Raw genomic sequence first — 204,239 nt, 5'->3', positions numbered from 1 at the left:
ACAACATTGATGGGAAAACTAGTTAGACTTCGTTTTACTAAAGGTACACAAGTATTAGCATTACAAAATGCTTTACGTTTTTATAGTAAAAGTTCTCATAATGCAGAATGGCCCAGAAAAGTATATCCTTCAGGTCTAATATTAATAATGTGTAAGCTAGAGGAGGGGCTAACATCCTGCCAGCTTAATACATCCTAATACACAATACTTAATTCGGTGATTTTGTGTTAAAAGAAAAAATAAGACTCACACACTCAGTGGCAAAAATATATATATATCCTCCTGGGACCCAGCCCATTGAAAATGTCAAAACAAATATTGTTGGATAATTGTAATTGTTACCATGAAAATCATATATGTTCTTGTTTATTAACATGTGAGGAACTATATAATTAGTTCTGAAAGCAATTCAATAATTAAAGTTTTCAAATAACAGCCCTTTTATAAATGTCCATTCTTGGACGTCAGGACCATCTTCATGGACTCAATATTGTTGCAGGAGACGGAACTGAAGCAGACATTTTCTGTACCAGATAGTTAAGGGAGATTCAGATTTTGATCTCTCAGATGATGAGAGAGATGAGGATTTCACACCTGGGATAGAAGAGGGTCAAGAAGAAGGGGGGAAATATGCAGGAGGCTCCATGAGCACACAGACACAGACAGAGAGACAGATAGGGACGAGCTGGAAAGACATGGCCCTCTGGGCCAAGAGAGTAGCACGTATGTCTTATTGTTGTTTTCATTTTAAGTGGAGCCATACAAAATGAGAATTGTCTCAGGAATGCAAGCTTTGTTTCCATGAGCAGGTCAAATGGAGACCACATCCATAAAACTAGTCAAGATGACCGTACAGCCCGTGCTGACTGGAGTCAATGAGGTACTTTTCCAGCACATCGACTACAAAGTCTTTGAAGATCTGGAAAGATTCACCAAAAACCAAACTACTTTTTTATTGACCAAATAAACAGCAATGTTCAGATCAATTACTTATTTATGTTTTAAATAAAGGTGAATGTATTCTTGTATTAATATGACTCTATAACCATAATACGTTACATAGTCTATCTGTTCATTTTGGCTGTCTTTTCAAACTAATATGGTCCCGACGTCCTCTACAGTGGGCATACTGTAACATTTTTAAATAAAATAAAATAAAAAAAGTCTAAATTGCAAGATGTTTTTTTAACCCTAAATAGGTAGGAAATCACAAAAAAAAGGAAATTAGAAGACACTTTTTTTCCTCGGCTCCCAGGAGGATATAATATTGGATTTCAAATTGAATGGAGCAGAAATCTAAAGAAGCATAGGCTACATTGGAAAATATTCAAGCAAAGCAGGAACCTACCTTCAACTGTTTAAGTAGCCTGTGAATATTTGTACTTTTCAGCACTGATTGAGCCTGAACGAATGTGAACCTGACATGAGATTTTGTAATAATCACTAATTATTTAATAATGTGCCCAGTCTAATTTTAAGAAGCTCTTCAGGCAGGATCCTGAAGAGGAGGAGTGTCGCATTATTCACTATACCTGCAGCCTGAAGGACAAACAGAGACATTGTTCAATGACAATGCAGTCGATGATGTCCTGATGCTGCAGCTGGAGGTTTATACGGTCACTTGAAAAAATGTTTACACCCACAAGAACTTAAACATATTGTTTTTTAATCCTGATTACATGATGAATTACACTCTTCTTCACGCTTTAAAAACGTGAACTCCTTTACTAAAACAAAATAACCTTATTAATGTAGGCTATGCTCACGTTTTCCTCCACTAATACCTCACCAGCAGCGAGTAACAAATCAGGCGAAGGTTTTTGATGGTGCCTGATAGTAGAGAGCCCTCCTCCTCCCCTCCTCCACTCTCGTAGTAAAAACACACTCCGTGCAGCTCGCCGCCATGAAGACGCACAGAGTGGCACCTCTCCAATACGCAGTGTGCATCTCCTGTCCTGGCTGCGAGAGCTGCTGTCGTCTGTGAAAACCTCACACAGAGGAAACGCTGCTCGCTCACAACTGCGGATATTTAACTAGACACCTAAAACCCCGATTATTTCTGCCTTATTTCAACGTTTTTTCTCTGTTTAATCGTACAGGAGTGCACCTTTCCTTTTATTCGCGTCTTAACGAGGCTTCATCTCTCGCTTTAGAGGAGTTGGAGAGCCTGCAGAGGCGAGCATGACAGCGTGACAATGGTGCAAGGCTGGCTGACAGCAGGATGATGCGCTTTTGCCCTTTTGTGTTTCCACTTTTGAGGAATGGGCTCTTTGCCGGAGCAGACGCCGAGAACCCCAGCTCTTTTTTTGGTGCGTTTTGACTTGAGAATCCTCATACTTTGGAGGAGTGTTATGGTAAACATCTGCTGGCTCGCACAGTCCGCGCTTTCCTCACCTTTCTCTCCCCATCCGCCGCAGAGCAGCTCTAATTGGAGCGACTCCGAGCATCCTAATTGACGAGGATCATCCACACCGGATACTGACCTCCAGTGTACCGTTAACCAGCGCACTGCAGGAAACTCAACGACTCGGCTGTCTGTGGATGTAATTTCGTTTATTTGTGCTGCTGAGTTTGTCGTACCCCTCAGTGACCATGCCGGTGAGCGCGCTGCACCGCGGCGGCAGCAGCATGGGCGGCCCGGGGTCCCTGAGCCCCGCGTCGCTGTCCCGCAGCCTGTCCCGGCTGAGGGAGTACCGGACCCGGACCAGGATCATGCTGGCACTGGGGGTCTCTCAGATGGTCCTGGGGAGTCTCATCCTGGCCGTCAGCTTCGCGGCTCTGGCTCTCACCACCTCCCCCAGAGTCCGCCACTCGTGCCCCTTCTGGGCAGGTTTCTCTGTGAGTACATTACACACTGCTGCGTCTATTTGGTGGCATTAAACATGATGTGAGTTGTTTATGTTGTAAAGAAGAAGAAAGGTGGTGTAGCAGCTAATTCCTTACAGATTGGTAGTTTGCATCAATACAGTAGGCTATCAATAATCTGTATGCATAATGATCTCAACGTGGTGTCCATGACAACCTATATCGAAACTATAAGCTACTTGATTTGTGTTATGTTTCAAAGAGGTTCCGTTCTTCAGTCTGAAGAGAGCTGAACTAATTGGGGTGCCATCGCCATCGCCAGGAAGAAATTAGGTTTCTGAATGAATTTTTGTGACAATCTTAGACAATTCGTTTTGAGCTAATCATCAGTGATACCACACACACACGCGCGCGCACACGCACACACACATATATTGTCAAAGAGCAGGGCATTTATTTTTGAATGCTTTACAGTGCTCCTTGGTGTGTACAGTATAGAGCATGTTATGTTTGAGATGTTGTTTTTCATGTTAAATTTTCATGGTGTTTTACGTAAATATGTATGAATGCACACACATCCCTGATTTTCTGCCACAGACCCGAAGCAGGGCTGCCCCATTAATTATAGACGCAGCAGGGTAGAGTGCAGGGTTGAGGGGAGGTCTGTGGCACAAGGGCCATCTGTGTTTGTGTGTGTGTGTGTGTGTGTGTGTGTGTGTGTGTGTGTGTGTGTGTGTGTGTGTGTGTGTGTGTGTGTGTGTGTGTGTGTGTGTGTGTGTGTGTGTGTGTGTGTGTGTGTGTGTGTGTGTGTGTGTGTGTGTGTGTGTGTGTGTGTGTGTGTGTGTGTGTGTGTGTGTGTGTGTGTGTGTGTGTGTGTGTGTGTTGCTTTTCATAATGCAGTGATGGAAATATAAAGGGTCAATGAATGGGTGTTGTTGTAAGAGAGAGAAATAAAATGAGGGGGAGAGTGAGGGAACATGTGTCAGTTCCCTTCTGTGTGGGAGTGTATAGTTACAGGGAAGAGAGGTAACCACAGGGGTCAGAGGGCAAAGGTCAATGCACATTCTTGATCGATTCCTCAGGCTGATTGGAGGTCTGTCAGCCTGTTGTGTTGAATCTTACCTCCTGCTTTCTTTGTGCACCAAAACCTATACCTTTGTCCCCTGACTGTGTGTTCGTTATTTATTGTGTCATGCACAAACAACAAATATACAGCTGCAGAGAGGCACAAAATCTCCTCGACCAAAACAATTATTGATTACACTGCAAACAAGAGCAACACATGCCCAAAAAAAGGCTCTCTTCTTAAACATAGCGAAAGCATTTTCTTTCAAATATTCATCAATCCATACAAATCTTCTCAGAGATGAATGGTATTTTATTAAAAGTTTAGTGATGTTCTTATAATGGGAACATGAAATGTACTTCATCTTTAATCTAATGTAAATCCAATAAACAAAGAAAAAGCATTTTGTCTTCAGGGAGACCATCAACCTTCCTTTTTCTACATCTGATGATCTTGGTTTATTTCAGCTACACATAAAACTGTTTTTCAATATGTTTTGTATTTTATGTTTGCACCAAACGTCAAAAGAGACTAATCTTCAATAAGACTTTAGAGGAACTGTGTGTAAGGCACAGCTAAGATAAGGTTTAGTGTAACTTAAGCTGAGCCAGGTGCTGAAAACAAATAGCCAGGATGAAGAGCCATGGGCCTCAGTGGTCCTGAAACCCAGATCCCCAGATAACGCATCTGATATCAGCTCCACATCTGGGGACTCTGCTTGTGTTCCATCACCAATCAGACATTGGAAGTTACTCTCTGTAAAGTTTTGAGCTCTTCTGTGGAAAAAAAGAAGTCTTCAAATTAGTTTAAATGCTTCTTATGTGAAACGTGGCCTGGAAAATATTTATTCAGCCCGCATTAAATCTGATCTTAAATGTCAAGATATAATAGCAGGAAATGCAGTATCTGTGATTATTGAAAGCGCCATCAGAAGCTGATTTCATTAGAAAGCTGGATCCTTGTCATACACTATATATAGATCCTTGTATATTATGTTTTTGTCTGAGTAGCCTAAATAAGACAACTCAACATCAAAACAGCTTTATACATAAAATCAGCACTTTTGAAACAGGAAGTGAAATAGAGGGATATGAGGCATGGCTAGAATGGGTGATCTGTTTGGTATTTTGAGCAAAACACAACATGTTTTTTATATATGTTTATATATCTGAGACCTATGCTATTGCTATTATATAGCATGATAGGTGCACTTTAAATGAACCTCTGATATCCTGCAGACAAGTGTCTCTGTTACCAGGAGTAAAAAAACGTCTTGATATTATGGCATCTGTGCTTTAGCATTGAACCTTGAAGACTTTATGTAGAGCTTCCTCATGTTGGTTAACTGAGCTAATGAGGAGGTTGACAAAATACCCTGCTTGTGTGTTTGTGTAAGGTAACGTGTGTGTTTGTGCATGATGTAGGTGTGTGTCTTTGTGTGGTTACTGTGGGATGTCATTAAGGATCTTTGTGCTGACTGGCATTGTTCATTTTCATATCAGTCACAGTGAGAGAAGGCGTAATCTTTACATCCTACACAGAGCAATCACTGTAGAACACACACACACACACACACACACACACACACACACACACACACACACACACACACACATCCCACTTCAGTGTTGTGCATAAAAAAGCATCTGTCTCCCTCATTTTGATCTTCCACACTCTGTAGGAAAACATGTTTTACAGCTTTGATGTTTAGATTTGTGTGTTTGACAGCACAATAACACAAACCCATACACACACACACATACACACACACACACGCACCCACACACTTGGCTGGCCAACAGAGACTAATCCTACTCATATCTTGGTCTTTCTTGCACCCAACCTGGGGCTTGTAATCATCCCACACCCCTCCTGTAGCACTTAGGCACTCCAGTAGCCAGCCACAGTCACTTCCTGTACATGTCACAATTAGTCATTCATAATTGGTGACAAAGATGATCCTGAGTGGTACACACTCTGAGGCTGCAGAGGCCGACCAAACAGCGGCCTCCAGCCTTTCTTTAAAAACATTAGCAGCACGTTTACCTGTTGGGCGTGAATCATACCGCCCTGCTGGGTCTCGGTTGAAAAAGGCGACGTGGGCCTCTGAAGCTGTCACTGGCTGACAAGCAGAACTAATTACTGTTCACCTCGCATCTTCACAATTTAACGATCGGAAGAGATCCAAGTGTCCAACACAGACACACATGAATACACAAAAAGCATCTATTTTCCTTTCATATGTTCCTGTCATGGAGAATAAAGACAAGAGGTGCAAAATATGTGTATACGTAAATCCATCAGAAGGAAGAACTGCAGGCATCCTTTACACATCCACATTAGATTGTGATGCTTCCTCTCTGAACCACTGATATCGCCTCTCTTTCCAGAGAAGGATTCATTCCTCTCCTTTTTCCTCCCCCGCCCTGGTTGTGTGGTAGAAGATGAATGGTAATTATGTGTACAGCTGCTCTCAAAGTAACACTCCAACAACCCAAATATACAGACAGTGCCGTAACAAAGATGGCTTAAGGCGTTATTCTTGGTATTTGTTGTGAGGCAGCTCTCTCTGCAGCATTTCCAGCACAAACCGTCAGCAAATTCTGCGTTAATCTGCCTGAGCGAGTGTTTGAATAGAAGCTCCAAAGTGTTTTGTAGGGGGTTGTGATGCGGAGCATATTCGGATGCTGTCAACCTCTTTGTCTTGGTGTGTTTCTGTGTGTGGAAAGAAGGCAAAGGTCCATGTTGGAATAAAGTTGTCAACCGTTTGCTTTCTACCTCGACTCGAAGGATGGCAATGTCCGTCTACATCATGCTATGCCATTGTTCTCCATTACATGTTACTTGTTAGACGCTTTTATCCAAAGCGACTTACATACTCAATACTGTGGGCAATCCCCACAGGAGCAATTTGGGGTGAAGTGTCTTGCCCAGGGACACAACGACATGCTGACTGTAGTGGGGTTTGAACCTGTGACCCCCTGATCCCAACACCAAGGCTCTATCCACTGTGCCACACGCCTCCCCCATTGAGCCATAATTACAAAAATCCCAACAATCCAATTTTTCCCCCTATTTTTGCTAAAGTAAAATACACACTTTCTCTGGAACAAACATAAGCACATATGGATAATACTTTCACAGAATGCAGCGAAGGCATGCCCCCTCTACTCTGACTCTGATTGGCTAAACCTGATATTCTTACCTTCTCTTTTACCAATCTCAAAACTCATGCCTAAACCTGACCAACCAAGGCAGTGAGTGCTCACCAATCAGAGGCAGAGTGGGACATGTCATAACTTCACCATAGAAGGAAAACAAATATTGCTGTCATTCTGCAAAATAATGAATTTGATGCTAGGAGTGTGTATTTTCAGAGCAATGGGCTGTTTTTTTTTACAGGATGATGGGCTTTTTGATAAATTGGATATTTTAGGACTATTGGGGTTGTGGGCAGGTTGCATGGTTGGGTCTCTATTTTGTTCAGCACCAACATATTCCAACCATTGGCTTTATTAAAATGCAATTTTGTACAAAATATCTGCTGGGGTATTTGACACAAGGTTTGTTACGCTCATTGTTCCCAGACAATTTTATTTTTGGTTTATGAAAAGATACCTGCAAAAATAATGAGCATGTTAGCATGCTGACATTCACATTGAGCTCAAAGCACTGCTGTGCCATACATCCAGTGGGCTTTTGTTTTTCTGCGTTTCTGTCTTGAAGCTTGAATGAATCAGAGTTTTCTCATCAAGGTTATTGCCTTTTGGCCTATAGGAAATTGGAAAGACTTTGGATTTGGATCTTATCTGGTTGTTGCAGAAACATTTGGTCTGCATTTTGCATTTTTTCCCTTTTCTGAGTGGTTTCAGTGAGAAACAGAGAGCAGCAGACGAAGACAAAGAGGTGAATTGTTTTGATTTGATCGTTTAGTTGCTGGGTTCAGTTCTTTTTCTCCGGCAGGGGAGTACGAATCATTAGTAATTAACTGGCTTATTAGGCTTCGCTTGTATCCTGGCAACAGATCTTGAGAGACAAAAACACAACGTGTGCACATATATCATACTTCAAAGTGAAGTCTGCAGTGTTGGTTGGAAATGGTCATCATTGTGATTTCTGTTGAAAATGAAGTCAGTTATTTTAAGATTTGGTTGTTATCAGAAATACTGAGACAATTTTTGTATTTCTTTTGATGTCAGACTCATAACATCAAAGTGAACAGAGATAAGAGTTACATTCAATCTGTCTCCTCCTGTGAGTCTTAATACTTCCACCTCAGTGTCAAATAAGTGTTTGTCTTTATATGTAACTTTCTTTTGTATGGTTTTACAAAGAGATCACAATGACTTATAGTTTCAGTTCCAGGTCACATTGGTTTCTATTCCACTGAAGTAATTAGTGTCTCTGTCTCTTTCTTTTGCCTTTCTTTGGAGTTTTACCACAGAATCTGTAGAAGGATGTGCCCCCTGATAGCCTTCTGATGCAGAGAGCTGGGTTAAGAAAAGTGAAATGAAACATTCAATGTATAATACATAGAAAAGTGCTGCACTTTAGCACATAGTGATGATGAGCTGCCATAACCAAAACAAATAGATATTGTTGATTATGCAACATGTGTGTAAAACTCTACAACATTTAAAATTCACTATAGTTAAATATACAAATTCATGATGGTGATAGATCCAGATATGTGTGGATAATACAGAGATGCAGGGAACCATTAAAGGATCAGTTCACCCAAAAAGTACTGAACGTACTGTATAGTGATCTCTTGGGTTTTATTTGCCCAGGTTCAGGGGTGTTATATAATGTGTGTGGAACTCACAGCATAGAAATGTAGAAGAAAAAAAATCAATTAGAGCTGCAATGATTAGTTGACAAATCAATTGGTTGATTGACAAAACAATAATAGGCACTTATTTGAAAATTGATTATTGGTTTAAGTAATGTTTTTGATTCAAAATGGAAGATCATTCTCTTTCAGCCTCATGTGGAGCTTTCCTGCTTTTCTATAGGATTTGGACTGACAAAACAAGACAATTCAAGACATCAAATTGGCCTTTGAGATACTGGGATGAACATTTTTTTATGTATTTAGTCTGATATTTAGTAGACTTAACGATGATTAGAGAAAAAAAATTGGCAATTAATGACTTACAATACCCCACCAAGCACAATGACAGTATTTCCTTACCACCTGCATGGCAAGACACAACAAAGGCGTTTTTTTAAATGAGGTTAATCTGATTGTTTAGTGAATCACAGGTTGTAGAAGAAGTTATTTTAATACACCCAGTGAAGAAAAAAGCTTTTTTTTATGACGTCAATTTAAATGACATTATACAACGACATCACAAGTCTTACAGTACTAATTGATGACCGTCCTGCTGTAACAGTGTGAGAAAAGCATTATTTTATTATTGTGGGACTCAACACAAAGGTCCACTGGGCCGTTTGTTATTTTAGATGCAGCCTTTTACTCCCAGCTGTCAATAAGGCCGTGTCTCCTCTGCTGCTTTACTCATCTTGTCAGTTTAGATTAAATGGAGAGTGCGGTCAGCACACATGCTCTCAGACCAGAGCACTCATGGTCCACCGGCCGCCCTTAACTCTCATATTGATCAACTAATTAGATGGGATTTCATCAATCATCGCACTGCTGTTTACTTTCATTTAACTTGGTGGTTTTCCAACATCTCTGCAGTGACCTCAGTCTGTGGCATTTAAAACGTGTGTTATGATGTAGTTTACGCTCCTGGTCTGTGACGAGGTGTCGCTGAACAGCTGTAATTCACTTTCCTGTTGCACCTTTTTCATAATAAGTAAGTAGGCACTTAGCCTGCTGCTACTCATTACTCTGAGGACCCTCCAGAGCGTCCTGCCCCCACTCCAGTGCTACCAGTGAGCCCCATAATGGTGGAAAGAACAGTTTGTCCTTTCTCCCACTTCAACACACACACACACCGAACACACACACACACACACACACACCTTACATTTTAGAGAGAGGCTCTAATATTTCAAGTTGTCAACTTCACTTAATTCCCATGTCTCGGTGTGCTTTGCAGTGATGAGCTGACTCCCCATCTTCTCGTCTCCATCCTCTGCTTTTACGTTGATATTTTTGGGTTGTCTCGTGATCCGTGTTTAACACCCAGTAAAGGATGAGCTGAGAGTCATCGGTGTGAGACCGAGTGTTAAAAGCCCGCTTGTTACATACCATCCCCATTCCCCCTCTTCGCTATATATTTCCTCATGAAGCAACGAAGCAACCTAGCTGAAAACCTGGCACTCAACTACGTCTGGTTGGCAACGCAGTCATCGGTAAAATGCAAAAGAGAAAGATGAATGTTGTATTTATGTCGAAAGATCTGCAGAGACGCAGTGGGGGCTCTGAGGCAGATTGCTCTGGGGGGAAATACGCAGGGTCATCAAAAAAGTTAATATTGGCTGGCTTATCTTTTGCAGAATCGTCATGTTTTTATAAACTTTGCTGGCCAGTCAAATCAGAGCAAGTGCACATTACTCTTTGATCAATTAGTAAAATGCTTTTTATGTTGGGACATTAGAGAAAGAGGACAAAATTAAAGCTGCAACTCTTGATCCCTTCCAACATCGATACAATGCTGATTGTTTTCCTGATTCGTGGTTGATCTCAATAAGCTAGAGAAGGTGACATTGTCAAATAGCTTCTTTCTTTTTATCTTAACAAAGGACCAAAACCCCATAATAAAGGGAAGAACTCTCATGTTCACCTGCTGCAGAGAGTTTCCGTTTGCTCATCTTAAATCTCAGTTGAACTCGTACGAACATGACTGACTTAATCTAGATTCTGTATTCATATATCTTCCAATTGTAGTCTGAGTTGCATCGACCAATCAAATTTGAGCGGGAATTCGTCGTATTAGCTAAACCAGCGTCACGTGAAATCCTTTGGTTGTAGATGTCAACTTTGCCTTGTGTCTCAAGTTGCTAATCAAACTCTAACAATTTAACCCGGGCAGGAAAAACAAAGTCTTAGCCCAGATATTTGTTAGCGACGCCATAATTCCCCTTGCCAGAGCGTGGTGAGATAGTGACCTCTCAACTAGTTTGAAAGTCAGTTGTGTCCAGCATTGTGTTGTGAACTGAGACACAGGACACAGGACACAAAAGCAGGACTCGGAGACAGTTGTCCAAAAATAGAATGTTGTTTAATAACAAAACTAAGTCGTACTTTCCAAAAATAGAAAGTAGTTAAATAACAAAAACTAAGTCGTACTTCAAAACAAAACTCACTTGACGTATATATCTCAAAGTAAAGTTTCAGGAGTCAAAAGGCCCAGGTTCTCACGACATGAAACATAGCGAACTGACATGGGACAAAGAAACACAAGGGTTATTTATAGGTGAGGAGGATGGGCACAGGTGAAAACTATCAGGGCAGGGCCAAGCAATCCCAAGGGCGGGAAACACACAAAGGCAGGAAATGTGGGATCTGGAATGAGAGGGAAGGATTACTTTCAAAATAATAACAGGAAGTGACAAGATCAAAACACAAGACTAGAGTAAAAAACATAACTTGACCTAACATAACTGTCGAGTCACAACACATTGATCTTACACAAGTGTGATGTGAAAACATGTTCCAACGCATCGGTGAGACTGGACTTTTCAGTGAAGTTTGAAGCACCTTGTATTAAGGAGTAACAACATTTGCACATTCATAGTTTGGATTGTTTTCAATGAGGCAGATAAACGCAGGTATTTTCTGTGATAAAACCAAATCAGACACAAATTATTATGCTGAGTAGAGTGTTTTTAATTGTTGTTTTTATTTCTTTAAAATGATCTGAAGGGGATCTTTTAAAACCTTGGAATAATAAAACATATTGCTTGTGTGCTCTCACATCTCTGCGCACCAACCCCTTTTGTATTCACAGACGCTTTCTTGGACACAATCACAATGCGTCCACACAAAAAACCAGCAGCCATGTTTTTCCGGATGTTTTAGACCTGAACTGAAAACATGTGGGAAGACAGAAGAAGAGACAGTGTCATGTGTTTGGGGGTAAAGCTTTTTGTGTTTGATGCATGATATACTGTATTTATATGCATATCACTCTCATAAGTCCGTCTTCTCTTTCCACTGCCTGCCAGTCTGTAGTGTGTCTGTGTTTTGGTCTGACCTGCAGCCTGGGATGTGTTTGACAGAACGCTTGATGCTACACTTCTTTACAAGCGGTCTCGACCCGGCCAGACTGCTGAATAGAACAGGCCAACAGGGGTGAACGTAGCTTATAAGGAGGCAGAGACAGCAAGACGGCCAGAGGCAAAAGTCTGCCATGTGCTTTAGTTATTCTGAAGATGAGCCTGTTGCTTTAAGTAAAACACTCACAGGTGCTGCTACTGAACAACACCCGTGTTCACATTTATTGCGATCATGTCAAATCCCACAGGAAAGAGAAGCTTTATGAAGCAGACTCATCCTTTATATGAACTGAATGGAGAGTATTAGTTTTCAGTGAAGTGACAGACATCAACCTCCACCTCCTGGCTTTCACCTTTTTTAAATTAAATGCAGAGCTTTCAGTGGCGTGCCACAACAGGCCATCATCAGTGTAAAGGTCTGATACTGCGCTCAGATAGACAGAAAGACAGGCGGAGCTTTGTTCACGTGTTTGACTTCCATCGTTTACCTGCTATTGAGCCGTAACTTCCTCCTGATGTTACAAAGCTGACGGTCGGCCCTCCCTGCTGCTTTCTATAGCCGATCAATGGCAGAGCCTGCTGACTGGAGCTCCCTTTGTTCTATGATTAGCAGCTGTGTTGTGCTGGATGGGCTTTTATGTGTGTACACATGTGGGAGGGCAGGTCAGGGGGTGTGGGTTAGCGTGCCTGTGTGTATATTTGTGTATATGGAGCTTAAGTAGATGTAAAGGTTGGTTGTGATCCTTAGACAGATAAGCAACAAGGTGGTTATTTGTGTGTATGTAGGCAGGTTCAGGCGACAGGCTGCAGATAAACACTACTGTTACAGAAAGAGGGGGAAGAAGAGAGAGCAATACACAACATTTATATCATGTATTTTCCTTTGTCATTGTCTGTCTGTCTCATTACCTAAGAAAGAAGCCAACCACAGTGCTGAACACTGTTTTTTCGAGGGTAATGAGGCGGTGCGAAACAAAAAAAATAAAGAGCCTGAAGACAAATCTGAGAGGCATCAATTCTTGAATAAATGCAGTTAACAAGAACTCTCCGAATGATCATAGAAACACACATTTTGTAATAAAGAGCCAGAGCAATACTTGAAATGGTGAATTTTTTCAAGAGGAGGAATGTTGGTATGTTTCGTAAAAGAGAAACATACCAACTGCATGGTGGAAATTGTTAACCAGGATGAAATCACTCTTCATTAGATAAATGAGCGGTGAAGACAAATCCTTCAGGTCAGAGGTCAGACCTTAACAGTAATGCTGTTCAGAAGGTCACCAGATCAGTACACACACACACACACACACATACACACACACACACACACACACACACACACACACACACACACACACACACACACACACACACACACACACACACACACACACACACACACACACACACACACACATTTAACGCCAAGCAGTGATCAGATTTGTCACCTGTAATGTATTCCCTGTAGTCTCGTGGAGTGCATAATCTTAAAGTCATTTTTCATTGATAACAGCCTGAACGATGCATCTTCTTCAGCTCTCCTTGTTTAATCAGTTCCGGGAACAGGGAAGCAGGCCAAAAAGTTAATCTCTGGACGTCCCCGTAGGACTTTCTGTGTGCATGCATGTCCCTGCATGTGTTTATATATGAGAGAATACGACTGAATTATCTGACCTCAGAGCCTCAATGGAAGTATATTAAGTGCAAAAACTTCCACAAAATACTATTTTCTCTCCACAGCTAGCGTTCCTCTGCACTCCTACACACGCCTCAGTTGTAGTTTTTCTTGATAATTATTACATAACCAAACATTGCATTACTGTCAGATTTAGAACGTGTCATGCTTTGCGTCTGTCTTTATCTGTTGTCATTGACATGACTCTGCTCTCTAGTGGGAGAGAGATACTTCCTGATGCTTTCTTTGCTTAAAGGAACCACAATAAACGCTCACATGCTCACTTTCAAACTCTCCCGGGCCAGCACTGGATTATGGGAGGTGCTGCTTTTTCTCTCTTTATCCACAAGTGGATTTCTTATTCACCGTTTGGGTTTTATGGAAATATGCTCTATTAAATAAAAAGAAGATGGGATATACGCATGAAGGCAAATAGAAAGTAAGGGACATCGCTGTGGATTTCGAGGGGATGATGGGGAATCTGTGTTTACCTAGCAAGAAGGAGGCCAGCCTCCCCACTGGGCCAGCAGCTCCTCCCTTAGGTTGATATTTCAGCTTCCTCATCGCCAGCTCACACTGTTTCTTTTGGCATGGCTTCGGCTGCAGCTTGGTTAGCATGCCTCATCCCCCACACACCCTCTCATAGTCGACACTCTTTTTGATCCCCTTGCTGCCTGTTTCGGTCAGGCTGCATCTCTACAGGATCCATGTCTTAGCTGTGGCTCTAGCACAGAGCGCACCTCTGGGATTGCACTTTCAAATTTCATGAGCTTGCACACGTCTCACATAGAAACTGTTTTTTACCCCTCTTTATTATGTAGGCAAAATGTAGGATCTATTTCAGCCTGAAAATCATATAGAAAGTTCATGAACATTGTGTGCATGCTAGTTCATTTCTCCCCTCAACACGTACATATGTAAGCAAGTGCGTATTTTGTTGAACAAACCCAAAGAGCCCCATCAGCAAACCATTTGTAAACTCATTATTCTGTCTGTATCATCAACACTGAAAAATGCAAAGATATGCTGTAAGCTTTTTTCTTTTGCATTGATCAGTACGCCCAACTGTGCTTAGTAAGGGATGGCAAGGAGCCCTCTGCATGAAAACTGTGACACACACACACACACACACACACACACACACACACACACACACACACACACACACACACACACACACACACACACACACACACACACACACACACACACACACACACACACTCCATGTTTTACATAGTTGAAAACTGAAGATCATTTTCGTTTTATCCAATCCAATCCAACTTTATTTATATAGCACTTTAAAACCTTCAGACCCAAGTGCTATACAGAGAGATAAGCTCACACAACATAATATAAATACATTTAAAATACAAGATACAACACAAAACAAACCAGAATAAACGTAATAATTAAAAAATAAATAACAGCCATATAATAAAAACAATAGACCACTGAAAGCAAATAAAAGCAACAATCTACTTGTTTCTGAATGCTAAGGAGAAGAGGTGGGTTTTAAGACGGGATTTAAAAGCAGACAGTGTGGGAGCCTGTCTGATGAGCAAGGGCAGGTCGTTCCACAGTTTGGCCAGTTTTAAATAGAGAGACAAAAATGAACAGTAACGAGCACATGATATCCCAGAGGGCTGTGCTGATGTGCAAAGTTTGGTTATAAATCCTATTAAATGTGATCAACTTTGATTATGACCTCTTCAAGGTCCGCTACTATGGCAGACAGAGACAGTTATAATGGCCTGTTACCTGTCAGCATCATTTCAGGGAGGTGAGATAATCTGGGGGGATGGTGTCTCTCTGTCGTTTGCTGGAACGAGCTTTCAGGGGAAGGAGAAGCGTGTGGAAGATAAAGCGCTTGTAGCACATGAGGATCAGAGCGTAGAGATGCTCGTCATGGCTGAGATGAGACAGGCTCTGGGAGCGGGAACAAGCAGTATGAAAGCGGAGGAACAACAGGGGCTTCAGAAGAGTGACTTCTATTAGCGGGACGAGGAGTGAGAGGGAAATGTTTTGGTTGAAGACGATTACAGCCATTGTTCTGTGGAGTAATGAGTCTGGCCGTGTCTCATGCTTCTGTACCCCTCTCATTAGCGGGCACTGGAGGACAAAAACAATGTTTTGACAACTGAAGTTCAAACCTGTGTTTGTGTGCAGCAGCTCTCGGGCTCCTCCTGTACTTTCTTCTTGGGCAGGATAATAAATGTGAGGCCATGTCTGTATTCTGCACCATCTTCGGAGCTGCTGTTTGTTTCATGACTCACTCTGTGTCTCCCAGCTTCTTATTCACCATCGTCGTTAGGGAGATACTTGTTGGTTGCCCCCAGTAACATGATCAGACATTTCATTGGAAGAAAGACACTACAAAGGTAGTTCTCTAGTTAAAAAGAAAACACAAGCACAAACACCTTCATCAATCAATGTGCAGTGTTTTTCCACAGACAGTATAGAAACTTGCTGCAAATTGCAGGGAATACAACATAAATTGTTTACAAGTTGTTGTTTTAGGTTGTTTTTTTGAGTGAATTTGAGCATGTCTGTGTTTGTTAGGTTTCTCTGTTGCCTTATTTGTGCAGATGCTTTCTTCCTTTGCTTGTCTTTTAACCATTTTCAAGCAGTTTCCATGTTGCTGTGGTCTGAGCCCTCAAGGCCAGAGGGGTCATCTCATGACTGGGGTTACAAAATAAGGGATGTTATTTAGCATTAATAATAATAATGATAATAATACATTTGATTTATGTAGCGCTTATCATCTGCCAAGACAAACCTCGAAGCACTTCACAACAAAGGACACTGATAAAGTGTTAACACTATTCAAACAAGATGTCTGATGCTGTCGAAGGCTTTCAGTAGTCATGTTAGTGAGTTGCACAGATGGCATTTAGACAGACAGCATTTAGACAAGACAAGAAAAAACGTTGATGCTAATTGAGCAGAAATGTCCGTCAAATCTAAAATATGAGTCTATTTGCTTCGTTTTTTTCATGCATCAATCTATATGGGCAAAGTTAACCTTTTAATTTAATTTAATAGAACATAAAAGCCACGTTCTAGATATTATTTAAATAAAAAAACGTGTGTCATTCATTGTTCAGAAATAATTGCAGTCCATATCTTTTTCACATACCAAAGCCTAGAGGTGAGATATAATGTCTTAACTAATTGCAGTTGTCATTAGCAGATAATATTAGAATAATTAGATTCGGTTTTTCTACAGAATTGTCCATCATGACTGCTCTACAGTGAGTGGGTATGACGGAGCACATGAAAGGAGACCACAGAGCGCGTGAGTGTACTGAACATCTGGAGTTATGAAACAACAGAGAACCTGTGGGCTTCAAACATGTAAGGGAAGCAACCCTTTGAAACAAGTGAGGATCTGATCAAAATGTCACACTGTCAGAAAAAAGCAGAGTTGAACCTTGGAGTATAAATGATGTTGCTGCAGCAGTAACCTGTACAGGAGCAAAACAGTATAGCTGCAAACTGCACCTTTTAAAAATAATATACAAATTAGGCATGAATGAAAAATGGTTGTCTTTTTTTGTTTAATACAAAACATGCCTGTTTGAACGGGCAGAATGCTTGGCTCGCTCAAAAAACACTCTGGACACTTCCTTTGGTATTTCAACCGCAATGGCATAGTTGCATCTCCCAGCTCCCCTATGATGAAAAAGCTCAAACAAATATTGACGAAGAAGTGTGCCTTTTGATGGTGTAACAGTTAATAAGGGTCCCTTCTCAATACACCACAGTGTTTTCATAACACACTACTAATAAATAGGTCCCGAAGAGCCAGTACTCATCTCTGTACATTCTTGGGCCCTCAGCAATACTCCCGCCAACTGTGGAATGATCCAAACAATGGTAGTCTTACAAAATCAAAAGGAAAGGCATAAAGAGAGACGGAGACACCTTCAATATTAGATAGATTGTGATCTTTGCCTCTCAGTTTGGAATGATGCCTTCTGTCTGCACTGTTTGTTACTGAAGCTTCACCACTCTTGTCCTGGACCAACCAGAACAAGTCGCTGGTGAACAATAGTAATTGAGTTTGAGGTTGGAAGAAGTGCTGCTGGGGGTTGAACTCTTGTCTCCACATTTAACACCCCCCCAGGCCCTTTGATTAACCAGCTGCATAGACTTTAGTGTCTGTGCCCTCTTATTGTAGGCCTGTGAGGTGAATGAAAAGATGTACTGTATGTGTTAGATCTGATAAGTTACATCGGTGTAAAATGTTCTCCTTAGTCCAAACCTACAGATGTACTTTTTCAGAGTTGTAATCCAAATTTGAAGCACTAAACACGCAGCTGTGTGGCATTTTGTTGAAAAGAGAAGGCAGATACAAACGGCGCAGCTTCTTTTGAATTGGATGCATTGATGGTAATTATGTTATTATTGAATTTTAATTAGCTGAAACTGCCAGTGACAGTGGCTTAGTAAGTTGACACTGGTTGCTTGTAATTACAGTGTGAACAAAATGACACCAATGTGGCATTTTCTCACCTCCTCCTACTTGTGTTGCAGAACACAGAGGGGATGAGCTGAAGCTAAATGTTTAATTTGGGCTTTGTCTGCACAGCCCTGCAGGTTTTCTGCTTCCTCATATAGGGCAAATTACACAACAAAACTTGCAGCAGGAGCAATTGTGCGTATCTAGAGCAACGCCCGTAGCTCTGCTCAGTCCCAGCTGATAAAGGGATCTTGGCTTATTGTCACTGCAGTGTGGGTTTATACATGTCTCTCGCAGTTTCTGCCAGTCATGTTGATTTGTATAGGAATGTAAAGTTATGCAGCGTGTTTTTCCACCAGAAGAAAGAAGAGATGGCAAGAGACATGGATGTACAGATGACTAAACAAGGAGTCATGACAGGGATGCACCCAAACTATTTATATCTCTATATATGTTTTTACTGCAGTGGATATACTGTACATCTCACCTCTGGAAAACATCCAGTTTTTCCTCTGCAGATACAAGGAAGCAACATATAAAAAGTGTTTCACTTCTGGCAACATCCTGTTGATGCGCTGCTCCTTTGTGGTCACATCCATGGTGGATTTTCCTCATTATAACTGTATCTGATTTAAGCGAAGAGGAGCAGATGTGTGATAATATGTGAGCTGAATAACAGGAGTGTATGGCACTGTCTATGGCAGTGAATGCTGGACCCTGAAGCCAACCCAGCAAAAGTCTCTAGACGGATGCTACACCAGAATGTTGTGAGCAGTACTTAACATCAGCAAGAGTGTATGTAACCAACAAGATCCTGTACGAGGGAATACCAAGGATGAGCGAGAAAATTGCAGCCAGGAGAATGAGACTAGCAGGACATTGCCAAAGGCATCAAGAGCTGCCAGCCAGCAAATTGGTGCTGTGGGAACCAACACACGGGCATCGGTCACGAGGACGTCCCACACTAACATACGTGGACGTACTCAAGAACGACGCAGGAGCACAAAGTACCAATGAACTGGCCAGATGTATGGAAAACCGGGAGGACTGGAAGCGACGATGGAGGGCTCGTCTGAGGACGACCTAGAGAGAGAGTGTAAGATGTGTTGACAGGACTCCCATTATTAGCAGCCTACCCTCGCAGTGTGTGCCTGCCTCTCACACTCCCTGCTGTGTCACTCTCCAAGGTCAGCTGATGTTCACATCTACACAGCAGCGTTTTAGATTCCCAGTTGCTCTCTGTTTCTCTCGAGCAACACCAATTTGAAATGTGCTCTCCAGTGAGCAACAAGGCTGCCTTTTCTTTGTCTCACACCCTCAGAGTCTGAGGAGTGTAAAGGAAGAGTAGCAGGTCTCACACAACAGCTCAATGCATCAATTCTCTTCATGTGGCATTGACTTGTGTTTCATCCAAGGCTGCGCTGCGGTTTCAGAAGAAACACCCTCCCTCCTCCCTTTTAATTGAGTTTAGCACTGAAGACGCGCTCCCACATGATTTAGTCTGTTTGGTTTGTGTTAGTGGATGGAACATCAAGGTGAAACATATTTGAGTACAGCATACTCAAAATTACTCTGAGGTTTACTGTGATTAACACTGAATTCTCATTTAACAAGCCAGGAGAGTCTTTTTTTTTCATCTGTTTGTCCAAAGAAATAAAATGTGAGATTAAAAAGTAACACTACCATCACCTTAAAGTGCATACTATGATACATAAATAATTCTACATTTGTGAAACACTCTGGGTTACTTACTGGAAGAGAGTTAGATGAGAACATTGATACTACCTTATTAAAAAATATGCTTAAGCCAACAGCTGGTTAGCTTATTAGCACAAAGACTGGACAGGGGAGGAAATGGCCGACATGGCTTTGTTAGAGGCTATAAAAATAGCCTACTAGTAATTCTAAACTCACTAATTAAATGGGAAAAATCAAACTGTGTCACTAATTACCAGGTATATTAAGTGAGGGATAATGTGCAGCGAGGCGGTCGTTATTTGAAAAAGAACATTTGCCAGGTTGATCACGGAGCTTGATCATCCTGTTAGTTGGTGAGCTTGTACAGTAGGTGGATTTTTACAACTTTAGGACAGAGTGAGGCTTGCTGTTTCTCCTAGTTTCCAGTCTTTGTGCTGAAGATTAGCTGCTGGCCTGCAGCATTGTTGGAGAGTGGCGTCAATCATCTAACTCGAACACGCATATTTACAGAAATGTCAAACTATTCCTTTAGAGCTTAAACGCACAAATTTGAATTACTCGGCTTATCTAAATTTCACAGGTGGTCAGACATCAGACAAGGTCACAAACACTGCTGTGGCGGAGGTGTTCACCATTTGGATTACAGGGATAATCCCTTTATTATTTGACAATATGTTATTCTGAGTCTGGTCTGACCTCTACAGTGATGTGATTTGTGATCAAGGTCTGTTGTACAGTGCACTGTGTATGTGTGTAAGGGCTATATTCCACACACAGATGAAGGTTTCGCCTTCCTCCATATTTGAGTTATGCCTAAACCAAGACGCAGTTATATGATCTTTGCCTGTGATTTGATCAATAGACAAAATTACCGCAGTCTCCCAAAAGGCCAATATTGTTGTGTGGTAATGGAAATGCACAGCCACATGAGCAATGCTTTCTCCCAAAGTAATCCACATTGATTTGTGGGACCACTTTGATAAATTGAGGGGGTTTTAGCCTTCGTGTTGGTCCATTGCAGAGCACTCTGCTCTGTTGTGTGAGTGGGTGTTTGAATTGATGCCTATGGATCTGTCCACAATCCCCTGAAGGGCCCTGTAAAAAAGTCCCTTAAACATTACAACTTTGTATTTTTACTTTCTTTCAATTGTTGTATTCCAAAACTTTTAACCACCTTAATAAGAGAGGACTTATTCACTCTTGATTGTTTGTCGATTATTTTCAAATGATAAGTGCGGGGTAAGAAGCCCTTTTAATATTCATGAAAGTGTGGGGGCTCATTTGACAGTCAGCAACATGCCGTTCATAATTCAAAGCAGCAGGAGAATATAAAAAAAAGAACCCTTTGTACTCTGTGCAGTGATTCAGCTGGAGCTACTGTAGGTGGGATATATTTTATTATCAGCCGCAGCCAAATGATTCTCTCCCCGTTAGCAGGGAGGTGTTTAAGAGATTAAAATACTCTTGAAAGCAGAGTATGTGTGCAAGTCAGCTGACATTTACCTCATGCATTCAATAATTATTCAGGTGTTCTGCAGACAACATTGTGTTAGGACAGAAATTAATGGGGACAGAAATGCCCTTGAAATGTAATCACGCAGCCGTGAAATAAAAAATGAGTAGGCAAACAAAGCACAACTGCAGTGGAATTAGGTGCTGACTCAACACAAAGCATGGCACTGCATCAACAAACAAAACAACTAATCAACTAAATCTCTCTAAAGCACCCCGATGTCGAAGGTGGGCTGGTCTGGGACGGAGAGAGGGGAAACAGAAACATGCTTTTACATAAGAATAGGTGTAAAAGGTAACATGGTTTAAATGAAATACTTACCGTGTATAGGTACAAGGGTAAAATTGTACCTCTTAATAGTTTAAGAGGTACAATAACAAACATTATTTTGCAGCTCAACCCCTTTCAACATTTTAATTTCAGTGAAAAGGAGAATGTTACAACCTACCCACTACTTACAATGCATCCACTTTACCCAGTACATTGATGAAACCCTATACATATATTCAATAATTACACTTTAAAGGTCCCATGTCATGCTTTTCCGGTTATTACCCGTCCGCTTGTGTGTTATGAAGGTTTTAATGCATGTAAACGGTCTGCAGAGTCAAAACCATGTCAAAACCCTCAAAGTACACCCTATAGCGAGTAAAACTCTAACACAGAAAATACCTCCCCAAAACGCCTCGTTGTAGATACGTCACTGTCCATTGATTCTTCCGGGTAACTCATGATGTCATGCGTTACCCGGAACCAAATGGACCAATCCGTGGAGCCGTTACGTTACGTCCGTGGAGCCGTTACGTTAAGTCCCCGCTGATTGGTCCAAATTGACCAATCCACGGACTTCCTCACACACTCAGTGCAGGCAGCTCTGCTGATTTCTCCTCCCTGGCTGCAGGCTGATAACAGACAGTTGGGATCGCGGCGAAATTCTCTCTGCAGACTCATTCTCACAGCGTTTATCTACCTTTTTCTTACTCAATATCAAGCCACACTTATTGTTTTTACTTCGGCTGTGACATTGTGTGTGCTCAGGGTGAGTTTGGCTGTGTTTCGCTGTGTATTCTTTCACACACACATACGGGTATTGGGCCGAGGGCGACACCGTACTTCCGGTATCCGCCGTTTTACGCGAGGTGCAAGCAGGCCAAGGGTTTAGCCATACACCGTCTAGGTGTTGCTAAGCTTCCTGTACTGAATATCATAGTCTATTGCCTTAATCAATATCTAGTCAACTCTAAAATACCACATATATGCAATGGCATGATAATATTATTGTGACAAGTGGGGTATTCACCTGGTGTTTCCAGAAATTAGACGTAGATGCAGCCAAAATCGACGAAGGCCACTTTCGAGGGTCGTTTTTCCATACGTCTGCAGGCAGTCTGTAAGGGCAATCCGACAACCCACACAGCTCTAGTTTACGCTGGTAACGACCTAGAGCACACCCCTCAAGTCCAGAGATGTAATCCGAAGACATGCAGCGATTTCTTCGGTCGTTAATTCAGAAAAAAAACCTAGTGCGCTCTGCCTGGCAACGTTAGCTTGCTGTTTATATTTGCACCTCCAGGATATTTGCACCTCCATGAAAATGGCGTATTTATATATATATGGCGCGTGTTGCATTGTGGGTAGCTCGTGACGTCACTGTGTGTGAAATAATCGCTAAACAAGGAAACCACACCTCCACGGAGCTCAGCTCGATTCACAACGTCCCATCAATCAGAGCACACTGTGCTCACATGGAGGGTGGGGGCTGGAGTTTTTGGAGCTACAACGAGCCATTAAAGGCAGAGAGTGAAATTCAGTGAATACACGTAGTTTACAGAGATGCTGTATGAGAAACCAAAGTGATTTTGGAAAATTGCACAATATAAATCTATTCTAGTAGACCTCAACAATGGAAATATGATCAGTGGAAATGGCCATGACATGGGACCTTTAATTCCCGGGCTGTAAACTGGAGTTTTACCAGGAAAACAAGTGTCAGCAGTACAATGGAGAGTTTGCCAAACTGCTTTTTTATTTCCTACATCTCTATAAAAAGTGCCCTAGGAAGGAGCCATAAATCACATTGTTGGCGAAGGATTTTGCCCTCAGGCCGTTCTCGAAGCAATATGGGATTTTTAAAGGGATGTAATTCTTTGTGTAACTGAGACCTTTGCAGGAGGTTCAAATTGAAATAATTGTCAGTGATCCTCAGAGGAAATTTGAGACCTTAAGGCACAAATTCACAATGTATCCCACTGGATTAAAGATCTAATTGAGAGGCGGTGATCTCACATGAAGTCACAGGAAGCAGTGCTCATCTGCCTTCAGCTGTATGTCTTATTTTTCTTCAGAGATGTGTGCAACGCTGCATAATCATATATAAAGTGTAGTTAGTGTTCCTATGTTATAATTGTTCTTAGCCACACTGTAATCTTCAGCGAGTCGGGGGTCAGCTTTGCTCATTTGTTTATGTTTCTCTTGATGAAATGATGAATGTGCTGCGGTCACATGAATCTGAGTGTGTTCATTAGCCTGATGCATGCTTTTCCTGGGCGTTGTCACAATGATTTTGGTATTGAGCGGGGAATCGTCTCACAGCCCCCCCTCACTCAGAGCTGGCTTATAAATCTCTGGCTTTGTAGATCTGCTGAAGATCTGTAATCACGCAGAAAAGTTGTTGGATTTTGGATTGTTGAAGTGTGCAGGGGGTGAGCTCAGAGTTTCTGCATGACTCTGTAGTGTGTGTTTCTTTGTTCGTTTAAACCAACAAACTTAATTGGGTTTAATTTGATGACATTCATTCCACATTAGGATCTGGAGCCTAAAGATCATCACCATTTATAGTTTGGAATTTCCCTTATGAGGACAAGAAACCTAACCCAACATCCTCCCACATCCTCCATAACTTCACAAATCATGTAGTTAGTGTAGTGACGACTCCACTCCAAATATATACTGGAAATGGTTTCATGAAGGTATTTGTATTTCTTTGGGTATTTCCACTTTAGATTACAGTTGCCATATCATTAGTACGGCTAACTTTCTAGTTGAAATACAAGGCAAGTTTATGTGTGCAGCAGACTGACATACATAGTGCCAATAAATGATTTATTTTAGCATAAAGCTTGACTTCCACTGCCTGAAATCATGTTTACCCTACACACAAATGTAGGTTACTTTCATCAATATATTTATTTACATGCTTATATTTTGTCTGCTACCATTTTTATTACATGTTTGTTATGGGCTTTGTGTAAAAGTGAAGCAATAATGCTGAATATAATGCAGAAGCCATCCCCACTCATTGTCATCATGTATAGGCAAAGATACTGAAGCTTTTTATTCACCAACCTGGCAAAAGAAACCTTTCCATCCAGGTTTTGTCAAATATGTAAATGTGAGATCAATAACCTACAGCCCTTGCACAGACATGTGTCTAAATACAGATCCCAGCAGCTTCAAATGGAGCATGAGGATATTAACATGCAGGCCCATAGATATTTCTGATCCAAACATCTGACTAGTTGAGAGGATGTTTTCATGATGTTACTAACATGAATTAAGGATGTCCACTGCTGCAAAAGTTTCCATAAAATAGGAAACTATAACATTTTTACATCCACCTTTATGCCTGCAGGGTGTGAGTGTTTGATAACCGAAATGTGGTGGAGCTTTTAATCACTCACTATATTCCTGGAGAGGAGAGGAGGTTTTACAGGGAAGTCCTTGTGGGTGAGGGCAGCCGCCTGTCTCCTCCACTCTCTTCCAACCTTGTGAAAGGTCATGTGGTATGAGCGGCTCTCACCCCGGGCCACAGCGCCCGGATGATGTGAAAGTGAGAACATTACCTAGTGGCAGCCTTGCATGGGGAGACGGGATTTCAGCGGAAATATTAGACAACCAACTGCAGCAAGATAAAGCTATAGTATGACATGTTCCTACTTTGAGTAGTTGATTTTTTCTGTAATGTAGTGTAACCAACTCGCCTCACATGTGCGCTCATAAAAGGCAGATTAACTGATTAAAGCACAGTCACAGTAAATACTGTTGCTTTAATCATGGTTATACAAACCAGCGGATGCCAGCTGCCTCAGTTTAGAGCGTCATCACTATTTAGATGTCTTTACTTTGTTGTGGGAGTACTGTGCCTAGAAATTAGAAGCATCTCAAGCCCACCAGTCGTCTTTTGAGTGTCACCAGCCATGATTTCAAAAATACATTCGTTTTGGTGACACTTGGAGAGTAAACCTGGGTCATTGCACTTGAAACAAGTCATGAAGTTGTCGTTGTGTTGCAGGAAGATCTGTCAGCATCAATACAAAGCACTGAAGGAAGTTTGTGGTCGTAATCATTCACAGATGCCTGCCTCAGCGTTAATTACTTCTTGAGTTGAAAGTGTGCTCAGCTGCCTCCCTGTGAAAGACAGTTTGGTGTTTGTCTTAGTTTGATTTAATGACTAGCAGAGTTTTATGGCGGCTGAGATATCAAGCTTTCAAGTGTCTGATGAGATGGTCCTGTTTCAGAATTTGCAGCAGATGGAAATAATCCTTCAGATCCTTTAGAACAGGGCTCAGCACTTTTGTTTAATCTTTGTTTTTTAAATCAGGAAATCTATATATATATATATGTGATTTAAAAAAACTGGAAAATGAAAGTAACTGCAGCAGAAACACAACATCTTGTGGGTGAGACTTTTTGGGGTGGAAAAATCGTTAAATGTCTTAAACTCCCTGCTCATTCTCAAAGGTCTGATCTTGTCTCTCTGTGATAATTGTGCAGTGATCTCTTGTCATCTACCTAATCTGTGATAAAACTGCTCTTTTCCTGTTAGATCATGGGTCAAAGTGGCTATTGTTTAGATATTCACTCATGTTTCTCCTGATTTAACAGTGTGAGGAGACATCAACTAAAAGTACCCACTGATTTATAAAGACCGAGTCCTGCATACAGCCGCCACACTGGGACATAGCTTCTCAATATACAGCAGCAATAGTTTAAAAATACTAAGATCAAGATCTCCGATTCTGAGCCAGGCTGATGCAGATGAGAGGATACAGCCTGCATGCCCACCAAATCACAACTCACTCTCTCCTTTCAAATGTGGTTGTCTGCAAACATTAAAAACAATGAGAGAAATTGCAAAAGAAACACATTATAAAAATACATTTAAGTAGTTAAAGGTCACATCCAGGTAAGTTAGTACTTTCCCTCTCTTTCTCTCACACACACACACAGGTAATTTACAGCAACAATTATCTAAACAACTTGACAAAATGGATGAAAAACACAAAGCTTTTTAGTGGCGGCCAGATTGGTGAAATATTGCAAGAGTCAATGTTTTATAACTGGCACTCAAAGTGAAGTATAGATTACAAACCTCTTTCTGCAGCGCATCAGTGCATCATACCATCAGGAGGGAAATACAGATATTGTCATCCGTCCATCATTCAAAACGCTTCTAGTAACGTCTCTTCCACCTCTAGGCAATTGTCTGTCTTCTTGTGGTTGTTTTTTTCTGCTATGAGGATTTAACAACCAAACGTAATGCAGATTCTGTCATGTGTTGATTTTCATTCTTGTGTCGCAGCCAGTCCCTGAGTGCAATATCTGGATAATTGAAAGGAAGACATTTATGTTTTTTTTCTCTTCCCTCCATACTCTATATTCATTTGTTGCAGCATCAAAGAAGCTCTTGTGAAATGAGAAGAGGCAGTCCATGTGTAACTGCGTTTGTGCTCATGCATGTGTGACAGGCCTGTGTACAAGAGACAGAGAGGCTGATGGGGATCTAAATCAGGAAGAGAAGCCAGAGAGTCACTGAACTGCTCCTCCTCTCCTCCTCTCCTCCTCTCCTCCTCTCCTCCTCTCCTCCTCTCCTCCTCTCCTCCCCTCTCCTCTCCTCTCCTCTTTGTCTCTCTTCAAAACAAGTGGCATTGTCCACATAAAGCCCTGTGCACGTGTGTGTTTGTACCTGGAAGATGTAAAAGTGTATGCCTTTGGGACAGATACACGAAATAGAAGACAATAAACAGGAACACACAACAGTTGTGTTGGTTTAAAACAGGAATGTGTCTGCTCCATCAGCCTTGCTTGAGGTGAATGACTGAAAAATGGCACTGAAACAGGAGATGTATGACGAAGGTGATGCTTATAGTGATGATGTGGTTAAAGGATGCGGTTATATCTCTCCTTAGTGCCTACTTTAAGGTTTATCCTGGTGAAGTGTGAACCATGTACTGAATGATTCATCCTGTTACATTCATGCTTCCATGCATGCTTATGAATTCAATAACTTACATTCTACATTTAAATGCTTCAGGCTGTTCTTATTCAATCACTTTTATTAATACAACCCAATTAATAAAAGTGTACACTCAAAATGTTTTTTAAAAAAAAAGAAAGATCATATATTAACAAAATATAAGATTGGATTGGATGAACAAAAGGGTAATAATAAAAATGAGGATTCTAAAATACCCACTATCCATTTCTTATTATATTTAAAAATATGTGTTTTAGATCTGCATTTTTTTTAAAAGACACAAAAGCAGCCGACCTTTAGTCCATGTGGTAAAGACTTCAAAAGTAAGACTACAACCTCTCCGCTTGAGTAAAAAGCAGCAAGCAGGGCATTGTATATCAACCAGAGACTCATTTTTTACCGGGCAATTACACAAGCTGCACTTACATGTAATATCTTTATTTTATGGAAGCTTGTAAATGTTGAATAGGAGCATTATCATACTAGTTCATGTCATGTTGACCCGCTCTCACTCTCAGGCTGCAGCAGATAACTGGGATGTACTCTCTCCCTCTGGCATGTTATTGTCTGCTCGTGATTCACATTCAGAGGGGATGTTGCTCTCCTGATTCATAGATTCAGGAGAGGTACTACAGACCTCCATGAGTGAGAGGAGAGGAGAACCCCCCCCCCCCCCCCCAGCAACCAGCAACCAGCAGCAGCAGCCAACCTGTTGTCCCACTGTTTCCATGGCAACGGCAGCGAGGTGCTGCTGCGATCCGAAGCGAAGCGATGATATACAAGATGGGGGGAGGGGATTAGCAAGGAGGAGCAGGTGGGTAGGTGGAGAGAAAAAGGTAATACTGTAGGAAACGGATGTTAGGGGAAGAACAGTGCTGCCGTTGTTGAAACAACGGGAACACGAGGAGGCCAAGTGTTCACGTCTGTTAGCTTTGTCAGCAGCAGCTCCAGTTAGTTAGACGCGCTGCAGTGCGGAGACTCTGCATCAAACATCCCCTGATCCATGCTGTGGATATCTCATGCTCTCTGAGACTAGCACTCACTGTGTTGCATATATTAAAATATGTCTAATACATTTATACAGAGATAGGCTATGTCGAGGCGCATTATGTGTGACACTCAATCATAGCCAGCAAATGTTACTTTAAGGTTCCTCGAAGACCAAATGGTCATCCAAGCATTAGGATTTCAGCTCCGACTCACCTTCATTTGTCTTTCATCTGGGGAAATCTAAACACACGCACACGCCAGGGCCGTATTCACCATATACATTGGGGGGGGACACATCCCCCCCAATATTCAGATACACTCAAAATGTCCCCCCCCCCCCCCAATAAATAGAAAAAAAAAAAAAAAGTTTTAATTTTTAATTTTTTAATTAAAATATTTATTTTGGTTATTTGTATACTTGAAAATCTATATTTTCTGTTATTGTGAACTTCACCAAAATGATATTTCTTTTCATATGTAAATTGGTTCCTTATTTTGTACCCGGGGGTGTATTTCGCTGTTGCATGTCTGAGTCCACCTTCAGTTAGCTTGATGCTCCAAGCAGGTCAGTCATGTTTTAATTTGCCCTCCATCAGTTCTGGTATATTTTCTAGTTAGCGCTAAAGTAATCTATATTATTTTATTTCGTAATGGTAATGTTAATGAACCCTCCGGTTTAGCTTCTTTGTGTAAGTAACTTGTAGTTCTGATGTTAAAACCGAACTTTTCAGGAATAGTAGCTAACTAGCTGTGGGCTAGCTGGTTTCAGTTGTTAGCCAGGGTTTGGCGGGCTAGTGTCAGCTATGTGGAAAATGACGGTGTCGTTTTGGATGTAATCCAATAGATATTCATGTGGATTATTTCTATTTTATTTTGTAATTTGTAGGGTGTGGAAAGATTTAAAACTGTGATGTGTGACAACTATGGAATACCAAAGGTGCCAGAATTAATTAAATAATAAATACTCTACAATTATTATGAAATAGTATTTCATAATCGTCAGAAGCATTTAAAAGATACTCACACGCAGGAGGTTTGCAGTGTGCATCATAGCTTGTGCTGGGTTTAGAATGCTCAGAATTGCTAATAAACATGTTTAATTATCTTATATCCAGCGCTGCTGACCCGTATTCATCACATCAGCAACTGCAGATCGCCGAGGTCAAGCTGTAAGCATGAGCAAGAGGAAGGGTGGCAGTGACATTAGACAGTTTTTTGGGCAGCCTCAGAAAAGAAAAAAAGTAAGTTAAGAGCAGTGAGAAAGTGAGTATTGTTACCAGTCAGATAGCTTGTTTACTGATAATATTTCTTCCATGTTCACTCTGGTGTGTTCAGAGTAAAGAGAGAGAGGGAGAGAGAGAATGTGAGCATGGCAACAAGACAGGGAGAGTGTGCGCTGGTGACATGTGCCCCTTTCACACCAGCGCTTTTTCAGCTCCGGCTCGGAGCTGGAGCCTGAAAAGCGCCGGTTTTTCCTGTTCACACCGCAGCGGCGCCGGCTCTTAGCTCCGGAATCGGGTTCACTTCCAGCTCCAAAAAATTGTCGGTCTAGAGGCAAGAGCTTCGGAGCTAAGAGGTGGCGTCGCTTACGTCTCTCTTACGTCGAGGCGTGCAGGAAACTAAACCCTCCTCCCCTGAACATGGGTCGACTGTCATGCCTGCCTACAAGCAGTAGTGCTTATAAACATACTTTATAAAGTCAGGCAACACTAACCAGGCTTCGTGTGATTCTGTTTATTTGTACCTTACTTTGACCATCCGTTCATTGTTATTGATCATTGTGGAGAGAGGCAGACGTTTTGTTTTGTATTATAGCAGCTATCGGATGGAATCAATACATGGGCTGCACAGGTTGTCGTGTCCGACTATCACAAGTAGAATCATAATAAAAATACGACGGTAAAATGTGCCTGTAGAAAACGGTTTATGCCACAATAGGATAGCAATAGCAAGTAGTCAGTTTAGCTTCGGTTGCTATGCTAACATCACCCATTTTATACCAGAGAAACTTTCATAACAGCGTTGTGATACCAAACAGCATCAATTCAGACTGACACACATTCACTTAGGCTAAGGGGAACTGGGGATATGTATCAGCTGCTTGTGTGAGTCGGACAGTGAATACTTTAGAGCGGCCGCAGCAGTGTGAGCTAACCGGGAGCTAACGGAGGAGAATAAACTCCCGTGGAAGAGCAGCCAACACTGCAGCGGTCGGTAAATGCTGCAAAAACACATTAATAAACAATGAACCACGGCACTCTGGAGCAAAGTATAAGGTTGGAGAAGTCGTTATTCAATTTAATCTGGCTTCGTGTGATTAAAAGCAACACGATCATCGACCCGACGCAGTTCCCCGTTGTTGTGAGCGCCGTAATGCCGTTGGGGAGCAAATCAGCGATGTAAACGATGACGTCATGACGCAGCAGCGGCAGCACCAGTCGGGTGCTGGGCGGTGTGAACAGAGCGGGAGCAGAAAAGGGAAACCGGAGCTGAACCAGAAAAGCTCTAACTCTGAGCTAGAAAGGGAAAAGCGCTGGTGTGAAAGCCGCATTGGAGGTAAGTCAGAAAGGAGCTATATTGATGGTTAAGACAGAATAATGACAACATAGCAGTCTAATGTTAATGTTAATTTAAGATGAGATCATCCTCATATGTATTTCAGATAATACAAACATGGCTGGACGATTGCAGGGAGTACAAGCCATTTTAAGGAAAGAACAACCGCTGGCTGTGTATTGTCACTGTGGTCCCCACTGCATGAACTTAATTACGCAGGCTGCCATGTGGAGCCTCTCCACTAGTAAGAGATGCAATGGGTCTGGTCCATGAATTGGGGGGCTTCTTTAATCAATCTGGCAAGTTCAAGTTGATTTTCCAGAAAATCGCAAAATCAGAGCATGGTTCAACTTTCACCTCATTGAACCTCTCTGTCCCACCAGGTGGACTGTACGTACCCCTGCCATCCGCTCAGTTCTCAAGCAGTATGAGTCAGTGCTGATGGCCCTTGAAGAAATTGCATCATGCAGCTCACCTGAAACTTCATGGAACATTTCTTAAAGGGAACACTGTGCTCGGCCTTTTAATGGCTGAAGACCTGATGGGGGATTTGGGGTGCCTGAACACCTCCCTGCAGCTTAGCAAACAGACCAATGTATTGTTCTCGAAAGCAACTGCTGTGGCAACAAAGTTGGACCTACAACCAATTCAGATCCCTCATGTCCGCAAACCTACAAAGCGTTACACCGGTCAGGCTGCAGCCCATATCCATCCCGATGCCCAGTCCTTGTACAGAGTCCAATTCTACAATGCCTTGGACACAGTGACTACTCAATTCATAGAGAGGTTTGAACAAGCTGGATTCCACAAGCTGCAGCAGCTTCAAAATGTGCTGCTACACGGAGACATTGACAAGGTGGTAGAAGAGTATCCTGAATTGAATTCAAGACTACTGCAGGTGCTGCTGGCCATGTTTGGGGCTAATTACACCTATGAAGCAAGCTCAGATGTTGCTAGCATTATTCAGGAAATGGTGCCAGAGGTGAGAGGTCTCTTCGGTCAGGTGGAAGCTTTAGTAAGGCTTCTGTTGGTCGTCCCTGCCTCTTCTGCAGAGGCTGAGAGGAGTTTTAGTGCCCTGAAGACATGGCTTAGATCATCGATGAGTCAAACGAGGCTGAATAATGTGGCCATATGTCATGTGCACCAGAAGAGACTGGACAGACTGGACCTTGAAGGAATATGCCAGTCTTTTATCAGTGCCAACGATAAGCGCAAAAAGGCTTTTGGGTCCTTTACTTGAGGGTTGGGCTTTTGGGCGGGTGTCTGGGAGGAAGTTGGGGGTCTTTTTGATTTTGAATGAGCGGCAAGCAGCTAGTGCGAGTCGTGGCTGTAAAACAAAAGGGCAATAAAGTGTTCCTGTTTCTACTGAAATTGCGTGGCACAGACCTTTCTATGGATTGAAATGCTTTAATGTGATTACATGTATGGTTATAGTTGTACTTTATTCATCCCTAATCTCTGCCATTACAAACAACAAAACAAGAAAAGCTAAACTAGATAAAATAGGGCGATGTAATACAATGCACAATTAGACATTATGGTAAAACATTTTAACCAGTTAAGCCCCAAGCCTGTTTTTCAGGTCTCAGGTTTGAAAATGACATTCCCAGAACAATTGACTATATCTTCACTTCTAAAAATGGTTAAATGAATAATCTTTTTTCTCAAAGCAATGATAAACCTGTGAGTTGGATGTAGAAAAAGTCAGAATCAATATAGATGTTTTTAAAGTAAATTCAGATTGAACATAGTAAAAAAATGTAAATGATAGTGTCCGTGCAAAAAATAAACCATTACTTATAGTGAAAACCACCCTTGAATGATGGGATAGTAGACTAAAAGCTTTAGGAATCCAAACTATAACATATAATAAGTACCCTGTATCAAGATTGATGCAAAACAAGTATTTCCAAGGCACACCTTTATATGATCATTATAGTTATACAAAATAAGAGAATAACAGAATAACAGGTATGAAATCATTCCAACTCATACTACAGTTTAAAAAGGGAGTGATTTGTAAAATATGCATAAAGAAAAAGTAAATCTGTTCAGTTCTGTTTCACATGGGTGTTGTTGAGATGTATCCATAGATTTAGTCCCTAATGTTGCTCTCAAAGTGCACCAGATTGATGCTTTTAACTTCAACATTTAAAACAAAATCTTCCCAGGGGAGCATGCCCCCGGACCCCCCTAGAGGAGGTTAGGTCCCCCGCCCGCCCACACCCCCCGTCAAATTGTCCCACCCACATTGAGGATGCTTCCTACACCCATGCCTGAGACACAGTTTTGTGACTATTGTTGTGTTTTGCCCCCACGGGCAGGGACATGGGGTTTAACAGGTTTTAAAGTATCCAATGTGTTAGTGATTTTGTATGTATTTTCCTTTAGAATGGCAGGAAATTAGTATTCAAATTTGTATTGAATTTTTGGTCCCCCCCAATGTTGACTCCATGAATACGGCCCTGGCACACGCACACACACGCACACCACACACTCTGACACTCACACACAAAATGTAGGGGAGACCAGGGACAGTTGCAACACTTTTTGGGTTTTTCCCCAATAAGTAAAAAACCATTTACAATAGGATAGCCATTTTGCTATATTATACATTATCAATATGTCAGCTACTGAAATAATGTATTTAAGATGTTTTTATGAAATAAGTACAGGTTGTAAAATGTATTTTTTTTTTTTTAAACTCAACTGTTACAACTGTACTTGTGTACAGGGACAGTTGTAATACATGCCAGGCACGGTTGTAACATGTTAATAACGATTACCTTTTTAACACTACATGACAACAAATAGGGAAAGCTGTCAAATTCTAAGGCAACAAGATTTGAATGGGGTTTCACACATCCTCCAACAAACAATGAACAATGAACAGGATAACAGATAACACACACAGCATCATCATCCTCTGTGAAGGATTAAACTGTTCTCTGAGAGGTGCTTCTACTAGTGCTGGGGGAAACGATTATTTTGAAAACGATTAATCGGGCGATTATTTGATCGATTAGTCGACTAATCGAACGATTATTTTTCTGTTGTTCAATTCATAAAAAACGTAATGTAAAAAAAAGTAATGTAAACATTTTTTTTTTCACGATACTGTGTCTCAGGGGATCTTAATATTTAAGAACCTATTAATGTGTTATACCAGATTAACGGAAATAATCTCAGCTAACTGACGATACAAACCATGTTTACCAACACAAAACAAAACACAAGTCTCATAAGAAGCAAACTAAAATGCTATCTAAATGACCCCTGAGCGAAAAATGCTAACGGACATTGGCACAGAACTCAAGATAACCCTTATTACTTATCGTAGCTGCACATACAAGATATCCGATTAAAGCTGAGACTCCACAGATTATGTAGGTACATAGTATCATCACTGAGTGATCCGGACTCGCGACAGGGGAAGCAAATACAGTCATCACAACACGTACCTTCACAGAGCTTCTAGGGAGATCGTCTCACCGCCGTAGCTGTCAATCTGATCAAAAGACGTGTTCAATCGCATTAAAATGAGAAAAGACGCGGCTGAATCGGTTAATCCATAGGTTTTTAACGTCTATGTATAAACAAATTATTGAATTTATAATCCATAATTCCATTTTTATGTAAAAATCGGAGAGCAAATGCTAGCTGCTAATGGTTGCCACCACAGCTAGCTGCTGCTTCCGGTCAAGCAGCAGTCTCAGTGAGATATAAATATATAAATATCTTTGCGTTTTGGACTAACTTTAAAATATTCCCATGCTTTTGAAGACCTAGGGCGAGATGTTTTCGTTTGAGGGCTTCGTGCGCAATCCTGTGAGGTTTCAGTCTCCATTGTGTTAGAAGTGCGATTGCGAACTGCTTGTTGCTTTGGGTGACCCACGTGTGTGTGGCGACCATATATACAGTCTATGGTGGCGACGCGTCGATGCGGAAATATGTCGTTGACGATATTTTGAAGTCGACGCGTCGACGTCGACGACGCGTCGCTACAGCACTAGCTTCTACCTTAATTATGTGGACCTACCTCCTTTGAGCTGAGACCATAATATAAATCAGCTGCCTCCATCAGGTAGTCTCTCAAAAGCATCTCCTGCTCTGTTGAGAACACCTTCTTTGGTGTCCAGTAGCCTACTCTTGGGGGTGTTTGTGATCCCTGACTCTCCAACCTCAGCCTCTTTTTATGGAACTGGTACAGGGTGACATGGCATATATCCAGGGACTTTGCCACTTCCCTGAATGATTTGCCCTTCTCAACTTCATTTGAGGCCCTCTGCAGCAGAGCAAGTGGCACTCCCCTGTCTGTCTTCCTCTTTCTGACATTTGGCATACTGTAAACACACACACACACTTTAGGCCTACTGTACAGTATTTTATTATGTTTATTTTTACAGGGACAATGCACACCAACCAACAATACAACTGTATGCTTGAATGAACAATTGATCATTCAAGCAAATGAACCACCATTGTAAATGTGCCATGTTACAACCGTCCCGTTACAACCGTCCCAGGACCACCAGTCTTGCTTCCACCCCCTGTGAACCTGCCTGATTGCTAGCTTGACCCATATTTAGCTAGTTATATTTGTAGCTTACAAAACAGTGATTCTAATAATACTAGTTTGGATTCCTTGACATTTGAACTCAAGACAGTATCCAAAAAAGACATCATATAATTTTAGTTAATATTTTACCTCAGAAACACACTTTTGCTGATATCTTATGCGAGAAATTCAAACGTGGCTCCTTGTTTTCTCAGCGATCTTATCATCTAACTGCGCATGTGCAGAGTGAGTTTCATCACTCTAGCTTGTTTGTGATTGGAGATATTGAAGGTGTTACAACCGACCCGTGTTACAACTGTCCCTGGTCTCCCTACTTCAAGGTGAAAAACAAGGTGATTTAACATATTATTAGAGCTTCTGTTAGGATCTGTCTGTGTTGTTGTTTTGTCTTGTTTTTTTCTATCTTTGGGTTTCCTGTTTTATTTTGTAAAGTGTTCACCCCCGTTTCCTGCCTGTTGCTTTCTGTCTGTTTTCCCTCCCTGATTACCCGATTGTGTTCACCTGGTGCCTCTGTGTTTTCTCCTACCTCCTCACCTGTCTCGTGTTTGTTTGATTAGTCCTGGGTGTATTTAAGTTCTGGTTTTTCCGTCTGTCTTTGTCGGTTCGTCTTGTGTTTTCAGTAATTCTGCGGTGAGTGTTCTGTTCTGTCTCTAGATATTGTAGCCTTGAAATAAAGGAATTCTTTTTGTCACTTAAGTCTGCATTTGGGTCCTGTTTCCTACACAAACCGTGACAGAACGAACCGACCAGAAATGGACGCAGCAGATGATCCATTTGAGGTGGAGCTACAGCATTTTTCCTTTTGTTTGGCTTGCTGCTGTGATTGGTGGAGTGGAGCGTCCAGTGTTCGGCAGAGGGAGGCCGCTCTAGTAGAGGCGCACCGGTTGGCTATGGAGAAACCAGACTTGGTGAAGTTCTTGCCTGGCTGGATTTTGAACTTCCTCTGGGTGTGTGATTTCCAGCCTGCTGACTACAAACGTCTCGGTGTGGTCCGTCTGGAGTCAGCCAGTGCTTCTGCCCCAGTTCCTGCTCCTGTCCAGGAGTCGTATGCTGGAACTCGTCTGGCTTATGGAGGTCCACGGAGCTTTCTGGCGGCTGCTAAGAGAAGGAGGCGCAAAGCCAAGCTAGCAGCCATGCCTCCATGCTCCAGTACCGGCCCACGCAGCTTTGCGTCCATACTGGATTACCTGGCTTACACAGCCAGGGTCCAGGCTTCCGCGCCGGACCCAGCAGCCATTATTCTGGCTTCAATTCCGGCTCCAGAGCCAGCCCATTCAGCCATGTTTCCGGCTCCAGAACCGGACCTTACAGCCATGTTTCCGGCTCCAGAACCGGACCTTACAGCCATGTTTCCGGCTCCAGAACCGGACCTTACAGCCATGATTCTGGCTTCAATTCCGACCCCCGCAGCCATGGTTCCGGCCCCAGCAGCCATGGTTCCGGCTTCAGTACCGGCCCCGGAAGCCATGGGCTCGACTCCAGTTTCGGCTACAGGGCTGGCTCCCCAGCCGACGCCAGCTCCCTGAGTCTTGTCGGTGTACCGGCCGACTCCAGCACCTCGTCTTCTGCTGGCTCCCCAGCCGACGCCAGCTCCCCGAGTCTTGTCGGCGTACCGGCCGACTCCAGCACCTCGTCTCCTGCTGGCTCCCCAGCCGACGCCAGCTCCCCGAGTCTTGTCGGCGTATCGGCCGACTCCAGCACCTCGTCTCCTGCTGGCTCCCCAGACGATGCCAGCTCCCCGTGTCCTGTCGGCGTACCGACCGACTCAAGTCCCCTCTCAAGTTCCTACCCGAGTCCGCTCTCCAGTTCCTACCCGAGTCCCCTCTCCAGTCCCATCTCCAGTCTCCTCTCGAGTCCCCTCTCGAGTCCCCTCTCGAGTCCCCTCTCGAGTCCCCTCTCGAGTCCCCTCTCCAGTTCCCTCTTGAGTCCCCTCTCGAGTTCCCTCCTTTAGTCCCTCCTTTAGTCCCTCCTTTAGTCCCTGCTCTAGTCCCCTCTCTAGTCCCTCCTCGAGTCCCCTCTCTAGTTTCCCTCGCAAGTTCCCTTCTCTAGTTCCTCCTCTAGTCCCCTCTCGAGTTCCCCCTTGGTTCCCCTCTCGAGTCCCCTCTCGAGTTCCCCCTTGGTTCCCCTCTCGAGTCCCCTCTCGAGTCACATCTCGAGTTCCCCCTTGGTTCCCCTCCCGAGTCCCCTCTCGAGTCACATCTCGAGTTCCCCCTTGGTTCCCCTCTCGAGTCTCCTCTCGAGTCACGTCTCAAGTCCCTACCCAATGTCCTGGTACATTGGAGGTTCCGCTGGGGGTCCTGCTAACTCCATGTCCTGTCCCGTTGGAGGCCCCGTCGACTACTCCTCTGCCGGGGGTCCTACCAATCGTATGTCTGTCCCGTTGGAGGTCCCGCCGTCTACTCTCCTGCCGGGGGTCCTGCCAGCTCCTTGTCCTGTCTCGTTGGAGGTCCCGCCAACTACTCTCCTACCGGGGGTCCTGCCAACCCTTTGTCCTGTGCCGTTGGAGGCCCCGCCGACTACTCTCCTGCCGGGGGTCCTGCCAACCCTTTGTCCTGTCCCGTTGGAGGTCCCGCCGTCTACTCTCCTGCCGGGGGTCCTGCCAACCCTTTGTCCTGTGCCGTTGGAGGCCCCGCCGACTACTCTCCTGCCGGGGGTCCTGCCAACCCTTTGTCCTGTCCCCTTGGAGGTCCCGCCGTCTACTCTCCTGCCGGGGGTCCTGCCAACCCTTTGTCCTGTCCCGTTGGAGGGCCCGCCGTCTACTCTCCTGCCGGGGGTCCTGCCAACCCTTTGTCCTGTCTCGTTGGAGGTCCCGCCGTCTACTCTCCTGCCGGGGGTCCTGCCAACCCTTTGTCCTGTGCCGTTGGAGGCCCCGCCGACTACTAACCTGCCGGGGGTCCTGCCAACCCTTTGTCCTGTCCCCTTGGAGGTCCCGCCGTCTACTCTCCTGCCGGGGGTCCTGCCAGCTCCTTGTCCTGTCTCGTTGGAGGTCCCACCGACTACTCTCCTGCCGGGGGTCCTGCCAGCCCTTTGTCCTGTGCTGTTGGAGGCCCCGCCGACTACTCTCCTGCCGGGGGTCCTGCCAACCCTTTGTCCTGTCTCGTTGGTGGTCCCGCCGTCTACTCTCCTGCCGGGGGTCCTGCCAATCCTATGTCCTGTGCCGTTGGAGGCCCCGCCGACTGCGCTCCTGCCGGGGGTCCTGCAAATCCTGTGTCCTGGTCCTCTTCCGTGGGGGATCCTGCCGAGGCCTGTCCCACCAGCTCCGACACCGGGTCCTGCCCGGTCTCCGGCACTGTCCCGTCAGCGCCTTCCTGCCCGGCCTCCGGAGCTGTCTGGTCTTCGCCCTCGAGCCCGGCCCCCTGAGAGCCCGGCCCCCTGAGAGCCGCGGTCTTCACCCTCGAGCCCGGCCCCCTGAGAGCCGCGGTCTTCACCCTCGAGCCCGGCCCCCTGAGAGCCGCGGCCTTCGCCCTCGGGCCCGGTCCACTGACTCTTCCTGCCGTTGCCTTCGCCCTCGGGCCAGGCCCCCTGACGCTTCCTGCCGCTGCCTTCGCCCCTCCATGGTCCCCATTTTGGATTCTGCCTTGCCCCCGGGCCGTCCGCCCGAGACCCCTTCCTGGTCCTCTGCCTTGCCCCCGGGCCGTCCGCCCGAGACCCCTTCCTGGTCCTCGGCCGTGCCCCTGGGCCGTCAGCCCGAGACCCCTTCCTGGTCCTCTGCCGTGCCCCTGGGCTGTCAGCCCAAGCCCGTCCTCCAGACCCCCTCCACCCACCCTGGTGGCTTAGTGATGCGTCCCTCCTCCGGACCCCCTCCACCCACCCTGCTTAAGGTTTTGGACTTTTGTAGTTTTGTTTTGGGACGTCTGGGATCCTTCCCTTGAGGGGGGGGGGGTACTGTTAGGATCTGTCTGTGTTGTTGTTTTGTCTTGTCTTTTTCTATCTTTGGGTTTCCTGTTTTATTTTGTAAAGTGTTCACCCCCGTTTCCTGCCTGTTGCTTTCTGTCTGTTTTCCCTCCCTGATTACCCGATTGTGTTCACCTGGTGCCTCTGTGTTTTCTCCTACCTCCTCACCTGTCTCGTGTTTGTTTGATTAGTCCTGGGTGTATTTAAGTTCTGGTTTTTCTGTCTTTGTCGGTTCGTCTTGTGTTTTGAGTAATTCTGCGGTGAGTGTTCTGTTCTGTGTCTAGATATTGTAGCCTTGAAATAAAGGAATTATTTTTGTCACTTAAGTCTGCATTTGGGTCCTGTTTCCTACACAAACCGTGACAGCTTCTTTCCTTTTCGTCTTCTGTCTGTTTTATTGATTTCAGAACATCTTCAGATTTTACATCTTTCTCCAAAGCTCCAGAGCTCCAACATTAACAATGTCCACATGGAGGGAAATATGCACCCTGTTTGCTCAAAAGGAAATCTTAGAATTGATTGGCATTCATAATCAATACCATTCATTCTAAAAATACAAATGGCTTTTATTTCTCATTTTCAAGACACATGTGTATAGGTCCATTTATAGTATACATAATTATTGACTATATTAAGATATACATTGATCTTAACAGCAGCACAGGATTCAGCTGGGAAAGCAAAAACATCACTCCCTAAACGCAAACAGAGTGAGGTTGACGGCTGCTCCATCTCCCCATCTCCTGAAGCCCGCAACCTGGGTGTCATCCTCGACTCCACCCTTTCCTTCCATTCCCACGTCAAATCTGTGACCAAATCTGCCTTTTATCACCTGAGGAACATTGCCAGACTCCGACCGTCACTCTCGGAGTCGGTTGCCGAAACCCTAGTCCATGCATTTGTCACCACCCGCTTGGACTACTGCAATGGTGTCCTGTTCGGGGTTCCCAACAAAACCCTGGACAGGCTCCAGTATGTCCAAAACTGTGCTGCTAGGGTACTCACGCACACAAAACCGTGGCAGCACATCACTCCCACCCTCATCCACCTACACTGGTTGCCGGTCAAGTCCCGCATATCCTACAAAATCCTCCTCCTTACCTACAAATCCCTCCATGCCCTTGCCCCCCAGTACCTATCGGACATCCTTCACCCACATGCCCCACCCCGGAACCTGCGGTCCTCAGACTCTGGCCTGCTTACCACCCCCCGCACCAAACTGCGAACCTACGGGGACAGAGCCTTCAGTGTGGCAGCCCCCACCCTCTGGAACGCTCTCCCTGCGGAGATACGCAACATCCCCACACTTGAAGCCTTCAAAAGGGCCCTCAAGTCCCATCTGTTTGCCAAGGCTTTCGGCCCCTAAATCGATCTGTTGTTCTGTTTGTCTGTCTTTTGTTTTGTTATGTTTGTCTTTGCACTATTACTTGTGAAGCGACCTTGGGTCCCCTGAAAGGCGCTATAGAAATCGAAGCTATTATTATTATTATTATTAGAACCCGAAGGACACATCAGAGAGAAACAAGATATTTACAAGGCAAGAGATTGAATCACCAGGTGTGGTAATACTTATGGTAACATTAAAACAGCAGAAGGGTGAGTGAGGGAATAAAGTATTCAATGCTTTAAATGTTGAGCGGATGATGATGCTAGATGAAAAGTCAGCCATCACCAAAATGTATCATCTGGGGACTGAAAACATGTGAATACACTTTGATGCTCTCCATCTCATAGTTGTTGAGATATTTAAGTATAGCTCAAAGTGTTCATTTCATAGAACATTCTTCTAAATGCCTGAATAAACCTTATGGATGTTGGAAAGTGATTATCAGTCTTATATTTAAGTGATTATTCATTTTTGGATAGTAATACTGCACACTCACATGTAGCTAGTCTCAATGACAACTTCCCCTCATCCTTATTCTACAAACAGTATGTAACACATGCCTTACAAGCAGACACATAGGCATGTTTCCACACAAGCTGTGCGTGCACACACACACACACACACACACACACACACACACACACACACACACACACACACACACACACACACACACACACACACACACAGCCATGCACTGTGTCTGATTATTGTGTGCTAAAAGTCAGCAGAGCAGGAAGAGCTCAGGAGAGACAGTTGACTCTCTGAATAGAAAAATACTTTCCTTTCTTGACCAACATAAAGTAGTAGGGAAAATGAATCGGCTGTTTAACTTGAAAGAGGAATAGCAGAAGAGAAGCCGATTGAGAGGCAGTTTGTGTAGTGTGTGTTTGAATCAGTGTGTGTGTGTTTGCCTATTCTTTTTGAGCATGTATATGACAGGGTTTCTTCAGTATGAGTCAGGTACATATCTGTCAGTATGTGCCTGTATGTGTTTTGGGGGATTTATGTGCTGCCAGCCCTGCAGAGGGTCCCTACCCCTCTCTGCACAGCAGCTGATGGGAAATCATTATGGATCCTGGCAAATGGCCAGTTCATGGTTACCGGGGCAACCACACTGGCTCCATCCATCTTGGCAACGGTGATGTTTGAGGAGCGGCCTGCTCTCTAAACTCTCCCTCTCAGTAATGGCTTCTTTGATTGGCGCCGTGCATAAATGAATAAGAATAGGTCAAGACTGTGGTTTAGGTATAATCCATAGCAGTTTCAGTTCTCGCATATCTTCCTCTCTAATCAGCAGCACGGAGGCACAAACACCTCACTGTCGTCTGGTTATAATGGAAGTCTTCACTTTGGATATTAGGAGGAAGAAGTTGTTTATTCACTCACTTGGAGATTGATTTTTCAGAAGAAACAACACATGATAATGAGACATATGGTAATTATTTAAACAAGAAATCCTAGGTCAGAAACAATAACAGAATATCAATGTGTTGTCAACATAGGTTTCCACTTCTGATCTATTCTGTGTGTCTAAAAGAGGGATAACGTCTCTGTTGTTCCTCTGACTGAGGTTTGATTCATTTCCTTTTCATTCATTTTTCTTATCTGAATTGAGGATGTAAGGATATAGGGTGTTGCACAGACTGCGGAGCCCCTAGAGGAAAATGTGGGGTTTGTGAGACTTTAAAAATGTAATTGGAATTACACCTGATTTTGTCAACAAGTACAAAGAGACCAACATTTTGAAATAAAAACCACTGTATGATGTAATTTTATGCAATACAGCAGATGTACTGTGCAATCATATTTGTTTACACATTTTTGGGATGTCTGTTGGTCTGTCCCATTCCTGTAAACGGGATATCTCAGAAACGTTTGGAGCAAATTTCTTCAAATGTAGCGCTCTTATAAACTCAAAGATTAACTGATTATAATTCGGAACTAAAGCAAAGTTTATATTCTCAATCACTAGTTTCAAGTCTTCTTCAAAACAACATAGTGTTTATATTTGTAAATTTGGATACCATTTACAGTCAAATAGAAGATAAAGCAGGGTATGATTTAGGGCCTTTTTTGATATGTTAGTCCAGTCTGACAGTTGTCCAGGTTTTTTGTCCAACAATTAAAGCCTTTTTCGACTCCACCATCTTGTGTCACTTCTGGTAGCTCAGACATCTCTCCCCAGAGGGGGGGGGGGGGGTTCCTTAGAGCGCATCAGGCAAACAGAGATCTAAACCCTCCACTGTGTCCTGAATCTCACCCCAGGTCTACGCTCAGTCTATAGGGCCTAGGACATAATCAAATTAAAAAGAAAGGTGTCCGGGAAGCAGCTAACAGTTGTGTCAACCACTTTAACTGACTCCTCTCAAAGTTAGGGAGAGGTGCCTCAAAATCAAGATCATAAACGGAGCAATACCCCGAGAGATACCTAAACAGTTTCTAAAGAGAGGACTTAGAGGTGCTAATCCTCATCCTGATCAACTGAACTAAACCACTGCACATTAGAGGTAAAGCTCAGAGAAACGTTGAATACCTGTATATGTCACCAAATGTCCAGACTCACAATAACTTTAATTAATTTAATTTTAAAGAGAAGTTCAATAATCCCAAGTTATATTTTAAATGTTAGTAGTGCACCTAAAAGTATACTTACTGCAAATAAATCTCTGTGTCACTCCACACTTAATGCCTCAGACATAAATAACCAAGAAATAACTTCATGTTGTTGTTATTCTGAACTGTGGTACTTCGTTGTGTGTTTGTTTGTGTGTGTGTGTGGTTGTGAGTATGTGTTTTCTGTGTGTTGGGCTGGAATTTGCTGTGGCAGCTACACTGCCTAATCTTTATGGGTTTCTCTAAATCAGGGATACAACGGGGCTCTCGTGCCTTTTTTACATAAAGCATTTCACACTGACTAAGCACTAATCTGTAAAAAGGGAATTTAAAATGATTGTAGTTTTAGATGTTAACTCTTTGGTGCACCTCAAATAACGTGTCCTTTCTGTGTCTTTGTGTATAGTGGTGTGTGTAGGTGTTAATTCTCTCTTTCAGAGTAATGCATTCTTTCATGGCTGTGGCTCCTCTGATCCGGTCCTGTGAAAAGCCAAAGCCTCACTTTTATCTCTCGTCCCATTTACACTTGGAACAGTCAGTGTGTGTGTGTTTGTGTGTTTGTGTATGTGTGTGTGCACACATACAGTTGCAAGAAAAAGTATGTGAACCCTTTGGATTCTCCACACATAGCGTTGTGTGTTCCTTCCAAACAATTCAACTTTGGTTTCATCTGTCCACAGAATATTTTGCCAGTAGTGCTGTGGAACATCCAGGTGCTCTTTTGCAAACTTCAAACGTGCAGCAATGTTTTTTATGGACAGCAGTGGCTTCCTCCGTGGTGTCCTCCCATGAACTCCATTCTTGTTCAGTGTTTTACGTATCGTAGATTCGTCAACAGAGATGTTAGCATGTGCCAGAGATTTCTTTAAGTCTCTAGCTGACACTCTAGGATTCTTCTTCACCTCATTGAGCATTCTGCGCTGTGCTCTTGCAGTCATCTTTACAGGACGGCCACTCCTAGGGAGAGTAGCAACAGTGCTGAACTTTCTCCATTTATAGACAATTTGTCTTACCGTGGACTGATGAACATCAAGGCTTTTAGAGATACTTTTGTAACCCTTTCCAGCTTTATGCAAGTCAACAATTCTTAATCGTAGGTCTTCTGAGAGCTCTTTTGTGCGAGGCATGGTTCACATCTGGCAATGCTTCTTAAGAATAGCAAATTCAAAACTGGTGTGTATTTTTTATAGGGCAGGGCAGCTTTAACCAGCACCTCCAATCTCGTCTCATTGACAGGTTGGCTGACTCCTGACTCCAATTAGCTCTTGAAGAAGTCTTTAGCCTTCACCCTGCACTGTGAATGTTTACATGGTATGTTCAATAAAAACATGAAAACATATAATTGTTTGTGTGGTATTAGTTTAAGCAGACTGTGTTTGTCTATTGTTGTGACTTAGATGAAGATCAGAACACATTTTATGACCAACTTATGCAGAAATCCCGGTAATTCCAAAGGGTTCACATACTTTTTCTTGCAACTGTATGTGTGTCTGTGTGTGTGTGTGTGTGTGTGTGTGTGTGTGTGTGTGTGTGTGTGTGTGTGTGTGTGTGTGTGTGTGTGTGTGTGTGTGTGTGTGTGTGTGTGTGTGTGTGTGTGTGTGTGTGTGTGTGTGTGTGTGTGTGTGTGTGTGTGTGTGTGGCTGTGTAGGTGCTGGTGCAAGTGGGTGTATCTTGGACATAGAGAACATCCTCCTAGATTCATATTAATCCAAAAGAGTTGGGGTTTCATTTAATTCATTTGTTCTGCTCATGTTATCAAATCATCTGTCATTTTTAAGTTGTTAACCACCATCTGTGTTACCCTTAGGCTGATGGCTTAATGATCTGAACATCCTGCTCTGCTGAATAACTGCCATCAAAGATTAAACGTCTTGAAATGGCCTCAAACTTTGAAATGAACACTCTGGTTGATGTTCCTGAACACATTTCTCACAGTGAACGCCTTATGTTCTTCAGACAAAAGGAAATATTTGCAGTGTTAGTTCTAGGTTTCCTAAGAATATACCAGATCCAAGTATTCAAACTTTAATTTCCTCCTATCTCTAATGCAAATCAACTACTACTACTATAGAGAGCATTTCATCTCAGTTTCGACTTGTTTACACTGTACAGATTCATTACTATAATAAGTCTATATATACTGTGCTGTCTCTGACTTAAATAAATGATGTGGTCCAGGCTCAAAGCTGTATTTGGATGTACCTTCACCTAATTATCAAGGTCAATGTGACTTTTAACAAAATAACTTCTTGTGCAGATTTGTAATGCCCTGCAGACATAGTATAGTTCTAGGAAATATGCTAACATATTGGAAGATGCTTCAGCATTTTTTCTGTATGCTAGTGCGTGCTGCCCAGGTTTCAGTGACTAATGCTGCTAAGTATTTTGTGTTAATCCTATTCTGGGAGCAGCCAAGGGGAAAAGCCTCCAGTGACTGACAACCAGCAAAGCTATCACATGGTTCCTGCTTTCACATCATTACTCCCCTCCAACAGACACACAGACACACACACACACAGGTACACACACTGTCCTCCAGACAAGTATGCATGGACGCACAGATATGCATTCAACAACTGTGTGAGTGTGTGTGTGTGTGTGTGTGTGTGTGTGTGTGTGTGTGTGTGTGTGTGTGTGTGTGTGTGTGTGTGTGTGTGTGTGTGTGTGTGTGTGTGTGTGTGTGTGTGTGTGTGTGTGTGTGTGTGTGTGTGTGTGTGTGTGTGTGTGTGTGTGTGTGTGTGTGTGTGCGTGCGTGTGTGTGGTGAGCGTCCATGCCTGTGTGGGTGTTTATTTCTTTACTCGAAAAAACATCACCTGCCTCATGATTTCCACATCAATGTGATTAGAAACTATCAAACAAAATAAGGAGTGAGATGAAGAGTTTTGATCATAAACTGTTAGATTTGTAATCTTGTATATGCTAATTATACACGCCCAAGTATTTGTTGTTGTGTAAGGCAAGGCAAGTTTATTTATACAGCACCTTTCAGCACACGTCAATTCAAAGTCATTTAAGACATTTAAGAATAAATACAGCAGAAACACATTATCAAATGGCATTGAAAAACAGGCATTAAAAAGCAAAGATAATAAAAATAATCACAACAGATATAGAATACATGAATAAAAACCATGCAGTTTGGATATAAACAGCTCACTCAAATGCAGCGACAAACAGATACGTTTTTAATCTGGATTTAAAAGTATTAAGAGTTGCAGCGGACCATATGCAGCGGTGTATGTGAAGTACAGTTTATAAACAGATGAAACAGAAGCACTTTAAAATGTGCTGTTTGTCACCTGCCTTTCTGGACTAACTGCAGTCTTATAATCTTTGTAATTTGTATAACACCAACCAGGAAGTGAATCTTGTAAACACTAAATACATTAGCTCATAGAGACACTATGCATTATTATTTTTTCTGTGATCTGGAAATATCTGCCCAGCTAATGTATATCTAAAAGGAACAACATAACTTAAACTACCTTAAGTTACATAGCTATGGAGATCTATGCAGGGACGTAGAAAGTGGGATAATTTAACCAGGAACTGCATTACTATTATACTGTCGGAGCTCAATTCACCCTGGATGGTTCACTGTGCAGTGAGTTTGCTCTCTGCTGCCAGGAAGAGCACAACGCAGAGAAGAGAGGCTTGTAATGGTGACATAACATCTCTGGACTCTTGTCGCAGTGCAAAGAGAGGGTGAATGTTACCTTCAGTGACACAGGAGTAACAGCAGCCTCTGTCTCCTGCTGCAGTTTAAACAGCAACATACACACTTTGTGGCTTGTTTGATATACTAAATATATCTAGTATCTATATTTGTTAAATAGTGTTTTTAAAAGTGAAGCACTACTTGTTCTGCTTCACAGACTTCACAGGGAGAAGTGACAAAACAAAAACAACAAAGATAAGTCATCCTTTGGCAAACATAGATCTACCTTGTAAAGATAATTAAAAGAGACAGCAGATATTGGCACACCAAAGATTCTCAGTCTCAACAGAACCATGATTGTACCAGGTGGTTATTTTTTTATTCTGGAGCTATCTGCAAGACTGCAACTGTAAACATATACAAATTAAATATAATAAATATTTCTCACTGATAAATTGAGTGTAAAAAATACAAGAAAAATAGACAACCTAACAAGAAAGCAGAACGTGGTCTCACCCTCTAACCTAAAATCCGGATAACTGAACATTTGTATCCACCAAATCACATCTTTGGTTTGATTTAATTATGTTTAAATGCTGATGGATTTGTATGCCACTAAGGCATATTCAGGCCACAAAGACAATACTTGTTAGGTGTATACATTTATTGTGGGTTTTCTTGTGATTTTTGCTCATTTTAAAACAACTTTGAAAAACCCACCAGCCTTATCCTTTGAATCAGGTTTCAAATTGGATTTACTGTGTGCCTGAGTGTGCGGTTGTGTGTGTTTGCAAATGAAATATTGACACTCACCAGATCCTGTGGGTATCAAGGTGAGTGAAGATTGACTAGAGAGTGGAGCAAGATGGAGAGAGAAATAGAAAAGAGAAGCCTGGATAGGGAGTATTTGATACGAGTGTGTAAGTGCAGAAACACTGTGTGATCGTGTGGGCGCAGAGAAGGAGCAAGAAATACAGAGATGGAGTGTGATGCAGGGAGAAATTGGAAAAGGAAAGATGGCAAAACTGGAAGAGAGAGAGAGAACAGATATCGAGACATGGGAAGGGAAGGAGGAGAGCGAGACAGGGGAAATGGGGAGAGCATGTCAGTGTTTAATGGAGGGTGAAGAGGAGTGAAAGGCACCGAGAGAGGCCAGGGAGGAATAAAGCGCTGGAGGCTATGAGTACCCTTTGTTCACACACATTACGGTGATACGCAAATTCACACCTACAGTAGCACTGTCAAAATGCAACACCAAGGGGGAAGCTTGCTGAGAAAATCAATAGGTTGTTTTTCAAATCCAAATTTAATTTAATCAGGCATCTCGTTTAAAAAACATCTGGTGTTTCGTGTACCATTGTTACGAAAGACAAACAGTTTAGATCAATGGCAGGATTGGAGTAATAAGTAATTACAAATATCCACAGACATCAAGATGGGTCCAGATAGCAGTTTTATTTCAGACATCAAGCTGCAAGGTAACTGGTTCCAGGTAGATAGAGCATGAAATCTAAAAGCAAATTAGTGCTAATGGAAATCCTGCAGCACCAATAAGTCCTGAGAGACTGTCTGATGAAGTCCCTTTGGTGATGAGAAGTCCTGCAAACTAAAACACAAAATAAATGGTTTGTTTATGCCATCTCAACACATAAGGGCTTTTTTTGACCATCATCTTTTGTTAGATAGAAATATATCTTGCAAAAAAAGACAATTGTGAGACCACTCAATGTTATTTACCACAGTGACACTCAACTAACTTATTACTGCAAATTGTGTGTTTTCAGGTATAAGCCTGGTCTATGTAATCTGCCAATATATTCAACATATTAAGTTGGGTTTAAATTTAAAAAAACATGACACCAGGTCCCAAGTTTTGGCTTTAAACGTGTTTCCTACCAACATAGAAGAATATGTTTCTCTACCTTCAGTTTCTAAGGGTTTAATTATCTGATATTTCAAATAATGTTTATGATTATTATTGTGTGCGCGTGTGAGAGAGATGGTTGATTTGTATCTCAATCTCAATCTTTATTTATTTATATAGCACATTTAAAACAACCTTCAGTTGACCAAAGTGCTGTACAGGCAGTAACTACAATATTAAATAACCCAATGGGAGTACAATAATAAAACAATAATTAAAAACATAATAAAAAGCACAATAACTAGAAACATATAAAAAATAAATAAATAAAAAACACATACAAATATAATGTTCAACTAGTATTAAAAGCCAGTGCAAAGAGGTGAGTTTTTAGCTGAGATTTAAAAAGTTCAATAGACTCAGCAGTCCGGATATGTGCTGGGAGGCTGTATCTCTACAGTGTCTTGTTGTGATCTCTTGAGTATATTTGTAGATTATTTTCAAGTGTCCTCTTGTAACTGAATGATTGAGACCTAAATTGACAAAGCTTCCTCTTAGTAATAACTCATCAGGGAGTTGATTCCTAAACTCATTTGTCATTCACTGTCCAAACTGTGGCTCAAGTATTATTCAGAGCTGTGTTTCACAACCAAATAACATCCGTCAGTAATAAGGGAGGAAATAATTCAATAACTATGGAATATCCAAGTCAACACTGGGACTAAACTGTTAATTTGAGAAGCATTTATTGCTATTTCCATGAACTGGCAGCAGTCAAATAAAATGCCGCTTGTAAGAAGCTGGGAACACATTAGAATAGCTTTTAAAAGCCGAACCGACTGAAAAAATATGTGGTGACGCACTCACACACTTTACAGTCCTGGAAAAGCTCCCTGCGTTCAGTTTCCCCTAACCATCTCAAACTACCGGCTTGTGTTGTTCATTTGTTAACAGCTAAAGGGGAAAGAAATTGTGTAAGAGTGAGCCTGTGAATACATAATGTGCCGCTGACAAAGAAATCCACATCCACACTGAAACGCGGGTGACAAATCTGACAGCAGATGGGCACAGAATTGCCAAACAACAGTTACAGCTCCAACCTGATCTGTGCATTACTCACCCATCATGTAGAAGATGATCTTTACAATGTGTGTGTTTGCCAGAGAAAACACGGGAGAAGTGAACGTGACTGTTTTGTGTTTCCAAGGAAGAGTGACTGAGTGACTTTAAATGTAAATTTGTATGTTTTGTTTGCGTGGTGAATAATATAGAATATATAAATGTTGGATGACTGGTGCAGTTCCTGTTTGAGAACTGCTCACACAAACAGCTATACACTGCACAGTAATACACCTGCCATGACATAGTTGTCTCACACACAAGTCACAGCTTTTATCAAGGTCTGAAACACCATTGAAATACACGCTGATTTGTGGGAAAAACACTGGGGCATATTTTACTATTGGACATGGTAGGAGACTGCCTGGTTTCCCAAGCAAGGAGGGACCTATAACAGCTATAGATGTCTATGATGTTTAGATATAAACAATATTTTATCAGGTAACAATTGTAATTATTTGTAATTACAAATCACCCCAAAATAATTTAGAGATTTAGATTTAGAGAAAAACATTGTACTACTTAATTTACCTGAGAGAGAATGTTATTGAGTCAAGTGGCAGATTCAGATATTACTCACAAAATGTAAAAAATATAATGCATCATTATGCGATTAACTATTAAGCATTGTTTTACAATTGAAAGCTCCAACTTCTACACACTTTAAATAAATAAAGAACATTGTGCTTTGAATGCCTCTTCCTTTACTCTTGACTTGAAGTAAACATTGTACTGCAGGCCATATCTACTCTCCAAGGGTTAAGTACTATATCACTGTTACAAAATCCCTCATCTATACCACAACATATTTTAAACACATTAGATGATCTGACTGCTCATGTTTCTTGCACCATCAAACTAATTCCCCAGGTCTCAGTAACTATCTTTCAGTGTTATCATTACCGACAATCATTTCTCTTAAATGCAGACACATCCATCTTTATCATCAACACCCTCGTCAGTATCTATTCCCTCTAACAGGATATGTTTCTTCTCTCTCGCAGGTGCTGCTCTCCGGGCTGATCGGAGTGGTGTCATGGAAGAGGCCGCTCTCTCTCGTGGTGAGTGTCCTCTGAACGCCTACACTCCCCCGCTAATCTAACTGAACTAATATAACACAACCTGATTGTCGTCGTCAGAAACACATGCTTACATACTGAAGCTTAGTTTGTTCCTGTTTGCATGAGTACATGGAGAGTACATACACAACAAAGCAAGTCATAGCAAGTCATAGCAAAGCATAGGACACACAACGGCATACAAATCAATCATTCATTTCTAAACCTATTACATCTATTTCTTTTTCGATTTTAATTATTTTGAGTGTCTCTGTCTGAACCTATATTTGTACCTCAAGCTGACAGACTCAATGTGACAAAGTGCTGACATGTCTGACCGTATTGCTGGTCACACTTGTGGTTCAGAGGCCGTAGAAACTGTCACTCTGAACACAGTTTCAACTTTGGGGAATTTTCAGGTTTTGTTAAAATCTTCATCAGATTTATTTTGCTGGTTTAGTGTGGATTTCTTTCTGTCTTGAGTGTAATTCTTATAAATTATATTCAAGCTGGACTCGTACCTATATAAAGCAAGGGAATTACACAGAATAATTCTCTTAAAGGTCGATTTAGGGCGGCAATTAAACACTTTTATTAAGCTTCTCTCGTATTTACAGCCAAGTGTTAAGTGACCTTTAAGAGCAGTGCTCAAGTCATGACATTAATAATCACATGAATAATTACTCGCATCCTCTTAACGAGAAAAGCCAATCGGAGGCAAGGAATTGAACCTAAGTCTGCCATGTGTTTCTTTTAAAGTGAATTATTTCATGTAAAATCTTCCAGCTATCCAGTGGCAATTAAAATGTGGAATCAATTAAAATACATGAAACAATTATAAATTAATTGTATTCTTTAAGGTGTATAAACATATGCATAAGGAGTTATCTTTCCTGCTCCAGATTTGAGTATATGTGCTGCTGCTTTACACCATGTAGCAGTAATATGAAGAATGAAATGCCGCCATGACAGTTTGACAATGAAACCACATGAAAAGTGACTGCCTTTGTTGATTGCTCATATTTTTGGGATAAAGAGAAAAGGTTGTGTCACATCCTGTCCAGAAAGAAGCTTTAATTGTCACGTGGTAGTATGTAAATAAGTATATATTTTATTTGTATTAATTATGAGTAAATCTTTGTTGATACAAGACCTGTTGCTTAACAGGTGTAACGTTTCTTTCCTTCCCTAAAGTTCAAAGTATAGTAGTATTTCTCTGCCATAAATGAGGGAGAAAGCCTTTAATTGTCTTTAATGTAATGCATGTTATTGTCCCCACATGTTCCTTACCTATTAGTGTGTTTCATTGCGACATAAATCATTATTTTCCATCCTTTGATCTACTAAAAGTAATACGGGTATATTATGGTTACTCATGACTCTCTGATATCATTCAATCTCTTTGTCTTTTTAAGACCAGCAAAAACAAGCCTTACTTCATGCTCTCGTTAATGTCATAAATATTATCATCTAATGTCCTCTTCTTCACCACATCATGGTTGTACCCCTCCCCTGTCACTGCTGCATAGCCCTCGTCTCGCTCCCTTTAGTTGTATCACCTTGCTATACATATGCATCGTCTCCTCTCATATTTGTATTTCCCCTCCCCCTCCTGTGTCTGGTTTGTGGAATGTTAGACCAGAGAAAGAGATTTGAATCATTTCTGCTCTTATGGATCAAAGGATATATCCCATTTTTGAAGGTGTTGAAATTGGTCACACTGTAAAATAGTTAAATCCTCTTACCTCTGTATCCTTAAAAAGCACGTCTAATTAACCTGAATAATTTGAGACAGAGATGTCGGTCTCTGGCTGCTGCTTACTGTCTGTCTGTCAAAATGGGAATATGTGGTCTTTCCTTTGTGACTGTAGCATGTTCTGTTCAGTCCTGACACTCAAGCTTCTCCGTTTCTGGCCCTGATCCGGCGCTCACTGGTGACTAACACACCGGCCGGCGCGATGCGTTCAGGCCTGGCAGCACTGCACCAAACCATCTGCCAAATGTGTTTGGCCTCGCTCAGCATCGTGATTCGTAATAACTGGAGTTCCTCCAACCGTTTACATATGTGTCTTATAAGATTTCTTTGCTGTCTTTTTTGACAAATGATGTATATGAGGAAACATACAGATAACTGGAAAATGAATTTAAGAAAAATTAGAACGTCTTCGAAAATATAAAGACGTAAGTGGATGTTGAATAACATCGTAGTGTTTTCGTGAATCGTGTTGAATCCCGGCTAGTTTGTAATAGCGCACCGTTATTGAAGTGGTTGCCAAAGGGTTGTTAGATCTTGTAGAAGTCGTCTTCACTTCCTCTCCATGAAATTGCTATTTTTTCAAATCCAGGTGCTGCATGACATATTTTGTAAGGGCCTGTGTTTGCTTCCAGTTTATTATAGTAGTCTGCACAAAACCAGCTGTAGATAGAGAGGGGACGACAATACACCATCATCATATAATATAGTATACACTTTTTCAAAATGCATTAAAGACATAACAAATATTCTTTTAATTATGATGATCTGTCAGTATTAAAGATATCCAATGCTTTTTTCAGCATGCTGACATCTTTGCATTCATACTGAATTATTAGAGGGACAGATATGATTTATAAATAGACAAGGCGAGACAGATTTGGATTGCAGTCTCACATTGCAGAGTGGAATAAACAGGTGCAGGTGTGGGAAGAGAAAATGTGATGAATTTGAAATTCTGTCTATCCCTGAGCTTTCCTTGTAAACTCCACATCATAGAGATATAGACATATTGTGTTCAGTGCAGGGAGACAAATGCACAATGACCATGTTTGAAGAAAAGCCACCTTATCTGAAACAGCTAATACACATTGAGGTTTTTCATCAGTCAACTGCACTGCATTAATGCTGCTGCACATTTGCTCCGTATCACTTGAAGGCCGGAGAAAACAAGTCTACCTGCAGTCTTCTGCTGTTTGTGACTTTGATGGATTATGTGTTTGGAGGGAGACAAAGAGACTGCGAGAGAGTTGGAGGGCATTAAGTCCTTGTTTGCCCAGTCGAGAAAACAAGAGGAGGATAGTTTGGAGGGTAGAGTATGTGTCTCAGGAAGCCTCAGCTGCTGTCATTTTGTTGTTATTAGATTATTGTGTTTGAATTTGGGCCTACAGTACACACAACTTTAGCGCTAACATACTTCAACATATAGTGAACGTTTAATTATTTTGTACATATGTTTTTTCATACAGTTAAACACATTTTCAACCAAACCTAGCAAGTATGCACGTTTTCGAAACGCAGTAAAAACCCGCTAAAATAGCCAATAAACTCCTTTTACTATTCCCAGTTTACTAGTGTGCCTTTCTGTTTTAGTTTTTTTAGCTAAACAGTAAAAATGTTACTTATTCAGTCTGTCTTTCACATTTTTAAACTAGATCGTTATTTATTTTAATTTTATACTGCCAAGTTAAATGACTTATACTTTGAGGCACGCATATTACATTTATATTGTGTACAGTAATACATTTTAATATTAATCCAAATCCCTATTTGATATATATATTTACATCAACACATGGTAATAAAGGGTTTTTATATAGCTTTTGTCCCTCAAATTAATACCATTGTAACATTTGCCACTAACAACAACCGGATGTTATTGGTGTTTTTGTCCAGTGGGAAAGAGGCTTATTCATGAGACAATGGATAGCTGTGGGGCCATAAGCTTAGCATTAATACTGGACACAGGGATAAACCTCCTGCCTGGTTCTGTCAACAGACCACGACCTGTTGTAGCTTTATAGTGTAATATTTGTATTCTTTGCAAATTTCCTGAAATGTCGACTTTTCCTTCAAGAGTAGACCTTGTTTTTATGTATATATATCTGGCTGTTTCATTCACAAAAAGAAAGCAATGTTTACACTTGACCGACCCGGTGCCTCTCTGGGCTGAAGTGTAGTGTGGATGGATTTAAATAATGGAGAGGCACAGTGAGCCTTGAGGTGAAACGGTCACTGCACTTGTGAGGTGTCAGGCAGTGAGAGAGACTAGCATCTACTCCACAGTCATGTTTCCACTGGGATGTGAGAGCAAGTTGTCCTTTAGTGTTAGAGCATGGTCCGAGTGTCACACAGTGCTGCTCTGCACCGCTCACTATATGTTTGGATGACTGCGACTGCTGGGCCTTTTCTGAAAGGGAAAGTGTTTCTGATCAAGCTATTCCAAGGGCCCATAGAACTACTGTATATTCCTGGAACGTAGAGAAATTAATAATTGCTCCTGTTTTTGTTACATTGCGTCTGTGGTTTACTCAACATGTACAATTTTGTAAAAACATGTTTGATTGGCATGTTCAAGTCAGGCCAGCAGCGTGGCTGTATGTCAGTCTTTTTGTCGATCCACACAGCCTATTGCTTGGTTTGCCATGATATTTGATACAAACCTTCATCATGCACAGAGTATTAATCCTTGTGACCTTTCTTTCTTGTGCCTCGTCCTTTAAGCTTATGCTGACATAAGCACGCTTTGAAAATCATGGATTAATTAGGGCTCACTTTCATTATAATTTGAGTGACCTTGATTGAGATAATCAGAACACACTGTTTACATGCCATTTCTTACTCACAGTATTGAGTAGTGTCGTTTTTGAAAAAACAATATGTAAATGTATATTCACTGAAGGCCAGCAAATCAGTTGATTAGAGCTTGTGAATCAAGCAGAGAAAATATATTTTCTGTATTTCCTTTAACTTCTTATTTCCTTCCAAACTGTGGTGCGCCCCGTGAATAATAAAACGACATCTCTGCTGGTGAAGTCTCTTCTTAGTGCTGGCCTAGCTTGTTCATTCTTTTCAATGGAAAAAAAGAATGTTGTATGTTCCCAAGAGTGTTTCAATCTAAGCTATTTCTTCCATAACCCTGATGAATCCGTAGGAATACTGTAATTATTGCAGCAGCCATGACCCAGCTGCTGGCTAAAGCATGACCATAGAGAGAGAGGGGAAATGTTTTATAGCCTCTGTGTGACAGGACGGGAGCATGTTGCTCTCCTGATCCGAGGGATGTGCTCATCTCTCACAGGCCTGCAGCACAAAAGACCATCATTCATGTTTGATCTGAGGAGATTACAGGCTGTCATCATGTTATGACACCCCCATATTTCTGATGCCATTTATCAATGTCATCTCTTACTGTGCTGCTGGATATGCATAAACATGCACTTGCTGTACATTCAGAGCCGTAGCTACCAATCAGGACATTAGAGCAAATAGTTTCTGAGGTTTTTTAACCTGGTGGAGCTTACATTTTACTTTTGAAAACTGTTTTAAAATATTTTACAGCATAATTAGATTTTCAATATATTTTATAGTCGGTAAGTTAACAACTGTTGCAAATATATCAATGAATAATAAAACCTTGTGAACATAAGCACAATCATAGACATTTAATCAACAAAAAGGCAGTACACACTTTCCAGTCTCCTAACGATCCAATCTTAACTGCTTTAATACGGTATATTTAAGAATATGGTTCCTTTAAGCATAGGGTATTTCACTTGGAAATGTGTTGCCACTCTAACACTGCTGCAGTTTTTTTAAGGCAGCGGCTCATATAGTCACCAAGGCAACCCTGAGGCAAAGAGTTATTCACACCAGGAAACAGTTTTAGTGTGAGGCATCTCAAAATAGTGCCTGGATCTTACAGTGGATCTCACAGCTTGTAAAAGACACACAGGGAGATGTATGAGATAGAAAGTAGTCCTTTTTAAACGACAAGCCAGAGCATTTATAACAAGTTTATGTAGCACGCACCAATAGTGGATGTAACTGAGTAAATTTACTCAACTATAAATAAATACATCTATGAGCTACATATTGCGAGATCGGGCACCAATTTGCATCTCCTCATTTTGTAAACGTCATTATTGCATGATGTGTATGTCCTTCTATTTCTTCAAATGTTTCCTGCCGTTTGACACATTTATGATATGCAAAAACATTATTGAACAACCCTAGAAAATTCTGGAAAGCCATAAAATCGATATCCGTAATGAGCTACCTCCGTGCCTTACCACAGCATCTGGCACTATATCGGATAGGGCTAGCATGTTAGATTGTTTTATTGAGCATTTTGTGTCCTGTGGCTCTCTGTTTCATTCTGTTTCTAATTCTGCTTCTGTGAACACCACAGTCGGTGACTCTGAACAATGTGGTCTGGAAAACCCTTTCAGTTTTACTCCTTTTACTGTTGATGTTGTTCGTGAAGTCTTAACCAAGCTAGATCCTAAAAAGCCGGCTGGTCCGGACAACGTAGAACCTTTCTTTTTAAAGATAGCTGCAGATTTTATTGCTCCACCTCTTACTACTCTTTTTAACCTCTCTCTCAGCACGAACAAAATCCCAAAAGTATGAAGTCAGCTTATGTCCTGCCACTACTAAAAGGAGGGGAGGCCACCTTATTAAACAATTATAGACCCATCTCTAAATTGTCAGTTCTGGCCTAGTGAACGCCTAGTGAGTGAACAAGTAAAGGAGTTTTTATGTAACAATGACATCCTGTCTAAACATCAGTCAGGCTTCAGAAAGCAACATAGCACCATCACTGGTCACAATGAAAGTGGTAAATGATATTACGAGTATTTTAGATAATAAGCAGAGTTGTGCAGCTCTATTTGTTGACCTATCCAAAGCTTTTGATACCGTCGATCATCACATTTTGAAGCAGAGGCTGGTCAGTATAGGCATGTCCAGCCATGCAGTGGGGTGGTTTGTGAACTACCTCTCTGAAAGGTCCCAATGTGTTCACTTTGATGGGCTGTCTTCTGAGTGGTTAAACATCACTAATGGTGTACCACAAGGTTCAGTTTTAGGTCCGCTATTATTCTCTATCTATATTAATAGTTTAGGTGAAAATGTCGAAGGAGCAACCTTACATTTTTATGCGGACGATACCGTCATGTACTGTGCAGGTCCCTCGATTAACGAGGCTGTTGTTAAATTACAGGCTGTTTTTAACATTATTCAGGCTCAGCTCTCTGAGCTTAAGCTTCTTTTAAATGTGGATAAAACCAAGGTAATGCTCTTTTCTAAAGCTAAAAAAACACCGGAGACTGCTTTGGATATTGTAACTACGCAAGGAATACAACTTGAAGTGGTTACCTGTTACAAATACCTGGGTATCTGGCTTGATGATTGTCTCACTTTTACATTTCATGTAAATAACCTGCTTAAAAAGCTGAAGGTTAGGCTAGGTTTCTTTTACAGAAATAAGTCCTGTTTCTCGCTTGAGGCCAGGAAAAGACTAGTCACTGTGAACTTTTTACCTGTGCTATGGTGCTATGGACTATGGTGCTTTGTTATATATGAATGCACCTGCCAATTACCTGAGCAAGTTAGATGCAGCGTATCACAGTGCACTGAGATTTTTGACAAATTGTAAAGCACTTACGCATCACTGTACCCTGTATACCAAGGCGGTTATGCCATCACTTACTGTACGGAGGCTCAGTCACTGGTACTTTTTCATTTACAAAGCCATGTTGGATAAACTACCATCTTATATCTGCTCCCTGATCTCTCTGCGAATTGAAAGTACTTATTGCCTGAGATCGCATGCTGTGGTTTTATTAAATGTGCCAAGTGCTAGGACTGTCTTAGGGAAGAAAGCTTTTAGATGTGCAGCTCCACTAACATGGAACAGTCTGCAAAAAGAATGGAAAATTACCAAGCTAGTACCACTACATGTTTTTAAAGCTCGGTTGGATGCTACAAAATCAGATGCTGTTGGTACCTGTACATGTGGTTAAATATGTAAATTGTAATCCCTGTACATTTTGCTGTATGATGTCCTTTTGTTGTTCTGTTGTTTATGTTTTTATGTCTTCTTGTGGAACCTACTGCTGCAGGTCTCCCTTGAAAAAGAGATCATTGATCTCAATGGGATTTTACCTGGATAAATAAAGGTTTTGAATTGAATTGAATTATATAAAAGCATTTTCTATTACTTTTCTTCTTGATAAAACGCAAGTAAATAAAATGCACCTTCAGCGTAATTTTCTGGGTATACAGACTTTTAAGTTGATGGCTTAAAACACAAAATAATTGACCGGCTGTGGAGAAATGTGTGTGTACCACTACATGTTGGCCCTCCACTACAGATTCATTTGACAAATGTGTGTGTACATATTTCTCGTGAATAAGACACGGAGGGAGTGTGTGTGATTTACAGGACCATTTTAGTGACATGTGGATGGCTGAAGATTTCCTGGGGATACATCTGAGACCAGAGCACGTTTTGCACTCAATACAAACACACACACACACACAAACACACACACCTACACATACAAACACACACACACCTACACACACACACACACACACACACACACACACACACACACACACACACACACACACACACACACACACACACATAGCTTGTGCTCACTGCACGGTCAAGAGGGCATCAGCTTTCCTCTTTTTTAACAAACACACACACACACATAATACCTGCAGACTTTCCATTATGATCACATAACGACAGTAGGGCCACAGAACATCGGTGAAAAGGTTTATGAGGTGCTCTCGGTGACAGTCTGTGGCCCTGATAAGCCATAAATATGACTGTCGCTGATGAAAGAGGGAGGATGAGAGAGAGAGGGATGGCACTCTGACTAATTACAATGAGGAAACAGATCCCTCTACGCTGGAGGAATAAAGAGTAATGGTAACAAAAAATGAGAACAACATGGTTTTTGTGAGCCATTTTTTTTAAATAATAAAATTAGACAAATAGTCCAATAGTTTACAATTTGTCATGCAGATCTATGGACTAATGAATCCAGTAATTAGGAGTGAAAGAAGCCCATTTCAGCCTCTGCTTCTGACTCTATGGCCAGCAGTGTGTGTGTGTGTGTGTGTGTGTGTGTGTGTGTGTGCGTGTGTGTGTGTGAGCTTTTAGTGGTTAATGTTAATGCTTTGGGCCCAGACAGACAATGTTGGACCCCTCCTTAATCATGAATTCCTTAGATGTCCTTCTTCCTTTTCTGTTGGCTATTTCCATAAAGCCACACATGCAGTCAGTTTAATCTATTATGACTTCTAGAAATCTCCTCCTTTGTTAAATCTTTACGTTCATTTTGGCTCAGTGCGGATGTTCATCTGAATGTGATCAAGTTTGACTAACTCCGACTGAACCGTGTCTCTAGTGACAGAAATGTAAAAACTTAGAGGCAGATTTAGTCGTCATGAAAATACTAGAAAAGGTAGTTAATTAAATAATTCCCATGTTGTATGCAGACAAAACATTTGGACTGATTTTCTTGTTGCAGTGAAAGCTGTTTAGAGCGTTTGCAAATATATGAATTTGTTTAATTAATTGCATAAAAAACTAAGAAACCTTGATCAAGTTGTTTCCCAGCTAATCACAATGAGCTACCATCATTACATATTGTATAATGATCAGACACACACGAGCAGGGTGGATGTTTGTCAGGATAAAGGCTTTACCCCGAGTCCTCCTGTTGAAGAGCGGCCTCTAAAGCCACCTTCCTGCCCAGGCAAGATGAAAGAGAGGACAAGTAAGTGTGTGTGTGTGTGTGTGTGTGTGTGTGTGTGTGTGTGTGTGTGTGTGTGTGTGTGTGTGTGTGTGTGTGTGTGTGTGTGTGTGTGTGTGTGTGTGTGTGTGTGTGTGTGTGTGTGTGTGTGTGTGTGTGTGTGTGTGTGTGTGTGTGTGTGTGTGTGTGTGTGTGTGTGTGGGTGTGTGTGTGTGTGTGTGTGTGTGTGTGTGTGATTGTTTCTTGTGAGCTTTTAGTGGTTAATGCTTTGGGCCCAGACAGACAATGTTGGACCCGTCCTTAATCGTGAATCCCTTAGATGTCCTTCTTCCTTTTCTGTCGGCTATTTCCATAAAGCCACACATGCAGTCAGTTTAATCTATTATGACTTCTAGAAATCTCATTGAAAGTAAATTACAACTTTGAGATGTTGTGCTTGGTGTAACCAGATTTGAATTAAAGGCAAGGTGCATGGTGGCAGGGAGTATTCAAATGAAATGTATCTTGCTTGTTTTTGAAGATAAACAAGGGATGTTCTCTGGTTATCAGTACACACCCACCACTATAATGCTCTCTGAGGCTAGTATTTCATCTTTAATTCATGAATAGCATAAAGGAAACAGAAACACAAGAATGAGAAACTGCAGCTTTTAGTCTTCAGCGGTTTGTTTGTCTTTTGATCATAATCATCCCTCAGCGGGGTAATTATAGTAGTGATGTTCATAGTAGGCTGTAAATATAAAGGCAGAGGTGGGAACGTAGCCGCGCACATATGTGAAAAATGTAGTGTATATTTTCTACACGAGTAGAAATGTGACTATCAAAGATGTTCATTAGTGTGGCTATGCTTTTTTCTCTGAACATAAAGGGAACAATCTCCCGTTCAGACATTTTCCATCCGTAAACAGCAAACATCTTGTACAATAAGATAATGCTAATGCTGGCTGGAAATGAGTGCCTGCTTTTGTCTGCCTCTGTCTAAAACCATTGTTTTTTGAAAGTATTACAAATGTGGAGTGATAAATCTTCCACTGTGTAAACTGCATTTATTTAATGAGAAATGTAAATCGAAACACTAACAGTACCCAGCACTGTGTTATGGGTGTGGGGATAACCATTACAAATGTATTACTTTATGTGAATCCAACTCAGCAACAAGATACAGTTATACACATTCTGTCACTTACCTGCCAAAACATCTCGCTAACATGCAGTTTGTTAAACAAAGACACTCTCACAGGGTAACATAACATTGAAGAAATGTCTTTATGCTTTGTGTTATATTAGTCTAAAATAAAATGTCCCCAAACTTCCAACACATACACATTGATGTTTGTGCTTTGCTGTCAGCTGTTGTTAAGCAGCATCCATAAGCTCTCCTCTCCCTCCTGTCACATCGGTGCAAATCTCTTTCAATAGCAAACAGTTGCAGTAATTGTGTTTTGTGCAAATAAAGGCATTAGATGCAGGGTCCACCAGTTTATTTTCCACAGTTGACTGAACAACTAGTGCTCTGTGGTCACTTGTCAGGGACTTGAGATGTAATTGTGGTTTGCACACAGTCATGTCAGCTATATTTCACAGCTGAGTGAGTTGATACTGCGGCACTATTTTACAGCCCTGCCAAAGCTGCCAAAGCTGCTGGATACTCACAGGACGAGGTGCTACGTACGAGAAACCACTTCTCATATTGTGACCTTTGATGTCAGCAAGAAACACGTGTGTCAAGCCAGGGTTGCCACAGTATTTATACTTCCATGTATACTCCTAGAAATGTCAATGTGAAATATCCTGCAATGGAGTCTCTTTCTCCAATCTCTTTCTCAAGATTCAAGATTCAAAGGTTTATTGTCATAACGTATACACAACTCAAATGTAATTATGTTATGTATGACAAACTTAGATTGCAGGTTCCTCACGAGTTCGATATAGAACTGACATCAGAAATGTAATAAAACCAAAAGGCAAATGCACTGGTACTGCTTGACTGTAGAGTTGTATAGTAATACAGCTGTTTGTAAAATATGGTTACCTCTGAACAAAGATGAGTGTAGCGTTCATACAGAGCCACAGCTGCGTTATGGTGGTATACAATTGTGAAACACAGATACTCTGTTAGGTTTAGAAGGCAAAGTAAAGAGGTAAAGAAGCTGTGTCTGCGGTAAGGTGAAGTGTGTGCACATGTCTGTGCCCATGAGTGTGTGCATGCACGGTTCATGCCTGCATGTCTGCACGACTTGTTGTGAATGTATGGATGGCTGAGTGAGTGTTAGAGAGCATCACTACATTATACTGCAGTCCCAGCAGGCCTGACTCAGATCAGCATTTACTTTCAGAGTGTTGAATATCTCTCAAGGATGACACAGAAATAAAGTAAGATATTAGACTCGCTGCTGCTACTCAGGGAGGGCAGCTATGATTAGAAACATTGATTTGTGACTGCCCTCTTTATCATTGACAGGAGAAAATGAAAGTATGAATACATCTGAGAGCTGAAGTTTGTTTTTATCCTCCATGAATTGATTGTTCACGGTGAAGAAAAGAAAAGCTCCCGTGAGACAGCTCAAGTAGTCAAGCAGAGCTACAAACGATCCTGCAGCCATTGATCTGTTTGGCAAGTTAAGGTGTATAGAAATATCAGAGCAACTCATAAACATCTCTCAAAATAAGAAATGCAACGTTTATCATTGAAATCTAAGAGATATACTCATTAACTCATGTCAGAACAAACACCAAAGATATAATAATATATGTGTCACTGTGGTGAGTGGAAATCCAGGTATTATATTTCGTAAATGGTTATCAGGAAGACATTTATTAAAAACAATACACTTTTGGCTGTATACATATTTAGGTTTTAAAATGTGGTTATCACTAAGTGCAGTTTATTATCTTAGAACTGCTGTGTGGGGAAAAAACTAACACAAATTATATTTGGCATTTTAGCATTTTGAAACAAACTAATGTTACAAACAAATACTAAAGACTTCCTTATCGGTTGGGGAAAATTGTTTTATTGGACTGAGTTTCTGACTAAAAGTGTCACTTTCTTTCATTAATAATGTGTCTTATTCTAGCATGACAAGGTAATGTACGACATAAAATCAGTGCAGCATATCTTGCTGCTGTCTAGCATCTAAACTACATCTTGTGACTTTTCAATAATACTATACAGTATGACAACCCACAAGGGCAAAATCATATCCTCACCCCAAAGGTAAACAAGAAGAAAAAATGTAACAAAAGGTCATTTCAGTCTGAAAAAGATTTTGCTTTTAATTTTTTATTAATTGAACCAAAAATACTCATAAAAGAGGCTGTGCACATTTATTTTATTGTCTTGAAAACCTTGAGGGTACTAACAGCTCGAGCAAAAGTCCATAAAATGTGCGCATTAGGCTATCCCACATTGTCCTCTTCATACATGTTTATTTTTATGATGATTCATGAAATGATGGGCAACCCCCAGCAACAGTTTTTCTGATGATATTCACAAGTTCTTACTGTGCAGCATCAATACAGCTCGATTATTAATATGTAATCAGGAAGCTGTGAGAGACTCTGTTGTGGCTCCGGGCTCTGGGTTTTTATTACAACTGTACGTGCACATGTAGACCCACAAATGCACAACACATGCAGACATGATACAGCCAATGCCATATAAAACCAGCACTCAAAGGCACATGTCATCACGATGCAGAGATGATTGACACACACAGTTTCAGATCAGCCTCTTTGCATTTTGGGTGTGCATCTTGTGTCTCCCTATCCTTAGAGGCCTGTTATTCTCTAACTTGACCCAGATGGAGAGGCTTTTGTGGGAGAGATAGTGTATTGCCAACTGAGATGTGCCCCGTAGGAGCGCCTGTCAGGAGCTGCTAAACAGACAGGAAGTGTGTGTGTCAGACAGACAGACAGGCGGAGAGAGATACAAACAAAAGTGCATACGTTTGCAAATGTGTGAGCTGGGGGGGAGGTGGTGTTTTGGGGTGGAGAGGCAAGTGCACAAAGAAGAAATCTGCAGGAAACGTTTGCACCCCTTCAAAAGAGGGAAAGCACTTAAAATAGCTTTGGGAGCAGATTACTCCTATTCACATGATCTCTGCAGTGGCGTTTTCTCCTAGAGGCCAAGGGAAGCCAGGCTTCCCCTGTTTTTTCGGATTGTAGTTATAATTTTAATAAATAAATAAAAACACTTAGTTTAGTTTCGGAAATTCTTTGTTGTGTGATGCTGCCGGCCCGTCTCTCCCCCATTCTCATTGAGTATTTTACAAATAGTGAAACAGCGCCCCTCTAGATGTTATGGTGAAACAGTAGATTGCACTCTCTGTTGCGAGAGGAGGCCAGACGAAACTGGCTTCCCTTGGTGAAAAAAATGGAGGGATTGACCAATCAGATGAGGCTCACGTCATGCCCCTGCCAACCTGTGATTGGTCAGGGCCATGCCAAGGGAAGCCAGAGGCGGCTGGCTTCCCTTGCCTCACAATCCAATCAAATCGCATCAATTTAGTGTTGCAGTGACGCATCCTAAAACCCGGAAGTAAGCTGCGCTCGGTTTCCCTCGACAAAAAAGCAATGGGAGTTCTCCATAGGATTTAGGAAAATAGCTCGAAATAAGGTCAATGGAAAACGAACCTGTTAGATAAATGCACGTTTTGTTCAGTCGGATAATATCCACATGTCTACCCTACTTTTATAATTTTCAAATCATAAATCTAATCAATATAAGATAGATAGCGTCACTGCACCACTCTCACCGCCGTTAGAAAGTAGCAAGCAACTGAAGCAAGTGCAATTATGGAGGGTGGAGATTTGGAGTATTTCATCAAAAGTAATTGTACTAAACTTCCGCTACAGCAGCAACAACAAATACAATCTGATGACAGGCCGATGCCCAAACTGGAGCTGTGTACAGCGAGGAACAAAGGAGCGAGTCGGACGTAAAACGTTAAAGGTCTCCTGATTTAGTTTGTGAATGAATGCTTATTAGAGTTTGGGCTGGAGAGTGCGTGCGGACCTGTTGGTTAGATAACAGGCGTGTGTAAGTCCTGCATCTGTATGATACAAATGTGTGTAAAATGATACCGGGTGCTGTAATCACTCATCTGGTTACGTTATTACATTGACCACCACACCCCCGGCCCCGACCCAAAAGAAAGGACGTATTATTGACTTCTCCTAATTTTTTCCCCATGCCACGCTACTGGATCTCTGTGGGATTTTATGATTTTATGGTTACATTTTCTTTACAGTTCCTTCAAGTTATTTTACAGAGCAAACAAGAAACATGAGGAGAAGCCCTGAAGCCGTGTCCCGGGTGCTATATTATGAAATGTCCTCTCATACTCAGGGATGCAAACACAACTATGGGAAGCTGTTTGGTATCCCAGCACACCTATAGTATAGAAGCTTTCTTCTTTTATTAGGGTTGAAAAGTTAAATTCAATTGATATAGAAACATGAAATACCTAATGGAGCTTCCCTAAGCCATATTAGAATCCAAATGTAGTGCATATTGAGAAATAGCACCATTCAAATCTCAATAAATGGCGTTTAAATTAATAATGCACATAACAATGTTGAATGGAAATGCCCCTCCTTTCTTTGCCTCTTCAGCAATGTTTTATTTTGACTTGAGCCTCTTTCTTTAAGGCTCTATTTCTGTCCCTACCCACTCCTGAGACAAACATATTGTGTCTTCAGCTTGCTAGATGCTGGCCCGCAAGAACTGACATTATTTTAATTATAAAGAAAGAAGGAAAAGTAAAATGACATCAGTATCACTGTGGAATAAGTTGTGGTAGTAAAGACCTGGCACTCACCCCCCTCCACCAACAAGTTCACACAAAACTGTGTGTTTGGAATTTGATTGATTCACTGCTTCTGTCACATTTTCAATGGTTTTGGAAAAATAAACAATAGCACATAAGAAAAAAATTCCCGGCATGAGATTGTGGCTCTGCTGTGAAGTGGCCGTAGGCAGGGGGACAAAGGCAGAGATAGAAGCATCGGGTTTGTTTTGATAAGTTTTCTCTGGTCTTTACATTCATTTTGGCTCAGTCCGGATGTTCATCTGAATGTGATCAAGTTTGACTAACTCCGACTGAACCGTGTCTCTAGTGACAGAAATGTAAAAACTTAGAGGCAGATTTAGTCGTCATGAAAATACTAGAAAAGGTAGTTAATTAAATAATTCCCATGTTGTATGCAGACAAAACATTTGGACTGATTTTCTTGTTGCAGTGAACGCTCTTTAGAGCGTTTGCAAATATATGAATTTGGTTAATTAATTGCAGAAAAAACTAAGAAACCTTGATCAAGTTGTTTCCCAGCTAATCACAATGAGCTACCATCATAGGGTGGATGTTTGTCAGGATAAAGGCTTTACCCCGAGTCCTCCTGTTGAAGAGCGGCCTCTAAAGCCACCTTCCTGCCCAGGCAAGATGAAAGAGAGGACAAGTGTGTGTGTGTGTGTGTGTGTGTGTGTGTGTGTGTGTGTGTGTGTGTGTGTGTGTGTGTGTGTGTGTGTGTGTGTGTGTGTGTGTGTGTGTGTGTGTGTGTGTGTGTGTGTGTGTGTGTGTGTGTGTGTGTGTGTGTGTGTGTGTGTGTGTGTGTGTGTGTGTGTGCTTCAGGAGTGTTTTTCTCTGCTCCGGTCACAGTTTGCCTGTCACCTCTGGTCAGTTTGCATTAGCACTGCCACTCTCCATCTCCCACTGCTCCTCAGATCACCTCCTCTCCTCTCACCCTGTGTGTCTGCCAAGAAGGCTTCTTCTCTACCAACCAATTTCACTCTTTTGACCTTTATGTTAAGCAAATGTGATCTTGTACATACCCATTTGTACACCCTGTACAAGCTTCGCATGTCTTGGGTAATAAAACAATTTAAATGTTCGTAGATTAGTGTCTTGCTGAGGCTTTCACAGCAGGGTGGCACTGCATGGTGCAACTCCAAACCAATCCCTAAACCAATCCTTACTTACCTGTGAATTTGCTTACTTACCTGTGAATTTGCTGGCAACACCCTCTTCTCTTAGCTTAAAAGCTGAGTATGCCAGTATTCTAGTGTTATTCCAACTGGCAGGAGAAAAGCTTTGCTTCATTCCTTTTGTTTGTAACTCCAACTACAGAAGGCTATTCATGCTAAATGACTGTAACTCATTTAAAAATCCATTACTGGTTTCATATAAACAAGATGGAATAAGTGGATTTTTTTCAAGCTTTTGAACCAGATATTATTTGGTTGGGACAGTGATTGAATGCATCTCATCCCCGCGCTTTAACTTAGCTTTGTGTTTATTTTATTGTGCATCACAGACAGGCTGCCAAATTAATTTCATTCTACTTTCATGTAAGGAACAGAATTAGATATGAATAAAAGTAAAACAATATAAATGAGATGGGGTTTGCTCCATGCCGCGAAGAAGACGGATGATTCACACAGACTGAAAGATGTCTCCCTTGAGGCAAGTTAGGAAGCTCTTTGAATACGTATGCTACGTCCTTTTTTCTTCTGCATTTCTATCCTCTCCATTCATATCATATTAGTTCTCTCGGCATATACACTTACACACCTATTGTAACCATTTTTTATTCTTTATTTTTATCTTCCATTCCTCTTATGTGTGAAATGACAGGAAGTGACAGGTATTGAATCAAACAAAGGGTTGAGCAGAGTGGGGAGAAAGCTGGGCAGAGCCTGAAAGAGAACAGTTGGCTGGGTGAACAGGAACCTTTCGACTCGAGATAATTCCCGATGAATTATGTCCTCCCCTAAGACACTAGAAGCAGGAAGTGTGGCTCCATATTAATTAGAATATGAATTAGATAGACCCCCTTATCTGATGGCTCACAGGAGCGAGAGCGGCATGATCCAGGCAGCGGCAGTTTTAGAGGAGCAAACAGCCACAGCTCAGGTCACGTTGCTCTCCTGCAGTAAATATGTTCACTTTCAGCCTAAAATACAAAACGAATATATTAATAATAATATATATTATATAGATTCCTAGTATAAACTGAGAAAACTAGCCCAAAAACTTTGCATAGACTTTAGTGCAATACCTTTTACCCACCAATAGACACATTTCCTTTTTCTATTTCATTGTAAATGTTCTAAACAGTATTTGGAAAATAGTTGGGTCTCAGGGGGTCTCTTGCCCTTTATTTAATATTTTGCGATACTTAAAAATGTATTTGCATGTTGAAAAGTTGAAAGATTAGGAGCAGCACAAGATCTGCCGATCACTGAGAAGGCAGCTAATTTACTGATGCCACACTTGCTGACAACATCCTTATGACACCGGAATTATGGTTATTATTACATGTTACCACCCTAATATGTGGTACCAAGTCTTAAATATATAGACTATTGCCATTCTATGACATGCTGATAAGATGCAGCTAAACCGTGTTCACATTATATAGTGTGTTTAAGTAACATTTGCTCTTTAGCAACCAAAGCAACACTGACGCGTATGTTAGAGTTAGCTTTGAGAGGGTATTTGGTCATAAACCAAAGTATTGGACACATTTGACTATCTAGGATGTGTACCAATACATTGAAAGTCTCACATATTGTTCAGAGGAATTCCAACTTATGAATTGAATATCCTTAAACCAGTGTTTCTCAAGTGGGGGCGCAAGAGGCATGCCAGGGGGGGGGCGGCGAGAGACCAGGAGGAACAATTGTTGAATAAAACAAAAAAAAAGATAATTCATAAATTTGGAAAATGTAATTGATTCGAAAATAATATGATGCAGTACTATTACGTCTGGGGTCTCTGTGTTCAATTAAAGCTCGGCTCTGTGTGTGGGGGGGGGTGTTGTGTGTTGTGTGTTGTGTTGTGTGGTGTGTGTTGTGTGTGTGGTTGTGTGTGGTGTGTGGTGTGTGGTGTGTGTTGTGTTGTGTGTGTGTGTGTGTGTGTGGTGTTGTGTGTGTGTGTGTGTGGGTGGGTGTGTGTGTGTGTGTGTGTGTGTGTGTGTGTGTTGATGTGTGTGTGTGTGTGTGTGTGTGTGTGTGTGGTGTGTGTGTGTTTGAACGAGCCCATTTTGGTGTTGTTCTCGATATATATCGAGAAGAGAGAGAGAGAGAGATATATATAGAGGAGAGAGAGAGATGAGAAGAGAGAGATATAGAGAAGAGATGAGAGAGAGAGAGAGAGAGAGAGAGCGCACCGGTACCGGAGATCGTTGTTGTTAGCTTCTGGTGCTAGCGAGCTACGCTAACAGATATAAGGAGTTTTTTCAACAACAAAGTGGAGGAGAGTCCTCTCCTGTCAGACTGAGAGACTCAGTGAGCTAAAGGACTCTCTCAGTGTTATCTCAGTGGGTCTCAAATGTTTTGGTCACCATTAATGTAAACAATTATTTCCGAGGCACACGTTTATATGATCATTATAGTTATAAAAAAATAAGAGAATAAATGAAAAACAGGTACATTATATGACACTAAAACAAGAATAACGTTTAAAAGGGTGATTTGTGAAATATCCATAAAGAAAAAGTTAATCTGTTTACAGTTCTGTTTCATATGGATGTTGAGAGAGGTATCCATAGATCTCTTCATTTTGCTCTCAAAGTGCACCAGATTGATGCTTTTAACTTCAATATTTAAAAAAAAATCTTCCCGGGGGAACTTACCCCCGGACCCCCCTACTGTATGTAAGGTCCACACACTACCTGTGAAAATAGCACTTTACCCCTGCTTCAACCTATGCCGTGAGCTGATTATCGAGCCTTCATTGTAACTGTCACACTGTGCATATGCGTGGGGAGTGTTGCAGTAGAAAATTCCACTGTAGCGACCGGTACATTAATGGGAAACCCTAAATGTTTGAGCACCCTCTATGAAACGTCAAGCTACCCCACAGCACCCCCAAAAGAAATGTCTGGCCCCGCCACTGAGCCTGACTTGTGTTGGGGGGGCCCGACTTTTTTTTTTCTCCAAACGGGGGGCCTGACAGAAAAAGTTTGAGAACCTCTGCCTTAAACCAAGATATCTTGCTTGTAATGTATGTAACATTATTGACAACAGTTCTTTTACATCCTGGTACTCAATTATGGAGATGTCATCCTTGATTTCCAATGAATCCCCTCAAGCGGGCAGCATCTTTAACAAAGTTTCTGCTGTACTTCTGCGTGGTGTGAGAGTCTTCTGGGACCAGCTTCATTATTGGCCTGTCTCATTACAGCTCCCCCAACATAGAGCCTGGAGCAGAGAAGCCAGAGCCTCCTTGTTTTAGCTCTTTAGAGGTCACTGGTTGATTAAAATGTTGAGAATCAGAGGTTAATCAACTGCTGACCCACAGGGTGAGGCTGTCTTTCACGGTCTGTTTTAATCAATAAGTGTGAGAGCTGGCCCAGATGAACTCCTTATATACAGGGAAACCCATCCTACAGGCCTGATTACTTCTTATCTCTCCTCTCACATGTGGATGTTAGGAGGAAGAGCTCTATACTGGGTGAATCCTCAATATTACATTCAAAAAAGGACTCCAACATGTAAGATGTGTAGTTCAGCACGCTTCATGTAGGTTTCATGGCTCATCTGCCAATAAAAGGTGTTGGACTGTAACTTCACCGTGATGTCTGTAACCACAGGAACTAATCCATCACATCCTGTGGAGATGCAGTCTGACAAGCTGTCAACATGACTTCACATCAAAGCCTAAGAGGAGAGGTGTTTTTAACATCTACAGAAATAGAAAAACATCTGATGTTCTTACCTGACCACCTAGAACAAAGAGGAGTAACCAGCAGGAAAGCTAACTAAGATAACTTCTGATAAGGGTTTATGTTGAAACTGCCTATTACCGGTGTGCAGGAGTCAACTATTTTACTTTTATTATAAGAAAACATAACATCATCATGGCCTTTGTCAACCAAGTTGCGTGTTTGATGGGAAATATATTGACCAAGCAGCAACCTCCAGGTGAGAATCCAATGACTGTGATTTACTAATATGGAAAGTCCTTAAACTAGCAGTCTTTCTAATGGCAAGGGCGGTTTAACTGATTGCGAAATTGGGTTGGATTGTATAGAAGTCTATGAGAAAATTCATCTATTTCTCACTTGATTTATTACCCAAATAAAGGAGTTAGAGCTGGAGTTGAATCTCTTAATTGCTATTTTGAGGTCTTCTTCAATACAACATTTTCATTTTATAAAGAATGGTCCACTTTAGAGTAAGATAGTCGATAAAGCAAAAATCAAAGATGGCAATGGCTAAAATGCTACGGGTGCTATTTTTATAGTTTAATCTTCACGCAATCCTTTTAATAATCCCTGAAAGTACTGAAAAAATGCAAATTTGTATTCTACATTCAACTGTGTTAATATTTACTCTAAATGTGGTTTTCTGCTCACTGTACTCGTTTGTAAAATCTCAGATTCTCATTGATGTTTTTGACAAGTTTCTGTGCATCCTAGTACCTCTTTGCACATTTACTAACATAAATTGAGGTCTAAAGAGATGTGTGCTCCCGTAGCTATGCGGCTATTCCCCAGCAGGATTAGGGGTCTGTGGAAGTCGTTACGTCTGGTTTAGTGTGACCTCCCCTGGGTTCTGCTGCTGAGAGTTAGTATCAACACCTCCACTGTTTATTTGGACCGGCACTGAACTCAGGGTCACTCAACTCCTATCACTACTAATACTGGTGATGTGGTCTAAATGAACACACACACGAACACACACACATAAACTATACACCATGACCCTCGGTGGGAGGAGGAGCAGAAAGGTAGAAAGGTTATTTTGGTTAGCAATGAGAACCAGCTGTTGCAGCCCTGGTTTTGCTTTCTCTCTGTGTTAAGTCAGTACGGGGGACCAGGAGAAATGCATTGTTTTCTTTCCTGATTATAGCTTAACCCCCAGGTTGTGTGTATTTTCACATATTTTAAATCACTTGAAGATCTGGACATTCCTAAGCCAAAATTTGACACTGTTTACTCTTGATCAATATTCAGGAAGGCTCTCTCATTGTTCCTAATGTGTCTTTTGTTCGCAGCTGTTTCTGAGCTCTGCAGAACCTGAGGGTAGATTTACAGTGTCAGCGGGAAATTGAATCAGAGGGTTTGTGATCTGCTGAGCACAACTTCACAAGCATAAACAAAACAACATTGCCTTCAACTCTCATGGCTCAGGGTTAATTGAAACATAAACAGTGTTGTGTCGCAGTGCTGCTGCAGACTAAATACTAATTGATGCTGCAGTCAAAGGAAGCTAACATTTATTCAAATGTTTCTTTTATACAATTCCCATGATCCTAAACTGGCCAATCTTTAATTATTTTGCCCTGAAGCACCTCCACAGGGTAAAACCCAAGCTGTGCATCATTATGTGTTTTTAAAGAGTCTGATTTTAATCCCATAGTGCTGTCACTGTTTACTCTACAGTCGGAGCTCATATCTCATTATCATACCACATTAGCATTATCTTCTGTTGTGGATGTACAGGAAACATGTTGAGCATATTTTGTTTCTTGCAGGCAGTTATTCAGCCTCACAGGGTTTGGCAGAAAGAAACAAAAAACTGCGGGACCCTGATCTTAGTGAAGGTCTGATGTGTGGATTCTCTTGGGTCTGCCTCTTCATTCGAGAACACACTAGACATTTTCTATTCACAATCTATCTTATCTTATCTTTTCTTAACATAACTTTATTTATATATAGAGACAAGCTGATGTTTGGCTTATAACACAATTTCTCATTTTGAATGTATGTCTGTAAATGTACAGTAACAGTTGTTTAAAGGAAACCCTGAAATCCTGCCGTAGTTTTGTGTACTATGAATATAATAAATATAACCTCAAACTCTTTTATAGTAACTATTGCAACATTTTGATCACTTACGGCAGGGGTCTTCAACTAAAATTCAACGAGGTCCAGTTAGAGAAAATCTCCCCATGCAAAGGTCCGGAACATCAAAATGTCTAACTTGCTTCATGAATTAGTGTGATATATATATTGAAGTGACCTGTAGCTTTATCAACGTCTGCATGTAATCAACAACTGACTGCCAATCAAATAAAGAAAGTACAATTCAAAAACAACAACATTTATTGTCAATTAACATTACTTAAATACTGTAGATATGTGTAATGTTCCTCTCGGGCTGCATTTACAAATAAAATAGAGAAAATAAATAAAATAGCTTTTGAAAATATGTGCATCTTAAAAGTGCTTAATTTTAGATAAATAAAATAAAGTGTAGCAGCAGCTTGAGTGTCCCTTTCTTTCCGTTTCACATCATGACTTAACAGTTTCAGCCGATTATAGAACAATATCAGTCTTTACACATCATAACAACTGAACAGTTTAAAAGTTTATCTTTCTTTCCCTCTTATATTGCAGTCCCTCTCTCACTTTTTTTAAATTCAGTGTGAGAATTGAGCTTGTCCTGCCAGGAGTTTGTAAATCTGGGCTGAAATGGTGTCAGGGCTATTCTCACACACATGCAGGTGCTCATTGGTTACAGTGATGCAAACACAGGTATGGTGAAAAAAGAGAGAACTATTCAAAGCAGAAAAAAAACAGCGTAATACCATCTGACAAAGGCCTGTGCTATAATGCTTCAATTAACTGGCTATTCTTTATAATATACTCAGATCAATAGGAGACAGAGATGTTAAGTTATACATCAAGGGTTTTTATTATTATTTACAGAAAGAGTGGGGAACCTTTTTCCTTTCAATTTTTACAACATCCTCCGAGGGTCGTACAAATTATTGAACTCAACTTTTGCTTAAAAAAAACTAAAATCACAGCCCATTCATTTCGCCTTTCTTTCATGCTGTGCAAGGAAAAAGCAACCTCTTAATCCAGATATCTCACCATGACTCACGTATGCATGCATGTGCACGGTGTGGCATGACCACCAAAACAGAAAGATATGGACACAAGATGTGTGCAAATGTATTTAGTATCCTATCCATGTGAACATGATTTAAGTGGGGGGGACCTAACCTCCTCTGAGCATGCCCCAGTTTAATCCTCTGGATTAAGAGGGGCATGCTCCCCCGGGAAGATTTTTTTTTAAATATTGAAGTTAAAAGCATCAATCTGGTACACTTTGAGAGCAACATTAAGAGATCTATGGATACATATCTCAACACCCATATGAAACAGAACTGTAAGCATATTTTTCTTTTTGGATATTTTACAAATCACTCCCCTTTTAAACTCTATTCTTGTTATTTTTAACAACTTTTTTGTTACTGTCATATAGTATTTTATACCTGTTTTTCATTTAGTCTCATTAATAACTATAATGATCATATCAAGGTGTGCCTTAACCTCTCTGAGCTGAGGTTATTTGAGCCTGTCAGGAGAGAGCTCTCTTCCACCTGGTTGTCGAAAAGCTCTTTAAATTCGTTAGCATAGCTAGCTAACCAGATGCTAATAACAACAGATCGCCACTGTGCTTACAACTAAATACACAGCCACGCAAACACTGCGGCATGTGTACGGCTCCTTATGGGTATTGCAATATTTTAAGGGCTGGAGCGGCGTTCCAGTGCTCAGCACTCCTTTCAGACGAGACATATACCACGTGAATACACGTTACGCTCGTGTTGTGTTCAAGGAACCTGTCCTTGGCCAGGAAAAACAGGTACTCGCTTGTTTAATTATTTTTGCGGTCTAGATTTCCTCTTCTTTTTTTAAGTGAGAAGTTGTCCGTCAGTCGGACTGACGGACGGACTCCCTCCCCCACACCCCCAAAACGAAAACTCTTCGGTTCTCCACGAATTACACAAGTCACCCAAATCAGAGTTAAAAAAGCGGGAGGCGCCGAAAAATCCCCTTGTATTGATTATAGCTCCGGGTCCGTATAGGTCGGCGTCTGGGTCCGGATCCGGACCGCTGGTCCGCCTGTTGCCAACCCCTGACTTACGGTGTACATTTTAAAGCAACTTTTCATCTCCCCGTGCAATTTGGGTTTATGGAAGATGTATAATAGTTGCCAAAATGTTAAATCAGAGTTTGCTGAAAACATGTTAAAAGGTGCAAGACAGAAATTATTACACAGAAAGTAAGCAAACATTTTCAAAACCTAAACACATTTTACAATAACAAAAAAACATGTAAAAGTAGCTCTTCCTCAGTAACAGCTCAATTTGGCAATTCTGCTTCGAAAATAGTTTGGCTAAATATATTCGTTTTTAAAATAGCTTCCAATTAATGTATTATTGATAGACTTATTCAAATAAATTCTGCTCTAGAGTTGAACACCTTGCCTCTGTTAAAGGGCCCATGTCATGGCCATTTCTACTGATCATAATTCCATTGTTGAGGTATACTAGAATAGATTTATACTGTGCAATTTTCCAAACTCACATTGGTTTCTCATACAGCATCTCTGTAAAGTATGTGCATTCACCACCGGTGTTCACTCTGACCTAACGGCTTGTTGGAGCTCCTGCCCCCCCCCCCCCCCCCTGTGTGCCCAGTGTCAAATATGTCTTAAATAACATGATGAATTGGAAATGGGGGACCCTGATGTAAACAAGACGAAAGTCTTTCTCTGGTCTGCATCCCCTTAACAATTGTATGTTTTGAGCTGTACTGTACTGTACCCAATATACAAGCTGTTAATAAACTTTTCAATCAATCAATCAATCAATGCTCTGATTGGTCGGGAAGTTGCGAGGCTCGTTGCTGCGATCTGCTGCGAGGAGCAGACAGGCTTCCGGGTCGACGATACAGCTAGAACAAGCGAAACTCATCCTGAGCACACACAAACACTCACAGCCGAAGTAAAAACAATAAGTGTGGCTTGATATTGAGTAAGAAAAAGGTTTATAACGCTGTAAGAGTGAGAATGGGTCTGCGGATAGCATTTCTCCGCGATCCCAACTTAGCAGCCCGAAAAACGTTGACCCATTTAAACAGTCGTGGTAGATACCTTGTTTGTTTTATACATCATGAATACACAAACAACAATGAATACTTACAGGTTGTGTACCCGAATCTCCCGCTGGTCCAAACAAAGTAGGAACAGCATCGTTCTTCAGTGCCCTACGCTGAACATATCCGGCATGAATCGCTGAAAGGTTTGGGAAGCTTTGTTTTGTGAAATGCTGGCAGAGGGTGTGGCCTCTGGGTATTCACACGTCACAGTACCCAGGAAGTAAACAATGGAAAATGAGAAATCTCCAACAAGGCGTTTTGGGGCAGCATAGACTGTGTTAGAGTTTTACCCACTACAGGGTGTACTCCGGGGACGGGTGGCGCAGTGGTCTGTGCGTTTGATCATCAGATCAAGGGGGCCTTGGGGAACTCCAGTTCGAAACCCGCTCCCGCCCCACTGCGTCAGGCCGTTGTGTCCTTGGGCAAAACACTTCACCCGAATTTGCTCCTGTGGGTATTGTCCACAGTAGATGACCATTACATGTATGATCTGTATGTGTAATGCGTATTTGTAAAGCGCTATAATAAATATAAGGATTATTATTATTATTATTACTTTGAGGGTTTTTGACTCTGCAGACCGTTTACAGGCATAAAAACCTTCATAACACACAAGGGGACGGGTAATAACCGGAAAAGCATGACATGGGCCCAAGGACCTTCATTACACATGATGAAAAGGTGGCTTTGGCTTCACCACTCAGCATTAAAAACATACACTGTGAGTGATCAATGAGGACAAACAGCAGCATATCTCCCTCTACTCTGGATCCTTGATTCACATAAGTGTAGAGGAAACTTCTGTGTAGCTATGCTGTGGGAGTCACCGACTCAGGAAGGAGACACGGTAGGAGCAGTAGCTTTGATGTCAAACACTGGTGGTTTATTTGGAGTTAACGGCCGGAGGATTCACATCACAAGTCCAAAAGTCAGAGGTTCTGACTTCACGGTAGAGTTGCCACGTCAATTCTGAAGAACTCTACCCCAGACCCATGTATTTAGCTAGTTCAGAGAGCATCATCAACATGCTGCATAACAAGATAGAATGATAACACCTCTATCAGCTGACGCCAACAGGCAGGAACAGGGAGACAAAACACTGAGAGCACAGCAGCCAAGGTTACAGGTGCCTGTGCTCAGTCAGGACAGTTTGAACTGATACACTGGGTCAAAGTTATGGGCCTTGGAAAATATTCCACAACAATAAGAACACACACCTTTGCTCCTGATTTTCAAATGATTATGGCACAAACATTTAGTTAAAAGATTTCCTGCAGTTGACAGAAATGCTAGAAATTAAGCATTTTTGTTGTTCTGCGGTTTGTGAAAAAAAATATTTTAAAGCTTTTATATTTTCATCATCTGCTTTCAGAAAGAAACATTTGCAGCACATCACTCCCACCCTCATCCACCTACACTGGTTGCCGGTCAAGTCCTGCATATCTTACAAAGTCCTCCTCCTTACCTACAAGTCCTTCCATGCCCTTGCCCCCCAGTACCTATCGGACATCCTTCACCCACATGCCCCACCCCGGAACCTGCGGTCCTCAGACTCTGGCCTGCTTACCACCCCCCGCACCAAACTGCGAAAACTTCGGGGACAGAGCCTTCAGTGTGGCAGCCCCCACCCTCTGGAACGCTCTCCCTGCGGCGATTCGCAACATCCCCACACTTGACGCCTTCAAAAGGGCCCTCAAGTCCCATCTGTTTGCCAAGGCTTTCGGCCCCTAAATCGATCTGTTGTTTTGTCTGTCTGACTTTTGTTTAGTTATGTTTGTTTTTGCCCTATTACTTGTAAAGCGACCTTGGGTCCCTTGAAAGGCGCTATATAAATCCAAGCTATTATTATTATTATTATTATTTGATTATCTGTAGAACTAATACATGTGTGAAGGTTATTATGCACAAAGGCCTTTTCATGCATCTGTATTTAACTGACTGTCGTAATATTTTTTCCTCACATATGTTTTATAAGTTGAACAGTCAGCAGTGCCTGTATATGCATGAAAGGTATATGAAGTCTCGTTATGATACATCTACATGCCAGTGCATATATGTGCAAGCTTCAGGGCATATGCTCTTAATAAAATATTCATACATTGGTGCTTCAAATGCGGCTGAAATAGTGAGAAGGTATATAAGACCTTGCTTTCCTCTGTTCCTCTATTAAATATATCTACTTTCTTATTAGTTGGCTTTAATTAATCAATGTAAGCTTCATTTGTTTGCTTCTGTCCGGTCTCCCCACTGAGACGCTTATCTTATCTCTGATTTGTGCTTCTTCAAATAAACAGAGGTGATGAATGAGCCTAGATTTTTGTTGTTGGTGGCGGTAGCGTAAACAAGGAGAGCTCAACATTAGAAAGAAGAGATGTGTCTGAATAACAACAGCCACGCATGGATCTGTTTTGCCTGAGAAATTATTAAGACAAATGTGTTGAAGTTTAACATTGAACGCTGATGTTAAGAGTTTGTGTTAATGTGGTTTTTGCATTTAACAATTTATTTCCCAAATCCATTGAAAATGCATACTTCTTAAATGTTTTTTTATATTTCTGGTGGGCAGTTAGATAAAAAGATTTGAACCACTCTCAAGTTTGTACATTATATAAATATAAGGCTAAAAGGTATCAATCCTCTTATTCACCTTATTCACTGAGTTTCTCCTTACATTCAGTGTTAACCACAATCCATTATGTGAGTCCTTGAGCTCAAATATATGTGTCACATGCAATTTCTTTCAGTTCAAACCATGGTTCAAACCTTTATGAAGCAAGTATTTCAAATCCTGCATTGTTTACATGCATAATACTAACTTGCAGTCTTCCTCCACCCAGCCTTTGTTGACCCACTCTGCTGCTTCTCTTTAGGCATTACCATCACTTCTATATCGGTGAAACAATGTCAAATCAGTGCCAGGGTGTGTATTATGTCACCCGAGTGCTTAGCATTTACCCATTTGCATGAGAAATATTGCCCTATAGCGCTACTAGTGCTAAAAGAAACCCAACAAGGTACCTTAAAGAGTATCCCCACTAAGATAAAGCCTAGGTTGCAATGCTTCAAGCAAACTTTCACCAATCTGATTTCTTTGAATGTATATGATCCGTCTAAAACACCATTTCCCCCTGCAGTTTGAATAACTGCTACAGCAGGATGAAGGATCGGAAGAGGCACAGCAAGAGCCAAATGATTTTCACCTCAGTGACAGTTATGGAGAATTACAGTGATACACCTGAACCTCGGGTCTTATATTGTAATCTATGAGAGTGTGTCATGGAGATGAATGGTGATTATATTGTGGTCTATTGTCCTCCACAGTAAGCGCTAAACGATGTGATGATGACACGCAGCGTAAATCTGCCTCGGCTGTTACATCGAGTGGCTCGTGTGTTGCTGTGTGTGTGTGTGTGTGTGTGTGTGTGTGTGTGTGTGTGTGTGTGTGTGTGTGTGTGTGTGTGTGTGTGTGTGTGTGTGTGTGTGTGTGTGTGTGTGTGTGTGTGTGTGTGTGTGTGTGTGTGTGTGTGTGTGTGTGTGTGTGTGTGTGTGTGTGTGTGTTGCTTTGTGTGTGTGTGTGTACCTCGTTGACATGCAGAGGGCAGCGCAGCAGTAATTAATGACTAGTTGCTAAATGGTGGTGAGAAGGCATTGGTGTGAGGCCAGGCGTGACAATCAGCTCAGCAGAGAGAAACTGTGGGGGGCGCGCAGGTAACACCTGGGTCACACACGGCTAGGGAGGACTGTTTGATAAAAGGATTTCTGGGACTTTTTCAACATTTTCCCATAAAAACACACAATTCTGCCTGTGTGACTGATACAACAGGGTATGGAATAATCTTTGTTGTTCCATGGTTGTGTTCTTTTTAGTATAGCTGCCGATTACAATAAAGGGAAACTGAAACAAGTTTCTATGACAATTATGTAAATGTACAAAACTAAAATTCAATAATCCTTTTAAAGCGCTGTGACATTATGGCGGCAAACTGCAGCAGCCACTGGAGCTTTGATATAGAGAGATTGTTTTCCCCTCAGTTGGAATTGCAACTGGTGATTGTTTGAGAAGCAGCATTTTATACAACCGGCGACAACTCAACCCCAGAGAGGTTTCATTAACACACAACTTATGGTCTTTGTGTCGGAGAGAGAGAGCTTTTACTGTCAATGGTCTGTGCGTTATAATATCTGCATTGTGAGAGTTATTGTCATGGCATCATTTGAGTTAAATGCTCCTGCACTCACACTCCATGTGAACTAATAAGGATGCTTTCTGTTCGTTCACATCCGTGGAACAGCATGCTGAAAAAAACTATTGCTGTCACACTTATCTATATTATGAGAGCCTGTCTAGACTTTATAACAAAAGTCACTCTCTCTGGATATTATATATACAGAAGAGGCAACAGTGTTTTTCTGAAAAACTAAACTATGTTCACAGTGAAGTGAACTCAGATTGGCTTGTTCATTCCTGCATGAAAATAAACAAATCTTTGTTGGCAGTCAAAACCTCTTAACATTATAAAAAGTAAATGCATCTTTTCATTAGAAATAGTTCTGCTTTTCACATATCTCAGTCATGGAGATTCAAAAACACTCATCACTATGAATGAAGACATTTTCTTTTCAAAAATGTATTCCTGCCCAAAGTTACAGGCAGATCCCATAAGTCTAGGTGAGAAACGTCAGTCTGTCCAAACTTTAATAAAGTTTACAGAAAATCACTCACTTCTGTTACTTGCAGCAGCATCTAATACATTATATATGAGGGGGTGATGTATCATATACACCAAGGCACAGGCTTTCGTTTTCCTACGCAAATAAAACTTTCTTTACAGAGGTGATTCAATAATGTTTGCAATATACTGTGTATAGCAATCACTTTATTAATTTCTCCCACAGAAAAACATTTCATCTTTTTTTCTAATAATGCTTAAACTATAAGCTTTACATTTATATGGGTATATACTTTATCTGAATCCAGATTTCTTGGGAGTTGATAACGCTTTCCAGATATCATACATCCTTTTCTAAAGGATTTTGCATTTGCGGGATTACTAAAAAATAATATAATGATACAAATCTTGGTGCTGCACAGATATATAAATATGTGTATTTATTTTACTATCTTGTGTATATTAATAGTCTGTTATGGCCATTTGCATCCTGTGACCTGCAGTTTTTGGCCATAAAAATCACCAGTGCTCTTCCCAGAGATTGTATTACATTCTCATGCAGCTGATCACCGAGAGAAGCTGACAGCTGATTTCACATTCAAATGAAATGCTAATGAATGAGATCTACACATTCACCATCAGTGAACCATGGGACTAAAGAGTCTTGTTCTGTCTGTCGTCTCTTCATCTTCTCACTCTCTTTTAATCATTGGTTTGTTCCTTTTGTTTCAAATGTGTTGTTATCAATGTCTGTCACTCTTTTTCTCTTCCTTTATTTTCCTATCAAAGAGGTGCTCCTGAAGCTTGCCCATCAGCCTCTTAATCTTTCCATTTTCTGCCATGGAGAAAAGCACTTAAACTTATCGCTCCATCTGTTTATTTCATGCCACCTCCAATTTCTTCTTCTCCGCCCCCTGCTCCCTCTCTCCTCCTCTCCATCTGTGTCTGTGTGTACACAATAACCTTTATGAGCATCAAACTCCTCCTGCTAGTGCCCTTTATGTCCTCCACCAACGCTGTTAGAGGGTTTTTGTAAAAGCAAGCTTTGAAAATAGGCTATTCATTTCATTTCAATCTTTATTTCGAACAGATTACAAAAATAACAAAATAACAAATGTGAGAAATAGATTATTGTCTATTATGGAGATGTATTATTAAATTCATCAATTATGAGCTTGTACTCAGTCATATTTCCATAAAAGGAAGAGTCGGTTCAGAAAACACCGGTGCTGCTTTTCAATTTCCAGGGCAGAGAGGTTGGTTGACTGTTGTCAATTTAAAAACTCTTTCTGTCACGCTTGACCTGTAATTTTAAGTCAGAGAAATGGTAGCCGTATTTATGCTCATAGGATTGCTATCCACAGTGCTGTTAGTAGAGGAATGAAAAAAGGAATTTATCAGAGGAAAATAATATTAAATATAAACTGTCAGCTTGGAGCACAGAGGAATATTAGCTCTTCTGAGATGGCGTTAGTTTGTGTGTATTTGTTTATGTACTGACTGAAAGGCATTATCTACAACACAACACTTCAGAGGTCGAGGAATGAAGAAATCTCACTATGGGCTTGAGAATTTCTATCTGACAATACATTGTTAGTTATGTCATTTGGTGAAATGCTTGTTTTTGGTTATGATTTCTGGTTTGAGGAGAAACAGGTTATTGATTCTCTGGACATCAGTGCTAATTTCATCTGCTGATATCTTGAAATCAATGTGATTGGCTTAATCGACTGTGCCGTTGTACTACATTGAATTCCAAACACAATCTCAAAGATGTAAGTGTGGAATAAATGTTATTAAGCAGCAACCTTTTGACATCATCTTGTCTTTTTCTCAATTTCTCTCTCTGCCACAGATCACATTCTTCATGCTGCTGTCTGCTGTGTGTGTGATGCTCAACCTGGCGGGCTCCATCCTCTCCTGCCAGAATGCTCAGCTGGTCAACTCTCTGGAGGACTGTCAGCTGGTGAGACCAACTGGACCTTAAACTGTACACTCCGCAGGGCCCTCGCAAAGTGTGGACAAAAAGATGCCGAAACAAGTCTTTTAATCTAGCTGTCAAATGTTAAGGCTTAAAAATATTTTCTATAGGAGAGAAAGGATGCACTGGCATATATGCATTTTAATCAAATGTCAGAACCTGACTGATGAAATAAGCATAAAAAATCGCAACCCTACCCTGAATTATATCAGGGCGGTGGTGGCGAAGTCGATAGGCGGCGTTCAAAATGGCAGCACACTGCTCCTAACACTAGGATGGGTCAAATGCAGAGAAACCATTTCCCCACGGGGATTAATAAAGTATATCAAAAAAAAAAAAAAAAAGACAGAATCGTTCATAAATGGAAAGGTTAACTTAATCCTTCCAGTACTACCAGTCTCCAGTTTGCTTTTCTACAGTGGATATTTGACCTGAATGAAATGAAGGCATATTACTAAAGTTCACAGTGCCTAATAACATGATTCTCATAAACCTGAAACACTAGCACATTCCTATATACGTATCCATTAAACACAACTGGTGTATGTTAATAACGTCTTGAAATACAGCTCTAAACATACATGCAACTGTTTTAATTTACATTAATTATTCTACTTTCTAAAACATATAGGATATCATTGAGATGCCAAATGTTAGGGTTTCGTAATGGCCTGACATAACTTACTTTAAGAATAAGAAAACATGTATCATATTGCTAACACGGCATCGACAGTAATAGACATGTGTTCATTGTTTTCTGCATGTGACTCCACATTTAAATTCATGAGTGTCAGCTCATGTCAGGCTGACAGGCGGCACTTCTGCTCAGAGCAGGCTGCAGAACTGAGTCAGCTTCACAAGTGAACTGAACTATTAGTTAGTGACTAATGGCTGCTGATTATCACATTCATCTTTGTCAGAAAGTAACATTTCTAAAATGCAGATAAACGACTTTGAAAGTGCACTTCAGCGATTTAGTATGCCCTCCCATAAAGTTTGGAGACTCTTACTCACATGAATGTGTTTGAGGAGAGTGCCTGCTGCATTGTGCGCTGTCATCCTAACATTGAAACGATATGCCTCCCTTGTGACAGCCAGCTTTATAATAGTTGAGTGGAGGAGAAAATAACTATATGTTTCAGTTCCACAAGGTAAAAAAAAAAGTGTAAATAACCCTGTATTTCAAACTCCAAGACCCCAATTTGAAACTCAGGCTTTCTCTCACAGATTTTTAGACTCCGAGCCAAGTCAAGATAACCCCTGATGACATCTGAAGCGTTGTTTTTTCTCAGATTTGATAGAGCTCCTCCAGAGCCACAAAATACATTATACAACTGTTTTCACAAACTGAGAAGAATTGGCCTTTTTACTGGAGCTTAAAGGGACTATTCGCACCAAAATCCAAAGACTATATTTTAGCTCCCAGGTAAAATGCTTTTCAATCTAAATTGTTTTGGTGTGAGTCTCCGGGTGTTGGTGGTATCGGCCTTTGACATTTCTGCATTCTCTCAAAAACAATTGCTCTAAATCTACTTAGTGACCGATGTTAAGTAACTATACATAAGCCGAGGAATACGCCATTGATGTTTACATCTTCCAATGTCACAAACACAAGCATCTCCTCCATGAGTAAATGCACGCCTCCTTTTGTGAGTTGATATTGTATTGACTCAATAGTTCCCTGAGTTATCTTGAGTAACTGGGTCATGATTTCTGGAAAGATATGGATCTTTTCAAATTGATTTTTCTGAGCTACACAAGCCGAACGCTTTCTTGTTCAACACATCCCACACAGGGCAACTCACACAAAAACTATGTAGAATGATAAATAATAATAATATATATAATAATATATATACAAATATTTTCCACAAGCAGTAACCAGCATATGCATGCTTTCTAGACCCTGGCATTTTTCAACAGTGGCTCAAACAAATGGAAAACAGGAGATCACACTTAAGTATTACATAAGTGTATTAAGCTTTTCCTCCTTGCAGCTGGTGATGTGAAGAAGTTGGACACAGAACACTCAGTCTTCACAGTTTCATAATGAGATGCAAAGCAGATTTTTTTAAAGCTGAGTTTATAGCGCCAGGGTCTCCTATCTTTTTCATGACGGAAGAATCCTCTTGTGATTCATCCTGCACCCAACCCACTAACCCGAACACTTACACATTAGAAGCAGATTTTCTCTATATGAAAGTAGGACCTGCCAAGGAGACAACTTCCCTGCTTCATGTGGCTCTCCTGAGACCCTCCCCCAGTCAGGATGGAAATGCTAACGTTCCTCATATCCTCTCCCCAATGTAATTAACCCATACTCGTTGGGTTCATGTCCTGCTTTCTCTCAATCTGGGACACATAGCAGAGGTATGCTCTACCTCTGTCCCTCCCCATGTTGCTACACATATCTCACAGCCTCTCTTCCTTTGCTGAATACCTCTGATCAACCATGTGCAGCTCAATGACTCTGTATTATTATATTCTGTATGTGTTGAGTCTCTCAAACATATAGTTCATGTCAAAAGTGAAACATACATTTAACAACAAACCACCACAGGACCGAGCTCAGGTCTGATCGGTGCATATCTCTCTGTGTGCGTTTGTGTGCGTCTGTGTGTGTCTCTGTGTGTTTTTGTGTATGTGGCGTGCATGCATGAGTGTGGATGTGTGTTCCCTCCTCCTCCCCCCCAGCTCAAGTTTGACAGCGATGGAGTGTGTGTGTGCTGCGAGCTACAGCATCAGAGTTCGAGCTGCAACAACCTGGGAGAGACGCTGAAACTGAACCCACTGAGGGACTGCAACACCATCCGCCTGCGCCTCAAGGTGAGGAGGAGCCAGCACGCCCTCTATGGTGCTGATGTTGAGGGATGAACATGTTTGAATGTGTAAAACAAAACATTATATATGAGTTGTACTGTGTTCAGACCGCAGGTTAGTTGGAATACTTAAAATCCAGTTTTTAGAAGCGTTAACTGATGCAACTGTACTGGTAGCTATGGTGACAACACAGTGTGCCATATGCACAGTAGAAAACGGTGGAGATGTTTTCTCTTGTCTTTCACATTTGATACATTATCACTGTATGAAATGTTCTGTTGATTAATGCAGCCTTGTTTTTATGCTGACGTCATGGCCGGCTTTAACCACACAGTGATGTTACCATTGTGAGTTACTATTTGAAATCTACTTGAGTGACCGCAGACATGGACATCTGCAGGAAATCACTTTTATTTAAACAGAAAACCACATTGGCTAAATCCGATTTTCCAAATTTTTATTTCATGTATTTTTTTCATTTACTTATTTGCTATTTGTGAACCAGAGATGAAGGTCGAGATGTGTGGAAACAAATGCATTTGGGCCCAACTTCAAGCTGCTTGATTTCTCTCTATTTTTAGCCAAGCTACCGGCACAGCTCTAGTGATGGAAATGTACGTCAGTGAGTCCATCACTTTGATCCAGCAATTTATTCAGATGTTTATATCCCCCTAAGGATGCATTTAAAATGTCGTAAGGTCAAGTCGTTTTGTTTAAAAACTTGCACACACTTGCTACTTCCATTAGCCTCAGCTGTACATAAATATGCATGAAGGAAAATCACACACGTAAAACAAAATATAGATTGAACAATAGTAGTGTTCGGATAGTTGTTTGAAAAAAATGTGCCTCAAATTGCTAAAATCATCAAGTCTAAGTTTCCTCCCAGTGAACATATCCCTTGTGGGAAGAGCCGAATGACGAAAAAAACAGAAAGACTGAAGGTGTCGGATCTCATATAAATTGGGGTGGAAGTGGAGAATGGCAGCAGCATTTGTCTTTTCCCAAGAGGCAGACTTCTTAGTATGCGGTGTGTATGCAGCCTGGGCTGGATGTAGTTTGCGAGTGCACGATCTCTGTAGATTATCCTGACTCAGAGTGTCTGTAGGAATGATATACTGTATGTGCTACTGTGCCTTTATTGGATAACGACAATCATATCCATTCATTTTATGACCCTGATTGATTATAAAACATTGATAACCAAATAAAAGACTTGGTAGGATGAAGCATGCTTATGAAAAGAGGAAAGATCAGGCACATTTGTCATTTTGATCATGACTCATTAAAACATGGTATGGGAATTGGTGCCGTAAACCTTTATTAAGTGCCAAAGTAGTCAGATGTGTTGAGTTATGTGTTAGAGGAAACTGTCATGTCCGAGTCTCCGGAGACCTCGGCCATTTCAGACGGCTGTTAGGCTGTCGCAGATCCTAATGAACTCATGATGCAGCTGCCATATAGTAATCTCCTCTGTCACTTAATTACCTAGCATTAAGAGTACTGATTTATCACAGTAGGAAGGCTAATAAACGTTTCTTATTTCCTAGCAGAGGCTCTTTTATGTTTAAAAGGTATGTTTTTGCACCCAGCACAATCCACTCTGCTGATAGTATGTGCCATTCATTCTTTGCAGACACATTTCATTCTTTTTTTTTGTTTTCCATACACTGCCTGGAGCTGTAAATCATCAGTGAGAGGGAGTACTGAGATAATTTGTAATTTCCTGTAAGGGGGCGGATGTGTAACCTTGCCGTGTAACCCACTAACCTGTTTGGCTTCAGGCAAGGTATTTTAGAGGTTAAATATCTGCTGAGCAGGGATGTTAAACAATTTCTTTAGAGGTGTTATTACATTTCTTTCCCTGGCAGGATTTATTATGTCATTATGTACATTGTGGTCACAGGGGAAATCACAGAAATGCACCGGCTCACATCTGCCCGACAGATGCATTAACATAACAAAAATTAGCTCAGATAAAGCTGTCATAAATATTGCTTGTCTCACTATGTGCTTGCAGTTGGAATTGGGGAAAACTACATTTACTGTAATAATTCTCTACTTACCAAGTGCCTTGCTATTTGCTGACTCTTGTAGTTTTTGATGGGGTTGGCACGGTTTGCTCTACTTTACCCAAATCAGCGATTTATTTTGTTGACACTGTAACAGAACATTATATCACTGTTTTATCTGCCCTGAAAATCATTGATTTCCCCAATTCATTTAGGTTTCTGATGATTTGTTCTCTTCTTCTGCAGAGTTTTCCAAAGACCACAGTCTTACAGCGTCTCTTAACAGATAACGGAAGGATTTATTCTCATTGTAATCTGAGCAAAAGTTGAGACCTAAGTCAGAGTCACATTTATCTTTTGTCAGTCTCTCTGAAAGACTACTGACTACCTTTCTGGATGACAAAATCCTGGATTTGGTCCCATTTTGTCGCTGGTGTTTCAGGATAGAGTTAGTATTTTCTCATATGCAGGTTCAGACGGGACACGGGACGTAACAGCAAACAGCTGTATCAGCTGTTTTCTATGCAGCATCTACAAAGCTCTTAACATAAGACAATAGGAAACATAAGGTATATTAATATGTTTTTGTTGGCACTAATTGGATTGTGTGTCAGGGCGCTGTGAGACTGATTAGGCTTTGAACACTGAGTCGAAAGGAATGCATCTTCACTTTTGAGGAAGTGTTAGCATTCAATAACAGCAGGCAGAAATCCAGAGCAAACATCAGGGTTTCTATTGAGCTCACTGGAGGAGTGGTGTTCTCCACCTGTAAGACTCTAGATATTAGAAAAGCTTGAAAATGGAGTTTGTGTATTCGGCACTTTATGAGAAGTGGCATTGCAGAGCTACAACATCTGCTACTTGCTGTCATTAGAGGTTAGAACAAATCTGAAGGGCTTTACCAACAGTCTGAACTGTCTTCCCCGAGACTGCTGTAGGGCTTCTTGAGGGAAGTGCCGGGTTTTCTGCCAGATGCTGTAAAGAGATACTTGGGGATGCTAAAGAAAGCAGAGACTGGCAACAGAGCCTCCATGTTGGCTGCAGTGATCAGGGTGCTGCCCTTTGCTACTGTGAGCCTGTCATAGAGGAAGCAGCCTCACATTTATGTGTGTAGATGTGACATTCACGCATCCATAGAAAAGTTGAGTATTAGTGATGTAACTTATTACATTTCATCCGATTTCTAACAAATATTTGAATCTGGTCAATACAAATTACAAGGCTGTTCAGGTTTTGTATTATGACTTGAATAGAAATCAAAACAAAGCAACAGAAGGATGAGAATATTATATTCTACATACATGATTTTAAAATACAATACTAAATGCAATATTTATTATGTTAAGAGGATTAATCTTTTCTTCCGTTCATATCAAACAACATGATGTACTTTTTGAGAATTAATTTAAAGTGAATGTTATTTTGAATAAATTATGGAAAAACATTGACATTAACCTTTGATGGTGCACCCCTTCAGACAGTTTACATCACTCATACCTCTTAAAGTTTTAACTATGACAAAATATTCTATTCATTTCTGGGGGGAAATCTGATGAAGCTAAAAGCAGTTACAACCTGGTTGTGATTTTCCATGTTTCAAATGTCAGACAGATTGAGCTCAGACATCCAGACTTTCCTCCATCACAAAACATGCTCCAAAAGAGTTATCTTCCAAGGCAAACATGCATTAGATGTATTTTATGGTTGGCACTGCACAACTTCAGTTTCACTGCTTCCAACTGGCATCATCTCTGATTAAACTTCCAGCTCACACAAACGTGATCTTTGGCAACTAGTTACTGGATATCAAACATGTTTGAAAAGAGTTCTAGCAGCTGATCTGTATTATATCACACACTTCAAAGGGAATAAAAGAGAGTAAAGGGAGATGGTTTGGCAAAAAGTCGCTGCCTGCTATAAACATCTTTCCTGAACCCCTTTAAAAGAGTCAAGCTACCTGCACCCAGACAAAGGAGGAGACAGCTGTCCTTGCTGCAGATTATCAGCAGCCTAACACAAGTGGGGGTTTTGTAATGTCGCTGGTAATTATGTGCCTCCTGAATCTGATGAATAATCTGTGCGCAGGCTGGAAAACACTTTGTGTGGTGACTGGGGAGCTTCACTCATGAGCAGGTGTCCACACAGATTTATACAGAGCGAAGTGAGGTTTTCATTCCAGTGCTCAAAGTCCCTCCTGTCCTTATCTTTCAGGAATTATATGATTATATACATTTTGTGGCAGCTGTGTTTAATGTTGACTGTTTTTATTTGTCATGGGAAGGCTCATATTATTGGGTTTTTGTGCACAGTAAGATTGCGGTTACTGTATATGAGGAAGATAATTTTATAAGACACATTTTCTATTTTTTGTACGATATTGAAATGAAAGCACCCAAAGTCATAGTTTCGTCCACACATTATTGCCTTTCTCTGCCTTATTTTCTCCTCTCTAACATCTTTTGACAGTAATTGTGTAAGTAATTTTACTGTGACAGATGTCAACTATATTAAGAAACCTATTAAAAATGTTAGGTTGTGATGGTATCGAAACAGCCAAGAGGACTGCAGATCTAATATGAGCTGCTATCATCCGCTCTCCTCTCAACATGACCAATGAGCTGACAGTTGCTATTCCCAGAGCCAATTACCATGCACGTGCTATTACTGTTTCTTTTTCAGGAAATAATCCATACAGTAGAGTTATAAAAGGTTCATTCTAGTGAATGTACAAAACTCTAAATGGTTTAAAATGTGAGTTATTTTAAGATCATCACTACCTTTTTAGAAGAATAGCACAAAGCACCGTCTTAAGTATTTTTCTCTGATTCAGTGTGCTTAGCTAGTATTTCACCAGCATGCACTTTTATTTTTGCTGACAGATTCAATACTGGTTTGTCCCCTTGCTGTTTTCTGCATTGTCAGAGTGTGAAGTGAACACCTTCACAGTATTATGCGGTCTTTGGTGCACACTCATGCTTAACCTTGGACGTTATGAGGTTGTTTTCCCTCTTATTGAATTTGTTTGCATTCTCTTCATGTAACCAAAGAACAATCATTATTTGTATCAGTCTTTAACCTTTTTAAATGTTATTCAAGAAATGTTAACAATGCAGATTACTCTTATTTGGTTCTGTGTCTAAACCAGATGTTTGTAAAAGTGGTTTCATACTGCAGTGCCACCCTGCTGTGCTTTTCTAAACGGTTACCTACTGGTGATTTAAACACTGTTTCTGTCACCTTCAGTCTTATCTGTGTCTTCTTCTTTTGTTCCACATTAACCTATTTTTGGTTCTCATATTGCACATCTTTAGTGTTCATGACATTCTTCTCTTCCTCTCCCCACCTTCTCCACTCATTACTCTTATTTGTCACTCTCCTTTGTTCCTCTAACAGTCTCCTCCTCTCCCCCCCCCTCTCCTTTAGGAGCTGCTGTTCAGTGTGTGTGCCCTGAACGTCATCTCCACCATTGTGTGTGCTCTAGCCACTGCCATGTGCTGTATGCAGATGGTCTCCACTGATGTGCTGCAGATGGTGAGTGTTATGGAAATGCAGACAACAACATTAGCTACCTTTATTTTGTTTTTGATGACCACCATGCCGCTATCGGTTTTAAGATAGCGGAGGGTTATGTTTGTGGTTGAAATGTACTGCTTGGCAAGTTAATGTAAACACGCGCAGTGAAGGTCGATTACTGAAGGACTTCTCTCAGTTTTCCAAAAATATGTTGGATTTGAAGAAGCAGCTTCAGCTTAACATCCCACTGGGTTTCTCCTCTAAGGTACACTCTCCTCAATATGACCATTGTTTCTTATTTTAGGTGGAACAATTCAATTATGACCAAAAGCTAAATGCCTTCAGTCATGAGGGAAATAAGCATAGCCAATCTCCCTTTTGTTTCTCACAACAATAGTTATTTGAATGCCTCTAAACCCATCAGCAACTGGAAAGGTAGAGCAACACTGCCAACTCGATACCGCATATGAAAAAGCTTTGCAGAAATCCTTGATGCAAGAGCCTTATACACATTTTATGATCTCTGCTGTGAATTAAGTGTATCCTGAAATTAGTCTGGATATTAAAAGTGGTGCTTGACAAAAGGTTAATGTAGCAGGAAATAAGCAGGGATCTCAGCTCTGTAATAGCTAGTAAAATAAATGAAGTTTAACTCAGAATACAAAGTACATTGCATTAGTTTCATCTCCATGCCAGTCCCTAGTTAAGTCAACAAAGATCCTTATGCTTGCAAACACAATCAGTTAATGCAGTGATAACAGGGATAACTGCAGAATGCACTTTTTGATCCCACAGACAGGACCATAGAAACAAGATTATTTCTTTTAAAACTGTGACTTTTTAAGAAGAGACAGTTAAAAAATAAATGTATCTGAAGCTTTTTTAAATGACTAGCAATTAAAATGGTACTGAGACATCTTCCCACGTTGACATAAGGACTTAATTCCCAATTGGTATCTGCATCAGTGACACCATTTGAGATGATGAAAGAGGTGTCACGTTGTTCCCAGAGAAACCAGTCTAGACCTGTGGAGATCTCTAATGTGTTTTGGTGAGAATTAATAATAATTAATTAATTACCTGTATGTTCAATTAATTGGGGGCAGTGTTTTATGTTTATGCTCGTTTTTAGCTACATGTTGCAGACTTTACATGTTTGAAGGTATCAAATTACAGTATTTTATAGGAACACGTGAATGCACACATGCAAACCACAAAGAGAACTTCTAAAATATGAAGTTGCTGGAAATAGTGTCATCTAACTAATGATTCACAGAGAGAAAAGGCAAATTGATTTGAGTAGCAGCTTTTAATATCAGCACAAATCAAAATGCTTCACATAAGACATTGGGAAATAAGGGAAAAGATGTCAAAGAAACACAAGACAATGTAAAAAGACAGGATCACATAAACAGGATCATAAAAAAGAGCAGAAGATTAAAATAAGGTATAGAAACAGTAAAAAACTAAAAGACAAAGGACAAACATATTGTCCTATCTCAAACAATCTCACAGAGTTTCCAAGAGAGGCCTTATGTTCCCATTAAACACAAGAGGTGTTAACATTTATTTAGCTCAGTAAATGTAACCGAGTCAATAGCAGCAGTGGCAGCCTGGAGATTAGCAACGCTGGCTGGCTGTTAGTTGAAAAAACATCTGACTGAGGAAAGTAAATGAGCAGCGCTTCCAGATTGCTGTTGAGGTGTCTCTGAGCAAGGCACTTGACCAGCAGTTACTGCAGTGAAGCTTGTTAAGTGACCGACAAGCACAGAGAACAGTAGAGACAAAAAACACATTTGCACAGTCATGCCTCCCTGGAACAGTTCTGGTCTAAAATAATGAATGCACAACTCAGATCTCAGTGCCTTGTGTAATAAATGCCTGACATCGGTCCTTTTATGCTGTCTTCCAGTTTATGCCGCACAGAGCGCGGGCCCTTAATGCTGACTGTATGACTCCCCATGGAACCATCCTCCACCAAACACTGGACTTTGATGAGTTCATTGCTCCCATTCCTCCACCACCATACTACCCGCCAGAGTACACCTGCACCCCCTCCATGGATGGACAGAGGTGAGAGGCAGAATAACAATATCAGCATTACATCTTCTCCCAGTGCTAACACTAAGTGCTCAGTGCTCCCCAAACTCTGGAGCCAATGTATCTTCTGGGATTTGTGGATACTTTCAGGCAACACCAATAACATTTTAATTTGCTAACAAAAAAGTATGCTGGCTGTATATTGTCCACCATGGTTTATATAAATGACTTCCTATAAAATAGTGCCGGGCAATCCAGAAAGTCAGTATATTTGTTACCAAAAAAAGACTACAGGTTAACTGCTGTAAGTGTATGTTACTGATTTCAGTGGGATTAAATACATGTTGTGCAAAAGACGACATAAAGCACATCCGAGAGGGCAGCAAATCAAATGGGAATAAAGGCTATATGATATAAAACAGTGGGCAGTGTTTATGGGATTTAAGTTTTATTAAAAAGATTTTAAGATATTCATTTACAATTGCACAATTGTGTTGCTATGGAGAAATATTTGAGTTCTGCAATATGTATTGAAACTATATCAGCAATAGGAATGAGTGGTTACTGATTGTCAGGCTTACAATCGTAAAGCTTACAATTTTCAGAAAATGCACTACATTGGTATTTTTGATATTGATATATTTGACTATGATACATATTGTTTTGAGTCTGTTATTGTACTTTCCTACCTGCCCCTCCACATACATCTGAATGAATCAGATACTGAGGGTCTTTATGTGTTGTAAAAGTGTTGAAGGAGATGCAGCAATAATTGCAAATAATATTAGAAAAAAAAGTCCGAAACTTGAGAGACCTTTGGTAACAAGACGTTTACTATAAAGACAAGATTACATCTGTCTGGTTTAGGACAGTAACTGTAAGCTATTTGTCAGGTTAAAAACTGACATTTCTACTTCATGTAGACCCTCCTTGATTCTGGAGAATATACACATGCCCTGGGCAACATTTGCATCCAAACCCATCATATTAAGCAGCGGTGGCATGTGTCTGTATCTGACTGTGACCATCACTTGTGGTGTTAACATCCATGGTCAGCTCAGAGCATTTCCCTACACTAAGCAGCTGAGACATCCCTGAATCTCAGCTGTTGTGAAAGATTGGTCTTCCCCCTCCTTCTCCCATTGTTTTCCCTTAAACTGTGGGGTTTTCTCTGGAAGTTTTTCCTTGTACGATGTGAGGGTCTAAGGACAGAGGGTGTCGTTTTTCTCATACTGATATTCTGAAAAATCTGTGCTGTTGTATTTGCTGTAAAGTGTCTCTACTGTAGGCTATTTTTATTTTATGTACAGCACTTTGGCTCGACCAAAAATCGTTTATAAATGTGCTATATAAATAAAACTTGATTTGATTTGATTTATCAGAGTTGCCATAGAGAAGGCTGCTGTTGTAGCCATTTAGCAAGAAGCCACATCTGCTTGTCAATTATGCCATAAATATAAACAAGGCAGAAGAAGCATTTATGGTGTCCCTGCCCAGGGCCGGGGAAGTGTCATGACATCATCATGCCTCGGATGATTGGTGGAAACTTGCAGGTTTTATTTCATGCTCTGCCACTTTAGAGCAGAATGGGGTTGTAATTAAAAGATATAACTGCACGCATGGCTGCCTATTCTTAATTGGCATCACTGGGGACATTGGTGGTGCACATTAAATAATACTATACCCATATTGAGTATATCAGCTATATTGGAGTGTTGGCAACAAGAGGATACATCCTTTCTCCCCTAATAATTGTATTACTTACTGAAACACTCTGGATTGTGTGACTCATCACTCTTTTCACCCTGTTTGTTGATATATATTTGTATTTTAACTGATTTTTTCTGTTTTTGTTTGATTGAAACTCTGATGTTGTGTCCTTCACAGAGGCCTGCATTTGGACTTCCCCCATTCTCCCTTCAGTGCCATTTATGGGGTGCCCATCAACAGCCCAGGGACCCTGTACCCAACAGACCTGCCTCCTCCATATGAGTCTGTGGTGGGGCAGACCCCTGCCAGCCAGGTGAGAACATCAACAAACAACACTGTCTTAAATACGTTCTGTATGGATAATGAGGCGCATGAAAATATTTCTTTGTTTCCAAACAGAGCAGGCCAATCCATAGCTCAGCTTACTTCTTTGGCACAATAATGATAAGAGCTCACTGCTAACATGAGGATGCTAAAATGCTGATGTTTGGCGGGCTTAGAGTTTACCATCTTAGTTCACCGTGTTAGCATTATAACTTTTGTCAATTAGTGGTAAACATATTTAAAAGATGAGGCTGGTATTAATGTGATTAGTTTTGCATTCATGTTTGGTCATAAACTAAATTATTTGAGAAAAAGGTCAGAGGATTTCCAAAGTTATTGCACTTCACTCATAATCTTAAATGTCAACATTAAAATGGAGCTAGAGGAAAGGTCAGGAGATCGTATCTAGGGAGAATGAGTCACACTTTTCATTAGAATAGTTTTATATGTAGATAATCATGAGTGAATTGCATAAGAATAAAGTAGTTTGGTAAAAATTCAAACCATTTCAATTTTGATGAGATGTTCATCGCTAAATGCTTGGTGTTTTATTTACTTGTGTCATAATAGCATTACTGCTGTGTTCATCTTGCATCCGCATTTTGAACAGTCGAGTTATTATCGCACAAAATCAGCCAATTTATTCTGAATATTTATCTTCTGTTTCAGATTTACTGAGGCGGTTACACTGATCAAAGCATTTTACAGGCTGTTGCGTCTCAGCATGTCATTGTACAAGTAAAATAACTTTCTAACATGCAGGAAAAATCTTCCATTATATTATCAACAACATTTAACGCCACAGGCTTTCAATCCCTTATACATGTTAAATTCATGGTTTGCTTATTTGACAGTGATCTTCACATAAAAAGGTTTCTTGATCGGTAACTAGTGGGAGTTGGCAGTGTTTGATAGGCAAATGTAGCTGATGATATGAGGCCCCTTATGTAGTTGTATAAACGTATATATTATGTCTTACACTGTACCTTTAAAAGCACATTGGCAAATCCAATTAAAGCTCCTTATTTAACTCTGCATGAGACATTACTTTCCTACAAAGTATTTTTCTGTTAGTCTGTTGTGGACCTATAGGGCCCTCTACAGACCAACTCTGGTTGTGAAGGCTCTATACAGCTGCTTTTATTGAATACTCTTCATACAAAATATCCAGCATTTCCATTATCTGTTCAAATTCATTCTAATGCAAACTTTGCTGTGATGTGGTCCATGTCTATTAATAACTTCCTCTTCACAGCTCACCACTAGCATAGAGCAGCAGGCCACTGAATCCAGTCTGTGTGAGAGAAACACCACTGCAGGATTCAGCACTCAGGGTAAAGACAGTTTGATTTTGTAGAGGAACTTCAAGTGTCTCTGTTTATTGGTAGCTATGCTGATAATAACTTTCCCCTCATCCTCAGCCTCGGTGGACAGTGCATCACTGATGGTGTCCGAGGTGGCGGATCCGGACCAGACTTGCTCCTCAGAGGACTTGTGCTCCCTGGAGGTACAGGGCTCTGACTCCTCTCCCTATGGCATGATCCACACTGCCCCTATGGAGGGAAGCTGCACCAGCCTGGAACTTTGTACACGTGACCATCGTGGGCTGTCTAACACTGACGCTCGGCCCAGTGATACAGGATACAGTGAGTCATCACACACCCATTCTCTGGAGCGCTCCCCAGACTGGTCATCGGAAAACTATAGCAATCTAGACCAGGAGGAAAACACACATCCTTGTGAGGAACTCCGGTCTGCAATGCACATATGCGACGAGCTTGCATCAGCCAAATATTTACCAGAGGAGCCACCGAAAGCGTCAACACACTCCCTCATTAAGGCACGAATGATGAGCCGGAAGCTCACACTCCCCGTCACTCTCCCACAGCCGCCGCAGCCTTGCTCCCCAATCTCTGTGGCCTCCTCTGGGGGAACTTCAGCCATCAGTCCTATGGCTCCTTCTCTTTCCCCCTCCCCTCCCAGCAGGCCACGCAGCCACAGGCTGTGTTTCAGTGTTTGGTCATCCTCCACATCCCAGCCCCCCTCTACCTCAGCCCAAAGTGGCTCCTCACCCTCAGACAGGCCTCGAGGGCTCCGAGCAGCCAGGCGGTACCGGAAACTGGCACGCATAGTCCGCTCCACCAGTGACCCCATCTCCTGCTCCTCTACAACAGGAAGTGAGTTTGGCAAGAATTGTACAATTATACTGCTGATGATACTCCACCTCAATATAATAAGAATAATCGGCTTTTAAGAGCTTAAGTGATTAGTCATGTAATCTATCATGTATGAGTCATTTTTTAGGAAAACATTATTCGGTTTCAAATTCTCCAATGTGAGCATTTGCTGCATATTGCATCATTTTAAACTAACAATCACTGAGTTTTTGAAACTTCAAGAGTCATTATCTTGGAATCTGAAAGCTTGACATTTTATAGACTAAACAATGTATTAATCAAGCAGGAAACAAATTGGCATGTTTATTGATTATTGAATTAGTCATTAGTGGCAGCCCCACATGTGGCAGCCTCTCATTGTTAACAAGCAATAGTGGAATCTGTAACCACCGACAGCATACCTGCTTTGATGTGTCCACACTACGTGTTTTGTCTCCCTCTACAGGTGAAAACACTGTTTGCATCTCTGCAAATAACCCTGAAGCTGAATATTTAACTGAAACACCACCAGAGCAAGGTACCATCATACAAAAATGTGGCTTTCTGTGATGCTACTAAAAAGCATTCACACCCTTTTTTGTAAAATATTTGGCAATATCTGGCAGTGTGAAGATCTAATTTAACAAACTTTATTAAAACGCATGTAAGTTATCATCATTTGGAAACCAACTTTGGGGATCTTTAGTTGTTTTTTTTTAGATAAGCTAAAGTATTAGTTATTTCTTGATTAAACTATTTAAACCCTATTATTGGATTATCTAAAAAAATGCATTATTGCACAGCTGAAAACAGAATAAGATCCTGAACCAATTATAATTCAGCTGATAATGAAAATGTGTCACGTCAATGAATTAGACAACTGTGATTTCACTTCACCCAACGCACTTAATCCACCGGCATTGACCTTGCTTTTAATTGATTTCATGTTTTGTTTTTTTCCTGTTTTATCGACAGAGCCAACGGACGTTACAACAGGCGTAGTTGGAGCTAAACCCAGTCACATAAGCGTGAGGAAGCAGCAAAAGGAGGGCAAGAAAGTTGACTTCCCCCTTAAACCCCGCGGCATTCACACACACTCCTCCCACGATCGCCCACACTCCCTGGCTGACTTTAAGATGTACAAAGACACCAAAGTACTGGTGGCCAAATTCCTGGAGCACTCAAGCTGCAGTCTACCTCCTGAAGTCCAGCAGGTTGTCAACAACATCAAGTGTGTCATCAAGTCGGATGAAAAACACATGGAGGAGGCCATTTATAGTGCCAACGTCATAGATCAGGTAACTGATTTAGACAGCATGACAGCAGTGTGTGGGCCTGTTATAGTTTTTTATTGGTTAGCAGTATAACTATATATCAGATTAGCAGCCCTTTCAGATGGTATTGCTTGATTACATGCCAGAAAATGAACATGATAGATGGATTATTGCCCACATCTAAACTGTAACTGTTAGGATAACCTTTAATTGTTGAATTGTTGAGAAACTAACACAAAACAGACAAATGACAATGTGTTACTATTTTTATTTCTTGACTATGTGTTGTTGCACAGGTGATGGCCCAGCGCATCAATGGCAGTCCCAGGAAGCGCGGTCACGAGGATCTTCACCTGCAGAGCTGTGGTGCTTTGAGTTCGTCCCCTTCGATGCGCCGTCCTAAACATCTCCCACAAACAACCAGCGCCTCCACCAATCCACTGGACTGCTCTGAACAAAGCCTTGAGTGCAAAGAAACTATTCTCTGACCACTCTCCGAAGAAGGACGATCAAAACTCTGAGGGCATTTCCGAATGCTGGTGTTGCAGCCACGCTTGGCTGTGCAGCCGACATCTGTAGAGTAATGAACAACTCTTCCTGCAGTGAAAGATCATTTATTTTCTTGTGTGTGCACAGGCAAACTGAAATGGTCTCATACTGTATCTCCTAGTGCCCTGTGAGACCGTGCCAAGTCATCAGCAGAAACGGTAGCAAACTCAGACTGAGCCTGCCAGTATCTGTGGTGGCTTCTTTCTCATCAGAAAAACAAAAGAATGTTTCTCCCTCAGGGGATCTTTTCTACAGAGTTTCATCTCAAAAAGAGTTTCAAAAGCAAACACACAGCTGGAAAGTTTGTATCTGTGACTCAAAGAAAAGGGAGATTGTGTTTTCAGTATTCCTCTTGTCCTCATAAGAAACAGAAATAAATATGTTTGTAATAAACTGTGACCTGAATGGACTGGGCATTTCTAGCCATTTATTTGCAGGCTTTGTGGAACTGTTACTGATAGGGTGGTAAATATGTGTGGTGCAGCTGGTTAAAAAAACATCACAGATTGTGGATTATTTAATTTACCTCATTGTGTTACAATTCTTATCAGTGTTACAATAAAATATGAGTTTGTATCTTGTGGTTTTTGTTCTTATTTCAATTAACCTTTTGTATCTGTTGGATTCTGTTTGTCAGACTGTATTTGTCAGAATTATTGAACATCTGATTTCATCCACCAGAACTGACTAAAATAATACAAACAAAGGACCAAACACTATCATTTCCACAAATATCAATGTGGTGAAGCAAATAGGTGTTTTGTTCTGTAGTGATTGCAGAAGTACCTATATTTGCAATGCAACCAATACAGTAGCAATTCTCATTGCAAATAGACCAAGTGACCAATATTAAGTTTGGCAACATTTCAATGAGGCGTGGAGAAAATCTAGATAGTCCGGTTTAAAATCACATAGCATTGGCAAACCTGAATATTCCAGGTAATCAATGCATAATGTTTTTTAATGACACTCAAAGAGAAACCACATTTAGTTATCACTTATTTGTTAACAGGAGGGAATTGTTTGTGATTACACACTTAGTTTTTTCAGTCAATATCAACTGATATAGAAAGGTATGTGCACTGGCCCACGTTTGAATGAATTACAAGTATTTATTTTAAGCAGACAATGATACAAAAAAAACATTTTGTATTCTAGAGTCAGACTGAAACGCAATCTGGACAAATCTGGACCCTAATGTCATTATAACTGTTCTTTCAGACAGCCTTGTGTATCCGGTCTTTAGCCACCTCTACCAAACTAAATAACTTAGAAGCCCTTTCTGTCAGAAATGCCCTTTGTTTTGACAACACAGGTTCTTGGTTGGGTTTAAAACAAGTTAATAGTTTGTTTTAAAATAAAGTGTACACGTTAAGGCTGCGGTGTAAAAATTGGAACATATATATCAAAGATAAAAGCTTTACTATCAACAGACCAATTATGCCACGCGTCCTTTGTGCTGCTACCATGGCTGCTACATAGGACCTTTATTTTGAAATGTATTTAGTAGCAGAAACCGGAAATTGCGCAGGTGGATGGCTTCTAGCTTCACACAGCGCATACATCATGTTTGGTAGGCAGCGAAAGGTGGAGAGTCTGATACAAAGCCTGTGTCCTTAGTGATTGTCAGGATTTGGCTAAATATATATCGAGGATTACGCCCGTCATCCGCAAGAAGAGACGACACTTGTGTGTGAGACAGGCGCTAATTAATGTGTTTTTCGCATCAACCGTTGTTGCTAGCTAGTGTAAAGCGGTTAGCAGCGTTAACGTCAATAGGAGCTAACGTTAACGTCATATCGGTACCGACAATCATCACCGGTCCTATTTGACGGCGATTCTGTGATTAAAGGAGCTCCAAACCTCAGCGTATGCATCCTACAGTTTACAAGTGGGCAGCGTAAAATGATGAGCTTCAGCTAACCCAGCTAGCTGTTTGATTAGTGTTTGCTCTCCTCACTGCCACGGTGCCGAGTGTCCACGTCTAGTGTCGTCTGCTGTGTTGAACGGAGCCAGCTGAGCTAGGCCACGTCCCTGCGGGCGTATTTCATCTTCCCCTCTGACATTGGACCCTTAACAGAGAAGATGCGTGTTTGCAGAAGGAGGAAGGAGAGTAAAAACACAGTAGATATGTGAAAAGTCTTGATCCTTCATGACTCTGTGTCTGTGTAGTGTTTGCTTTTCCGAGCGGTTGCCGCATAAGCACGGCATGTCACGTAGACGGATGTGTTTTACAGACTACTCTCACTGAGTCTGCAGGCTGAAGTATCGTTACACTTTGTTTTTGAAATGGTTGGGTTTGGTGCAAACCGACGGGGAGGCCGCCTCCCGTCCTTCATCCTCATCTTCTTGATGGTGATCATCGCCATACTCTCTTTCAACTACTGGACAGTGTCCAACAAGCACGGCCACTTGCTGGACGAGCTGCTGGAGGTGCAGACGCAGGTGAAGCGCACGGACGCGGCGCGGAGCCGGTTGGAGAAGCGCAACTCGGAGCTGATGGTGCAGGTGGAGACGCACAGGAAGCAGATCGACCAGAAGGAGGTGGACTACAGCGTCCTGGAGGGCAAGCTGCAGGCCCGGGAGACGCTCATCAAAAAGTGCACTGATGAAAAGGTATAGTAGCATTGTCTGATCCCAACCCTGGATTCATTTCATCCATATTTACTAGAATCTAGCAGTATAATCATTGATCAGAAGATGCACGTTGTGCTTCACGTGGAAACAAGTAACCAAAGCTCTAACTGGCTGGCATAAGCCTTCTGACTAATCATTCTCAAGTATAGACATACATCAATGTATGTCTATATTTTGGGCATGACTGGTCAAACAGTGGTGGTAGAAGTACTTGAAACCTATAATTAAGTATTGGAGTAGAAGTATAAAATAATATACAACATATAATACTTAAATAAACTAAGGTCATGTCCAAATTGTAATTGCACTACCTAGCTACATTCTATCAACGATACTGCTGTTTTACACTATTTAATTTAGGGGTGGAGGCATACTTTCTTAGATGAAACCTTAATAGGCCTGTAAAAACACAGCAGCGCTATTGTTCATTACACTAAGCTAGTCAGTAAATAAAGAACACATAACTGTAAGGCAATAAGGAAACGTTTATATTTCAATTCACATCACAACATTACAATAACCTAAATCGTATTAAGGGGTAAATTATATTTCTGTGATCTTCCATGTCTATCAGATGCAGCATGTAAATGAAAACGTCTATTTGATGATGGATGAGGATCATTTTAATCTACTCTAAAGAGGCATGGTGATGGAGTCATTTTAAAGAAAGCAATAATGTGTCTCTATTAGTCTATGGTACCACGTTTCAGATATTACATAGCAACTCATATCTCTCTCAAGTGTTCCCTTTCAGGTTGAAAGAAAAGCTGTAATGGTGTTGTTTCACTGCCTCTCAGCCATGTGTGTAGTATCTAAGTTTGGCACGCTTGTTTGCTCCACAAGGCTATTCCCACCTTTTGCCCTGTTTAGTGGACCAGCCAGCAATTCACTGTTTTGTGTCCCAGCACCCTCTGAACATCAGTGTGTGTCCAGTTGCCCTGGGAGACAATTAGAGCACAGATGGACGGGTAGGGGGGGGTCCTGTAATTTTCATTCAGTCTGACATGCTTATTTCTCATGACAAGCATGAATTAGTTGAACCTATGGTAATCCCGTTTGTTGTGTAGTGTCATAGTCATACCTCATCCAGTAGACATAAAGCAGGAGAATTTAGACATTTTGAGAAGAAAGTCATTGTGGAAAAGGTTGGATCCTAATAGACAAAGTATGGCTGGCTACCCATTGATAAAGAGTGATGTGTAAACTCAATAAATGCTGGTGTATTTGCAAGGTTCTCTGCCGGAGTATGTGGTTTGAGGAAGGCCATTAGTAGCAATTAGTTGTTTTGCTGACAAGCTGTCCTTGAGCACATATAATCACATTCCTCCTGTCTTTTAGAGTGGAGTTAGTTGCTGCTTATAATGGGACACATCATGGTTGTACATGCGCAGCAAAATAAAACCAGCCTGTGTTTTTGAATAGTGAACTTGGCCATTAGTATTAATGTATTCTTGGATGAATAAATCAACAAGAATCATTTGTCAGTCTGATGGGGAAGGTTTTGATTCCGAATGGTTTCTCCGGCCAATCGTCACACAATGTTCGTGAGACTACTCATGTTCTGTTGCCAAAACAAATCGTCGCAAAACAACGGCCCTGTAACAGTTATCCTTCTTGTTATGTGGCACTGTATAATCATCTTCAAACTGACATCTTTTACTGACCACTCAATGTTTCTTTTCTCAATTCATCATTTGTGACACCAAACCCCTCTTGGCAGCTAAATGTTTTGACACTTGCACTGTTTGTGTAAGAGATGAACAGAAATGTATTCAGACTGGGTTTTGTCCTGTTGTTGAGGCGAGTAAATGGTGACGTGTTAGTAACTTTAGTATCCGGTTCCATGTTCCTGTAATCAAGATAAGGCGAGGGTTTGAGTTGCACTTGTTCCACTCCTTTCTTTTGTCAACAGTCTAACCCTGTTTCAACACATATCCTCCTTACATGCAGTGAGAGGCCTGCAATGCAGAGAAAACAGGGACAGTTGAGTCTTGAATGGCCTCTACACAGTACAGCAAATACAGCCTCGTGCCCATTGGATGAATGCAGGAAATACAGGAATGAATAATACCAACCCTTTAGTTTAGTGTATACAGTCTGTAAAGATTCTGGTCATGTTGTCAGTCTGTACAGGAAGCTGTTAAGGACTTTTTAGGAAGTGCCAGACGAAACATCTCTTGACCTTCATGCTGTATTTGCTGGCAGCTCTTTCCTTATTGCCTTCTGTTTCTGCAATGATAACTTAATACGACTGGTGATTCCTCTCTTTATGCTCATCAAAATTCATCTGTATTTTTGACAGAACAATAATTATATCACAAATTCTGCAATATTTTGTGGACTTTTGATACTTTGTGTCTGGTATAAAACCTTTCACTGTAACTTGTGACATAAAAGTGGGGCCATTATTCAAGATAACCACAGGTTGAGTTTTTTTGAGGTGAACTAACACTTTTTCAAACCTACCGGGATAGTTTGATCCTCAAAGATTGAGTTTGTGTTTGACTTTAGGTCCAAGGTCCAAGTGTTCCTTTCCTCTGTTTCCCTTCTTAACACCCGTACTGTTTGCCTTTATACAGCCGTGTATTAGATTAGATTAGAAGCATTTCTTATCATTATACAAGTACAATGTGAAGAGTAAAGCTACTCCTTATTAAGGTGCCTTTGCTAGACAAGTGTATTGACTTTTATTACAGTGAACCGGGGTTTCTAGTTTCTGTTCTCTCAGTGTAAGTGAAGCGAGTAAAAAGGATCACAAACCAGTTTATGCTACCAATTACATTATTACATTACATTACATTGCATTTAGCTGACGCTTTTATCCAAAGCGACTTACAATAAGTACATTCGACCAGGACCAATTGCTGTGCTGTTTTCTACTAAGTATTTCTCAACATGACATTGGCTCCCAGGCTTTTAATTACAGTCTAATACCCCATCCTGGTTTTGATAAACAAAGGCACATTGCCTTGTAGCAGTAACTGCTTGTCACAGTGGTGCCATCTGTTTGTGCTGTGAGGTCTTGTTACACAGATAAACAAGACAAACCTGTTCCTCTTTGTTTTCTCCTGCATTACTTACTGCATACTAGTCTAATCATTATAGAACCTGTTGAACCGTTTAGTCGTCTATGGCTTAGCAGGTACCTCCTTTAAGCTTTTGTTCTACCAGTTTAGGGTGCAATAGTGTTTATGAAGCCCTCCTTTAGGTGATTAGACTTCTGAACACATGTTCTCTCTTCTGACAGATTAAGGTGCAGAGTGATGCCACAGCCCAAATGACAGAAATGCAAAGGCTGAAAGGTAAGACTTTAGCTCTATCTGACCAGCAGAGGGCGCTATCCAATGCCAAATCTGTGTCTCCAGAAAACATATTTTATTTAACACTCTCTAAAATAATGTGTTTGTGTGACTGCAAACAGAGCAGCTAAATGAGCTGAAGCAGGAGTTCATGAAACAGGAGGAGCAGCTCAGAGAAGTGAAGAAAAATAGCACTACCTTGGAAGGGAAACTGGAGTATGAGAGGTATGTTACATCTTTACAACTTCCTGTCATCCTTAATGATTGCCTTGGGTGTTTTTTCACTTTGATAATCACAGTTTTTCACTCATAAAAAACCTTTGATGTATCTGCAGCTCTTGAATTTGTGCTTATTATTATTATTATTATCCACTTTTATGACAAGTTGCTGGTTTTTGGATGAAATATTCAATGTAGTTTGCTAATAATAATGAATTGGTTATCTTAATTGACTATTTACTGTACTTGTGTTTCTGTAAGGCAGATCTACACTATACATTGGGTGTCATAAGGTAGAAATGTATTTAGAAAATATATTTCTGCTCAGTTTTGAAAAAACGTGTTTCCCTGCTATTTGCACAAATTACTTTCATAGTTTGGTGAAAGTATGTGTGTAAAACTAACGATGAATATTTGTTTGCTAGTTTACAGTGTGGGCGTCAGATTGCACAACTGAAAGAAGAGAATGAAGAAACAAAAAAGACCCTGGAAGAACAAGCATCCAAGCTTAGACAGGTTAGTATAAAACATCAGCAATCAAGAAAGGGACATTTTCGTATGACTGTAGTTAATGGTGGAAGGCTGTGGCCCTCTGCTCTTCAGGTTGCATTCATTCAGCACTGAAGCATTTATAATATCTAACTGTACATCAATCTAAAGCTCCCTTATTTAATTATTCAGAGTGTAATGGACGGCCAAAAGGGTGCAGGGGCAGGAAGACACACAGATGGAGCACCCGGGGAGGAGATGGTTGGAGAGCGCCATACAGTGGCCACTCACCGGCATGACACTCCAGTTTTAAAAGGTACAATGGAAGTGATGTGTCAACCAAAGCTTAAACGGTGTTTATTGATTTTCCTTTTATTCCTTTGCACTTACAAGATAAATGTAGTACTTGATACCAATTGCTAATAATTCTTTCAAAGATTGTGTGGATATCTTACCCACACTCTGTTTGTTTCCTGTGGTTGGTAACCCTTTTTTTATGCAACTATTTAATGAGGAATAACTGAAGTCCCATTCCCTGTGCTCTAGAAGAGATGAGTAAGCCTGGCAGTGATGCTGGTATGCCTGGTATTGAAGACAGTGAGGTGGGAAAGATCGACGATGTGCAATTTGGTAAGCCTTCTTTTAAGGGGACATTTTTACGGCAGTCAAATATAAATTAAGATTATTGTTTATGTTTTTAGTTATTCTAATAATAAACCATATTAAGGTAAAATAAAGGAGAATTGTACGCATTAATGATAAGATAACATAACTTAACACAAACGTCATTTAAAAAAATCAAAAACATTCAAAGTAAATTAAGGGCCAGTGAATTTTCTAGTCCTAAATTCGTCAGGTAAGCTATTCAAAAGAAATATGTGAAAGAATCAGCAAATTAAAAAGTACTTTACAGGTAAGAAAAATGTCAAATTGAAACAAAAACTACGTCCACTCCATTGTATGACACTAAGTGTGGTATCTTAAGTATATTTGATTTCCCAAGATTCACACTTTGTCTCCCAATTGATCCACAGCCTTGAAGAAGCCAGCCATCACTCAGAAGCACGATGAGGCCCCCGATATGGTGGTGGGAGCTGGTGCGGGACCTGGAGTCGGGGCAGCTGATGGCCCCGGGGGCCAGGGCCTGTCTCTGGATCAGCCCGGGCTGCAGCAGGACCGAGTGGAGGCTCGAGCAGTGATTGAAATTCCCAGTATCATCAAACAGGCAGACAAACCCATAGTGTTTGAAGAGGACAATAAGGCCGTCATCAAGGCAGACGAACTAGGAGAACAGCAAAGACAAGTACATGGTACAGAATGCGTCACATCTATATCATTGGTTTTAATTACAGATGTCATTTTTTACCCATGACCCCAATCTGAGTCATTCAATAGGAGTATCTGCCAATACCGAGATCCGGGTTTTATCTTTGTACATTTTTATAGATTTTTCCCAGTCTTGTGTAAAATTCAGGTGCCATATTAAAGGACACGAATAGAGTAGTTTTGCTACATTGTGTTTTATGAATGACAGGTTATAAAACGGGCAATAGTTTGCCCTTGATTGGGGGAAACTAGCTGAGCTGTAGCTCAGATTTAGTTAAAGCATGTAAGGAGGTGGTTTACAACAGATCGTCCGCACAGCAAATCCTAACCGTGTTTCTTATTGTCAGCTCCTGATAATGTCAAAGGTGACAGCGAACACTTGAAGGGGATCCCTCTGCCTCCTAACCCAGTACAGGTGCCCAACCCCCTCCAGCCTCACCACGCCAAAGAGCAGGTTCCAGCAGAGCCGGTGCGCCACCGCCAAAGTGAGTTCCTCCTCCACACTTTCAAAAAGATAAATCATTTGCAAGGGAATTCGGGGTTGGAGAGAAGTTTTTATTTATTTTAAAGGTATGGAAGAAATGCAATACACAAGGAACTGTTCATTTCTGTTAGCTATGCCTTTGTGCTTAGCTGCTGCCTCCCAGCTCTCTGTGATGTGTGCCAACGCAGAGGCTGAAATACAACTTTGAGTCATGCTGTCTGTGTGAATTATGCCCATTACTAACTGGTTCCACCCCCACTTCTACATAACAGATTTTCATGAAAGTCAGTTGTAAGTCAAGTCATGTCTGAGAAAGGCTAGGAGCTCTGTCAGGGAGGAGAGAGGGCTCAGTTGCAGAGGAGAGGAGACAAATCACACACACCTGGCTCCCAGATGATCCTTTCCTGCTGCCTGGCTTCTGCTCTGCTCTGCTGCCTTCTCTCCCTCCTCCTCCTCCTCCTCTTCCTCTGTTTTCATATGCTCTATGCTTTCATCTCCCTTACACCTCACCTTCTGTACCTCTGCTGCTTAAAACACTGACTGCATTCAGTTCACGCGTTCATTTTATTTTTCTTCTAATCTTCCGCCTCTGATTTCATTATACTTGCATCTTATTATGACAAATTAACAGCGACACCCACCAGATGTCTCATTTTTGGCAGTGTCTGGTGCTCACTAGACAGGCGCAGCTCGAAGAGTGCCTGGCTCAGAGAATCTCGAGTCCCTGCCAGTCCTGTCGTGATCAGAGAGGAACACAAACTGCCTCTGGTGTCATTATAGATCAGAAGGCAAAACACTCTTTGTTTCTCCATATTTAATGATCAGTTTTTCTACTTTTGGCAATTTATACAGCATTTGAATCAAGTTTTGGAAGTTATAAGAACTATTATCATTTTCCCAACCATTAGAGTTTAAATGGCCATTTTAAACCAGCTACTGTATCTGAAGCTGCATCAAATCAATATTTGTTCTATCTGCACACTATAAATGCAATTCAATAAAAAAATCACACTTACTGTACCTTGTTACTTTGAGTTGAATCCACACTTCCTCACAGTACCAACAAAGATAAACATTGGATTGGATTTACAGCAGGGCTATTGTATGTGATGTAAAGATGGTTCAATCAGTAACTCAATCAGTGCTTGGTGCTCTCTAGACTTTACACAGTCCCTCATTACTAGTGTTAATTTCGTCAGCTATTTTTTTATTTAGTTTTAGTCTTAGTCCTTTATTACATTTCCTTTTTAGTTTTAGTCATATTTAGTCACCTTCATCCTGTTTTATTTAGTCAAGATTTAGTCGACTAAAAGTCTGAGCATTTTAGTCTTATTTTAGTCAAAGAAATTTAATTATTTTAGTCTACTTTTTGTCAATGAAAACGGTTGAGTCTTTTTTAGTCATCAGATTATATAGAACATTTCAGTCAAAATTACAATAATTTGTCATTTTAGTATATATAAATAAATAAGATTATATCTTGTCCTTATTTGATGAAAAACACAGGTTGAATGATGAAGAAGCTTTGCAGAGAGTATCTGGTCAGGTTTGTGGTGTTTTCACCAGCTGTGTTATGGCCACATTGCTTCCCTTCTGATGAAAACAATGCATTCGCTTTTTTTCTCCGCCTCATTGTAGCGAAAATGGGCCCAAATATCACGTTGTTTCTTTCTCCCAAGCAGTGGTGGCTTTAGACTTTTTCGTTGTCAGTCATTTTGACGGACAAGATTGTAACATTTCCGTCATAATCCATTATTACCCGTCGAGTACACAATCTATCGATCACTCACTCGCGCTGATGGGGGTATTTGGTTAACGCGAGTGCGACCACTGCTCCCAAGCCCTGTTGTTGCCATTTTATTTTCTGTTGAATAAGGTTAGTTAGACCATGAGTTAGACCCGAGTCTTCCTGACAGTTCACAGTGTGCCGCTGCCCGGTGTAATTCAAATGTACCGCCGCGCGCAGCACAGACACACAGCTGCTGCCCTGCCGCAGCACCGGAAATGGAACTGCTGGGAGAAAAACTGACTGATCAGAAATGAAACGTTATCTTTGATAATATTTCGTCTCCTCATTTTTCGCCAACGAAAGTAAAGAGAGATTTTGGCATAGTTTTTATTTAGTAAACTATATTTTCGTCTCGTCACTTTTCGTCAACGATATTGCATGATGATTTCGTTGCAGTTATTGTTTACTACCGTCGGTGCCGTCTCGTCATCGTCTCGTTTTCGTCATGGAAAAAAAGGTCGTTGACGAACATATTTCGTCATAGTTTTAGTCAACGAAATTAACACTACTACAAAGGGAACCCCATTTGTTTCCACTCACTCTGCTTTCTAGTCCATGATTTACTCTGCTTCACTCTTCAGGAACACTTCTTCTTATTACAATCTGTCACCTTGTGTCCATGCACCTCCTCATCTTTGTCATCCTCCTCATGCGATCACTTATTCCTTCATGCATTCATTATGCAATATTTCATCCATTCCTCGCTGTCTTCCTACAACTGCCGCCGCTTCCCTCCCTTCCTGATGAGGCCCTTCTCTGCCTCCTGCAGGCCGGTTCTTTGATGAGAACGAGTCCCCAGTAGATCCGCAACACGGCTCTAAGCTAGCGGACTACAATGGGGATGATGGGAACGTTGGTGAGTATGAGGCCGACAAGCAGGCCGAGCTGGCCTACAATGAGGAAGAGGATGGTGATGGTGGGGAGGAAGACGTTCAAGGTGAGCCAGGCCGGGGGACTGCCTGTCCAGATGTGTATCCACCATTCCTCCCTTGCTACCTCCCTCCACCCCTCTCCTGCTGCCGCCCCATGCATTTGTCCCAACAGTTAGAGTAGCTCACAGTACCCTGAGTTTGGTCCATGAATCAGTCATAAACTCCAGATATTTAAGAATTACGACCTAAACAACAAAACTGCCATGTATACAGTATGCAGACATTGTTAATTGTGTAAGCCCAGTACAATCTGAGCACCATGTAGAGGGAAACTTGTGGTTCTGTGAGAGCAATTCAATGTCCATCTAGTATTTGTCTCTCCTGCCTGTGCTTCTTTTTAGCTATACCACCTGTCTGTGCCCACCACACATCTGACCCACATCTAGAGCAGTAGATAAATATAGCTCACTGTGTTTGTGAATGTGTCTGTGTTGTTCTCCTTGAAACATTGAAATGCATGTCCATGCTTTATTTTGTTGTTGTTATTGTTTCCTACCATAACATTCTGATTGCCTTTTTAGATTACATGTTTATTATTTAATTACATTGCATTTGGATACTATTTTGATCTTTAATGACTATGATTGTTGTTACATGTTATATTTATTTTAGATAAATGTCTGACAAAATCAGCTGAATCATGTACAAAAAGGGTTGCAAGTCCTCTATGGGAGTTTCAATTCAAACCCACTGTATAAAGTACACTGAAAACATACATCTTGACACTTGTGACCCAAGTGCATTGTATGTGACCATTTATTTGATGGATGTTTACTGTATTAGTTTGTATTCTATTGATGTGATTGGACTGAAAGGGAAGACATTGTTAAGATAATCCACTTAGCTTTATGCATCTTATTTTACAATGGAGTATGGTTTCAGCACTTCGTTAAGTGTATTGTTTGTTATTTGATCTCTAATGCTTGTGGTGCTTTCTTTTTTCCTAGATGATGAAGATAGAGACATGCAAGGAGACCGGGCTGTGGATTATGGGAAAAGACATCAAGCCATTGACATTCTTTGAATGGGAAATCATTCAGCTGAAACTCATTACAAATATTCAGACAGTCTTCTACACGTTCTTGAGGAAACAGTTTGAACATCAATATGTTTAAGAATGTATAGGATGCATCTTCAATGTCACAGACTATCATAAAAAGACATTGCAACTAATGAATTAATTCTAAATAACATACTATAATACAAAGAAAAAAATCATGGCACTGTCCGGAGATGGTGATTTGCTAATGGTTCTAAGTTATGGCAGAAGGGATGATATACTGTACACTGACTGTTGAGTTTGTGATTTGATAACTGCCATAGTTCATACAAGGTGATCTGGAAGAGCCCACAGCTGAACTTCTAAGGTTGAACTGGGTTTTGTTTTTGCCGTTTCTTTCAGGTTGCTGTTGCTTGATAAAAACAAACTCTTCACCTGAGATGTTTATCAAAGAGACTAATACGACATTCTGCCTTTCTAACATAATTTTGGGACTTTTACATGGAAAATCTGTTTTCTGTTCGTAGAGTGGGAATGCATTGCAAATGCCAAGGACTTTGCTTAAGGCCTATTAAATCAATTACATTTCTTTGTGACAGACACTTGAAAGTGATCCTTGTTCTGTTTTTTTTATGATGCCATTGCATGCATATGAAAGTTGTTTTTAATAATAATCAAACTGAGCAAAATACTGATGCTTAAGCAATACTTAGAGCTTTGTTAGTATCCTCCAGTGTGCAAAGATTAAACAAGCACATATAGTACTGACATACTGTACACATGCTTCCATTCATGAGGTCTCTTGTACATAATGTAGTTCAACTGTTACCATTTGTACTGAGGAAAACCTAATTACTCACCTTTTAGGGAAATTTGTGACCATGAAAACAGTTTGTGCACCCAGAAAAAAGTGATTTCTCATGGAAAGGCACATTGAATGTAATTTTATTTTATTAAAGTTGATGCTTCGTGTCATTTTCCCTTGTGATATTGCTTTAAAGTCAATTGAGATGTAGAAATTAGTTTGTCATCGGTAGTGATTGGATTACTCAGGTGATACGGCTATAAATGTAATTTGGGTCAGCTGTTTTCTAATCGCAAAGGTGGATGTATAGCACATGAATATTTAGTTCATAAGTGTAATGCGCTTTTTTTTTCATTGATTGTAAAACACATGTTGATATGTTCAGCAAGAAATCCATAAATATCCGATCGATTGTTGACATTATTCATTTACTAGCATGCATACGGGCATTTAAATCAAAGCTGTGAGAAGAAAAGGCGATGGTAGTGTTCGCTGCAGACTGGCTGGTGTTTTTCAGAGGTAAGGGGGTGTGTCTGTGTCCCATACGGGTATCTGCCTTGGAGAGACTGAGCAGAGGCGGGAAATGGCGCCTGGTAACACAACGATTTGTCGTTTCGGAGACGGTACTTGAGTAGATGTACAGAAAAGGTCGGATGAGAGCACGAAAACAACACGGCTTCTGTTGTGATGGTTAATCGGTGTTGAATTATCATCGCCAGACACTGCGGATCACTTAAAGTAAGTCGGTAACGTTAAGCCTTCTTCGATCATTTGGCTTGTGTAATGTTGGCAAACGACAGGATAAATAGTTTCCCTCCCTGCTTATGTACAACTGCTTCGTACAACCCGAAGCAGTTTTTCAAAAAGCCTATGTAGGGCTAACGCTAAGCTAGCGGTGCTAAGCTAACCACAGCTAAGCTCAAACACGGCCTACATCGGAACTGATATATTCCTGGTGGACTCAAAATCTCAGTTTGGACTCCTTTTAAATGAATGGTATTCGTCAAAGAATAACGATGTCAGAATATGAACTATTACTCTTTTAATCCGTTAAAACAAACGGACAGTAAGGTATAATACGGAGCGTCAGGGTTGGTTAGCTTCGTGGAGGCTAACGCAGTCCAATGGCATTCCACAACTGAGCTGTGCTAACGTCAGTTAGCCAACACTGTCTTGTCCTATTTTTGTAAAGTCTTCCAATGGGTGTTGAGTTAGGCATGTTTGTGTACCACAATTTATGAATAACGCCCCACGACTGGAGCATTGGCTCAAGATTACTTCGACGGTATTCAAAAGATAATTTGGTTACAATGTCAGCTAGCTGTTTTGATTAATGATGTCTGACGAGTTCCCAAATAAATCTAAGCTTGACCCTGTAAATATCTCCAGTAGACAGTCGAGTCAACCCCAGCAGCGAACCAAACGCAAGCGAGCCGACTAATGTATCTTACTTTCGTTATAGTATTAATATTATTTGTAACAATTTAAGATGCCGCACTGGCTTGCTAACGGTAAGTTAGCCTATTTGGGCTCGCCTTGTTGAACCGCTACATGGTGCCGAGCTGATTTAACATCTCACATTACCTGTAGATGTCACTTGTGCAATCTGGCTATGGTAAATTAAACGGTTTGTATACAAAGGTCTATTGTGAACATGTATGACTCCTGACTCTTTAATTTTGGTAGTGTAGCTTAATCGAGCTAGCTGCTCAATTAGCTGCAAATCTTGATAGTCGTAATGCTTTGGTCCAAACGCTGATTTGTGTGCATGAATGAGGCAACTGGACCAATGTCATGTGTTTTTTAATATTGTTTTCCCAATTAAAGTTGGTCTGAATTGTTTAGCCACTTTCAGTAATTGCTGTAACGGGTTGTCCAACAAGAGGCCCTGTTTGTTTCTCATCGCTAGCTCGTTCATACAGTGACGGTGGCATGTTCCTATTTCCCGCTCACTTACTCGTACCTAGCTGTGTACATGGAGCTTGGTTGGGGGGTGACATCCTACAGAGGTGGATTTTAAGCAGCCTTGTTGTTGGTGCATGCAAGCCGTGGCGAGATGTAATCATATAGTAGGCTGAAAATAGCAAGCCTGTTATTTTTATTTTGCAAATACAGGTAAACCTTAAGTACATACTGATATTAGCAATTTGTACGAACAGGAAAGGGGAGAGAAAAAAACTAAGAGTAACATTCAGTGCATATCATACACAATGTTCTAGTGTGTCCAGTATCAACCTCTGTACACATGTGTAGATGTTATTTGTTTTAATTTGATCAGATTACCAGATACCTATTTGTCAGTATTGACTCATCCAGAGAAATCTGTTGACACAAGAGTCTGATTAATTACAATTGAACTTTTGATGAAACAATTACAAAAGCTAATGTGATCAAGAGGAGTTTAAACAAATACTGATTAAGGACAACTGGGGAAATCATTTAATGTAATAAAAACACAATGAATAAATATGGTGATTAAATGGTTTGTTTTGAATCAACCATGCACTGTTTGCATTTTCAGTGCATCTCTTTTAAAACAAGAAAAACTATTTTTTTAGATTGTTCAACTATGCTGCATGCCTGTTACCATATCTTCTGATGCGGTTAATGTGTATTTGTGCATGCACACAGTACATACAATTCTGGTGTGTTCATGGATACACCCCTTTGTAAATGTAAAGCAGATGTAGTAACGGACATTTACAGTATATGAGATTTACAGTATGTATTGAGAGGGTGCTATTGTGTGTTTAGGGAAGCTGACAGGTTGTTGATATGTCCAGACACATTTTCAGCCAGCTGCTGTTACATAACCTTAAGAGGCTGCCATGCTTGACTGACAGACAATTCATGTTCACTGTGAATTGTTTTTAGTTATCTGCATGCACTTGAGGACACCGTTGACCGATATAAATCCCTCAGCTTTAGTGAGTAAGGAGTGTATTCCCTTTTTTAGATAGATTTCATCTTAAAACAACGTTGTCCATGTTCACAATTCTTCCACTATTGACTGTATTTTGGTTTCTCGACTTCAACATAGGTCTTCCACGTAGCTATTTCATTTGAAGTGTGTGTGGGTAGTAGTGTGTTTTTGGGCAATGTATTTTTATTTTATTTCTACTGTACTGATGGAAGTAAAGCCAGCTGTGGCTGCAGTGATCCACTGTGATGTAAGTGAAATGGGATCTTGAGTGCATCCAGATGTTAGCAGGAAAATCCACCAGTATTCCACCACTACTGATAGATACACCCCACAGAAATATTAATTCTAGAAGCTCAAAGAGTTGAGACCGAGAAACTGTGTTTCCTTGACTGCAAGTAATTGTGGTTTCCTTTTTTCTTTCCCCCGTTTCTGACTTTTTCTTCTTTTCTTTTTTAAATCAGCCTTACATGTGACTGCTCAAACAATGAGGCTGAGAATGCGTAAGGCGTCTCAGCAGTCGAACCCCAGTCTGGAGAGCCGCCCGTCTCGTACCAAGCGGAAGCATTCAGAGGTAGAAGAGGATCCTCCTACTCCTACCAGTGGAGGGAGGAGCATTTTCTCCACCATCAAGAAGTTCATCAGAGGAAATGCTGTTAAGGTAACCACCTCGCTGATAACATCAATTGACCCTGCTTTTAAATTGACTTGAATGCAAATATGAGTGTGGGGTTTTTTCTGGGAGCATTGGGGGATATTTGTTGCTGTGTTTGGTTTAAAAGTGCTGCCTTTTGGGTTTTTTAGCACCATGTTCTCCTGGTGGCTGAGTTAAATACCGTGTTTCTTGGTACATAGTGTCATGTTTCCAGAGAAATGTCTGGAGGAATGCAGCAGCTTGTCTGAGAACCCGGACTCGGTTCTAATTTTAGCTTCTTGCTCGCAGTCAGTGTGCAGGAACAGGAGGCAGGAACAAGTGGAAAAGTCAACTCTATCAAAAACAGACGTTTCCTCTGGAAAGAGAATGGGACTTTTTGGAGTTTTTACATGATATTTTTATTTCATGGTCCTCCCTGCATTTACTTATTAGGTCATCATTTAAGAAGTGTAGCATATTGCTATTGATGCATTATTGTCTCTTTATTCATTGTTAAATAATAAACAAGCTGAATAAAACAAATGCTTTACTATTTATCTAATGGTCTCTATAGTTGATAATAGTATAGTATAAATGAAGGTTCATTGTATGTCACACCATGCCAGATGTTTATAATTATAAACGGGAAGAAGCGTGGCGTGTGGTGCAGTGGTTTGTGTGTTGGTGTTCTGATCAGGGGGTCACAGGTTCAAACCCCACTGCAGTCAGCATGTCGTTGTGTCCCTGAGACACTTCACCCCAAATTGCTCCTCTGGGGATCGCCCACAGTTTTGAGTATGTAAGTCGCTTTGGATAAAAGCGTCTAACAAGTGACATGTAATGTAAAAGAAGCAACACTCACTGTTTGAAAATGCAAACAGTTTTTTTGAGGAACTTTTGATTCGTTGATGGTAACCATAGTTAATAGCATCAGTTAGTTTTTGAGATTTTGTCAGAGTTTTGACACACGATTGGTGACCAGATTTCAGCACATATCCCTCACTGTCTGTTTCACCGGAGAGAGACAGCCATGCCTGTTATTTAATTACTACTATCTAACAATATGAGGTTTTGTCTTCTCAAGGTGCAGCAGGAGAGCCCAGCCAAGAAGACACGCCTCCACTGCGATGTGGACAATAACCTGATCTCCTCCACAACCCCTGACGCCAACACCCCCCGCAGGACTATCGCCAGGAGAGGCTCCCTCAATGGACGTGAGTGGCACTCAATCAGAGAAAATGATGATTTCCTCGTGTTTATGTTTCACTTGTCTCTGTTAACGCTCTCATATTTTAATTCCTCCTCTGCAGAGGCAACCAATCATGACAGGAGTAAGGAGAAGCCCAACGGCAGTCTGGAGGAGACGACGGCCGTTGAGTTGCCAGTCACCAGCCCCCCCAGAAGCACCCTTCTTGGGACCATCTTCTCCCCTGTTTTCAACTTCTTCTCACCAGCTAAAAATGGTAAGCAGACCCTAAGGTAGCCTGTTCGATTCATGGCAGGCATTATGCGCAAACCTAAAGTGTATCTGTACTCAACTGTTTCCATACTTATGTTACAGCCAGGAGCATGTATTCAGTGTCAGTTAGGGAGATATGTAAGAATGTCATATCACAGTATTTCTGATTTAAAAAATAAATAACAAATCTATTGTTATTGCTTCAAAATTATAGGGTTGACTATTGTTGCTTTCACAAGATATTTTTAAAGGATATATTTTATGGATGAATGATCATTTGTGATGGGGATATGACTAATTGGGTAAAGGTAAATAATAGAACAGTCTGGTAGATTTAGACAATGATATCTCTTTACTGTAATACTGCCTTTAAACAAGGGAAAGACCTGTATCCAATGTTATGATATCAAACATCTAAGACCATCTCTTGTCTCGTATCACAATATTGATATAATATCACAATTATCAGTTATGTCAGGATGGTACTCAGTATTGTGTTTTTGTGTCTCAGCCTCCTCTGGCTCAGACTCTCCAGACCAGGCATTGGAGGCAGAGGAGAACGTCAAGCAGCTGGACATGGAGCAGGCAGTGGAGATGCCCACCAGCACAGCCACATCCACACAGGAGCTGTGTGCCCCCACCAACTACTACTCCAGTGTATCACAGCTTCCACCTATGCGACCTCAGCACATCCCAGAGCTAACTCCCATAGAGGGGGAGGGAGAGCTCTGTGCTGACGCCGACCTTCCACCCCTCACAGGTAGATATGGCAGCTAGGAACCGATGTTTCTGAAATAGAGTTTTAATTCATGTTGACGTTTATAGTATCTTGCGTTATTGTATTCCTGTTTCTCAACGTGCTCTTTTAACATTTGGTTTGTGTTGTGGTTCCAGCTCCGGGCTCCAGTCCAGAAATGACATATGTGGACGCTCCTCCTGCCGCTGTCCCTCAAGAGGCAACCTATGAGGAAGACTGGGAAGTGTTTGACCCGTAAGTAAACAACTGCAGTCTTTAGTCAGACTCTATTGAACAGAATTCACAAGAAAACAGAATAACAATATTTGGAAAGTAAGGGGTAGTGGGATTTTTCACGAAAAGGTGAGCTGTTTGATTTGACAAAATCCAGACTATGATTAAGTCAAATGTATCCAGACCTCCAAGCTGACCCTTTCACCCACAACAACACCAACCAACCAGCAGCAGAACTCCCAATGTTTGATCTCACAAAGTGTTTCCACATGTTATAGTTTGCTATTCATATGAATGATCACTAACTAATGAAGTCTGTGTGATGTTTTGATTTGTAGGTATTTCTTCATCAAGCACGTGCCTCCACTGACCGAGGAGCAGCTCACTCGTAAGCCCGCCTTACCTCTGAAGACACGCAGCACGCCTGAATTCTCCCTGGTCCTAGACCTGGTCAGTTGTACAAAAACACATTTGTTTGTTTTTCAAGTTTATTAAAACTCTGTTGACCTTTTTACACACGTCATAAGATTGAGTGAAGTTTCCTTGTATTCTCTCTGTTGTGTCCGTTAGGATGAGACGTTGGTTCACTGCAGTTTAAATGAGCTGGAGGACGCAGCACTTACCTTCCCTGTCCTCTTTCAAGATGTCATTTACCAGGCAAGTTCACTCGCTCCGTTTATCTTTAGGATGCCACTAGAGGGGGATAAAATGTCATTTAAAAAAAACTTGCAATAATAGAAAAACTTGTCATACACTTTGATAACTGTCAAATTCAATAGACAAACCAAAATGACGATTCCTATGAACAGATTTTGACTGTCTGTTTATCATACATATTTGCTTACTTGTTGTTTGCTGTGTGCAGGTGTATGTGCGCCTGAGGCCGTTCTTTAGAGAGTTTCTGGAACGCATGTCTCAAATCTATGAGGTAACTATAACCCGACGACGCCTATTGAGTCATTAATCCTATAAACACATCAGATTTAAAAATACGTGACCTTTTTAATAATGTATTTTCTTCCTTTCCTAGATCATCCTTTTCACAGCCTCTAAAAAGGTCTATGCAGACAAACTGCTGAACATCTTGGATCCTAAAAAGCAGCTCGTGAGGTACGGTGTGTTTTTATATTCTGTTATATAACTGCACACCTAACCGAAAGCTTGATGCAGGCTGAATGAGCCGGGGTTGGCATGTGCTGCCGTTGAGGTGTCAGTGTTGTGGTTTTCTGAATTATTGATTGCGTTGACCTTGTCACTGATTGATCTTTCTCTCTTCCCTCTACTGTAACTGTAGACACCGGTTGTTTCGGGAGCATTGTGTCTGTGTCCAGGGAAACTACATCAAGGACCTCAACATCCTGGGCAGAGATCTGTCAAAGACCATCATCATCGACAATTCACCGCAAGCCTTTGCATATCAGGTGAGCACTTGACCAAATAAAACACTAGAGCTTCTCTGGTTACTGACAAGTATCTGCCATTGTCACCAAAGTCGAACAAAGGAAGATGATAGACGATGAGGACTGCATTAAAACCAGAACTTCACTTTCATTTTTGTAATGAAACTATAATGCAGGTTTCAGCCAGCATTAAGCTTTTTCATGATTATAAATAACTGGTTTGATCAGTATTCAAATAACAGCATTAAGCTTCTACACAAAAACAGCTGGTCACAACAAACCTTTTATTACATGTTACTTGTTAGACGCTTTTATCCAAAGCGATAAAATACTAATAATTCTCAATACCGTGGGCGATCCCCACAGGAGCAATTTGGGGTGAAGTGTCTCAGGGACACAACGACATGCTGACTGCAGTGGGGTTTGAACCTGTGACCCCATGATCCAAACACACGCACCAACCCACTGCGCCACACGCCTCCCCTTTTGTAGATTCTATTTGTTCAAATCTGCGCTTCGGTGGAGATGAATGATTAGACTTGTATCTCACACATCCCCACCTGGTTGAGATTTGCTGAGCTGCCTTTACTTTCCCTCTTTCTCAAACCCAGGATGTGCTATTTGTTGCAGAGATCGGCCTGTTCTGCTCTAATTACCACAAAGCCAACAGGCCGTTGATGACTTATTGCGACTGAGAGAGATATTTTGTGTAACTAACAGATAACCATCTCCACATCTCATCTGACTAAAAACACAAAGATTTACTGTTGACTGTCGTGGAGGAATAAAGAAATGAGAAACTATTCACATTTAAGAAGCCGGAAGGCGAGAACATTGACTTTGTCTTCAATAGTTGACCACTAATCGATAGATCTTTAATCTAATGGAAATGTCTTTCTCTTGATCCCGTCAGCTGTCCAATGGGATTCCCATAGAGAGCTGGTTCATGGATAAGAACGACAACGAGCTGCTGAAGCTGGTGCCCTTCCTGGAGAAGTTGGTGGAGATGGTAAGATGTCCTACTGATCGGTATCTACATCAGTCATATTTGACCATGTCAGTGAATCGAAGTTGTTCTTCATTCTTCTCCTTTCATGGTCCTCTCCCCTGTGATCCTTCAGAACGAAGATGTGCGTCCGCACGTCCGAGAGAGGTTCCGGCTTCACGACTTGTTGCCCCCAGACTGATCCGACCAGTCTCTCACAACGGGACAACAAGAAAAGACTGAAAACAACGTGCGTGTACAAAGGCCTTCTTTGGATTACAAACTACAACATTGCCATAACTGTTAAGATTTTTTTAGCCTTTTTCGTTTTTAAATCCACTGTTGCTTTTTTTTTAAACTTGAGAAAAGAGGAACCTTTTTAAAGGTCCGGGGGAACATTTCTAAATGTATAGATGAAACTACACACGCTATGAACAAGCCAAGGCTATTTCCTCTTTTGACTGACTGCAGCTGTGGAGCTGATATCTCCTCCACTAAACTCTGAGGTCTTGGTGCTGGTTTAGTGGATTTAAAAAAGCCACTTGGTAAAGAGGAACTCCCCCCCCCCCTGACCCGAGTCGAGTCCTTGAACCCAAACCAACCCACTGGTGCTCACGCTGGTGACGCTGACAAATAACCACGCTCGTTTCCAGCAGGAATGACTGGCCTGAAAATCAATCTGTGCATGTGTGTATGTTTACTCCGGGCCACACACACTGACAACCTACGATCTGTAGCCTTTAAAATCATATGCATTCCTACGTAGCTGAGTCAAGTTTCTATCGTTGGTTGCAGTTTTTTTCTGGTAAAACTGGTGTTTCATTGTTAAAAAAAAAAAAAAAAGATAGCGTTTCAAAGTGTTTTACTTCTGTTTGTAAGATATGATGTTTTAAAAGGGGTTGTGTACGTTTTTATTGTAAGCCTTTTTTTCTATTAGGAGAACATGGGTGCATATTAATGACAGTCCACTGCATAGTCAAACTAAATGGACTTAAGAATAGTTTGTTCTCTTTTAACAAATAGGTTTAAATCAATGTGTTGGTCACAACAAGGCTCTTTAATTAAATGTTAGGATTAAGAATCTACTTACCTGGAAATCTGACATATTGTAAAGGTTTGAGGGCATTCATTTTCAAAATGATCAGCGTTACCTTTGATTTGTCTATAACCAGTATTGTATTTTTCTCCTCATCAAGTTTTCTGGCTAAAATCAGAGCTCGGTTTCTTTTAGTGGTTTTCAGTAGCATTCTGACTAATGTAGCAGAAAGTCTGTTCATATCTAAGGCCGGACGCTGTACCAGCAACATACTGTTCAACAGCTTCCTTGGCTGTTCCTCCAGATGTTTCATTTTTTTACTTTGTACTTTTTAAGTTCCCTTTTTTCAGTTTTGTGGTTAGTGCAGTTTAAAGCATTGTTTAAGAATGGTAACTATATGAATGTGTTTCTGCCGGACATCAGCCTGGACACTCAGACACTCTTGTTTCTCAACTTTTATTTATTTAATATTGAGACAAACAGTATTCTGACATGCAGATGTTTTGTTGGCATCCTTACTAAACCTCAGAGCTAAAGATGGAAAGCCCAACATGACGGCCATTGCCCAAACACTCGCGTTAACTTGAATTTCTGTGACAAATTGGCATGCATTGTTGAACCTTTTTTACGTTCAAGCAGATGTGAGTGTTTGGATTGGTTGCCTGTACAGTGCCATACGATCCCTCCATTATACCCCCCTCCCCCCAGATAGAAAGGGACAATCAGACCTCAAAGTTCTGCAGACACTCGGCCCCCCTCCCCTGTTATTTTCAGTGTGCTGTATTTGTTGTGTACTGTGATTACTACCCCCCCCCCCCCCCCCAGAACATTTACCGGGGGGATCGTACTGAGCCCTCACTGAACGCAGCTTCTGCTCACAGATGGTTTCCATCTGGCCATTATTCGCCTTCCTACCACCTTTTTTTGTTTTCCTTCTCCAGAAATAAGAATTAGTTTGTACTGAAGTAACATTTGTTACAGGGCACAATGGTGTTTGCGTGATTAAACATCTCCGGACTATGAATGTAAATTGTACACGGGGTGAAGTCTTAAGTGTCTTTCTGAAATCCTTGTTTTCTTCACCCCTCATCAATTAGAACAAGGGATGGCAGCATGGCTCTGCCGTTCACACGTTGCAGAGGAGGCGAGAACAATATGCAGGAAGAGGAAACATGTCTTGAAGTCCCCTAAAGTTAGCCCCCCCTCTCCTCAGCTCTCACTATCCTGACTGCTATCTTTCAGAATGCAAGCCTCGCGTAGAGAGCGCGATGTCGTTCCCTCGGAGAGACCCTGTGTGTGTGATCAGCCGGGGCTTGTTTGTGCAGGATGGGGGGGGGGGGGCGTTTGATACTTCTCACTCAGCTCATTTTAACGTGCATTACCAGTTTATTGTACACTGAGTGTTGTACAATACATGCAGCTTCATGTTTAAAAAAATCCTTAAAGTAAGGAAAATCTTTTGTATTTTTTATTTCAAAAGGCATGTCCTATCTACTTTTTAAATGTATTAATGAAGATTTAACTTTATATCAGATGGAGTGTTTTCTTTTTTCTTACAAATATCTGTATGTTTAGTTTAGCGCAATGTCACTGAACTGTTAAACTTAGCATGTAGAGAAAACCGCTTGCTTTGTGGGAAAGTCCTAAATTAAATTTTAATCATGGCACTTTTTCTGCAGAAAAGAGCAATTGTGTTAATGATTTTTTTTTCTTCCAATATCTGTTAAGCCATTTTACTTGCAACAATTGCTATTTGTGCTGAAGATGTATTTAAAATGTTTTAAGACATCTTTGTACGCCGTCAGGCTTTATGCTATTGTAAAGTGTACAGTTACATTGAATTTGAAAGAAAGTTTTAAAGTTAAAAACCTCTTGCATGCTCTTTGTTTTTATTTCTCTTAACTGTCTGAATATAGGGGACAATTCATTAATTCACAATGGTTCATGTGTGGGGTCCTGTTGCACCAACTATGCTTATTAAGAGATGGATTTCCTCATTTTTTGCCAACAGAAATGGCACCACTATATGAATTGGAGCAGCATTAAAAGGCCTACATATTATTTTAATATCACTAAGCGTTCACTTTGCATTTCACAGGCTTCATAGTGCCTTGTTTATATTCACTTCATATTTGCCAAATAGAAATAGTTTATAATAATACCCTTTTCCAGATTAGCCTTTTATCTTAACTCCTTCCATTAACTTTCCTTCAATTATTTAACTATTTGATATTAGATTTTTGGTGTATTTTAATTGGACTCTGTGATTTAGATGATTTTGTTTCATCTCTAAATTGTAGATTTAAGGGATTTTTATTTAATGTTAAATGTGATTTATTAAAACTTGAATGAGTTTTCCATTTGAAGACAATAAGGCAATATAGGAAACCTTTAAAATACATCATTATGTAGGAGCCCATTTAAAAATAAGTGACTACCTTGTTACGATTATGTATACTTTTTAACAGGGTTGTTGTTCAAAACATTTCCAAAATATTTTTGTTTGAATGACCTAGTCCTAGAGACCTAGACCAAATGCTCTTTGACCGTCTGAAGGACCACCATCATTGGGAGCTGCAGTCCGCAGTAGTATTTTGCAGCAGATGTCTTTAAAATCCTCCAGCTGTCAGCCCGGAGTCTTCTCGCTCCTCTGACAGGGCTCGGGTTTCAGATGCACGACTTAATCAACACACTCCATTAATAATTCAGCACCGATGGCCAGGCTTCTTGCTGAAATCCCTTCTGCATTTCACAGCCCTCATTTCGCACCTACCTTTTTCCCTTTACCGGTGTCCTTAATTACGCCGTTTCAAAGCAGGGGTAGAGTTGCAGGTAGAAGCAGAGGTGATGAGCTCCAGAGAGCACAGTAGCCTGCTGGGAAAAGATGAAGTTTGAAGGATGAGCGACGACTTGTTGAACTCTGTATAGTTTACCAACATGAAGCCTTTTCTCAATCTGGTTCTTCCTCAGTTGAAGATCTCTACAGGATAAAGCAAAGTTGTTGTTTTTACCATTATAATCTGGACTGGACGCCTGCTTGAACTTTTTTGCATGAGAACTATTACAATGTGGTCGACACCAGCTGCATGCATGCTGTGCATCCTGTTTGGTAAGTACATTACATTTCAGAAAAGGCAACAGAAAACGTTTCATCTGAGGGCAAAATTAGGTGATATTAATAATGAAAAAGTTTAAATGATTAGTATAAATTGTTATTATAGCTTTATTAACACAAATGAGAATATGTGCTTGTGTAAGACTGCAATTCTTACACCCTCACAATGTACATAGTAACATTGTTTTGCTCAAGTCAAGAATGTTTTGTTTTTTTCCTGAGCCTTTTAACAGAAAGTAAATTAGATACATTGGTGTATCTGAGTTTTCAATCATTGATTCTTGATGTCGCACATTTTCACAATACAAAAGAGTATCGGCTCAAAAACAATTTTTTTTCTTTTCTTTGTTTCTTAAAATCTACAGGGATCATATGTGATGTCCAGCAGGTGTTTTCACAACCCAAATTAATACAAAGACATTCCGACCAGACACCTGACGAAGACACCAAATTAGAGGAAGACATCCGGAAAGTTATTAATCAAATTCACTCTTTGTCCAGTGAAAATGCAAAGGCCCGCAGCCTCGGGGTCTCTTTAATGGGGAAAGGTTTTGACCTTAATGCATATTATGAGGCTCTGAGTAACTTATTGTCTGTATTTCAACCCCTGCTGGGAGAACAGTTCATGGATGACCTTCCCAAGATGTTAGTGTGTCTGCTGTCGGGGAAAAAGGATTGTGGCCTCCAGGCAGAACTAACAAAGACCGTGACTCTGGAGTTGGGGAAGCCCCTGCTGACGTTTGTGTCGTCCCTCAGATCCCAGACATGCTCTCCACTGAGCAGCGACGGAGAGTCAAACAGCTTCATGGGGGCCTACATCAGGATGGGGGCATCAACAACGGCAGCATTAAACGGTTTCCAGCAAACATTCATAAATATACTGTCAAGTGTCCCTCTCTCTGGGAATTTGATAAGTTCTGTGAGTGGCCTCGTGGATGCAGCTGTGACGTATTTCTCAAAGTCCATGGCAGCGTTACTGCAAATACCAATGGACTATATTAAAATAGCTTTACAGTTTGGAATAAGAATACCATCATTAGACGGAACAGAGGTCTGTGAGCAAGGTAAAACATGTAAAGTGTTGCAGTATGAAAAACACTTTATTTTAACTTCTTAATGTTAACCAACTTGTTTTCCCATTGTTCTGCAGGAGATCTCAAGCAGCTTATTTTGTGGTAAGTCAAAAAGTCAGAACCTTTCATTATTAAAACCACCATGTGAAGCTTACCACTAGTAGCACTATTCAGCAATTGTTTGCCAAAAACCTATTTATTATGTTTTTCTTTAACAAAAATATTCTGCCACTCTCATCTCATGCACGAGTAGTACACACATTACTTTTTTGATGGTGAAGTTCTACTGTGAGTGATTCAACATTTGAGCTCTTTCTAAAGCAAACAATAACCAAACATGTTAGAAAATGTACGTTTTCTTTAATAAAAAAATGTATTAAAAGACTAGAAAATGCAAGGCATAATATAAGATTGCAATTCACAAGGCTCATTTTCGCAAGAAACATGAGTCTCTAATTCTGTTATACTCATCATGGTTTATTTACAACACAATGAAATGCGTTTGAAGTCCCTTTATAATAAATAAGGAAAACAAAACTATTCTTTATGGTGGTGGAGTCCATTACATCTCCCTTGATTTCACAGAGAAGTATAATACATATAAGCCAAAGTAGCTACCTGTAATCAATTTAGAAAATCTTGTTTAGAAAGAATCAGTATAAATTCAGTTTTTTTTTAGGGGAATAAGCAACAATGTGACCTGGTTCTTCGGTACCTCCATCATTGACATCCTCATGGAAATCTTCCTGGCTCCAGAGCAGTCTCTGTGCACATATCCAGGATCAGAGTGCCAGAACCCTCCCAGCGTCTCCTTCCAACGCAGCGCCTCAGAGACAAACAACAACACCAATAACAACCAGGAAATCCTGCTAAAATGTGATCGCCACAACCTGGCCAGGCTCAACGACACGCTGTGTGCCAACATCCTCACGGGGTCCCGAGCGGGATCCACATCTGTGCTCACATTTTGTCAGGCGCTAAGCTCCCTCAGCCCTACCCAGATAGAGCAGGTGTGGAGCAACACATGTTATGTTATTCAAACACTGGCATCTCCACTTCTCAGCCGGTCATCGGACTGCAGCTTTGGGGATGCCCAGCCTCCCCCTGCCGCCACCCCTCCCCTTCCTTCTCCATCTGCACCTCATCGAGTAGTCAGAGATGCCTCCAACCTCAAATTGCTCGCCTGCAACTTTGACAACTGGTTGGAGACTGGGATGGTGGACGCTGTCCTGGTGTCCCTGTGCAGCGATAACGAACGTGAGGCGTTTGTGAAGCGGGTGTGTAACAATGCTTTGTTGATGAGGAAGCTGCTCTCAGACAAGATGAACATCTGGCTGTATGGATACTGTGCCAACTCCTCTGCAGAGCCTGGGTACTTGGTGAGTCAGTTCTGCGTCTATGAGAGTTGGATCGAGCAGTCCTCAGTCTTGGTGGACCCGCCCTTACTGGAGTTCTGCTTTAGCTTGGACCGGCTCAGGCTAACCCAAATCATCTGTGAGCACACTGGATTCTTCATGTTTCTATTCTCCAACCCTGACAATGGACCGTTCATGCCTAACTGCACAAGCCTGCCCCCTGCATCACAATTCCCAGAGATGGGTCCATTGATGTTAGATTCTTGTCGTTACTCAGAGTGGCATGATGTGATGCAGATCACCATTGATGTTTTGTCGCAGTGCATCCTCCAAGATAACATTGCTTTCACCAGAGAGGTTTGCTCTAACAACACGTTTCTGAACAGCCTGCTGCGCAATAAAGAAAATGCCTGGCTTGAAGCTCACTGCAACTCATCTCTCACCGTTCTACCCACCGAGCCGACTGAGATCTTCGACATCGTTGGCTGGTGCGAATACCAGACCTGGGGAGAGCGGGAGGTGGATGATTCAGTAGTCGGCCTCTGTTGGCAGCATGACCAGCTTGCTTTTCGGGAGAATGTCTGCTGCAAGGCGTCTGTGTTGAAAAAGCTGTTAAAAAACTTTCAAAACCAATGGCTTACATCATCCTGCACAGACATAAAGGCAATGGAGGAAATGACAGTGTGTCCACAGGTGTGTATCTTACCTGAGTCTATTTGTATATCCATAGTCTAATCAACTTGCATGCACAAAATAAAGAACATGTTAGTAAGTCCCATTTCATATTGCCAGCACACTGTCCTGAAAAGTAGAAGAGGCTTTAATATGCAAACAAAATGTATGTTTTTCATCTGCAAAAGGTGAAATAATGTGACAAGTTGCAAGTGTAAAGGTTATTTTAAATCAATCAGTGGTACAGACTTTGTATTCTGATCTTTCATCCACCCTAATCTTTTCTTTAGATGTGCAGGTACTCTGAGTGGACCCGTCCCATCATCGTGGACATGACTGTGCTAGCTCTCTGCGCTGAGATCGACAAACTTAACTTCACGTCCAAAGTCTGCACCAATGCCACGATACTCCAGAACCTGTTGGCCAACCAGGACAACACCTGGTTAATACAGCACTGTGCCAACCATTCAGTAACAGGGATAGCTCCAGGAACAGTCCTGCCTGGGTTCAAGCCTGCAGAGCAGTGCCTGTACGCCAGCTGGAGCACGTCTCTTCCAGACGCAGCGCTCCTGACTCTCTGCTGGGAGAAGGACCAGACCAGCTTTGTCTCCTCCATCTGCCCTAATGCTGGTCTTCTCTTTTTGCTGTCCCGGGAGCCATCTAGTGTATGGGTGGGCAGAATGTGTATCACCTACACCAACTACACCACTCCTAAGAATAACAGCAGCACCACCGCACCGCCTACTTTTTGCCTGGTCAAAAGCCTGGTGAGTCAGTTCAACTGGAGCTGCTCTGTTGACTTCACCTCCGCCTGCCAGCCGGGGGCCAGCCAGAAAATGGCCCTGCAGATGATGCTGCGCTGCTGGGTGGAGAGTCTGAGGTACAGGGTGGAGGGGCTGATGACTCCACCTGTGGCCACAGTGCTGGAGCAGGCGGTCAGCACTACAGTGGTGATACTGTTGGCACTTGAGGAAGTCCAGAACACCTCGCTGTACGTCAACAAGAACATACGACTGAGTGTGTTAACATCTGTAGGTCACTATCTGGAGAGGGAGACAAACTTCGACAAAAAGAGGGTGTTGCTGCAGTGCTTTGGGGTATGTAGTTTGATTGTGCTTTTAATTGTTTGTAAAAAAGGTAACTTGCTATCAGTGGTGGAGGAAGTATACTTTTCTTAGACATGTATTCTGTTGGTTAGTCAGAGCATAGTATGAATTGAGTTTCTCCCTCATGTTATTCATGAAGAGTCAATCAGCTACTCAGTAGAACAATGTCATTGACTTTATGGTTTATGTAATCCTCAAACATACCAGTTACCATTCGTGTCACTGTATGACCTCTAGTGTACAGGCTGGTGTACGGTTACTCCTCCTGTCATCCATACAGACATAATGAATCTCTTCCTCTGGGTGTAATCTCTACAGATTGACACCTTTGATTTGACAAATACAATGATGAGTTAAAACAGCCTACCAGATTATGTGGTGACATTAACCCCCCTGTTAATAGTGTTTTTGTTTCTATTTTGTAGACAGTCTTAACCAGCCTGATGCAGACCGCAAGGGACGTGAGCAGTAATGAATTGCTCGTCATTAAGGTGAATTATACCAAACTGAAATGTTAATGTGAGTTTTGAGATATGCTAGCTGCATGGCTAGGGATGGCAGAGTCATCCTGTCAGTAGCTTTGATCTGACTTAAATATCTTAACACTTATTGAATGGATTTCAATTAAATTCTGTCCAGACATGCATGATCCCAAGAGGATGAATCCTAATGACTTTGCTGATCCCCTGATTATTCCTCTAGAGCCACCAGAAGGTCAAAGTATTAACTTGCCCTGTGAAATCCTGAACCCTGAACATTTACCCAATGTTTCAGCTCAAATTATTTGCAGAAATCCATGTTCCTCAAATGATGTTTCCCGCAGAGCTCCGCTCGGCGGAGCACACTAATATGGCTAATATGTATTAATACTAATACACTAATATGGCTCTCTGTCTTTTCCTCTGGCATTATTATTATTTCAAAACTTCAATTTGCCTCAAACTTTGGTTAATGTTCAAGTACCTGCAAAACTAGTTACATTCCCATCCTTCGCCTAAAATGGATTGCTTACGTGGTAACGTAAAAATGGTCAACAGGGTGAATATTATACTTACTCAGCATAAGTAGTTAGCATCCTCGTTGTGTGCATGTAAGTATGCTGACATTAGCTTTTAGCTCAAAGCACAACTGTGCCCAAGTCCGGCCTTGCACAGCTGCCAGCACGGCTGTAGATCCTTATTGTATGCATGCACACTCTTGTATTATTCATGACTGTATTTGATGTGTTTATATTCCTAATTAGTCACGTTTTATGTGTCCAGGAGTATTTCAGTATCCCTCTGAGCAGCCTGAGCTCAGTGCTCAGTTCAGCTCACATCACTACCGTCAGACTGATCCTCCAGTACTACAGCAGAAACAAGGATACACTGAAGGTGAAAACACCATTACACAACAATATGAAACCTACCAGAACATTTTCTACATTTTCTTCTTCTTAATTCTTAGTTATTACACAGTATACAGTTGCACATTCCAGCTGACACAGAACTGGTATTTTCTTTTATTTGCTAGTTACCAAAAAAGTACCTGTCCACCATGGTCTCAGTGCTGTTCCAGACCCACCTGGTTAAAGACGGCAGTCTGTTCCCGGATCTGGCCGCCCTGCTTGCTGCAGCGAGCCCAGCTGACATCCAAGCTTTGCCCTCACTGCAGAACAACATCAATGTGTAAGTCATAGTGTCAACTAATCATTTAGAATGAACAAATACTCATTTGTAATCATCTCAATATTGTTTTACTTATTCTAAGCAGTTTTGTTCTCTTTTTCTCTGGTATGTGAATGATGATTGTTTCCTTGGTTTCTTAGAAGTTAATTTGTGGTGCTGTTTATGTTTGATGGGAATCAGAACTGAGTTTATCATCTGCCAAGAGTATGCAATGAACACCATGATTTATTACCAATGTCGCACAATCCTGCAATCTCACCTACACACATTATGCTTCCTTCTCAACACAGCACTAGTGTCAGGCTTCTGCGAAAAAAGAGATGTGTCATTGCACCTTGAGGTGCCAGGACCATGCATAATACATAGAAAGTAAAGGAAACTGGTTCACTGACTAGATTTCAATCTCCAAAGAGATAAGACATTAAAAGGCAGAACAAAAAGAAATGTAGTTGTATACTCAAGACCAAATTAATCTCAAGTTTTGTCTCTAGACAGTACAATTAAAGAAAAAATACAACTATGCTACAAATTCTCTCATAGTATCATAGTCAAACATGCACTTATTGTTTATTTTCTTTATAGAAGGACCTAATAAGTGTCCATTGATGATACCACTTTGACAATATGTGGTAATTATGTAGCTGCCAGAGGCAAGTCAATTATAGCTTAGCATTAAGCCTGGTAAATTAAGAAGAAAACAGCCGGTCATACAATTCGCACCATAACATCCAGTACACAAACAAGATATTACGTGCTATTGCAAATCAGAGACCTTTTCTTCCTTTAGACAGAGTCATGGTATCTGTTTGCACCTCTTTAGAGTTTTTTTAAATATGGCCCAGTTTATTTCCTCGGATTATACTTTCTTGAGATTTGTCCATCCAAATTCAAAAACCAATATATTCCTCCTTCCCTCTGTATTGTACACAAGCATGAACAAGCATGAACCTCTTGCTGATTACACAAACAACCGTGATTAGATATTCGCTGAATTGAACAAAACGTGTATTTATCAACCATCTCAACTAACTCGTATCAAAAACCAATTGAAGTGAATTCACCAAAATGTTTTCTTCAATATTTGTGCCCATTTGAGTTGAATATGTGTTACCCAACCTCTCACTTTGTTTACATTGCTTAAATGCAATGCGATATTTAATAAAACAGTTCCTTTAAAACACAATAAAAATCGTATTAATATATTTTCTTTCTAGGAGGGAGACCATTAACAGAGACTTGAAGATCATGACTCTGGACCAGCGGCAGGCCTTTGGCTCGTGGTACAGCAAAGTTATGCCTGCCTCTTACATTATCAGAAGTCATCAGTCACTGATCAGGGACACCGGAAACCTGATTGCCTACCTGCCCTTCCACAACTTCCAACACCTCTCCTCTGCTCAGGTAACAGCCTCTGAGCCCTGACACCTGGCTGAGAAACCCGAGCAGCTGGCACTCCTCAGCTGCTTTATCCTCGGGGCAGAGCAGAGCAGTCACAAACTGCTCACAGGAAAGCAAAGACAGACTCTTCTTTCTCTGTCAATGCGTGTTATATGCTCCCAGCTAAATGTTCAATAAGTAAAGATAGGAACACACGAATTACCAATGACCCAAAGAAAAAGGGGTTACTGACCTTTCAGCTCTCAACCATGAATTTCAAAGGTTTTAATGATACACAATATTACATTTTCACATTAAGATGTTTAGAACATTACTAAATATTGGTGCTATACGTTGTTCGAAGTGGAATACTTGCATAATTTACTTAATGCTTTGTATTTTACAACCAACAGAGCAAAAAAGCTCATTTTTGGAAAATGTGAAATGATTCCTTTGAATGAATCATGGTTCTGTTCTGTATAGGTTTGTAGACATCTAAATAATTGTTTCTCTAATAATATTTCCTCACATTTCAAAAAGTTTTAAATTTCATATGTTCAGACACAGAGTTCTGTCATCGTGTTTCTTTGCAGCTGTTGGACGGGCTGGATGTGTTGCAGAGAAACCCCCTCACTTCTCTAAAGCAGGAGTTTATAGCTCAAAAAGTCATCGGCACCTACAGGAATCTGACGGCTCAGGATTTTATCAGGTAAGGAATGACTGAAGGAAGGCACCTTCAACCTTTCTGTCCATGTCAACTGTTCTTAGACATAAACTCACCTGCGTGTAACCTGGCAAAAAACACATTCACATTCATTTGTTCAGGTTAATTTGACACTTGTTAGTATAAGTGTAAAGTAATAATTGGTCAAGTATGTTGCTTCCATAGTTAGATAAAGTTACATCAATATAACTTGTAATAATATCATTAATGTAATTTACACTTGCTTATTCATACATTTGAGTCGTGACTTTCTGTTAGTATGCTCAACAAAATCTTATATGACTTTATATATGTCAACTATTTAAAGTAGTCATTTATTTTTGATTAAGTGACCAAATTACTGCATAAAAGAAAAAAGAAAGTTTACTATTTTGCACAATCTATAGTGGAATTTCACCACAGAAATTGTAGTGTTTTGAATTGAAGTGTAATTTAAAATATAAAAAATATATATATAAATCTAGAAACCCACGCAGAAACAACTTATGCATATATGTAAACTAGTGTACCAGTAATACGGCTTTGTCTCTAGCTTTTATCTTACAGATATACTATTGTCAGATTTGCTTTGGGCAACTATGAATGAACAATTTGTATACAAGATGTGTACATTTATATACTTTTTTAAAAGGAAATATTCACAACTGCTCCCAGGTGTGTTGTCAATAAAACGTTGTTTCTCTTTTAGGCTTGGTAATCTGTCATGCATGGCAGACCCTGAGGACCTCCTTGTATACAGACAAGACACTGAGGCCTTCAGTGTCATCCAGGACATTGTGATGAACTGCACACGTGACAAAGGTCTGCCCAGCCATCTGGTAGGAACAGAGAAGTTACTTTGTGTTTTGTTTTTTTATATTTTAATATGTGTGTTTTCATTCAAAGGAGTATTCATATCATATCATTTCTGTCCGTGTGCTTGTTCTAAACCTAACTTTCAGATTTCCAGTGTGTTACTGAACAGCACAGAACTAAAGATCCCCTCCCTGCTCAGTCCTGACCGCCTGGCAGAGCTCAGCCACCTCCTGCCCTCGCTGGGTGTGACCTTCCTGCAGGGCGTCACCCCCTCACAGCTGCTCTCTGCCCTCCCTGCCCTCAGCTCTGTTCCATTCAGCCCTGCTCAGGTAGGGGAGCATACTCAACCTGTAATGTAAAGAGGAAGATGCAGCAATCATCTTCTATCGCTCAATTCTATTGCCATTTAACATACAGTTTTCTTTTGTGTAAAAGGAATATCAGGGGTTTAATGAGTTTCTTTCACTGCATCAGCCCCTATTTGTTGTACTTGGTTGAGTATCCTGGCAGCTGGTGGGGCTTGTAGGTTTGAGGAACAGCTGACAGGCAGTCGGTCTGCAGCAAACTGACCCCTGAAGCGAGACGGCTCATGAGACAAAGACCTAGGCTTAACTTCAACCTCAGCTATCAACTGAACTGGAGCCTTTTACTTTTACCTCCACCTCACAGCTGCTTTTGCACGTCATAAGGTGTCCTTGGAGGATAAACCTCTTCGAACCTACAGATACATCATGAAGCAAACATAAAGTTAAATTATTCTAGTTAATAGGGAATTAATGGGAAGGACAGTGTACAGAGCTCAAGTTATTACATACAAATCATCCGACATACTAAGGTACTAAAGTATTGTATTTGTATTCATTTGCTGTCATTCTGTATATTTTTCAGGCTTCCATAATTGTGGAGAAGTTGTCTTCAATGACAAGTGTGAGTTATTTTATAAACCCATCACAATGTGAGCTTAGTATAGAGATACTCTCTGTATTTCTGCATCCTGAGTCTAACACCTGCCTCCCCTCCGCCTAGCTCACCGATCCCAGCCAGCTGCAGAAGCTCGGCTCGCTCATTGTGGGAATAAAGACAGAGACCTTCTTGACTCTTACCTCGGACAAGCTGCTGACTTCCCTCCCAGATATGGCCCAACACACACCAGGCCTCAGCCCGCCACAGGCTAATGCTATCTCCACAAAACTATGGGTACATCACACACACACACACACACACACACACACACACACACACACACACACACACACACACACACACACACACACACACACACACACACACGCACACACACACAGATCCTTGACTTGAAGAAATGTATGGAAAAATCTCACCTTTTCTCTCTATGGGTAGATTATTTATCTGTATTATTGGACGGCTGAAAAACTTGTCCTTGTGTTGTCTCACCTCTGTTGTCACCAGGGCTTCCCAGAAGTAGTGGGTTGGCAGGATGATGTGGAGCCGTTGCTATATTGCACGCCCCTGCTCAGCGTCTTGCCAAGGACTCGTCTGCTTGTGAACAACCTCACCACCGCATCCTCCAAACCCTGGAACACACAGCAGGTATCACACAGCCAATCTAGTGTTGTAGATTGTATTCAACCTGTTTGCTCTGTACCTCCTAATACATTCGCTCCCACCTCATGAGTTATCGTCACAGTGGGCATGCAAACAGGTTCAATCAAAGAGTTATTTTCATTTGTCAAGTTGTTTTGTTTGGACAAATATCAGAGAAGCCTCAAAAGAAACAAAGTCAGTTAGTTTTAAGCAATGAAATGAATGGTTTCAGAATATCCCAATATATTTCTAAACGTTTTCTTAACTGACCTCTGCTTTTCAGATTTTTGAATAATGTAAATTATGAGAAGTTATGTAACATATGTGCAAACCATTTTTAGAAAGTGTAGATATAGTTATTAACAGAGAAAGTAATTCAATGAGATGTGTTGCCCCACGTTGGAATAGGCTATCGAGAGTTTTGTCAGCTCCAAAAAGCTTGCTTGACATATAACCCGAGGCTGTGACTTTAACATTGTGATCTCTTCCTGCTTCCTCTGATTAAACATGCTTCCTCATGACATGTGACATGATTAGGTGTATATGACATTATCTTCATTAACTGCTTAATAATTGAGCGGAGAGGCAGACTCAAACACATCTTCACTGACACTATGAATGGACGTCCCTGTGAATACAAACAACTCAGACAAAAACTGTCTTCATATCAGATATCCATGATGCTTTAAACTGGGGAAGAAGCAGCCCAGAAAAAAACCTTTTGCAAAATAACGTTTTCTCCATTTTCTCCCCAGGCTAAAGCAATTTTTAAAGAGGTGCTTGATACTAGACCAAACGTAATCAAACAAGATTTTCTGTAAGTAAAGTTCTGTGATAAATGTGTACATACTATTTTCTCTGCGCCAACTTCTAGTCTATGTCCAAATTATATAGATACTATTGGCAGCAAATTCTCTCTGTCTTTTAACTTTGATGGTTTTTGCAGTACAGTGTATGTAACAAATACATGAAAGATATTGACACTAATCTCTATGTAATCAGGAGCCTGGGAACAGTGGGCCAGGGTGTGAGTTGTAAGGTCTTACAGGAACGTTTTCGAGCTGATTCCTCACCCTCTTCAGTGAGAAAAATCCTGACCTCCCTCAGACAGCAGCCTGGTCTTCTTCACACTTCCCTGGTAAACTTACCTGTTAGATTGATGCCACTCTATCTACCTATCTATAATAAATATGACGTAATTAAAATAAATAGTTTACTATAAATACAAGAGACATGATGTTCTTTCTCCTCTGTCCTTCATCTTCTGGACAGAAAAAGTGTGTGATCGAGGAGCTGTACCAGTTTGAGTTCTTCTCTGAGCTGCTCAAAGATCTCGGGGCTGAGATTGCCCTTTCCATGCCGTAAGTCCAAAATTGACAATGATCACTGTACTTTTAATGTGCTAGCATAATTATCAGATACTTTAAAACATTATTGAGGGGAAAAGTTCATCTCATTATTAAGAATTATATGTCAAAAACCTATGTTGCAGGAGATATATGGAAAAGCCTTGTGCACATATCATGAGCTATTAAATATTAACACATAGAGTAACGTTTACTACAATAACGTTAAAGGTAAAAGGCCACTCGCTCCATTTGGATATGAAATATATATTAGATGTTCCATTTTTTTACTATAAAATAAAACTAATTTTTATAATTTGTCTTTGACAGGGTTAGCACCATTAAGAAGTTTCCCACAGATATGATGGAGACTCTGAGGAAAATAATTGTCCAGGAACCTCGTCACTTCCTCTTGCTCTCCAGAACAAAACAAGACCTGCTGGTGGACAAAATGGTGCAGAGGATGGTTAGTAGAGCCAAACCGTGTCGCTATACTGATTCCTTTTCTTTGAAAAAAAAAATATATATATATAACAAAGGCAAATAAACAAGAAGAAGATGGTAGATGTTCATATGTGAAGAGAGTGTCATATTTGCTTTGTGATCAGCGTTTTGTGGACCCTTTCTCTGCAGGGCATGTACACAGGGGTGTTCACTGAGGATGAGTTTCATTCACTGGGCATTATGGCTCCGTTTGTGGTGGATGAGGTGTTGATTCAGCTGGACCGCAGCTTCTTCATCGAGAACCTGGATTTCCTCCAAGGTCTCTGCTACAGCAGCAGCAAGATGGACATTATGGCTCGTATCCTGCAAGAACCTGCTGCCTTCGGGTAACGATACCACCTATAACTGAAACTATATTTGTTGGAATTGGATTCTTTATGATTTAATTCAACAGTGAACTTTTGAACCACATGGTAGCATAAACATGCCATTACATATCCTTGGCGCATTTCTGATGACGCCAAAGAAAACCGTATACATTCACTTTTAAAAATATGAAGCGTAATCAGAGGAAGATTAAACACATAACCTAACTTCATAAGTTTAACAGTTTGTCTGCAGCTTTTGAATTTTCAGTGAATATTTAATTTGCTATAAGAAGCATAGAAGAGGATGGCTGTTTTTGTGAACATGGCTTTATGCATAATGATATTTTGCCATTATGAGAACTGAATGAATCAACAAACTTTCCAATGCATCTTAAGAAATCAGCCTCCTTATAATGTATGATGACTTTCCACTATAAAGTGTGTTTTTGGGATTCCTTAACTTATACAGTGAACTATGTACGTTAACAATTAAGGAGGAACATATGTAAATAATCAGAATTATATGGAATATGTTTTATATGACAAATGCTCTACCGGTTTTATGAAAGATTGGTCTTGTTTTCTCACAGCCCGGTCAACAACTGGAACCAGACAACACTCAGCCAAGTGGACCGGTTTCTATTCTTCCTGCCTGAAAACAAACTGCAGAAGATTTCCCTAGTGAGTTTACTGCGGGGGTTTCTATTTGTTTGGTAAAACATCTTCATTACTCCTGAGATTGACTGAGTTTTCTCCTGAGATGAAGGAAATTGCAAAACTAGTTCCTGTTACGGATTTAGTCAACGTGCAGAAATCTAAAGTGAGGCGTAGTGATTGTTACTTAATCCATGGCGTGTAAGACCAACAAAGGCTGCCAACAAATCTCTCAGGTGTCGCTTCTCCCGTAAGTGTCAGGATCAGGTTGTGAAGTTCCCAGTTTCAGGTAAACATTCATTGTTTGTCCGTAAGTGTTGATGTTTGTGTTCCCCCAGGCGGTGATGACTGTGGGCCGGATAGAGAAGCTGTTCATGAGCCAGCGTCAGTGGGAACGTGGGGATGTGGGGATCGACTGTTTCAACGAGAACGAGAGGAAGAGATTCTTTGAGAAGCAACAATTTGTTCTACAGTTTTTCCTGGGCTTTCTCAAAATAAATCCTGATTCACGTGAGCATCTCTTTGTTTCCTAAAATCTCAGTCTAATAGTCAGTCAGCGAAGAAACAGTTTAACATTTTGGGCAATAATGCCTATTTCAGCTACTGCAACCAAGGCAGTAACAGGATAGCTTTTAACAAACAGACTGTCTTTGAAAAAAGAGTTTGACATTATGGCTTTTTCCTAGTGTTAGGCTGGAAATTCGATATCACTCTGGTGTCTGTCTGTTGAAAAGTCTTAGCTTAGCTCAAGGACTTGAAACAGTGAGATTCAAAGCACCTTTAATGCTGACTTATTAAATTCCATATAACTGTTTTTAATCTGTTCAAATTCTGAAGTGTTAAAACACAGTAATAGTAACACAAGTTTTAACACAATAACCATAACAAGCATTGTGAGGATGCACCATATTGAATGTCATACAATTCCCTAAATGTATGGCAAGCCAATTATTGTTCAAGAAAATTGTAGTGTTTTTTGGTTTGAATAAAGTATTGGAAATTCATACAATAAGTACAACAAAAGTTCATATTCTTTACTTTTTTTTCCATTTCATATGCTTTATTTAGTTATGTGTTGTATGTCAACAGCATCTCCTGATCAGATATTTGTGTCTGTGTCTTAACCAGCGACTCCTATGGTTCCTACTTGTGAGATTCTGCATACAACATCTCCCTCTGTCTGGACCTCCAATAGTCTGACCAGCATGTCCCCATCGGCCTTCTCCAACTGCCTGGAGCTGATGGGTCAGGACACGTTTCTCGCATCCTACCAGCGCAGCCAGGTGCTCAAGAGAGTCAAACAGGTGAGATCTTAAGTATTCCTCAGTCGGTCTAAGAACCTCTCAGATCTGTTTGATATGAGACTGTTTCCCTTCCTCAGTCCAAATATGAACACTTAGTGTTTGTGCTGTCTTTACTGGGTGTGTGCAGATATACGGCCCGGCTTCATCCTTCTCCCAGTCTGTGATCTCTCAGCTTGGAGGAATAACGATAGAGCTGAGACTGGAGGAGCTGAGCAGGCTCCGACTGACTGAGCGGACAAGCATCGCTGCTCTGGGGTCTGTCAGCGCCTGGAGCAACAGACAGGTAGCTGCTGCAGGTGTAAAAGTTAACAAATCACACTAATGTACTATACCGCTTGCACTAAGTTCTGAACAAATTTGGTCAAAGTTGATACCAGTGTGTCCCTTTTTTATTATTCTTATATTATATTACCTTACAAATATTTATTTTCTGAGAGCATAGTGTGTAAAATGTACATTAATCTATTACAACTAAGAATCATTTAATGAGCCAATGTCAAATCATAGTGGACAACAAAGTTGAGCCCATTTGATGGGTTTGTTTTATGTTTTATATTAATTCACCAGGATTAAACTCCAGGTGTACAGCAGTTTAGTGAGAAACCACACAAACTTTAATTTTAGACATGTTTGATATAAAAATAAATCCGTCATATAAGTAAATGAACAACTAATACATTCAGTATGTTGGTACTTGAATGTTGTTGAAGTGCCCACCACCAATTGTTATGCATGACAAGGAGGCAAAGAAATACAAAAAAAGACCTGAAAGTTGTTTCCTTTAGAAAGGTCTCAAAAAATGCTAAACAATATCTTCATTAAAGTCGGTATTAGACTGCATTATGCCGGACTGAACAACTGTGATGATTAAGTGTGTTTAATGTCATAATTCTTGTTTTTTTTATCCCAGCTTTCTGCACTGTTTACCACTGTGTTAAACTCCACCAAACAAAGTCCGAGCCAGCTTGACTCCAGCACACTGGTGGCTATGGGATACATTCTGTGTGGAGCTAAAACCACAGAGATGAATTCTTTCAACGCTGTGGAGTTCAGGTGAGCAGATATAAAACAGGCTCTTTTTGATGCCTTATTTTTGAGAATAACTCTGCAGCTGACATTATTCAGTAGTAGTAATTTCTCCTCCCTCCTCCACTTCCCGTGCTGTGTCTCCCCCGGGTGGCTGCAGTAAGGCGGTGCTCTGGCTGGGTCAGCTGAGGCTCTCCTGCTCTGAGGAGCAGCTGCTGGCTCTTGTTGGGCTGCTCGCTCACAGTCTGGCCTTTGGACCCATAAGTGCGTGGGGAACTGATATCTTCATTGAGATAGGAGTTCTGGCAGGTATTATGCCTTCACTATAAGGATTGTACCCACAATATTTCAAAATGTGTCATGGTTATTCTGTAACTAATTGCATTGTGGACAGCTGTACTAAATACCATTATACAAGGAAAAATGTGTCAATTCTAAATTGTGTAAATTGGACATCTGTCTGAGTTTCTTTTTACTGGATCCCAATATATTTGATCTTTTTTTTTTACAGCTGGTCTCCCAGACATGGCTCTGTCAGCTTTGGTGAAAGAGCAAATAGAAGGAATGACACCTGCAGCTGTCACAATGATACCACCTGATAAGTTTGCTGTAAGTCGACATTTAATTTAAACAATATTCACAGCATAATTACATTTCATGGTGAATAAATTCTAAAAGGTCCTATATTATCCTATATTTTTTTTTGTTTGACTATTTGTCTGTTTTTCATTTCCAAAAGGTGGTGTTTCATCAGAGACAGATCGGCATGTTCTCCTATGAGCAGGCGTCTGCAGTGACTGAGGAGCAGCTCTCTGCTCTGTCTGACGTTCAGAGGACCGCTCTGGCTCTGGTGCTGACACCATGGGAGGACAGGCCTGTAGACTTCAGAGGTTAACCACTAAAACCCAGAAAACTCTTGTTTCACTGATGACAGTAAAGAAGGGTATATTTTTCGAAGCTGAATTGTTTTGTTTAGCTCCAAGCAAAGTTATGTCCCAATTCCATATTATTATGAATTATTAATCAAGATATATAAAGCTATATACTAATGTTCATAATATTGTATCTTTGAAGTTAGCATAACAGAGATGTACTAATGGTTACATTGAATGTAAATCATATTAGATTTCCACTGACAGACATCACTCAAACTTTATTTAAATATTTCTAAAATAAACTTAGTCCAACAACAACGAAAAGGAAAATGTATTTCCAAATATCTAATATTTAATTGTATTGTTTCGTTGTCTGAGGTCATCCTGGAGCTGTCTCAAATCATCTACATTTTGTTGATTTAAATAGCTCCTAAACATAATATCCTCCATTTTGATTGTTCATGTGTGTTCATGTGTGTATAGACAATCCTAGTTAGAAGAAAGAAGTGTGGAATTGGGACAAAGTAAAACACAATTGGGGGATTTATAAGAGATTCAACTATCTCACAATTACATACAACTTACTGTTTGATAGACTAATAATAGTTTAGTATAATATACAATCAAAACAAATATCACCACGCGAATAGCGAACAACATAAATGCTAATTGGCTCTTTTTGGAGGGGACGTTTCTTTCACAGTGTTTTTTGTTATGACATACAAAAGCAGAATACCCACACGTATCATTTATACGTGGCTCTATGATGGTATTGGTTTCACTGTGTTCCTGCAGGGAAGTCAGGGGCGCTGGCACTGGGCCACAGTCCTCTGTGTCTCTCTCTGGGACTGCTGATGCTGCTCATCGTCCTGCCCTGCCCCGGCACATGACCCCACTCACCCCTGCTGGATCAGGAAACAACTCCTCACCCACATAACCAATATTCTCAATTATCTATCTACGCAATACCTCGTTGCAATAAGCAGAATATCAGGATTTCTATTGTGTAATGACAATGTTATTTGTTTTGTGCATCTTTCACTTATATTTACATATCAACATTCAGCACTGAAGGAACCAAAGTATGGTTTAATTAGAACAAAACACAGTACATATTAATATACATTATAAACAGCATATATATCGACCAACATTGACCATTTTTTTCATTACACTTGGCTTATTTATTCCTTTATTTTATAAACCTCTATGCTCCACTTCAAAGTATCTTCTAATGTGATGCACTACCCAGAAAAACAACCGAGACACTTCAAATATTTAAATACACCGACAAAGTCATATATTTTTGTGAAATAATATATTATTTTTGTCAGAGTAAGAGTTGTTATGTTTGCTATATTTATATATCTATTGTGTGTTATGATAAGATAACAGGTATGTTCAAAGAGACTTGATTCTACTAGTTTCGGTGAACTTGTCAGTCTTACTTTGCTGTGAGTTTTGTATTGTTGTGCACACTGTGTGGTGTGATAAATACAGTCTTAAATTATGAACCAATCTGCCTCTGATTGACTCTTTTTATTTCTTAATACATTCATCAAAGTGGAATCAAACAAAGGGTAGAAAATATCTTCTCACAATTCTCAGTAATATCTCACATCCATCTACACTTTTGCTGAATAAAACTGGGAATATCTCTTTTATCCATCCTTTTCATTTGAAGTTTGTTCACTCCAGGCAACTCTGGCCTGCAAGACTCCAGATGTAAAAAGCTCTGGTTAAAATGTTGTATTACTTTACACAGAAATCATTATCACAAGTGATGCACACAAGCAAGTGTGTTTAGACCACTCATTTTAACTTCCCAGATCGACAGTTAAGGATGTACTGTAACCTGGTTTCATTTGCGCAGCCTCATTGCTGTGATATTTGAGTAGGACTGCTTAGCTTAATAAATAAATGATCACTATCATCTGTAGTTAAACTTTGTAAGTAATATATAAATTGTGTAAAATAATATACAAGTATATTTATTTTTACTTTTTTAATTAACATTATAAGATAGCAGGTTAAATAAAACAATTATGGACAATGTATTAAAATCATTAAGTCAAGATAGATAGTAGATCAAGTTTCTGACTTTTTTTTACTAAAATTACAATTACAAATTTGACCTACTTACTAGCTAATTATTTTGTATTTATTATCTAATAATTTGAATTAAATCTGAAATTGTTGATTCATATTATGTTGATTTAAAAAAATACCATAACAACCCACACTTTATCAGCCTTGTTTGGCATTTGTGTCTGTGTTTTTTCTGTTTTCTGTAACAACCAAGCAGCAGGAATACAAATGATCAAACATTAATACTTTAAATTAAACTAATACATTGGTAAATATATAAAATGATTAAAAATGTTATACAAAATGATGTTGCTTATTAATATAGTTAATTTGTTTTAATGAAAATATTAAAAAACTGGTTCCCACTCCTCCAAAAAAAATCGCATTTATGAATGTATGTAATGTAGATATAGTTGTACTACTGCTGTTATATACCAAACGTCATCTACGACTACAAGATACATTTATTTTATGCTATAAATACTGTTGCTACTTATCTACCTAAATGTGTACTTCTGTACATTTTAATAATTGTATTTCAAATATTATGTGCATGCCTTTTTATTTAACAATGTTTTCTCTATCTATAATTTGCTGTAACATCTGTTGGAGGAGGAGGAATACAGTTACTCTGAATAAACAAAAACCTAGAATGGGATTGATTCGAAAATACTTAAATGGGTTATATGTAATTGTTTAAAATGTGATTACCCGGCCTACCATATCAGTGTCCAGTCGCCCGAAGAAGCCCAGGGAAGCAGCCAGGTCACAGGATCAGTGACGTCCAGAAGGTGGGAGCTGATTGTGAACCAACGGGCTGCCGCACAGACTGACTGCGAGCCTGTCAAACACAACCAACACAGCCAACATGGCGGACTGGGGTGAGCAACTTAAGTTATGAAGGATAGCTAACTGTTCATCATTCGCTTGTCACAGTCGTTGATTTACAAACCGCACGCTTTACCCGTTATTGTCAAACTCAGTCGTTAGATGTGGATTGCACTAACGAAGATCATGTTGTGGTTTTTACAGACGCTGAAACCTTCGAGCCGGAGGAGCCGAATAAAAAGGCGGCAGTGGTTGACAAATGGGAAGGCGAAGACGATGAAGACGACGTTAAGGTAAAGGAAAAAAGCTGAGATTTAAGTTAAAATCAGTGTCGCCGTTACTGTTGTTACTGCCGTTAGCTGGACCGATTGTTGTGTTTTAGCGGCGGTGCCATGCTTCATGTCAGGCTGCTGTCAGTCCTCCGTCCTGAGTTAGCTTTGTGCTAACGGAGGCTAACTCATGTGGCTCCATCAGTCAGTCTGTTAGCTACCGTTAGCCTGATAACTCGGCTTCCAAATGGCCTTAAAGCACCGATATCACAGTGAATGTTCACCAGTCAGTAAACGAGTGTGGATTAAAACTGATTAATGGACTCTTAATTGTATTTGCCTTTGTTTGTACGATATGAATAAGCAATGTTAATCTTGGATATACGGGCTAAATTCAGATAACGTAGCTAACATCTTACCGGGTCACTCAGCTAGCTATCAGTTCGCTATGAAAATAAGCTTTAGCTAACCTCGACGATAGAGGGCTTTAGAGTCCTTTTGTGGATGATATAGACAGTGATGTCATTGTTGCCCAAAGTGTGTTGCATTACATGATTACTTACTTATAATTTCTCCCGGATGCCTGAGTTTCATTCAACATAAGGCTGTTAGCGAGCTAACCAACTTTAGCCACAGTGAGATGTTATCATCATCCTAGTTGATGACTCAACTCAAGGCAAGGACGAGGCCTAGAACTTTCTAGAACTTGACAACAGGCAGATGGTATGAGACTCGATGCATAGCTGCTTTTCAGTTGGTTATTAGCTGTATGTCGTGATGGTTGTTGTCGAGAAACCTCTGATAATTGACCTAGGGAAAGTGCTGGTAGAGGCCTCTTCAATTGTTCAGTTTTCTGTCACATATGGTTCCCAAGCTAAAGACACTGTTGAGTCAATGTCCTCTACTATAGCTCAAACTGGTCAAGTCAGGGACTGACATAAATTGTTATTGTACAAAATATATTATTTTGTAATTTCAAGTGGATTGTATTAATGTGTTATTGAATTTACTGTAAGCTCAAATACAATAGCCTCCGTTCCATTATACCAATTGAGTTATTACGTATAAGTAAAGGGTGGATTTAAGTGATAACAATGATTATGTGGATATTGTAGAGCATTACAACACTGACTTATTTGTAGACTTTAATTACATGTTTTAACTTGGGCGTTGCATCAGTCCCTAGGACAATTGGAATGTGCTTAGGGCTGTGCCAAGTAGGACTGTTATTTTAACTATTAACAATTATTTCATATCCTAGTATTTATAATAATACATTCAAAACAACACGTCAAATAATATTTCCAATGTCCCCACTACAGTTTTATATTAGTTCTCAATTCTTTAAATGTTTTTAAACAAAAACTTGAGTTATTAGTAGATTCATCCATTTGATAATAAAATCATATAAATACAATCTGAACTGACTGAAATTGAGTTTTATATTGATAAGAATGAACCTCGACTCACCCAGCTTTGCATGCTTTTCTTGCATAAATGCCCGTGAACTGTACATAGTTATATGTACTGTAGTTACATTGGTTTATGCTGGAAACCGATCTGAACGCCTCATTATGCAGTACTTGAATTATTAGGAACATGGGTATTGTTTGTTAGTGAGGCTTGTTTGTAAAATTAAGGATGTTTATGGCTATTTTCTGCAATTCTCTGATTTGTGTATATATGTGATGGTGTCTAAGTGATGTACTGTTTATGTGCTATACGAAAAGTGAATTTACATTGTTAAAATGGGTAATATAATCTTTTTAACTGTTCCAATAGATGTTTTAACAGTCAGGTTATTCTAGTGTTGTTGCCTGTGTAACTTGGATGGTTAAAGGTGGGGTAGGTAAGTTTGAGAAACCGGCTCGAGATACACTTTTTGTTATATTCCATGGAATGCTCTTAACATCCCGATAGCAATGAATATCTTAAGTGCTTTGACAAAAAAAACATTAAAAAATGTCATCTGTGGAAGCCGTAGTACTGTAAAAAGCACGACCAATCATTTTAGCCGGCCTGGCTAAAGTAACTGGATGGCCTACCTGCCTGTCAGCCTTCCATCTGTGCACAAACTTATCTCGTGCCCTCAATGGTCATGTGTGAGTTTGTGTGTGTTGGAGGAGGGGCTCTGTAAGGAAGTGGCAGATTTTCTCCGGTTGTGTATTTTTTAATTCTAGCGCACTCGAGCTGGTTTCTCCGAAATTACCTACCCCACCTTTAAATGAAAAATGTTCCCACCTTTTTGTTCACAGGATAACTGGGATGATGACGAAGAAGAGAAGGAGAAAAGGGCAGCGATGAAAAAGGGTATGTATTTAATTTCCTCTTTGTTATTTTAAACTCTTTACATGATATGCTAATAAGTGGCATAGTTGTCTGCTTTCACTGCAAATTCATATGTGGTTTTATTCCATCATTTACATTTTCAGAGGCAAAGGTTTCTGAAAAAAAAAAGTTGAGTGAGAAGATCAAAGAGAAAGAAAACCGGTTAAAGAAAAAAGAGGAGGAGAAGATGAGAGAGTTGGAGGAAAATGTGAGTTGTTTTTTTTTTAAACCTCTTATGGCTTTAACAGTTTTATAATTCACAAACGTCTGTCATCTCTTAATAATGTTTTCCTTTTGACTTTGTATCTGTTCTTACAGGAAGAAGAGCTCTCTCCTGAAGAATTACTTGCAGATAAGTTAAGAGTGAAGAAATTACAGGAAGAAGCAGACTTGGAGCTAGCAAAAGATGCTTTTGGTAAGACATCATCACCCTTCAGACAAAAATGGAAATGCTCCTCTTTATCTTGAATTGCAAACATTTAAAAGCTTTCCAGAGTACACACTACTTCCTTTTTTTATGATCATGAAATTGCACCACTACTGCATACAAGAGTACGTAGTTTATGTTCGTATTTGTATGTTTAACTTGGCCTATGATGGTTCAAGTATATGCTTGATTGCTTCCTTGGTTGCTTTAACCATTTACATTAGAATTGGCTAATATTCTGGTGTTATGCAACATTTTGAATATCACAATAGGAACAGTATAATAATGGCTGAATTCCATTTACACCCTTGAGCATATAGTTAAAACGGTAATAATACAGGTCCAACACATGAACACAAGTATGGCTTTGCATCTGTGACTCTGTATGCCCATTTATTTTTTTCAGGTGTCAGCAGCACTGCAAGTAGTGTCACTGGGCTCGACGCTATGTGTCCATCTTCCAAAGAAGACTTTACAGAGTTTGAAAACAAGCTGAAGGAAAAGATATCCCAGTTTGAAACATCTGTGCATTATTCAAATTTCTTGGATTCTTTGTTTCGGGAACTCTGTATTTCATGTAAGAACACCATCTTGTACAAATGTTTTTCTGAACACATTTGATTATATCTCTTTATTACTGTATCTGTAACTTACATTAGAATCATTGCAGGCTTAACTTTTTTTCTTTCTCCCTCTAACAGTGGAAATAGAAGACTTGAAGAAAGTCAGTAATTCCCTGACAGCCCTACTTAGTGAAAAACAGAAACAAGAAAAGGTGATTGTCTTCATGCTTGTGATTTTTGATGTGTAGTTTATATTCAGTAGGGAGTGCTGTTCACTTTTCACATTCAAAGTCAATATAGAAATCAACTGCGTTATGCCGCTTCTGGTTGGTCGTTAAACATTTTTGTGGTTTCTACAGTTTGTGTTAACTTAATGGTGATATGTAACATGCACAATTGTGTTTGCAAGGTTGATTTAGAGAATTCAAGATTATAAGAATGTCCTAAATGCCTAGTCGTATTAAAATGACATTGTTTAAAGTGACCTATTTGCCTTTACAGCAAAACAAAGGAAAGAAGAAGAAGAAAGGGGTTGTAGCTGGAGGCGGATTGAAAGCACAGCTGAGAGATGACATGGAGTATGGAGAGTTTGATGGTGGCTACGCCCAAGACTATGAGGATTTCATGTGACACTGGCTCCACCACCTCGGCCCTTTCCCCCTCCCAACCCTCAGAAATGCAGCTGTACCTTCTTGTGCTGTCCAGTGCCATCCTGGAAAATCTGAACTATGTGTTGCCCCCTTCATTTTGCTTCTATGACCAGAGGGACTTTACCAGGGAGGATCCAATCTCACCAACTCTTTAATACATATGGAATTGCCTTTTCTGTCTCATTCAGCCTCGACTCACATCACGCATAATCTGTTGGGTGACCCAGCGTCAATAGAGAATACATTGTAACTGCTGCGGGGTCTGACTTTTGCAGGGCTAATTTTTCTTATTAAATGTTGCTCTTGTCAAAATATCAGATACAGTATTGCAGTTATAAGTAACGTGACATAGAAACACAAGGTTCTATGCTAATTCTTCAAGCAGAATGTATATATTCTAGGTCTCGCTTACCTGTGGATGGTATTCTTACAGGAAAGTATATAGTATCTATAACTTGCCAAATTCAGAACAATTATTCATCTTTATCTCTGGAAGGTTGAGTTGTGGATGATTTTGAGACTGACAACATGTAAGTAGTTGTTGTAATTTTACAGAGAGCACACGACTTTCAATGTAAGGTAAAAGGGATAGACAAGTATAATAAATGTGACTTTAAAACCTCACAGCCATTCTCTGAAAAAAAGTGTGAAGCAAAGAGTACTTAGGTATTTTTTGTGCATGACCAATGTAATTTACTAATTTGAATTCTAATGCAGGAAAAGTATGGATCAGGCTAGTGGATTAACTTGCTACGACTGGTCTCCTAATCATTGCTTCTGCAGGCTTGTATCAAGTGTGATGAGGAGCGGGGGCTTATGGGCTTCACCCCTTATGTCTTCATACGGGCTACAGTTTGTTGAAGGGGCATATGTTTCTTTTTCAAGCAATTTCAATGTTACATGGACAATTGGATATACACAATGTGGAAGAAACAGCATCTGCAGTGTTTTATAAGCATCTAATTTAATAAATCACTGGTCAAAACAATAGGTTGTGTTCTTGTTCTTGTTTATAAAATCAAGGAAATAAATGAATGCAATAACACAGCTCTGATTACTATGTTTAAGGCATGTGTAATAAATACTCTATTTACAGTTTCAAGTAAATATTTACCACAGTACAGGTGAACATTTAAGATAAAACAATGCAATTATTCCTCATGAAGATGATGCCAGACAGACTTTCTTTAGTTACATATTCAATTAATTGGAAAGGATATTCAATATATCATTAATCAAAAAGAAAGGTTAACCCTATCTACCTATCTTAGTAGCAGCCTTTTTTTAGTGTTGTTTAGCTCGTGGTCTTGGCACGCCGTCCTGTAGGATTTCTGGTGCTACGTCTGCTGCTGCGAGGTGCATTGGCCCTCTGCCGGCGTCGGTTCTGTCGGCCCTCTCCTCTCACAACGCTTGTTATTGTCTGACCTTGAGTATTCTGCAGAGCCTGGAAGACACTAGGGCTTGACACTTCATGATCTCCACAGATGAACGTCATCGCAACACCTTCATTGCTCTTCATGACACGAGACATACCATCAGAGGTGCCATCAAAACAGCGTCCAAGTGCAATTTCTTTGGCTGTGCGGGGGTCCTGGTCTGTCACCGTGTAAATTCCATAGTTGTGTCCAAGGGGGTCTAGAGGTCCTAGCATGGTGAACTCATTGGTGTCATTATTGACAGCAAGGGGCAGGTGATTGACCAGATACTCCTGAAGAATAGTGTTGACGTTATCTCTCTTACAGCTTCCTTGTGGAATAACCTTAATCAGGGTACGATCTACACGCTCTTGATCATACAGCATCCCACTGCACTTGAACTCCAGGCACACTGCTGACATTTTTGCCTGATCCATGTCACGGATGCTGCGAGTGTCTCGGAGTCCATACAGCTGGCCTACCGTCTTTGGGTGGGTGCCACCCGTGTTGCGGGACCGCACATTGATCTCATGTGGGCTATTGATTTTGACTTTGATGTAGCAGGCTCTGTATTCCATTGGCTTGGGCCACCAGCTCAGGTAGTCCTCGGTCCAGCTCATTGGGTCATCTTCATTGAAGGGCACTGTGTTGTAATCATAACGGTCTCCTTCTACTCTTGTGAAACGGAAGTGTGCCGCACTGAATGGAGCCTCCTCACATTCTTTCAACTTCTCAAATGCGTACACTGGTCCGTTGCTTTCCTCTGGAGCGTTGGAACCTGGTTTTGCCACATTAATGCTGAATGCAGTCTTTTTCACTCTGGGGTCTTCGTGGTCAGTCCTTCTGTAGTTCATCTTATCCAGATAAGGCTTGGGAACTCCAATGAGGTTGGGATTGAGTTTTGGAGACGAAGACACAGCCTCCAACTCCTCTCCTCCAAGGTTCGCCATGACATAGGCAGAGTAAGCATCAGCTTTTTGTTCATCGCAGAAGGCAGGAAGACATGCCCCATTGGAGCCAGTGATTACACTATCAAAACGGCCCCAGGCACGTGGGTTAGTGGAGAAGCCAGCTGTTGGCTCCATGTTGATAAGACTCACCACAACTCCCTCCACCTGCTCACTTGGCATGAAGCGTTCACTGCGGAAGGCCCTCACTTTCACATAACACCTGCGGTTCTCCGGGACATCCAGGTTAAAAAGACGTCTCTCTCTGATCTCCATGTTGCCAATCAGAAATGTTCTCTCCTCCCTTTTGCCTCTTCTTTTCTTCTCCACCTGCAGACTTCCTTCCTCCTCCCACAGGCCAGTTTCAGGGTTCAGTGACCACAGCTTCATGGTGTTGAGGTGCTCGGACATCTTCACCTGGGCTGAATCCAGGAACACCTTCACTTCACCTGCATTCAGGGGCTCATTGTTTTCCTCCCCCCTAAAGTCAACAGAGAACATCCCGTAGGTTCTCAGTGGCAAGGTATCTCCTTCATCTCCTACAAAGTTGAGATCACTTTGAGCTGCAGCAGCTGTGGAGACGTCTCTAGGGTCTAGGAACGTTACGCTGGCATTTACTTTACCAGTAAAGACTTCTCCCCTTTCTGTATAAAAGGAATAGGGAGGAATCTGGATTTGTACCATTGAATCCCGGCCCTCCGCCTCCCCAAGCTCCAGAGTGTTGATTTCTGTAGAGCTGATAGTAACAGGGGCTTTCTTTCTGAGAAGTTTGATCTCATGATAAACAGCTCCTCCTTTAGTGTTAAATGGAAGTACCTTTGTCGTGTTGATGAATTTCTGCATGTTGTCCACAAAAGTCAGGACTAGCCTCTCTGTGTCTGGAGGAACCTGGATGGAGAAGGTACCTTTGTATCCTGTGCGGCTGATTCGAACTCCATTCACAAAGACATGGCCAAACCTCATTGGCTCACCATTGTCTGCAGCAATGGCCCTACCATGCACAATGGCCTTGGTGTCCACACATTTCTGGCAGCCACATTCAGTCACGACCTTGGTAGGCAGTAGGTAGCCCTGGCATGTTAGCTGCCTCGCCGCCATCTTTTTGACACCACAGCAGTAAGTGACTTTGTCTTTGCACCTGATGCCATTGTCAAGCTGTCCAGAACATGTACTTGAGGGGCACTTGCCCACATTGTAGTAGAGAGAGTCTGTGCTGTTTTGGTAGCAGTCATGTGGAAGGCGGATGAGGTGGGATTCGGGCAGAGGATTACATGAGTGCTCATCCCAACCTGTGTACAAATCAAAATTATGATTTAGTTTGATCATACTGCAATCTCTGAGTTAAAATACAGTTCGAACAATAATTGATATTACTGTACTCAATCCTCACAGTATATGTATTTACATTCTTGCATATTTAATTTGTGTTCATCAATTTATTAAGAACACACCTAAGACTTTCAGTGTAGCTGGTTTGGTCTTAATAGCCCCAGAGGAACCACTGGCTCTGCAGTAGTACTCCCCAGTCTGCTCAAGACGCAGGTTTCTTAGGACCAAGGTGCTCTCAGAGTGTTTCTCCAAGAGACTCTCATTATGAAACCTGTTGGTTCACACAAAAACAAAGAGAAGCTTCAAGTGTTCAGTATACCATATCATTCAGACAGTAGATGCATCTATGTGACTCAATAACATGTGTACTATAATTTCACTATAACAAGTCCTACCATTGGTACTTGTCGGGTTGTGGTGTTCCCGCCACTTTGCAGCAGAAGGCGGCCGTTTGTCCCTGCCTCCTGGCCTTGCTCTCAGGGTTGCTCAAAACATGAAGCTTCTCTGAAAAATTGATGATCAAATAACATTAACTATTATCTCCTGTGCATGCTTAACAACTCATCAGTAGCAGGCAGTTCAAAATTAACATTTTGGTGAACAGCAATCAAATGTTTTAGTGTGAATAGTGTTTATTGTGTACCTGTTCTTTTTAGCTGGATAGTTAGGACAGAGGTGCGTTCAGCACTGTAAGGCACAACAACGCTGAAGGGGGCGTGACCCTGCAGAGTGACAGTTATGGTGGTGTTGCCATCAGGGCAGATACCAGGGATGCGAAAATGCCCGTTGTGGTCGCTAAGGGTAAGGAGTTTCTCATTGCGAAGGAGGGTAGCCCCTTCAGCTGTGAGACCTCCAGCACCTCGAACAGACCCCAGCAGGATGTGCTCTTCACACATGCATGCGTCACACTCAGCATTCACCTTCCCCATCCCACATTGCAGGGTGCAATCTAAAGAGAAGAGTAACACAAGGTTAGCCATTCTGTGAATGCCGTGTCTCTTAGATTTAAAGATAAATTAAATGACAATTGAAAGAGATGGGTTTGTCTGACTAAACCAGGGCTGATGCACCTGTTTCAGGGCACTCAGGTCCATCGCATGGTTTCGCTTCCAATTTAGGTCCACTGCAAGGTACAGAGCTAGATTCACAGTTTCTGGATCTTTGTTGGAGTCCCACCTGACCACAGAGGGCCGGGCATACACTCCAGTCTGACCACCGTCCCCAGGTACCCTGAATGTTCACACTGTCATCTGTTGGAAAAGAGAGCACAACAAACAGTCAAACGTGTATCACCAGCAAATCTATAAATCAGACTTTTCAGGCAAAAATATGTAGACTGTATAGTCCTGCTTTAAAACGGACACTAACTTTTGGTGACTAAAGGAATACTTAAGTTGTGGAATAAAAAGATGTTTGACCTTTGGGACAGAGGAAACGGACTGCATAGTTGGAGCAGTTGCGTTCAGGACCCTGCTCCTCATTGAGGCACCAGAAGCCCACAGTGGGGTCTGCATGCACCGTCTCCCCAGTTTCACGGGCTGGGACCCATTCAGTGGTTCTGGCTTCGATTGCAAGGGGGGTCTGGCACACTCGGGAACGGTAGTAGAAACGAATGGCCTCCAGCTGCTCATAGTCTCCACGGCCTCCGGGGTGATCAACATTGAACCATGTCGTCCACTCATGGTTGTCTGGAGAGAGTACAGAAACCTGTTAGGAATGTCTCTCAATAAACAGAAAAAATTACATATTTGTTTTAATTTCAAATAAGAGTAACCATGGTGCTCTGAAGGGATTGACTCTTTGTTGTCTCTTCTCCATGATCCTGCAAGACAAAAACGTGTCACAAATGTCTTGGATGTATCTCAAAGGTTTTTTTGTACCACGCATTACATTATTATCTGACAATCAAAGTTTTAACCTCCAAGTTCTAACCTTAAGTTGTAGAAATTGTTTGAGTTCCAGAGAGATGTTTTACGAACCTGACATTTTTCGAGTTTGTTGCAGTTGGTGCAGTGCCATGTATTTGTAATATCAAAGCAAACTGATCTTCAAATGCAGCTGTTTTGAACATAAAGGCTGACCAGCCTTGATACTGATTGAGAAAACCTGGTCAGACTAACAAAAATAAAGTATGGGGAAACATGGATTTGGATTTTACGTTCACTAAACACACATTAACATTGACTTTGACTGTACATTATTGTTTTTATCAGCCAGGCCCTCTCATTGTTCACACTCCTACATATTTTTACATTTACATTTCTGTAATCTATGTTTGTAGGGAGGCTTCTGTGTTTTCTGGTAGCTATGTGCCAAAAACAACTGGGTATTGTTGATTGACCCACCTTGAGCTGTGACACCAGTGGCTGTGGTGATTCCCAGGATGAGAAGAAGAAGAGGCCTCATCGACATTTTCACACACTGCCTCTACGTCCGACCCTTGAACTTTCACCTCTCCTAATGCTAATTCACACCAGGAGCTCCACAGAAAATAGAGTCCAGCAACAGAGCCTCGCTGATGGCACAATGAAGATAAAAAGATGGTAAAACATAACAAAAACTAATAATCAATGTTGCATTTAACTCTACTTTAATTAACTCAACACATGCCTTACATACCTGTAGATACGAGTAAATTAATTATTCGTTATAAAAACACAAGTGTTTTACTTTGCATAGTAACACTTCAATAGTTCACCTATGAAACAAAAAATGTTTCTCTAAGAATCATTTCAATCATAGTCGTCTATCTGAGAGGAAAAACATGTTCCTATGGAAACCCCCACTCAGATTTCACATCTGTGTTAGCCATCACCATTTGTCACTGGAGCACTCAAACATTTCTGCATCCACAGACGAAACACTGGCGAAACAATCCAAACACCCACACACACACGGTTTGCATTTGTACACTTTCAGCTTTAAAATAAAAATTACTTGGAACAATTGTACATGCTAGAATTATCAGTCCCCTTTGCTTTTTTAGGCAGCATGGGTTACATGCAATAGTTTGAGTGCAGTTATCGCAATAAAAGTTATTGGCTGACACGCCGATTACCAAAAGACATCTGATTTAAATGTATTGTACATAATTTACAATACAAATATTACAAAATACAGGTTTTGAAATTCAAATGTTAGGTCTGCTTGCAATTTACTTTTAATGTAAAACATCTATTTATTTTCTGTTAACATTTTTAAACATATATAAATTGAATTCAGATTGTGATAATCCTCTAAATTATTTTAAAGTACATGGTTTGCAGATTGATATAAACACATGTTTATTTAATAAACTGTTTCTTCCTTACCTTCTTGTTGAGTGCACTTTCTGTATAGAAATGTCCTTCTTTACTCTTTCCTTATATTTCTCTGTCCTCCTCCTGTGTTCCTCACTCTGGTTGGACTCACTCCCTCACTGTCTCTTTTATACCTCCCTGCTCCAGCAGCCCTCCCTCCTCTTGGCATTGAGCCACATTGTCTTTTGATTACACTTTTATCCTCATCATTTATCACCTTCATTGTACAACCATGACACCCAATGGTTTTTTAATAGTACTACGTATGAAAGAAGGACAGTCAGGGGGTCTCAATTACAATTGCATGGTGTTAATAAATAGACCCCCACTGCCATATTTGAGATCAATGGTGATTGGTTGAGTAAAGAGGGGCTCTTCTCCTCTGCTCTCTGTCTGTACTGTGCATGCAGAATATAGCCTGATAAAAAAAGATCCAGTATATTATACTCAGTACTCGAGTTGAGGGGGGATGAGGGGGGATAGCATCCCCCCTGAAATAAAAACGGTCAAAAATCATCCCCCTTCTAAAACTGCCATCCCCCCTTTCCATCCCTTATGTCATTTTATCAATGAACTTGGCACTGGTATTACTGCTATTTCAACATTAATTTTGCGCATATTGAGTCAAATACTGTGGGCGAGGGAGCACGCACACATGCAATGACATTTTTACGAAGTCACTGACGCTATGCTATGCGAGTGCCCTAGAGGGCGCCAGAGCGCCGTGATGCGCCTGTTTGATTGATGCCAGAAGCTGCATAGCAGCACTAGCGCAGGTAACGGTCATCACAATGGCCAAGCGACCAGAAGGACAACGCGATCTGAGGGACTTCATATTTAAAAAGACTAAAAATAACATTTCAGGTAAGTCGAGAGTCAGTAATCTTAGTCATTACTCATTACTTTAGTCACCAAAGGCGGAATCTATGGACATAAGCAGCAATAACAACTTAGTTTAGCTACGTTTTCTCTCTCGTGTTAGCTAGCTAGCTAACTAATGCTAGCTAGCTAACTAAAAGATGAGGACTTGAACTTCATTAGCTAACTAGGCTAGCATTAACGTCAGCTAATCATGTTAAAAAGAGGAACACGACAAGGGACACTGACATAACGTCAACATAGGCCGAGTTGGGAGTGAGAATTCAGAAGCTAACAGAATTGAAGGTTTGATAACTATTCATTATAAGATAATTAACTCTTTCCCAGTGCATTTTTGGGCATTTCTATTAATCTCTGGAGACTCACAGAATATTTTGTTATATGAATATTTAAATAGTGATATTAAAAGGAAGGTGAGAAACTCCTTTTTCAGCCCCAAAACTGTTATTAGCCTATTATATCCAAACTTGAATGTTGGGCATTTTAATGAAAATATGTAGTTTTCTTAAAAATCAACTAGAAGAGTAATGTCACCTGTTTGCATAAGAAGTCTGCTCAGTCATTGTATCAAAACCATAATGACCTTGTTTTCCTCACATAGAGCACAACCATGGCCAGGAAGCAGGACATGACACAGCATGAGCGAAGAGCTAGAGGAGGAACAGGTTTGATCATTCTTAATTCTACATGTTGGGTTAAGACACTGTTATTTTTCAATTGGCCTAATACAGCTCATTATGTCAGTGGACAAGAGGCAAATTAGTTTTATTATCGTTTTTTGTTTTTGTAGTGGAAAGAAAAAGAGAGGAGGAAGCAGCAGCAGGGCAAGATAGTGCTGAAGAAGATAGTGCAGAAGAAACACGCATCCCAGATTCTGACGGCCCAAGTTACCAGGGAGAGAGCAATAATGATCAAGATATCCCTGAATGCTGGACATCTAACATGTTAAGAGAGAAAACTAAGCAATACCCATGGCTAATATGCCAAAACAAAAAACTTGGTTGTCTAACTTGCCAGAAGATAAAAGCAGTTGGGCCAAATGCTGGTGGGAGCCAGGTGCATATGCTGATGAGTGGTCTAAAGTTAAAGTAACAGCCTATGGTGCAACGAGAGCAGCACAGCTGCAGTCTCTTCGGAAGAAGATACACAAGCATAGAATGTCAGACTATCATCAAGCAGCTGAGAAAACCATGGAAACGGCAAAAGAAAAAATAATGGAAACGTTGACTTCAGATATGCAGAGGGATCACTTCTTAACTACTGATCGAGTATTTCGCACAGTTTACAAGATTGTGAAATCCGCAAGGCCTTTCACAATCTATCTACCAACTGATATTGATCTGCAAGTCAATGGACTTGACATGGGAAGAACTTTACATTCAGACTATTCCTGTGCAACAATCAGCCGACACATAGGAAGTGAAATGAGAAAGAGAGTAGTCCTTCAAAGTGGAACAAAATGTTCTGTTCTGATAGATGAATCTACAACTGACAGTAAAAAATCAGTTTTGATCATTTATATTAGAGCAAGCCTAGGGATGAGTGAAGAGCCACTAACATTCTTCTTGGATCTAGTTGAGCTTTCTGCTACCAATGCAGATGGACTTTATCAAGCTCTGATGAATAACCTGTCACACGCTTATCTGAAGCTATTATGAAGGAGCGCTTTGTTTGCTTTGCTTCAGACGGAGCGTCCGTCATGCTTGGAAGTAAATCAGGTGTTGCAACCAAACTTGTTGAAAAGTTTCCCAACGTGATGGTGTGGCACTGCATGAACCATCGTCTTGAGTTGAGTGTTGGAGATGCTGTTGAGGAAATTGCAGGGATGAATGATTTCCAGTTTTTCTTTGACAAAATATACAGTCTCTATCATGCATCCGCCAAAAACCACCACGAGCTCACTGAATGTTGTGAGGACCTTGCATTACAGTGTCTGAACATAGGGAGAATTCTCAGCACTAGATGGGTGGCATCCAGTTATAGGACCATTAAAGCTGTATGGCAACAGTACCCAGCGCTCCACAAGCACTTTTCTGATGCCTCAGTTGATCCTAAAAGAAGATCAACAGAGAGATGCATGTTCAGTGGTTTAGCAAATCGCCTCTCTAATGCAACCTTTGTCCATAATCTTGGAGTCATGTATGATGCTTTAGAAGAGCTGTCTGAATTCTCGCTCTCCCTTCAAGACAGAAACATGACGCTCCCCAAGGCCGAAGCAAGTCTCAGTCGGCAGATCCGCGTGTTAAAGTCAATGGCACAGCAACCTGGACCAAGGGCAGAGGAGACTCAGACAGCAGGGGATTTGAGGAGTGCCACTGACAAATAATTCAAGGTACAGCAGAGAAATAAACCACCAACGTTGTTTTCATGCCTTGGCTGCTAGTATTGAGACGAGAATGGGTTGCCTGCCTGGTAAACAGAGAAGCAAGGAAGAATACCAGAGCTTTCTTAACAACGTCAAAGTGCTGCAGCCGTCTAGCTGGCCAGATGCGTGTGGAGTTCGTTATGCTGAAAAGGAAATACAGCAACTCTGCACCTTTTTCAAGCTTGATAATGGCAGACAAATTCAGAGAGGGATGAGGGAATATATTGACATGGTCAGACTCAAAACTGTTGATGAAATGATACCACCAGCACCAGAAGAGCTGAAACCCCTCCTCAAGCAGTGAACACTGGTCATCTCCACAGCTGAGTGTGAACGTGGGTTTAGTCAGATGAACATTTTAACCACAACTAGAATCTCCCTAGAGGTGAAAAGCATGTCAGCCTTGCATCAAGTGTGTTGGCCCTCCACTGAACAAATTCAGACCAGATGTATATGTCAATACTTGGCTTCAAAGCCATTGCTTAGCTAACAATCCGAAAGCAAGAGCCAGAAAAATTGAGACCAAAAAGCATGATTATGAAAATCTTTGGAAACTTCTATGAGATGGGGGAGAGTGGAGTATACTGTAGGCAGCCATTGACAACATTGGTCCTATTTTGTATTATCTTATCACTTAATGCCCTGTTAAAAAAAGTAACATTGGGAATGTTAAAGGAATGGTATGCTCATGACACTCATTTTTAAATAATTATCATCCGATAAAACAGACCAGTCTCTGCCAGTCTCTCTTTTTTTTTTTTTAATCCGATGACATTATCAGTGATTTTAAACGGATTAATTACCGAAATAACATCAACACTGTGGGCGGCGCCATTTTACCGGACGTGACGTAAACCATGCGTTTGGTTTCGAGGACACGTTGATGTTCATGTTATTTACTGTAGTTACTCTCTTCAAATATGCCTCATTGTATCGCGAAACATTGACACAATTCTGATAGGAACAATCCACAGAATGCTCGGTTCCATCTGTTGCCAAAAGGTAAGCGTAGGAAGTACGTTCGGAGGCAGTGGCTAGCGAAATGTGGCCGGCCCGAACCGAAAGATCCACAGGCGCATCTATGCAGCGAACATTTCAAGTTTCCGGACGACTACTATGAGTATGATAAAACATAACATGGGATTTATTGAACAACCATTACTTAATGGAGATGCAGTACCATCGGTCTTTCTGGTGTCATCACCGACCAGGACACCAGTTCGGCCAGTTGAGAAATCGCCCTCTGCAAGTGTGAAGCGACGGAGGACCAGAAGTAGTGCTCGGAGTAAGAATAAGGTATGTTATGGCGCATTTCCATTGCAGCGGGTAGCCCCGTTTAAACGTCCTTTATCGTCCAGGCCAGTTTTTGGTGGCCTTTCCATATAGCGTAGTACCGGCTAGTGGGTATTTCCCCCCAGTTTTTCCGGCCCCATAAAATCGTGGTTCTAGGGCCAGGGACAACGAGGCTGAGTATGCTAAACTAGAGAGGGAATCGCTAGCAAGGGTGGTACTACATGCATACATATCTAGTAATCAAAATCATTGTATCTACTAAGTAGTACTAAGTAGGCTCGAACCTGTATGGCTGAATTCCCCCATCCAATCTCTTCATATTGCTCAAAACTTCGCCATGTTTTCGTGTGTTTACAAAGTGAACGCATGGATGACGTCACGACCATCACGTGACTACTGAAAATGGGCAAAATGGCAGCGGCCTGACGGAATATACAGGTTTTGATAAAAAAGAGCTATAAAATCATTATTTACCGGGCAATATCGCTGATTTCTTCAGGGTATGGTTTAAACATAATGTTTCACTAAATACTGAAGTTTTGATTAATTATCTAATGAGTGGAGCATTCCTTTAACATAAAAGATTTGTATTTGAACTGCAATAAAATGATGACAGATCCATATTTTTCTAATTTTCTAAGTGTTTAATTTACATAATTAATCACGATACAAAATTAACCCTTTAGATACCAGTTTTGATCGTATTCCAGTAACTGCTTTTTTGAAAAAATACACTAATTCAATATTCTAAAAACAAATTTGACTTTATTATTAGTATCATCAGCTGATCCATCTGAATAATAAATGAGAAGATTGATTTTGGTGCATTTTAACTTTTTGTATAATGTCAGATTGAACAAAAAGGTACGTTGGGACTGTTAACCTACACGATTTGTACCATAGACTTCCATTATAACCACATTTTTTGATCCCCTCCCCCCCTTTAAATTAAAGTGAAAATAAGTTTGTTTGCACTAATTGTCCTCTGCATTTGACCCTAAATGTTAGTGGTGCCATGGCAGCCCGGGGACCGACTCCAATTCTGAGGTGCCTTGGTCAAGAGCAATGGCAGGAGTATCTGAACATCCATAACATGCATGTTGTTTTAGGAGTATAATAATTATCTTTATGCTGGTTGGTCTCCCACCCTCTGCGGGTTATCAGCACAAATTATGTCCCCATATGATAAAATCCACCATCCCCCCTGATTTATTTTTACAACTTGAGTACTGATTATACTAGCATTACAATATGCCTTAGTTATGGTCAGTTGTTTTAAATAAAACACTATCAGACTTGAACATTCAAATATACATTTGGTTCTTGATTATTATTTTTTTTTTGTAATGTTACGTGTTTAGGAAACAGGGTATGTTGACAGCAATAAATGACAAACTTAGTTTAGACCGCCTGTGATAGAGAGGGGACTGGTTGTGTGATTTATTCAAATGATTTCAACATTTAAAAAACTTCTCTTTTTAAAGTACACAGATAGAAAAACTATTCTAATTTGATTTGAGGGAAATGCTCAAATAGTTCATTTTTTCTTTCTATGTATCTACATGTTGTTATGACATGCATAACACTGTTGGGTGATTTGCCTGAGGCCATTCTCAACGTCTGCAATCACATAGAGGAAACACCAATTTATGCTACCTACACAGCAACCCCACAAAACCTCACATTGACTTGTTATGTAAAAAATCTCACCATAGCGAGATTTTTTAGCCCAGTCACCTTGAATTTTTTAGGATTGGGGGTCGTGTTGATCACAATAAAAACACCCTCTATTGTTTTATTATGAGTTCACATTGTTTCGTCTATAGGATCTATATTATAGAGAAAAAAGGCTGTGGTGGGAGAGGCATCAGAGAGACAGGGAGCGGATGTGGAGCAGCAGTTTCTAAATGTCATGTCTGTAAAAGATCCTGTAAAGTCGTCACTATCTGTTGTTTTCTCCACACAACATTCATTAGCTGACCTCATCCTGTCAATTACAGGCCCTGCACCTCCTCCTTTCAGTTCCCAGGAAAGGTGAGGGGACAAATGACTGGTGTCTGCGGCAAATGTTACATAAAGTACTTTGTGCAGGTAGTTCAAGGTACTTGACATGAAGACAGCGTGAGGGGAAAATATTCAGTTCAACAAGTACAACCTTTGTTTACTTCCACCAATGACTGTGTTTCCTCAGCAGAGGGGTCATTGTGGTATCAAGAATGACAAAGAACCAAAGCAATGCACGAGGGAAATCACTGAAGCCACATACAGTATATGATCAATGCAGACTTTTTTCAGTACAGGAAAATAACTACTTTTGAAAAAACTCAATTTGACTGCTGTTTTCATATTGCCTGCTTGTCTCAAAGCCATGAAATATCAGAACAACAAGTACAAACATTCTCATTAACATGGTCTTACTTTGGTCCTGATATCATAATTGCACAGAAATGGTTAACATCCATCTCAGTTAAACAGATGTATATATATAATACTTCAATTGAATTCTTTGTGAAATCAATCTTGCTTATATTAACACACATTAAGATTTACCACTCGCATAATTTGCATAAACTCCAGGTTCTTTTAATGTTTCATCACTTCCAGAGTGGACAGCAGATTGAACATTTACAAGCAGGTTTGTGAGGACAACTTTACGACACTTCTTAGCTCCTCAAAGGACTTTATGTCTTTCTTTAAACAAGCAGGAGAGAGGTAATGATGTGAGGATAGGAAAGTGAGAGAAATGAGAGACTGGACACACACACACAGTTTGGGGACTCGGCAACATGGGAAGACACAGATTACTTTCTCACAAACTGTATTTCTGTCCAGTCAATTACGTTGGGCCAAGTCCGTGGAGTTATATCAGAAAAGACAGATCATTTTTTGTGACGCTTTGAACCAGCGTCACAAATGTCATGTAGAAGTTGTTTGTTTGTCATCATGCTGGTGTTCACTCATCCTTTGGCAGCATCTGTCATCCACGGAAAATGACAAAAAACACTTACTCTACAGTAAACATTTCATGTGACAAATGAATACATTTTTCATTGGTTTGTTTAGTTCACCATCTGTTTCATTTCAGTCCTTCATCTGACACTCATCTACTCCATCATGGTTTTGCAGTGAGGGAACGCAAATACATTCATCTATACATTAAGTCATGTTTTAGTTGAGCTGCTTTTCTATACTACTGCAATACAAATACAATACAGTGTAAACTCCTTCATTTATCTGACATCTAAAGTAACTAATATGTTTTAAGATTAGGATTTGTTTATCATTTAAAAAATAGTATAACTGACATGGGAAATGTTGCTGCATTTTACTTATGATACTTTAATTTAGTTGACCATACTGTACTTGTGCTTGCTGTACGTTTTACAATGCAATTTGTTATTGAAATGTATTATTGTATAATATTGTAATACTTAAATACTTTTCATCAATGGCATTTCAGTTTTCCTCAATTTGGCACTTATTCACAAAATGTAGGCAATTGAAATTAGTAACCATACAGGTTGGATAACTGTACTGTAACATAGAAATGACATTGAGAATAATTAATTTAACAACAAAGTACACATTCCTGTAATGTCTGTGAGTGTTTTATCACATGTACAGGGTGCCTGTCAATCACAATAACAAGGCAGCGGCCGCGTTTTTTCACGATAGTTAATATGTATAGAGTCTTGCAGCTATACACTATTGTTACATGAGCTCTGAACAAACACATAAGCAACTTCCTGACCTGACACACCATCAATTACCTAGCTGGAGTCAGTCCCAGGAGAGAGGCCATAAAGCAGAAACTCACGTCTGTTGGAGCCTGAAGGCAAAACAGGTCACATGGGCGCAGTTTACCAAGAAAACTGCAAACGTTTCAGGGTTTCTGGTAGGATTCTTACAACTAATATATCAACCGGGGATAATGCAATATTCAAATGCCTGATGCAAGCAAACATTCGTATAAACGTTATCATTTGAGACACCTCTTTCGGTTTTAAAAGCTGACTTAATGGTAATATAATGTTCAATCAACATTAAGATGAACTTATAGTCTTTAATTCAAATGGTGGACAGTAACTAGCTACACATACAGAGTATTTTACATGGTGGTATTTCTACCTTTACTAAATACATTTCCTAAATACTTATCCCCCACTGCATTTAACTTAACAACACATTTATTTTGATTGTTAAAAGAACGACATCTGAAACTTTCATTGGGTTTGATGAAATAAGCGCTTTCAGTTTAACTTTATTAAGCGCTTTCAGTCTAACTTTAGCAACAATGTGTTGGTGTTGGGATTCACCTCGTGAAGCCAAACCGATTACATCCTCATTGATAAAACATCACGTGGTTATCAAGGAGGAACATTTTCCACTAAGATGTAGCTCTTCTACACTGAAAGTGGTCATTTCCCATAAGTAAAATGTTTTGACTTCCAAATGTCTTCACATTTCCTTGAATCTGTATACCTTTTTTTTGCCCCTGAGCTTACCTAAAGGAAGCAGTGTGGGCTTTTTCTCCCTCTGTGTGAGGCCGGGCCCCTAATGACAGTAGCAGAAGTTTCTCTGCATACTTTCACTGGTAGAATCATTAAAGGGACCAACACAAACCCCCCCCCAGGGCTCCTGGCCTAACCTCTGTCTCCTCTCCATCCTGAAAACATTTCATGGAGCTCAGTCTCTGTCCGAGCTATAAGGGTCTTCTGTTTAACATGAGTGGTCGTGGACAACTGATATATGGTGATGCCCTTTGTATTTCTGCTCCTCAGCTCTACAGAAATAGGTTTCAGGTCTATTGTTCAAATATCCTTACATGGCCATTTATACATTGAAAGTAGTTAGTATAACACAATAGACACTCCTCATTCTGTTTAAAAATGCATTGTGAAGTCCCTGTAAAGTTGATATGAGGCATCAGCAGTCTGAGTTAGACACATAAAGTGATCTTTCAAAATCTAGTATGAACCACTCTTTTTTTCTTTCTATTTTCAAACCCAAAGAACATTAGCTTCCTCTTAACTTTGTCATATATTCTTTGTAAAGAATGGCAATTGGACTGTCTCCCACCCAAATAATGTCCACTAAGACAGCAAATAATGATTATTAAAGAATTGTCACCGATTAGTATATTATGCAAGATAAAACCATGTTATATGACACTATACTATAATATTTTCTGACTTTAGTCAAACTATACTATTGTGCTAAAAACCTTTTAATGACATGCTATGGCATTTTAATAAAATGTTGTATGGCATGCCTGCAATTCAGAGAAAAACAGCAAATCATTAACAAAGTAGAAGATACAATCAGAGCGTTTTTGCTGAATTAGTTAGAACAATGACTAGATCAGCAAAATAGTGGTGGGACAATTTATTTTGTCAAATAATTGATTAGTCAACTAATAATTTAATACTTAAATAATTTCTTATAATTTGGGTTTTTAGGATAATGTCAAACTTGTATCATGTACTTACTGAGTGTCCTACATGTCAAAGTAACACTGATACTGTGATTTAAACATAATTATTAGACTGGCCCGCATTACTCACAATCAAAGCCTATAAAATATAATTGGTTGTGTCTGTGTCTGAAAGGAGGAAATGTTGTTGGAGATTAAAGATGGACACTTTGTGTCTGGGAAAGAGGTGCTTATTTAAAGTATGAGTAGATAAACCACAGAGGAAGTCTGCAACACAAACAGGTTGGGATTCTTTGACATCTGATGATTAAAATGTTACACTTTAAACGCTCTCTTTTATTAATGTTATGGTTGAACTGTGGAGTCTAAACATGTTCAGCTGAAGGCTGTAGGAATTTGAATTATTACCAGTGATGCCTTTGCAAGACCATTTACAAAACATGAATTACTGTTTATATTCATATTTATGTGGTTCTAACATTTAATTAATTAATGCATTACAAGTCATTTTATGTTGTGGGTATAGGTAAATGCATATGGACAGCTTGTTCTTCTTAGACCAGCCTCTGACAGCAGATGTAAAAACAATTACCAGCAGTATATCTACACATCCAGCTACTCCAGATCAACCTTAACATTCTTTTACGGTTGTGTATGTATCTGTTGTCCATACATGTAAGTCCATTATTAACTCTCACTATCAGCTGGGATGCTGAACTTGTTTGTAGATTGTTTGTGTGTGTCATCATGACAAAATTAGCTCCTTGAGACACCTACTGTAGCCTGGTCTGTCGGCAGATTTTTTCAACCCAATAGTCCTGCACAAATGCAAGATTCAATCACATATTTGTACAGATGTGTTGCTAACTGTATGACGTAACTTCATGATAAAACACAAGTATATGATCATGGATCTCTACTCTACTAATGACACACGTGTGTTAGTGTTTAGGGGTGGAGAAAGCAAGTTTATCTTCCATACAACTGATTCGTCTCTTGTGCAGAAACGAAACACTGCTTATCCATACGTATCTCTGAAAATCAAATAAAGGATTATTAGTCACAGAGAAAAGCAGCCGAGTGAACATCTGCACGATGTAAGATTATCATACCATTATCATCACCAAACATGACCAAAGTGCAAACCTAGTTCTACTTACACGATGGTAAAGATACTGCATGTTAACCTGGCAACAAGAGGAAGACATGTGCTTTTCTGCTGACTCATCATAGTGAGCACATGTAAATGTTTAAGCTTCTCTTGTTTTCTGGCCGGCTCCAGCTCAGTAAAGCATGAAGACATGCAGAATAAGGGGCTAGATTGGAAACATGTGGGTCTGACCTGGAAGACGGATGATAAGTGCTCAATGAGGTCGTCCATTTTCCTTCTGTACCGTGGGTGAGAGATCTCTTGAGAAACCATTTATAAAGCTCTGGAGGGGGAGGATATTTGACTTTAGAGAGGAAAAAGAGAAATTTCACTCTAAAAAACGTTCTCTTTTCACATTATTTTAACTCTGAATTGAATTTACTCAAAATGTAAGAGTTCGTTTAGCAAATGTAATCTTAGCACATCATGTTTCCTTTTAAAATGTGTAGAGTGAAAACTGATCTGTAAAAGTCTTACAAATCACACTGAGCCCACACAGCCACAGCTCTTTATTCTCTAGTCAAAAACAAAGAATACAACTGTTATAGACATAAGACTTAACAACAATGCAGGAAGAGAGACTTTCTTGATCCAAGGCCAATGTCAGGAACATGGCAGGCAATTCAAAAGAGGCACATCCGGAAGGTGAGTAGGGAGAAAGGAAAAATGAAGCAATAAACCGACAAACGGAGAGACAGGGCAGGTAAACATACTGAAGCGCTGATTTTGGGGAATGAGCAGGTGTGCTGACAGGTAAAGATAATTTGACATAGGGTTTGAAATAGCTGAGTAGATAAAGGTCTTCTCAAATCCTAAATTGTGTTATTTCGTTACTTGTTTTTCTTTATTCCATTTGTATTACATGACCTGCTGTTGTATTTCCCCAGATATTCATTTCATTTCAAACCTTTATTTATACAGATAAATCCCATTGAGATCATTGATCTCTTTTTCAAGGGAGACCTGCTCAAGTAGTTCCACATGAAACATAAAAACATAAATAGAACAACCAAAGGACATCATACAGCATCATTTACATAACTATCCACATAAACAGGTACCAACAGCTTCCGATTGACTAGCATCCAACCGAGCTTTAAAAACATTTAGTGGCACCAGTTGTTCAGTTTCCATTTAATTTGCAGACTATTCCAAGACAGAGGAGCTGCGCATCTAAAAGCTGTCTTCCCTAAGACAGTCCTAGCAGTTGGCACATTTAATAAAACCACAGCATTCGATCTCAGGCAGTAGCCACTTACAATTTTCCGTGAGATCAGGGAGCAGATGTAGGACGGAAGTTTCCCTAACATGGCTTTGTATATAAAAATGTACCAGTGACTGAGCCTCCGTACAGTTAGTGAAAGCAACCCAGCCCTTGCATACAGGGTACAGTGATGGGTTAATGCTTTACAGTTTGATATGTGCTTGACATTTGTGAACTAATGCACCATTTATTTCATCCTGTTTGAGTGTTATGTTCAAGCAGACTTAGAGAGATTATATATTTTATATCTGTTTTAAGGAGATTTAGGTCCTCAGTAGGAACAAGTGGGCTGAGAGCAACAGACAGGCTAAGGAAGTAAGAACATATTGACAGACAAACTTGGTTTAGTGTTTTCATTGGATTTGTTTTCCATAACATGTCCATTTTCCTGTTGTCATGTTTGTGCACAAGTTGTACGCCGTGTTAAGAACAAAATCTCCTTGAAATACCTTTGGCACGACTGTAAGGATACAATGCTGTGGAATAACTAAACAGGATACATCCAGATCACGAAGGAACGTTTTTCGGAGAGATAATCAGTTATTTTTGCTTTCGGTCCCACGATGAAAAACAGGAAACTCAACAGCTGGAAGAAATGCTCGACATCATTGATTTTCACGAGTCGTTTGAAACCTGGCGTGATTCAGCTGTTGCCTAACAGGAGGGGAGAAGATGTGTTGCACAAGAAGCTATTCCCAAATCAGATGACTCAGTCATAGAAAGAAACGTTTATGTGAGATTCAGGCAGAAAGACAGGAAAAAAAACAGTATAAAAGCTTTAAAAAATATAAAAAACCTGATATAAAAGTATTTGCAGGATCAATCTGTACAGCTTACATCCATCCCAATGTCCCTCTGTCCAGCTTACCTTACTGACTTAATTGATTAATTTAACCATTGATTTAGTTTAATGATTTATTGTTAACCAAACGAAGTATCTGACATTTTCTGTTCTACTCGGAAAAAGGGATGACTGCTTGGCTGCATCTCGTGCCCCAAAACTCCCCTGTTGCTGACTGTAGGAAGAGGATCAGGAAACGAATGATGGCAAAAACACATTCTCTCCAAAGCTGGATGATAGCTGATCTTTATGTTGTTTGTTGATATTAATAATGTCAGCTACACTAAGCACAGTTAGCATTACATTGTGGTTTATGTTTATCAGCAAGTGTTAGCATCCTATCATGCTAAAGACAGTAAACATTACAGGAGCGTGTAGGCATGCTGAGGGTAGCATTTAGCCCAAAGCAGTAGCATCGCTGTGGACTCTTTATTCTGACACATGGAAATATAATGTATGGATGGCACCATATGTTCACATATGTATTTTCCATTCAGTAAATGGTAGAAAATAAGGCGTCTGAAATCTACTGAAGAAGGCTTGACTGTGTACATATGAACATAATGTATCATATAGATTGTGTTAATTCAAGATATATTTAATTCTTGTAACATGTTAGCATCAAGTATGTTTTATATTTTACTTTCGTGACAACTTAATGCCACTTCTCTGCCAGTTTCTCTGTTGAACATGTAAATGGTCAAACATTTAATTAACAGTTCTGAGCTCCTTGTCGAATGAGATGGATCTTTATTCATCCCTGTGGGGAAATTCAGGGAGATAGTGTGGGGAGAGAACAACATAAGCACAGGAGTCACAGAAATGATCATCATGATTGCATGAAAGCAGAATAACTATTCTCTGCAGGAACTCAGTGATATATAATGAGGAAAACTGTTGCAGGTTGTAAAACAGGGAAAAAAGAGATCCAGCCAAGACTAACAGGAAGAAGCCGGTCTGAGCCAGAGCTTTGTACATAGGTAGAGTTATGACTGTCTGGAGTTAAATAATGCTCTTAAGTGTACTTGGACCATTGATCCCAATCAAACCCACTCACCAATTCCATGTTTCAAAAACATCACAATGCTAAAAGATGTTATGCATCATATTTTTGCAAAGAAAAATAGATTAAATCACAAATCAGACACCCTTATCAAAGAAGCACAATTGTCAGATATCTGACCTAACTCAAACAAAACTCGAAATCTGCTGCAGCGAAAAAATGTGTCTAACTTCAGTTCAAACCGGAGAGACGTGATGTAAGAATGACATATTTATTGTTTACACGTCATATGAATGAAATGATTGCCATGATAATACAACAGGAGAATGTAATGGTGTTTGGCGATTAGGCCCCGGTTTGCAGGATAATCATTCAGGAGGGAAAGCACCGCTCCGATGAAATCCCCGGGGTCTAGACACTGGTGGTGGTGATGAGTAGGTGAGACCGGTCTGAAGAAGGAAGGTTTAGCTTTGTCCTGAAGGAGACAGGAGGCGAGAGGGGTGGAGGCGGGTTGCGTGTGATCATCTGCAATGACAACTGACAAGGAGGAAGAGCAGGCATTTAAGGCATTTAGCATGTGCAGCGATTGGCTGCTGAGGGGTGACGCCCTCGTATTTAATGAGGGGGGAAGGGAGCCATAGAGTGACGTGTGAGTGACTCGAGTTAGGTCTTCCTTATTGAACTTGCGCTAAAGCTTTCATTTCAAACCGGAGAGACGTGATGTAAGAATTACATATTTATTGTTTACACGTCATATGAATGAAATAATTGCCATGATAATACAACAGGAGAATGTAATGGTGTTTGGCGATTAGGCCCCGGTTTGCAGGATAATCATTCAGGAGGGAAAGCACCGCTCCGATGAAATCCCCAAAACCAGTGAAGTATGAATACTGAGATGAACTGAGTTGCTTACCTTGTGGGGTGACTGGTGATCTGGGAAGGAGAGATAATAGATTAACACGTATATGAGCGACACTGTGCCGGATTCACTGCCGGAGCTTACTGGTCATGCTGAGACTCTGACTGCCGAAATCAGTGCCGGTTTTACCTGAAAACGACCTGCGGGTCGCATGCCTGGCCAGCAGGGCTTGACTACGCCGAGGAGCGAGTGGTTTCGTTTTGTAACGGTGGCCCAACGTCCACGACACCGAAGTGTACGGTAGCCTTCCGCTACGACACCGAAGTGTACGGTGGCCTTCCGCCACGCCTGACTTCGCAGGCTATATATATATATATATTTTTTTTTCTTTACTCTTCATTTCTTTTTCCTTTGTTTTGTAACTGGCACCGAAGTGTACGGTGGCCTTCCGCCACGCCTGACTTCGCAGGCTATATATATATATATATATATATCTTTTTCTTTACTCTTTCTTTCTCTTTCCTTTGTTTTGTAACTGACACCGAAGTGTACGGTGGCCTTCCGCCACGCCTGACTTCGCAGGCTATATATATATATATATATATATATATATATATATATATATCTTTTTCCTTTGTTTTGTAACTGACACCGAAGTGTACGGTGGCCTTCCGCCACGCCTGACTTTGCAGGCTATATATATATATATATATATATATATATATCTTTTTCTTTACTCTTTCTTTATTTCCTTTGTAACTGACACCGGAGTGTACGGTGGCCCGAGTCCACGCGGACTGCAGGAAATACATTTTACACTGATACGTTTGAGCAAGGCCTGGGAATGAAATACCTGTGTGCCGGAGATGAAGCCCATTGCATGTGGTTGCAGCGTGAGACGAGACATTATTCCCTGTGGGCGGGGCCCGCGGAATTAGGACAGGAATGCAGTTTTGAATATCGGGAACCTTAGTGAGACATGTATACTTGTGAATGTGTTTGAGCCACCACCAGTTATATGTATAACTACCATAGTTAGGGTCTGAGAGATCTTTGGGAAGCCCGTACGGCGCTGATGTCCGGACGAATGAAGGTTGTGAAGGCGGAGGAGGACCACCGTCCTAGTTGTTGTAGGGATGAGGTAGAGAGACCTTGATTAGCAGCAGAGGTGGCTGCACCTATCCTGAAGGAATGCCCCGGGTGATAGGCTGGATTTAGTGAGAATTTGCTTGAGGTAGAAATTGACGGGGCCATGACCCTGCGAACCACTCTCCCTGGAAGAAACCCCCCAAAACCCATGGATGGGCGGCATCCGTGAAGACCTCATTGAGTCAGAGGAACGCACGAGGCCATCGTAAAATAAAGTAATTCCGTTCCAGTGGGCGAGCAGGAGGGACCAGAACCGAAGGTCTGAGCGGCAGCCTTCGTCTAAGAAAACGCAGTCATGGAGGTTGTCGACCGCTGATGCTGCGTCCAGGAGGCGGGAGATGAACGAGCGCCCCTGGGGGATGACGTGCATGGCGAAGTTGAGGTGTACGAGAAGGGAGAGCGACTGTTGTTTTGTGATAACTTGTTGCTCGCAGTATGACTTGGTGATGTCCTGGATGCGCTACGATTTGTCTGAGGGGAGAGACGCCTTCATGTCTATGGAGTCGAGGATGATGCCTAAGAACTCTAAGCGTGTGACGGGACCTAACGTTTTCTCTTTGGAGAGAGGGACACCTCACTCCTGAAGCAGTGTTTAAGCTTGGCCAGTGAGATCCCTGAGCTGTCCTGTGGCGGGTTTATGGGGAGGAAGTCGTCCGGTAGGTGAAGGACGGAGGGGATTCTGACGATGTTCAGCAGGATCCAATAGAGCGCTTCCGAGAAGGAATTGAAGATGCAGGGGCTGCTTCTGCACCCGAAGGTCAGGCGAACGCGCAGATAGAGTTTGGACTCCCACTTAATACCGAACAAGTTCCACTGAGACGGATTAATGGGGATGATTTGAAGGCATCGGTAATGTCCGCTTTGGAGAGCCGAGCTCCGTGCCCTGTGAACTTGATCATCTTTATTGCATTATCCACTGAGGCATGGTGAAGGGAGAACTGATCTGGAGGGATGATGCTATTGACGCTGCAGAATGGGCCGGAGCAGGGAGCGGACAGATCGAAAATCAGCCTTTTATTTACGTGTGGCTATTCCGATGGGATTTGAATGGAACACTGAGAAGGGGGAGGAGCTAAAAGGACCGATTATATATCCTTTGAGAAGTTCTTTGTCGATGAGCTGGGAAACTATGTTGGGTTCTTTAGCGGCTGACTGTAAGTTTCTTGCTACGAAAGTCACTGTGGGAGATGGGAGGACCCCTACCCTGAAGCCTTGGGAGAGCCCTGCCGGGAGATAGTCAACAAACACGGAATCTGTAGATAGCGCAGCTGCTAGCTGAGGGATGTTAATGGGAGTGGAGGGGTGATATTCCAGAATGTTTATTTATTATTTATTTATTTATTTTTTTAGTTATTTATTTATTTGTTGATGTTTCTGGCGCAGAGCCACTGTGACGGCCCGTCCACACGGTGGCGTGCGTTACAGCTTCCAAACGCTTCTGCCCATTCACTTTGAATGGGGTGATGTCACTTTTAGTAGAACTGTATTTTGGGAAGCAACGTGGAGCGTTTGCTGGCGTTGCTCGCTTCAAAAAGTTGAGCAATGTTCAACTTTTGGCGCCTCGGCAGAAGCGTCAGCCAATGAAATCCCGTTTATGCAAATCTGCCGGTACAAGCGCTAGCCAATCAGACCGCGTGTATGTTGGGAGAGACTACGCAGGTAATTCCTCATATTCCAAAGATGTGAGGGAAAATTCATTATGGCGGTAGTGAATCACCCGGTGCTGTATGATCAGTCTCTGTTCATCTACCGGGATACAAACCAGAGGAGCGAGGCATGGAGGGAGGAGGCAGAGACAGTGGGTGAAACTGGTAGGTTTTCGCCTGTTGGGGATTTTTTTTTTTTTTTTTTTTCAGTTTACTTAGTTTTAACATTGCTATTGCTTTGTGTGTCGGGGGCAAGAGATTCATGTGATTGGTTGTTGCTGCTGTGCGGACCAGTAGCGTAGGCAGAAATGTACTTTAGGGTGGGCCTGTAAAAATATAGGGTGGGCCAGATTTTTCTTCTGCGCATCGGAAACTAACCACGATCCCGCCGGTACCGGTGGCAGATTACTTTTAGAATACTTCCTTTCCTCTTCTTTTTCTTCCTCCCTCCTCTTCTTTTTATCTTTTATTTTCCTCTTCTTTCTATCTTTTCCTCTTCTTTTTCTTCTTTCTTCTTTCTCTTTAGAATACTTTCTTTTCCATAACAGATGGGTATGTTTTGGTGAACGGGAGACATGTATTTTACTGTTTTAATGGCTTATGAAGAGCACGAACACAACATTTTAGTGTCATTCTTGACAGCTCTCTCATCTGCACCGCACATAAAAAGAAAAACTCACCCAGACTGCATTCTTTGTACTGTCTTAAAACCTTTCCTTGGAAAAGTGTATGCATTGTAAGGTGTCCTTGGGTGCTTTGAAAGGCGCCCCTAAATAGAATACATTATCGTTATTATTTATTATCTGAAACGATGTAATCACTTTTAAAACTTTTCCCAGTTACTTGCCCCATGCATTCGGCAGCAGCAGGCCATTCAGTTAGATTTGATCCCGTTATGAATGTCATCATTTCGACAATAAATAAATGCTACATAAACGTTATCTTCCACGTTTTATCTAAACATCTCCGTTTCTACCTTCCAATATGTTTTGAAAGAGAACTCTCTCTCTCTCTCTCTCTCTCTCTCTCTCTCTCTCTCTCGCCAGCTGAATATACTGATTTTTTTTTTCTTTCTTTTTCTTCCGATTACGTAACACCGTTACATGTATTCTGTTACGACCCAACCCTGTGTAAGGGTCGAGTGCAAACGTTTTCGTTAAAACTAGTACCTGAGTGCAACGGAAGTTGAAGCTCCTGTGGCGGAGTCTTCCAGAGCCTGGAGGCGAGCATCGATAGCTATCATGGAGCTAGCCAGGGATTGCAGGGAGCCGGCCGCGCTACTCTCCATAGGGGTGTGTGAGGCTCCCGGACTGGCGAGCCTGAGAAGGGGTGGATTTTTTGGAGGGGGACGGGATCCTGGAGGGCTCGACTTCCTGCCCTTTTTTACCTCCGCGGCTGCGGCCTCGTCCTGCTCTCTGGGAAGCTGGCTGGAGCTGCTACCCCGGACTGGGGAGCTACGCTGGAGACCTGGTCCGAGAGCTATCGCCGCTGAGAGAGAGTGAGGCCTGGGCAGGGTCGGCTCTAGAACAAATCGAATGGGGGGGCAATCATTTACAAAGGGGGGGCACACACTGCCGTCAACAACCAACACACAAACACCAACGCAACTTCAAAAAACATGCTGTAAAGTCTATTGTCTTTCACACACATTGTAGTGCTATTGTATAGCGCACCTATGACTTGTGCATACATGCACGGTTGTGGCACGACCACCAAAACAGAAACATATAAGGACATAGGCCACAATATAAAAAGGGTGCAAATGTATTTAGTATCCTATCTATGTGAACATGTTTTAGGTGGGGGTGGACCGAACCTCCTCTAGGAGGGTCTGGGGGTATGCTCCCCCGGGAAGATTATTTAAAAAATATTAAAGTTAAATGCATCAATCTGGTGCACTTTGAGAGCAACATTAGGAGATATATGGATAGCCTACATCTCTCAGCATCCATATGAAACAGAACTGTACACAGATTTACTTTTTCTTTATGGATATTTTACTAATCACTCCCCTTGTAAACTGTATTCTTGTGTTACTGTCCTATAGTATTTCATACCCGTTTTTTATTTATTCTCTTATTCTTTAATAACTATAATGATCATATAAAGGTATTCCTCGCAAATACGTGTTTACATAAATGGTGAGCAAACCGTTTGAGACCCACTGAGATAACCTACACTAAAGTGAACTATCTAAACACTGAGAGAGTCCTTACCTCACTGAGCTGACGTTATAAGATCCGCTCAGTCTGACAGGAGAGAACTCTCCTCCACCTTGGTGTAGAAACAGCTCTTTATATCCGTTAGCATAGCTAGCTAACCAGATGCTAACATCAACATTCCACGTTACCGCTTGCGCACACACAAAATGCGCTCGTGCCACACACACACACACACACACACACACACACACACACACACACACACACACACACACACACACACACACACACACACACACACACACACACACACACACACACACACACACACACACACACACACACACACACACACACACACACACACACACACACACACACACACACACACACACACGAGCTTGAATGAAACACAGAGACCCAGAAGTAGGGTACTTGTACTGTACTGTATATCATATTATTTTCGATGGCTTTACTGTATAATCAGTGTAACAGATGAACAGATCGCCACTGGGCTTTCATCTAAACACACAGCCACGTAATGATAACAAAACAAAGGTCGGGGGTCATTGGTCAAGCAACACACCAATCAGAGAGCAGCAGTGAGCACAGCTCAGGCTGTGTTTTATATTTGTATTCTTTATTTCTGACGTATTTCACACAACAAATATTTAGTGGAAACGTTTTCATTTATATGATTTAGGAAAAAAAACGGCAAAGTGGCAAGGCTTGCCCACCCTTCTTTGGGGGGGCACAGTAACTCATTTGGGGGGGCATGGCCCGCGAATGACCCCCCATGACGCCGACCCTGGGCCTGGGGCTGTGGGAAAGCCCTGCTGCAGGAGCCGGGCGATGAGGAAGTCTTCCTCTGTTGATAAGCCGCTGTGGGGAGCCGAACCGGGATCGGAGACTTCCAGAGAAGGTTCGTGTTCCGAATTGTCCGAGTTGGACATCTTGAGCTAGTTGTTTCTTACGGTTTTTCTCACGAGAAGCAGTATTGTATTGCAACTACCATTGCGTGTGATCATCTGCAATGACAACTGACAAGGAGGAAGAGCAGGCATTTAAGGCATTTAGCATGTGCAGCGATTGGCTGCTGAGGGGTGACGCCCTCGTATTTAATGAGGGGGGAAGGGAGCCATAGAGTGACGTGTGAGTGACTCGAGTTAGGTCTTCCTTATTGAACTTGCGCTAAAGCTTTCATTTCCTATAAATATCAGAGCTCAATAATTTAAAAGGTAATTCAAAGTAATGATATAACATGAAAAAGACTTTAGTTGATGGACATATGATATAATAATAATACATTATTGATCACAGGAAGCCAGTTTTTCATTACTGTATTGCATTATAAAAACATCACAACCGGACCTCATCTGTGGAACACAGCAGAATCAGATGACAGTACGCCACAAACGCTGCCAGCGACCTCAGGGGGAACAAGGTTGTGCAATCTCCTCCAATGAATGTTTTAATGAAATGTCTCAGATCTATTCCGCTCATCACACTTGTTACTTATCAAACCAGACACAGAGGAAATCTGATATTCCCAGCAGGACAGGGATTATTATTCACTCTCATAACACGAACAAGAACTCAATCTTAGGTGCTCCAGTTTCCCAAAGTAACTTGAAATGTTTTCGGATCTGGTTATAATTAAGTCTGGCGCTTGGCTTTCATCTGTGGAAGTGAGGACATTGTTCTCTGACGAAATGTCACACAATTTTCTGCTTTTAATCACTGCTTTGATAAATTGGTATTATAGGAGATTTTAGGCTATAATATTGTTATGCTGATCTGCATGAACGTACACAACATATAGTGTTTCCTATAGTGTAACACAGTGCTAACCTCCAATGAGAAAACATCATGCAGAGTTAAAGTCTATCACGTCCTCTTTGAATCAACATATGTTTGCAATCTGACCAACAATCTTGGCTAATGGAAAGTGGGTGGTTTTAAATTCAGACAAATAAAAGTTTCTGAAAAAAGCCGTTCTATTTGGGAGTTTTATCATTGGATACATGTCATGTCTGTGATTTTATGAAAGGAAAAGCAATATGAGAAAACGTTTTCTTCAATCAAACCTAGTAACTCAAGTATGTTTGTATGTTTTTAATGTTTTTTCAATTGAATGTATATTTCCAATATCACAAATTACAACTTTGCTTCACGATCTGTGAGGTCCTCTGTCCTCAGAGCCTGGCAGCAGATAAGGAAAAAGTGTCCCAAGATAGACAGATGTGCAATAGATGTTTATAGAATAAGCAACCCAACATCTGCCTGTCTTTGACAACCTTTCAGTTGTAGTACTGTACTTTGGCATGTCGAGGAACATTATAAACTCTGAGATGAGAGGAAGTGGCTTCATTCTTTGGCCTGTTTTCTCAACTCTTTCACATGATCGATTTTCCAACTGTATATCAACAAGCCAAAAGAAAAACACTGTACCAAAAACATGCAGTCATCTTTTATCAATTGTGCTCTTTCTGTTCATCATTCATTAGGCCACTTCTTATATTCAGTCTGGGATAATGTTAATAATGAATGTGTTTTCTTCTTCCCCCAAATCACTCTGAATTAGATGTTTTAAAGATCATTAAACAAATTCACCAATGTTTACATTATTGTCAGTGTGTATCAAGGATTGATCTATGTCCGTGCTGTAATATTAGAAAATAATTCTATATGTTTTGCTTTTCATTTTAACAGCACATCATTTATTAAAAAGTATGTGACCTTCCTGTGTAGAGCCGAACGCAAAAAAAAAGCTTCCCCTTACATTCATTCATACGAAGCAGGCAGGAAGTCCTGAGGCTGGAAAAAACATCAGGCCAAAATGCTCCAACACACACAAACTCACACTTCACATATTCATTATCAAATGAGAATAAGTCATGATCACATATTTAATCTCTGTGTATACCTGCATTTACTTTGTTTTACTACTTTGTATTCTTTCCTTTTTCCTTTGTATGCAGGTTGTAATCTGCAGCACACCTTCTGTGATTACATTTATAGGTTACAACAAATATATAATATCATTTCATATTTTGTCCAGAGTTCAAACTCTGGTTTGCATTGAGGGAGCGAATGGCACTGCTGCTCTCTAGTGGCGACCTTGTTTTGATCTCCAACCAAAAAACATCTGTATGTGTTCAGGTATTAGTCAAACATGTAATGATGACATTTATATATTTACTTAGGAATTTGTCGGCTACCGTGATTGTGACTGCTAGTAAATATACAGATAAAACAATTCTGGCATTTTTTTTAGGTCACAGAGAAAGATGTACACCTTTTGAAAAGGTAAGTATTTTGAATACATACAATTTACAAACGTTTTGCATGTGAAGTACAACATATTTAATGGATTGTAAATTAAGTCTGATTTTGGTGTGACCAGATTGGGTTTTTTTCTTTAGTTTGAAATGTAACAAATGAACCATCACAATATAAGTAGCAAGTGGATCACAGGATGTTTTTGGTATTGTATGAGGTAGAACCATGTAGCAATACATTCAATACTCGTTAAAAAATTATTTGATTACGTAACAGATAGATGCTTGGTGCTTTTGTTTTTTGCAATGTAAAACAACAATGTTGTTCATGTTTCTTCAAGCGTTGAGATAAACAACTGACACTTTCTTTTGTGAGGAAAGTGTCTTTGTTATCCCTTAAACAACATTTCAAATGATTTTGGCCATAAGAGGTCACTGTTCTACAGTAGATTTCCCCTTACACAATCACCCTGACACTTCTAAATGACAAACGAGAGTCCATACACATCCATCAGTCAAGCAAAAATAGAAATGTCTGCCAGCAGAGCTCAAATGCAGAGCTGTGGAGAAACTAAAGGTTGCATTGAGTGAATCCACACAGCCAGTCAGCTGTTCAGTTACAGTCAGAGACCGGATTCACATTAAAAAATGATGGTTTTAAAGGTTAGCACCATGGCCACATGACTTTAAAGGTCAAAACTGGCATAACCTATGGGTGGAAATGTTTTAAGAGGAATAAATGTCATCATTTCCTTAAACATTCAACATTTTACTCTGGCAGTGGAATCAATCATTCCTTTCTAAAGAAATGGCTGAAACAATCATTGTGTGCAGACCAGTGAAATAAGAAGCAACAGAAACCAACTCTTGCAGGTGCAAACACATGTAGCTGTATGCATGTGAGAGAAAATGTAATCGTATGTGGGTGTTTCTCCAGGTGTTAACTTCCAGTCCTGGGTAATGGGTGTAATTAACTGGTCACTGCAGCATAAAGTCTTTACATATAAGTAATTGTCATGTTCGAGAAAATCACCGGCTAATGGGCAATTCTCCACCCAGCAGGGACACTTAATGTCTCATCTTGCTTTTCCTGATTACCCAATTAAAGCTTATAGGGCAGATTTGTTTTTCCTCATTCTCTTCGGTTTTATCTTGAAAGTATGAGGTCCTTTCAGCAGTAATATCCTACAGTGTTTACAGCACGGGAACAAGAACAGAGAGAAGGAGCACAATGAGCAAACCACATGCAAACAATAGGTAAAATTAAGCTTTTTCTGAATTGATGTTGACAAAAACTCAAGTAGCTATATATAAACATGTCTTTAACCTTTCGGGAGTCTGCATTTAGTTGGATTAAACAATTGTTAAGCAGTATTTGGTAATATTGACAGGACATAAGTATTTTTGTTTTTGTTTTAATTCATTCTGACTGCAGTATTTACTGCCAAAGTTAGTTACAATGAAAGTCCCTAGATAAGCCTTTAAGAAACCTAAATGTAAAATATGAACAAGAAAGAAATTAAAGGAACAACTGAACCTCGGTGCTGAGCCGGTACTGTACAGTGGGCTTTTAGAGTTTGTTTACTGAAAAAGACGTTATGGGAGCAGTGAGTGAAAAGAACAGTAAAGTTGCAGGTTGGACAGCCAAACAATGACCTCAAACTCACTACAAATCTCACCGAAAGCAAAAGAAGCTGCACACTGCTCACATTTTGAGAAAAGGAAATTCAATGTCAATGTTTTTAAAGAAACAGGTATTGTTCAAATGAAAACATATGCTTTGTTCTTACCATCAAATGCAAATGCAATTTCCAGCAATGTTATTTTGTACATTCCTGGTGTCAACTTACCTCTCAACAAGCATGCCACTCCCAAAGACTGTCTCACTCCAAACTCTGTCAACAGGAGTTTTTTAAGGCATGCTACTAGAAGATAAAACTAAAACACAAGTCGTTTACTCGTTTATTGACCCTTGCTAATAGATAAAGTGTAAAAGCATACACAGGCTGGATAGTCCTATGTCAGCCTGTCCTCCTACAAAAAACGACCATATAGGTCGATTGTTCAGCAGCTAAATACGACCCAGAGTCACGTTTTAAAGTGTAGCACCTCTAGTGGTCGTGTAAGAAACAACATGCTCCTGTCGATTGCAAACGCTCCGGAGGGTCGTTTATTCACAAATTACCCTCTGGAAAATCCTAAATTGTGGAATAGTTTGGCCATTAAAATGCTTTTTTATTAGATTTCTAGCGAGAAGTGTATATTGTACTTTTATAATCTACGTCCAGTGGATGTGTAGGATCTACAGTTTGATAGATATACGAAGATAATTTGAGGTCTTGCCAGGAGAACGTGTACTGTATATGGGGCAGCTTCCATGTAAAGTTAGCATGGGTGAAAACAGTATTTCCGGTCTCGAAGTTTTCATAATAAAACCGGAAGTATTCCCCACACTGTCAAATGATCTCCATTACTCATCCACTAAAAAACATCAGTTTATCCTTGTTAATTACACAATATTGATTGGTTTAAATTGTGTACAATGCTTTTGTGTTTTTAATCTTCGATTCGGAGAAACAAATAGTTTTTTCGGAGTTTAGACACTACAGAGTTTCCGAAGACACTACACTACCCAGAATCCCCAGCTATCGTTTGGGACTACAACATCCGCCTTGCTTTACAACCCCCGTGATTAGCCCTCAAGCTCTGTGATTGGATGTTGGAGTGGCAGTGCGACAAGGTTACGCCGAATGTCAAACAGCTCTTTGAAATGGAATGGAACCACGCCAGACTATCCAAAACTGGACTTGGACGGGTCCAGCCCAGCCCTCCCCCACAGAATTACACATGCTGGCTATTGTGTGTTTCGCAATATGTTCTTCTATGGCACGTCTCTACTGGGAATTGTAGTTTTATAAGACGTTTTCGTATTTCCCACAATTAGAAGTTGCCAGTATTAAACTGTATACATCCCTGGAGGTTTAGGGGATACGAAACACATTGGTGTTATCAAATTTAAAACATATAATTAATACATGGGTGAAAATTGCTTGTGCCCATAATGGGCAGCATTAATATACCCACATGACAGCTAAGGTCAGAAGAGCTTTATTTAACAGCTGGTCTTATGTCTGTGACCCCTCCTGTTGTTAATTGATAAGCCTGAAACATGCACTTGTCAAGGTTCAGATGCACATTTAGCATATATGGCAGTAGCCATCGATCATCTTAAGATAAGATACTTTATTGATCCCAATTTGGGAAATGTTTTTGTTACAGCAGCATGTACTACTTTGTTCTACTCCACTACAATTCAGAGGTTAACCTGGTATTTTTACTCTACTACATTTATTTTTGTTACTTTGCAGATTCTGATTAATGATGTGAAATATAAACAACCCTTAAATCAGACTTTCGTTACACCTGAGTAAAATTCAGCCTTATCAGTTTGTCTGTTTTGCACATCCTCCTGTTAATATCTTTGGACGTCCTGCACTAAACTGTTTTATTGTAGAGATCACTACAGTATCTTCTTGATATTTTCTATTCTATATTTCTATCATTGACCCCTATTTTGTATGTAGGCTACTCTTAATATTTAAATGTTTTCATACAAATTAAACTTATTCAACAACTAAATTCAATAACGTGCTTTAACCACTAGGAGGTACGGTTTAGACCAGTGGTCTAGTTAATAAAACATAATAATATCAAACATAATATGACTATTCACTTTATTGTGAAATTAAAACAGAACGGTAAAGGAAAATACAGTTTCAGTCTCTCAATGTGAAGCTTATGCATTGTACCATAAACTTGTATAGACCTGTAACAGTCAACTGCATGAGGAGTTGGAAAGGTAGTTCAGAAAATCAGTAATATCTTTAAAAACTACAAAAAAATCCCGTTCTATCAGCTGTGCACCGTTATGGTGTAAATACAGACTATCTACTTATTGGATCAAATATAAAAGTCAGCCGAATTAGTGTTGATACTGCAAGGAGACGTATTGTGTGAAAAGAAATGGAAGATGTTGTTTAATTGTTGATATTTTATGGTCCACGTCACGTATTCAGTTTTGGCGGCATCTCTTCCAGTTTGTCAAAAGGTCTTCTGATCAGGGCTCTATAAATACATATCTACGGCAGATATGTAATATTTAATGCAGCCGAACCGTGTATTACAATGCCGTTATGTGATGACTTTCAAAGAGAAAAGCAAGAACACTCGGAATAAAGTATTATTATTATTTTTAAAAATGTTTTCCGATTTCATATCACATAAACACCATATCCCGACGTGCATTGCGGCGTGATTTTAACTAATCAAAACCTCTGAAAAAAGAAATGTGTCTCTCAGAATTGAAAGAGAAAACCCTATGGGAAAAACACAAAAGCATTGTACACAATTTAAACCAATTAATGTCGTATAATTAACTAGGATAAACTGATGTTTTTTAGTGGATGAGTACTGCAGATATCACTGTTAAATCATTTGATCATTGGTTTTATTATGAAAACGTCGAGACCGGAAATACTGTTTTCAACCCGTAACTTTACATGGAAGCTTGCCGCATATACACGTTCTCCTGACGAAACCTCAAATCATCTTCGTAATATCTATCAAACTATAGATCCTACATAACGACTGGACGTGGATTCTAAAAGTACAATATATACTTCTCGCTAGAAATCTAATCATACAGCGTTTTAATGGCCAAACTATCCTACAATTTAGGATTTTACAGAGAGGGTTATTTGTGAATAAACGACCATCTGTAACGTTTGCATTCAACGGGAGCACTAGAGGCCGACAACTTTAAAACGTAATTATAGGTCGTATTAAGCGCTTGAACAAACGACATATTTGGTCGTAATAAGGGCTTAAACAATCGACCCATTTGGTCGTCTGAGTTGGAGGACTTGTTGTCCTATGTTAGTGGCACAAGCACAAAGATGGCGGACACCACACGTGAAGATTACAGATGGATGTGTTATTCTTCATCTCTCAGAGTTCAAGCAGTCAGCTACAAATCGATTACTTTAATTGTATTTAAAACCCTGTGGAAAGTAAACATTGTACACTACTACAAGTAACAACAAGGAAAAATATATATCAGTGATATAGAAAGTACATCTGTGATAAAGCTCACATATAAAGGTGACAACAAAGCAGAAGAGTGTCTGAGGGAGCGGGGAAATCCCACATGTTGTTAGGACCAGCTGAGGAGTGAAGTGTGGTGCCTGTCTGTCAGTGATAATGGATGAGCTGAGACCTACAGGGCAGGGGGGGGGGGTTCTGCAGGAGGGCCGATGTGTTCGGGGTTCAGACTGGACGACGCACCTGTGCATCTGAGAGGAGTGTGAAGAGAGGAGCAGCTGGCGTACCACGGTTCACGGTCAGGCGGTCAGAGGCTGTAATGATGAAGCTCTCCATGTCAGTTCGAGTATTTCATGGTTGACAATATGTAGGTGGCATTCTTATAAACAACAGTGAGGACAGGTGTACCGTCGCTGAAGAAGCTGTGGGTGCAAATTAAAGGGAAATCCGACATAAAGTGTTGCAAAAGGCTACAACAGAGCCTTCTGCAACACTGGCAGAAGACAGTCCAATTGTGTTTTAAATCTGTTATTTGCAAAAATGATATCTGTAAAAATGCATCCAGTATTGGTCCCCTCACTTTTGTGACATATTGACGTCTTGTTTCATACTTTGAGTTGACAGAAAGTGTTTAAACCACTGGTTGTTAATACAATGTTTTTGTTTAGTTGTTTTAAATATTCTACAGCAATACTACGGCACAAACATACAGAATTGTTTATTTTGTCGTTTTCTCTTCCCAATGTTTTTTTCAGCCAGGCACCGTATGATTACATTTGTTAGGGCAAGGTGGGTTTTGTGCTCCTTAATATGAAGCACAAGCACAGTACTGAACTATACTGAATCACATTTGAACATGGACCAATCAGTGGATTTTAGCATTGCTTCTCTTGCTGGTGACAGATATCGTCACTGTCAGCGGAGTTGTGCATTTGGTTAAAAGGTTACTGAAAAACAAGTTGTTTCATAAATTCAGCTGCTGAGCTATATACTCTTAAGGCAGTGCAACTGACTGAAACTTATACTAAACGGAAGACATGGGATCAGCACCTACACTGGTGCTGGTATGAGCAGTGATGAACATACTGTGCGGTATATTTAAATCGTAATGACTCCGAGGCCACACCATTAGATTTATATCACGCGACCTGTGCCAGCATTGGCATTTGTTATTTTTGTCCTCTCATTTTGCTGGTTTGAAACATGTCCTCTGTCTGTCTGTCTGTCTGTCTGCCTGTCTGTCTGTCTGTCTGTCTGTCTGTCTGTCTGTCTGTCTGTCTGTCTGTCTGTCTGTCTGTCTGTCTGTCTGTCTGTCTGTCTGTCTGCCTGCCTGCCTGCCTGCCTGCCTGTCTGCCTGTCTGTCTGTCTGTCTGTCTGTCTGTCTGTCTGTCTGTCTGTCTGTCTTTCTTTCTATTCTCCCTGTGGGCCGTTAGCTATGTGGTGCGTCTGTCACAGTCCAAGCAGTGTGTTGTCGAGGAGACAGAGAGCAGGCCATCTGGACTGGGTCACACTGTAGCAGCGACCACATGGGACGCAGCCAGAACTCCTCTCCCACCATAATAACCGTCCGGGTGGGAAGAAAAAACGACAGTGGCTATGGGAACGTTTCCCCTCTCTACTTACAGCGGTGCTCTTTCTTTCCGTACACCCCCCCTCCATCCTCTCTCTGGATCTCCCTCTTTCTTCACACCTCTTGAGATAGCTATGCTTACATGAGTTGATAAATCCTTTTTTGTGTCCTTGCGTTTATTCACGCTTTGTCTTTGCACGACTGGCTTTGCTTCATTCAAGAGGAAAGCAGTGTATCTGTAGAGAGCGAACATTTGGGAAAGAGCCTTTTGTTGCTGATTTGAAAGAGTCTGACAATTGGCAGCATACCGATAGCGGACAAACAGCGGTCTGTGCACATTCACAACCGACACACAAGCTCCTAACAGATACCCATGCTGTAACACACACACACACACACACACACACACACACACACACACACACACACACACACACACACACACACACACACACACACACACACACACACACACACACACACACACACACACACACACACACACACACACACACACACACACACACACACGGGTCAGCCTTGCTCCTGCTTAGTTTAAGTGTGTGTCAGGGAGGAAAACAAAGCTCCACCACGTGAGACACAAAACCTATCATTCAACTTTTTAAACGTGCATTTCCATAACAGTGGAACAGTTGCCAGTACAATAAAGTACACTTCTCTTTCCTCTCTGGCATTGTGAGGGTGTCTGCCTGCTTTGAATGCTGTGTTGTGTTTTGTGTCTGACACTCTTGACCTGAATTTTTTAGTACCAGTATCCATCCTGCCCCTCTTGGCGAAATGTCCCCATCGGAGAGGCATCCTGCTGCGAACGGCTCTCTGTGTCCCTTCCTCCCTCAGTGTGGAAGATAATGCACTCTCATAAGCGAGTGGGTGACCCTCTTCAAACACTTTCCATCAATCTTTGCTGTGCAACAGAGAGACGCAGAGTGCAGTAGTGAGAAAAGATGAAGTACAGACTTGCAGTTATATCATGGAGACAGAGATTGAAGCCTTTGGACTACGCTGCCCTGCCCTCCACCATCATAATGGACAAGGTTAACACACAAGTGGCCCCATCTCTAGCAGATGAAGAAGGAAAACGTCTCTCTTCTGGCCTGCACGGTCCGGCCCGATATTGATCCACCTCTGGATAGAGCAGGAGTCCATTATCTTGGAGATTACTTTCAAAGCTTTTCATTTTGTCCGTGTGCCTGTGGATCAGCCATGCACTTTAAGGACTGATTGAGTACCCTGCAGCCACAACACTGACCTGAATGCAGCGTGGACATCGGCCTTAACCAGCCACAGCCTCAAATTCTCATTCACTCTGACCTCTATGACCTCCATTCCCTCCACTTCTTTTCCTTATCTCCTTCTTCCCCATGTTCACCTGCTCACGGTGTCACTGCCCTTTAGACTCGTAGTCTCTGTTTTTCTCTGTCTGAAGTTGAACTCTCTTTTAAATGAAGCAGGTACCCTTATCATGAGATACGTTTCTCCTTTTTATTCAACAGGGATAGTTGTTCAAATTGGTTTCATTAGAGGCAAAGGAAGCAAGAAGCAGTACAAAAAAAAATCCAGCATAGGTGATCAAATTGTAGGGCTGGGTCAAAGACTAAAGTACAGGTCAATAAATGGTACAAGGAAATTATATCTGTTTCAGTAGGACAGTTAATGATGCATTTTATAGTCATTTAATGTCATATTCATATTCTTTCATGGTAGACAGTTAACTTTTACTGTGCTAATTATTTTCCATAACAGTTAATTCAGTTCTTCTTATTTAATATTTGCAAATGTCAGTGTATAATTCTTAATGTAAAGCACATTAAAGGTGGGGTAGGTCATTTTGGAGAAACCAGCTCGAGTGCGCTAGAATTTGAAAATACACAGCCGGAAAAAATCTGCCACTTCCTTACAGAGCCCCTCCTCCAACACACACAAACGCGCACATGAGTCATGACCAATGAGGGCACGAGATAAGTTTGTGCACAGATGGAAGGCTGACAGGCAGGTAGGCCATCCAGTCATTTTTGCCGGGCCGGCTCAGATGATTGGTCGTGCTTTTTACAGTACTACGGCTTCCACAGATGAAATTTCTTTATGGATTTTTTGTCAAAGCATTTAATGTATTCATTGCTATCGGGATGTTAAGAGCATTCCATGGAATATAACAAAAAGTGTATCTCGAGCCGGTTTCTCAAACTTACTACCCCACCTTTAACGTTACCTATAATGAAATATGCCTTGCCTCACTTAACTGTAATTCTCTTATTATTTCCCACCTCAACCTCACCTTGTTCTGAGGAAGGTCTTTACACTGTCAACCATCGGCGTCAACAAGCACAATGTTTCTTCATTAAACTGGCCGTCAGCTGTGAGGAGAGCAGCAATGGATCTTTGGACTTTGGAAATTTGCTGTAATATATTTTCAGTAACACTTTACTACAGAATCACTTTACCTTTTCAAGTCCTGCTCAATTCTCCTTTCTTCTTTCATGTCTTGCTCTTACATGTAATTTTCTGTTTATTTTCTGTCATTCCCTTTCCTTTCCTCCTTTCTTTTTACTTTCTTTTATGTTTTTCCTTCCCTTTTCCTACCATGCAATTGACTTTCCCTTTTATTTTCTCTTATTTTATTTTCTATTGTTTGCTTTCTCTTAGCTTTTTTCTTCCCTTCCTTTTGTCTTCTGTCTCTCCTCTTCATATTTGCCCCAGTTTATCGGACCATCTGTCCATCCATCAGCAGGGCACCTCAGATAAATCTTCCTTTCAGGAAGAACATAATGGGGCTATTCCTCCCGGCTGTGTCGGTGGACAAATGGGTCCATCGTCGGGTGCATGTGTCAGGTTATCACGCAGCTTGATCACTAAACGAGGATCCTGTCTGACCTGCCATTACAGACAGTTATGGAAACTGAGAACACAATTAATCTGTTTGGCTTCGTTGTTTTTGTGTCTGTGCCTTGTAATGTTTGTAATTGATTTTAAGTAGACTTTGCACCTCAGCAGTCGAAGGGGCCAGAATTAGTTCGGTCAATTTACGTCCATCCCTGGTCTGGGCCAATTGATTCTACGACAAGGTCATATTCCCTGGACTGTATTGATCAATTAATCATAATGGATTTCTAATTGTCAGAGGCCACAGTTTGTAAGATCCTCCTTTATTACCTTAGAGACAGATAGAATGACCTTTGCTGGCCTTGCGATACCATCAGGAATAAAGATTATTTATACTACACACACACAACAGCGAGTGTTTAATATGGGAGATAAAATATGTTATCAGTTTTATTCCTTAGAAGATTTAGTTTTATAAAGAATGGGCTTGTAAATTGACACTGATCGTAATTTTTATCAAGACCCCTCGGAGAGTAGGAGTGGTTCGATGTGACTGTAAAATGATGAGTGAATGATGGGATGTGACAGTGACAGAATAATTGGTCCCATGTGCAGCATAAAAGCAGTATACATCGAAGAATATCACTGACACCTCATTAAATCAGCAATATTTGTGTTTCACATTCTGAGAAGTCACATTTGATTCTCCAATGTATATATTTGATAAATGGCATTTGGGGGTCTCTGCATCAGATTCTGTACGCTGCTCGATGGAAAGGCTCCTCCTCTTCTTTGATTAGTGCCTGAGTTGTTCAGATGAAGGGCAGGAGGTGAATTGATCCGAGCGGTGTCCTGTTCGTAGGCAGAGCTCAGCCATTTGATGCGAGTCAGGAGGGGACAGCCAGTCTGACGGCAGAGACGCACGGGACTGAACGACATTACTCTGAGGCGGGGGAGGGGAGAAAAAGGGTTTGCTTTGACCTTCAGAAGACCTTCGACAGACAATAATAACCGGACTGCCACGCCTCCCTCTGCTCCTCCAATGTTGTGCACTCTCCTCACATCTTCTGTTCACACAAGCACTTATAATTTTCAATTACGGCTGTGACCAGTTGAGAGTAGAGTGCACAAATACAGAACCCTTTTTCTTCATTTGAAGGCTGTCTCTGTCTCCTAGAAATAACATTTATATTCTACTAAACTGCACCAGTTTATTCACATTATTAAGAAATATGTAAGGGAAGTTTGTAATTTGGGAAAATGGTTTTTGGTTTGGTTTCCTAGCTAGTTTTCCTAGCTGAGAGTTAGAGGAGAAAGTACCACTCTTATGTGGATGTGGTAAATATGAAGCTAATTCAGCTTCCAGTTACCTTAGCTTAGCATAAAGACTGGAAACAAGGGCCGCAGTAAAGCTCACCTGTTTGAGCTGACAGCCAATGGGACTCAATCCCCGTGCCGAGGACCCAGATTAAAATCTGGCCTGGGACCATTTACTAATTTCATCCCCTATGTGTTCCCCCTTCAACAATTTATTTGTCCAATAAAGGCTAATTTGGCCCCAAAAATCTTTAAAAAACAAACAAAGGGAAACAGGGGGAAACTGTAACAACCCCATCTACCAGTGTTCGTATTCCCTAAATAACCTTTACCATCCCATTTGATTTTAGACACTCAAAGAACATTATTATTAATCTGAGACATTGAAGATGAAGCACGACAAATGACATGTTTACCTTTGTAAAATTCATCATAACAACCATTTTTAACTAAACTTGACCAAAGCATTTGTTGCCAAAATGTCAACACACAGGACTCAGGATACAAACATCCATAGAAAAACAAAGCTAGCACTTCCTGTACTGAAAAGAAGACTGACCAACAACCCTAATGGCAACATTTCTGTTATTTATTGAGAGACAATCATTGATGGAGATAATGAGCAAAGAGGCATGGAACAATATTCTCTGGCTGGATCACAGCTTTTGAAAGAGGACACACACACACACACACACACACACACACACACACACACACACACACACACACACACACACACACACACACACACACACACACACACACACACACACACACACACACACACACACACCACACACACACACACACACACACACACACACACACACCACACACACACACCACACACACACACACACACACACACACCACACACACACAACACACACACACACACACACACAGGCATATTTAAATCAATGCTCGACCGTGGAGCATTATTGCTTAATTGAAGACTTGGTAATTATAAATGCTCATACATACTGAGGCTGACAATTCCTGGATTCCTCTCCAGCTGTGGAATTGACTCCGACAGTTAAGTGTCTCAATTCACAATCTGGGTGTAAAACCAGGAGAGGAAAGACTTACATGTTCAGCGTTATTGCCATGTGCTTGACAGGCATTATCTCTCCTAAAACTACATGTGGTACCTTCAGCTATTGAAATGCTAATTTGAAAAACACTAAAGGGGTGGCAAACATCAGCATATTTCTTCATACCATATTAAAGCTGGGAGGCTGGAGGACTGAGTGATATCGTAGGTACCATACTGTGCTCGGCCCTGAAGAATAGCAGTGTTATCTAAATCAGGTGAACACAAATCCACATCTCTAGTACATTCAATCAAATTTCACCAAAACTGTCCACACATTTCCATAATTGCTTCTGATGACAAGGAAACGATGGGATGTCAAACAAGAAGCAGCAGAACTTAAAGGGATGGAGAGGAAAGGAAGCGCAAACATAGAGATGATGAGATCTGAGGAAGGAAGAGAGAGCGTGAGATTTGAGGGACAAACAGTCTTTCGGAGAATAATTAATCTTTTCTAAAACATGTGGTGGCAAACACATTTTCACATAGTTCTAAATGAGAACACAGTGATTACCTGTACAGTTTCTGTCACACTATTTGTTCTCAAATGACTTATCATTCAACATTTTGGGTGGAAAATCAAATTTCTTTAGGCATTTGGATGTGGATGCAGGACCTGGTGCTCTTTGTTCTGCGCTGTAGAAGCATATGCAATTATGCGTGCTGAGAATTAAAAAGCAGAGTGGAATGAGGAGGCTTTGAATCACCATCTCCATATGAACAGTTCCGCCAGTGTAATGCATAATGAATTATTCAAGGTGTGTGTGTATGTAAATTACAGGAGATAGTTATGATTTGATTTGAATAAAGGTTGAGGACCTTCTTTGTGATTGTAACTGACGTGAGGGGAGGGACAATTGCCCTTTGTAGCGCAACTCAACATATTCATATACTCATTATTAAAAAGCACTGCACTGCACAAATCACTCACACACACACACACACACACACACACACACACACACACACACACACACACACACACACACACACACACACACACACACACACACACACACACAAAAGTCCACTGTATGCTTAATATCTTTTTAGATATATGGCATGATTTCAGTGCAAAAATTAAGCAACAGTAGCATCTTGTGTGTTTGCGTTGCCTAACTGATGTGTGTGATGGAGGCAGAGAGAGGGAGAGAATGCGAATATGTGCATGTGGAAAAAGGTTTTCTTGGAATACTGTGACACAAACATTGACCTTACAGTGACGTACCCCACAGTGAGAGATGGGGGGCGGATCATCAGAAGATCGGACTGAGTGGAGACAATACAAACCACCAGTACTTCAACCGTAGTGATCACCTTCACATTTGCCTCAGTCGAGCTGCTCTAAAACGCTTACATTTGGTTTAAAAAGCATCTGCCAGGTTATTGACTAGAACTAGCCATTGTCCTCATATTATCTAAATTGGAAACCTGTAAAATTCAGAATAAAATGCAAATCATGTCTATTACATAAAGCACTGCATTTACAATTATATTTCTCCATTGAAATGTTTCTACTACTCGACAAGTCCATACTCAAATATCGGCTCCAGTCTCAGTTTAAAGAGACTTTTTGTTTTGTTCTTGTTTTGTCTGACTCTCATTATTAATTTCTGTTGTATTTTTACTTAGTTCTTTTATATTTAACCAAGCACAAACATTTGCATATCTGGTTTTGTTGTTTGTTGTTTATGTTTACATGCTTCCTGATCGACCTTTACAGTAATACAATTATCAGGATTACAGGAATGCACTTTTGTTTTTCATCAGTTTTATCATGTTTTTCTTGTGTAGCTACAATTCCATTTGCATTTGGATTAAGCTGCAATCACATTTGTTGCGCAGCCCTGTGTTGCATTATGACAATAAATGATCCTTGAATGTTTGATTGAGTATTCTCCATGTAAATGTCATTTCAGCTCCAATGGCAAGCTGGAACAGGATGGTACAGAAGGTATGACGCATGATACTGTCAGACATTTTAGAGTAATATAATTTCAACAGCATGTAAGATACTTAAAGGTAGACAAAAGGGCAAATCTGAATGCCTGTCATTCATCAAATGCCCAAATGCATGAAATGACATTCACAAATAAAATAAAACAAACACTCCTATAAAGTAATAGTATGATCCACTGTCAGATGGAGCTTCTTCAAAAAACAACGAAAAAACAAATAACCCTCCTCAGTTTCTCTCGCTTCACATTTGAATCCAGTGGAAAACTGAAAAAAAGTGCTGCTGAATTCACATGAAATCCAATAAACAGACTCATATAGCACGGTGATGAAGTTTTGGTCAGTCCAGCATCCGAAAACCACTGATGTGGCTGACCAAACCAATGATACAGTATTGCTCTAACCACAATAGCACAAGATCGATAGCAACACAGAATTGGTTTATGTGGTAGCTCAAAAGAGGCGTCCACAGGTTACAGGTATAGGGGGTTAAGTCGGTGGATGCAGAATGGGGGCAGGGGGATGTGAAGCAGCTTCTCCTGGGATTGTTGACAAATCCCCAGATATTGATTGGATGCAGTAGCTTCTGGACACATACGTCCAAACTGATCCCCTCAAAGCTCACTGTAAACTGCAGAAGAGGAAGCTGGAGGGGTATGTTGTGACAAAGACATATGTTCTGCGAAGAGAAAGTGTGTGTCTCTCTGACAGCCGTATTGCTGCTTGGTTTACTGTACGAAGCAATATGCAGCACTGAATGAAAGATTGCCCTGCAAGGGTTTATGGTTGTTGCAATTGGACCCTGTGTGTGTGTGTGTGTGTGTGTGTGTGTGTGTGTGTGTGTGTGTGTGTGTGTGTGTGTGTGTGTGTGTGTGTGTGTGTGTGTGTATGTGTATGTGTACGTGTACAGTATGTGTATGTGTGTGCTGTTCAGCTAGTCAGTGAGATAGAGGTCTGTTTGTATTGACATGGTAAAGAAACTACACACCGGTCAGCAATACTCAGCAAGACATTCAATCACCGCCCTGACGACTCGCACGCTCCTCCCTCCCTCTGGAGTTTAGACACACACACACACACACACACACACACACACACACACACACACACACACACACACACACACACACACACACACACACACACACACACACACACACACACACACACACACACACACACACACACACACACACAACCCTTGTGACATGTTGAGAATGGCAATATACTTCCTCATTGTCTGAGTATAGTATCTAGTAGGACCTCTCTTCTTTAGGTGTCAAAATAATAATAATAATAATAATAGTATTATTTTACCTTTATTTGAAAGGAATATCTCTAGTTAGATTCAGAGATTCATATTCATGGTCCCTTCAAGTGTTCAGTAGCAAACAGGAAACAGTTATCACCTAGCTGGATGAGCAGCATGGAGCACTTGGAAATGCTAGCTGCAAGATATACCTGCTGCTGACGGAATAGATGAATAATGATGAGGCATTGTTAGGCTACATATGATCAAAGGCTATTTTTGTTTCCCAACAAGTTATTTCAATGTCAAGGATTTTAAATATATATACATAGTTTGAAGGAAATAACTAGAAAAATGATTAAAACAAGTCTAAGTTATTAAACTATTGAAAGAAGATCAAGACAAATAAAATGATTATTACTTAACTTGAAATTGGCGTGTCTTCTTATCTAATCTTCTACATTATATTTATGTCAAATAATTGGATATACCTTAACTAAAAGTACATATAAAAGTTTGCTTCATGGGAAAGAATTGAGGTGAACTCTGCCTGTAGTGACTACATCTGGCCATCAGGGGGCAATGCTTTTCTTTCCTGTTCACTGAGAGAATTTCATTTTCTACATTTTGTGTGTTTGTTTGTGTGTGTGTGTGTGTGTGTGTGTGTGTGTGTGTGTGTGTGTGTGTGTGTGTGTGTGTGTGTTTCGTCATTCATACATTACCAAGCATGCAGACCAATAACATCGTGCCTATAGGATGAGACAACAAAGAGAAGGCCCACAGTAAAGAGGCTCTGTAATGGATGCAAAGATGGACAAAGGCCAGTCAGGTCTAATGGATCATAACATGGAGCCAGTTAAATGATTTTTTACCAGAAATGCAATTTAAAACTTGAACTTTGTGAAGATGACCGTGAAGTATACAGTATATAAGCCGATTGTCAATTGTGAATGATTGTACTCTCTGCTTCCTTGATATCATTATGTGCTGTGAGATTCAGTTAGTGGTACACTCTTTATACTAATAGATCCCTCTGGTGAGCTCGCTGGTATTTTATGGTCACCTATTGATTGTGCGATTAGCGGCCCAGCGGGGTCCACCCACTTCATGTCCAGTTGAGAGTAATGGTTATTGAGTGAGCTGTCAATGGTTAAGAAGGACCCGAGGAACATGGTGATGCTGGTTGACGGGGGGTTAGGGTAGCTGCAGTGACCATCCTGACCTTCACCTCGCCTCCACACCAGCCCACTGATTCGATAAGACAAACCAGAAACCACGTTGACCTCCATCTGGGACCTCACCATCCACCCATATCTCCATGCCTTTGACTCTTTATCACACAGAGCTTGGAAATTGGCCCTGTGTTTCAGCACAAAACTATAGGTCCATCCATTAGGCGGACTACCCTTCATCCTGCGGGTGATGATGCAATTTAAGAGCAATGCAATCATTCCACATGATCCAATCTTGGAGTACAATCATGGGATTAAAGTGGACCCTCAGGCCAGTACTCATTTTTATATGTTTCTGTTGTCAATAAAACAAGCTCAGCAGCTTCATATTTGTATGTTTGTGCTCCTAAAGCTTCAATCAAATACCTTGTATACATGAAAACAAAACTTCAGGGCTGAGCCTCTAGGAAAGTGGATTGAACATTAAAACATTCTGATAATGTACACTGCTAGAAGATACTGTACGAATACATGTGAAAAATAGTCATTTAAAGTTATTAATTGAGTTTTTTCACTGTTTTTTCTATTGCCTCTAAGACACAATTTCAGTTTGCAAAAAAAAATCTAATAAATGTGGTTGTGTTTGATAGAGGATTAAGGATCTGTACGTTACAGGCTTGTCTCACAGGATTTGGTAAAGCAGATGAATCAGTGGAAGTGAATTCTCCCGGGACCCCTGAGAGGGCAGCAGAATAATGGAGGGTAACTTTGAGAGGATTATCCTGACCGCAGAGGTTTGGAAAAAGAAGAATATCAGAGCAGTGAATATAAGTGACCACATATTGAGTCAAGAAATATGCAACTGCCGGCTCTTTCAGACTGCATTACCACAAGCTAAGACGTCCATACATTGTTGATACACATTCAGACAATTGACTACAGGACATGAACGGCAGCTTCAAGGTGAACCAGAGGGGACGAAGTTCAAATAAAATACGCTGGTCCCCTTATTAGCTTTTAAAGCTCTCCAAACATCTCATGGTCCTCATTCACAGATTTCCAATGGAATCAAAAGCTATTAAGTGGAACTTGACCTTAAGTTACCAACAAATGGGATATTAAATCTTCACAAAGGTCAAGGATAAACTCTTATGCTCAATGTATTTACTACTTTAAACCTTTGGGTATTTTAAAGTTTAAAAGCTGAAAGACGTTAAAACACTCAGTAGAGCGTCTCGGGACAGATGAAGAAAAAAACAGAGTTAGCAACTAGCTTATTTTCATGGTGAAATTGAGCAGTTTAAGAGCCAAATATATCCATCAGGAGTTGGCTGAGAACAAAAACAGAGTTTACAAAAAGTTTCAAGCTCTGAGACAAGAGTTTAGGTCCAATATCTTGGATTCATTTAACAAGTTGCCAGAATCACGTCTCCAAATGATCAACATACAGTAAGAGGAAATTATTTGACAGTGTTGAGTTTAGAGCTTTCTTCTGCTACCTCCAAGTGGCCAACAAACAGGTTCTAGGGACATGATACTGTAAGACATGTTATAATAAACACTATTTCAAGCATTCACTGCCTGTGTTCAGCCACATTTGTCCACATAAAGCACATCCCTGAATAAGAACGTCACACCTATCTCCCCCCAACCAAGCCATCTCTATCCAGTAACTTCCTTCTCAAATCTCCGGGGGACAGCTGGGCAAACACTGACCCGTATCTGCCTCTTTTTCCATGACCCTTTAAGCTGACCTCCCCCCCACCGGCTCCCCCTTTAGGCCCCACTGCTCCCTGTGCTGGCCCCTTAGTTCAAGCGTCCCACCTCGCCAGCCAAGCAACTGGACCTGATGCCCACCCAGGGCTGCGATCCCTCGGCGGGAGCGACGTATGAGACTCAGGAATTCACAACACTTAAGAGTTTGGGCAAATACAGAAGGTCGCTCCACAGAAGCAACAGGGTCAGCCTCCTTAGACAAAACCAGCGTAGCAGCCTCTGCTGCCAACTTTTCTTTCTTTCTTTCTCTTTTTTTTTTTTTTCCCTCTCAGGCACTTAGAGGCACTATCTAAACTTTTATTTCTTGTTTTATCGGTTATTTTCTGCAGTTGCCTGCTGACAGATGAAGCTTAACTGAACATAGGCATCTTCTTTTTCTCTTGTTCTTTGTTTTAAACATAGACATAGACAACATACACACACAGACAGACATACACACACACACACACACACACACACACACACACACACACACACACACACACACACACAAACAAAGACAACAATTCTCGCCTCATTTATTCCCCAGTGACTGCACTCCTTAACCCTTCCAGGGCTCAGACAGCCACGTTTATATAATCTGCAAAGTACAATCTTATGTTTGTACAGTTATAACCTCAACCGTCATTCTTACAAAACAAAAAATACTCTTCAGGAGCTTTTTATTCTTTCAGCATTTTTGTAGAGTACTTGATTGTATTAAGAAATACATGCAGATGAGGTATACATGTGTGAAAACATCTCAGTGAGTTTGGAGAATGACAGCTTTGTGTACAGAACAAGTTGCTCCATTTGCTTAATGTAAATAGTAGTGAAGAAATATAATTCCTCACACTAACACGTTTTATATTAACACATTTGTTAACAAAAAACGTCAAATGTGAGCGATGCTTTCTGGTCCTGTAATTGTATAGTATTATAGTTAAAAGACGTATAAGGCATTATAAGGGACAATGAGTTATTTAATGGTTACTTTACATCATTTGTAAAAGGACGTGGATGAGTTCAGAATATACTTCTCAAATCATAATGATTGTATGAAATCAAGTCATGTAATGTGTGTTTATGCATCCTAAATGAAAAATCACAAGCTTGCTTAAAATAGCTTCACAATCTGTGCAACACAAGACTCCCTCTATCCTTAGACCCTTGGTTTGTTGGAAAACTGTAGATTGTGAAGACTGCACGGTCTTGCTTCACAGAATGCAAAGGCAATTTGTTTAATAAAGGGGGGTAACATTACCAATGAATTGTAGAAAGAAAGTGTACGGATTGAATGCTTTTCTATTTCCTTTCTGGGAAGTTATTAGAACCCTGGATAAAACAAAGTGCTACTGATTATTGAATCCATTAAACCACAAACCTTTCAAATAGAGGAGTGGTGCTATTGTATCACATCTTAGTGTTGATCTTACATATAGAAGCTATCTATAAACAATCAGATACAAACAAAACATGTTCTCACAATCAATAAAATGGTTTCATTTTGCACCAGAGGAAATAATAACTCAATAAAAGTAGAATATTCTCAGTGAGATTATTTGATTAGCTGAATGTGAGATAACCATGTTACTGGGCAGTCATCCAAAAAACAAATTGATGTGGATTCAATGGTGCATTTTGCTTAATTGATCAACTTGCATATTCAGACTTGATATCATTCATATCTGTTGATATTCCTCCTGGCTACCTTGAATCATTTTACATTCAGTTCAACATTAGTTGTATTCTTCCCTTGTGAGCGTTCTGCTCGGCTGCCCTGCCAGCAGACAGACACAACCAGCGTGCCAACAGGGGCTGATCTGAGGCCAGATCTGTTGCTCTTTCAAAACACAGGTCTCCTCCGTAGCAGTGCTAGTACTAGGAAAATAATTTGCTGCCTGTGACCTATCCTCAGCTACTTTATCTCCATCCTGCCAGTTGATGCTGGAAGGTAGATTTCTGCTCCCAACTGCTAGTCACTCCAGTCCCCAGTGTGTGGCCACGCCCTGGGGTCTAATTAATACAACACACTGTGCATCCATATGGCTCTGTGTGATTAAACAGATAGAGAGAGGAGGGGAGAGAAAGGGGTGGGGGTGCAGGCGGGGTCTACTCTTCCATGTTTTCTTCACTGATGGATATTGCTGCATTAGCTGTTTCCCTGTTCCCGCTACAACTGTACTCCGTTCAGGGCAGTGAAACAGGAAGCCACCCTTGGCACAAAGCATCGTGATTAGACCCTGAAAAATCAATACGTAAAAGGTTTGAGTCAATCAAAGAGACAATGAATACCATATTTTTTTCATGTCATTCGCTATGAAACAACGTTTCCTCAAGGCCAGATACAAGTGTTGGAACAAAGCCCTGTTTGCAGACCGCTATTCCCCTAGGGGGATTCTTCCTGAGTATGGATTAGAGACAGGTGAGGGCTGGGGGTAATGGGCAGGGACAGGCCTGGGGCAACAAGCAGCAAGATGAAATGAAGACCAGGAGAGGAAGAAAAAGCTGAGGAGAAGAGAATGTGTGCTTAAATAATGAAACTGCTGTAGTGATGGTGAAGATGCCTCACCTCCCACCTCCATCTCTTTCTTTCTCAAATCAATTGATCATAATCACTAGAGAATCCCTTACATTGTACTCAGTTTGAGTGGTATCTATACTGTACATGTAGCTGTACAGAGATTTCTGACTCCACCTCAGAACGACATCAACATAATTGTTTTTGTGGTGTTCCAGGAATGGCAAAATATTGTTTAAACAGTCTTCAGCCACGCTGGCATTTATGAGGCTGTGCTTTAAGTTAAATGCTAATATTGGCATGCCAACATTATTTCAAGAGCATGTAAGCTTTGTTTACAATACTAAGCATCTTAGTTGGGTGTACATTTGAATCAGCATTCAACACAAAGTGCAGCTGAGGCGTGTGATTAGTTTTGCAGTTACTGTGAATTACTAAAATATTAGTCTACTTTGACCTGATGATGCTTGAAGAAAATGTATGGGATTGTCAAAGTTATTCCAATTCATCCACTGGGGCTCATGAATGTCTAAACCAGACTTCATGGAAGTACATCTTATATTAGTTGTGACCTTTTACTCAAATACAGCTTATCACAAAACAGTTTTCATTCAAATGTCTTTCTACACATGAATAGACTTCCAAACGGTGGCCTTTTTGAGCCATTTCTACACACTTTCCTTGAGACTGCAATCCAGCAAGCTTTCTTGAGGGAATATCCCACATTTCATTGTGTGTATAACCTAATGGTGGAGCAAACACACACAACCTTCTGTCACCTCTGCAGAAATCTCACCTTAATATCTACATCTAATGTTAAAATTATGTATGAGAAGGCAGGCTGGATACCACAGAGGTAAGTCAGTATGTTTTCCTTTTTGTAAGCACACACCATATTTCCCTCCCTATCTGGTTTACATTCTCACACTTTTTTCCGTTCGTTCGTACCTCCACCATCCTTCGATCCTCCCTCTCCTCGAAGCCACCCCACATCTCCATCCCTTGCTCCCTTTGTCCCACCCTCCCTCTTTTCTTTGTCCTGCTCCACACATCACTGCCTCCGTGCGCACAGGGGATGCGATATCTCTACCACTCCCCCTCCCCCACACTATACCCTCCTCCCACCTTTTTTTCTTGAGGGCGCGTGGGTGCGTTGTAGATGTTAACCGTGAGTGGTCGCAAGTATGTGCGTGCATGTGTGTTTAAGTGACAAATGAAGAGAAACTTGATGGTTGGATGGGGAGGGGGGGGGGGGTGCTCTGTCAAAGATGATAACTGCATATCTCTGCATGTGAGCCCTACACACCCTGCCATTGAAAAGGCCACCCAATTTATCTCTCAAATACATATACATGTGTTATAAGAGCATCTATACAGCCTGCATGGTCGGCTCCTGCAGAACCATTCCCCCGGCACCCATTGCAATCACATCAGCCCTCCTTTTCTCAGAAACAGCCACTCCATTAATGCTTTCAGTGCCACGTCTCCTGTGGCCTCAGCATGTTAATGCCCACATTCTCCATCAGTCACCCTCCACCACATGACACTCCATCTTAAACCGGAGCCACAGGCAACGGCACAGGGAAGAGAGAAGTGGCAGAAATGATAGTCTATTTTTCAAACCACGCAGGCCTTCACACAAACGCACCCAGAAGAACACAGTCACTTATGTGCACAGTATTACATAACAGGCTATAATTCAGCTAAGCTATTAAGTTAAGTAGTCTATTTGCCAATTTGACATCAAACATCTTGTTAAATATGGGCTGCATCCTTATTTTGTATACATACTTTTCAACCCTATTTTTACAAACATATAAAGTGAGTTAGTGGAGAGAAAAAAAGAGAGAAAAAAGAGAATGGATAATTGGACTTAAAGGGATAGTAGAAATCCGCGAATTTTGGGTTTAACTTATGTATTTTTTATTAAAAAGAAGCATAATAAACAATTTTTTTTAATGTCATCCGCCTAGTTTCATTTTATTTTCAATTTTACTGCGCCCTCTCAATGAAACGAAATACTTCGGGAATCGTCGGGAATCTTCGGGTGATGACGAGAGCATAGGAAGACGGGCACAAACAATGGCGGACATTCAATAGCATTTGCATGTGAATAGCCGACCTTTATTATGGTGAATAGATGTGTTTTGTATGGCTGTAGTGCGACAGAAAAATTCTACGTGACACAACGACATTGGATTAACCTTGAGATGCGTTTTTATTCCGTTGAACACAACTTTTGATCACAAATCAAAAAAGGTAAGACGTAATTATTGTAATATTTTTGGAACCGGATGTTGTTTACTTTCTCTTTTCTGGCTGATAGCTCCAGGAATTCGAGGTCTTACAGTGATGATGACATTACATGTGTGGAATCTGTGGAGTCTCAGCTTTAAATCGTATATCTTGTTTGTGCAGTTAAGATAGTAATAAGGGCATTTCTACCGTGTGTTGTGTGTAAAAAAAGCGTTAGCATTAGTTAGCATTGTTTCGCTCAATGCTAATTCAAAGGCTTGGTATTACTCTTGTGTTTTTTCTAGCTAACAATTGTTCTTATTGTCAGTTAGCGGAGTTTCTTACCTTTAAAAGGGTATGAAACATTAATAGTTTCATAAATGTTAAGAAGCCCTGAGACATGTGAGAGAAAAAAAACTGTGGGAGGGGTCTACTGGGGGGACCTTCGGGCTTAACTGGTTAACAATGATTAATATTTGTAAAGGCTACAGGTGATCTTAAGATGCGTGAGCTATGCTTAGGGACCTACCAGTCAATATTATTTGTGCGTAGGGGTGCATCATCTGGCGCCTGGTCCTGGTCATCCTCGCCATTGCCCATGCCGTGAACCATCACCTTGGGCTCGGGCTCGAACAAATAAGGACGTAATGGTCCATCGTCTGGCTCAATATTGTCACCATCGTCGCTTACTGAACCGGATTCAGATTCAGTTCCTAAAACGACATTTTCGTAGGAAAGCCAAGAGGATGTTTCTGACTCGCTATCATCACTGGATACCTCGTACAATCCTTCTTCTTTGTCTGGTATATTTGCCCTTCCACGTTCATTCTGCATAGACGCCATGGTTTGTTATCGTATCGTCTTCCTAAGTTTTCGTCACTTCCGGTTTGGCTGAGTCGAACATTTCGTTTCTAAAAAACTTCGGGGAAGCTGCAATAAAGTGCTTCTAACATGCGTAAGGCAATTATTATATTTTTTAAATCAGGTGTGATTGTTTTGGTACGTAATTATGCTTGTATATAAGTTCAAACGAAACTATTTGAGGTTCCATTTCCACTATCCCTTTAAGTTTCCCAAGTGACCAGAACCATGAGTCCAAAGGAAAATGTCTCTGGACGTCTAAATAAGAAACTGTTTGCTAACAAATGTGTGATATCAATATCAAATAAGGGGTCATATGTCAAAATGTTAAGAACCTGAAGTGAGAAGTGAGTCAATATCAATTAATCGTTGTTCACACTTGACTAAGGTGAAGCTACCGCACACGCTATGTGTTGTTTGTTTATATCACGTAGTCTGTTCTTCTTCTCTGTCTTCCGGTTGTTGCCTGTTTTTAATGACAAATACACACTACCGCCGCCTGCTGGTAAGGAAAGTTATTGCCACTCACGCATGCGCAGTTCGTACGTGCTCGGCGAGTTTTAGTAACGACCCCATCTCTGGAGTTGGCGTTCTCTACTCTGATTTACATGAAGAACAACAGGAGGCCACGGCTCTCTGTTGAACAGGACTTGCGAGTGGCCCTCTCCTCAGTGCCACCAAGGATTACAAAATTCTGCGCGCCCCGACAGGCACATGTATCTCACTAATTTGTTAGTCGGCAAAATATTTACAATAGCACATGTTTCAATACTGATTGCTGAAATGTTACATTTATAATTTGTAGTTCAGGACCATGGACAATGCAGCTTCCTTGCATTGACAGTTCTCTGTGCTGAATTTCTGCTGAGTTTCCTTTGCCTCATTTTTAATTGTGTGACCTGTCTGGTTTAAATGAGTGTGTTGCTGCTTTGATGAAGCCTAATTTGATAAAGTTTCAAATTAATTTCTGAAATATTTCGTTAATAAATATTTCACGAGTAATATAGTTGTCTTTGTCACATTTTATTTGGCGTTAGTAAATAATTATGCACATTTACAGATATTTTACATGATATGAGTGATAACACGTGTTATAAGGGCTATTTTGCACAATAGGTGTGCCTTGAGATTTTTACTTGTCCTTTGGTGTGCCTTGGGCACAAAAAGTTTGGGAACCACTGGTCTAGTGTATATGTTTACAGTGTAGCAAAACAACTTGTTGGCAGAGAGGAAACATTAAGTCAGGTTGTTTTAAAGAGAAGACTAAAGAAAACACATGTTATATGAACAGCAACAGCTGAAACAAATTCAGACCATAAACCACATGTTAAACAATTTGACGCAATGAAAAGGATTATACTTAAAGGTGACTTTGA

At 40.8% G+C, this 204,239-nt stretch overlaps 6 protein-coding genes across 11 annotated transcripts; 5 read left to right on the top strand and 1 right to left on the bottom strand.

The window, feature by feature from the left end:
* The first annotated feature begins 1,899 nt into the window (after positions 1-1,899).
* On the top strand, positions 1,900-100,449 carry fam189a1 (family with sequence similarity 189 member A1). 2 transcript variants are annotated; one of them, XM_034217376.1, is made up of 12 exons: positions 1,900-2,838; positions 51,337-51,393; positions 83,350-83,460; positions 86,170-86,301; positions 91,731-91,838; positions 93,733-93,893; positions 95,748-95,883; positions 97,150-97,228; positions 97,316-98,071; positions 98,517-98,588; positions 99,026-99,348; positions 99,621-100,449. In XM_034217376.1, the coding sequence occupies exons 1-12, from the start codon at positions 2,593-2,595 to the stop codon at positions 99,810-99,812; spliced, it is 2,373 nt and encodes a 790-aa protein (XP_034073267.1). In that variant the 5' UTR covers positions 1,900-2,592; the 3' UTR covers positions 99,813-100,449. The 2 variants fall into 2 exon arrangements, with proteins under 2 accessions (XP_034073267.1, XP_034073262.1); XM_034217371.1 differs by having other exon boundaries at positions 86,137-86,301.
* Positions 100,450-101,414: 965 nt separating this feature from the next.
* On the top strand, positions 101,415-113,023 carry golm2 (golgi membrane protein 2). 3 transcript variants are annotated; one of them, XM_034217348.1, is made up of 10 exons: positions 101,415-102,489; positions 105,758-105,812; positions 105,932-106,034; positions 106,454-106,544; positions 106,710-106,833; positions 107,067-107,147; positions 107,552-107,827; positions 108,191-108,328; positions 110,886-111,053; positions 111,996-113,023. In XM_034217348.1, the coding sequence occupies exons 1-10, from the start codon at positions 102,163-102,165 to the stop codon at positions 112,070-112,072; spliced, it is 1,440 nt and encodes a 479-aa protein (XP_034073239.1). In that variant the 5' UTR covers positions 101,415-102,162; the 3' UTR covers positions 112,073-113,023. The 3 variants fall into 3 exon arrangements, with proteins under 3 accessions (XP_034073239.1, XP_034073230.1, XP_034073249.1); XM_034217339.1 differs by having other exon boundaries at positions 107,064-107,147; XM_034217358.1 differs by lacking the exon at positions 110,886-111,053 and having other exon boundaries at positions 107,064-107,147.
* Positions 113,024-113,241: 218 nt separating this feature from the next.
* ctdspl2b (CTD (carboxy-terminal domain, RNA polymerase II, polypeptide A) small phosphatase like 2b) lies at positions 113,242-124,139 on the top strand. 3 transcript variants are annotated; one of them, XM_034217322.1, is made up of 14 exons: positions 113,242-113,372; positions 116,238-116,434; positions 117,492-117,621; positions 117,718-117,870; positions 118,378-118,626; positions 118,761-118,857; positions 119,175-119,286; positions 119,407-119,493; positions 119,702-119,764; positions 119,867-119,946; positions 120,131-120,257; positions 121,150-121,245; positions 121,358-121,471; positions 123,355-124,139. In XM_034217322.1, the coding sequence occupies exons 1-13, from the start codon at positions 113,333-113,335 to the stop codon at positions 121,421-121,423; spliced, it is 1,497 nt and encodes a 498-aa protein (XP_034073213.1). In that variant the 5' UTR covers positions 113,242-113,332; the 3' UTR covers positions 121,424-121,471; positions 123,355-124,139. The 3 variants fall into 3 exon arrangements, with proteins under 3 accessions (XP_034073213.1, XP_034073205.1, XP_034073221.1); XM_034217314.1 differs by having other exon boundaries at positions 113,243-113,372; positions 121,358-124,139; XM_034217330.1 differs by having other exon boundaries at positions 113,343-113,591; positions 121,358-124,139.
* A 1,876-nt stretch (positions 124,140-126,015) lies between these two features.
* Positions 126,016-143,239, top strand: strc1 (stereocilin 1). The gene is made up of 29 exons (XM_034218846.1): positions 126,016-126,226; positions 126,314-126,436; positions 126,523-126,547; positions 127,125-128,493; positions 128,763-129,569; positions 130,004-130,069; positions 130,841-130,951; positions 131,091-131,245; positions 132,460-132,646; positions 133,216-133,331; positions 134,035-134,164; positions 134,288-134,470; positions 135,030-135,068; positions 135,168-135,338; positions 135,570-135,710; positions 136,460-136,521; positions 136,707-136,842; positions 136,977-137,065; positions 137,381-137,516; positions 137,684-137,880; positions 138,453-138,543; positions 138,855-139,026; positions 139,645-139,820; positions 139,948-140,103; positions 140,731-140,873; positions 141,007-141,155; positions 141,358-141,455; positions 141,586-141,736; positions 142,517-143,239. The coding sequence occupies exons 1-29, from the start codon at positions 126,016-126,018 to the stop codon at positions 142,609-142,611; spliced, it is 5,685 nt and encodes a 1,894-aa protein (XP_034074737.1). The 3' UTR covers positions 142,612-143,239.
* Positions 143,240-144,531: 1,292 nt separating this feature from the next.
* eif3jb (eukaryotic translation initiation factor 3, subunit Jb) lies at positions 144,532-149,862 on the top strand. The gene is made up of 8 exons (XM_034217301.1): positions 144,532-144,690; positions 144,842-144,930; positions 147,162-147,216; positions 147,339-147,442; positions 147,553-147,649; positions 148,068-148,238; positions 148,363-148,436; positions 148,726-149,862. Exons 1-8 carry the CDS (start codon positions 144,678-144,680, stop codon positions 148,852-148,854), a joined length of 732 nt encoding a protein of 243 aa, XP_034073192.1. The 5' UTR covers positions 144,532-144,677; the 3' UTR covers positions 148,855-149,862.
* cilp (cartilage intermediate layer protein, nucleotide pyrophosphohydrolase) lies at positions 149,822-155,980 on the bottom strand. The gene is made up of 9 exons (XM_034217287.1): positions 155,877-155,980; positions 154,911-155,080; positions 154,340-154,387; positions 153,984-154,253; positions 153,636-153,815; positions 153,209-153,514; positions 152,961-153,069; positions 152,688-152,836; positions 149,822-152,525 (listed from the first exon to the last, which is right to left on the bottom strand). The coding sequence occupies exons 2-9, from the start codon at positions 154,975-154,977 to the stop codon at positions 150,169-150,171; spliced, it is 3,486 nt and encodes a 1,161-aa protein (XP_034073178.1). The 5' UTR covers positions 154,978-155,080; positions 155,877-155,980; the 3' UTR covers positions 149,822-150,168.
* Between the last annotated feature and the right edge of the window lie 48,259 nt (positions 155,981-204,239).

Source organism: Gymnodraco acuticeps, unplaced genomic scaffold (assembly GCF_902827175.1).
Source record: "Gymnodraco acuticeps unplaced genomic scaffold, fGymAcu1.1, whole genome shotgun sequence".
NCBI lineage: Eukaryota > Metazoa > Chordata > Actinopteri > Perciformes > Bathydraconidae > Gymnodraco > Gymnodraco acuticeps.
This window is presented reverse-complemented; position numbering and strand designations above follow the sequence as displayed.

Excerpts from the sequence above, each read along its gene's own strand:
- fam189a1 (XM_034217371.1), top strand. The coding sequence starts at position 2,593 with ATGCCGGTGAGCGCGCTGCACCGCGGCGGCAGCAGCATGGGCGGCCCG. Across the intron at positions 93,894-95,747 it reads CCCTCCATGGATGGACAGAG|AGGCCTGCATTTGGACTTCC; the intron begins GTGAGAGGCAGA and ends TGTCCTTCACAG. Across the intron at positions 98,072-98,516 it reads CTGCTCCTCTACAACAGGAA|GTGAAAACACTGTTTGCATC; the intron begins GTGAGTTTGGCA and ends CTCCCTCTACAG.
- golm2 (XM_034217339.1), top strand. The coding sequence starts at position 102,163 with ATGGTTGGGTTTGGTGCAAACCGACGGGGAGGCCGCCTCCCGTCCTTC. Across the intron at positions 106,545-106,709 it reads AAGCATCCAAGCTTAGACAG|AGTGTAATGGACGGCCAAAA; the intron begins GTTAGTATAAAA and ends TTAATTATTCAG. Across the intron at positions 108,329-110,885 it reads GCCGGTGCGCCACCGCCAAA|GCCGGTTCTTTGATGAGAAC; the intron begins GTGAGTTCCTCC and ends TGCCTCCTGCAG.
- ctdspl2b (XM_034217322.1), top strand. The coding sequence starts at position 113,333 with ATGGTAGTGTTCGCTGCAGACTGGCTGGTGTTTTTCAGAG. Across the intron at positions 117,622-117,717 it reads GAGAGGCTCCCTCAATGGAC|AGGCAACCAATCATGACAGG; the intron begins GTGAGTGGCACT and ends CCTCCTCTGCAG. Across the intron at positions 121,246-121,357 it reads TGGAGAAGTTGGTGGAGATG|AACGAAGATGTGCGTCCGCA; the intron begins GTAAGATGTCCT and ends GTGATCCTTCAG.
- strc1 (XM_034218846.1), top strand. The coding sequence starts at position 126,016 with ATGTTAGTGTGTCTGCTGTCGGGGAAAAAGGATTGTGGCCTCCAGGCA. Across the intron at positions 130,952-131,090 it reads GAAACAAGGATACACTGAAG|TTACCAAAAAAGTACCTGTC; the intron begins GTGAAAACACCA and ends TTTATTTGCTAG. Across the intron at positions 135,339-135,569 it reads CTATCTCCACAAAACTATGG|GGCTTCCCAGAAGTAGTGGG; the intron begins GTACATCACACA and ends TGTTGTCACCAG.
- eif3jb (XM_034217301.1), top strand. Across the intron at positions 144,931-147,161 it reads ACGATGAAGACGACGTTAAG|GATAACTGGGATGATGACGA; the intron begins GTAAAGGAAAAA and ends TTTTGTTCACAG. Across the intron at positions 148,437-148,725 it reads AAAAACAGAAACAAGAAAAG|CAAAACAAAGGAAAGAAGAA; the intron begins GTGATTGTCTTC and ends TTGCCTTTACAG.
- cilp (XM_034217287.1), bottom strand. The coding sequence starts at position 154,977 with ATGTCGATGAGGCCTCTTCTTCTTCTCATCCTGGGAATCACCACAGCC. Across the intron at positions 154,254-154,339 it reads AATCCCTTCAGAGCACCATG|ACAACCATGAGTGGACGACA; the intron begins GTTACTCTTATT and ends TACTCTCTCCAG. Across the intron at positions 152,526-152,687 it reads AGCTACACTGAAAGTCTTAG|GTTGGGATGAGCACTCATGT; the intron begins GTGTGTTCTTAA and ends ATTTGTACACAG.